The sequence below is a fragment of the Pteronotus mesoamericanus genome, unplaced genomic scaffold (genome assembly GCF_021234165.1).
Source record: "Pteronotus mesoamericanus isolate MK-2021 breed Mesoamerican mustached bat unplaced genomic scaffold, CSHL_Meso_final contig_78, whole genome shotgun sequence".
In the NCBI taxonomy this organism is placed as follows: domain Eukaryota; kingdom Metazoa; phylum Chordata; class Mammalia; order Chiroptera; family Mormoopidae; genus Pteronotus; species Pteronotus mesoamericanus.
Genome location: NW_026555258.1, coordinates 10773324 through 11001668, shown reverse-complemented (window position 1 = coordinate 11001668; position 228345 = coordinate 10773324). Strand labels below are relative to the sequence as shown.

Below are 228345 nucleotides of genomic sequence, written 5' to 3'. Positions count from 1 at the left end.
TGTTTGTAGCACCACCTGGCCCCTCTCTTCCCCCAAGTCCTCAGTCACATCTGCCAGTTTCACAGTGCTTGAAACAACTTTGTGTGCATGCGCATAGCTCAAAGAGAGCTCAGTTTCCTGTTTGAGTCAAGGCAATGGGAAACAGAGACCACACATAAAGAAGAAAAAGCTAAGGATTTGAGAAAGTTTGGTTTGGCAGAGACCACGGGCTATACAGGGAGATCCATCCACTTCCTCCCTTTCCCGGGCTCCCTTGCAGTTAGCTGTGGCCAAATGATGGAAGTAGAGCCGGGGGAATGTGTGTGGAAGTGATGAGTGTCACTTCCAGGCCTGGTCCAGGAAACTTCCCGCACCAGCCCCTCCCCCTCATTGCCTGTGGGACGGTCTTGGGAAGCCAGGTGTGCACAATGGCACAGCCAACACCAGCCCCGCCCACTGCCATCCCCACAAACCTGGAAACTCCTAGATCTTATCATGAGAGAAACATAAACTTTTTTTGTGTTGGGTCACTATATTCTGGGTCTGACTGTTAAAGAAGTTTTGTCTCCACAAAACAAACTACAAAAAGCTTTAGACTTCTGGGAACTATGAAATCAGGATGGAGAGCTGGGGGTGGAAGCTGTTGGACACGCATTTTAGCAGGTCTCCAAGAAGGGTGGTGACCTCTGACATGTAGGTTGCACGTGTGAAGCGTTTTGTATGCCCTGAGCCAGGGACAGCCATTCTGATGACGGTGTCTATTAGGGAAGAGCTTGTCTATCTCTCAGATGGATTCATGAACCCCACCTCTCGGGGGGGAAGCTGTGGATGCTGTCAATAGGATGAAGAGCTAGTCCAGAGAGAGCCTCGCTGGAGTGTTGTTTTCTTGATGCTGGGGAAAGACATCCCCTTCACGTCTGTTGCAGGGAGGAGAGGTTATTTGGCTCAGGAAGGAATGAAAGGCATTCTTATCCTCAGGGATCTCTGAGCACCTTCCCCACCAAGGAGAGTGTACGCGCCAGTGCCTGTCCAAGTTCCTGCCCCTGAGAAGTTCCGGAGCTGCACAGCAGAGAAAGGCGCAAAAAGTGCACTAATGATTCTAGACAATGAAAAGGAAAGCACCAGGCCTCCGGGCTCCTGGGGCAGGGAAGGTGGCCGCGAGGCAGGGCGTCAAGAGTCTTAGAAGCCTGGATGCCCTCTTGCTGCCCCTGAGGCCTTGTGGGGTGCAGGTGCTGAGGCTTTGAGGCCTCCCATCTGCGGCTGAGGTCGGCACAGTGGGGATGAGGCTGAGGGCTGAGCGGCCCCTCTGGAAGGGTGCCGGTGACCTCAACCAGAAACTGCACAACAGGCAGCTGCAATGGACAGATGTTGAGGATTGGCACCAAGCGTGCGGCAGCGAGGCTCATGGCATCGGTGGCAGTGACAAAGTCGGGCAGTGTCCCCGGAGTCCCCTGACAGTCCAAGAGTGTGATACAGAATCTCCTGTCCATGCAGCAAAGGGAGCTGATTTGAACTGAACTTGAAGAGCAGACATGGAATACGATTTGTTGCCTGAGGGGGAAGAGCCTGTATTTGTCACCAGAACTTAGAGAAGAGAGGGCTGCTTGCATTTGGTGACCCCTGCATCAGAGGCAGGTTGTTTCTAGTGACCCAAGTCGAATACCCCCTGCCCTGTCCACTTCTTCCCCAAGCTGTGCCTTTTAGGGACCCTTGGCATCTCAGGCCTCTCAGGAAACTCAGAGACCTGACTCCCAGAGCGAACTGGCCCCAGGCAAACGGGAGGCCTGGGGGTTCAGCTGGGGGCAGCTGGACCAAGGAGTTGGCAGAGAGGGGGTGGCAGAGTCAGACACAAGAAGAGGAGCTGCCAGCGTTCTGCGAAAGCTCAGCAAGGCTAACAAAGGGGAGATCTTGGCAAGGGTGTGAGCAGCGTTGCCAAGACGACCAGAGGAGCAAAGGCCCACCGAGACCATTGACCTTCCAGGTGGACCATTTCTCCCCAGGCTGAAGATGGGAAGAGCAGGAAGAGATGTCAGGGGGGCCAAGCAGAATTCTGGACCAAAAAGCTTTGTGTGGAAAATCGGCATCTCCTGGGTTCAAGGTGCCTCACCTCCCAGAAGCCCTGGCCAGCGTTCTAGGTGACCGCGGCTCCTAAGGTTTCCTGTGATTGGAAGAGCACAGACTCTGAAGTCAGGCCAGCCAGGATTTGGGTCCCAGCTCTATCACGTACTAGCACTGCTTGGGCAAATCAGTTCACATCTTTGAGCCTCAGTTTTTCCATCTGTAAATTGGCGGTTATAATACTCGCCAGATAGGGTTGTTGTGGGGAATCAACAGAAATAGAAGGTGGAGTGATCTACCCTTCGTCACTCAGCTTTCAAGTGGCCTAGCCTGGCCTGTGACCCAGGCAATGTGACCCCGGTGTCCAGGTTCTGGGCCTCTCCCTATGCTTCTGATACAAAGCAGTTGTCGTTGGTGCGCAAAGTGAGCCTGAAATCTCCAGTGGGAATGTGAAGAAAGGAAGAATCATTCTGAGAAAGATTCTTGGATGGGGCAGAATTGAGCTGAAATTTTCCCAGGAAAAGCAGGAAGTCAGCAGGAGGAAGGGGTGGAGTGGAGGCCTCTCCACGCAGCGGCTGCAGCTGCAGCCGAGGCAGGGAAGTAGAGACACAGGAAGTTGGAGAGCCACTGGCGGACTCTGTGGCTGCTCCCAAGGCTCCCAGCCGACTGTAAGCTCTGTGAGGACAAGGACCAGGTCAGTCTCCTCCCCTGCTACGGCCCCAGGGCCCACCTGGTGCCTGGACCATCATAGGCACTGGACACGCATTTACTGAATAAACTGGAAATGAGAGGTTATGTGTTCTCATTCATCTCTTATTTTGACAGAACTACACCTGAAGTACCGTGTAACCCCCGTCCTTCTAGAAAGGGGGCAGGCTGTACCTGGGGGGTGGGGAGGGAGGTAAGAGAAGAAATATGGATGGAACCCACAACCACCTCCTCTTCCCCATACCTCTTCATTGGGATACTGCTGGGAGACAGTTCTCTGTGGGTCTTTCTCCTTTAAAATTTTTTTAAAAATTGATTTTCTAAAAATTGAGAGAGAGGGAGGCAGAGAGAAATTTTGACGTGTTGTTCCACTTACCCATGCCTTCATTGGTGGAGTCTTGCATGTGTCCTGACTGGAGATCAAACCTGCAACCTGGGCATTTCCGGGAGACACTCTAACCAATTGAGCCACCCGGCCAGGGCAGGGCTTTCAAGTCTTGCAAGCAGAGCCACTGACCACCTTTTGTTCTAGATGACCTTTCCAAGGACTTCTGTTTTTCATGGTCCATTCGAGAAATTTTATGGGTAGAATGATGCCCAGATGGGGTCACACCTTCAGAAAGCCCTCAGCCTGGTACAGCTGGCAGACGCTTGACAAAGCCTCGGAGCTCAGACCTTCCTGGAGAGGCGATGCAGCCAGCGGCCCCAAGGAGGTGTGATCGGTTTGGCAGACGGGGCGGTGGGTGTTAGGAAAGGCACTGAGGAGGGGTTCGGGGTCCCCTACAGCAGAGGAGGCCAGTGTGGTGTCCAGTCCATCTGTCAGGATTCCAAATGCACTGTGGACCCAGAGAGGTTAAACGGGAACCCAGTGCTCCATTCCTCTTCTGTGCTCCTCTCTCCAAAGCACCAGCCTCTCTGTCCCTCTCACCACGGGATTGCTTGGTGGAAGTCATGAGATTAGGCAAGAGGGCAAGACTGACTGATAAAGGTACACCCAGGGGAGGAAAGCAGAATGGGCTATGGTGCATCATGAAGTAGTTAGGACTGAGGGTGAAGAAGGGCTTCTACAAGTAGAGAAGACAACCCAGGGCCCTGATGGGGCAAAGAAAGACTGCCCAAGAAACATGAAGCCATGTTGGCTTTGGCAGAGCCTGAGGCCTCACCAGGAGCTGCTGTTCAGTGTCCAGTGGTCAGCAGGTCAGAGGACGGGAGAGTGGGCAGAGTGTGAGGGAAAGACTTTTGAGAGGCCAATTTTTAGTGCAGACATCCTTGAAAGATGGAGCGGGTCTTCCCTCTCTGAATCAAAGAGCAGGTGTGCTTACTTCCCATTATAAAAGTCTGGGGTTCTCTAAGCTCAGGACTCTGCCACCACTGCATGTAAATCACCCAGCCGGACCCTTCTATGTCATCCCTGTGTAGAGTTTCCTATTAAAATATAGTCCACCCAGTTAAACAATGAATACTTCTAAAATATAAGTATGTCTCATGCAATATTTGAGACATACTAAAGAAAATATTTGTTATTTATTTATGTAAATTTAACTGGGTACCCTATATATATTTTTTAAATATAAATTGGATAACTCTACCCCCATGGGACTGAGGGATAAGAGGAACTGGAACAAACATGCTGATGCTTGTGATTCTTGCCATGGCATGAGTAATAATGTCTTTTGTCTCTGACCCAAGAATCTTGTGTTTCTGCCAGCATCCAAGTTCGCTCACAAGTAGGGCAAAATCTCATACCCTTCCCAGTTCTTGGTAGGGGTCCCCAGCCTAAGCTTGAAATCTGGCATAAAGTTGGCAGCCCAAAATATCTGTGGGATGAATGGTTGTCAATCCATAGGAATTACTGCCAAGTACACAGAATTCCTCAGGGGGTTAGAATGAGTTCCTGGTGGTTAATTCAGCAACTTAACATTTCACTAACTCTTTGCTATTACCATGGATACCATAACTACATAGCACTTCATAGCTTCCAAAGAACATTTTTCATGCATTATCTTTCTCAATCTCCCAATGACTCTTTGAAATGTGCATGATTATTCTTACTTTAGGGATTAGAAAACAGAGGTTCAGGGTCAAGAAGTCCATTGCACAAGGACACACAGCCAGTAAGTGGCAATCACTCAACCGAAGAAGACTAATTAAGGACTACCATGTAACTTCCATATAATGTGGGCTAACTTAGCCACAAAAGGGGTCTGATAACTCACTCATATTCACATCAGTGGGGAGTGGCAGAGCTGAAATGAGGATCCACTTCTGTTTAATGCCACAGCCTGAGCAAAAATGGTATGAGGTTGTAGGGATGGGAGTCACACCCTTTATAATGATTTCCCAGCTAGTAGATAGGGATGTAAAGCAGGGGCCATAACTAACAGTGACTAGATTGGCCAAATATGTTGATGTTTGAAATGACGGTCCCATTCAGGCTGAGAGCTACAGGGGAAACTGAGGCATCTGAGCCACACAGACTGGACCAGCTCAGCAACCACTCATCCTAGGACTTCAACAAATATCACATTCATCCCATGGCCCATGGACTGGTGGGCTAGGTTGCCCCGGGATCCCAGCCGTCTCAGGAACAGAGCAATGATTCAAGATGAGAGGGGCAGGAGAGGAGCCGCGATGTTTTCCGTACATTCTTGGGGAAAGCTGACTTTTTCGGGAAAACATAGTCTTGCACCAGAGTTTCCCAGTGTGTTTCCTGAAACACTCATTTCAAAAAAGGGGAAAGAAAAATTCTGTAGCAAAAACGTTTGAAAAATGTCGCTGCCCACTTCTCCTTCTTAGATTTACAGTCTTCAGTATATTAAAGGTCCTGGCAAGTCCTGCAAGAAAGGGATCTGAGACATTTTCCTTAACCTAAAATTTCCTGAACAGCTCGATTGAGACATTTCTGTCTTATTTTTTAAAATAATTTTGGGGGGCAATACTTTTCATTAAGAACTCTGAAAAATGCTGGCATCACAAGAACTTGGAGGCACACTGTTGCTTGAAATTTTCCCTTTTCCTTATTTCCAGCAGAACAAAGAATAACTGGAGGCTTAGGAAGTGGAAGGGAAGAGCGTCAGGGCCACTACGCTGCGTCGTTTCAGGGGACTCTACTAGCACAGACTTCGTGGAGCAGCATTCCTTGTACTCCCCATACTGTCTCTACAAAGAACACGCATGGTAGCAGCTCTGGGCTGTATTTAGCACCAAAAAGAGGTGTTTGACAGATCCTCTCTCTCTGGGGCTTTCTGTACATCTCCCCTAGTCTGTCTGAGAATGTTTTCTAATAGTAAGCATGATTGAGATCTTATTTAGCACTTGCCTCTTGAGCCAGAGGAAATGCGACTGAGGCCCCATGCCCAACCCATTATGAAAGGGGAAGGGGCATCTGCTTGCTTCTCACTCCAGCTGCAGGAGTAAAGGTCCTGATGCCCTGCCCTGACAACTCTTCTAAGGATTGTCAGAGTCACCCTTCTGGCCCTCGGACTATTTCTAGGCTGCAAGCTTCTTAGAAAAATGTAATTAGCCCTGGCTGGTGTGGCTTAGTGGATTGAGTGCTGGCCTTTGAACCAAAAGGTCACTGGTTTGATTCCTGGTCAGGGCACATGCCTTGGTTGTGGGCCAGGTTTCTAGTTGGGAGCATATGAGAGACAACTGATGGATGTTTCTCTTACATCAATGTTTCTTTCCCTCTCTTTCTCCCTTCCTTCCTCTCTCTAAAAATAAATAAATAAAATCTTTAAAAAAAAGAAAAATGTGATTACCCCTGAGGAAAAAGACCCTCTTGAGTCACATTGTCTCTGAACTTCCAAAGGCCACCTTCATTAAGGTAGGGCTCAAAGAACTAATACATGGGATGTTAGCAAATATTGCAAGAAAAAAACAGGAACTTTCAGCCAAGATGGAGACATACATTGACACACTTTGCCTCCTCGCAAAATCAAAAGTAGGACAACAACACATTTCAAAACAAAAAATAACCAGAACTGCCAGAAAATTGAACTGTGTGGAAGTCTGACAACCAAGGAGCTAAAAAAGAAACATTCATCCAGACCGGTAGGAGGGGCAGAGGTAGGCAGCCACAAAGGAAAGGAGGTGTGGCCAGGCGGTGACTGGAGGACTGGGCAAGCTAGGCAGCAGCTGGCAGACCAGGTGATCCCACATTTACTGCAGATAAGTTGGGAGGAACAGCTGGGGAATCAGACAGACTACACAATCCAGGATTCCAGTGCGGGAAAAGAAAGCCTCAAAAACTCTAGCTGTAGAAACCTGTGGGGGTTGCGGGGGGAGGAGATACTCCCAGCTTCACCGGGGAGTCTGTTGGAAAGATCCACAGGGTCCTAGAATAAACACAAACCAACCCACCCACCCTGGGATAAGCACCAGAAGGACCCAATTTGCTTGTGGGCAGTGGGGGAAGTGACTGAAAGCCAGCCAAGAGCCGAGTAAGCAACATTGTTCCCTCTCGGAACTCCTCCCCCACCTACAGCATCACAACACAGCAACCTGGGTTGCCCCGCCCTGGTAAAGACCTAAGGCTTCGCCCCTTCCAATGTAACAGGCACACTGAGACAAAGAAATAATGGCCTAAATGAAAGAACAAATCAAAGCTCCAAAAATAGAACTAAGTGATGAAGTGATAGCCAACCTATCAGATGCAGAGTTCAAAGCACTGGTAATCAGGATACTCACAGAATTGGATGAGTATGGTCGCAAAACGGAGAAAAAAGTGAAGGCTATGCAAAGTGAAATAGAGAAAAATATACAGGGAACCAACAGTAAAGGGAAGGAAACCTGGACTAGATCAATGATTTGGAGCAGAAGAAAGAGATAAACATTCAACCAGAGCAGAATGAAGAAACAAGAATTGAAAAAATGAGAAGAGGCTTAGGAACCTCTGGGACAAGTTTAAACATTCTAGCATCTGAATCATAGGGGTGCCAGAAGGAGAAGAGGAAGAGCAAGACATTGAAAACTTACTTGAAAAAAATAACAAAAGAGAACTTCCCAAATCTGGCAAAGGAGATAGACTTCCAGGAAGTTCAGGAAGCTCAGAGAGTCTGAAAGAAGTTGGACCCAAGGAAGCACACACCAAAGCACTTCATAATTGCATTACTGAAGATTAAAGATAAGGAGAGAATCTTAAAAGCAGCAAGAGAAAAGGAGACAGTTACCAACAAAGGAGTTCCCATAAGACTATCAACTGATTTCTCAAAAGAAACCTTGCAGGCAAGAAGGGGCTGGCAAGAAGTATTCAAAGCCATGAGAGGCAAGGACCTACATCCAAGATGACTCTATCCAGCAAAGCTATCATTTAGAGTGGAAGGGCAGATAAAGTGTTTCCTAGTTAAGGTCAAGTTAGAGTTCACCATCACCAAGCCCATATTATATGAAATGTTAAAGGCACTTATCTAAGAAAAAGAAGAAAATGAAGACCAAAAACAGTAAAATGACAACTATCAACAACTGAACTTAAAAAAGACAAACAAATAAACTAAGCAAACAACTAGAACAGGAACAGAATCACAGAAATGGACATCAGAGGGGAGGGAAAGGGGAGAAAATGGGGGAAAAGGTACAGGGAAAAAGAAGCATAAATAATAGGTACAAAGTAGAAAAGGGGAGGTTAAGAATAGCATAGGAAATGGAGAAGCCAAAGAACTTATACGTACGACCCATGGACATGAACTAAGGCGGGGGGGATGCTGGTGGCGGTGGGGGTGCAGGATGGAGGGGAATAAAGGGGAGAAAAAAATGGGACAGCTGTTATACCATGATCAATAAAATATATATTTTCTTTTTAAAAAGAAAAAAACAGTTCCATGCTTCTACAAGTTCAGGCTTCGGCATCCTGCTGGCTCTGTGCAGTCACAGAGCACACTCCAGTGCTGAGAAGTCCTGAGGGAGAAAGGCTTTGATTTATGTGACCATAAAACAGCTATTTATATTCATCAGGAATGGGAAATGCTGGGCATAGTCCAGTATGAACCAGGCTTACAGGAACACCCCACAGGGACAGGGAGGAAGTTCTGCCAGTTGGACTCAAAGGTCACACAGATATGTGTTCAAGTCTTGCTTCATGATTAAGAACTTTGTAGCCTTTGGCAAGTTACCAAACCTTCCAGACTTCATATTCCTTGTCAACATAATAGGAATAATGGAAGTTGCTACCATGAGTGGGTTTGGTGAGGACTAAGAGAGATGGTGCCCATGGCTCATGCTCAGGAAATAGCTGGAGGCATTATTATTGTTGTTACAGTTTTTTGTTATTGTTTATGGAGATGGAATGGAGAGTTAGACAGCAAGGAGGGGAAAAGGCCAGACATATATTTCGCTGCCTAGTCATAGGATGAGCTAACATCAGAGCAGGAAGATGCTTCCTTGTCCATTAAGGTAGAACAACTGACAAAGACACTGTCCCCAAGTCACACAGGGAGTTAGTCTCAAGCCAAGAATTTATTCAGTCCTCAACTACTTACTGAGCACCTACCCTACTATGTGGAAGCAGCTTGTTTGCACAACTTAAGAAAGCAGCGCTGCAGACACCAGGAATCGCATGCTTGGAACTTGACTTATAGAAACTTCTGCAAAATGTTCTCAAGATAAATGTATTTTTTAAAGGGACATAAGAACATGCACACGTATCTACTCATTTGCACAAAAGAAATAGAGTGAGGGTAAACCAGAACCTAGCAGGATTGGTTATGTGCGGGGGCAGGGGAGGGCAGGCTGGAAGAAAGGGGGATGGGCAGAGGGAAGGGTTAGTGACAGTTCTTGAGTCGTCTTTTGAGTGGCTCTGACTCTTAGAACCATGGTGCCATTTCACATACCCCAGAACTAATGAGCTAAACAGAAGCAACCAGGATGGAGGGGGACCCCCAAATGTTCTTCAGATAGTAACAGATGAACCTAATAGTATGGCAAATGAATTAACGTCTCCACACTGAGGGCAATGGGGAAGAAAGGAACTAATTTAAGCAACTTGAGAAAACACTTACATTGACTAGATATAGACAAAAATGCTATAAGGCTGAAGACAAAAAGAACTGGACACAAAGATTGTATTCCAGTGATTAAATCGGTTTTTCACAGGAGTATGGGTTAGCAATCCTGAAGCTGCGTTTTGGGTATACCGGGGTTGAGCAATTAAGTAAATGTCATATGGAATCAGGTCTCATGCCAGTGGAGAAAGAGATTTGAAATAAGTAAAGGAGGAAGATTAAGAAAGAATTCTCTGGTGCTGGGTGTGGGCAGGTCTGCTTGTGCATACGCAAGAGTATACATAAACACCTTCCCTGGCTCTGCCTTCCGAAAGGAACAAGGACCGGTGACACTCCGTCTTGGTTCGTTTGAGCTGCTAGAACAGAATAACATAGGCTGGGCAGCCTGTAAACAACAAAAATGTATTTCTCACATATGTGAGGGCTGAGAAGTCCAAGGTCAAGGTGAAAGCCCATTTCCTGGACACAGCCCTCTCACTGTGTCCTTACATGGTGCTCTCTTTTCTATGGGCACTAATCTCATTCATGAGGGCTCTAACCTCATGACTCAGTGACCTCCCAAAGGCCTCACCTCCTAATACCTTCAAGGGTTAGAACTTTAACATGGGAATTTGGCGGGGACAGGAACATTCAAACATAGCACACCCCAGTAGCAATGAGGATACATGGTACACAGATTTTAGCTTCTAAATACTATCCCCCAATAAAAGGAACCCAGTCTCCTTAAAGAAATGGTTGATTTTGGGACAGGTGCAGGGAAAATGCAAGATGAACTGGGAACATTTTCTGGCGACAGGAAGCAAAGAAAGACTAAAGTTTGAGGCAATTTGAGCAAGAAAATAAATAATGAGGGTAATGCATTACAACTCATAGAATAAAATAAATATTCATTAAGTTTATGGTACTAAATGATCAAATAAAGAAATAAAGGAGCAGGAACATCTTTTTATTTTTCTTTTTTTTTTTTAAATTGCTGACACTATGATAGATGTTCTTGATTTCCCCTCTTTGTTCCCTCCACCCAGCCCTCACACCAGGGACATCTTTTTCTTACAGTAGAATTCCAATTATCAAATGTAAAAGGAATCGTGAAAATAGAAAATAAGCATTAGGCGAACATCAGTTATGAGGATTTTGATAGATGCTAAAATTGGTGGGCTAAAGTATGAAGAGAAACAGAGCGCTTGCACCATCTTAAAGTATTCCCCCACAAGACAATAATTAATTACAACAGATAAATAGTCATTTTTTGGAGGAGAAACATGGCCGGTGCCTCCGGACCCAAGTGAACCAAGTTACCACCACCAGTAATATGCACATTCATGAACCTTCTGATAAGAGGCGCTGAGGAGGATACCATCCCTCCTGTCCCTTTATATGATGTAAATATAAGTAACATTGCTGTCATTCTTTTAACTTTCCAAATGCTACGATTACCCAACATATGTGGCTCCTGTTATTTGAACAGTTCTCTATGAGATCAACTAAGAATAAGGAAAGCAAAAGATTTTATCTTACTTTTATTTATTCCTTCTGCATTGTTTGTATCTATTTTTAAATTTTCCATTTTTATTCTATTTTTAAGTTTTTATTTATTTAAAAATTGGTTCCATCTAATGTGTTCTTATGACATCTTTTCCTAAAATTACATTTTATTAATTATGCTATTACAGTTGTCCTGACTTTTCCCCTTTGCCCCCTTCCACCCAGCACCCCCCACTTCCTCAGACAGTCCCCACACCATTGTTCATGTCCAAACGTCATGGCTGTAAATTCTTTGGCTACCCCATTTCCTGCACTGTACACATCCTGGTGGCTATTTTGTAACTACCAACTTGTACTTCTTAATCCCTTCACCTCTTCACCCATTCCCCCACACTCTTGACATCTTAAAAAAACCATCCATAAACAAACAAAAAACAAACAAAACCCTTTCTGGCTGAGGAGAGACTTCCTCTCCCTGGGCTAGCCAATCTTACACAAAGGGCTCAAGGCCAGAGCTTGCGTTTCATTTGCAAACTAACCTATCCAGCGCTCAGCTCCTCTTCTAGCCCATCCACGCCAGGAGACGAGGACAACGTCCCTCTGCCTTACCCATCGCAGGGCCTGCGCCAAGCAGCTGCAGACCAACCCTCTAGCCCAAAGCTCCCTGAGTTATTCAGACTAGCCCGTCTTAAACTGTTTACTCTGCCCTGACTTTCCTTTCCGATGGAAAACCCATGAAAGGCCATCGCCTAAGTGCTTCCTTCCTGCATTCCTGTCTTTGGTCCCCTGGCCACGCTGGTGTTTTTCCTATGTGGCCCTGTGTGGCGTGCCGTGCCGTGCCTCGTCTCTTGGGTCTATCAGTATCATCAACTTTGTTTTCCTGCCCTCGCTCATGTCTCCTCTTGTGGCTACACTTGACTGACCACATTAAAACAACAGTAACAAAAAACCACAAAACACCTTCCCTGATATTTATTCTTCCTTCAAGTAGATTAAGGTTTCTGTCTTATATGACTTTCCTCCTTTCTGAAGAACTCCTTTTCACATTTCTTGCAAGGCAGGCCTACTAGCCACACATTCCCTCTGTGTTTGTCATCTGAGAGAGTATTCCTCTTTCACTTTTGAAGCATAATGTTGCTGTATGCGGAATCCTAGGTTGGAGGTCTTTTTCCTTTCAACATATTAACCATTTCACTCCACTTTCTTCTTGGGGCATGCTTTTTGAGAAGTCCAATGTAATTCTTATCCTTGTTCCTCTGTAGGTAAGGTGGTTTTCATTACTGGCTTCTTTTAAAATTTTCTCTTTGTCTCTGGTGTCCCGTATTTTTAATATGATATGCCTAGATGTCAATTTTTCAGCATTTATTTGCTTGTTGTTCTTTGAGCTTCCTATCTCTGTGGTTTGGGGTCTGTCATTAATTTTGAAAAATTCTCAGCTACTGTGTTTCCAAAATCTCTTTTGTGCCTTTTTCTTCTTCTCCTTCTGGTATTCCCATTGCACATATGTAATATTCCTACTGTTTTTAGATATTCTGTGTTTTTTTAATTACTTCTTTTTTAATGTTATTTATTTGTTTTTAAGATTTTATTTATTTTTATAGGAGGAGAAGGGAGGGAGAAAGAGAGAGAAACATTGACGTGTGAGAGAGACATCAATTGGTTACCTCTCACATGCTCCCAACCGGGAACCTGGCCTGCAACCCAGGCATGACTGGAAATTGAACCAGCAACCATTTGATTTGCAGCCTGGCACTCAATCCACTGAGCCACTGAGCTGAGCCACCAGCTAGGAATTTTTTTTTTAAAGATTTTGTTTATTTATTTTTTAGAGAGAAGAGAAAGGAAAGCGAAAGAGACGGAGAGAAAAAAACATTGATGTGTGAAAGAAGGTTGCTTCTTGCATGCCCCCGGTGGGACTTGGCCTGCAACCTAGGCATGTTCCCTGACCAGGAATCAAACCAACGATTTTTAGGCCAGCGCTCAATCCACTGAGCCACAGCAGCCAAGGCAATCTATTTTTGTTTATTCTTTTTTCTCTTTGCATTTCAATTTGCGATATTTCTATTGACATATCTTCAAGCTCACTGTTTCTCTCCTTGGCTGTGTCTAATCTAATAATGAGCCTACCAAAGGCACTCTTCATTTCTGTTGTAGTGTTTTTGATTTCCAGCATTTCCTCATGATTCTTTCTTAGAGTTTCCATTTCTGTTTACATTACCTATCTTTTCTTTCATGTTGTCTACTTTTCCATTAAAGCCCTTACCATATTAATCAGTTATTTTTAATCATTTATGTGATCATTCCAAAATCTGTATCATACTTGCATCTTGTCCTGATGCTTGCTTTGTTTCTTCTCTCTCTCTCTCCATTTTTTCTTTCTCCTGTCTTGTAATTTTTTGTTGAAAGCTGGCCAAGATATATCTGGCACTAGGAACTGAGGTAATCAGGCTTTTAGTGTGAGGTTTTATGTTAACCTGGCTGGGGCAGGGCTGTTTTTAACATTCTGTAGTCATAGGTGTCAGAGGTTCCAGTTTCTTCTACTTCCTTGCTGTTTCCCTCCTGTTGTCTTTGGTTTTCCCTAAAAATTCGTTCTTTTTCTTTTTCAATTATAGTTGACATTCAATATTATATTAGTTTCAAGCCTATAGCACAGTGGTTAGGCATTTATGTAACTTACAAAGTAATCTCCCCATAAGTCTAATAACCCCCACCCCCACACACACCATATGTAGTTATTACAAAATTATTGACTATATTCCCTATGCTGTGAATTCTTTCTTAATTGGTATCTTTGTCTTGCAGCTCTTTAAATTGTAATCTGCTATTATTATACTTGTTTTCTGGTGGTAACATGTTGGGGAGGGGAAGCGTTCTATAGTCTTATAATTAAATCCCCATTGTTTCTTTTTGTTTGGTTTTTGTAGTGAGTCTGAGTCCCTGGGCTGTGATCTTCAGAAGCATTTCTTAGTCCCCTCCCCCACTCCCTCCCCACCCCCACAGGTGGGATAGGGAGGCTGGAGGAGGATGGAGTTGTCTAATTGTCCTTCACCAAGATCAGATAAGACTCTGGTAAAGCAATTTTCCTTGGGGGCAGGGCTTCGTTATTACAGACAACATCTGGGTATATTTTTTCCACAATGTTTTTTCCTCCAGCCAGAAGCATGAAGGGATTTGTCTCCAGTCTTCACCGTGAGAACCTGGTAGGCTGCCTGAGAGAAACCCACCAAGATGTAGGGGCCCCTAAGACTGGGCCCCTAGGAGTTTTTAGCAGTCAATCTAGTCCACGCCAAGTCTCTAGCAATCTGTCAGTTACCGTCAGAAGTGTTTCTGCCAGTTCCAACTCCAGTGTTTCTGCTTCCCTGGGAAGCCATGATTCTATTCCCTGTCTTTCCAGTTTTTAGGGTAAAGTTTGCCCCATGACCTCAGTTCTCTGCAGGAGCTAAGATTTGCAGTTTGTTCAGCTTTCTCTCTCTCTTTTGTTTTTTGTTTTTTTGTTTGTTTTATTGATTTCAGAGAGAGAGGAAGGAAGAAAGGGAGAAAAACATTGATGTGAGAGAGAAACATCAATTGGTTGCCTCTTGCATGCCCCCTGACTCCAGACTGAATCCACAATCTAGGCATGTGACCTGACCGTGGATCAAACCAGTGACCTTTGATTTGCAAGACGATGCCCAACCAAATGAGCCACACGGGCCTGGGATATTTAATTTATCTCTTTCTTATTGTGAATGTGGAACTGATGACTCACAAGCTCTTTGCATGTTGGAGAGATAGAACTAGAACTCTGTGTATGGGTGTGTTTTAAACACTTAGTTAATGTTATCCTGAACATTTTGCATTATTGTTATTTGCAAACTGACAGACTCCTGCTTGGAGGCACTTGCAGTCTGGAGGAGAGGCAGAAAGAATATGTCATCAATTTTGGAAAATTCTCAGCCATTAATACTTACAAAATTTCTTCTACTCCTCTCTTTTTTCTCCTGCTTGGCCCATTCCACATGTTACACTTGTTGTAATTGTCCCACAGTTGTTGGATATGATTCCTTGTTTTTTCATTCTTTTTTTTCTTTGCATGTCAGTTTGGGACATAAATAATGGCTTTAGTAAATCAATGATCTGTCTGGTGAGGAAGGCTGAGAAGTTCCCCACGAATGCCTCCCAGAGACCATGGTCCCGTGAGCTGGAAGCAGGTCAGCATGGCCTGCTCTGTAGCAGTGACAGGTCTGCTGGGTTCGGAAGGTTGCTTGGCAGAGGGAGGAGGGAAGGGACAGCCTTGAGGAGACAGGAGTCCCCATCTCTTCCAACTGTGGGTCCTGTGCTTTTTCCTCTGTCCTTTGCTGATTCCCTTTTTAGTCATCCTCACCTTTAGCTTGATTTGTCAACTCTACTGCATCCACCTGGTATTGACGTGGAGGTTGTCTTCATAGTGGAGGTGCTTCCTGGAGCCTACGCTGGGGTCTGGTAATCCTCCTTTCTTCCCCGAATAAAACTGCTTGGGCCTACCGAGTGATTCTGAGAGAAGACATCTACTAGGAGAGTTCTGGTCCCCAGGTCCTGCTACCACCACCCTCCAGAAAGGTGAATGAAGGTCAGAGCTGAGGCAGGTTAGTAAGAAACTAGAAAAATTCCATGGCAAGTGGAATGAGAAAAGTGAGACAAGTGGCTGAACAAACAGTGGGCCAGAATGGCTGAGCAATTAACAGCAAATTACTAAATTGCAAGACTCTATCCTCCATAACCTAAGTTACCTAAAAGCAGGGGATTTAAATCACCTCATGGAAGTAGATAACAAAAACCAGTTGTGCTCTAACCAGTGTGGCTCAGTGGGCACAGTGGGTTGGGAGTCATCACACAAAGTGAAAGATCACCGGTTCAATTCCTGATCAGGGCACATGCCCGGGGTGCATACAAGAGGCAACCAATCAGTGTTTCTCTCTCACATCAGTGCATCTCTCTCTCTCTCTCTCTCAAAGCATTGAAAAAAATGTCCTCGGGTAAGGATGAAAAAAAACAAAACAAAACAACAGAACCAGACTAATCCAAGATGGAGGTAAAATTGACCAGAGAGAAAACTCAAAGCTCGTTATACCACAGTTATAATTAAAATTGACACCCCAAGTAGAAGGGGGCTGAAGGGGTCAGACAACATGACACTTCCGGAACAGGCCATATTAGGAACAAGACCCCCCTTTCCAACCAGGAGGCAGAGTCAGAATTTGGCACCACAAAGCTTGGAGACAATCCCCCCTCCACATTGAAACACATAAAATCCCAAGAACTAACTGACCACATGTGCAACTCACTCATGAGTTGGCTCACATCCACTTGGACGTGTATTTTGACTTCTTTTACAGGGATGCCTGAGCCCTCGCCTCTTTCTTTTTTGCTAAATAAATCTTGTTTTGTTCTTTTTCCAGTGTGTCCTTGAAATTTTTCCTGTGCTAGTCAAGAACCTGGAGGTCCCCTGACACGTGGAAAGTCCCGGATTATGCTGTGGAGAGCCAGTGTCCTGTTTGCTGGTGTATGTCCTTGTGTGTGTTGGGCATGCTTCTTTGATGGTGTATCCTGTGAGATAAACATCACTATTCCCATTTTACAGACAAGCGGACTGAGGCTCAAAGAGGGGGGATGCTCGTTTGCCCAAGTCTCCAGGCAGCTAGAAAGATGCAGGGCTGGGATTCAAACCCAGGTGTCCTAACCTTAGGTCTGAGCTCCCGCCCCTCTGCTCCCACCAAGGCCCAGGCCTACCCAGTGTGAGAGAACCATCTTGTCTGTGGCCACAGCTGCCAGCCTCTGCCCCCAGATGTACAAGCAGATGCTATGGGAGATTTAACAGCAGGCCTGTTGGAAATTTGGCTGGGAGCCTCCATTGTCTCAGCATTTTGTAATCTGGCCCTGGGCAGGGGGCTGGGGGTGGAGGCCACTTTTTGTGGGAACACAGGCACAAAGGGGGTGTGAACCATCAGACTGGGACGGAGGCCAAGGCAACAAGAAGAAAGCTGGGGCCTTGGCCAAGGCTCCAGGCCCTCGGGAGCATCCAGCTGGATGGGGCCGTGCAGGCTGGGCCAGATGTGGGCTGGGGAAAGTCGCAGAGTTGCTGGCGACTCCTTGGCTGCAGGGGAGAGAGACAAAGAGCAAACTGATGTGACAATCAGAGGGTGAAGTACTGCCATCCGGGGAAACACAGGGCCTCTGTCACCCAGAAAAGGAACCCAATCCACTGTGAGGCAGCAGAGAGCCTTCTTGGAGAAGCAAACCCCTGTGTGCCAAGACCCAAGGGCTGAGCAGAAGTTGTGCAGGGTGAGAGGGAAGCCTGGCCTTTGAGGTGGAGGGAGCAGCAAGCAAGGAGAGCCTAGGGGTGGGGTGTTTCGAGGAGTCCAGTCTGGCCTAAGCGTCAGATGTGAGATGCAGGATAGCAAGAAACGAGGTTGGGGGCATTGGAAAGGGTACCAACCATAGGAGGCCGCATGCCAAATGTGGCATGGGACATACACTAAAATAAATAAATAAATTCTCTCTATATCTGAAATTCAAATTTAACTGGACATCCTATATTTTTATTTGCTAAATCTGACAACTCCAGCCTCAGGGGCAATCTGGGCCTCATTCCTGGGTGGTGTGGAGTCATTAGAGGCGTTTCAGGAAAGTGAGGCCGTGATCAGATTTGCGTTTTAACAGGAGATGGGCAGCCGTGTGGGTGGAAGACAGGGAGACCAGCTAAGAGAGAAGTGGGTGGACAGACAGACAGGGGGGTTATTAAAGAGGTAAGGTGAATGGGCCTTGGTGATCAATTGAGCGCAGAAATTGAGAAAACGGGGCAGTCAAGGATGACATCCCAGTTTCTAGGCAATTAGACAGGCGGTGGTGGCCTTTCCTGAGTGAGGGGCATAGAGAAGTTGCGGGGAAAAGCAGAGTCTGGCTTTCGACATGAAACCATCCAAGCAGAGATGTCCAGACAACAGCTGGCGGTGGGGGTCTGGAATCCAGCGGGGAGGCCAGGGCTGGAGGTCTGCTTTTGGCAGAGATCAGCCGGGAGCGGAACCATGGGAATGGACGAGCATGATCAGGGAAACCAAAGAGGGTGAGAAGGAGGGGAGACTAAGAACAGACCCCTGGGAAATAGGAATCATTTAGAGGAAGCGGAAGAAAGAGACGCCAGCAAATGAGACCCAGAGCCTGAGGCCAGAGGTCTGGAGAAACGTAGGCAGGGTCCTTGTGATGTGTGTCCCTTCTGGAAACTAAGGCAGGAGACAGAAGAAGGAAAGTGAGTTTGACAGAATCAAGTGCTACCCAGACATCAAGTCCTGTGAGGACAAAAAGCAGTCTGATGGGTTTGGCTATGAGGGGCCCGATGAGGGGCACTTCAGTGAGGTGGTGAGAACGGGGGGGGGGGGGGGGTCCAGGCAGGCAGAGCACAGGAGAGAGCGAGAGGTGGAGACTACTCTTCCCTAAACTTTGGCTCCCAGCCACTCAGACATGGCAGATTGGCCGCAGGCACGTATCCCCTGTCCCTCCTCAGACCCCATCGCACTGGCATTGAAGGAATAAAGCAGGCATCACCTACCCTTAAGGACAAAGAAGATGGGTTGGGAAGCAGAAAAAAAGATTTCAACAAATCTTTGGAAGAAGAGATGCTAACAGAGGAGTATCGTATTTTGCCGTGTATAATGCACACTTTCTTACCCAAATTTTTGAAGGAAAAATAAGGATGTGTGTTATTCATGGACATAATGATTACATACCACAGGCATAATGATCCCTCTCAAAACATGGGTGCACATTATACACGGCAAAATACGGGTAAGTCAGTTTGTGGCTGAACCTGAAGTGCCTGCAGAAGAGGCAAGGAGGAGAGAGCCAGTTTGTCCTCAAGCATCTCGGAGAGGAGAGGCCCGGGTCTCAGAGGGGTCAGGTATGGGCAGGGGTCTGGACACAGAGCTGTGTTCCTGGGTCTTGCAAGCAGAGATGGCTACACCCATGGGCATAAGAGCATCCGTTTCTTGTTGGAGGAATGGAAAAGCAAAGGCTTACAAATACCAGGCACAGCAGAGAGCAGAACTGAAAACAAGGATTAAGGGATCTGCATCCTGCACGGTGGGGCTTCAAGCCCTTTTTCCTGCCCTGCTCCCAGAACGCCAACAGCCGGAAGTATTCCCACTGTGCCCTAGCCCAAGCAAGAGACTGGAAGGATGGTCTCTTGGGTTGTTAAGTCCCAAAGGAGGGACCTCCACTGAGGATGATGCCAGGTAACAGGGGATGGGGTCTCAACTCACGCTGCTTTAGTGGGAAGAGGAGGGGACTCTGGAGATATTTAGAAGACAAACTTTGTGAGGGATGAGGCGGTAGGTTGACCTCTAGAGAGAGGGGCTTGAGGGGACAGGAGGCCATTTCTCAACACAGGAAGCACCTTCAGTGGGCAGGATCCTCAGGTGACAACCCAAGAAAGGGTCTGTCAGTGACGAGGGGCTTGTTCCGTGTTCTGGGGCAGAGCCGAGAGCAGAGGGTGGAGCTGAGGTGCCCTGAGGGACCTCAGGAAGAACTGAACTTCGATGAGAAGCCTGACTCCTGGAGGCTGGCTGAAGGAGGGTGATCTTCATCTTGGGGAGTGGGGAGTCAGAGCCAGGAGCTGTGGGGACGGCAGGAGGCGTTGACATGACAACAGAAACCAGGGACCTTCGTGTCCACCCAGGGCCAGCCCCTCGGAGAAGGACTGTGCCTGAACCGGGCAGCCTCTGATGTTGCAATGACTCGAAACCCAGATTGGCTTAAGCAAAACATGGTTCACATCATGGATGGATCTGGCTTCAGGCGTAAGTGGGCTCAGGACTCACACAACATCCACAGGGTGCTGGTCCCTTCCTGCTCTGCCTGGGGCGTCTCCAGTCTGCAGCTCCCTGGGGTGACTGCCAGCAGCTCACATCACCTCAGTACCAAGTCCAGTGGAAGGGACAGCACTCTTCCTTCATATCTCAAACCGAAGTCCTGGAACTGAGCTGCATTGGTCCTGATTAGCCTGAGGTAGTTCATGGCTAATCAGGGGGCCATCCCTGAACTGATCATTATGGCCAGAAACCTAGAAAGCACCGATAGGTTTAGCCTGGGTCATTTGTTCACCCCCCAAGACGGGGGATGCAGTTTGCTGCTATGAAACACACAGGCTGGGACACAAGGTCCCCCAAAGCGAAACCGGGATACAATTGTCCCAAGAAGAGAGGATGTCGCACAGCAAAAGTAGCTGATATTGAGAGCTGTCACTGGGTCCAGATTCTGAGAGCGCCTGAATTCCGGGGACCCCCGATTCTAAGCATTCAATACATAATTTTTGTGGGCTGGATGGATAGATGAACAGACAGACAGACGGATAAATGAACAGGGCATCTTTCGAATTCCCCCTTAATATGCTCGTCCAGCATAAAATCATTATCTTGCTCATTGTGGTTTTCTAGGACCAGCATGGGGCCTGGCACAGAGTAAGGGCTCAGAGAACATTTGAATGAATGAATAAACGCACCTACAGGCGGAGCTCCCAGTTTGGCCACTTACCCTCTGAGCCTCAGTTTCCCCATCTGCGGCCAGAGGATGCTGCTTGGAGCATCAGGCAGCCATGGCAGCAGGTACAGTGACTCCGTGAACATCACCAATCCCAGAAGAAGCAGCCTCTCACACTGGTCCCTGACTTCCCAGGACTGGCATGGAAGCAGTTAATTTCGCTTTTCAGCCTCAGGAAGACTTTGCGGCACCCCACCTCCTCTCCTGCTTGCCAGATCCAGAATCTAATTGTGCAAAGGCTGGAGGACTAATCCATTTAGCAGAAGTCGTGGGAGAGGGGAGTGAGGAGTTAGTGATGGCCCCTGGGGAGATCAAAGTTTGGAATATGTTCAATGCCTGGCTGGAAAACTACTAGGAGCTAAATATTGGCCCCGCCTAAGGAAGGGCATTGTCGTGGCCAGAACAGGGATGACGGGCCAGGCCTTTCTCGGAGGTGGTGAGCCACTCATCACTGGAAGCATTCAAATAGACATGGGGCACCCACTTAGAGGGGATGTTGTACAAGGGATTAGAATGAGTTCTTTCTTCCATCTCTGGATTCTTAGGGTTCTAATCCAGCCCACAGTGACAGGGCATCTTTAGGCCATTGTCCAAGGAAGTAGGCACATGCTGGCTCTCTTAGTCTTCCCGAAAACCCAGGGAGGGAGTTATAGACACTGTTTTGCAAATAAAGAAACCAAGGCTCCATGGGACCAAGTTGCTTGCCCCAGTCCCTCCACAAAAGAGAGCAATAGTGATGAGTAGCTTTCATTGGAACTGCAGCCCAGGTGCCAAACTGAGCGCCCTACTCACATTCACTCATTGGCGTCTCACAACTATTCCTCCCCCCATTTTACAGATGAGAAAACTGAGGCCAGAAGAGATTAAGTAATTTGTGAAAGGGCAGGAAGTCAGTAAGCAGCAGTGTCCAGATTCCAACACCGGTCTGAGACCTGCCTGGCACCGGAGGCCCAGCCTTTAGCCAGAGCAGCATGTGCAGACTCAGCTCTCCAGGTTTTTCCACTGAAGCTCGCTGCTGGGAACACACAGGCCCCTGGCAAAGCGCCCCTCCCGTCTGCTTCCTCTTCTGGGAGGAGAACCAGAGGAACAAGGGGAAGTGCGACAAGCTGCATCTATTTTCACCATCTTTCGTCCTTCACCCCCGATTTCACCATGGAAGGCGAGCAGCTGCAACAAAGCAGGGGTCTGTCCCGCAGAGAGAGGGGTTCACGATGCCAGGGGAGAAATGCAGGGGTGGCTGCGTGGTTCTGGCTTGAACCCCAGACACTGGTCCTTTAGGGAGCGAAGCCACCCATTCCTCCAGGACAATTACGGGGAAGGAGGATCCCAACGTGTCCTGAGCACCTACTGTGTGCCAGCCGCTGAGCACATTCTATCCATTCTCTCATTTCCTCCTGGCATTGACCCAGAATATTTTTACCTGACGTTAATTAGCTCAGGAAGCCCGAGGATCATCCCTGCCTACAAGATGCTGATGTTGCTGTTTCTCAGCTCACTTCTGCCCCAGTCCCTTCCCCCTCCGGTCCCCAGAGCCTCCATCTGAAGTCACTGTCCAACCAATGCCTGAGGTTACCCTGACCCATACCCTGACCTGACATGTGGAAGCCCTCTAGCGCCACCGTCTGGCTTATGCTGGAAGAACAAGGGGCCACGCCAGAGGGTCGGGCAGCTGGGTTGCAGGTAGGCTGGCTTGGTTTGCTCCAGGGCTTGCCGCAGAAAAACACAAGGAGGGACGAGCACAAAAGGAAGGAGGAATGAAGTTAAAATACAGAGCATAATGATCTCTTGTGGTGGAAATAAGACCACAGACTCAGAAAACTCTGAAGACGATTTTTAAAAAATTGTCTATTCAGGCACAAAGAAACGAGAGGAGCACCTGCCAGCCACGCCTGAGTGGTAACTCATCTTGGTTCTCACCCCATCAGCTTTACAGGTTCTTTATATGTGGGCGCAGCTCACGATTTCATACAGAGAACGCACACATACTCATCACGTTTTTCTATAAGTCCTGTTGAGTTGCCGAGGGAAGGAGATTCCTATAATGTAGATTTGTAAAGTGACTCAAGGTATACATTTTGAAAACAAGGAGAGTCATAGTAAACAAAATAAGCTATTCATGTGAAAAAAGATTCAGATATACCTTCAAAAAAGGCAGTTTTTTCTTAAACACACACACACAAAAGAAGTATAATTTTGAGGGAATAAAATATTAAGGATGCCCTAGTCAGGTAGCTCAGTTGGTTGGAGCCTCTTCCCAATGTGCCAAGGTTGCGGGTTCGATCTGTGGTCAGGGCACATAAAAGAATAAACCAATGAACATGTAAACAAGTGGGACAACAAATTGATGTTTTCCTCTCTCTTTCTTTTTCCCTCTCCCCCTTCCTCTCTCTCTAAAATAAATTTTAAAAAAACATTAAGGCTATTTTCGTTAGTTGAGGTTTTAACTTTTGGGGTACACAGCACAAAGTTCTTTTGATATGAGGTGCTGGGTTACCTCATCATTGTAGTCTCACAATGGGAGTCTACATCTCGGCTCTACATGTCCTTCCCGGTGACACAAAGAAGGAACCGTAGCCATTTACGTACTCTCCAAAGTCAATGAATGAAGACAAAGCAATCGCTCAGGAGAAGCATGACTTTGGTACTAAGATAGGAATAACTTGCTTGCAGGCCGGGTGAGGGGTGTCAGGAAAAGAAAACTGGAGAAGATGAGAGCCACTCTGGCCAGCCCACCCCTTCTACTCCGGCTCAGGGAGTGCGAGCTCCTTCCTAAGACTGCAGGAGGCGGAAAGGGCAGAGTCTGCAAACTGAGGGGCAGCCAGTTGCAAAGGTGCAGCGTGCAGGGCGGGGGGGGGGGTGAAGGTGAGGGCGGGGGCAGAAGCCTGGCACCTGGGAGGAGGCCACCTGGCTCGATGTCCCAGCCCTGCTACTGCCTTGCAAGGCCCCTCCCCTCTGCAGCTTTGGTTTTCTTTCCTATAAAATAGGAGGTGAGGTTCACCAAGAGCAGCACTTCTCACTTTTTCTTTCTTTTTTAAATTTACTTTTAGAGAGAGGGGAAGGGAGGGAGAAAGAGAGGGAGAGAAACATCAACGGTTGCCTCTTGCATGCCCCCAACTGGGGACTTGGCCTGCAACCCATGCATATGCCCTGACTGGGGATCGAACCAGCGACCTTTTGCATCTCAGGCCAGGGCTCAATCCACTGAGCCACACCAGCCAAGGCACCATCTTTCCATGTGTATTCAAATCATCTGGAATCTTTTTATAAGGCAGATTCAGATCCAGTGGGTCTGAGGTGGGGCTTGAGAAGCTGCATTTCCAACAACACGCCGGCGGTTCCCACGCTGCTGGCTCTGGGACTTAATCTCTAAGAGACCTGCCAGCTCTGACAAGTTTGGTTTTTAGAGCTGAGCTGGGAAGACTTGCTCGGGCTTCAAATGCAGGCACAGAAGTGGCTGTTCATGTTTTCAGTTATTCATTAAACATTTTCTGGGCCACTCTCTGGGCCAGGACCTGCCTGCTGCTGGGGACATAGAGATGGACTAGACCCAGTGTTGCCCTTGAGGACCCATGGACACAAAGCCAGAGCCCCATGTAACCAGTGCTGGGAAAGAAGGAGGCCTGTGGTTGCAGGGGTTGTGAGAAGATCAGAGAGGCCTTTGGGTAGACATGGGGGGTCAGGGAAGGGTTCCCGGGGAAGGAGATTCCTTCATATATGAGGTCTGTCCAGAAAAAGTCCAGCCATTGTTAATATAACAAGAACGGCCTGTGCGACATTGATGTAACCTGGCAGCCCAGAAGAGTGGACTGGAATGCGCATGTGTGAACGATGATGACTTCACTGTACTAGGAGGTGGGGACAGTAGACACCATTGAGTGAGCATTTGTATTGTGCAGCTGTGGCATTCAAAATGAGCAAGTAGAGCAATGAATCTGCAATGAATCTGCATCGAATTTTGCATTAAGCTTGAACATTCCTCTGCAGAAACTATTTGGATGATTCAGAAGGTTTTCAGGGACGATGCAATGAGTGCAGCACAAATAAAAGTGTGGCAAAAATGTTTCAAAGATGGTTGAGAATCTGTTGGAAGTGATCCACGTCCTGGAAGGCCCACAACAAGCAGAGCACCTGAGGATGTTGAACGTGTATGGGCTACAATCAACAAAGATCAGCAGCTGACAATGTGAGAACTAGAAGCTGATCTGGGGATTCCAAAAACTACTGTGTCCAAGATTTTGACGCAGGATCTTGGCATGAAACGTGTTGTGGCAAAACTCGTTCTGCAGCTCCTGCTACCACAGCAAAAGTTGCTAATGACTTGATACAAACCGCTACCAATGAACCAGATTTCTCAAGAAGGCCGTAACTGGAGGTGAATGGTGAGTCTACAGCTATGATCTGGAAATGAAGGCCCAATTATCCCAATGGAAGCCTCCTGGTTCTCCATGCCCGAAGAAGGTGCGGCAAAGTCATAGCAAGATCAAGACCACGTTAACTGTGTTTTTTGACTGGGGAGGTGTTGTCTGTCCAAGTACGCCCCTCCAGGCCAAACAGTTAATAAGGACCACTACCTGAATGTTCTTCATCGGCTGAGAGATGTAATAAGATGAAAACAGCCACAGTGATGGGCAACTGGTGACTGGCAGCTTCATCATGACAACGCACCCGCTCATGCACCACCTCTCATGCAGAGGTTTTGTCAAAACATCAAATCACCCAGGTGACTCAGTCCCCCTACAGCCCAGATTTGGCGCCCAGTGATTTCTGGCTTTTCCCGAAATGAAAATCACCTTTGAAAGAGAAGAGGTTTCAGATCATCGATGAGATTCAGGAAAATACAACAGGGCAGCTGATGGCAAGTGGGAGAACTGTGTGAGGTCCCCAGGTGCCTACTTTGAAGGGGACTGAGGCATCATTGTCCTATGTACAATGTTTCTTTTATCTTGTATAAAAGATTTATTGAAGAAGATGTCTCTACTTTTCATAGTATATGATTGGATATTTTCTGGACAGACCTCTTACTTTCATTTTTTTTAAAGATGTTATTTTTTTTATTTTTAGAGAGAGAGGAGGGGAGAGAGAAGGAGAGGGAGAAGAATGCCAATGTGAGAGAGAAACATCAATTGGCTGCCTCTCACATGCCCCCAGTAGGGATCTGGCCTGCAACCCAGGCATGTGCCCTGACCAGAAATGGAACTGGTGACCTTTCGGTTCGCAGGCTGGTGCTCAACCCACTGAGCCACGTTAGCCAGGGCTGGACAGACCTCTTGCTTTTAATGAGCACAAGCCAAGGTGAGGGTAGAGAAGGAAAGGTTGTGTGCAGAGGGAAGGGCACACGCGAAGGCCTGGAGAACACAGAGCCTGGTTGATTGATTGTGCAGTGAGAGGGGGCCTCACACAGACGCACATGCCAAACACACACATGTGCATATATGCACATACACGCATGCATGCCCACCTCCCTTTGGAGGTGCAGATGTGGGGAAGAAGCAGCATCCTAGAAGAGATGAGAATTCTTATTCAAGGAAACTCCATGACCTCTCATTGGAGTGGTTGCTATGGGATGGTTTCCATGGCATCTCTCTGCTTCCTCCCTTAAGACTCTGCAAGTACATCTTCCAAGGCTCCTTCTACTCCATGACCAAGGCTCCCCCAGCTGCCAAACTCCAGAGGCCACCCCACCTCCTCTCTGGGCCCCCAAGCGCGGGAGACCCACCACCTCAGGCTCCCGCAGAGGTTCCACCCTTGCCCAGACGCTGCCTGCTCTTCTCTGTCCTAGTGTCCGTGTCCCCCCGCCCCCCCCGCCAACTTTGGGAGGCAGGTTACCCACTGTGGAGGCAACTAAAGCTCAGGGAGAAGCAGACATTTATTCAAGTTTGAATTCTTTCCATGTGAAATGGGGGCTGTGTGGTCCACAAAAGGTAAGACCCTAGCCCCCTTGCAGGCCTCCGCCCTGAGGCTGGAGCATTTGCTCCTCTGCCTCATCCTTTCATATCTGCTGAGCGTCCACCACGTGCCTGGTCCCATGCCAGGCCCCATGGACACAAACTGGTAGGAGGACAGACTTTGAACAAAAAAGCCAGTGAACACATCAAGGCTCTTTGGTTGTTTGCGTATGTGGGCTCTCCCCACTTCTGGCTCCATTGGGGACGGGGGGCGGGGGGGCCGGAAGTTCTGAGGAAGGGCCTCTGAGAACACAGGTCTGAAAGGAAACCTAAAAGCTTGTTGCTACAGGCTGCTCTCTCCTGTCTGCCTTGCTCTCTCCAGGCGCTCACTCTGGGGAAACACGCAGTGAGGACACTCAGGCAGCCCCGTGGACAGGTCTGCTTGGCACAAAACTGAGCCCTCTTCAGTAGCCTGTGCCAACTTGAGGTTTTTTAGCTAATTTTGTATTTGCTAGTTATATCTATCACTGAAAGAGGGATTGTGGCACGAGTCAGCCATCTTGGAAGCAAACCCTCCAGCCCTAGTCGAGCCTTCATTCAAACAACACCCGGCCTGACACTCGGTTGCAGACTCGTGAGAGAAGAGACCCCGAGCCAGAATCTCCAGCTTAAGTTGCTCCCAAATTCCAGACCAAGAGAAGCTGCGTAATAGCCAATGTTTTTTGTTGTTTTTAAGCCAAAATGTTGTAGGGTAATTCGTTGAGCAGCAATAGGTAGCTAAGCGGAATTAATCAGATACATTCTGATCAATACAATTCCTGGAATTGATTGGGTATTGATTAGATACATAAAGAGAAGTAAAAGGTATTTTAAAAAACGATATACTTGCAACCTATTGTGTATAATCTTATTAACCAATGTCACACACAAACAGAAAAAAAACAATGAAAGCCAGATTTCTCACTATAGGAGAAAAGAATTTCAAATATGGAAAGGGAGAAAACTAGAATGAATCTTGTAGTGTTGGATAGAAATTAGAGTTCAGAGTTCACAATTGCTAATATCTATATATAGATGTAGGAATAAATATAGTAAATATCTGTGTTAGTAGGTGTATAAACACACATCAATTTCCAGCTATGTCTACTGAGCTCAGAACAATGACATTCCCAGTGTTGCAGGCACACCTAATGCCCAGATCTTTGTTTCTAAGTGTTCTCCATGAAAAAGAACCAAGGTTCCTTAAGGAAACGACTAATTCCAGGAGAGGGAAAATGCAAGATGAGTCTAAAATGTCATTTTCTGCCCAAAAGTAAGAAAGTGTGCAAAGAATGAAGGGACATCTCTAAAGGGGTGCTCACTGGACAAATCAGGAAAAATTTGAGCATCAAAATAAATATTGAGGGTGGAGGGAGTATAAGGGGACTAAAAGGTAATGTAAAAAAAATACAATAAAGATTAAATTTAAAAATAACTATTGACTGTAATAAATTGATATTAATCTTATGGTTATATTGCTGTGACCCACAGAACAGAACAGGACTCCACAAGTCTGTACCGATACAAATAGATGAATAAATTAAAAGTTTGCTAAAGAGTTTTATATTTACATATTTCAAAGTAACTCTTCCACAAAATACGTATTACAAATGGAAAAAGAGTAGTTTTACAGCGGAGAGTCCTAGCAGACACCATCTTAAGCTGTCAGAAATGTGGCACATATGAGCCACCTGATCGGACGCCGGGAAGAGAAGGCAGCGCCACCTCCGTGATGGTCCTGTAAACCCGAGTGGCTTCGACTGAGTTTTTACTTGCTTGTGGTATCAGTTCCTGAAGGAGGGACTGTGGATGTGTCTGTTTCTCCTCGCAGTTCTCTGAGTTTTGCTTCATAGGTTTTGAGGCTATATCATTTGTAGTATGAAAATATAGAATTGTTGTGTCTGCTTGATAACACTGAATGTTTTAAAATTGTGTATAGCTCTCCGTATCTTTAGCCTTGCTTTTTTTTTTTCCTCTTAAACTCTACTTTCGCTGATATGAATGTAGTTATACCAGTTAACTCTTGGTTAGTATTTGCACGGTGTAATTTTTTCCCCATCCTCTTACTTTTCCCATTTCTATATCATTACATTGAACATATCTCTTTTGCAAGCAGCATATGCTTAGTGTTTATTAATCTAATGTGTTAACATTTGTCTTTCAACTGGAGTGCTTATCTGCTTACATTTAATATAATTGCCATACCTTTGGCTTTAAAACTCCCATCTTACTATTGGCTTTTTAATTTGTTCCACTTATTCCCTTCTCTCCTTCTTGCCTTCTCTTGCCAGCCTGAAATCACATACCCAGCAAAAAGTGTCTTTCAGAAGTGGAGGTGAAACATATTTTGGACAGATAAAACCTGTTATAATTCATCAACGGCTCACCTCCATCAAAGAAATCGGTGAAGAATGATTTGGGGGCAGAAGAAAACAGATCCCAGAGAGGAGCTTGGCAGTACAGGAAGAAATAGAGGCCGATGGAGAGAGAAAAGATGTGGTTAATCTAAACAAATATTGTCTGTATAAAACAATAATAACATCCCCTTGTGGAGTTTGAAATATACAAAGAATTAAAATACCAGATGTTACCAGATGACAATAGCATGTAAGTGGCCTAAGGTTCCTGCATTTTCCCTTGAGTGGTAAAAATACTGAGTTATATTAGACTTTAATAAGTCAAGGACACATACTGAAATCTCTAGAGTAAGCACTAAAAGAATGGAAAACTAACAAGCTAATAAAGAGATGACATGGATTAATACAAAATACCAAATCCATCGAGAGGAAGGTGAGAAAGAGGAGAAAAAGAAATACATTTTTAACCAAAAGAAAAGCAAAGCACAAAATAAAATTCAAAGGTAATAAAAATGTTCTTAAACTGGGTGGTAGACACAGTGTTTGTTTTTACTTGATTCATGTACTTTACAAATATTAATTAAATATTCTTTTATCTCAACTCCATAGTCAATAAGAACAAATTTAAAAAAGAAAGCAAATGTTGGAAGACTAGGCACACATAACATGATCTCATTTGTGTGTATAAACACGTATGTGTATGTACATATATTTTAAAAAGAAACAGAAAATAGATGGGTCAAACAGAAACATACACTTTCAAAAAAGATGTTATTTATTTTATTTTTTTAAAGAGAGGAAGGGAGGGAGAAAGAACAGGAGAGAGACATCCATCAGTCACCTGTCGTTAGATCAGGGATAAACCTGCGATCCAGGCATGCGCCCTGTCGGGGAATCCAACCAGTGACCCTTCCCTTTGTAAGACGACGCCCGACCAACTGAGCCAAACCAGTTAAGGTCATATACTTTCTTCCGTAGAAAAAGATGTAGAAACCTATTTGCCAAAACGTAATCTGTGCTGCCTGTGCCTGTGTGGGGTGTGAATACAGCGCTTGTGCGAACGCGCGCGCCCGGGTCGGGGAACTGTTCATTTCTGCATATTTTTTTCAATAAGCATTTATTACTTATATAATTACAAATTACATACAGGCCACAAGTATGTTTCCATTTTGAAAAAATAAATTTAAAAATACGTAATGAGAATAAGGTCTGGTGTGGCCTTTAGGATGTGGGTTCTTTTCGAGCGCTTAACAGCTCTCGTAGTGACCGACTCCTACTGTGGTGACCCATCTCGCCCACACGGTGGCGCTGCGGGGCTGGCCCAGCTTCTCCCAGCTAGGAGAGGCCGGCGGTGGGATGGGAGGGAGTGGGGTTTTGCCTTGGTGGGGCGGGGGAAGCGCATCTTCATTAACAGATTTATTTCTTCAGCATCCTGCCCACGGCCTTACCAGGTGGCATCCGGATCGTTCTCACGCAACAAGTCAATCGCCCCGTAGGTGGCTTCGGAGCATCTGGAGCATCTCAGCACCAGCTTCCAGGACATCCACGCCGTGGTGGCGCCCAACCCAACTCCCGCCGCTGGGTTGAATGCTCTCGTGCCTCCAAGACTGGCTTCCCGAAGCATGCCTCCGAGGCCTTCCCAGGGCCCTCCCAGGGCCCTCCCAGGGCTTGTTAAATCATCGCTGGGGCCTGTCTCCATACGTAGTGAGCGCTAGGTCCCTGGAGGAGTGCAAGCCATGTTGACTTCTCATCTGTCAAGGGAACTACAAGAGGGTTGGGGCTGTGGGGGCGGGGGGGGGGGAGGGGGCTGCCTTGGACAAAATGATCCTGGGTCCCTCTGGGCTGAGACCGGATGTTTCTGTCTCTGAATTCTCTCACATGCAAATCTGAGCAAGTAACTCCCTGCTTCAGACACTCCCTGGTTCCCCATCGCCCCATCACCCTGTCATCCTCAAAGGAGGGTCCAAGTCCCTAAGCCTGGCCGTGGAGGTCCTTCACGCTGCCACGCTCCCCAGCACACGCACAGGCATCTCACGGCACCCCTCGCTCCTTCACACCAAATCCCTTCATCCCTCCCACCCGCCACCTCTGAGCCTCCCCCATGCTGTTCCCATTCACTCTAACACTTGCCCACCCCCTTTTTTTCTTGGCTAACTCTGACTCATCCTTCAGACCTATAGTTTAAATGTTGCCTCCTCCTGGAAGGCCCCTCATGCTTCCCTCTTCTAGGACCACAATTGTCTCAAGTTACGTATTCATTGCTTGTCTCCCCCTCCCTTGGACGATGGGCCCTGTGAAGATGGTGGCCTGTCTGCCTGGGTTGTCGTTATTCCCAGGGCAGGATGGCGGGACACCTCGTGTGTACTCCATAAATCACTGATCTGTGAATCAGTGTTCATGAAAGCGCATTGTGTGGTGGGGGCTCTTCCTTTCAAGTGTCCCTGCAAAGATACTTTGTGGGTTGCAAATGGGACACAGGTGGAAGCGACTGGGTAGTTACAACAGCCGGTCTGGAGAAACCACTGGGCTCCCGTGGACCCCTGCTGCCAGGAGACACACACTATGATGGCTGGCAGTTGCAGGGGCCTGTCCCCAGCACACAGCACGCGGCTGGACACAGGCTGACTTCAAGCAGCTCCAGGAATGGTGAGCGCAAGGCTCAGCTCCAGCCGGCTCTGCCCAGCGCCATCCCAGCACAGGTGGGTGCCTCCCAGACCCTGATGTCTAGCACCTGAGCTTCGCTGAACTCCCTGAACATTCTCAGCCCCTAAAGTCATCTGAAGTCATCCTTCCCTAAATTGCTTTACTCCTGGTCCCCCATCCCCCAAGGCCCTGCTCCTTCCTCCCTCTCCCACCCACTCACCCATCACCAAAACCTGGTCCCTAATCAAGGACCCCACCATCTGCTTTGCTGGCCGTTTTAGGGTCCTGTGAGGACAACACCCGCTCCCCGTCTGCCCCTTCCACTTCGTGCACCCTGTATGACCGCCAGGCTTATTCGCTCTCAGCTGCCCAACGAGCTGTGACTGACCTCTCCTCCTGGCCTTTGTGCTGCTCCCAAGGCCTGGGCCTCCCCTTTCTACCTGGCAAATGTGTCCATGCCCCTCAGACTCTCCTTCCTCCAGGAAGCCCTCCCCCATCTAGTGCCCTTCCCTGGGGCTTCCACGGTCATCTTGGCTTCCCCGCCTCCGCCTGGGTCGCACTGTGTTGCCCGACCCAGTGGCCAGTGTTGTGCCACCCGCCCCGCCCCGCTCACTCAGCTGCTCAGCATTAGCTGACGCACCTGGCCGTGTCCCCCTTGTCTGAGCCCCTTTCCCTTTGGCTCCCAGGCCCCTTCTCCCCTCCTCCTCCTGCTCGCCGGCCACTCCTTCTCAGTTCTCGTGACAAGTCCTTCCTCATCTCCCTGCCCTCGAATGTTGGCATGCCCCAGGCCCCAGCCCCTACACCTCCCTCTCCTCCCTCTACCCTGCCCCTCGGTGCTGGCATGCAGGCCCTCGGCTTTAGGTCCTCTCGACATGCTGACAGACTCCACGTTCCTAGCTCCAGTCCGGACCTGCTTCCCGACTCCAGGCTCCACCTTATCACCTGCTCCTCGCCTCTCCCCTTGTTGGCTTATGTGCACTTCCAACATAACAAGTTCAGGTCAAGGTTTCATTCAAACTCCCTTCCTCCAACCAAATCCTCTCTTAGAGTCCCCGTTCTTCTGCTTCATGAAGCCAGAAACCTTGGTGTCATCTTTCACTCCTTTTTATCACCCTACATCCAATCAAAATACATCAGTGCCCCACCCCTTCTCACCACCTCCATGCAACTACCTGGTCCAAGACCCCTTGTTAGGTTAAGTTCAGTGGCCTCCTGACCCGTCTCCCTGCTTCAGCCCTTGGCCCACTTTGGTCTTTTCCCAACCCAGCAGCCCGCCTGTACGTCAGGTCACGTCCCACCTCTTCCCTTGGAGTAACAGCCAAGCCCTACCCTACCTGCAAGACCTTCGGGAGCTGACCTGCTCTCCCGCCACCCCAGCTGGCCTCCTTGGCTGGTCCTCGAACATCCCACTTCAGAGCCTTCGTCCTGGCTGTTTCCTCTGCCTTTGATACTCCCACCCCCACGTCTGCACAGCCCTGCCCTCACTGCTCTCAGAGCTCTGCTCAGAGAAGACTCCCTTGACCAACCTATATACAGCCTGCCTCCTAATACTTCCTACTCTTTTCCTCTGCTTTATCTTCCTTATGGGCCCTTTTCACCACCTCACGCATTGTATTTGTTTATTATCGGTCTCCTCCACTAGAATGTAGATCTGGGAGGGCAGGAATTTTTTCTCTTGTGTTCCCTGCTGTGTTTTCAGTATCTGGCACATATAGACCCTCCTTCACCAGAGAGTGAAGCGTAAAGAGGCAGGAATATGATTGTATTCGCCTCCGTCATCAGAGTACTCAAGCTCTTGTCAGCACTCAACAAATGCTAGAGGCGTAGATGGCTGGACGGGTGGGTGGGTGGAAGGAAGGAGTGAGGGAGGGAGGAAGGGAGGAGTGAATAGACGATGGGTGGGTGGAGGGGTGGACGGGTGGATGGGTGGATGGGGCTATTGGATGAGTGGGTGTATGAATGGGTGGGAAGGATGGACCAAGATGTTTACTAGGCAAGTGCGTCCCAGGCCCGGCTCTGCAGGAAGAGGCCGGTCTGTCTACCTGGAGACACCTGAGCCCCAGAGCACCTGAGATGCTGAGGTCCCAGATCCTGACTGGCCCGTGCAGGACTTCCCAGGCTCTAGCAGTTTTTCCAGGCTTATCACCATCAGGGGGAAGAAACTGCTCCAATAGCCACACTGATCCAAAATTTAAGTTCTCATGCCTATTGACGCAGCAGTTTTACTTCTGAGAATCTGTCCAAGAAAAATACTCACATTGGTGCACAAAAATAGACATGCGTCCCATGAGGGTCTTGGCTGCGCTGCCTGCAGCCATGTACAACAGGGACCAGCCCGGATGTCCCATGGGGGGGATGGTGGCTCAGCTCACCATTCAGAGCTCAGTGCCCAACCCACAAATCAAAGAGATGGATCTATGTGCTGAGATGAGAAGATTCGGGGTTGAGTTTCTAAGTGACAAAGCGTGTAGAACAATCACATGGAATGCACATGTGTGGTGTGAATAAACACATTGTGTGTGTGTGTGTCCATGTGTCCATGTCCATGTGCATTGAAAAGGGGTTGGGCTCACACTCATATACCTCCCAACCACAGTCACTGCTGCGTACAGAGTGGGAGGGGAAGGGACATCTCCTTGTTAGTGTATATACTTCTTTGTTGACTTTTCTGTTAACTAAAAGTTTTCATTTCTATGTAATTAGACTCACATTTTTAAAGAAATTGTCTCTATGCATGTTTCAGCACTTGACCTAACTGCACATTTTTCTAGCTGCTTAATGGCAGGCAATGGCTGGATGGCAGTTGCGTTGGGTGGAGGGCCGGTTGATGGGTTAACGATGAATTCAACAGCCAGGGTGGTGGGTGGCAAAGCTGTAACCAGGTGCTGACCAGACCAACCCTGAAGCATCACCCAGGCATTCAAGGCCCTCTTCTACCCATCTTTCAAGCACAATTTCCCAGGATTCCCAAACACACATAGTAGGAGTCAGCACGTCTGGCCCATTGCCTATGTTTGTACAGCCTTGGAGCTAAGAAGGCTTTTTACATTTTTTAATGGCTGAAGAATAACAAAGAGGAGCATATTATCTCATGATGCAAGATATCACATGAAATTCAAATTTCAGTGTCAACAAATAAAGTTGTGCAAATACCACGCTCACTTATTTCTGCGATGTCCGTGGCTGCTTTTGAGCTATGATGGCAGAGCTGAATAGTTACAACAGGTGCTATGTGACCCACAAAGCCTCAAATATTTACTATCTGGCCCTTCGGGGAAAAAGTTTGCTGATCCTTGACGTATACTCTCTTCTGTCCAAGCAAATCAGTCAGCTATGTGGCCCCACTGCTTGGCCTTTGCTCTCCCAAGTCCATTCAACCTGTCACCAGAAAGAGACTGGGCCCGGAGCAGGTTTGCCTCAGGTCCACCTGTAGTGGTGTTTTTTTAAAATCCTCACCCAAGGACTTTTATTTTTTTTTCATTGCTTTTTTAGAGAGCAAGAGAGAAACATTGATGTGAGAAAGAAACATCGATCGCCTGCCTTCTCTCTGTGCCCTGATTGGGAATCAAACCTGCAACCTGGGTATACGATCTGACAGAAATTGAACCTGCAACCTTTTGGTCTATGGGACAGATGTTCCAATCAACTGAGCCACACCAGCCAGGGCTGGGTTCTTGATTTGGTGCAGGAAAGATTTCACAAAATTCGAGTCCAGATGATTTTGAGAGTATGTTTATTAAAGCTGAGAACAATGAAACAAAGGAAGGGCTTAGGATAGAAGCAACAGGAGAAAACCTAGGCAGTGCTCTACTTTGTCTCTCGAGAAACGTTATAGGGAAGAAGTGAGCCATGCCGGGCTTCATGGACTCACAGCTCACTGAGAAGAAAAAGCCACGCCACCGGAGTGAGTCAATAAGGCTGCTGTTAGCTCATTGGAAAGTCAGAGAAAAGAAGGCTTTGGAGGCAGGTTCAGGGAGTTAGCCCAGCACAAGCTGTCACTGCCCGCTGCTCCCCTTATTGCAAGTCTCACCAGGACCCTTCGAGCTTAGGAGAGAGAGAGCCAAAAAAGACATGTCTAAAAGAAGAGACCTCTAGAGAGACAGAGACAGAGTGTGTGCTGGCGCCTTTGTCCCGAGGGTTTTTAAAGGGGGAGAATTCCGGGGAGGATCTCAATAGAATATTCATCAGCGCTCCAGGTGCGTCCTTTCAGGGTCATGGTCTCCACTGATCCATCGGCCCTAGGGGAGGGGGTCATGAGTCGTCGCCTCTGGTATTGATGTCCGCCATGGTGTTGCTCCATCTGGTTTTGCTGCTTTTCTTGACCTGGAGCTGAAACACAGTTGAGGCCTTAATGTCATCTCTAGTTTGATCAAAACTCTGTCTCTGTGGTCACCTGACCCGAGGCTTTGTTCCTAAGATTATTTGATGCAGGCCAGAGCCTCAGGGTCCTGAGGTCCCAATGCTTAAGGGAGTGGTCATGCAAGGGCGTGTAGGGGAGTCACATGAGGCTCTTCCCTGGCCCCTTGTTCCTCCTCTAATGGGGTCTAAACTGCATCACAGGCGATACGCCAAGGGAGAAAAGGTCAGCGGGGGCCTGCACTGTATAACCAGTGATATGAAATGTCAGGGGGTCTAGGCTGCATGACCAGCAGTATGCTAGGAGAGGAGCGGTCACCCTGAGGTCCTTGTTTTCCAAGTTTTGCCCACTGCTAGGCACCTGGGGCTCTCTACCCCAGTGACTTTCCTTACCTGGCCTATTGCTCTTGCTCTGCTCATGCCTGTCAAACTGCCTATCACAAACCAACGTGCACTCTCTGCCATCCTCCCTGACTACCTGCTGGAAAACTAGCCATCCTAAAAGATCATGTCCCACCCTCCCTGTGACCAGGCAGGCCTGCGCACTCTGCTGGTCCATGCCCATCCTGGCTGATGTCCAGTTGTATCTACCACCCTCCCACCCCTCATCCTAGTGGAGATCCTCATTGGTAGGGAGGTTCTCTGATTCATTTCTGTGTCTCCAGCACTTGGCACAGTTTCTGGCTAAAGTTTGCTGAATTGCATGGACTGTTGTCATGGCCTGGTTGATAAAACATTTCCAGGCTTCTTGTTTTTCTTTTCTTCCTGATTCACCACCAAACCTGGAAACTAGCCAGTATGCATGGAAGGTAGGGGTGGGGTCAGGTGGGGTACAGAGAATGGAGCTCATGTGGGGGTTCCGAATATCACAGGGGCACCCCCCCAAGGCAGAATCACTTTGTGTGGCCATGGAGAACAAGCTGGGGCCAGGATGGAGCAGCAACAGGAGGACACAGCATGACTCCACTGATGTGGGACTTTACTTGGAGTCAGAGGGAGCCTGGCAGGAAGTGAGTTCCCCATCCCAGCAGGTAAGCAAGCGGAGTTCAGATCAAGGATGTTACGGAGGAGATTATTGTTCTTTCGGGGGGACATGCATGGGGTGAGCCTTCAATCTGGGTCTCTAGGAAGCCTGAGGTTCTCTTAGGGTGGTGACCAGGTAGTTGGGCACCACCAACAGACACTCTGGGGGCTCGGGGATGAGATGAGATGCCCTTGACTTCAGACCAGCTTGGTTTCATCCTGCTGCTGGAATGCAGGGCGTGCCAATGTCTCCAGAGCTTCCCGGAATGAGGATGGGCCCGGGACCTGGCAGCCAGGACACCTCGAGCTGAGCCTCGTGGTGATGATTTCCGGCAACTGGAGGACCCCAGACCAACGTCTCCCTCCCCAGAGCCCAGAAATGCCCACATTCCAGCATTTACTTAGAGCTTGCCTTCTTCCCGGAAAGGTCTGAGGTTCGTTAATGATAATCCAGCCTCACATTTGTGGGGCATGAGGAGCCGCAGCGCATTGTGGCCGAGAGCCTGCGCCTTGGAATCTGTGGCACAGCCACCACTGCCACTGGGTCAGGTTGCTTAACCTTTCCCAAGAAAGACTCAGATTTCTAATCCCCCCTGCCCCAACAGTGTGAGAGTGTGTGTGTGTGTGCGCGCGCGCTGTAGGGGGGTGGGGGTACAGAATTTGGGCCTTGTTCCTGCCACTTCCTGGCTGTGAGGTTGGTGAGCACTGCCCTTCTCTGAGTCCCGGTTTCCTCCCTGAGACACTGCGGAACTCACCAGGCCCTCACGGAGCTTCTGTCATCAGGAGCCCAGCCTCTCTTGCCACGCGGAACCGATGACAGGGCCAGCCTGTAACGTGCCCTCGTTCCCTGCCAGCTGGCTTAGAACTTGTTAAAAGCAGCCAACCCTCAGTTTCAAGGCCTTTGAGCGAGCCAAGAGAGCAGGCCGACCCTCTCCTTAGACGCAGGAGATGGCGAAAGGCTGAAGTTTCGAGGGGCCCAGGATGTGAAGCGGGGCCGGGGTGGTGGAGGGGGTGGCGGTGGTGCTGGTGACGTGTGTGTGACCAACGGCTGGCCGGACATCCTTTCCCGATGGCCCTGTCTCACCTCCGAGCCTCCCCTCATCCCCCACCCAGCACACTCCTTTCCTCCGTGGCTGGGAGGCACCGCTGGGTGCTCAGTGAGGCCAGCAGGCCGTGGGTCTCTGCCCCCAGCTCTGCTGCTTCTCGGGGACTTGGGGCAGCCTGTCAGCTTTCCTATCTGTGAAACGGGGCTCAGAGAACCTGTTCTGGAAAGTTGACAAGCGAGGGGCAGGGAGTACCAGGCTCACAGCGCGACCCGAGTAGGAGGCCCTCTGATCTCCCTCCTGGGGCCCAGCACTTAATGAGAAGGGAGGACCCAGCCCAAGCCAATGAGCGTTAAGACGTGAGGGGAGACAGAGGCAGGAGCGTCCTGATGGGTGGTGCGGGGAGCCCTGGTTCTCAGTCAGTGCTCCGTGCTCCCGGACTGTGTGCTTGTAAATCCAGGCAGGAGGCAGTGGGGGAAATAACAATCACAGCGAACGCTGACTCCTTCCACCAATATTTCATCCAACACATATTTATTGGGGCCGCTCTGTTGGGCGCTGTGCTAAGTGCTGGGGCACAGCCTGGAGCTTGCATGAAGTCAGGGAGGGGCTGGCAGACAGTATGCAAATAAATATGTAATATAATGTCAGGTGGGTTCCTAAGTGCCAGGAAGAAAAATAAAGCTGGGGCAGGGGTGGACAGAGAGCTGTGGGAGGGGCAGGAGATGGGGCATGGTAGCTTAGAGAGGGCGGCCAGGGAGGGGGAATTTGACCAGCGACCTGAACGTAGAGAAGGGCAAAACTCCGGGGAATTGCACCCCAAGCAGAGAGAGTGGCCAGGCCCGCGGGCTGGGAGAGTGTGGGGCAGTCCGGCAGGCAGTGGGAGGGTCGAGGGAAAGGGAGAGAGAGAGGAGAGGAGAAGGAAGGGGAGGCAGGAAGGGGAGGAGAGAGGGAGAGAGAGGAGCTGTGGAGGCAGATCATGCAGGGCCTTGAAGGCTATGCCGAGGGCTCTAGACTTTAGATTTACTGAGTGCTTTGCCTGGCCCTGTTTTAGGTTCTACCTGTATTAATCCATTAATTCTCCTACCAGCCATTCAAGGACTGTCCTTGTCCTCGTATCCCAGTTGAGGAAACTGAGGCACTGAGAAGTGAAATCACCTGCTGAGGGTCACCCAGCTGGAAAATGGGAGCTGGGGATCAAACCCAGGCAGGCTTACCTGTCCTCACCTGAGAAACCCCTTCAGGCTGCTCCAGAGCGGGCTCAGGCCCGTATGGGTCTGTGATCTGGAGAGGCTGGGAGAGTGCCCCAGCCTGGGGTCAGGCTCCATCCTCAGTCAGAGTCCCTGGAGGAACAAGACCCTGTGGGCCCCCCTCCCCACCCTACTGCCATGGTCTCTGTTTGGCCATGGGTCGTAGGATTGAGCTAGAAAGTCAGAACCTAGGGCAGAAAATACATTGAAAGCTCGCACAGCGCAGGACGTCGGGCATCTCTAAGCGTTGGTACATACAATAGTGTTGCCTACCTTCCCTCTGCACGTGTCTGCCCACAGACTCTTCTTCACCCCTCACAGTCCAGCTTGGCCAGCCACTCCTCTGCGAAGGCTCTTCTGATGCTGCGGAGCAGAGGGCTCTCCTCTGGCCAGGCTTTACCCTGAAGGTACCTCTTCTAGCATTTACATCCCTAGGTTTCCATTCCTTCTTTATGTGCCTGGCTCCCGGGCTGGGCTGTGGCAGGGACCGAGAGAGCGAGTGGAGCAGACACAGCGTCGCCTCCATGCCAGGCTTCTGGCCTTGTGCTCCCCAGCAGCAAAGGCCACAGACAAGCTGATCACGGGTGCCCACTACCTCGCCCCAATGCGCACGGCTGGGCTCTCCTTCCCCCACTGCCTCTTGCTGGCGCTCCTCCATGCAGCCAGACTTGAGGCCAGCTGCCATCGTGACTACTTAGCTCCCTCTCTTTACATAAAGTGACAGGTCAAGTCTGGAACCAGGAGATTCCTGCTGCTGCTGGAACAGGGTGGTACAGTGGGCTGGGGCTCTGGGCCGGGGCTCTGGGCTGAGGCTCTGGGCCAGGGCACTGGGCCGGGGCACTGGGCTGCGCCTGGAGCGTTGGCTCCTGGATTTGCACCCACCGTGCCCACCGCTCTATTGAGCTCCGATCCTGCAGCCAGGAGCAGCCTCCTCAACATCGCCATGCGTCTGCCTAAATTTCTCATGACAGAGCTTGAGATCCCCATCCGCCAACCCTCTGCTCTTGGGCCTCCTCCAGCTCTGTAGACCAGTCGGGGCGCTTGGGCCAAAAGCCTTGGAGCCGTCCTGGACACCACCCTTTCCCTTCCTCCACCCGCCGTGGTTCAGCCACACCCGAGGGCCCCACGCCTATCCTGAATCTATCTGCTTCGCTCTATCCTGCCACCAACACCCTGGTGGAGTGCCAGCATCTGTTGCCTGAAAGTCCCAGCAGTGTCCCAGCTGGCCTCTCCAAGTCCCCTCTGACCCCTCCCCTGGCCACTTTGTACGCCACACAGCAGCCTTTCGTGTCACTCCCCTGCTCCAACCTGCAGTGGCGTCCACACTCCCCTGGCCCGCAAGGCCTTCAGTGGAGTGGCCACAGTGGCTTTCCCCCTCTCCAGACCCTCTCCTGCCTGTCACCCAGCCCCAGCCACGCTGGCCGTCATTCTGATCCTCCTGCTGTGCTCACTCCTGGTTGTGCTTCCCCGAAACCTCCTGGCCAGCTCACTGCTCAAATGCCACCCCCCCGATGGGCCTTCCCTGACCCCCTGACCGCAGCCAGTGCCCTGCCATGCTCTGTCATGCGGCCCTGCTTTAACTCTGGGACTAGCACTCCCCCGCGTCTGAAGGAGTATGTGCCTCCCCCCAGCTAGAATGTAAATAACACAAGAGTGAGGACACCATCGTCCCAGCCCCTGGCCCAGGGTCAGGCCCCAGCATCAGCACTCCGTGACTGTTGGTGGAATCGATCGAAGAGCCCAGTGGGGCTCTACAATACAGGAATATACAAATGCGGGCACTTTTTGACCCAGAAATTTCACCCTAGGAAGTCAGCGGACAGATGTGGGCAGAGTATATTCAAGGTGTTCATCACAGTGTTGTTTGTCGTCCTGAGTGACTGGCAACACCCCAGCTGTCCGTCCATTGGTGGGGCAGAGGCTCAAATCAGCCACAGCACAGCCAAAGGGTGGAACGTTTTGTGGCCGCTGAGCAGGAGGAGACGGGTCCGTTGGCCTTGTTGTGTCACCAAGGGAAGAAATTGGAGCCCAGAGCTCAAGACAGATTTATTGTAAATGAATTCCTGGAGCTCCCGTTGCACTCACATGATGTCTAATTCATAAAACGAGGGAAATGGGTGCGAAGGTTGGGCGCTGCCTGCTAATCCTATGCTGACCTTGACCCGGGAGAAAGCAAGGCCCAGCCATGGAAGGGCCTGGCCCTGGCTTGCACCAGTGCCTGGAGGTGCAGCCAGAACTGGGGCCCAGGTCCCCCTTCCTCCAAGCCCCACCTCCTGCTCTCAGCCAGTTTTGGGGGCACAGCCTGGTGAGGGGTGCACCCGGAGCCTCCCTGTGAGACCCTCAAGGCAAGTCCTTTCTTCCAGATCCTCTGCTTCCTCGTCTGTCAAACGGGCCCATGTTCTCCCCCACCCCCGTTACCTCTTTTGTAGGCTGTCAGGATGGTAAAAGTTGGAGTCAGAATCAGTATTTCCCTTTCCTGGGTGCTTAAGACACACCTGCCCCGTCCTGTCCTGCCTGAAGGCTTTGAAGCAGCTATCTCAGGGGCTCCGCGCCACCGCCGTATGAGGAGGGGCTATGAGGAACCCACTCAACCCATGAGACTCCCAAGGGTGGGGTAACTAGCTCAGTGTCCTGTAGATGGTAAGCCAAGAGCCTGGATATGAACCCAGGTAGTCGGTTTCAGCCCCACTGCGCTGTGTACAGCAAGAAACCGCGGCTACATAATGTGCAAATGGGCCCCCCAGAGCCTCAGGGACCCTGGAGAGCTGGACCGAACCCCAACTCCTAGACCCCTCCTCCCCACAGTAGCCTGTCCCAACCCCTCCCTCAGTAAAAGACCACGGAGCCTGCTGCCTGCAGCTGCCTGGGTAGGACCTGGCCTCCCTGTAATTAAGGCAGCGGGAGGTTGGAGCTGGGACTTCTGTCATCCAAAGGGTGAGGAGGGTGGAGCATGACAGAGGAGCTTCCCTGCGGCTGGGCCAACCACATCAGCACCCACTGGCTGCTCTGGGAGCAGCTGGGCAGCAGTGGGTGGCTCGGAGGGGTCCAGGTGTGTATTTCCCGCCCTGCCACCCCCAGCCTGGGTCTACCTGCTGACCTCCTGGCTCGTCTCCTCGCCTCCCGTCTCCTTCCCCTTGATGGCCCCTCTGCCTCCGCACCAGAGCCGTGTCTCCAAAAAGCTGGTCACTGAGGCTCGGCTTCTAACGTCCCAGCGATGCAGAAGGGTTTCTCCCGCTTCCAGCGCAGGGTGTTAAGAAGACTGGGGAGGGGCTGCTTGCGGGTACAGCCAGGTATCATTGGAAAGGAGGCCATTCCCTGCAACAAATGCCTTCTGATGCTGCATGTCACCCCCTGGACCAGGCCCACACTCCCAGGCTGTCATTCAGGTCCTTCTTGCTCCAGTCCCAACCCCTCATCTCTCCTGACATCCTTCCAGTCACTTGTCATTCCTCATTGCGTCCTACCTTCCCGCCTCTGTGCTTTCGCTTGTGCCATTCCCTCTGCTCAGCCTATCCGAATTCTGTTCTTCTCTCTGCCCAGTTTACATGCCTCCTCACCCAGGAAGCCTTCCCTGATTGGGCCCAAATGACATACTCCTTCTTCCCCAAGCCTAGGGCCGTCTTCTGTGTTCTGCATCTAATGCACCTTTCTCTCTCGCTCACCCCCACCCCAGCCCTAAGCACCAAGGCCTCTTGGGAGTCCAGGCCTGTTCTGGAGGTCACTCACAAGCCTTGGACAAGTCCCTTCACCTCTCTAAGCAGCACTGCCCTCATCTGTAAAAGAAGGTAGCTGGAGTGTCTGCTAGAGAAACCACCGAGACGTACGTGCGACCATGTGGGTGCACACTCCGAAAAGGGCCCAACTCTGCTGGTTGCGTAATGAGTGGTACCCAGTGTCACAGCTGTTCCTGCTGTTACAGTAGCCAGAGAGGCCTTTTTAAAGGAGAACTTGGGACATGTCACTCCCATGGACCGTCCTTAGGGCCAGGCTCAGGGACATCCCCGTGAGGCCGTGCCAGACCCTCTCCTGCTGCCCTCCTTGGTCCCACCTCCCTGCACCGCCTCCTCCTCAACTACTGCTCCAACCACCTGGAGCTTATCCAGGGCACCGAACACCCCATGCACCCTCTCAGCTTGAGGTTTTGCACAGGCCACTCCTTCACCTGGTACACCTTTCACCCTTGCTCCTTCCTCCTTCACCTGGCTAACTCCTACTCTTAAGGTGCCCATTCCTCCAGGAAGCCTTCCATGACCACCCCTCCCCCCACCCCCCATCAGATGAGGTATGCTTTCTCTGTGCACCTGCAGCACTTAACCCATGTACTGCAGTGTAATGACCCGTTCACCTTTAAGCTCTGCTGCGAGGCAAGACAGGCTCCTTGCCACAAACCCAGCACCTAGCTCAGCGTCTGGCACAGAGTAGATGCTCAAAAAAATTTAGTGACTAACTGAATGGATGAGTCAATTTCTGCATCCCCCACACTGCAGGAAATGTCTGTAGAACAGATTTGAGTGGGAGGTTCCAGCAGGGCCTGGGAGAAGCCCCTGGGGTTTGGGTGCTGGGTGGTGAACAGAGCAGACCATCATCCGCTCCCGAGGTGGGTCAGCCCTCCCCCTTCCCACAGACCCCTGGGGCCCCAGAGCCAGCTTCCAGATGCTAAGCCCCAGCTCAGCCTCACCTCTTAGCTTTTCCATCTGCACAGCTGGGCCAGATCCCCGCAGCCAGCGTCGCGGGCAGCCAGGCCAATCGTCCCCGGCGTCTTCCTATTTTAGACATCTCGCTGCCTCAGTCCCTTCTAATGTTTCCAGCCAGGCTGCGGGGGGAGGAAAAAGAGGTTACTGCTACTTTAAATGTACTGTATGAAGGCGAGGGCTGGAAAGGGGCCTGCTTGCAGGAGTACCCAGTCATCTAGTTGGAAAAGCCGCCAGATGGAATACAAAAGGAGAAACCCAGACGCTCATGGAGACAGCCTCGGTTCATAAATCAGGTGGGGCCGGGAGCTGGGGGCCCATACGCCATGGAGCCCGACTCCCTCCTGGACCAAGACGACTCCTACGGTAAGAGGGGCGCCGGCAAAGTGGCTGAGTTGGGGATTCGGCCACTGCTCAGGCAGACTTTTCTCTGCTTACTGCAGGAATCTGAGTTGAAGTGGGGAGGTGGTCAGGCAGCTGGACGCTGTCTGGTCTTGGGAGCCTGGGGTTAGAGGGCCCAGGGCTGCAGGGTCCCGTGCGTGGAGGCTTGGGCAGCCCCCCCCCCCCACCGCCGACTCTGGGCATTGGCGGGGGTGGGGGCAGCGGGGGAGGAGGGAGAAGGAGATTCGGCTGCTTCTGTTTTGCTCTTGGCCAAGAAGGAAAGGAAGGAAGTTTGCAGGCCCCCTGCCTTTCGGCCTCACTTGCTGTCCCCAGGCCTGCTGGGTGCTGTGGGGAATTTAATTAGTGAGATCCTGCAGATAAATATAGATGGGCCAGCAACAGGAATGCTCTCTGTAATTAAAGCCTGGCTGGAAGGGCTCCGGCCCCGCTTTGCAGGGCCCCAGGGGCTGCGGCTGGAAACCCTGGGCAGATTGGTGGGGGAAAGTTGCTTGGGACAGAACCCTTGCTGAGAGCCCCGGGACGGGGACTTGTAAGACTCAGAATAGCTTGGCCATGGCAGTTTCTGCCGGCCTGGGGCTCCGGCGGTGCAGGTAACTAAGACCCCGATTGCCCAGCCAGGCCAGGCTGCTGCCCCCTCGGCTGGGACGCTGGGCGCACTCAGCTACCTCTGGGCAGCGCAAAGGAGGGAAACAGGAGGACAGGAGGGTGGCTGAGGGGCTGAGGCAGGGTGTGGAGGGCAGCAGGTTTGGGGGTTCCGTAGGGAGAGGACCAATGGAGAGGTGGCCCCACCCCAGCTTGGATCAGCCTTATGGGAACACAGGTCCTCCTGGGACCACGGTTCCTGCTAAGAAAATTGAGTTCTTTTCCCTCTCCCCATAACCCCCCCTGCCAGGCCTGGCCGCTGGGCACAGATTCAAGGCCAGATTTCCTTCCTCGTGCAGGAGCTCAGCTCTTTCCAGGGAGAGGGGCCCTCTGCCACGTTTGGGGCTGCAACCCTCAGGGGAGCTTGGCAAGGCCCAGCCCACGGACCTGGTATCTTTGGGCAGTCGGGTGGCCAGGGGACACAGCTGAGTGACCCCTGTGTGTTAAGCTGTGTGTCAGGGTCAGGGGTGCAGAAATGAAGAGCTCAAGGCTAAGAAATAGTTTGTGCTTCATGAACAGAGGGAGGAAAGAGAGAAAGAGGGAAGGAGGGAAGAAGAGAGAGAGAGAGAGGCCCTGGAAGAGGTCCCAGCCTCGAACGGGAGACGGACAAATGACACGAGACTGGATTCAGAGGTGACAAGTTCCTTGGGGGAGGCAGGGGCAGGTAGCCTGGGTGTATACAGGCCCGCCTGCCCCCAGAGGTGTCCCCTGAAGCCCGGGACAGGGAAGCCTGCATGCTGCCCCGCGGAGCGCACAGAGCCTTGTCTGGGGGGATCAGCCATGGCCTAGCAAGGTTCCAAATCCCATGAGAAGGCTCCATCTCCCCACCTGGAGCCCAGTGGTGTCTCGGGAACCCACAGCCCGGAACTTCTGTGCCCCAGCCCGGCTCGCGGCAGCCTCTGGGCTGCCCAGGAAACGGGCTGCCTCACCGTAGTCGAAGGGCTGCGTGCACAGGCGGCCCCTCAACTCCACGTGCCATGGGAGCCTGTTGCTGATCTTCTGGAAGCTGCTCAGGCAGTGAGGTGCCTGGAGGCTGGGGAGAAGAAGCAAAGGGACAGAGGGGACCTTAAGAGCTGTCAGGCAGGCGTGGAGGAGAGCCCAGGCTGGTCTTGGGAGTGGTTCCAGATCTAGCTAAAAGGGGTCTGCCTCAGAGGTCCCAAGTTGAAGGGGCAGCCTGGGCCAGGGCAGCAAAGGGGAACAGTGGTCTCAGAATCTCTTGTTTTCTGGTCGCTGGTTCTACAGTCATTCGTTTCATAAGCACTACTTTCAGCTCCTAGACTAAGTCTGAGAGTTGGAGAGACAAGTCAAACCTTGTCTCTGCCTTTGTGACATTCCCAGGCTAGTGTGGGAGAGAAGTGAGCACTGCTGAGGAAGGCCAAGGCCCTGTGGAATCCGTAACCCCATGCGTGGAGTCCAGAAGGCTTCCTGGAGGAGGTGACTCTTCCACTAAAGAAGTAGATGACTCTCCTTCATGAAAGAAACACTTGCTTTGGCTGGCTACTGGGATAGGCCACTCTCCTGATATTCTCCCACCTATTTCTCAATCCCTTTTCCTGGTTTCTTGGATGGTGCCCCTTCCCCCAGCTCCTCCGTGCTACCCTTTACCTCTGCCTCCCTGCAAGATCTGACCCTTCCTCCCTCACTGGCTCACTCTCGGGGCTTCAGTCCTGCTGAGCTCTTCTTCCTCACACTTACCAAACCAGCTACTGCCCCCAGGGCCTTTGCACGTTTTGTTTCCTTTGCTGGGAGCTTTCTCCCTGTTATTCCTCACTGATCTAACTCCGCCTCCTCCTCCTCCAAACTCAACTGAAAAGTTATCTTCTCAGAGGAGCCACCCCTAGACCGTGTTCCTCCAATTCATCCAATTATATCCCACGCTCTTTGTGTCTCTTCCTTTGTAGGACCTGTTCCTAGTTGCACTCCATAGTATTGTGCGTGTGTGTTGAATCGCTGATTTCCCCCAGTCTCTAAGCTCTCTGACAGCTGTTACCCCAGAGCATAGCTCTCTGCCTGGTGTGTAGTAAGCATCCAGCAAATAGTTGTTGAATGAGTGAGTGGATGAGTTCAGTTGGCCCGGGCAGAGGAGCAGCAGGTGCAAAGGCACAGAGGCTGGAGAGCTTCACAGAGTTCGACATGTCCGGTGAGGGCGATGCTTTTGCTCAGGGGTCAGGGAGCTGAGCTCCTTGGGGGCTCACAGTCCTTGATAGGGACAGGGTAGGGAGAGACAGAGCCGGGTGCGGGGCTCTGGGCCTCCCTCCCTGATTCAAACCGAGTGAGGTTCTCTTCTACCCGATGGGTATCCTGAGCTTTGATTCCATTCACCGGGTCCTCAGGGGCCAACAAGAGTTTGGCCCCAGCCGCAGGCACTGATACCGATGCTCTGGAGACCTGAGCCGTGTTCAGAATATCTCAGCACAGTGATTTTCAAGCTTTTTCATCTCACAGCACACATAATCTAATTACTAAAATCCTATGGCACACCAAAAAAAAAAATTTATTTTTTGCCGACCTTACAAAGAAATAGGTATAATTTTGATTTCATTCATACACGGTGGCTATTCAATTGGCTGTTGTCATTTTTTATTTGACAATCCAAGGGAAAAGAGGTCAGTGTCCCTGACTAGTCAGTTATTGCATATTTTAAAAATGCAGCACAACGGTTGAAAATCACTGCCTTAGCAGACAGAGTTAGGTAAACCGGGCCCTACTGGGTGGTCCTGAGGTGAGAGACCCTGAGGGCAAGGCGAGGGAGGGCTGCCACAGTGGGGGTGGGGGTGTCGTTGTGGCAGCAAATACAGGGGCAGGGGCTTCTTTGATGCGCCAAGCGGAGGCGGGAAGGAAGGAGAAGAAGGGAGCCCGGACACTGTGCACTAGCCCCAGCAGAGCCCTTCGTGGATGGGCCTCAGTTTCCCAAGGATAAGTTGGGGCAAGGGTCAGACAAGGTCTGACTGATCGTCTCTGCCGTGAACCCCTCAGCAGAAGGGGTCTTGGCTGAGGACGAGGGCAAGAGGGAGGCCTGAGAGCAAACCTCAGCCTGCAGATGGTTCTCTCTCCAGGTCCTTATAGGGTCCTGCTGTCCCCCATTTCACAGATGCCACCTCCCACCCTTGCACTGCCAGCAGCTCGTGGTGCCTCCCCACCCAGGCCATGTTTTCCTCGCCTGGTTGCTGGCCTGACTCCCACTAAAGACCATGCGGACTTAAAGACCAAGGGGCTGCATCTTATTCACCACTGTGTCCCCAGGGCCCTGCAAAGCGCCTGGCCCTGAGAAGGTGCTCAGTACACATTGGCCGGATTGATGAACGAGTGGAGGAATGAATGAATGAGTCAGTCAGTGAATGGCACCAGCCGGCTTCTGGCGCTAACTTGCTACATGCCCCCACACATCCCTTCCCTGGGTCTCTGTTTCCTCAGCTGTCAGTTGAAGGTGCTGCACTCCATGGGCCCAAATGTTCCAGCTCTGACCATCGAAGCTTCTAAATCTGACTCAGCACTGGGCACCCTGTCCCCTCCCTGTGGCTTGAGCCTTATCCCAGCTCCCTTTGTCTTCGGGTGGCCTGGACCGAGTCCCTTCTCCTCGCTCAGCCTCGGTTGCATGACTGACAGATGGGCAGACGTGGGACTGCCCTTTCTGCTTCCCCGGTCGCCTCGGGGCCCCAAGGCAGTGGCGGGGATTAAACCACATGCACTGGGACACCTGCTGGGAGGAGTCCATGATTCCCAGAGGAGGGCGCTGGGCTCAGACAGATGCTGGGATCAATACTTCGGTTGGTTTGGAAATCCTGAGAGCGGAAGGGGCAGCTCAGGAGTTTTTTTCTCCCTTCTGATAACCGGCAAAAACACCTGCCCCAGGTGTGGGCATAGGAAAGGGAATGTGGAGGTGATTTTGCACATCTCCAAGTGCTGCAGGTATAATAGCCAGTACTATTTCCTGAGTGCCCACTCCAGGAGAGATGCCGGGCGAGGTCCCTTATGCCTGTACCGGTCTGCTTGAATCCTCACAGCAAACCAGGTAGGTGGCTATTAGCTCCCCGTTCCAGATGAGGAGAAGGAGGCTCAGGGAATTAAGTGATGGCCACGATCACACGGTGAGGGCAGTGATTCGAACCCAGGTTGCTCCAGAGCCCGGGATCTTTCTTTGCGGCCTTGAGAGCTGTCACTGTGCCAGAGGTGCCTGGAGGTCCCTCCATGTGCCCATGAAACATTCTGCTTCCCCGGGAGTGAACTCCTGGGAGGAGTTCAAGGGACGAGCGCGACGTGGCAGGAGCCACAACCAAAGGCGATGTCAGCTCAGCTGGAAACTGAGCAGAGAAGCAGCTGTAATGGGATAGGGTCAGTCTAAAGAGAGGGCTATTTTGGTCTGGAAGATGTCAGGAGGCCTGATGTCATCCCTCCCAGGCCCTTCCTGTGAGAGGGGGAAGCGGGTAACAAATAGAAAATAATCATAAAATAACAGCATGTGCCGGGCCACGAGCCTCCCATTCATCAACACGGGTCCCCTTTCCACCATCCCTGTGAGGTTGGTGTTACCATTCACATGTTAGAGATGAGAGAAAAAGTTCAGAGCGGCTCAGGAATTCACCCAAAGTCATGCAGCTAGTGAATGGCCAAGCTGAGAGTCACAGAGGTGAGTCCCGGCCCAGAGCCCGTGCTCTAGGCCGGTGCCCACCGGGCCCCTCTGAGGTTGCGACCGTGGGGTGCTGGGGTGCACGCGCTGTGCAGACTGCCCCGCTTCTCAGGGACGAGAGCCTGGGGCTCCTCTTGGCTCTGCCACTTGGCGAACTCAACAGGCCCTGAGCAAAGCCCTGGGCTCTCAGCAAGCCTCAGGTTCCCTGTCTGTGAAACTGAGGTAGTGATGCCAGCCGGGCCAGCCTGGCGTGGGGAAGGAATGCCAAGTTCAGGTTCCATCCATCTCACTCCAGGGCTCTGCCTGGGATCAGCTGGCTGGGCTCAGGGGCCTGATGGGACAGGAAAAGCCATACTCCCACATGAGGTCCTTTCAAAAGTGAAGCAATCAGGCCAGAGAGGCAGAACAGGGGCCCCATGTACGAGCTCTTACTAGGTGCCTGGCTCTGTGCCACGTGCTCCCCATGGAGTCATTGAGCCCTTGCAGAGGAAGTAACAACCCCATTGCTCAGATGTGACAACTGAGGCCCAAGGCTGCAAGCTAGTGGGGGCACTCCTGATTCAAACCCGGGCCTCCCAGGTTCCTGTGCTTCTGCCCCCACTCTGGGTTGCCCCCTGGCTATCCTAGCCCCCAAACCACAGCCGAGGAGAGCCTCAGCCCTGCTGCCTGGCTACGCCTGGGCCTCTGACCTCCCCCTGCTGGCTAGGTGGATGAGAGGTAGAGCCCCCCTTCCCGCCCCACGGAACTCTGGGAAGAGGCTAAATCAGGAAGAGTAGTCAATAAAGAAGAACAATGAGGCCAGCTGGGGAGGGGCTTAAATCATTTATGCGCCCAAGTCTGAGCAGCTGGCTGTATGAGGCCGGGGAGTGAGGCCCAGGGAGGGCAGGAGGGCAGCCCCTGGCCCAGGAGCTGGGCCAGGCCCTGCCAGGAGAGAGGAGCTGGTGTCCCTCAGAGCGAGGGACTCGAGATGGGAGGAGGAGGGAGAGGCTCATTCAGGAGACCCTGTTGTTTACAAAGCAAAGACATTTCACCCTGGTCCTCTCCATAGGCTCCTGGTGGGCTCCCTCCCGAACCGCAGGTGGTGCGCACAGCACAGGCTGGGGCTTCCCATCCTCAGCACCTCCCGTGGGCCTGGGCCCCGTGGCTGTCAGCCTTCATCTCCTCACCATAGGGGCGGGGACAGTACTAGCCACGTCACAGGGCTTCTACTCAGGCCCAAGGGAGAGGGTCTTCCAAGGTTTTCCTCCCCATCCGCGTTACACAGTGGGAAGATCGGGGCCAAGGAGACAAGAAACCAGAACCACTCAAGGTCCATTCCACCTCCTAAGTGGTCCTGAGATCTGCCCTGACTCTCTATCTCCCAGCCCCCGCCTCAGGCTGGGCCCCAACAGGGGCTCCTTGCCCCCTCCGAAGGCTCCCCTTTTCTACCTCTCCCCCAAACTCACTCTCCGTGCACACCCAAAGGGGGCCACTCCCAGGCATCTTGAAGTCCCATGGGGCACCCCGCTGCAGCAAAGTCCAAACTCACTAACATGGCCTCTCAAGGTGGCCCATCTTCTCACCCCTGGATGACACCCCTGCCCCCATCCCCAACCACACCTCTTCCTTCTCTCCACTTCCCCACCATGAATTATCCTCTGCCTTGAATGTGCCATTCCCTCTCTCCTCACTCACTTTTGTACTTGCTGTACCCCTGCCTGGAGAACTCCCTCCATCTCAGCTCTCCCCACTGCTCCTCCCCCAACCTGTCCATTCCTGCTCATTCTGAAGTCTTAGCTCCAGTGTCACCTCCTCCAGGCAGTCTTCCCTGAATACTTCATTTGAGCACCTGAGGCACCTGTCTCACCTCTGGGCTGTGAGTTTCACCAAGAGTCAGGCTGAAAACTTGGAGGCTAGGTGGGGTGGGGTGGGGAAAGAGGTCAGGGTGACCTAGCAGGGGACGTTGGTGTCCACACTGAGAGGGGGACATTGGTTGAAGAGCAGATTCTGGGTGGGAGGGGGAGTGATGTCCTAGGCTTGCTGTGTCTGTAGGGTTTTCTGTGGAAGAACCTGTGCTGGTCATTCCAGATGTGACCTCCAGAGAGGCCCTGACTCCAGGGTGGAGGACAGCAGTGTCTGGGGCCTTCCCAGCTGCATCGGTACCGCTCCTTTCCTAGGCTTTGGATGCCCTCACTCAACCCCCCAGCCAAAGTCCTGCCACCTCCTCCAGGAAGCCAGCCCTGACTGGCCAGGCTGAGGCTGCTGTCTTCTCTCCTTGACTGTACTGTCTTGGTCCTCACCATCTCTGGTCCTAGGACATCTCATGGGCTATGCCTTGGAAGTCTTTGAGGGGGGGCCACACCCCTCCATCTCTCGCAGACCCCACATTCCCCCACACAGAGACTGACACACACAGAGAGAAAACCCTGGACAGGGCAGCCTGAACCCGTGGGATTTTGGGAGAACCAAACAGGAGCCCAGAGAGGCTTTGGGTCAGACTGACACAGGTGAGCAGAGAGCAGAGGGAGGCAGAGGGAGAGGTGCAATTTTGTCCCGACTGAATGCGTGTGTCTGGGCGGCTGGATCCTTACAATCCCCGGCCGGAGGCGCTCCAGCCAGTGACCCACATCCCAGGGCGCTGCTGTGTGCACGCGCGTGTGTGCACGCGCACGCATGCGGGCCCGCACCCCCGCCCCATGGTCGCCAGTCGGCCCTGCGCTGGAGGGCCTGTGCTCCGGAAAAGCCTGCTTAGGGGACCGCAGTTCCTGCCACAGCTGGGGTGCTGTCCCTCAGCCACCACCCCACTTCTGCCCACGATTCCCTCTCTCTCTCATTCGACCCAAGTCGCAGATAAAGGGCCTCACCCTGAGACTTGGGTCGACTTCGGCGAGATGTTGGGCTCTAGAGTGGAGGGTGGCAGCCAGCAGAGGTGGCCGTGGAGGGAGGGGACATGACACCACAGCTTGAGGCTGAACCAGAAGGTGGCCAGAGAGGTCGGGAGGGAGGGCCAGGCGGGTGGGCACTGGCCTCCTGAATCCTGGGGTGGCCGGGGTCAGGGCCCCCTCAGGAGCCCTCTAGGGGCCTGTCCCTGGTTTCCCTCCTGGTGTCTTCCCCGGGGGTGGGTGGGAGGGTGGGAGTTGCGTAGAGACCCTTCTCTCACAGTGAGATTGTCCGTGACCAAGTGGCTGTGCCAGCTCTGTGGCCAGGAAGTCAGGGTGCCTAAGATGGTCCCTGCTCTGAGACTCTCTGTTCTCTCCTTTGCCAGCTCTGCGGTGGGTGAGGCAGGGGTGGCTGTGCCCCTTTGGGGGCTCTTCTCCCAGACTGGGCCCCTGGCAGCTTGGAGGGGATGGACCGGGCCCACCCGGAGCCTCCCTACTGCTCTGCCTCTGTCTCTCTGTCTCTCCACCTCCCTCTGGCTGGGCCTGTGGGGCTCACAGCCCTGTCCCCTCTCCTCACTCAGGGACACAGGCCCAGGGACAGCAAGGGAGGAGCGGGGCTCCGCCCCCACAGCCTTTCCAGGCCCCTCCAAGCCCACTGGTGCTTGTGCCCCAGGCCTCACCTCGTTCCGAACTCCCCAGAGGCAGGTCTTCCCCAGCCCCGCCTCCCCAGCCTTCTGCCTGCTGCGACCACCTCAGCCCCTCCTCCAGTCTCCTCCCGCCTTTGACAAGCCCAGGCTCTGTCCCTTCCCCCACCCCTCACCCCTCAGGCCTCCAGCACCACCCGCCAGCACTTCTGGGCTATCTCCTGGCTGGGCGCCAGAGGTCCAGGGAAGCACAGGCTGGGTCCCTGTCCCCAAAAAGGACTCAGGATGGGCTCCCAAAGCTACAGTGAGTGCCCAGGGCAAGGGGGCCTCTGGGCGGAGGGGGATGCTGAGCTTAGGGCTCGGCCTGGGGGAAGGTGGCAGTGAACGGGCAAAGGGAGCTGTGGGAGACGCGTCTGGAGTTGAGAACCACAGTGACCTACTGGAAACCTTGAGCGATTCAGTGAGGCTGGACCCCTGAACCCAGACGGGTTGTGGTGAGGAGGCTGGAGAGGTTAGCAGGGCCAGGCTAGGGGGCTCTGGTTTTATTCTGCACCTTGGGGAGCCATGACTAGTTCCTTGGGGACGTGGTTGTGCTGTCTCCCCAAAATTCCCAAGACCCCAAAGGAAACCTCTACTCAACACAGTGCCCACTCTGCTGAGCCAGTTCAGCTTAGTCTGGGTGGCTGCTCCCCTCGGGAGGTCACAGTCCCAGCACAGAAGCCTAGTCTGGGGCAAGAGTGCGTGCTGGGAGAGGCAGCTGCCCCAGCCTCTGCTTTCCTGTGTCACGGCTTCAAGGCCTCTGTTCCCCTGTGTGCCCAGCAGCCTAGTGCAGGCTTAGCTTCTGCAGGAAATAGAAGGTCAACTCTAATCCTCCTCCTCTTGGTCCCAACGGGGGTGCACATCAGAAGGGGAAAACCGGCCAGAGAGTTGAAAAACAAGTATGGGTTGTGGAGTGGGGGGCAAGGAAAAGTACAGAGCTCACGGAACTGTCATTGGAAAACCTAGTCCCATTTTACAGAGAAGGAAACTCAGCCATAGAGACATTGGGCGATTTCCCCCCTGGTCACACCACTAGGCAGAGTCCAGATTTGAACCCCGGTCCTGCTGGCTCCAAAGCCCATGCGTATGCCACTGTGAGTCTGCAATGAGTGACCCAGGTGCCTTGTCCTCTGCGAGGGAGAGGCAGGAGGGGCTGTGTCAGAGCTACGAGGGGCCTAGGGTCCCCCCTCACCCTCTGTGCTCAGGACAGAGAGGTGCAGATTGAGACTCAAAGCTGGCAGGTGCGATCAGCGAAGAGGAATCTGCTAATCAGCTTCTGGGAGGGGCAGCTGGGGCTGGTGCAGGCAGCAGGGGAGGGGCCGACAGGTAGAAAGGGGTGGAGAGAAATGAGCTTTAGGTAAGTCGAGGGCAGCAGGGAGCAAGCCCCAGCAAGGGAAGAAGCAAAGGTTGGGGGTGGGGAATGAGTGTTGGAGGGTCCCAGCCTGAGATGGGGGTGACTGCCCCGAAGGCTGGGTAGCAGACCAGGACCTGGGGAGAGGGGGTTTTACCCTCCCTTGGCACTGCTGACATGTAGGGCTGGATGACTCTTTGTCGTGAGAACCTATGGGGACCGTCCTGTGCATTGGAGGATGTTTAGCTGCGTCCTCTGCCTCTACCAGCCAGATGCCAGCAGCATACCTGCCTCCTCCAGCCCAAGTTGTGACAACCAAAAATGTCTCCGGACCTCGCAAAATGTTCCCTGCGAAATAAAATTGCCCTGGTTAAGAATCGCTGCCCTAGGGTAAGCTGGAGCCGTGGAAGGGGTACGAGCAGGGGAGGGACAGGCCCAAGTTGCGGCCTGAAATGGCCTGCGCTCCAGCCCTTGTCCCCAGCCCCTCAGGCCCACGCCAGCCCTCATCCCTCAGCTGACCTGGGCTCACTGAGTGCCAGGAAAACCTTCACCGACACGGATGCAGGGCTGAGGGCTGAGCTGGGGGGTGGAACAAAAGAGCTTGTGTTTGGGGATGGAACCTCCCCTCCCCCGCTCAGCATGGCGGGGAGGGGGGTACGTTGGGCGGTGATCCAGGGCCGAGAGGGGCTGGGAGGCTGGGAGAGGCGCATGTCAGAGCTGGGATTTGGGTAGAAGGTGCTGGAAGTGGGGAAGCTAACCTTCTGCCTGTGTTCCTGTTCACAAACAGGCTGTTTTCAGGGGCCATGAAAGCAAGGCATCTCAGCCAGTCAGGTGGAGTTTCGAACTGGCCTCGACCCGTTATCCTGGGGTGAAAGGGCCAAGGGCCGCCTTCCAGGCAGGGGCAGGGGGCAGGCCAGGATGGGAACAGCCAGCAGCCCAAAGACTGTCTTTCCTCCTGTCCACGTGCTGTGTGTCAGAGGGCTCCGGGGATTGGAGGAGGATGTTGAGGGAGGGTAGGCACCCTGTTTTCACCATCTCTCCACCCCTAACCATATGCAGCCAAATGAGCTTCTAAAAAGCACATCCGGCCTTCCTACCTCCCCTGCCTAACACCTCCACTAGCTGCCACGATCCTCAGGACAAAGCCGCAGCCCTTGGACAGCCCTTCAAGGACACTTATCTCACCCCACTTGCCATGGCCCCCCGCCCCCACACTTCAGCCAGACCCCTCTCTAGGCCTCCGTGGCTTCCACCCCTCTCTTCTGAGCCTGGAAGGCTGCCTCCCCCCGCCCCCCGGCAATCCGCCTCGCCTGGGCCAACTCCTACTCCTGCGCTGGCCTCCCTCGGTCACCGCCGCCCCTAGGAAGCCCTCCCAGCCCCGGTGAGCGCCTGGTGCGTTGGTGGCACCAGTCGCCCCAGGAGGAAACTCTCTGTGTGACGCCTCCGTCCCCAGGCCAGGCCCCTGTCCTCTCCTTTCCCCTGCAGCCTTCAGCCTAGAACAGAAAGCTGGAGACTAGTGAGCATTTCGTAAAGGAAGGGAGGAGAAAGGGAGAGATTTAAAAAAACATCTTTTTACTAATGGGGAGCAGCCTATCCTTCGGGACACCGGGGAATGTGCCAGGACAGACTGACCCCACCCATAGCCCGCCGGGAGAAGCAGGTATCATTTCTGTGACGAGACGCACAGATAGCTCATTTCCTGAAAGGCAGGTGTCAGCCACAGCCTGGCCTCGATGACAGGTCCCTCTCAGATTTGGCCCCTGATGCCACCACGAGGCAGGACAGGTGCTGGGGGCAGGGGGACGGTTGCAGAGGGACATTTAATGGCCCAGACTGCACTTTGGGCATCACTGGCCATCTGTAGAGCCCAGATTCCTTGGATCTAAGAGCCCCAAGAGCCAACAGACCGTCCAGACCGGTGGTTTCCCATCTGTGTCAGAGGAGTCCTGGGCTGGCAAGGAGGTGCCCACAGGCTGCCAAACAGGGAGACTGCTCTTTCCCCCGACGCAGCTCTGCCCAGAGCAGCTCGCTTTCATCTGATGTAAACACTGGGCTTGCCTGAAAGTTTTCCTAGAACCTTTGAGATGAGGGTTCTGTGGTTCAATTCAAAATGCACTGGTCTAACTCACCTCCTTCTCGAACAGAGAGGAAGGCCAAGGCCAGGAGGGGAACAGGGTGGCAGAACTCGCCAGCCCTCCCGCCGAACCAGCCCTCTGCTGAAGGCGTAAACATATGAGTGAATGAATAGGAATCTGAAAGTCGGTTTTGTTTGGTAACATGGAATGACAACAAAGGACATTTGGTTTCTGGGGCAAGGGGTGGGGGATGGGCAAGAAGAACTGCCCCAGAGTGGGAAGGGATGAGCAGAGCTGGTGGCTGCTGGGTAGCCACCGTGCACTTAATTTAACTACGCTGTGTTCAGCCTGCTTCCAGGGCTGTGCACAGATACTGCACAGACTTGCCGGGTTAAACCAAGGCAGCATTAGGTGTAAGAACCGGAACCTTGGGTTCAAGTCCCATCTCTTCCATTTCCTCAACGTGTTGACCTTCGCTGAATCGATCTCCTCTTGAGACTCAGAATCTTTCTCAATAAAATAGGTCTGGCAACAGCCCCATCCCAGAGTAGTTGTGAAGGGTAAATGAGAGGGGTTGAACAATTCCCGGTGGGCTCAGGATTCTTTCTTGTGTGTGACCCTGAGGAAGTTCATGGGCTAAGGTTCACGTTTCAGCTATGCCCCTTACTAGCTGTGTGGCTTGCAGCAAGTTTCTTAACCTCTCTGCCTCAGCTTTCCCATCTATAAAGTGGGGGTAGCAGTTGCACGCATGTGCCTCATCAGATATAATGAGTTAACATATGTCAAGGGCCAAGAACAGGGCTCCCTCCGTGTCTGTTACCAATATTTGTTCTCATAGAACAGCAGAGACTGGGTCTGGCTGAGGAGAGGCCCCCAAAGTGGAGTAAAGGAATAGATAAGATAATAAATAGAGGGAAGGAGAATGAGGGTTCTCCCAGGAAGTGCCTCACGATTCTGACCCAGCCTAGTCTCACCCATCAGTGGTGTCTTCCAGTTGTGGGGGATCTCCCACCCCCCGCCCCCCGCCACCAGCTCCCTGTCGCTGGGCCTCTCCCTGCATTTTTCTGTAAACGCAGAGGTAGGATTTCATTTCACTCCTAGATGACTTTGGGTGATAAAGAAGTAACTTCAGCCTCCTTGAATTGAATCTTCTCTCTAGAACGTGTAACAAACCTGGAAATTGGAATGGCCCTGGAGCTGATTATTCTGGGAGGGCACCTCCTGGCATTAAAACGAAATTAGATCAAGGTACCTCTGTTATTAGCAAAATAATTCCCTACGATTACAGAATGCAGCCATGAATCCTGATGGCAGATGAACTTCAGGTGACTTACTTGAGACGCATAAGTGTGCAAAAATCACAGGCTCATCTAATCGCTTCGCTCTAGCATTGCAGTCGGGTAATTATGCTAATGAGTATAAGAAATCACCTTTTGTGGTCTAGGATTGGGAGGGCTTGAGACAGAAATGCTAGTGGAGGGCGTTACCTACTTCCAGCTGGAGAGGCTGGGTGCCATGGTTGGTTCCAAAACGCCTCTTTCTGGGGAGCTGGTTTGGTCCTTTGTCACCTGGGAGAGAAACCCATTAGGCAATCAGAATTGCAATGGCTTGCAGACCATCTTAACATAGGAAATTGAATTTGTCTAAGTTCCACTATTGGGCATGTTGTTCCAAGAAGCAAGTTAAGCTATAAAAGCGCAGGACCTTGCAGTTGAGTCAATTTAATTCACGTTATGCCCCCTGGATACTAGGCGCTCTCTGTCCAGGTGCCAGCGACAGGGGAGTACCAGTATTACACAGTGTTTCTGGTGCTTCCTGAACATGGTTTCTTGTCACCAACCTGAGAGAGGCCCTATCATCCCCATTTTAGACAGGAGGGAATATTGACTTGGAGACAACCAAGGTGCTTCCAGCTGCCCAGAAGGATCTGGAAGGTTTCCCGGAAGAGTGGACATAGGGGAGGGCATTGCAAGCAGAGAAAACAAAAAGCCCAGAGGCAGAAGATAAAAGAGATGGGCTTGGGAGATGGGGTGGAGAGAGCAGCTGACGATCAGACTAGTTGAGGGTTTGGACAATGGGGAGGCACTGCCGGCGCTTGTGCAAGGGCAGGATCGATGGAACATGTGAGGTATCTGGGTCACAGCGTGGCAGACCTGCTAGTGCGCAGCTGGCAGGGAGAAGGTCAGAGGGTGATGAGGTGAATAACAGATAATTTTTTAGTACACGCCTCAAATATTGCACAGAGCACACCTGTCCTAAAAATTATTCGTTCCCTTGAGCATTGCTCACCTCTGCCATGGTCAGCTCCACAGTCACGTTCTCTCCGGGGTCTTTCCCTGCAGTGGGACAAATAGCAAGTGCTCCCTGTCCCAGGGTAGGTTCCCTAGGAAGCAGGCTCTGAGGCGGATCGGCAAGAAGGAGGCCTGTGAGGGAAGGGAGGGCCCAGCTCCCGGAAGGGCAGGACGGGCAGCAGCACCGGGCAGAAGGAGAAGCAGAGCTGCCGTGTAGTGTTAGGGAGGTCTCAGCCCACCCTAGGGAGCAGGGGCAGGGTGTCCTGGAGTGATCGGTCACTGAATGTAGGGCTGTCACCTTCTCAGGGTGTCACCTCAGGTGGTGACTCTCTTCAGTAGAGGCCACCCCCAAAGAGGGCTGAAGCTGAAGCAGCCTCCCCACGTGTCAGGAGGAGGGAGGGAGTCTTCTGTTCTTGATCTGGGTTGCATATCACAGCATCCAACCCAAACATTCCCCTCCAGCCACCTCCCAGTCTCTTGTGTCCTTCTGACCAAGTCCCTCTGTAGAGCTGTCTGTCCTTCCTCCCTCACTCTCAGCCGCCCCTCTTCTCTGACTGTGCTCTTGCCAGCCTCCAGTCTGTACCCTTTAACTCCATCGTCCTCCTCCAGGTGGAGTTTTTGTGAAACTCAAGGACTGACTGTCCCTCCCCTGCGTAAGGTCTCCCAGCAGCTCCCTGGAGTCCTGGAGTCCCGGCCGGGCTTGGCACTCAGGGCCCCGCCTGAGCGGCCCCGCCTCTTCTTCCTGTCCAGTCTCTCATAGCTCGTGGGCTGGCGTCCCTGAGCACACTAGGCTGGCTCGCACCGCCCCAAGCTTTGGCATGGGCTGGTTCCCTTCTGCCTGGTGAAGTTAGTTCTCTCTCTGCTTCTTTAAGACACTCAGAGGTCATGTCCTTGGAAGCCTTTCCTGGAGCCACTGCTCTGGCCCTCACGCCCAGGCTGGTACCAGGTTCCCCCCGGAGCCACCCCGTCTTAGTCCTGAGCACATGGGGCCAGCACCTGGCAGTGTTGTCGACTGTCTCCCCGCTGCACCAGTGAGCAGCTTGCTGTTCATTTATCTGTGTTCCCAGCACCAAGTTCCGAGTGTGGCACAGAGGGTCCCCGTCGACGTCAACATTGACTTAGGCACTCGGGGAGTCCAGGGATGGCAGGGGTGGGCAGGAGAGGAACCACAGAGCAGAATCAAAGCATCGGACCGATTGCACTAAGGCAGGGCTGGGCCCCTCATAATAGGCCTGTCCTGGAGACCAGAGCCATCTTCCTGGTCACTGTCACCTGATCCTTCTTTCTTCCATAGTGTCTGACTCCAGCCACATTCTCTCCGGGTACTTAATTCTCAGCCAGAGGTGAGGTTTGCACATTTCTATAGTTCATTCCAGCAGCCCCCACTGCCCTGCACAAACACTGGATCTCTTCTCCCTCTTCTCCCCCTCCATTCATGACATCCCTGCCCAGGGGTTATGGTGGGTCTGGGTCTTCATCATATGATGCCTCAGTAGATGTGGTTTCGAATCTCACTTCCATCGTCAGCTGAGGGCCTACACTCCCAACGAGAGACTGAGTAGTTAGTTTGTACAACTATAAAACATCACATGCATAAATATAGTAGTGTGGCTCTACTATTTACATGCTGTGTGATGTTCTACAAATTGCTTAAACTCTCTCAGTTTCCTCACCTGTCATATGGAAATTCCTAATGTCATACCCTCCACAAACATGGCTGCAAGAATTAAGCGACAGAACACATAAAGCACCTGGCAAAGCCACACTTGTGCGTGTATCTATTACACACATGTAGCATTGGAGGTGTGCAAGTAAACTCAGATTCACTCATTCATTCAGTAAATATTCACTGAGCACCTACTATGTACTGAATCCTTTCCTGAGAGGAGGGTGTGGGAGAGAGTGTAACAACAGACAAAACCAGGCATCATGGCTGTGCTCAGGGACATCCAGCCCTGGGTGACACATTGATCCAATGACCACACAATAAAGGCACAGGCACCAACTGTAATAAATGCCATGAAGAAAAGTGACTCCGGCCATGAGTGTGTAGTGTGCAAGGCTTCCCTGTGGACCTGACACCTAAGCGGCCATGGGAAGAAGTGAACTGGGCCAAGGAGCGGAGGGGACAGAGGAGAGTGTTCTGGAGAGGGGAGCCTGTGTGCTAAGTCTGTGTGATGGGGAAAAGCATCGCATAACTGGGGAACAGGGAGCTAGCTGGGTGGCTGAAGGCAGAGAGGGAAGGGGAGAAGGCAGTCTGGGGAGGTGGGCTGGGGCCGGACCACCCAGGGCATGCTGCAAGGCCACGTGAAGACAGGAAGTCATTGAAAGCTTTCAAGCTAGCTTGGCGTGCTTTGATTGAATCTGTACTTTACAAAACTCATGAGGAGAAGCCAAAGACATAGACCAATAGAGCAAGGGCCCAGGCGGACACGGGGAGTCAGCTCAGATCTTCCTGAAATCCAGGCAAGAGACAACAGACAGTGTCTGGACTGGCCTGGAAATAAACATTTGGGACTCATCAGTGTAAGGACAGCGTTTGAAGCCAGGGGCCTGGATGCAGTTGAAGTGGAAAGTCTGGAAGGATAAGGGGGGCTCAGACAACTTCAAACTCTGGCTTTCGTAGCTCAGTGAAGTAAAATCAGGGAGCCAAGGAGAGAACCAAAGCAACAGAAAAGATCAGAGAGTGTCCGGGGTGTGAAGTAAAGCCAAGAGGTCGGGTGAGATGAAAATGGAAAGGTGTCCCTTGGTGTGACCAGCAAGAAGATCATTGGTGACCTTTCTGAGAAGCACTGAGATAGCAGACCTTAAGCCGGGTAGGGGTTCCTGCCTTGCATGCCCACTTGCATGGGACAAAGAGCCAGCTGGAGCTAATGTCCACGTCACCAGAATAATATTACTTTGTCCAAAGTGATCTGGATCAGACAATCAGCTCATTAGTTTCGAAAGTCTCCTCTGAACCCATGAAGTGCATAGTCTTGTTCTTTTCCAGTGCCCACGGAACCCTGGCGACTTTACGTACTTTTTGCTTGTACAACATGTAGCACTGGCCAATTCATCTTCTGGAGTCTGGACCATAAGCAATTTGCCATCCTCTATGTTGCCTTGATGGAAGCTCCCAACAAGCGGACATATGTGGGTTTTGCATATATAGTGCAGACGATGCATTTGTTACATCGCTTCAGGCGTGTCCCTGGGGAAGGTGCCGCAGGCTCTGTCGCCCCTACAGATGGAAGCTGGCAAGGAAAAGACGGGTCCAGATTGGGATCCCTGGGCTGCGTGTGAGAACAGATTGGAGGGGGGTAGAGTGGACGTGGGGAGACAGAGAGGAGGGTCTGTGCTTCTGAATTGCTGCACAGCCCCTCCCCCAGAGGCAGGACACGGACAGGAGGAGGCACTAACTTGGAGCACACTTCTGACCCTCCCACCTTCTGGCCGGCCTCCAGGCGCACGCCTTTGTTCAGAACTGGAGAACACTCCCTGACATATATTTTCAGCCTCCCACTATCACAGTAACTCACTTGGGTTCCTTCCACCCTCCCCTGCAAACATCTTCCTCTTGGCCAATATTCATGTAATTACTATAATTACTACCTGCTCAAAAAATGGGGCCATGCATTTTGCCTCTATTATCACATGGAATCCTCACGAGAACCCCTCACAGTGAGCCCCACTCACATTTCGGTTTTGCAGACACAGAAACTGAGGTGCAGAGGGAAACTGTAGCATGCCCCAGGTCACACAACTGGCAGGGGGCTCGACCCAGATGTGAGCCCCGGTCTCTCTGATCCCAAAGGTCTTATTCCCCCCCAAAGAACACAACACAGAGAAGATCTGTATAGTGGGATTGTTTTCCTTCTGGCAGTTTTATGCATGACCCCTTTTTGTTTGTGAGTATTTGCCTCATTCACCCCTTTATTCATTCAACAAACCCTCCTGAGGCCATGCCATATGCAGATGGTGGGGTGGCGGTGGTGGCTCGGACAAGGTTTGTGACCGGAGGAGCTCACAGTCTGCTCATAACCAGGTGCAACAATCCGTAACGTTATAAGCACGGACAGTGGGGTGGGCAGGCGCTGTGGGAACCCTCTGCCTGGAAGGGCCAATGGACGGCTCCCAGGGCCTTCTTATTGGCTGAGATGGCTCAGCTGGGACGTAAGAGGAGAAACAGGCCCCAGCCGGGCAGGGACAGGGGGGCAGGAACTGCAGGAGTGAACATTTTGCGCAGAGGCATTCGGGATGGGAGGGGGGTTGGGACACCTGGCTGCACGGGGGTGCCCGGTTTGGGAGTCTCAGCTGGCTGGGACTAGGGTGGGATGGCGGCAGTGGAGACTGGGGAGCAGGCTATTCATGTTCTTGTGATTTATAGAGCACGTCACAGATGCGATGTCCACATTATTAAAATAAGGAAACTGGATTTCAGAGCAGGATTGGATTTTATGAGACCTCTTATCATGCTTGCTCTGTTCCTTAAAAAAAGTTACAAAGAGTTATAAGACACACACGCGCGCGCTCGCGGGCACACACATATACAATACTTGTGTAAACTTCAGCCCAGGTCAAGAAATCAAACCTTACCAATATGGCTGAAACCTCTCCCACCATCCATCACATCTCCCTCTCCCTGCAGAGATAAACTCCTCCCTGAATGGTGTATTTATCATTCCTCTGAATTTCTTTATACTTTTACCATGTGTGTGCATTCCTAGCAATATAGGGTATCATTTTGTTCTGCGTGTTTAAAAAAAATCCATGTAAATGATATCATCCACTTTGATCTTCTGCAACTTGCTCCCCATCCCCCTACTTAGGATTCATGAGGCGCACTAGTCATTCATTTTCGCTGCAGTATAGAATTTCACAGAAGGCTCCATGGTCTGTTCCTGCATCCTTCCTCTCATGGACACTGAGGCTGCTCAGGAGCTTTACTAGAATAACCATGGCTGCCATGAGCAAGAGCTTATCTAGGTTTGTTTCAGAAGCCAAGTCTCTGGGTCACTGGGGTGCTTGCATTTTCAACATGTCTAAACGCCATCAAATTGTTTTCCAGAGCTGCGGTCCCCTCCCACCAGCCGTGTATGAGAGTTCCTTTTGCAGTTCCCACCCTTTTGCTGGTTGTCAGTCTCATGGGTGGGAAATAGCACTTGACTGGGTTGAATTTTGTACTTTTCATATTACGAGTGAGACAGAATGTATTTTCATATGTTTACTGGCCATTCATGTTTCCCCTTCTTCAAATTGCCAGTTCATATAGTTCATAAAAGATCTTTGTATATTTTGGATATTGTGTTCCCAATACCTTCTTTTGATAAACAGGCGTTTTACACTTTAATTAAATGTATTGATCTTTTTCTTTATGGTCTGTGCTTAAAGACACAAGAGTCTTTAAGAAATATTTCCCTATTACAAGGTTTTTGAATTTAGGTCTTTAATCCACTTGGAAACAATTTCTTTTTATGCATGATGAGAGGTAGGAATTCCATTCCATTTTCCCCCCAGTATGGACAGCCTATCGCTCCCTAAAAGCACCATTTGTAGAACGGGCCACCCTTTCCCCAGTGACCTGCAGCAGCACGTCTGCATCAGGTTTCCTCACACATTTGGGTCCCTTTCTGCAGCCGCTATCACTGGCCTATCCATCCATCCTTGGCCTAATATCATACAGTTTCCCTGCACCTTTTTGAGGCCCTTAGAACTTCTTCCCGGAATTAGCAGGGCTCGTGGCTTCCTGAGAGCAGATCACATCTTATTCATCTTTGCATCCCTCTCTTCACTTGTGACATGAACATCCATGTCATGATTTTGTTTACAAAGGCCTTCTCACACTCTGTCTCTTGGGCTCCTAAGACTCCCCTATGCAGAAGGGGAAACTAAGGCACAGAGGCGAGATGCCTGGCCGGGGTCACGCTGCCGGAGTGTTGGGTTAGGGGTTCTGTGGGATTCCAGAGCCACTCTGCAAGCCCATCTCGCACTGCACAGGCTTACTCCACCGTCCCGCCGCCCTTCTGGTCCTGGATTTTCACTCCTTCCGTCCTCCTTTCAACAAGCAGCTCCTGAGCGATGCGTGTGCGCCAGCTTTTGTTGGTGCTAGGACCCAGGCCCCGTGTCTGCGGGGACTCTTTCCATTGCTAGAGACCAGTGGGGAGCGAGGGACCGTAGGTGGGGCGTTTGATGGGAAGTCGTCCGAGGCCTGGGGTCAGCAGGAGGAAGTCGGGCAGGGTTTCAGAGTCAATTTAAAGAGCTCCGTTCTGGGCGTGCACTTGGGGCCCAGGCGCTGCCTTCAGAGAGGACGCTGGCTTCCCCCAGGAATTAGAGGCGTCCTCCCGCCCTCCCGCCTCGAGAGGCAGGAATGCGAAGGATCAGCTTTCAGCAGAGCTGCGGCTGCCGTTCCGGGGAGCTCCGGGTGCAGGCCCTTCCCCAGCGGCCGAATTAACTGGTTCTGTCTGTCCGACTGGGAGAGCAGCTCTCGCTAAAAATAGTGCCCTGCCCAGCACGTTGTGCGCGGGTCGGGAGCTGGGGCCGCGATTTTGGGAGTCCGAGCCGCTGACATCCCGGGGAGCCCCGCACGCCCCCAACTCCGGGCCTGGCCCAGGTCCCAGCCTCGTGGCCGAGTCCGCCGGCACGGCGCTGTCGCCACAGGTGCCGCGGAGGGTGGAAGGCTCGCGGACCGAGGCACGGCCGAGGCCGTCCGGGATGGGAGCCGGCGGCGCGGCCTCCCGCGCGCTCGCCTGGGCCTCCCTGCCCCTGCTGGGGCCTCCCGCCGGCGTGCTCTGCGAGGACACGCTTTGCTGCCGAGGTAAGGCCGGCTGGCGGCGGGCGTGCCCCTCGCCCTTCCCAAGCCCTTGCTGGAGCTTCCTTCTCGTTCCCCCATCCCAGGTCTGCGGCGGGGGGCGAGGTCGGGGGGGGGGGCGGTTTGGGGAGGGCGGCGAGGTCGGGGTTGAGGCGGGGAGACGCCAGGCATCCGCACCGGGCTGGGGAGAAGAAGAGCCAGGCACTGCCTGCAAACTCATCTTTAGTTTGAAAAAGTTGCTGTCTTGGCACCGGGGTCCGAGGAACGTTCACCTCCCTTTGGCCTCAGTCTTTCCTCTCTGGAAAATGGGACAATGAAACCGTCAAGCTTTAAATAGTTGTTGTGACCCCAGGACAGGTTGGGGTACCACCGGCTGAAGCGGATCGCAAGCATTCTGGAGAAGTTGGCCCGAACCCAGACGGGATTCTTGAGGGAGTACGTTAGCGGGAGGGTTAGAATTGCCTTCTATGTGACCTCCCTCCCCTCGACCCCCCCATTCTCTGCTAAAGCTCTGGACTCAGCATCGGATCTCGGCTCCCGTGGGCGGTGGAAGATCAAGGCAGGGCCCATAGCAGCGTTTCAGAGTCAGCGACGGTGCAGGAGGAAAGGGTGCAGAGTGGGAGAGAGGTGCGGGCAAAGCACATTCGCGGTCCACTCCTCAGTCGCGCACCCCTATAGCCCGCAGGCTAAAGCCGGGTTTTACCTCTGACATTCCGGGGTTCAGGTTTCAGACTTAGCTGGCCCTGCACGGAGGGCCTAACCCAGGGCCTTGGCGGGCTGGCTGAGAAGGCGGCGCGCGGGACCCCGCCTGGCCGGGAGCGGAGGGGCGTGTGGCCTGGCCTAGATTGGGGATGGGAAGGAGGGGGCGTGTGGCCCGGCCCAGATCCTGGGCCAAAGCGGGGACAGGGGGCGTGCGCCAGGAATGAGGGGGTCCGCCTGCTCCGTCCGGCTGGGTGGGATGGCAGTAGTGGGGTCGATTGGTCAAACAGGTGCGCCCCCGCCCCGCCCCGCCCGGCCTCCGCTCGGTGCCGGCCAGGCGGGCGGAGCTGCGGGTGGCGGGGCCTGCGATTGGCCGGGCTGGCCCGGCCGGGTGGCCGGGGGAGCCCTGGAGCCGAAGCACCGCGGAGCAGGCGGAGGTGCGGGGCCGGCCGGAGGGCGCTCCTGCCGGGCCGCCCCCTGCTTGGGCCGTTCTGCCGCTCTCGGCCTGGCCGGCGCTACGGAAACTTTCCCGCCGCGTGGGGATCGCGCGGTCCCGCCACCTCCTGACGCTGCCCCCGGTCCGAGCTCGGGCGCCTTTGGGATGGCAGCGCCCAGCGGTCCCGCCGGCGCGTAGAGGTAAGAACGAGGGCGCCTGAATCAGGATGAGGGGCCCCAGGGGCTTGCAGGCTTGCAGGGATCCCGGACAGATCCGGGGTTCGAGAGGATCTGGAGGGCCTGATGAAGCGGATGTGGGTGCACAGAGGAGCGGGCTGCGACTTGGCCTTACTCACCCCTCTTCCACCTTACAGCCCTCTATCTTGTGAGGGTCTCTACCCGGTGGGTCTACCCTTTAAACTTTCCTGTGCGCCCTGCCTCTCTATCTCGGTCCTGGGAGAGAATCACTGTCGGTATTACAAGGAAGGCACCCCCCAGCTGGGCCCCGCCGCCGGCGGGGGATTTGTGTGTGTGTAGGGAGGAGCTCTCTAGCCTTCCAACCCCGACGTTTCCAGTGGTCTCCCCATACTTTGTACCCTACCTACAGGTATCTCGCTTTGAGGGGTGATAATTGGATAGCCACTCCTCCTCGCCGTGCTGAGCCAGGCACCCCAGGGCACCCGAGTTTGGGGTGTTGTTTTGTTCAACCCTAGCCACTCTTCAGTTTTCAGGGGGCGGGGTCATTGAGGTGAGGTCTCTTTTCCGTTTCCTGGGCTGCCTTGTACCCTGCCCTCCATGAAAACACCATGAGCTAAGCAGAGTGGAAATGGGGACCCAAACCGTGCATGTCCCCATTCCCAGCCTAGTGGGAATTTCTGGCTTTCTGATTTCAGAATGGTTTATTCTTCTGAGCTGCCTGGTTTGAGTTATATGGCCACTGTGCCCCTCTTCCCCCTCACCTTCTGCTTTTCTTGGGGGGGGGTGGCAAGTAATTTTGACTTGAATATAATTTTTATTGAGGTGGATGAGTAGCTAGCTTCTTACTTATGAGGACTGACATCTTTAACATTATTTCCCCTCAATCTCAAAACCAAATTCCTATTTTTTCTTGACCCAAGACTGTACACCTGACAATTAAAAACCAAATCAAACACCAGCTTTGGAGCCCCGCCCTCACTAGCTGTGTCCTTAGGCCGTTTTCCTAGCCTCTCTGAGTTCAAAGGTCCCACTCCAGGGAGATCTAGTGGGGCCTTTGAGAGGTGAGGTGTGGAACGCACCTGGCTCACAGGTCAACAGCCTTGGGCTGCCACTCCGCAACCTGGACCTTGGGCCCTTTTGCTGTCTAAAGGACCGAACCACTCTGTGCCTCAGTTTCCCCTCCTCTCAAAAGTTGGTGTGGACCAGCCCCTCTCAACCAGCCCTTTTGGAAAAAAAAGCACACAAATGCACCTACCCTCCAGGGTTTATGGTTCCAGTGGGTTGGTAGGTCTGAGGTTTAAGACACCCCCCTCCTTGTCATGAACTATTCAGAAGGCATAGGCTTTCTGTCTCCCTCTGATCTCTCCTCATTCATTTTGGATGCTTGGGGGAAAAGGTTGTAAATATCAGGAAAATGCAAATGTGCTAATTAGCCAGTATAATAGGGAGAGAGGGGCTGACGGGCAGAACCTGGTCCAAAGTCACCTTCAAGATCACCCACGCCACCCCTCCCCGTTTGTTTATCCCTGGTGTTGTGTCTCCACTGGTTGGACACGTAGTCCTTTTTGCTGGGATCCTCTAGTGACCGCCAGCCCACTAGGCAGTTAGCTTCATGATTGGATGACTCCAGCCTGTTAAAAAATTCTTCCTGTTTGAAATCGGTGTCCATGTTACCTCTACCCACTGGTTTAGTGCAACCCTGCAGGCATCTCTTACTGGCTCCACTATTCACTGTAGTCCCCAGGTGCCTGGCATTCTCTTCCTTCCTTTAGGCACTTAGCACACTGAACTGAATTTGGCAGTGACTGTAGGGCACCATTTACGGAGTGTTTATTATAAGCCAGGTCCTGTACTGAGGGCTTTACACATATTTCCTTGCATCCAAAAGACAACCCCATGAGGTCCTCATTTTGCATAGGAAGAAACAAATTTAGAGAGGTTAAGAGATTTACCCAAAGTCATGTAACCCAGAAGGAGCAGGAATACATCCCAAACCCAACATCTGCCTTTAAAGCCCAAACTTCTAATTGTTACTTTTGTCCGGTGCCGTCATGCGTGCCCACGGGGGGTGGGTGGGGGTGTTGTTCCCTGGGTCTGTGGGGTGTGCCGAGGATACTTTCATCACAATCACGTAGGCACTTGTTGGAATGCAGATTCCTCACCTCTACGCCAGACCTAAGAATCTGCGCTTTTAAAAACTCCTCTGGCCATTCACATACACACCACAGTTTGAGAACCGCAGCCCTAAAATACTCCTGGGGAGAGAATCCCATGTCTAAGAGATCTGAATTCAAGTGTTGGTTTCACTGCTCCTGAGCTGATTACTTTTGGTTACTTGTGGCTACTTTTCCTTTCTGGGGCTTCCCGCAGCAGTGAAATGGGTGTGATGTTAAACCCAGTATCTGCAGGTGGCTGTGGAAGCCTCCTGGGTGGACAGCAGGCATTATGGGGCAGGCGTTCAGAGGACAGGGGCTTCTCCGGCCACAAACGGATGCGTTCCCAGAAGGTTTTGCTCACCTCCCCATCCCCAAGGCCTCTGGCTTCTTCTTTCTAGAAGTATTGGTGCATCCTGGATGAGGCCCTTGCGCTCAGATTTCTTAGCCAGGGTTGTGGGGATCCAGGAGGTGGGCAGGACCGCCCCCCCAACACACACACATACCCTCCCTCCTCCATGGCCCCTGATGGCCTCTGACCTTCTAGACAGGAGGTGTTGTGCCCGAACTTCTGGGGGGCAGGGAGTCGGGTAGGCCTGCCATGTGCTCATGTGCGTTGTAAAACCGAGTAGAAAGCCACCCCTTCCCCGGGGGGCCTGCTGCACTGGTCCCCGGGCAGCTCCTGAGAAATGTGTGACTTGAGGCTGGCTGGGCCCAGCTGGCTGCCAGGGGCATGAGGGCTTAAGGAATCGCCCACCTGGGCCTCTGGACCGCCCGTCCTGTGCTAGCTGTGCGGTGCCCAGAGCACTGTTCCACCCCGATCCTGTTTGATCCTGTGGAAGGCGTGCACTCATTAAACACCCACTTTATGGAGGAGGTCACTGAGTTCAGGAAGCTGAGCGACACATCCAAAGCTCTGATGTCTGTGTGTGGGGAAGGTAGTCAAGTTCCAACTTGAACCCAGGTCCTTTGGCAATAAGCACAGGCCCTGTTGCACTGTATCCCGACCTCACTGTTCCCGGGCCCCACCTAGTCAGGGCTTTGGTGCCAGAGCCCTCATCTGGAAGCTTGAAGACCTGGGTTCCGACTGGGCCACCCCAGGGCTGTGTGATCCTGGGCAGGACTAGTCATCTTCTGAAACTTTGGTTTTTACCCTGGCTGGAGCATCATCCTGTACAATGAAAGGTCATGGGTTCAATTCCAGATCGGGGCACATGCCTGTATTGCAGTCAGGCTGCATGCGGGAGGCAACCGATTGATGTTTCTCTCTCACATTGATGTTTCTCTCTCACATTGGTACTTCTCTCTCTCCCCCTGCGTTTTTCTCTAAAAGAAATGAACAAATGTCCTCGGGTGAGGATGAAACAACAACAAAACTTGAGCTGTCTTTTCTTTAAACGGGGAAGGGAAGATGTTTAGTTAGATCTCTGAGATTCCTTCCAAAACTGGAAGGTCATCAGCTGCACTTATTTCTGCCTTTCTAAGGAGAGGCATCTGTGATGGGCTCAGGGCACAGGTGAGCTATCGGGGTAGGTTGGAGGGCAGAGTTCACTGGGGCTTGTTATGAAACTGGTCAGAAAGCCTTCTGTGGGCTCAGTGTCGGGGAGGCTAGCGGAGCCCAGGGAGTGTGTGGGATGGTAGGAGGCAGCCCAGGTTGCTTGCCTTGGAATTAAATAGTGTTTTGCACTCTGAACAAGGCAGGAGGTGATGGCGGGAATAACTAGGAGCCAACGGGGAGACTGGGGTAAGCACCCCTCTCAGCTGAGATAACCTTGGCTGAGAGACCAGGAGGATATGTAATAGTTCCTTGCCTCCCTCCTGAGCCACCATGTGTCTCTCTCTCCTGGGGGTCCCCAGCCTTCCTTGAGCGCAGCCCCTCCCAACTGGTATCTGCCCGGATGGCTGGAACTGCTCCCTGGAGCTGAGCAGCTGGCCAGGGGGATCCAGTTGCCTGTTTTCTGTGCCCACTGGGGGCCCCTGGTGGCTGGGCTTCCTAAAGCAGGTCCTGGTAACCGCAGCCTCTGCTAGCCACCTGCCCTCAGTTTCCCCCTGTGGCTCCCTGTTATCCACCCACAGGATCAAACCCGTTCTCCCTGGCCTGGCGATCCGGGCCCCACACCTGCCCGAATTTCCTCCCTGCCTCCCCCTTCTCTCTCTGCTCTGCAGGCTGCCCGTGTCCTGTTGTCTCTGCCTGCGACTCCCAGATGACCTCTCTCAGTCACTGCTTCATTGCCCAAATTCTTCCTGCCCCTCTGGGTCTGGCACAAATGTCACCTTCACTCGATCTCATCGCCCCAATCAGGGTGAGCTGTCCCCTGGCACGGTGCTGGCCTGTAGCTCTTACCAACCACCTTGCATATGCTTTTTCATTTCTGAGATACGTTCTGAACTTCTGGAGAGCAAGGCCTTCTTAGAAGGCCTCACCTCTCATCTGAGCATCCATGATAGCCCGGCATGGGCCTTCCTTGCTCTAGGAAGTGCTCACAAAGCCTTGTCGAGTTGGGCTGGCTTATAGCCAGACTTGGTTTTCCTGCTCCTGACTCAGAGCATTTTGCCCGCACCATGCTTCGCAAGGCAAACAGGTTGGGGGTCCTCTCAGTGGGTGCTCTGGGCCGGGCTGGCTCCAGGCAAGGGACAGACAGAGAGGTGCCTTTGGTGTGCAGAGAGACTTTCCTGCCTCCTTTGGATTGCTCTTGATCTGCTTTTTAAAAAAGCCTATTCTGGCTTTGTGGCATCAAAGAGCAGCTGGGAAGCAGGTCTGAAAAGGGCACCTGTTCCTTCTCCCGCCTGCAGGCTGAACTGCAGGTCTCTTCTAGCCCAGATCCACCTGATTGCTTAGAATTCAGAAGAGCGTGCAAAGCCCTTACAAAGGGTCTTGGGGGTCACTGAGATGGTGTTTGGGGCCTACCGATTCGGCCCCAGAGGCATCTAAGGATCACAGGATTTTCTAGGGTTACACAGGTATTTGTGGCCAGAACCTCTAGGGAAACTGTCTGTCCTCAAGGTTCAGAGAAGGTCCTTGTGCCCCAGAGACCAAAGGGGAAAGGGCAAGTATGTGGACAAAAAATTTAGGCTAAAACAAAACATTTCTATGAAATGACTGGGTTTTTGAAGCACTTTCACTCAGAGGGTCTTGTTTAATGTCGTCCTTTACGGAGACTTGCTACTGAGGACACCAAGGCTCTGAGAGAGGGGCCCCTTGGCTGAGCTCACACAGCCAGACAGAGGTGGCCCAGGACTCGCACTGGCCTCTCTTACTCCATGTCCAGGGCTTGCTGTGCTCCACCGGGCCTGCAGAAGGCAGGGCTCGAAGTGGGGAGCCAGGAAGAAGGGCTCCCCATTCAGAATGAGGCTTTTTTTCTGCAAAACTCTTGCGTTGGAGTCATTTTGCACACTGACATCATTTGATGAAGGTGAGCGAAGTCTGTATGAATTTAGTCAACACCCACACGGGTGGGCCAGGTGACCAGGTAGGAGCTCTCTGCCCTAAAGGAGGAAGTGCCCATCTCCTTGTAGGTCACAGTGGCTGCTACCTATTACGGACCCATGGTGGTAATGTCTGAGGGAAGCTGGGGTTCTGGAGAAAAAGGCGTAAAGTACATGGACAGGCTGTCACCAGTCTTGCTCCTTAGTGTCCCATAGCATCTACGATGCCTTTGTTATTGACTGTCCCACTCACTTTTGCTCTATTAGTTTACCTGTCTCCACCCCGGCCTCCGTCCGTAGACTGAGCATCCTAGCAGAGGTGCTCATGGTCGACCCCACTGGGTGACTCTGCAGCAGGTCCCCTTCCTCAGAGGGGGACAGAAGGGTGTGTACGGGTAAATGAATACTCAAATAAATGAATGACCCTTCTCAGCATCTTTGGTGACCCTGTCTGGCTGTCGCCCGCTGGAAAATATGTAACAAGTGAGTTCACCAGGAAATGGTTGTCTGACAGGGGCTGTGAGGACCCGGCCAGACATAACGGGAGCCGGTCCTGGCCGGAGCAGGGCCCTCGGAGCCTTTCCCGGCAGAGGATAAGTCATCAACGCTGCCGCTGCTTCCGGGAGGAGAGAATTCCCAAAAGTGGCTGCCAGCCCCCTGATAGGGATCTGCAGGGTGTGTGAGGGATTTGTTTTCGGCCAGGATGTGGGGAGTTAAAAATAGCCACCCTAATCCCTTGAGTTCGCGTCACACTTGAGGCTGTGCAGAGCCCTTGGCTCCGTTATCTCCCTTGAGTGGCTGGGCAGCCACTGACGCAGGTAGAGGTCGCACTGCCCATTGTATAAATGAGCGCGTGGAGGCGTGTGCCCAGTTCCTCACACGAGGCTGTAGCCAAAATGTGGTGGCAGAACCTAGGACTATGCCCTGTCCCCTATGTCTGCGTTCTTTTACTCTTGCAAGGAGCCCAATTGACAAGCTACCCAGGAGAGAGGGGGGTGGTTGAAACAATAGGGGTAGATTATTAAGCAAAGCAGCAGGGACAGTGAGAAGACTAGGAACCTAAGGAGAGATCAAGGCCCGACAAGGGCTCCTGTGGGGTTCGGGCTCAGCTAGAGGCTGTAAGTGGCTGGGGCGGAGGTGTGGGCGATGGTGGGGTGGTGATGGGAATGAGGCAGAGAAGTACCGTCAGGACCCCAAATCGAGGCCCTGAATACCACAGTAAAGAACGCACGATCATGATGCTGTAGGCAACAGGGAGCCGTGGAGGATTCCAGAGCACAGCAGTTCCCTGCTTAATCAACGGTGCCCGACAGTGCGGTGCAGTGGCATGCCCCGCCCCCGGGCTTTGCTGGAGGGGTCCTTTTATGGTGTTTGGTAGAGTGGATTTTTAAAAAATCCTCAGAAACCACTCCGTCTGTCCCTACCTCTCCTTCTGGAACCTAGCATTGCAGGACAGGGAAGACCCCGTTTTCTGTTGCTTTTGGGTTCTCGGAGGAGCCAGTTCTGGGCGCAGTCTACATCCGGGTTTCTTGGATTTTCCTAGTTTTTAATCTAGGTTCTTCTGTTGTCTGGCTACCTGTCTTCACCATGGTGGGAGGAATGGATTGAGAGGGAGGAAGCAGCAGCTGCAGTCCTGGGGGAAGGCTCTTCCCCTCCCCTGGCTTGATTCACCGAAGTCTTAACTGGCTGCTCTCGGGCCTCCCACCCTGGGCACCTTGCCCCTGACAAGCTCCCAGGCCACCAGAATCCATTTTCTCTTCCTCTCAGCTTCGCCCCTCTCCCACTGGGACCCCGGATTGGGCCCCCACTCCTTCAGGCAGCCTGCACAAGTGCAGCAACACTAGCCTCTCCTGCACATTCTACTCCCCATTGTCCTCTAATCCATACCTGTATTGGCTCTTCCCTCCTTCCCCAGCTAGGCCAGAGGCCCCTGAGGGCTGAACCAGATCTCAGCTGGGCAGACCATTGGAAACCTGTAAGCCACCCATTTTAGAGTTTAGCAGACAGAGGCCCGGGTTTGTCTAAAATTCATGAGCAGCTCCTGACAAAGCTGGGACTCGAACCTGGATCTCCAGCTCCATCCTGGTCTTTGGCTGCAGCACCACCTTGCTTTTCAGAGCCACTCTGCTCCTCTCTGGGCTCCAGGAGCAGGGATTCCCAGCTCTGCGAGAATCCCGGTTTTGCAGCCCTGGCTCCTCCTGGGGCTGGGAGCCAGCAGCGCCAAGCCTGTGGGTTCTCAGGGAGGGCTTTTGGCGTCGGCGGGCGTCGGCTTAGTCACAGCGATGAGATCACTGCTCACCTCTGGACGGCGGAGGATGCCAAGGTTTGGGAACTTTCACTCTGAGCCACTTGTCGATTTTGTGCATGTGTGTGAGCAAAACAAGCCTGTTGGTTGGGACTTCGTACTTGGCCTGTGGACGGCAGGCCTGGGGCAGCTGCTGGGCCACGATAAGGCCCTGGGCGGTGCCATCTCACAAGGTCCCAGGAGAGCGGCTCTGCGCTGAGAAAGAGCTTGGACCAGGAGCTGGAACCTGCTGCTAGTGTTTTCTCTGCCTCACACTGGCTCTGTGACCCTGAGCAGGGGGCAGGACCTCTCTGGACTGAAAAAATAATTGCTAGCAGCTCACACTCGCTGAATACTTTCCATGGGCCAGGCACTGGACTCAAGACTTTCTAAGAATTAGGCCATTCGGTTCTTGCACCAGATCCATGAGGTCCTGTTATCATCTCCATTTTTGTGGACGCGCAAGCTGAGGCACAGAGAAGAGGAGTGACGTGCCCAAAATCACCCAGCTGGGAAGGAGTGCAGTGAGAGTTTGAATGAAAGTCTTGCCCACCCTCCCAGCTCACAGTGTCCATCACTGCGCACTCTGCCCTTAGCTGCTGGGCCGGCTCCTTGGGGACTGTGAACGTGTGAACGTGCAGACGTTAGGTGTGATTACGCAGGACTCTGGTGAAGGAAGTTCTGGGTATGGAAAAGTCTGAACTGAAGAGGCTACATGAACCACTTATTTATTTTTCTTGTAAAGATACACAGTGACTCAAATCAGCCAAACAAAAGTGATGCATAGAGCAAGGGTGCAACAGAGGGAAGGATAGATTTCTTCAAGGCACTCGAAGTTTACCTTCTGCACGGCATTCACATTCCACCAGAGCTTGTTTCTGTGGTTTTGCCACCGGCGTGAGTGTTTGTTGAAGCAGGCCTGCTGGGTGAAGGTGGGTGCGGAGGACTCCAACCAGTTTGCGATTCAGCTCCTCCCTCCTTCCAGAGAACCTGTAGGGTCCACCCTTAGGGAGAGAGGGTGCTCAGTCTTCGTCGAGGCCACAGGTTGGTGTGCGGGGAGGGTGAGAAGTCAGGGGTCTTCCTGGAGGGGGCGGGCCTGGAGCTGGCCCCAGGAGGGCAGTTGCCCAGGTTTCTGCAAACCGGGTTGCGAAATTGCTTTTCCCAAGCTTGCCTGGTTCTCTATGGCAGCTCTGTGGCCAGGTGAGCTGGGAGGCCTGGCAGCCAGGACACTTGGGGAGGGGGAAAGTGTCCAACCCTGCCTCAGTTTCCCCATTTAGATGAGAACATCCCTAGATCCCCTTTATCTCTGCCATACCTTTGGAGAGGGGGCAGAGGGGTGCGGGTGAAGAAGTGACTTTGAATTCAGAGAAGAGTTTATCTCTGCCATGGTGTGTCCTCGGGCAAGTCATTTCACTGCCTGCGCCTCAGTTTCCCCCTCTGTCAAATGAGGATAATAGTGACACCTACCTCATCGAGTTGTTTTGAGGCATGAGTGAGGTAATGCTTACAGAGTGCTTATCACAGAGCTGGCTCAGGAACAATGCCTGTCATTATAAACTGCTGGCTGTGCTGTTGTTTTTCGCTGGGGACACACCTCTCCGCCTTCACCTCTCCCCTCGCCTTGGAGTTCCTGTTGTTGACATCCTCCTCAGCAGCCAGAGCAGGGATTTTAAGTATTTATATCCTTGCTGGAATGTCTCTTTGCATTGTCTAGTTAATTACCTGATTGAATGAAGACAAACAATTTCACTCCCTTTCCTGTGCCAGAGCAGGAAGTGGCCTGGTGCTTTCTTTACTGCGATTGAGATGATTATTGTAATATCTGGTGAAGATTGAAATATTTGGCAATGATAATGCCCCCCACCCCCCGGCCTTCAGAGGTCTGCTGCGTCTTAGCATAGCTCCACAGGCCCCATAAATCAAGCAGCAGCCATGTGCTTGGGAAACATAAATCTCAGTGAGGATGTTGATGGGTTAGGCCACATTTCTGTCAGTGCCAGCTTGCTGTTTTGGCACCTTCTTGTCCATTCATAGAGGGGTGGTTGAGGATTCCTCTTAAATATTTAGAGTGAACCACCTGTGTATATATTGCAGGAGTACTGGCTGATGGAGTGTAAATCAATAACTGAGAGGCAGGGAGAAGGTGTCCACGGAGCGGGGGAGTCATCAGCTCTTCTCCGTGCCTTGATGGCGTTGCTGGCATTGGGTTCCGGGCAGTGCAGTGGGTAAGGGCCTGGGTTCTTAAATTGACATGCTGGGGGCTTCCGATGCCTGCCTTGGTACTCAGTCACTGTATGAATTAGGACAGCCACGTAACTTGTCCTTGGGCCTAAAGCAAAGGATGCAATGGCACCTGCTTCCTAGGAAAGTTGTAAGAATTGTGCTTTGCACAGTGCCAGCACGCGGTAAGTACTCCTACAAGTAAGGCTGTATTTTTACTCAAAGACCTTAAAAAAAAAACCCCACTTTCTTCTTTGTCCCAAGACCCTCCCCAGTGTGACTTTCCAGCCTCACCTCCTTCTCTCCAGTAACAAGGAGGACCAACATGCCCGGGGCTGTCCCACTTCCGGCTCCTGCTTGGGCAGTCTTTGCTCCTCCTTTTCCCTTCAGAAGGATCTCGAGCACAAGTCGCGCCCCCACCAGTCCCCTTTAAGTGCCTCGTTACATCCTTGTTATGCCTCCTGTCTGCCACCGTCATTTGTCCAAAGCGTGTTTTGTGGAATGGCAGTTTGGGGAAATGCTTTGTGGAACAGGAGTTTTGGAAAAGGCTGCAAACTTTACCTATGCTCATTCATACAGTACCATCCCACATTGGCAATACTAAAGGCTCTGGGAAGTCCTGCTGTGAAGCAACCCACTGAACTTTGTTGACTCCAGAACTCTTCAAGCCTCTGACCACAGGCCACTTTCTTCTTGGGATGCCTATTGACAAGGCTTTGTGACCTTCCTAGAGATGTGGCATCGTGACGTCTATGGCATGTTTTGATGCCATTTCCCATTGTACATCTAGGATACCAAGGCCAGAGGACTCAGTAACTGGTCCTTGGGAAACCCATGTGCCCCTCCGTCACCTCATGGATCAATTAACAGGTCCTTTATGTGCATGTCCAGGGCCAGGCGATGAGGAAGGGCTGGGAGTGACAGCCAAGGAAGGACCTGCTCTCAAAGAGCTTTTGGCCTTTGAGGGTGTAAATTGGACACGTGGAGTAGAAGGAGATGAGCTGCCAACTCTGGATCCATGAGCCTTGGTGTAACAGGAGCCCTGGCCCTGTCTGTATCCTCATCGAGGGGGGACACGAGGGCCAGGTGTCGTCTGAGAACCCAGCCCTGTCCCCGGGGCCAGGGACCCCAGGACTTGGCCCCTCCTGCCTTCCACCCCAACCCCCGAGGCTTAGTCCTGCAGGGGTCTAGCCAGGTGAGGGGAGAGAAGGCAGCAAGGAAGAGAAGAGCCTTCTGTTTATCAATGCACAGGCTTCCCTTCCTTTCTGAGGGAAAATGCTCTCTTTTAAGATTCCTCTTTTATTATCTGAAATTCTCAAGGGAGCAATTACCTGATGGTGGGAATTATCTGCCGTCTTTATTCTAGCGCCTGTCTGCCTGAGTTCCTTCTTGGAGTAATTGATTTTGGTAATTCAGAACTGAATATTGTTTTAGGAGAGGGTGCTGGTGCAGAGACAGGGGGGCGCCCACAAAGGCGTCTTCCAAGGTGCTGACGGCCAGCGATGCTGCTGGTGATGGTTATGGTGAGGGTGGGGCAGCGACTGAATTAATGTATTTCTTGCCTTTGAATTTTCTCCCTCTTGTACTGAAGGTGCGTGAGTTGCGGGGGAGCTCGCCTGACGGGGAACTGGGGCAGGTTTGCTGTAGGAAAGGAGCTGAGAGGCAGGCATCAGGTCTGATGGGTTTGGTTGCCCCTCACCACGGGCAGGTCAGTTCTGGGCATTGGCTCCTGCCTGATCTTGACCCTGACCCTCACCTCTGGCCTCCTGGAGAGCCAGGGAGGCAACAATGACCCCTTGGAGAGCCTTTAGGGACAGCAGCTGCCATAAATCGGCCTGGCCTTTCTCCTGGGCAGACTGAGGTGCTGGCTCTGGACCCTGCCACTTGGGCCCTGCTGTCTCCTGGGAGGAAGGGCAGGTTAGGAAGCCTGGCTTCACGTGGATGCGGAGAACAGCCTGAAGGGAGGACCTCAGTGTGAGGAGGCCTGAGGATAGTGGGAAGTTGATCTGTGTGGTGGATAAAAAAGCAGCGGCAGGGGGTGGGGGGTGGGGATTTTATCCCAAAAATGGCACACACACACCCCCCCGTGTCACCTGCCGCTCATGCCCAGAGAAGGCCCAACTTCAAATGTCTGAATGCTCTGGACATGAGAGGAAAAGCTTGGACTAGAAAGTTCTTCAGTTTTCTCACTTCTGGGGCTTGTCCGGAGGAAGCAGCATGGTGCAGTGGCTTCTATGGAACGTCTCTTCTCCCCTCTGCCTCCAGCCCTCCCTCCACAGACCCTGTGGGGCACCGGTTAGGGTCCAGCCCTAGAGGCGGCCTGTCCTTTGTCTAGCGGTCACCCACCCCTGTGAGGTCTGGACACTGAACTCCCTTCCACAGCCTTCTGTCTGGGAGTCATGGGGCATTTCGCCCCCATTTTACAGATGAGGAAACTGAGGCCCAGGGTGATCTGTCCAAGTTCCCACCTCACACCTAGTCCCCTGATTCCTGGCCCCGGACCTGGGAGGGCCCCGGGGGCGGGTTGGGAGCTCGTGAGCTGCCCGGCAGAGAGGCGGGGTGGCCCTCAGGGGGAGAGGGTGCTTTCTCTGGTTCTCTCACCGTCCCTAGCTAGACTTGGCTCTGGGACTGGTTGGTTGAGTCTGTGTCCAACCACCTGCTCAAGTGGGAAGCTCCTGAAAGACAGGGATCCTTTGTCGCCGTGGGATCACCCCTCAGTGCCCAGCTCAGGGCTCACACAGGGGTCACCCAGGGCTTTTTCAGGTACAGTGGCAAAAAGGCTCCTCAAACTGGCCCAAGTCAAAAGGATTTTATGGTCTCATGTGTCTAAAGGACCAAAGAAGCCGATGAGTTAGTAAGGATGTAGTATCTTGTTTCTCTCCTCCCACTTCCCCCAATACTAAGTTCTGTTTCTCCGCTGAACTTTGAGTGCAGGAGGGGGTCCCCAAAAATATTGGGGTGCTGGCCAAGGAGAAGGGGAAGCAAACAGACAAAAACAACAAAAAATCTATAAACACATGATATGCATGTCATGAATAGCTGGTAAATTCAATGGATTTTTGTAGAAACTTTTTTTTCTCCAAGAGAGGAATTGACATTGGAGGCACAATATCCAGGTGGCAGGCACATCCTCTTCTATAAGCAAAACAAAGCGGACACTGGGCACTGAGAAGGCTCCGAAGCCTCATCTTGCTTGGCTCAGCAGAAATACGTGCGTAGTGATGTGCGCCGGGTCTTGGCTCCAGGAGTGGTGGGGACGGCGGAGGTTGTGGCGGCCCGTCTGCCATCCCTAGTCTGGTCTGAGTTTGGTGTTATGGAAGTGCTTTGAAGGATTGAAAACAACTGGGTTGAACCTAAGCCGTGTCAAAAGGTTCCCACAAACTTTAAAGGGCCAGGTACATGTGCTTGGAAGGCCTTTCTGGCCAATGCAATACTCCCGTATAGAATTGATGGATAAATTATAATGTGATGGGTTGTGATGAAGGGGTGATTGTTGAAGGCCTTTCTGTCCTCTGACTGTGACAACAGGGAGCTGCATAGTCCCTGACTAGAGGGGTACATATTTATTGAGTGCCTACCATGTAACAGGTTGACTACTACCTGGAGTCCACATATATTTATTGAATGCCTACTATGTACCAGGCACTGTGTTAGTGCTGACTGAGAACTAGTATGATTTCAGAAGCTCCTGTAAAGCAGCTCTGGTGCCTGGAATTCCACCATTAGTGATTGATTCCTTTGGCTTAAACTTGCCCTTTCTAGTTCAGGTGTTATGTACTAATGGAGTACTGAATGGGGATCTTACTCATCTCTAAGTCCTCCTTGGCTTGGAAGTTATTATTTGGAAAAGCGGAACTAGAGGAGTTAAACAGGGGACCAGGATACAACGCTGGGCTGGTGGTGGAAGTTAAGGTTTGCACATTATCCATCATTGTGCCTACCCCACCCCGAGTGCTAAACTTAGCAACAGTCCAAAATTTTAGTCATCGAATCGCTTTTAGTGGTCATTGTTTTCCCAGTTTGGATCTTAAAGGCAAAACAAGACCTAAAGGTCCTTCCTGGCTCTGGCCTCCTTCTACAGTCTTCCAGATCCTTCCATACAGATGGGTGGCTCCCACTCTGGCTGCCTGGGGTCGGTCAGCTGCTGGAGGAAGTCACCAGAGCCACCCCCCACCCCTTCCAGCTGGAAGAATAGTTGTCTACCTGTTCACCTCCTGGGCCCTAGGAACCCCTTCCCTACTGAAAACGCGGGCCATTGGCTGTCCAGCACACACTCACCCTCCCCTCACCCCATACAGTGGCTGAAAGTATGTGTGGCCTCTGAAGTCCCCCTGGGCTCAGGACCAGGCTTGACCAGCTGAGTGACTGAGCCGCTCTTTGCTGACCTTCCCATCTGTAAAATGGGATCACAGTGTTCTCCCCAGTGGGGGTTGGAGGTGTCAGTGAGGTAGAAGATGCAGGTCATCTCCCTAGGCGTGGCGTGGAAAAGGAACGCAGTACTTGGCATCTTTGATGATTATAACCTCATCATTACTCAGGGCTTCCGCCAGCCTCCCCAGGGTAGGTACTGGCCGTCCAGCCGCCTGACTCTTGCCTGCCCAGACTCGGCACCTTCCCGGCTGCTTGCATGCATCTCTGTGATGCCTCCTGACCCTCCGGGGGTCCTGCCCCAGGTGCCTTCTCTTCTCACCCACCAGCTCTCTCCCGGGAGCCACATTCATGCCCAGGGTGCCAACGACCCTTGGATCTGGACTACCCCGACCCTGATTATAAATCTCACCCTCACCCTCTCTCCCAAGTTTCAGATGGAGAAGGGATTCTCACTGGATGTCCTACAGGCATATCAACATGGAAGCCCTTTTCTTTCCACTGAAACCACTTCCCCGCACTTGATCTCCGCTCCCCGTTCAGCTTCCTGTTTTAGGTGAAGGCTGTGCTGGCCAGCCCCTGGGCCGGGGAACCGCAGTCTTCTGGGCGCAGGTCGCCCTCTTCTCCTTCCTTCCTCCTTCGTGTGAAACTGGTAGCTCCCCTTTGACACTGGCTCCCGGCTCCACCCCTGTCCCCACTCGCCACTTGGGGGTAATCCAGCCATAGCCTCCTGTCCCATTGCCTATTTCCTGATCCCGCTCCACTCTGCCCCAGGGGAGAGCTCTAAACCTTGTTCTGACGGGGCCACTCCTCTGCACAAGGGTCTTGAGGAGTCCCCTCTTTTCTCCAGGGTATAGTCTGGGCATCTCAGGTTGATTTTCAGTGTCCTCCAAATTCTGGTAGGAGCCTCCTTGCCCACAGCCCCTTTCCTGCGCCTAGGAGCTCAGCCAGCTGAGCGCTCCATGGCCTCCCGCTGGTCCTGTTGCGTGACTTTGTTCTCGAGGTTCCCCTGCCTAGAGTACTGTCCCCTCAGCCTTGTGCCTGCCTGTCAAGATCCTACCCTCGTGTGATCAAATTCCCAAAGCCGGCGGACATGCTGGTGTCCATGGTCCAGCCCCCTGCCTCCAACCAGAACAGAGTACCTTCTGCGGAATGTTCCTTCCATAGCATCTATAATACTTGCGACTTGCTTGCTGGTGCTCAGCCCAGAACCCTCTGGAGACTACAGGAGAAGGGTCTGACCTGTCTGGGAGGGCCGCCTCTCCAGGGACAGTGGGTCTTGAGGGGAGCTTGCGCTATTCCCTACAGTTCCGTACCTTGAAGGCCACGTGGGTTTTGTCAGATGCAAGGGGTCTGGCGCCTGGAAGCCGCCAGTGCTCTGTTAGGAGGTAACGTTCCCCCTTCTCAGGACCAGGGCTGCCGGGGGATTGAGCGACAGTATGTAAGAGCAAAACAGAAGTGGACAAACTAATAATTAACAGATGTCAGTTTTTGGTAGCTTAAAAATACCACCAGCCCCCCACCCTTCATCTCCAGGGAAGAGAAAACAGTGTGGTCTCTTGGCCCCTTAGAAGAGACTGATTCACAGCCAGTTTGGGACAGGTTTGGCAGAGAGGGTGGCAGGTACTGTGGGGCGTGTGGGTAAGGGGTACGTGCCATTGCCAAGGCAAGCAGGCTTCGCATTCCTTCGACTCCCTGGCGGGGGGAGGGTTGTTTCTTGGGGTAAGGACAGTGGCTGCTGAGTGAAAGGGGAAAATCAGAGGGGCACGTGGGGCGGGCTGTGAATCTGCCCGTGGCCCGGCGCCCAGCCGCACCCGGATGCAGGCTGCCGTCCTCTGTCCTGCATGACTGCGGGACGCTTCCAACTGGACCTGCTCCTGTGTGCGCTCCCCTACAGTCTGTTTCTGAACCAGCAGCCAATGTGCATGTGGTTTTTTACTTTAATGTGGGTTGGTTAGAATTGCTCCCGGCTCCCGTTGTTCTTAGAGTCACGTGGAGTGCAGGCCTGGCCCCACAGGCAGGCGCGCTGGGTGCCCAGCTTCGATCCCCTTCCTGTCCTCGCTGCTCTTCGGACACTCTGGCCTCCCCTTCAGCTCCTTGCCTGCTCTGGACCTGGCCTCCCCGGCTCCTTGGCCTGGACGCCTCACCTCCTTGAAACTTCCTGCTTCAGCTACCACCTTTAACGTCCCTCCCCGGGGACCATGTGTCTGATAGAGGGTGACCCCCCTCCAGTTGATGTCTGTTTGGATCCTTATTTTTTCCTTTACAGCATGCATCACAGTTTCAGCTTCTGTGTATATACACACATATGGGTATGTGTTTTTTAATACTTGCTTTTTTGTGCTCCCACTGGACCGAAAGCCCACGAGCGCAGGCTCCCTGTCTGGCTCTTCACTGTGAGCACCTGCTATAATTCCTGGTACATTGTAGGTCCCCAGCAAATATTTGTCAGAGGAATGCGCGGATGAGTAAATGAAGGCCTCGAGAGAGGCCCCGCCTTCAGCTAGGATGACTAACCATCTCGGTTTGCCCAGGACTCCTGGGGTGTGGGGCCTTCAGTTTAAAACCAAGACAAGTGCAGAGAAACCGGCCAAGTATCCATCTTGGAGAGGGCTTTTCGAGGTCCGCATGCTATTTAATGTTCACAGCCTTAAGAAGTCCAGTGTGGGGGCGCCTGGGGTGGTGCATGTCAGGGTCCCCGGACAGGCCTGTGCTATCCCTGGTAAGCGAGTGGCCTGCTCTTCCCGCCCCCACTTGCAGATGAGACTGGCCTGACACCCCCAAAGTCAGCCCCAGAAGGCCAAGCCAGGTCCCTTGCTCTGACCGCACAGCGGGGCCCCACATATATCAGCCTGCTGGGTGGCTGTAACAGAATGCCACTGGCTGGGGGCTTATACAACAGAAACTTATTTTCTCACAGTTCTTGGGGCTGGAAGTCCAAGTTCAAGGCTTTAGCAGGGTTGGTTTCCTCTGAGGCTTGTCTCCTTGGCCTATAGGAGGCCACCTTCTCGCTGCCTCTTCACATGGTTGTCCTCTGTGTACTTGACCCCTTGTGTCCTTTGTGGGTCCCATTGCCTCTTCCCATAAGAACACTGGTCAGATTGGACTAGGCCCCCCTCTAATGGCCTCCTTTTAATTTAAGCACCTATTTAAAGGCTTTATTTCCAAATACAGTTACTTTCTGAGGGACTGAGGATTGGGATTTCAATATGTGAATTTTAGGGGAGCACATTTCAGCCCGTAATATCATCCTAGGCCTGAGTGACACCCCCCGCGATGGGACGTCTAAGGTAGGGGTGCCAGACAGATGCAGCTTTGCTCAGGGCAAGAGGTCTCTGCTTTTCGGGGGCCGGGGACCCCGAGGGTAGGTTCTAAACGGAAAAGTTTTAAGTTGTCTGTGCCTCTGTAATGTTTGCATCTTTCCTTTTCTTCCACATTTGCATATTCTCTGAAGAGAGAAACCATCTGTCTCTTCTCTCACCAGGCCCGGCTGCTTCTGTCTGAACTGCCATTCCCGGCCCCCAGCCTCAAAGCTTGGAGGCGCCTCAGGCTCCCTCCTGGTGCAACCAGCCCCCTGCTCCCCTCTGCCCTCTGCCCCTGCGCCTCCTCCCCTCATGGCCCTGGCTCAGGGGCCCCACCCTTACTGAAGCGGCCCTCCCCGACAGAGCCCACGACCCCCAGCGCGGCTTCTCTGAGCAAGAGCTGGTCTCATTCCTGTGGCCCGAGGGCTGAGCCAGCAGCTGCCACACTGTGATACTCACAGAGGTTTGTGGAAAGCAGAGAGGAAGGTGTCGGCAGAGCAGGCCAGGAAGAGACTGTGCATAAGTAAATCAGGCTGCACCGCTTACTAGGTGACCTTGGACATGTCAGGTCGCTTCTCTGAGCCTTAGTTTACTCATCTGTAAAACGGGGAGGCGATAATAACTACCTTCTGGGATCGTGGAGAATGTGGGATGACAGGAACTTATTTGAAGCATTCAGCGTAGTGCCAGGCATGCCCTAAGGGCTCCCTAGGGTTAACTTCTGTCGTCTGGGGTTAGCGTGTTAGAGAAGAGTGTGCCTCCGCAGCAGACCTTCTGGGCCGCTCTGAGGATCATCATTTCCAGCCCCATCAAAGGCATGGTTGCGGGGCTGAGGCAGAAGGGGCCCCGGCTTTGCCTCCCAGCCCCTCTGTGATGTGTCTGCATCCCTCACCTCCTGTAGACTTAGCTGTCTCTGTTTGTTGTGATAAGAATGAGTCCTTACAGGCTGTGACTCTTTCCTGGGTCCCAGGTCCTCTCCCTTCTGACCACCCTCAGCATCCTTTCAATACCCCTGAGAGGCAGGTCCTGTTATTATTCTCCCCGCCACCCATTTTGCAGAGGAGGAAGCAGAGGCTCAGAGAGGTTACTTGCTCTGGGTCACACAGCTGGTGGCTGCAGAGCCCCCCGGCGGCTTCCGTATTGGCTGGTCTCTGAGAGCCCTGTGATGCTAAGGTTTGGGTGTGGGCCGATGGGAGGGCAGGATCAAGATGAGCTTTTTGCCTTTCTTTTCTTCCTTCTTTCTTTTCTTCTTTTCTTGTCCTTCTCCCTCTCCCTCTTCCTCTTCTTCTTCCCCTCCTCCTCCTACTTCTTCCTTCTCCTTTTCCTCCTTCTTCCTTTTCCTCCTCCTCCTCCTCCTCCTTCTTCTCTCTCTCTCTCTCTCTCTCTCTCGTTATGTTATGGCTGCTCTGAATTCTGAGGCCGCCAGAGGCCGGGGGTCTAGGCCAAATCTGACCTGCAGCTCTATGTGACGTGACCTGCATTGTGTGTGTTTGTTTTAAAATGTGAATTAGTTACCTACATGTTATAGTCAGGAGGTTTCCACATTAAAATCTGATAGCTGCTCTGGCCCCGGCTGGTTTGGCTCAGTTGGATGGAGTGTTGTCCATACGCTGAAAGGTTGTGGGTTCCAGCCAGGGCGCGGGTCTAGGCTGCAGGATTGATCCCCAGTTAGGAAGCCTACAAGAGGCAGCCAGTCAATGTTTCTCTGTTACATCGATGTCTTTCCCTCCCACCCCACCCCTTCCTCTTTCTCTGAAAGCAATAAAAAAATGTCCTCGTGTGAGGATAAAAAAAAAATCTGGTAGCTGTTCTGGAAATCTAATCATCTGGCCATCCTGGGCCTGCTTTTCAGTAGCTCCCCGGCGGGCGGTGGCGTGCCTGCTCCGTTCCGCTTGGCCAGCTCGCTGTGCTCCCTCTCTTCCCTTCCCGGCTCACGCTGGCGTTTGCGTTCTTGATTCCAGAGCTGGGTGAGCACCGGGGCTGGGGCTCACATGGGGAGGGTTGCGGTGGGCCCAGGCTCATTGCTGCTAAGGGCAGGCAGAATGAGTGGTCCCAGAGGTGGGCAGGCAGTGCTTGGGGCTTTCAGAAATAGTAATGTGTTCAATAGGGCATCCTTGGACTCGGCACACGTTTCATGGGCTCTTCCTCTGTGCTAGACACTGGCCAGCCCTGGAGGCTGCCAAGAGATATTTGGGACACAGGCTGTCTTCAACCTGCCTGCATTTTAGGGGGTGAGGGTACCTGGCGTGGGCTTTCAGGAAGAACGACACTTGAACAGGTACAAGGAAGTGCAGGGGCGTTTTAGGCGGAGGAAATAGCGTGAGCAGAGGTTCGAAGCTGGGTCCTCGATGGGGCTCCCAGTGTGAGCTTCAGCTGGGTGGCGCCACCTCCCTGCCCCTCCTCACGGGAAGCCAGGCTGGTGTGTGGGCCTTGCCTGAGAATGAGGGCACAGGGAGCTCTGTTCGACCTGGAGCCGCGCTTACTCTGGAGGACAGAGTTCTGTGTATTTTTAATTCCTAAAGGCTTTTAATCCATTCTTTAAAAAAAAAAAAAAAGGCTTTATTTTTTAGAGCAGTTCCAGGTTCATAGTGAAGTTGAGCAGGGAGTACAGAGAGTTCCCATATACTTCCTGCTCCCCTCCCCCGCACAGCCTCCACTGCGACGCCCCGCGCTGTGATCTGTTTCCTAATGTATAAAAACAGCATATTCCATGACTTAAAATAAAATCAAACATTACCAAAGGGTATAAAGTGAAAATGAAGCCTCTCCCCTTTCTTGCCCCCACTTTACACAGACACAAATGCACACCCATCCACATAGCACACATACATGAATGTGCATACACACATACAGACACCATACACATATACACCTAGTCAAACACAAATACACACATAAATATACACACACAAACACACATACAAACAAATATTCCCACACACTCCCCAGAGTAACTGCTGTTTATTCTTTAGAAGACTATGCGAGAACCTGTTTCCATGCTACCAGGGACCTACCCATCCAGGGGTCGTCCCCCATGCCCTGCAGTGTCACCTGGCAGTGCGCCATGCTGCAGCATGGCCACCAGGATTCCATTTACAGGGGGGACCGTAATTTATTCAACCAGGCTCCCAGTGATGGACATGAATATTGTTTACGGTATTTTTTTCCTGCTGCAAACAAGGGTGCGTAACTGTCTTTGTACATCTGTACTTGTATGCTTGTGAGAGTTTATCTGAAGGATAGGATATCGAAGGAGAATATATGAATTTAAAAGGGACATGTTATGGATTTTAATTTTTGATCACATTGCTGAGTTGCCCTCCATGAAAGTTGTGGCAGCTTCCACTTCTGCCTTCGGTGCGTAAGAGTGAATGTAGCCATGAACTTCTCCAGCATCCAGAGCTGGGCTGGGCTAGGCCGAGGTGGGGGGCGGATTTGGGTGGGTCCCAAGGGACAGGACTCAGCTGGGGCAGGGCATTCGGGAGGCATTTGGAATGTGTTTTTCTCAATGCTCTTCTGTGCTTTCGTATGTCTGTGAATCCTTAGAAAATCTGTGAATCTGTCTAACAATTAAAAAAATTATTTATTTTGCAACTTGTCTTTTTTAGTTCAATAAGATATTTCAGGCCCTGGACAGGTGGCTCGGTTGGTTGGAGAGTTGTCCCATACACCAAAGGTTGTGTGTTAGACCCCCAGTCAGGGCACATACCTAGGTTGTGGGTCCAATCCTCAGTCAAGGTGTGTACAGGGGCAGGGGACAACCCATCAATGTTTCTCTCTCTCTTTGATGTTTCTACCTTTCTATCTCCCTTCCTCTTTCTCTAAAGTCAGTAAACGTATCCTTGAGTGAGGATTAAAAAAAATAGATATTTTGGAGAGGTTTCCCTAGTCACACATGGACCCCTACCTTGCTATTTCTGGCTGATGCGTAGAGCTTTCTGCAGTCAAGCGGGCGGTGCTTGATTTAACCACCATCTGTGGGTGTCCATGGCCCGCGCGGTGTTTAGGGAGCACCTCCGTGGGCCTCATCAGGCTCAGGGACCAGCGCCCCTTTGTCTGGAGGAAGCGCCTTAATTAGGAAAGTGGTTATTCCTGCTGGGAGCTCAGAGAAGACGTCATCGCTTTGCCTTGGCTTTGAACTCAGGTCCAGCGCTTCTCTGGGATCTTCTAGAGTGACACGTGGGTCCGGTGCTGACTTTGCTCCTCCAGCCCTTGCAATGCCAGTCCCTAGCTCCTCTGAGCTATCCTGGTTGGCTGGTCGGGTGGGCCCCCATCCGATGACCCTGCCTGTGTGTGAGTAGACCTGCCTCTGGTGGAAGGGCGGCATCCAACCGCAGGCTCGCTCATTCATCCGCTGTTCATTCTTTCCTTTTGGAAGAGCCCCTGTAGGGTCTCTGGGTCTGGCCTGGGTGTTTGGTAGTGGGGTGGATGAGAAAAAGGCTCACTCAGCCCCTACACACAGGCAGTGCTAGTGGCCATTCTTGGTGCTAAGAAGTAGGAGACACTGGAAGTCTTCTGACTCTTCAGACAGTGGGCAGTCAGGAAAGGCTTCCTGGAGGAGGTGGTACTAGAGACAGTGGGGTTTGGAGATAAGCCTCTGGACTTTGAGGGAGCCCCTGGGCAGGGGCAGGGAAGGGGGGCAGGGTCGAGGGGGAGCCTGGCCGAACTTCCTTTAGAGAGACTCTTGGGCCACTTGTGGTTGCATGGGGGAGAGCTCAGGGGCTGAAAGAGGCTAGTGGGGGGTCTGGAGCCAGATAAACTGAGCTCAAGCCCTGGCTCTGTCAGTTTCCAGCTGTGCCTCCTTGGACGAATCGCTTAACCTCTCTGAGCCTTAATTACCTTGTCTGTAAAATGGGATCATAATAGTGCCTTGCTTGTAGGGCTGGCAGGCGTGTTGCCTAAGCTCTTGCCTGGACACTGGCCAGCACAGGCCTGCACAAGGTACCTGGCATGGGGTACCACACAGGTGACTCAGTCACCTGGCCGTGGGCTGATGACTAGAGTTGGCAGTGGGATCCGGGTGAGGCCAGAGACACTTGCTGTGTGGAGTTCATAGCAGATGGACTCATGCTTGCGAAGGTGACAAAGGTTGACTCCCTTTCCCTCCCAGGTCCCTCCCACCCCCATCTGGGGAGCACTCTCTGGGGGTCCTGTCTATAAAAAGCAAACCCTTCAGGGACAGAGGATAGGTGATGAGTCTTTGGGGGCAGAACCCGGGTTGAAAGCTGGCCCTGGGGGACCTGAGAGGCGAAGAGCCCAGACTGTGGGCAGCAGGGGGGTGAGGATTGACAGCCAGCTGCGCGGCTGGGTGCTCCTCTCAGAAAACGTGGCCAGAGATGGTGGAGCAACCTTTGGGCGCGTCTGCCCGGCGCCCTTTCTTTCTAGGTAATTAATGGTGTTTTCTCGTCCCCTCTGAGAGGGCCGTGGTGGGTACAGCAGGGTGCCTGGGCGGGCGCCGGGCGGGCAGTCTGAGCCCACGCCAGCCTTCTTTGGCAATTTATCATCTGTCAGCCTTGCTCTTTGGGGACATAAAACAAGTTCTCTGGGAGGCTGCCTGGGGCCTTGCGGCCCTGGGCTGGGCTGTCTGGGGCACGGCATCTCCAAGGGCTTGTTCTCCAGGGAAACTCTGCCAGGCTGACCCCGCTGAGGGGCATCTGGGTGAGCCTGTGGGCCTGGGGCTTGGTTCCTGCGTGATCTCACCGAGGCAGATGGGTGGGGGCAGAGGCTCCCAGAAAGTTAGGGACACTCCAGGCAGCAGCCAGCCAGACTCTGGGCTCGGGGACAAACCCTGCTCCTTTCCCTTAAGCCCCTGCCCCTAAGCCAGCGGCTCTTAACCAGGGACCCCGGGAGCCTCTGGGTGATATCCAGGGTGTCCGAGAACTGGGGCAGGAGAAAAATAATCCCACCTTTATTCGCACAGACTGCTAATTACAATCCCAAATTGTAATTCTTTCAATTACAAATGTCGGTGACAAACCACAGTGGCATTAGTTGTTCTATGATTTTGTAGAAATCACAGAAACTATCACATCATAGTATAGTCTTGTGGGTATCTTGAAATAACGCTTTTGTTCATCATACTTCAAAACTGCAGTAGTTATTAAAACTAGATCTTGTTATTTAAGGCATTAATAAAGAAACACATATGGGCGCACGATGCGGTGTGTGGATGATGTTTTATTAGGTTGTATACTTGAAACCTGTATGGTTTTGCAAACCAATGTCACCCCAATAAATTCAGTTTAAAAAAGAGAAGGACATATATTGCTACAAATGTTTTTAAGAGTATTTTGACCACCATATTTCAATGTAATTGGTTTCCTTGGTAATCCTTGGTGTTTTATTTAATGCATTTAAAAACCTTTTTCTGAAAGGAGGTATTATTAGGCCTTACTAGAGGTCACGAGGTCCATGGCACCAAAAAAAGTAAAGGGCTTGTAGGCTGGACACGTGGGCACCGAGGTTGCTCTTGCCCACCCCCGCTCAGAAGGTCAAGGTGTCCCGCAGTCCGTGACCGGTGTCTGCAGTGAATCAGCCTGCTCCCCCGGTACACAGCTGTGAGCTGGGCCGGGGGAAGGAGCGCCTGCCCTCCTGGTTGGGGGTATGTGGTGGGGGGAGCAGGACCCCTACACATACAGCTGCTGTACAAGGTGCTAGTGAGCCCTGTGCGGTCGGGATGCTGAAGAGGGAGGAGTCACTTCTATTGCAGGGCCCTGATCCTTGGACCGGCTTCATGGAGAAAAAGACACTGGACTTGGGGCTTGAGAGCTCTGATGTAAGAAACATGGGGAAAAGCACGTCAAGCCCAGGCACCAGCATGAGCAAAGGCACGGAGACCAGAAGTCTGGGCCGCGTGGAGGAGGTGATGGCAGAGCTACCAGAGGGGAGGATGGGAACCCTGAACATGGAAAAGGAGCTTGCACCTTCTGCCACCAGCCCAGGGAGCAGGCAGGGTCCTCAGCAGCCGAGGATGGGGCTCAGGTTTGGGTTCCAGGAGGGTCCTGATGGGACCAGAAAGAAGGGTTGTTCCAGACGTGGAATGAAGTGGGGAAGGTCCGCGAGACCTCAGGTGTTGGAGTCTGAACACCAGGGTTTGAATCCCAGCTCTGTAGGCTATTAGCTGTGTGGCCTCGGGCCCGTCGATTATACTCCGCAAGGTTTATTTGCTCATCTGAGACACTCGGCGACAACAGTACCTGCTTGGCAGGGTTGTCGTGAGCCCGAAGTGAGACGATGCATTTAAAGCTCAGCACAGGGCCTGGAACAGAGTCAGTGGTGGACGTGTCAGCACTATGGTTGCTTTTATCGCCAGGAGTGGAACAGAGGGTCCTGAGGATGCACTGGGCAGGTGGGGCCCCAGGGAGACAAGAGGCTGAGTCTGAGGCTTCCAGTTCTGACAGGGGGACCCAGAGATAGTGACGTGAGGAAGTCCTCTTGATTTTCAAGTCCCAGAGCAGGAAGGGCCTAGACCAGCTGTGAACCTGGAGCCCTTGCTGAGCAGGGATACTCAGGGCCAGGTGTGGGGTAGGGCAGGAAGGCAGGGTCTTCGAACATGGACTCTGCTCACACTGAGACTGCGCCTTGGGGTCCTGGAATTTTAAATGCACCTTCCCCCACTCGTCCCGGTCCCTGACTGTGGCTCCCACACCCCACGTGGCTTCCCTCCCTCCCAGGTCGAGGGGTTCCAGCTTTAACTCTGCTGAGTGATTGCACTGCTCTGGGCAGTGGGAGCCCACTGACGCCAGAGAATAAATTTGCCATGTTTTGTAGAGCATGCGGAAGCATATTTGGGGGGTTTAATCTTCTTAATAAATCGTTCCCAGATTGTACACTATTAAACCCCCGGAAAATTCATGAGCACGCTGGGAACAGAGACCTCATCGGGAAGGTTTGACTTGAACAACACAATAAACGCAGCTTCTAAATTGGGTCAGGGAAGCCTCCAAGGCCCAGAGAGAGGACATCCCGCTTGCTCGGCCCTCCCCAGGCCTGTAAATTAATCATGCATACAAAGGGGCCTTGTCCTCTCTTGTCAGAGCGAGGGATGGTGTCTGTGCTCACTGACCCACCCCCACTCCCACCTCGCTGCAGACAGAGCGCCTGGTGAGGCATTTCAGCTTCTGTGCTTTGTAATTCCTGTGTCTCCAAAGCAAGGTGGGTGTACATTTCAGCAGGAGAGATGTAGGTTAGATAGGGGGAAGAACTTCCTGGCAGACCGTGGGGTAGTGTGAAATCCCGGAATGGGCTGCTCAGGGAACTCGAGGAGGCTCTTTTCTTTAGGGCTTTTAAGACCTGGCAGGCTCTATCTGTCTTTGGCACTCTCAGGCCACTGCCCCGTGACAGCGGTGACCAGAACAGACATTGCCCCAGGGTCTGGTCACAGGAACTAGTTTGGACAGCGCTTCTTTCTGGGCCATCTTGGGAAATGTATTACCTGCCTAGCTTAAGCCAATGGGACACAGGGCCAGCATCCGCTAAGCCCAAGCCCTCACCATGGCCTAACCGGGAGGCATTTGGAAAAGGGAAGTCAAGTCTCTGTGGTCCTCAGGCTGCTGCTAATCCTCAGTGGGTTCCGTCCTTTCCCTGATGCTCTTGGCCTGTTGGAATCCTACTCAAAGCCCTGGCCTGGATGCCACCTCCACTGTGAAGCCTGCCTGGGTGTCCCCTTGCCCTGTCGATCAGAATCAGTTACCCCCTTCCTTATGCTTCCTCTCTGCCTTGGGCCCTTGTTGGTGGGCTCCTGTAGGGGTTCATGTGTCCCATCGGACTGTCAGCTCCCTGAAGACAGAGACGCTGGAGCCCCCATTGGGTCCACACAGTGTCTCTCCCAGGACGGTGCCAGTACTTGCGTGGGCTTTCCAATGCCAGCTCCTGGGAAGTATCCCCCAAGCACCCCAGCGTGGGAGCTGAATGGCCTGGCTTCCCTATGCCAACTGTGGAAATCCTGGGCTCCTGAGCTGGTCCAGGAGGGAGGCCCAGGGGGCAGACCCTGGCTGGCCACGCAGATGCTGTCTTCACTCAGTCAGTTCTGATGCTTCACAAGTCTTTATCCGCCCCCCTCCCCCCCCACCCCCCCAATCCTGCTTAAATCCCTCTGATTCTGCAGGTCTTTGAGGGAGGTGAAATGGTCCCCAAGTATACACAGGAGGCCCCCACCCCTGAGATGCCACGTTTCGGGCAGTCCCCTAGCACATGGAAACCAGCCCCATCCTCGCGCAGGCCTGGGCAAGTCAGCCTCTGAGCAGTCTGCAAGGGGTGACGTGTAGGTGCGGGTGAAGTTTGCGGTAAGGGAAGGGAGTGAGTCCTGGTGGCCCAGCCTCAGGGACAGGCATGGAAAGGAAGCAGGTGATGGAACAGGAGAAGGCCGTGGACAGCCTGGTCACTCAGTTGGGCAGTACTTTCTGGGGCTACCTCCGGCCCCAGCCCTCAGCCCCGGCTCGGCTGGGAAGAAGCTGCTCCTCCACCCCCAGGCCTCTCCCACCACGTGGGCTGGGCGGCCCCTCAGAGGCGCCTGTAGCCCCCTGGCCAGCCCTTGAGACCCCAGGCGTGACAGTGGCTCTGTGTGTGTGTGCGTGCGCACGCTTACGTGTCTCAGGGAAGCTGGTGGCAGGTGACGGCAGCGTATCGCTCTGGCTAGAGAGGCAAGGCCACCGTGTGGAGCCGGCTAGACACAGGCAGCATATGCCACCAGGGGTCAGCAGGTGGAGAAAGAGAGCTGTGAGACCTGTGGGGTCAAGGAGACCTTTGGGCTACTCATTGGATGGCACTAAGTCAGTGCCTAAAAATAACCCCGGACTCAGCCCAGCACTTTAGAACTTTCCAAGCCCTTTCAGACCCACGGACTCACTTTGGTCCCAGAGGGGCTGGGAGGAGCGCGTTCCATCCCTGTTTGACCAGGGGGAGCATCGAGTTCTAGAGCAAACCTGTGAAGGGCCGCGGCTGCCGGTAGACCTGGCTGGAGCTCCGCTCTCTCTGGCTGTCGGCTCAGCACGGCCTCTGGCGGACCTGCTTGGACCTGGAGTGAGGGAGGACTGGTTTTGCTGTCCAGACGCCCTGCCCGCAGGGAAGGCCGCCTGGGAGAAAGGTTAGGCTGTGGGGGACAGACACAAGGGAGGAGAGGGGAGCTCTGAGGGGGTGGGGGTGGGCGTAGGGCATCGGCAGGGACTTCCTGTGGGGTACTGTGGAGCAAAGCCGAGAGGGTGGGGCATGGGTGGAGGCCATCCCAACACAGGGCACTTGTGACAAGACAGGAGAAGCGGATTTAGGCCCAGCCGCCTCGCAAAGCCTTGACTACCCGGCCTGCGAGTCCCTGCAGGGCTGGGTGGGCAAGCTGAGCAGGTGAGTCACATTTGGAGAAGCCTGCTGTGGAGGGCCCTGTGGGCAGTCTCGGGTCTAGAGGTCATTGGGGGGCGAGCCATGGCTGCACCGGCCCTGTGGCTGCACCGCTGTACCCCAGAGGTCACCTCTCCCCTCTTAGTCCTGGCCCACTCTGTCCCCTTCCTCCTGGCCAGCCCTCCTGCTCCAACCCACTTATATTCTCTCTTTAGCAGAAAGAAGAGAGAAACTTGCTTCTTAAGATGGCAAAGTGACGGAGGAGAGGAAAACAGTAAAAGGAAGAGAGGTGGTTGCCAGGGAAACCAGAAAGTAGAAGCAGAAACTTTCAGCGGCGGGGGGAGGAAAGCAGACGTGGTGGCTGAGGCTTGGGGGGGGAGGGGCGACCAGGCCCAGGCTGACCTGGGATATCTCTGCGCCCAGCACCCTGCTGCTGAGGTTGCTCCCAGGCCGGTTGTGGGGAGCCCGGTACCTGAGTGAGGTGAGCGACTTGTGGTCTGAGGAGGAGCTGGTGTCTTCTGCCCAGATGGCTGCACGGTTTGGAGCCGCCAGTCACACTTGGCCCAGCATAGCCCAGGGGTTTGTTCCCTGCAGGTCTTCGCATGATGTCTCATCCATTGTCCTAACATGCCACGGTGACGTGGCCCAGGATTGGACAGGTTACAAGGCAGCTTCCCACGAGCTGCCTCCGGCAAGTTCCGTGATCGACCTGAGAGGACAGAGTGGGGAGATGAGGCCCAGAGAGGTTAAGGAGCCTGCCCTAGGTCGCACAGCTGAGGACCACCACGGGTGGGATTGCCACCCCTGGGCTGTTGGGCCCTAAAGGCCTGAGCACCCCCTGGCTCCCTGCCACTTTTTGTCTTGGTGTGGGTAGCTCTGCCCGGGGCTGTACCCTCCCTGTAACCTCCGGAGCCTTCTCATCCCTCACTCCAGTAGGACTTCTTTCCAGGCGCTGCTTTCTGTACAGTCTTAGGGAAGGTGCTTCTCCCTGAGGCTTGATTTCCCTGTCTGTAAAATGGGCATAACAGTACCTTCTGCCCCTGAAGGTGGCTGTGCAGATTCAGTGAAACGATTCAAGTCAAGTACTAGATGCAGTGCCTGGCCCGGAGCGCTGGCCTCAGAAATGTCCTTCACCATGTCTGAACCTCACAGGCACCTAGTAGGGTAGGCAGAGCGGGCATGCAGCCTCCCTGTCTTGCAGCAAAGGTTCCTCACCTGTGAGGCAGGTCTGATGAGTTCCCGCCGGGCCTGCGGAGTTGGAGAGGTAGATTAAGGTCATGGCCGTCGAGTCCCTGGAAAGCTCCGAGGCTGCATGGGGAAGCACCGGAGTCTCCAGCCCTAAAGCTGACCACCAGGGCCCCCGTGGGCACCAGGCATCTCCGCCGACATTCTTTCTGCCAGGCTTCCTGGCCAGAGGGAGGGAGTTGGGGGAGGAGAGGAGTTGGGCCCCTGCCCAGGTAGCCCTTAGTGTGAAACTGGGACCTGCTCAGCGTTTGGGTCTGAAAGGGGCCCTCGGAATCCCACGCGGCCTCTTGGGCCTGCTCCTGAATTGGAGCCAAGCCTTAGATTTCTCCCAGGGAGCCAAATGTATTATTAAATGGCAGAAAGGCAGCACGCTGCATGTGAAAGATAATGGGGGACATTTATTGGATGGACTATAAATCATAGAATGAAAAGCGCTGAAACCTGCGGGGAGGAAAATTAATAAGTCCTGAGCTGTGACTTGTTTGGGGTGGGGGTAGGGGGCAGTTAGCCCCATTTTGCTGTGAGTCCGGGAGCTTCAAGACGCAGGGAGGCCCAGAGGTCTGGGGGCTCCAATGTACATTCATGTGTGCTGTGCTCGCCTACAAACACGACTGTGACGACGCCACCCTCCTCTTGAGTGGCAGCAGGGGGGGTGACAGCCTGGGGCCGGGCACTGGGGTTACGATGGTGAGCCAGGCCGACAGGATCCAGCCCTTGGGGGAGCGGAGTGCCAGGAGAGACAGATGTGAGATGAATCATCAAAAATTAGGTACCATTGCACAACGCGGTGGGTACCCTGGAGGGAAGGTTCAGGGAGCCTGGAAAAAAAAAATGATGTGAGAAGGCTGTGGGAAGTTGGGGGAAATCCAGCAAGTTTGGGGAGGGGCGGGGTGGTTTCTCTGGAAGGAAGGGTGAGCAGGAGTCGGTCAGGTGGCCCAGGGGAGCTGGGAGCAGAGATGAGCCAGAGGGAGGTCCGCAGGCCAGCGAGGCTGGGGGGCTGGAACAGACGGCTGTTTATGAAATGCTCAGTCTGGCTGATTTGTGGCAAATGGACTCAGGGGACAAGAGAGGATTTGGGGGGACCAGTTATGGGCTATGGGAGCCCTCAAAGCTGGAGATGGTGGTGACTGGCATCTGGGTAATGACAGTGGAGGTAGAGAGAGGTGCACAGACAGACTCAAGCTAGAGTGTGGAGCTAGCAATCACCTGTTCACACAGGGGACCAGAGTCTAGGAAGCCAGCCCCGTGTCCTGGGCCCTAGGAGTGGGAACTGTGGGAGCAAAGACATTAGGGACAGCAGTGGTGGGGAGCTGGGGACCAGTGTGCCTGAGGAACGGGTGGGGGTAGGGAATGGTGACAAATGAGGTCAGGGCATCCACTGACCGCCGTCCTGGGCTGGCACTGGAAGCCAAGGCTTAGGCCTTATTGCTAGAGGACACCTTTTTACAAATGACTCTGCCTTCTTAGCCTCTGGAAAGGGCTGGAAGGTTAATTACCTAGAGACAGGCGAGGGGAGACCGTATGTGACAGCGTGGGACCACCATTAAGAACCAGGCTGCATGAGATCGAGTCCTGTGTCTGCCACAGTCACTTCCCTGTGCTTGAAAAATGGGGGAGTAATAGTGTCACCTCTTAAGGTAGTTATGAGGACTCACTGAGTTAATTTTGCCTGGCAAAGAGTAAGCACTGTATTGGGTTAGTTACAATGTGCTATGTGACCTTGGGCAAGGCTGTCCCCTCTCTGGGCCTCAGCCCCTCCTGGCAGGTCTGTGCAAACACTTTGGGTAAATATTCCCTAGTCTCCATTGTGCCAGCAGCGTCCAACTCTGGCGGGTGGCCAGAGTGTATCCCTAAGCTGGCAGTGCCACCTCAGATGGAACTGTGTCCCTCCTAGCCCTGTAAGGAGACACCAGGCCTATCAGGGCTGAAAGGGGATATTTTAATCAGCCCAGGACCTGGGGAGGTCAGAGGGCACAAGGACCAAGACAAAGGGGACCAGTCAGGGCTGTTGTCCGGCCTAAGCTAACCCACTGGGTCCCAGAATCTAGACCGCATCTGGGGAGCCTGGGGAGGGAGGGGAAGCTGGGGCTCTGCTGTGGAACAGGACCTGGGCAAACTGGTTGTTCTCTGTCCATCCTGAGCCTCGCTTGCCCATCTGTATTGTGAGGCTTGGGATCTCTGCCTTCTGCACATGGTGCACTGAGAAAGGGACAGGCCGTACTTTGTAAAAGGCTTGGAGCCGTGCCAGGGGCTGGGGTCCCGGAAGTCCTCAAGCAGAGCCCCGGGGCCCTGAGAGCGGCAGGGGGCCCAGTGTGGACATTGTGGGCCCACTGCCTGCTGGTGTCAATGCAGATTCCTGGGCCCCTCCACAGGCCACTGAAACCAGATTCTCCCCACGGGGCTGGGCTTCTGTATTTTAACGTGCTACCCAGGGGATGGAAATGCCTTAACGTCTGAAAACTGGGGTTGGGAACAGGGACCCAGAGGGGGTGTGAAGGCTTTCCCAAGTCACTCAGCAGACTGGGACCCAGGGCCATGATGCCCTGGGGTCCCCCTGGGAGCAGGCGCAGCCCTGTGAGCCCTGGTATCTTGAGCTGCCCCAGCCAGGCTAGGACTCCCCACCGTAACACCATGACCAAGACAGACTCCGTCCTGGGGCACACAGCCCAGCAGGGGGCAGCACCTGCCAGCGCCTTCTGAGGGCTCCAGGCTGCTCTGTGGGCCCGGGCCTGGGGCTGGCAGAGTGGGAAGGCAGGTCTGTGTGTGCATGGGGGACACAGGGAATATGAGGTCAGAGAAAGGTCCAGGAAATTCTGAAGCCACTTTGCCACTTCCTGGGACAGATGCTACAGGGGGAGGGGAAGGGGCCATAGTGCCAAAGGGGCCGTGCAGAGGCCTCTCAACGCAGACTGCTTCCTCAGGACTTGGATCAACTCAGAGCTCCACCCGTGTGCCCTGGGCTTTCTAATAAAGGTGCCAGGAGGGTTGAGGGGGTAGGGCTAAAGCCCAAATTCCAGCCGCAGTTGTCCTGCTGGCTTCTCCTCATGGTGCCTGTAACAGCTTCATCTGCTGTGGGGGCTGAGGGGGGACCCGGGGTGTGTCTCAGGGACTTTGGGCAAGTCCCTAGCCCTCTGAGCCCTGGGTTGAGGGCAGAATGCCTGCTAGAGCTCCAGAGGCCTCTGCAATTCCTAGTTGTGGGAAAGCAGCCTCATTTTCGGTTTGGACCGGTTTGGTAGTGAGCTCCCTGTCATCAAAGGTATGCCGGACAAGCCTGAGTGAATTTTGCTTCCTCTTAGGCTTTTGCCTGTGGTCCTGGACCATCCCTTTTCCGCACCCTGACTGTCTCTCTATGTTAATTATTAATCGCCAGGAGAGCCACACCTGGGGAAAGGGGCAAGTCCCCAGCTAGGGGAGGAGTCAGGCTACTGATTTCCAGGATGATCTTGAACGTGTTTTCCTTGGCCCCAAACTTTCAGCTGCTTCCTGTACGAGCAGGCGCAGAAATTCTAGAGCCCCAGCCCTTCCTCCTTCCCCTGGTAGAATTTCCAGACAACGTACTGTTTTCCAGGGTGGGGGCAGGGCCAGCCGGCATTGTTCTGGCTCTCAAAAGGAGTTGAGGGGCGACAAGTTGCAGAAGCTACGTTTCCTCCTTACCTACACAGTGTAGAATGCCAGCTCTGGGCCAGGTGGGTCCTCCAGGAAAAGTCGGAACTTCGAGAAGCATGGCCGTGGCACAGACTGCCCCTCCTCTAACACCTGCTGTGGCTCCCGTTGATGTTCAGACTGGGCACAGGGGCTCTGAGCGTCGGTGCCCAAGGTTCCTGAAAAGCCACCCAGGCCGACCCCATTGCACAGGAGGGGAAGCTGGACCTATGAACGGGGTCCATGTTCGTAGGCACACAGCAAAGCAAAGATGTTTATTCGTCCATTCGGTAATTCCACGCCAGTGCCTGCGTGGAGTCAGGACTTACAGCGTGGCTTCCTGACCAACCCCAGGCTGCCGCGTGAGGGTCAGCTCTGCAGCCTGCTGTCCACATTGTCTCATGGGGGAAAGCCCAGGCCTGAAAAGGTGAAGTCACTTGCCGCTGGTCCCACAGCTGTGCTACTTGAAAAAAGAATGGGGGCTTTGAGCCCAGCTTCCTTCATTCACCTCATGCATCAAGTGTTTGTTGAGTACTGTTGTATGCACTGGGGATGCGGCTATGACAGGCCTCACAAGGCCTCTGCCCTCATTAAAGTTTGGGGGAAGACAATTAGTGAACAACTGGATACACAGATAAGAGTGTTTCAGGAAGTGATAAGTTGAAGGAAATAAAACAGAGCAATGGGATAGGGAGTGGGGGTTGGGGCAGAGGCACTTGAGATAAGATGGCCTGGGAAGGCCTCTGAGGGTGTGATATTTGAGCTGAGTCCCGAGTGACAGGGAGGTGCTGACCAGCTCAAGACCTGGCCTTAGTGCAGGAGGCAGAAGGAACAGCAAATGCAGGAGCCCGGAGGTGAGACTGCAGTGAGCGAGTTTAAGGGCTGGCAGGATATCCAGCCGAGTCTAGGACCATCTTAGCCAATGGCTTCCTAGAAAGCTCTTTTAAGAATTTGGATTCTGCCCTGGACAGTGTGGCTCAGTGGGTTGAGCATTGTTCTGTAAACTGAAAGGTTGCAGGTTCGATTCCCAGGAGGGGCACATGCCTGGGTTGTAGGTTCAGTCCCTGGTTGGGGCTGCATGCTGGAGGCAGGTGATTGATGTTTGTCTCTCAAATCAATGTTTTTCTCCCTCCCTTCCCCTCTCAAAATCAACACGCTTGTCCTTGGGTGAGGATTAAAAAAAAAAAAGAACTTGGATGCCTTGGCCCTTCCCACCAAGATTTAGATTCAGTGATGCCGGGGAATCCATTTCTCAGTGCTCCCCGGTAGTTCATGGGCATCTAGCCTTGCTCCACTCCTGCAGGGCTGCTCACAGAGCCGGCCCCTCCTTTCACAGCTGCAGAGTGGGGATCAGAAAGTGCTGTGACTTAGTTAAAGTTGCGCAGCCACCCAGCGGGAGAGCTAGACCTGGAGCCCAGGTCCTCTGCCTCCCAGGCCAGGGGTGCTTCCTTGCCACCTTACTTCTTCCCTTCTGAGGGGCTGCCTTGGCCTCACCCCGCCTGGATCTATCTCCCTATCCCCTTCCCCCAATCTCACCCCTCACACTCCCGGCACAGCCTGCTCTCCGGGGACCACTCCGTCCTCTGCTCCAGCCACACAACTCTACACACTGCCCTCAGCTGGTTTCCACCGCTGGGCCTTTGTCATGCTGTTCTCCTCCACCCTCCCTCCGCCCCCCCGCCAGAATACGCTCTACGCAGGCAGCTCCTACTCAACCTTCTAGCTCAGTGCCAATGTCTCTTCCACCAGGAAGCCTTCCAGGACATCTCCCTCCTCTGAATTTTCTCAGTGTGGACTTCAGATCCGATAGGCTCAGCCACACTTCCCAAACGCCGCCACTGTCTCTCTCGGTCGGCCTTGCTGAGATTCTGCTCTGGGCTGGTAACTGTGCTGACCGGCTCTGGCTGTCCTGCTCTCAAGGAGCCCACAGATTAGTGGGAAAAGAAACAGCCTGGATGGGGCAGATGTTGCTCAGTTCATACACAGGGCTTTGATTCACTATGCTCTTTGACCTCCTACAACCTCACAAAATATAAGTATTGTCACGCCAATTGTGGAGTTGAGGAAACAGGCACAGAGAGGTGAAGGCACTATGCTGGGGTCACACAGCCAAGGTGTTGGTTCCTGACGGCAAATCCCAAACTCTGTCGGCTCCCTTCCTGGGAACTGGCTACTGGGCCTGTTCATCTGTCCTCCTCAGTGGGATCTGCCGGGGTTGAGTAAGGTCTGTGCCCCTGAAACCCAGGCCTGTGCCAGTCATGAAATGGTTCACAGATGAGCGGGCAGGCCTGCCCAGGAAGGGAAGGGGCTCTCTGACCTCACACTGGGACCATATGTCACCCCCTCTGGTGGCCCAGTGGGCGTGGAGCCGTCTGGGCCCCTCAACTGGAAGGGGAGGAAGAAACCTGGAGACTTGGAGGCGCCGCCCCAGGCCTGGGCGGGAGAAGGAGGGCTGTGGGCCCACCTGGAGCTTGGCAGCGTTTCTGGGTCAGGGCGGGGAGAGGAAGCACATGAAGAGAGTGGCTCCAGGCCTGGCCATCTGGGCCGAAACGCCGGCTGCCCGTGTGGGGGTGCAGGAGGATGGGCCGGGCCGGGGCCTGGAGACTGGATCGCAGCCTCCCCCAGCCGCAGGACTGGAGTCTTGAACTTTGGGAGCAGCCATCCTGGAGCGGAAAGCCAGGGTGCTTGTGGGCAGGATGTATCAGGCATTCTGAGAGGGGTGGCCCAGGTGATCAGGCGGAAAGTGGACCTTGGCAGTTCTGTCCAGGACTAACCCCCACCTCCCATGTGTGACCTCGGGCACATCACTCCCTCTCCTGGCCTCACTTCCCATCTGTGGGGGGCGATGCTGCTTTGTGCTGGATGGGAGGGGTGGTCCGCCCCTGGAGGACTGAAGAATCGATCCCCAGCTTGCTGCACGTTAGGCAGGGGCCTCCAGGCAAAGGGGGGCGGTGCAGGGGGGCGGGACTCAGCTTCCCTCTGAAGATTCCTTCTAGCTCTGATAGCCAGGATTTTATGAGTGGTTGTTCACGTGGTCGGAGATGTGCGCCCTCTTTTCTGGACAGAGGGAGGTTTCTGGATCCTGATAGCATCCATGCAGGTGGGCTGGGCAGATGCCGCGTCTGTGAGGCCCAGAGATGTCAAGGGGCTTCCTTCGAGTCACACAGTGTTCAAAGAAACACAGCGCTCTGCCCCGTGGCCTTCTGCCTCTGTCAGAGCCCTGACCTCTCCCAAGTCCTCACCCTCAGCCCAGGTTTGGGTGACTTGATTTAAAAAACACTCCCACTCCCCGAGGCTCCGTCTGTGTGTGTGTGTTGAAATGTCCACGCTTGACTGATGCTCCATTTCCGCCTCTGTGGAGCGGGGCAGAGCCATCCAAGCCCCAGGTCATCCTGGCCCTGACTGGGTCATTTTCTTCGAAGGATGTCATTAAATTCATTGGTGGCTTTAAAGAGGAAGTCCCTAGGGGGTGGGGGTGGGGCAGTGGAAGCCGTGGATGCCTGGCCGGGCCTTGAGTATGACCTCCCAGGGCTTGTCTGCATCTTCCGCTCTGTGAGGTGAGTCCCCGCTCCAGCCTCCCCCGTTTCCTGCATGAAGGTCTTACTCCCGGTCCAGGCTCGTTCCCGGATGAACGGTGGACTCAGGAAGCTGCCATTGCCTGCCAGACGGGCCACCTCCCTGGGCAGTGGCCCATGATCTTAACCAGGAACGATCCCACAGCATCGCCACCCAGCCCCTGGCCCAGGGCTCCAGTGACTGCAAGGCTGAGCCCTGCCCGGGAGGCGGATGTGTGCGGGGCTGCCTGGCCAGGGACTTCCCCTGAACTCCACTGCCCACCTCGTCCTGACAGGAAACCTGACAGGTCTGAGTCCTCCAGACACCCATTGTGTAGGGCCTGGTGTGGGCTCCAAGGTTTCCCTTTTTAGGACTTTGGTCCCTCTTCACCTCCTCCTGTTCCTTGTCAAAGCTGTTCTTTAAGGAAAGTTCCAGGCTGTTGCCCCTCTGCCATCTCTGTATTAAGTCCTGTTCAACCTTAAGATGTTTGCTCTTTCCAGCCTGCCTGGGTTCACTTCTTGACTCTTAGTACAAGCTGTGTGACCTGAGGGAAGTTACTGACCTTCTCTGTGCCTGGGCATATTTTCTGTAAAATGGACATGGTCACCATCCGCCACATAGGATTGTTGTGAATTAAATGAGAGAACCTTTATAAAATGCTGCGGACAGGGTCTGTCACACAGTAAAGGCTGAGTAAGGTTTGTTAGTATTAAATTCAGACGCACCTTCCCAGGGCAAACCTGTAACCTTCGTACGCTAGCAGTCCTGGGCGTCTGTGGCCGTCTCCAGGTGCGAGCAGCCCTCCTCCCTGGGGGTGTCTGGTGTTAGATAACTGGTGCTTGTTGCTCTAGTTTTCCTCCTGCACAAAAGGGCCCCCCACGAAAGGCCAGGCCCCAATCTGCTTTGCACTCGGTTGGAGAAATGGGCGATCTGTCCAGTGGAGGAAAAACTGTCCTTCTCTGGGCAATTGAAGACTTTTCAAAGGCAATTCTGACAGTAGGCTTTTTGCTCCTTCCTCACTGCCGCCTGACACCGCCCCCCCCCCCCCCCCCCCGCCGTAAGATGTGTGATGGCACGGGGCTGGCCCCCACCCTGCGTCAAGTGCCCCTCCTGACCCAGCCCTGGCCTGGCCCGCGGTTTACCTGGACTTCCAGCCCTGCTCTCAGGCCACCCGCCACCTCCTTCCCAGCAGGGTGTAATTCTCCTCTAGACTCCCAGATGCTGATGGGTCTCTGTCCAGAGGGAAATTCTGTGGGCCCGTCCCTCCCCGATCTTCTCCTGTGTCTGGTGGAGTGTGGCAGGGTAGGGGAGTTTCTCTTGTTGGGGTTCAGACTTCTTTAATAACCAGACTTTTGAGCTGGGTCCTGAGGGATATGGAGGCTTTCGCCAGATGCGTGCAGAGGGGAGAGCTTCTTGGCAGCCACTGGACCGACAGGGCAAAGGCCAGAGGTGGGAATGAGTGTGGAGCCTTCGGAGGCTGCGAGCAGACAGTTTGGGTGGGTGGGTGGGGGTGCAAGCGGAGACGAACGTCCTGTGACTGAACGAGGTCCTTTTGGGGACTGTGGAAGTTCTCCTTTGGAGGCTCTGGAGCAATTCCAGGCCCCACCCACACCCACTGAATCAAGAGTTTTGGGGGAGCCCCAGAAATGTGCACTTGTAATGAGCAGGGGTGATTTGGAGGCTCAGGGGTATGGAGGCTACAACCTTGACCCCCACCCCCCAACAAAGCAGCACATGGGGGAGATGGGAGCTGGGCCTGTCACAGAACCCTCTGAGGGCCAGACACTAACAGACTGTGTCAGTCCTGGGGCCCAGGGGCTCAGAGATCAGCAGGCCCTGCGAGGGGTGCGTAGCAGAAGCGGAGGTGGCGGTGGTAGGGCCATTCTCAGGTGGCCCCCCTCTAGTCTAGGCATTCTCCAGATGGTGGCCTGCTTCTGTTTAAAGGGAGGAGAGGCCACAGGGGCAGCGGGAGGGGGTGGGTGGCTTGTTCCACAGCAGGATTGATTCCAGATGCTCTGTTGGGCTTGCAGGGAGCAGCCTTTGTCTGCCTGCCCACCCCGGGGGGTCCTGGGCCAGGCGGAGGGGCAGGGAGCCGAGGCCCCTCTCTCCTAGCTCCTGCCCTGCCCCCTTCCTGCTCAGACCACAACTGGTACCTCCTTAGTACCCACCATGTGGAGGTGTCCAGCTTGGGTGCTTGGCGATACCCACCCACTCCCAAGGCCTAGGATGCAGACGCTTCTTCCTCCTCATTTGCTGACCCTCCTCCCTCCACAAGGCAGATAGATAGATTGGGAGTCCATAGCTTCTCCTAGAGGGCAACTGAGGGAAACTGAGGACATGAGAAACCCAAGTGTCAGCAGAGAGACCATACCAGGCTTTTAGAGCCTAATTGCATTTACAGGTGAGACCTTGAGTTCCTGACTCTGTTCCCGCTCCCTGCACACCCACATACCTAAATCTGCTTGTTGGGGGCCCTAAGCCGGGAACACTGCTCCAGTCACTGTTCGGTCAGCTGGCAGGAAGGCTAGAACCGGGCAGATGGGAAGTTCCTGCTTTGGGAAGGAAACTAGTCCAGCTGAACTCCAGGCCATAGGAAGAGAGGCTTGTCGCCCCCGCACTGATGAAGACTTCCTGGGAATCCTCCACCCTGGGGGACCTGGCAGGGGAGGTCACTCACTCCTGGAAGCACCAAGGGCAAGGGCGGGCAGGCTGCTGCGGGAGCCTCACCTGGGCAGGGAAGTGCAGGGTTGGGGAGGAAGCTGCGTGTTGTAAAGACCCACTACTTGCCTCTGGACTGAGGGGCTGGGTCCAGCTCTTCCCTCTGCACCTGTAAAAGATGCTCCTGGAAATACCTACTATGGAGAATAGGCCAGAGCAATGCTTAACCCAGTGATTTTTCCGCCTTTTTCATCTCATAGCACAGGTAAACTAATTACAAAAGTTCTGCAGGACACCAAAGGACATATATTTTTTTGATCTGACCAAAAAAAAAAAAAAAAAAGAAAAAAGAAAGGTATACTTTTCATTCATTCACACCGGATGGCTCCTGTTGTGTTGGCTGCTGTCACTTTTTTCACTTGACCACCTCAGGGAAAAGCGGTCAGGACCCCTGACTAAACAGTCAGGTATTGCAGCGCACCGGTTGAAAATCGCTGGCTTAACCCAAAGGGGACTAATGGGTTGTCGGTCCTATGGTTTCCTGTCTTCCTGAGGGGTTGACCTGTACTCCAGGGAGAGGAGCCAGGGGAGCGGTAGCTTTGGGTCCCCCCGGCTGGGTTCGGAGGAGCAATACCCTTCTGCCCCTCCCCCCGGGGTCTGGGAAGGCGCCTGGCTTCCAGCTGCGTTCCAGGCTGCTCCGGACAGGGGGCCCTCCCCCCTGGCTGAGGGAGTGAGGGAGGGGGCTACCCTTGTGAGGTGCAAAACCCGGCCTGGATTCCTGCCCAGACTGCCCCGCCCCCTCCAGTGCCCTACCTTTTCAGTTGTTCTGGAGGAGGATGGACAGACTGCCTTAGGCACCCAAGTGTGACTCTCCCACAAACACACTCCTGAGACTGTGCGTTGGGACCCCCAGGCCAAGACCCCTTGCATTTGTTAACTTTCTCGGTGACTGAGGCATGTCAAACCTTTCTGTTGGGGCCTCAGTTTCCCTTTCTGTGCTTGAGAGGATCGGGCTCAGGCAAGTGGTTGTCAGAAAAACTTAAAAGGCAAATGCTGCTGTGTGGACTAGGGAGAGCTGTAGAGAGAGAAAGGGACCGCCAGGGGCCAGGGTAGTGCGGGAAGGCTAGAGGAGCTGGGCCCTAGAAGGCAGACTTTGGCCAAAGGAGGTGGGAGGGCAGCCGTCCCGGGAGTAGGGCAAAGAAGAGTGAGCAGTAGGGGAATGGCAGTGAGGGCTCGGGGGTGGCTTGGTTGGGACCAGAGAGTTGGAACCTCAAATACCAAGGGAGGTTGTTTGGACTCGTTGCTTTGGGGCACTGGGGAGCCATGGAAAGTTCTCGAGCTGGGGAGTGAGTGATGTGGAGGAAGCTTTTTTAGTGGGCTGCAGTAGAGCTGGTTGGCACCCTCCCTTCTCCCAGCCTCGGTTTTTCCTCCCTGTGGTGGGGCCGGGGTTGTTCTGCCGTGCCCACAGCCGGGCCAGCGCTGCTGGACGTGCCCCGCGGGAGGAGGCTTCGCAGCACCTGTGGGGTTTTATTTGGGGTGGGGCTGGATGAAAGGGAGCAAAATGTCCAGATTTGGCCAAACCCCGCTGGATGTACAGGTGTCCATTATGTTTGCTCTCCTCTTTGTGTGTTGGGAACGTACACCATAATTTTAATTATATAAAATATGTATCAAACGGGACAGTTCTTATCATGTAAAGACTAGGCAAGTATCTTGCGTGACAGAAAGTCTTTTTAACCTGGCTGGAGCTGGGGCCAGTGGAATAGTGTGTTTGCCGGTCGGTGCTCAGCCTACTTAGTGCCCTTGTCACAGAATCGGGCCTCCTTTGGACCCCCGTCTAAGGTGCCGGGCTCCAGAATGCAGTGCCCGCCTGGTTGCCCCGCGTGCTCCCCGCCCATCGCCCATCGCCGAGGAGCGCACGCGGGCAGGTGTGCACCGGTCGGCGGAATGGGGCTTCTGGTGCGCCCCGAGATTGGGCATCGTCGCTCAGGCGCGGGCGCGGAGGCGGTTACCCTCCTGCGGACCTGCCTGGGGTCCCGGGGCACTCCAGGCCTCTCTGACTCCAGGCCGGGATTTCTCCCGCACTGACTTCTCGGGCCGGTGCCAGCCCGGCCCCGGTCCCTGGCCCCCGCGGCGGGGCCGGCTGCTCCGGGGAGGGCGGGGGCAGGAGGAGGAGTTTGAGCGACTTTGTGGGGCAGCCTTGGCCTCGGCGGCGGCCGCACCGGCAGCGCGCGCGGGGAAACGCTGGGACGCCCGCCGGGCCGGCCGGAGCGGGTGATGGGGCCCGTGTGAGCGCGCCCAGGCCCGGCCCGGTGCCCGGCGGGCGGCAGCATGTCCGCGGGCGGCAGTACCAGGAAGAGCACCGGGAGGCCCTCCTATTACTACCGGCTGCTGCGGCGGCCCCGGCTGCAGCGACAGAGGAGCCGCTCCCGCAGCCGGACCCGGCCCGCCAGGGGTAGGCGCCACCCCGATCCCTGACCCCCAGGCCCTCCCTACCCCCACTTCACCACCTGATGCCCTGGGATGCCAGGGACCCTGGATCCTTCTTTTTGCCCGGGACTCCCTCCTCTGCCCCTTGTAGTTGCCCATTTCTGTGTCTGCTTGATCTCCATTTTCCTAGCAGCTCCGTGGTTCCCCACCCTCAGTGGGGAAACTGAGGCGACAGTGTGTCCTTTTACGCCGCGGTCAGGAAAAGGGGAGATTGCAGTCCGGGGTCTCTTTCTTCCACCTCTGAGATTCCATCTCCTGCTCCATTGGGCCTCAGTTTACTCAGCAGTTGGGCAATAAAGCTGAGTGGATCTCGGCTTTACCTTACCTCGTCTTCACTGCCCTGGCTTCTCAACTGAGCCCCCTACCCCTGCACCTCCTCCTCAGGGACGTAACAGGCTCCTCCGCCTCTTGGGTGGAGGGACAGGTGCTTGGACTTCAGGGGACCCTGTCTTCAGGGGTCCTTTTCAGAGGAGCCTAGGCTCGTAGGACTTATCTGGGACCTCTCCCCGTGGGTGGGCACCACCTCCTTTGAAAAGAGTTTTCTCTCTTTCAAGCCCTGGAGGCTGGACGGGGAGGAGGGGGAGGTTCAAGCAGCATTTTCTTTTTCCAGTAACAGGATCCTCAGCTGGAAACGAGTGTGATGCAGGGGGCTGCCTTCTGGCCGGGGTAGGGGGAGGTGTACTTCCTTCCACTGCTGGGTGGGAGGGAGGGGGGAGGCCCCCTGGAAGGAGGAGCTCCGAGAAGCTGCCTGGGAGGCCCAGTTCTGGGCAAAGGCTCGGACCCATGGAGGTGCCCATAGTGGGAGGGAGGAGCAAGGTTGGTAGCGCCCAGCAGGCACCTGGGCCGAGTTTACACCGTCAGGTTGTCTTGGAAATGGGGAAGCTGGCTCCACGTTTGAGCAAATATGTGCCTGGAATCTGGCAGATCTGAGGTCAAATCCCCACCCCTCCAGGTGTGGTTGTGCAGCCTGAGCCTGTAGTGTTTCCCATGAACTTTGGTATTCTTGTCATTTTGAGCATAAATGAAGCAGGTGGGCAGCAAATACTCAACTGGTTCCCCCCAGAATGTGGGAGGGTTTTCCCGTGGTCAAGGCTGAGCCACAATATCCAGGCTTCCTCAGGAAGTAGGCAGTTCCTGAAGTAGTGAGTTCCCCATGCTTGGAAGGGTTCAAGTGGAGGCTGGGAGGTGTGTACAGGTGAGTGCCGGGAGTTCAGTCCTCAAGGGTCTCTCAGGGCCTGTGATCCAACCCCTACCCTTGCCTTTCTTCTTCTTCTTTTAAAAATAGATTTAATTTGTTCCTTTTTAGAGAGAGGGGAAGGGAAGGAGAGAGGAAGGGAGAGAAACATTGCGTGACAGAAGCATCAATCAGTTCCCTCTTGCATGTGCTCCGAACCCGGAACGCAGGTCTGTGCCCTGACCAGGGCACTTTGCGGGGTGATGCCCAACCAACAGAGCCACACTGGCCAGGGCCCCTCCCCTTTCTTGAAGTGGCTTCTGGCTCGTCTCTTCCTCTAGGTTTGGTCTGGGAGACAGAAGTCTGGGTTCAAGCACTGTGACTTTGGGCAAGTCACTTGCCTTTTCTGCATATTACCAGTACTTTCTTGAACTGTAAAAAGGGGACTAGCAGAACACGGAGGATTCCATGAGAGAATGGGTTCATGCTGTGAGAAACGGTGGTTGTACAAATGCCCAGTAATGCTTGGGCCACCCTGAGTCCTCCTGTGCCCATCTTGCCCCTGCTCAGTGCCCTGAGTGACTCTTCCCTCCACTCTTCACTTCAGCCTGGTTCCATCCCCACCCACAGAGGCACAGAGAGGACCGAAAGTTCCCCTTCTGCTCAGCTGATGGGCCAAGACAATCAGTGTGTCTGCTCTGCCTGTGCAAGAGGCCCCGCATTGTGTCTCAGCCTTGAAGGAACTTGAAACCTGTGAGGAGTGGGGAGGAGGCTGTCACAGAACAGAAATTACAACCGGGGAAATCAGGGAGACCTTCATGGAGGAGGTGACATTTGGACTGGACCTCACAAAGTAGATAGGATTTCCTTCTGCAGAGGGACTGGTTAAGTCAGATCCAGGTTCAAGCCCCCAGTTCTGCACTAAACTGTCCTTTGGCCAGTTACCTCTCCAAGCCTCAGTGGCCTCATCTGGTAAATGGGGGTAGTGATGGCAGGGTTGTTTAAGAAATGAGGGCAAATGAGGGAAACGAGAAGCCCGTGCTGCCTGGGACTTGGGCCACAGTTGAATGTGAACTGTTGTCCTTACCCTGAGCAGAAGGGACAGCTGTGCATAGATGGGGAGAAGGAAAATGACTTAGATGTTGTAGACAAGGTTTATCCTGGGGGTGGGGAGGGCATGGGGTGGAGATGGAATAGCTGCAATAGTAGTTTGGGCCTGATAAAGGGCCTCGAGTGATGGGGAGTCGTGGGTGGGGGTGATAGCTGCCTGGCAGCGTTAGAGGCAGAGTCTGGACGCCTCCTGCCCACCTGGAGAGGTGGCTGGAGCGGCCTCCCCCACTACAGCCCCAGATCCCTGACTCTGCCCCCAGGGCCACCCCTCCTGATGGCAGCACCACCATCCAGGTTGTAACTTACGTTGGAGGAGCCACGCTGTGGCTGTGAGCACATCCCTTCTGATCTCAGGCCTCAGTCTTCCCACCTGCACGGGGGTTTGGTCCCGATGGTAGGGGCATCAGAGCCCAGAGGAGGAGGTAGCACCCAGCGCCCCAGCCCTGGTCTGGCTGTTGCCCCACACCCATTCTGGCCTCTGTCACGAGCAAGGAAGCACAATGACTGAGCACTCGGGGCGGGAGGTGTGTTTGTTCAGAACAGGAAAGTGCAGGGAAGAGTTGGCTGTCCGCGGGGGCTGGCTGCTGGCCTGGCTGGAGAAAGGGCTGTGGCCAGGCTGCCACCCCTGAGCAAGCTCCCTGCCCACCACCCCCCGCTGCCCCTCTGCAGTCGTGGGAGGGGGCTCACTGCGCACCTGAGGGCCGGACTGTCTCCCTGGAGGGGCTCCAAGTGAGGGACAGTGCCGGCAGTGCTTCTGGTTTGACTAAGCGGGGCTTCCCCCTTCTCTGGGCCCCAATTTCCCCATCGGAAAAATGGGCAGAGTAGACCTGCTGTTGACAATGGCCAGAGAGAGGGTGAGATCAGTGACCCTTGGATGGCAGGTCATCTGGCCATTTCACAATGTGCTTTGTGACCCTGAGTCCTCCTGAAGGCTGGGCATGGCCCGTGGACGTGAAGGGATCCTGTCCCCTGTAGGCTGTCGCCAGCCAGGGTGCCTTCCCATCAAGGCCAAAGCTCCGTCTGTCTGATCTGCTTCCCCAGGACTGCTGGGGGAAATGCAGGTTTTCCTCTCACTCTGGATAAAGTCTGGCCCATTCATTCAGCAAGCAGGCATGTTGTGAGCACCTACTATGTGCTGCGCTCCAGCCTGAGCACTGGGGACACATGCGAATGAGTGGCATGTGCTCCCAGCCCTTGCCAAGCCCTAGTCTGTTGGTGGGGGGGGCTGGCTCGTTGAGGTGCACTGGGGCACAAAGTGCTTTTTAGGGTGCAGAGCAATGGTTAGTGGGAGGTAGGGGCTCTACTCCCAGCTTAGTACAAGCTGGTTGTGTGACTCTGGGCCCATCCCAAGGCCTCAGTTTCCCCATCTGTCAAGCAGGACCAATGAGGAGACCTCTTGGAATGCCCATAACTCATTCACGGGAGGTTTTGATTCTTTTCGCGTCTTCATCTGAGTGTTTCCAGGGGCCCAGCCACATGCCAGGCTTGTGTGGGTGCTGGGGACTGGGCAGATGTTTTCTCCTGAGACGGTGCCCCCTCTGTGCCCACGCAGACCTCCACTGCGCGGCCCTGTGTCTTGGCTGCTGTGTGGTCCCCTTCTCCTTCCCACCTGGGCCTGTTTTCTTTCAGGACCGGCTGGAGTCTGCCTGTGGGGTCTCAGCAGGGGGTTCCCAGGACCGTCCCCGCACACTCCAGGGATGCGGGCAAGGGGGCCTCACTAGGCTTCCCAGAGGCCTGGGGCTGACGGCTGGAGGTGGCGGTCCCTGTCCAGGGCTTTGAGTGACCCGGCCCCTGGGGTCTAGATGAGGACACTGAGGCACAGAGGGGCCACAGTCAGAGAGTGGGGCATGGACGCTAGGACAGCTGGCCGGTGCCAGGAAGATGGCAACACGGTTGGGAAGGGTGCTGGTTTGACATAGTTGCTTTGCTTTCTAACTGGTAGAAATGCCTAGGGAAGGGCCTGTGGGCTGCCCGAGGGCAGGACAAGCCTGGGCCCTTTCCATGGGGACCGTGGCTTCAGTGATGCTGAGTGGTCCCTGGGCAACAGCTCGGATCCAGTGGGCTGGACAGGCCTGAGCATAGTCCTGAGGGTGGGCGCTGCTTGTGTCTTGTGGCCCCTTAGTCTTCATATGTCCCCCCAAGGACTCAATGTCTGGCTCTCTGCCCCTAACTTGGATGTGCCCCTGAAATTGTACATACACATCTTTCTGCCTTGTCTCTTCCTTTGTCCCTACAGCGACACAATCTCTCCTTTGGAGCTTGACCCCGGCTTCTCCAGGCCCTCCTCATCCTTACATACCTCAGGGACTGGGAGGCTCACCACTCCCTATCATGGCATGTAATAAAGGTAAACATGGCTTCCGTTTGCCGAGGGCCTACTCAGAGCCTGGCAGTGAGCTTCACTCTGTGCTGGCCTTGTCTCATTTAATGTTTGCAACACCCCTGTGAGAGGGATACTTGGTATTATCCTCATTTGATAGATGAGAAAACTATGTCCAGAGAGTGGGAACCTTTTCCAGCGTCACACAGCTCGGAAATGGGAGCCCAGCTCTACCCGACTCCGGATCCTGAGTTTATAAATGCACCACGTCACTATCCCTTTAGGCCTCCGCTTAGGCAAGGCCACCTCCTTCTCCTGTCTGATTTGCAGAGTCTGCAACTCTCTCAAGTGTTCTCGACCATCATCCCCCACAGTGTTGGCCATGACTCAGGAGGGAGGCAGGGGAATGGCCTTGTTGGCATTAGTCGGGGGAGCGGTGGGCGGGGGGGCAGTCAGTTCTCCCGGTGGCTCTTCTGCCTGCCTGGGCTGACTCCAATGATCCCCCAGGCCAGCCTGTGCCAGGACCTATGCGCCTGTATCCTGTTCTCAGTCATTTCTGTGGGCATGTGCATTCCCTGGGCAGGTTGCAGGTCTTACGGGCTCAGCCCCGTTTGGCCACCAAGTCTCTTTGTGCTGACGGGTCGGCGTTCCCTGGTAGGAAGTCCCTGTAGATGGGCAGCCAGGCTGAGACCTGCTTCGCAGAGCTACCTAGGTCCTGGGTGGAGGCCAAAGGCCCCAGTTCATTATTGGCTGAATGTCAGTCTCTGGGCCTTTGTGTTTGTTTCTGGCCCATCCTTATTGCTTGTAATGATAGGGAAGGTCATGGCTTCCTTTCGCCTGGCAGAACATGTGCCAGGCCCTGTGCACAGAGCTTCACCTGATCACCTCACACCTCATTTGAACTCTCCAACCCTTTCAGGAGGCAGGGGTCATTATCATCACTTCCCTTTGCCAGATGTGGAGACTGAGCTCAGGTGGTAAGTCGCTCTCTGTAGAGGCAAGTTTTGCACTGAGGCCAGTAGACTCTAAAGCTGACACTTCGAACCACGTGTAGAAGCCCATTGCTTCTTGTCATTGGTTGGTGCAATTCTGAGAGGATGGATGGGCCCAGAGTGTGCCCTTGATCTCAGTGGGTCACGTTTAGAGTCCCGATTCCCGGGTGCTCTACATCTGCCCCAGTGCATCTATAATTACTGGAACCGTGTGGTACAGGGAGCGGTCTGAGCCTGCTTTGCTTGGCTGCTGACGGGGAAGGTTGGAGAGATTGTCCTGTGCCCTCTTGCAGCTCAGCTCAGGTAGCACTGGGAGCTACCTGTTCTCCTTGACAACTGGGGAAACTGAGGTCCAGAAAGCCACCACCATTTGCCCAAGTCCCTTAAAGCTGTCAATGAGAGACCTCGGTCTGGAGTCCAGACACCTTTACATCCTATTTCATTCTTGGTTTCGTTTGTTTTTCCTAAGATTAGTCCAGTTAGGGAAACGGAGGCAGCTGGGCTCCTTATTGGGTGGGAGAGGCTCTTGTGTAACTAGACATATCCTGGACCATATATGTGTTGTGCTTAGAAATGACATGAAGACTTTTGACTATTTTTAACAGAAAAGCAACTAACGGCTGCAATATTTCCCCTGCCCCTTCCTCTCGAGGCCACTTGGTTAAATGTCAGGAAAGGGAGAGTATTTCCTGGTCAGGAACATTCAGCGCTTACTGGGAGCTGAAGTTTTGTTTTTTGTGAAGTAGGTGTTTGGGGAGTCTGTTCCCCTCTCCCCACCACCTCCACTGTTCCCTGGGAAGGTTGGTTTTGACAGTTGCTGGGAGGAGGGATTTGAGAACCAGTGGCCAAGATGCCCTCGCTGGAGTGGCAGGTGGTTATTTTTAGCCACCCTGAGCCAGTAGAGGCATTTTCAGTGTTTGTTCAATATTTAATTATCCATCTGAATATGGCCCACGTGGCCTTGAGTTTGGGAGCGGCTCTCTAGGCTGCGATTTCCTCTGATTGCATAAATAAGGAAGCAAGGGGAATCTCAATAGCTCTCCAAATAATAATAATGAAAAGGAAAACACGTTGACGTGGTCTTCAGAAAAGACAGGCTTGGTTCTGCAGCCTAGACAGACCCACCTGTACGGTAGCAGAATAGGCGAGCCTGTGCGGATACCCATCGCGCCCTTGGAAATGCAGCCGTGCTCAGCCTGTGAGTCCCAGACTCCACAGCTGCCTGGCTTTTATTCAGGATGGGTTCTCCCCCCTTCGCCAGGTTCCTGTGTTGACTTTGACAGCTGCTGGGTACCCGCGAGGAGGTTTGGGGATTTTGCTTTTGGAAGTCTTGTTAGCTTTTATTTCCCTCCTCTCTTCCTCCTGACAGACAGGAGAGCACTGTCGGCATCTGGGCTGTGTTATTTCTTTTTTCTTGGCCCTCCGAGGTGATGTGTTGACACTGCTGTGAAATGAAAACGGCAGAGCTCAGGGAGGAAGATGTGGGGGCTGCAAGGCCCTCCCATAAGCCCCCGGAGGGTGGAGGAGCGGAGGGGAGAGGAAGAGAGAGCGAGACCAAAGGGAGCCGGGCAACCAGGCACGAGGCTGCCTCTCGGTGTCCCTCCTGGCATGGGATTGGTGGAGCTTGGATTTGGTGATTGGAACCCAATAACCTGGCAATCTGGGATAGTCTGAGGAAAAAGGGCTTTTCTAATTCTTGATTCCTCTGTTTTGGGGACTGACTTTGGCTCAGGAGTGTGGCCAGGTGAATCCCAACTGCACCACAAATGCTGCGTGAGCTCAGAGAAGTCACCGAACATCTCCAATCTCCAGTCTCAGAAACACCTCTAACAAATAGTTGTGGCAGAGCACAAGCTATCATTAGAGGCTGGGTGGATTGTTATTATCTGTTCATCTAAAGCCCGAGGGGTTAATTGTGTTCTATTAGAGCTGATCTAGAAATAAAATATGATGCCTGTGGGGATCAGAACCTTCCAGATGGTTCCCTGACATCTCTTTCCCCCAGAGCCTCCTACAAGTGTCACTTGGACTTGTTCAGAGCAGCAGAGCTTTAGTGGAACCACCTACTGTTTGCAAGTCCTGTGCCGGGGCGGCCCCAGGAGAAGGGTGAGCCCTCAGGGGGGTCAGCCCTCAGGGAACTCAGCTTGTGGAGGGCGTCCTGTATTCAGGTTAGCAGGTGGTGGGATTGGAAGGGTGGGCAGAGCCTTGAATGGTGAGCCCAGAGGTTGGCACTCCGCTGCCAGGCCCCGGGGAATCAAAGGAACGATTTTGAAAATAACACTTGTAATAAAAACAACTTTGATTTTTTTTTTTTGAGCACTTACATGGTGCCAGGCACTCTTCTGAGTCCATCACATGCATCATTTCATTATATCCTCATTCTCACAGATATCAGCTCCATTTTGCAGCCGAGAAAACTGAGGCCCAGACAAGTTCAGGAACTTGCTCAGCATCACCCAGCTACTGGATGGCAGAGTCCAGGATGTTTAAGTCTCACTATACTTATCCAAGCTGTGATTTGGATGAACGACTTTCAGCCAGCAGCGAGCCAGACTGCCGTGGCCCAGGGAGAAGGGAGGGAGGGAGGGAGAGGAAGTACCAGGGATCACAGGTGACGATGCTGGCTGTCCGGGTGCAAGAGGCGTGGGTCTGAGCTGGGAGATGAGGAGAAGGACCAGAGTAGTTTTGGGGAGTGGGGGCAGCAATGCCCCTCCCCCATGAGGAGGTGTCCCGGAGGACACAGAGATGATGTAGGGGTTGGAGACCGTTCCCAGTGTCCTGAGGAATCCCGAAGAAATCCAGCAGGTCTGGGGGCCAGGGAGGCAGAGGGCAGACAGGTTGAGAAGAGCTGACACGTTGGGAGGATGTGACACATGGGAGAGGCCACCACCCACCTGAGGATCAGTGCTGGTGGGACCGGCACCTTTTCTTCCTGACGAGCGGCGAAGTGAGGACAGTGAGGCTGGCATAGCGACGTTCCCATGGCATCCACTTCATTGTAACCCATTTGAGTCACTCGCTCTTCCTTTAGTCTGAGATGATATGGTCTTTGCACTCTTGGGGTTTAGAACAATTTTTTAATGAAACATAGGATGGTGATAATTCTTTGTTTTAACATCGTATTTGGCAAAGCAAGAAGTCAGTGGTCCTCCGTCGCTCAGCTCCGTATTAGGCTACCCCATTGTTTTACTTGTGAAAATCGAACGGGTTCCTGAAATTCCAGAGTGACAGGAGCCTGGCGCTCAGGAGAGCGTCTGGGGTGGTCCTTACAGTGAGAGGGGTGGGAACTGGCGGTGGCTTAAGGCCTTTGGAAAGGCCTGGGCAGGCGGGGAGGGTGGAGCTCGGGGAGGGGCCCCACAGGCTGTGGGCACGGCTAACAGGCCTGCCCTGGCTTTCCATTCTGCAGAGGCGGGGTGGCACCAGAGGCAGGGCAGGGGGCCCTTTGGGGAGCACCTTCAGGAGAATGGTGAGAGTCCCTGGAGGCTGCAGGAGGTCAAGTAGCAGGGGTGGTGTGCAGAACTGACGGTGCTGAAGCCTGCAGCTTGGTGGGGAAGGGCGTCCGAGAGAAGCTGGGGTTTCCCATCAATTGTCTATGCAGGCACCGTTCCACCTGGTGTCCAGGAGCCTGTCCAGAGTTGCATGTTTAGCAACAAGCTGTGTGGGGGCCTATGCGCCTTCCTGCATCAGTAGCAGCTTCTGGCTTCTCCTGGGATGGGACCTTGACCTTCACATGGGTAGTGCTTGTCTGCAGAGGGAAGGGCCCGTTTAAAGGGGCAGGAGCTCTGGGGCTGGGGGTCGGGCAGCCCTTCGTGGGACCTTATAGAAGAAGCTCACGGGTTATATCTACTGATTGTCCCCAGGGAAAACCACCAGTTGTGGGCCAAACCCCTCCATCTCTTCTTTTTTTTTAAAAAAAATACATTTTTTATGTCGGTGTTTCCTTCCTCCTCCTCCAATGCCCAGGATTTAAAAAGCAATAAAATCCACTATAGAAAAGAAGGAAATTAAAGTCGCCTTTAATTCCAGTGCCCACCGGTAAGCTCTGAGTGCATTTGGGGGTTATTTCCAGGCTTCTTCCATTCTTTCTTGAATTTTTGGAAAATTCCAAAAATATTGGAAAGTATGAAAAAGTAGAGAAAATAATATCGCAGACACCCATGCACTCCCTCCTTGGGTTTACCACATGTCAACATGGCCGTACTTAACTTCTCTTTCTCTCCTTAGAAATAAAATGACGTGGTCACAGCAGGGGTTGGCACGGTGCAGCCCACAGGGCTAGTCCCGCTACTGCTTGTTTTGCATGACCTGTGGGCTAAGGGTGGCTTTTACATTTTTCAAGGATTGAAACCAAAATCGAAAGAGGAATAATATTTTTTAACATGTGAAAATTATATGAAATTCAAATTTTTGAGCCTGTAAGTTTTCCTGGAACATATCCATGCCCATTCATTTACATATATTGTCTGCGAATGCTTTTGTGATATGTCACCAGAGTTGAGTAGTTGAAGCCTAAAATATTGACTCTCTGGCCCTTTATGGGAGAAATTTCCTGAGCCCTGAGAGGGAGCTAAAGCCTCCTACACTCTCTCCAGGGATGACCAGCCTCCTGAAGGTGGTGTGTGTCCTGCCCACTTGTGCTTTTATACTTCACTATGCATATGCAAATGCTTCAACTTGGGCGGCGCTGCATTCTTTCAAAATTGGACGGAGAGAAACTGCACACAGAAGAGAGGAGCAAACACGTGTCTACACCCTGGGACCTCCTTTCCTCCCTGAATTCCAGCAGCACAGAATAAATGCCAGCTCGCTGCTGGCCCCCGGCATAGGCCCGTCGCTGCCAAATGAAGAGTTGCAGAAGGAAACTCAGGAATAAAAATGGGGAAGGTGAGACTAAAGTTCTTACGGGTCCTCAGAGAGTAAAGGAGGAAAGCGACTCAGGGATGAAAGAGGCCTTCAGGCCACTTAATCGATCCTTGGTGTGACCAGGAAACCTGGAGTTCTTTCTGGAAGGCTGGGGATTCTTTGAATGTGAGGCGGGTGTCAGGGTGAGGAATGGGAGGCACATACTATCAAAGGTAATTGTTCGGGGCTCCAGCTGAGGGGCATAAAGGAGAGCTGGTAACAGTGTCTGTGGAGGCTGACAAGTTTGCAGGACTTGCCCTGGAGGCCACGCAGGGGCCAGGGCGCGAACCCAGGCACTGACCTCCACAGGGTCCTGGGGTAGGACTGGGGGGAACGCATCTCCTTGGCTCTCCCACCCCCCGCCGAGCACCAGCAGCCGGACCCCTCCACGTCCTCTCTTCTCTCTGGGGAGCAGCTGCGTGCTTTGTATTGAGGATCTTCAGACCAGGTATGGGTGCCCTGAACGCCAAGCCTATATGGTCATCTGCCTGCCTCTCTCCCAGCAGACTCTGCCCCCAGCAACAGTGGACAACCTCCACTGACTCTGAACCACATCCTGAACTTAAAGATAATGTGAACTGTGATCCAATTCCATTTGAGAGACGACAGGCATCGAAGTTCCGTAGTCCGATGACCCACACCCAACATCATGATATCGAGCGGGGCCTCCTTTTCTGCCTTTTAGCCGGGCTGGGCTGGGGTCTGGAAATGCAGAGAGAAGCCAAGGCAGGGAGGAGACTCAGATTCCTGGGTGACTTGGGACCTGTTGTCCTCCCACCGGTCTGTGCACAGAGGCACCTTTTTCATGGGGCGACTTCTAGATTTAGAGGCTCAGGGTTTGAATCCCACTTCTACATTTCCTAGCTTTGTGGTCATAGTTTTCTCAGGCTTGATGTTTCTAAATCTCCGTTTCTTCCTGTTAAAGCTGGAGCTGATGTCTCTTACTTCAGGAGTCGGTTTTAGGGTAAAAAATATGCGTATATGACACTGTCACTATCCCTCTTAGGTCTGTTTTTCCACGCTTCCCACGGGTCCATTTTTATTACATATAGGAATCCAGTTGTTTTAGCACTATTTGTTGGAAAAAAAGCTATCTTTTTCTACCATCAATTGACTTTACACTTTTTTCCAAAAATCGATTGGCTGTATCTCTGTGAGACTATTTCTGCACCCTCTTCTGTTTCATTGATTTATATATCCATCCTTATGCTAAAACCATGCTACCTTGATTACTTCAGCTTTATTTCAAGACAATCAAGTATGTCGTGAAACCAACTAATACAAGGCTCTCAACCCTTCTTTCTCCAGATTGTTTGGCTATTCTAGGTCCTTCGCTTTGCTATCTAAATTTAAAATTGAGCTTGTCAGTGTCCTCAAAACCCTGCAAGGATTTTAACTGGGATTACATTGAATCTATAGATCAGGTTTAGGGGGGAAATGCTACCTTCTTAACCATACTGAGGGTTCCCAGCCCTCCAGGGTGGTATATATTTCTATTTATTGAGATTTTCTTTGATGTCTCTTAGCCTGGTACTCGTTTTGTTAAGTTTATTCCTAAGTATTTTTGATGCCCTTTGTTAATTGCTGTGAAGGGGGTGGGGGGAGATTTGCCTTACTTGCAAGCTGACAGCCTAACCTGGTGGAGTTTCAGGGATGCTGCCAGAAGACACAAGACTCTGGGGTCAGAGACATAGGACTCTTGGCTCATGGCACAGCAGGTACCATGAGCTTCATATTTGCACCAATTCCCTTTCCCTGCAAGTGCCGAGGGCAGTCACAGATGGCCTATTCTAGAACATAAAACGATCCACTCTGATGTTTTTCCAAATTACAACTTCATGTCCCTGACTGGATCCGAGATACAGGGTCCAGCACAAGTAATGCCCCTTTTTATTACAAAATAGTTTATTACAAAACCGTAAGCATGTAATTCTGTAACATAACAGTGTCACACTCAAGCGCACCATATGACATTTTAGGTGAAATGTTCAAATTAAAACTAAATTATTACACCCATATTATTGCCCTACCAACCACACTCGAGCAGGTCTTATTTCTGCTGGACGCTGTATAATCTATGGGTCACCTGTTTCTGAGGCTAAAAAACTACACAAGGAACTGAAATTCAGTTTGCTTTAGTGTTAAATCATTAACTTAGAAAGTTGGAGATAATTTAAAATTTGAATCCCAAGTTGTCAGATACAGAAATGTAAAGAGAGTTTAAAGTTACATGTAAAAATCAGTATATAGTATACATACTTAAAACTTATGCCCATTTTAATTTGTTGTAAAAATAAGCCTGTTACATAGTTATGTTGTTCTAATTTAATAATACAGGTTTTGAACAAAAATGCAGAACATTAACTACTGAGGTAGAGTTTTGGGGCAAAAAGAAATGGTTTATATTTCCTGAATGAATGAAAGATAGGATGAATTTAATAATAGGTATGGATATTAGGTTTTGATAATCATGGATCCCTCTGGAGTGCTGTCGTTAGAACTTAAGTACTCTAATGAAGTGTTGTTGACGTAATCAGCATCTATCCTAAGGATGGATATGTAACATGCTGAGTGAGTATTAGAAGGTGAAATGTTCTCTATGTACAGACGTGAACACATCTCTAAGCTGTGTTACGACATAACCAACAAAGGCACCACATACTTTTGTGGTTTTCAAGTGTATGTGGTTATCACATATGCCTTTTGATAATGAAGCATTGTGTAGAGAGAAAGAAGTTTACGTGGTATATCGTGATGAACGTTACAGTTCTAAGAGGAAGCTCGTCTCCTGTTGTAAGGCAGCTGTAGATTTGGAAAAGAAGAGGTGAGAGGTCTTGACAGTACACAGTCCTAATCTGCCAGTTGTTCTAAGCTGTGCTTTCATCACTGGGTGTATCGGTTTCCTATTGCCACTGTCAAATTTAGTGTCTTAAAGCATCCTGGATTTGTTATCTTACAGTAGTGAAGGTCAGAGGTCTGGAATCAGTTTCCCTGGGCTAGAATCAAGGTGTCGGCAGGACTACATTCCTCCTGCACGTTTTGGGGAGAATCAGTTTCCTTGCCTTTTCCAGCTTCTAGAAGCGGCCCGTGCCCCCACGCCATTCCCACCTCCTCCTCCGTCACCACGTCTCCTTCTCTAACTCTCTTCTCTCCCTCTTGGGAGGACCCTTGTGATGACGTTGGACCCACCTAGATAACCGACAGTGATCTCTCCATCTCAGGATTCTTAATTTAATCGCATCTGCCACATAAGGTAACATACAGGTTCTAGGGGTCAGGACGTGGGCTCTTTGGGGGCCATTATTCCGCCTACCTCAGGTGGGTAAGGTTTAGCAACCTCTACGGGACACCTGTCCTCACCCTCCCGAAGAAGGATGACCAAAGCCTGACCTGGGAAAAGTGTGCTATGGGAAGCAGAGACCTACCAACTTACCAGTGCAAAATTTTGGCACACTCCTTTATTTGGCCGTTAAGAGCAGATAACAGTACAGATGTACTTCGTTAACACACACACACACACGCACTGATACACCCAGAGGCATCAGCCGGACTGCTGTGTCTGAAAGTCCTAACAATCTAAAGTCTCCGTGGCCTGTTGCCACGGAAGTTTTGCCCCTGGCTCTTCCCGAAGTCCACCCGGGAAGGTTGGAGGCTAGGGGCACTACTCTGCTGGCACTCTAGGCTTGGGAGCTCGTATGTTCCTTTCTGCTTGGGTTTGTTTCTAAGTCCACTTTGCGGCCTTCCCTGATCCACTTTCTCTGTGTGGCCATTTGGGCTGCTGCTGATTTGGATGTCATGTGTTTTGTTTTCTGATTTTGTTTTTTCCCTTTTCCTTTTTCCTCCCCAGACACATTCAGAGGGCACAATTTGTACTGAGTCATCCTATCACCTATTTATACTTTAATCTTACTATTAGTTTTGGGAGGTCTGAATTACCCTTCATTCAGTAAATGGCACAGTCATCTCTCTGCAGCCCGCAGCCTGCCTCATTCTCCAAAAAGAATCTCTGGTAAAAATTTGTGAGTACCATTCACATTTTTCTAGGTAAGCGGACACACCCACAAACAGAAAGTAAAACCATATTCGTTTAATCACATAAACAGCAAACATATTTCAGCCTAAAGCGTGCAGGGTAAGCCCTTGCAGTGATTTTTATATTCCTGTGCCTTTCACCTCCAGACGGCTGGCTACTCTCCACTCAGGCAGCGCTGGCTACCAGCACCTTTATACAGTCAGCTTCTTGGGGTGGAAATCTCAATGGTTTACACAGACAGGATTTCATGTAGTTTAGCAGGCTATTTATTAACCTTTTATTTTGAAATCATTACAGATGTTTAGGAAGTTGCAAAAACAGAGAGGTTTCCATGTACCATTTACCCAGTTTCCCTGTAATTGTAACACAGGACTGTCCAGGGTCGATGCCCTCCAACAAAGACCTGCCAGAAACACACCCGTAGTTGAGCAAGTTGGATTTATTACTCATTGCAGCGAAGGAGAACACACACCAAGGGGAACCATGGGGCATCTCAGTCGGAGTGTGGTAGAAAGAACCTACTACAGGATTTGGGCTTTGATCGTGTGATTTTGAGGAAGTCTATGGAAGCAGGGCTCACACCACATTGGCTGCTGTTAGAAAGTGGGGGCGATTGTATGAGGGTTATGGCAGATCTTCTCTCTAGGGCAAGGAGGCAAGCATGAGGACAAAGGTGTCGTTGGTGAAGCAGCAGCAGTCATTCATTTTAGCCACCCGGGGGTGGGGGAGTGTTCGGGATTTTTGGGGTGGCACAGGGATCTGACTTTCGTCGGTTGCTTAGACAAAATTATGAAGTGGCCTTGTTTCATCTCAGCTGAGCATGGCGACCTGGTCCGCGGTTGGAAGTCTGTGAGGTGGTTTCTGTCCAACAGGAGAATCACGTGGCAGAGCTGGGAGGGCGAGGCCAGCTTCCGACGCCAGGGGCTGCTTTTGACCCTCCTTTCTCACCTTTTCTGCACGTTGGTGAGATGTGTGCAAATACTTCTGTGTCATTTTATCACATGTAGATTCGTGTAACCGCCACCATCAAGATACAAGACTGACCACCACAAAGATCTCTGTTGTGCTGCCCTTTATAGTTACGCCCACCTGCCGCCGCCCACCGTGCCTCATCGCTGCCTGCCACTAACCCATTGTTCATCTCTAAAACTTGGCCACACTGGGAATGCCATATAAATGGAATCATGCACGGTGTGACCTTTTGATATTGGCGTTTTTCCCTTAGCGCAATGCCCTTGAGAGCCACCCAAATTATTGTATATAGCAATAGCGCATTTCTTTTTCATTGCTGAGTGTTCCATGGTGTGTGTATTAGTTTCCTATCTTGCTGCCGCAACAAACTAAAACTTAGCAGCTTACACAGCACAGACTTGTCATCTCACTGTCCTGGAGGTCAGCAGTCAGACACAGGTTTGCAGGACTAAAATGTATTTTGGAGTTTTATTCATGTTGATCTTATAGGAACTGGGTCTTTTATAGGGCTGTTGTGCTCCGTTGCAGACCTGAACAGTGTTCCCTGGAGTTGTTCCCCTCTTTCTTGCCTTGTAATATTCCACCGAGCGATTGCCCCAAGGTACAGTCATCCATTCCCCTGTTGGTGGACATTTCGGTTACTTCCAACATATTGAGACTACCAACAGTACTGTAGTAGACAACTTTGTGTAGATCTCCATGTGGAAGGATGAAGTATCTTTCTAGGTTGGACATGCAGGAGGGAAATTTCTGGTCCCAGCGTCAGTGGATGTGTCGGCTTCAACCAGCTATTGTCTAATTGTTCTCCAAACTTTTTTTACTTCACCGGCAGTGATGAAGGCATTTCCTACATTCCTGTCAATATTGAGGGTCAGTATTCTTTTTCATGTTTGCCTATCTGGAAGGTGTGAAATGGTACCTGCTAGTTTTAATTTGCATTTTCCTGGTCACTCTTGAAGTCCGGCACACACCCCCCTCCTCTTGCCACACTTGTGCTGACTTTTCTCCTGATGCCAGTAGTAGAGGTTGCTGCATCTACCTGTTTTTAAGCATTAAGATCTGGGCATTGCAACCCGACAACTAAAATTTGGTGTCTTGTCTGAAATTACAGGATGTTCCTCAGGTCTCTGTGTTTCCATGGGAACAAGTAACAGTCATCCTTCATGATTAGGTGGTATCCATGGCAACCATGCCAGCAGCATTTGAATGAAACCGATTTTATTTTATTCTTTTTTTTTTTTTTTTTTTTTTTTTGCGAACATTTGAAGGTTAAAATGCGTTTCCCTGGCTGTGGTTTCCAAGAACAGGAAGGCAGCTTGGCCTTCTGGTACAACGGAGGTTCTTTTGACCTCTAAGCAGAAAGGGGATCCAGGATCAGCTGGTTCTGTGGCCTGATTTTGCAGACTGAAGCCTGCGAGGGCATGTGGAGGTCACATAGTCTGAGCTGAGGGGAGGCTCCTGGGCTGGTGCTCCAATGTCTCAGGGAGACTCTGGGAGGCTGGCCGGTTCTCCCTTCCTGGGATCTGTCCCTGGGGAGGCCACCTTCACGCTGTACCATCTGTGTTGCTTAGACTTCTGGGGGCATGCGGCCCAAGCCTCACAGTGTCTGCCTCCCTGGGTTAGATGAGACACGTTGCTGAATCAAAGGCCAAAGGCAGCTGTGTTTTTTCAAGCACTTGGGCTAAATCCCTGGAGGCAGAGTTAGGACGCAGGGGTCAACTTTTCATCTTCTTTGCCTGTGTAAAATAAAGAGTTTTTTGTTGTTGTTTTGGTGGTGGGGAATAGAGACGGTTACTGCTCAGACTCCCTGACTCACTGCATTGCCGATAGATCATGAGCTCAGAGGCGGAGAGGGGCTGGCCTGAGGCGCACAGCGGAGTCTCCTACTCCAGCCTGGGGCTCCTCTCCCCACCTCTTGCTCCGGGTACCCTTAGCCTTCTCCGAGGCCCTAAATGTGGGCATGAGGGGAACAGTTTAAGGGGATTTCAGCATGTGATCTTACTTCTAACCTGGGGGAACTTTAGAGGAAGTCACTTGCCTCTCAGAACCTCGGTTTCCTCATCTGGAAAATGGAAAGCTCACCACACGGTCCAGGTTGTCATGTGGGGACCGTGTTTGAATGGGTCCAGAACGTCCATTCTCAGAGGGGGTAATATTGGCCCAAGCGGGCAAAAAAATCGGTTCTTGGTGGGGGGGGGGGTCACAAAAATCTCACTTTTTTTTTATATAAAGCCCAATATATGTACAGTGCATAAAAGACACTTACTGTATATGTGATATTAAAATTTTATGGGGCGTGGTGCCCTGCCCAGGTGGCTCAGTTGGTTGGAGCATCATCCTGTAAACCAAAAGGTCATGGGTTTGATCCCCCGTCAGGGGACATACCTAGGTTATGGGCTCCATCCCTGGTTGGGGCATGTACAGGTCTCAACTGACTGATGTTTCGCTTTCTCTCTCCCTCTCTCTCTAAAAATCAATAAACATATCCTTGGGTGAGGATTAAAAACATTTTTATGGAAGGAAACTAGGGAAAATGTATCTTAAAAGACTCCTTAGGGGGAAAGATAATGAGGTAGGGAAATGCTGGTTCAGAAACCAGGGACCCATGAGGTTATGATGACGAACTTCGTAGTCAGAGTTGGTGGCAGGCTTGGGAAAGCCGTTTGGGGTGTCAGGCTGGGAGAGAGCCTGGCTGGGCTCAGACTCTGCCCCTGATGTTTAGTGTGACCACATCACAGCTTTCTCTCGGGGCCTGGCTTCCCGTCCAGACGGAAAGGAGTTTCCGTCAGCTGCACAAGTGGGGACTGGTTGGCTCTCAGCAGCTGAGGTGCCGCCTGGTGGATCAGTGGGGGTCCCGCAGGAAGCAGGCGGCACTTGCTCTCTGATGGTAAGGGGTGTGGGTGGGCGTGGGGAACTGTGAAGAGGAGTGCAGGACCCCAGAGCTAGCGGCGGCTGGGGCTGGTCCGCCCAGGCCCTGAGGAGGGGAGGGCCCAGGCGACAGCATCATCGATCGTGGCTGGAACCGTCCGTACAGGGAGGCGGCCAGCCCAGGTGACTCTGCTCCCTCCCCGGTCTCCCACCAGGGTTTCCCACGGGCCAGACCCTGTGGGAGTTGGAGGGCCCAGGAGCTCACGTGGTGTGGCCTATGCCGGTCAGCAGCCCCCTGGAGCGGGAGGAGGCAGGGTGGAGATTGGAGCTGGGGCCAAGTGGAAGCCGCCTGGACCAAGGCTCCCCTTCCGTGTCCTGTGGACTGCCGTGCCTGCCCTGGCTGCCCTGTCCTGCCCTGCGGCCACCTCCCTGCCTTTCTACGTTTCGACGTAGATGGGGTGAAGCCAGCACTTCTGAATTGACGTTTAAGGCCCTTTGGGGAGACCCTGAGATGATTTTTCTGTAGATCTATTGGGTCAGGGGCTCATGGACATGTTCCTTTCCTCTGGTCTCAGCTTCCTCACGGGTAAGATGGGTGGTTGGACCAAGCCACCCCTGAGAACCTAGGAAGCTAGAGGCAGGAGGCACTCTGCACAGATTGACCAGACTTGGTCTCAGAGAAGAGGCAGCGGTATTGGGCCCCTACTGTTTTACCAGGTGACCGCTTGTGTCTGTTGCCTAGAACTATGATGGCCTCCCCTCCCGGGAAAGGGCAGTGTGGGCGGGGGCGGGGGGGGATGGTGGTGGGGGGTGTGTGTGTGTGTGTCCTGAGAGGCTTGTGGAGGCTGAGCACAGTGCCTCACACGTGGGTAGGACACAGTGGTTATGCGGGTGACCCAGGTGGGTGCTGGGGGCGGGGGAGAGGTGAAGGCAGACTTGAGAACGTGGAAAGAGGGTTGCTAGGGAAACCCCAGAAAAAGTGGGTTTTCCCGTGAGGTGAGACTGGCAGGGGTCATGGGGGAGGAGTAAGGAAGGGTCTCAGTAGGGAGCACGATAAGAGAAGTGGTCACGGGGCTGAGGAGAGGTCGTGGGGAGGAAGTTGCCAGGAACGCCTGGCCCAGGAATGGCTAGTCTGCATCTGGACCTGGAGCAGCCCCTGCCGCAGGCCTGCCTGGCAGTCAGCTGGGCCTGAACTTGTCCCTGCCAGCGGCCCGCCTCCCCTAGACCCTCTGCCAGAGCTCAGCACCAGAGCCTGTCCTAGTGGGGTGAGGGGCTCAGTTCTGTCCTTTCATGCTCCTGAGGCCCCCTGTTTGATCGGCCACAGGCAGGAAATGGACCGGAAAGCGTGGACATTGCCCCCAGTAGCCCATCTGCCTTCTAGGAAAGCCTGCTCCCCGTCATCTGCCCTGTGTATGTGCACCGTCCACACACGGATGTGTACCTGGGAGTGGGTCTGAGCTGGTACGCCTTGGGGTTTCTGCACGGGTGTGAACGCGCGTGAGTGTGTTTGCTGGGCGTGCGCCTCTGACTGCACCTTTGCGCATTCACACGTGCCAGGGAAAGCTCCGCCCTGTTCTTTTTCTTCCTTTTGAGTCAACAAGTCTTTCCCAAGCACCTGCCAGAAAGCAGGCTCCATGCAGAACACTAGGGACTTGTTGGAAGTTCTGCAGTCAAGCTGAGGAGTCTCTCTCCACCACAAAGGGTCCCCACCAAGGCCTGCAGGGTGGGTCAGGGTGGGTCAGGGTGGGAGGAGGAGAAAGGGCGTCTTCTGTGGGGTCCCCCCGGATCAGTGGAGGAGAGAGAGCCAGGGCCCAGCATGGTGTGGGGGAACCAGTGAGGAAAGCAGCCAGGTTGGACTGGCTTGGGAGGTTTTAAACAGGCAGGCTCAGGCCGTGACTAAGAGTTTTGAATGAGCTGTCACCCTTTAAAAATCAGAATATTTCATATTTAAAAATACCCCAGATTTCCAGCTTCTCTTGAACTGGGGGGGCGGGGAGCTACAGCTGCACTGGGCCCCCCACGGCCAGGCCGGAATAACCAGCTGGAGCTGGCTGAGCAGCAGGCTGCTGCCCTTGGTTCCATAACCTACCAGGCCCTTGAGCTTCTCTCAGGTTTAAAGCCTATAAACAAGGAGGTCCGAATTGGAAGCCAGAGATCACAGGTTCTCATGTTTAAAGGAGAACCGAAAGGTTGACCGAAAGGTTGTATGCTTCCAGTAACAGGGAGCTCATTGCGTCTCAAGATGGATGGCTTGAAGCACGGGTTTTGGGAGACTTTTTAAAAAAATTGGGCTAAATATTTATTACCTAAAATTTGCCATTTTAATCATTTTAAGTGTACAATTCAGTGGCATCAAGTATCTTTACAGTGTTATACAGCCGTCACCACTGTCCCTTTCTAAATCTTTCCCATCACTCCAAGCAGAAACTCTGCATCTGTTAAGCAGTAACTCCTTATTCCCCCAGCTCCTCCACCCCCCTTCCCCATCCCCAGCCTCTGGTAGCCTCTCATCTACTTTCTATCTCTGAATTTGCTTATTCTAGGTATTTCATCTAAGTGGATTCGCACAATATTTGTCCTTTTGTGTCTGGATCATGTCACTCAGCATGTTTTCCAGGTTCATGACATTGCAGCATGTATCAGGCCTCTACAATGGAATAACGTTCCACTGGGTGGCTACCCGGCTGTGTTTATCCAATCGTCTGTCAATGGAGACACTTGGGTTAATACTACCTTTTGGCTGTTGTGAATAACACTGCTGTGAACATCTGCATACAAGTGTTTGTCTGTGTCCCTGTTTTTGAGTCTTGGGCTATATTCCTAGGAGTTGGATTGCTGGGTCATGTGATAACTATGTCTTTAATTATCTGGGGGGACCTGCCAAACCGTTTCCTACAGTGGCTGTACTATTTTATGGGGACCTGTTGTTCTGGCCAGGATGGAAGGGCAGGAGGGACAGACTGGATGGCCTCGATTGCCCACGCTTACCTGCTCTCTCCCTCTGTTGACAGAGTCGCCCCAAGAAAGGCCAGGCTCCCGGCGCAGCCTGCCCGGCAGCCTCTCGGAGAAGAGCCCCAGCATGGAGCCCTCAGCCGCTACACCGTTCCGGGTCACGGTAACTATCTCTGCGTCACCATCGCCGTCTGGCCTGGGGTGCTGCTCCTGGAGCCTCACGGACCGGGAGAGCATCCGGCCTCCCTTGTTCTAGGTATCCAATCGCTCAGCTGCTCCCCTCTCTGTGGCTCAGCCCCGCCCCTGGGGGCCACATGGGGGGCCCACCCTGTGAGGGGGGGCAGGTGGAGGACAGACACCCTGCAGGCCGAGGGGCCCAGACCTGAGCTGGGAAGAGGGAGGCTGGTGTTAGGCCAGGTAACCGCACCCTCATGTGTGCACACGCACGCCAGGCTCCCCTGACTCTTGAGTCGCTCAATTTTTGCTTCCACGTTTTAATATCTCTCATGTTACAGTCCATGATGTGTCATAATACAGTTGCTATTTTTTTTCTTGATGGCATATAAAATAATGCTGTATTTTAAAATTGATGGCATCTTAGAATCAACACAACACAGTACATATATCTTAGCTATTGATTTTAGCGGTCCCACTAGCACAAACCTAAACAACTTTGCAGAAACAGAACCCAGTGACCCTTAATGTCTGACGCTCCACGCCCCTCTGTGTCCCCACCCTCCTTGCTGCGCACGCACAGCCAGCTTTGTGTCCCTTTGCGCCCCCTTTTAGCATGTTACCCTGCGTCCCCCATCCAGTGCTCTGCCAGCCACCAGACACCCGGAGGGGTAGACATAGGGGGGTTTCTTCTCCTGGGAGCTCATAATCTGTAAAGGAGAGGGATTTTCGATCATTTGTTTGTCTATTCATTCATTCAACAGTTGTGGTGTGTCCCTGCTGTGTGCCAGGCATGGACCATCCTTGGTGAGTGGGAGGGGCTGGCCAAGGCAGCGCCAGCGAGATGGAGCCCCTGACCTTACGAGTTCATGCTCTCATGCGGGGCCTACGTGCTATACAAGAGAACACCAGTAAACCAGGAGGGCTCCCTTGAAGTGGTGCAGTCGGGGCGGAGGCCCAAGGGATGCGGAGCCAGCCCTGTGGGGAGCAGGGGAGAGAGGCTTGGATGGAGGGAACAGAGAGGGCCCCAGCCTGGCTGTCGCTGTGCACTGTGATATGGGGGTTCAGGTGAGCTCGGAGTGACCAGCTGTTCCTGATGGGTTGAGAAGGGCTTCCCCCGGGAGCTGACTTCTAAGCTGGGCCTTAAAGGGTCACGAGCAATTGCGTAGGCAGAGACAGTGCGAGGGAGTTCCGGGTAGGGGCAAGATCAGTCGCGAAGGCATGGAGGCCCACTAGAAATGGACCTGTCGGTGGGATGGTGGAGTTGGAGTTGAAATGCCTGCAAGACAGGGTGGGAGGGGAGGCTGGAAAACCAGGCTGAGCCTTTGAGTGCCAGGCTAAGGGGATGGGGCCTTCTTAAGGGCCACTGATTCTCTTTCGCGGATCTATGCCATGAGATGCTTTCAAAATAGATTCCTGGGCCCCCTCAAGATTTCAGTGCAGTGGGGTAGGAGCAGGGGCAGGGACTGGGTATCTGCATTTTAACAAGCTCCCCCAAGAAGTGGTTCTGAGCCCCAGCCTCTGGCTCAGTCTCTGGGAGGAAAGGGAGAGAGAAAAGGGAAGCGTGCGGTGAGAGAGGACTCAGGGTCCCCTTCTTAGGTGTCCCTGACTCAAGTCAACTGGAGTAGGGGCTGGGTCCTGCCCTCCCTGGCCCCCTGGAGCCACAGCAGCTGGAGCTGAGCCTTGAGGGGGCCTTAGGGAACAATGACTAATAACAACATAGCCGCCTGTGCTGTGATCAGGGCCTTACCTACATGATCTCTTCGAATCCTCCAGACAGCCCTGCAGCTGATAGTTGGATCACCCCATTTTACAGATGGGGAAACAGAGGCTCAGTGAGGTGAAGTCACCCAAGTGCCAACCGCTAATAATGGTGGAGCCAAGATTGGGACCCAGGTCCCTCTGATCCCAGAGCTCGAGCATGCACTTCCTCTGGCTGTGGAGAGAACCTGCTGTCCCCACCTCCTTCCTGCACCCCATGGCTTTGCTTTTTACCCATTTCCCTTTCTTTTGCTGCTCTAATAGGTGTGTCTTCACACCTTGAAGTTGCTATAATTTGCAGCTCTTTAATTACCAGCTAGCCTTGGCATTTTTCCTGTAGTGGCGCCTTCACTCTGTTCCTGGCGTGGAAACCACCTGTGGATCTGAGCCAGCGCCAGCCCTCTCAACTGCCAGGCCCCCGGGACTCCTGGGCCCGCCTGTCCAATTAGGGTCTACGTGATGGAAACTGTGCTCAATCCCCATTTACCCGCTTCTTACTGCTCCCCAGCGGGGAGGTGCTATTAATATCCCTGTTTCACAGATGAAGGAACTGAGGCTGAGAGGTGAAGTCATTTGCCTGGTGTCACACAGCTTCTCAGTGACATAACCATGCATGGATGCCAGGACTGTTGGACATTGTGCTTTGTATACTTCTTCGAGCGCCTTGGTCTTTCCCTGTGTGCGGCAGTTAAGGAGCTGGGTGTGAGTTGAGTTTCTGTCCTGCACCAGTGCTAGGAGCTGGGGGAGGGGGACTGGAAAGATCAGAGGTGGGGATGTGGGTTCAAATCTCAGCCCTTCAGTGACCTGTCTAACCTCAGTAGTCATTGAGTTCCTCTGAGGCTCCCGTCCTGGTCAGCGAAGCGTAGAATGCCTTCCTCAAAGGACCGTGCTAGATTTTCACGTCAGTGCAGGTCTGACCCTTGATAGGTGCTTAATAAATGAAATCCATCATTATACTCTTTAAAAAAAATTTTATTTGCTTTTAGTGAGAAGGGAAGGGAGGGAGAAAGAGAAAGAGAGAAACATCGATTGGTTGCCTCACCCCCAGCTGGGGACCTGGCCCACAACCTAGGCACGTGCCCTGACGGGGAATCGAACCGTCAACCTTTTGGTTCTCAGGCTGGCCCTCCATCCACTGAGCCACATCAGCCAGGGCTTATCGTTATACTCTGATTGTTTCCCTTGTTGGCTCTAGAAGGGTAGAGATCTGGGGAGGGTCGGAGTGGAGAGCAGAGGGCAGGGTGGGTGTTTGCAGGGGAAGGTCAGAGGTGGTCCTGGTCTGGGCCTTGGGAACAGACTTGCACACAGAGCCCTCGCAGACCAGAAGCCGCCCTCTGTCCCTCAGCTGGAGCTCCTTCCAGCTCCCATGTGCTCCCGCAAGCCATCTCCTCAGTGCTTAGCTGACTGCGGCGCTGTGCAGCCCCCCAGGGGAGACTGGGGAACGTGGTGTCGCCTGGGGAGGCAGGAGAGGCAACAGAGGCGAACCTGAATACCTGCCGCCTTCGCTGCATTTCAAACTTGGGTGAGGGGATGTCACTGCCTCTCACAGAAGCACGCGCCCCTTTGCGACCATGTAGTTTAATGGAGAATCAGCGTTTTGGGGTCTGTAGAACTCATTCTCTTTCCCTCTCCCATGAAAATTGAGGGGCTGGATTGTCCAAGGTCACCACCCACCTGGTGACTTCTGAGTCGGGGCTGTTTGCATCCCTACAGGTGGCTCTTACCCCTTGGTGGGCCAGCCTAGGACTGCAGCCACCCCACAGGACATCAGAATCTTGGTGCTGGCTATACCTCTCCCTCTTGGAGACTGGGACCCTGGGAGAGCCTCAGTTTACCCTTCTGTGAAATGAGGAGAGTGGATTTTGTAAGGCAGTGTGTGGCTTGGGCATACAGTTGGCACTGAAATGTTTTGAAGCAGGAACTAAACGAATAAGCTGTAAAGTCAGCAAACCTGAGGCTGAACCTCTCAGCTTGGTGACCTGGGCGAGATATGGAACTTTCTGCCCACCAGGTGCAACCTCCTTCCACCTTCAGGTCAAGTTAGGGGGTCGGAGAGTGGTTTCCCCAGGGCCACGTGGTGCTTGGCCCCTGAGAGCTGTGGGGCACCCTGGATGAGGGTAGAATGGAGAAGTGAGCTGGAAACAGGTGACAAAGGGGATTCCCTGCCCTCTCTGGCTTCAGCCCTCAGGCTCCAAGGAGATGGTGAGGCTGAGATTCAAACTGAGGTCTGTGTTCACTGCACTAACAGGGAACCCTGGAAGGGGGAGCGGGCCAAAGGGAGGGTAGGAAGGCAGGCCCTGGGGGGCCTGGATCTGCACAGTTCCACTCCCCTTCCCGAGGCCCAGGGACCCTCAGCAAAAGCAGTGTGCTCTTACCTGCCACCCCATGTTAGACGAATTCATGGTTTAATCTGGGGGTAAGGAGATGGTGACTGTTAAGGTCCCCCCCTGAGTCCCCTCAGCCCACTGGCTTCCCCGGCCCGCACTCTCCGGGTGTGGGCTGGGTCCTCCCGCCCCCCACCATCCTTCCCGTCGACCTTGAGGAGAGCCGACCTTGAGGAGAGCCGGCAGGGCCGGGGTGTGGGAGGAGTGTCAGAGGCTCTGGGAAACTTGACAGCCAATTGATTCCTCCTTGGAAAGTTGAAAGTGGAGAGTTGTGTTTGAAGGTTTAGCTGAAATTAGGTCTCACGGCTATTTTTTGCGAGATGGAGAAGAAGTGTCAGGGAGGGGAAGACTCAGGGGGCTGGCGGAAACTGCAGATAAACTCAGTACTAGGTTGACTGCAGATGCTTCTAGAAGTGAGTCTGGTTCCTTTCAACCACCCACTTTTTACTGGATGCTCAACTGTCACACCCTAGGTAGTTCTGGAGCTGTGATGGAGGTGTGCCTGGGGTGCTGTGAGGACCCAGAATAAGGGGCAGTTAGGGTAGGAAAGAATTCCTAGAGGAGGGATCTCTGGGGCTGGGCTTTGAAGGATGTGTAGGAGTTTGACGGGAACAAAGAGACAGGAGTATTCCAGTTAGAGGGGATCTAACTGAAGAGGAAGAAGCCAATGGCCCCATGTGAGTAGTGTGTTGGATGAGCTGGAAGCATGAAAAAGAGGAGCCTAGAGAGAAAAGTGAGCAGGTGGAGCCTTCGGATTAAAGCCTTCAGATGCCAGCCAGAGATCCCCAGGAAGCCAGAGATCCCCAGGAGGCCAGAGGTCCCCAGGAGACGGATTTTGGGTCTCCCCAGCTGCTCGCCCCTCCCACTCCTGCAGCATCCCTGCACCTTCCTCAAGTGTCAGCTGTCTATTTTTCTCCCTCTGCCACAGAGAAACAGGCACAAACTGCAGACCTGTGGGCGACCCCTTCAGCGCCACGATGGAAAGGCTGTTGGAAATTATCTGGTCCAGCCCTTCCCTGTGCAAAGGAGGGACTGACACTCAGAGAGTGGAGCGTCCTCTCCCGAGGTCACACGAGCCACCTGGGGCTGGGCCTGGGATGAGCCTAGATCTCCAATCCCCGCCCAATGCACCTAAGGCCTTGCTCCTTCCTGCCCTCCCTTCCCTGCAGCTGAGTCTTCCTCCCCGTCTTTCTCATGTTTTCTGGGGGACGGGGCTTGAGGGAAGGGATATTTGTGGGTCTGACGGCACTTGGAGGCCCCTGCTAGCTCCCTCCCCAGCATCAGCACACTGCCCCCTCCTGGCCACTGAGCCCCAGCACCCGCTACAGCTTGACCTGCAGTCTGGGCTGGAGGCTGCCTGGAGGAGGAGGAATGGCTTGAGGGGCAGAAGAGCTGCATTCTCTGCCCCACAGGGCCTGCGTGCTCTTCTCAGCTGAGGCGACTCCACTGGGCATTGGGGTAGGGGACAGAAAAGCTGGTCAGGCTCACAGATTAGATGAGCCAGCTCTGTGGCTGCACATGTGGGGAAACAGAGGCTCGGAGAGGGAAAATTTGCCTGCAATACCCGCTGGGGCTCCCTCCACCACTCCAGGCTGCTCTGGCGCATCTCAAATGCATGTTTCTGTGGGACACATCTATGCCTGTGGCCCACAAACCAGCGGAGGGATGTCAGCCATGACTGCCTGTGACTGACCAGGCAGTAGTGCTGGACCCTGGATGGGGGTCCTGTGAGTGGGTGCCCCAGTGTCCTCCTCACAGTACCAGGAATTTGCCTGCGACGGCCAGTGTCCCTTGTTCAATCGTGCCCTCTGAGCTGGAGTCACCCAAGCCGGTGCCTGGCTGGTGTTCCACAGATGAGAGGCTGGGCGGAGAGGGCAGGCCCCGCACCCTCCATCCCCCTCCATGCCTGCCTTTTATGGACCCTAATTGTTATAAACTATTCAAACCCAATAGGAAAATTACCCTCATTTTGGTCTGCGCCCACCTTCGAGGGAGAGAGGCCCCCTTTCCTGCTGTGGGAGCGTCACACAGACAACCCAGGCCAGGAGCTGTCCCGGGTAGCCAGGGCGGGCACAGAGAGTCTTTAAGGCAGGACGTGGAGCCAGGGGCCGTTTGGAGCCTCCTGAACCTGAGGCCAGGCCAGGGTCCGAGGCTCAGAACCGAGGGCAGGTGGTGGTGTTTGGTAGGGTTGGGAGGTTGCCCGCCCCATGAAGAAAGAGGAAGGTGGTTTCATTTGCTCCAATTTACAGATCAGGCAAACAAGAGTGGGTGGGGCGGGGGCGGTCCTGTCCCAGGGTCACACAGCTGGTGAGCAGCAGAGCTGGGGGTCAAGCTCTGGTCTGCGAGTCCTGCCGTGGGTGTGAACTAATTTTTCTCCCTCCGTTGTCTGCCTTCCATTTTTCTTTCTTTTAATAAATTTTTAATGAACAACTGTGTGTTGGGACCTGTGCAGGATACTGACACAAAGAGGATTAAAACGTAGTTGCTACCTGAAAAAATACAGAGGGGTCAGCTGGGGCTTGCTGAAGTGATTCCCAGGCAGGGGAGGGGACAGGACACCCCAGGCAGCTGGGACAGCCCCTGCACGAGCAGGTGAGAGCGGGGCCTGGGAGCAGTTTGAGGGCTGACGTGTGGAATGTGAGGGAGTGGGAGGGACGGAGGCTCAGGACAGTGCACAGGGCACAGAGGATCTGAGGCTGTATTAAGAGGAGCACGGGGTCCCCAGAGAGGGACGTGAGATGGGCCAGAGCTGACCAGAAGGGACCTGGAGTGCAGCGTGTTCTCAGAGCAGCATCCTTGGCCAGGCCAGGAGAGTCTGGAGCTCCTTCCGCGGCTGCGACCAGGACTGGGGTGGGCGGTGAGGGATGGGGGAGCAAGCAAGCAGGTTGCTCAAGCAGGTTGTCAGGGGCCCACCTGTGTCCCCACCTGGGCTCAGAGTGCCCTTTGCAGGGGTGGAGGGAAGAACCCACTTTAAAGAACCCGGAATCTGCTGCCTCATCCTGGGCGGTGCCAGCTTGAAGGAGGCTGCTTGTCAGGGGAGGGTGGAGCGGGAAGGAAAGGAGGGCAGCCTGGGACACCCCTCTTTTTTTCTGCCCTGGATCTTCCAGGGGCACCTCTAGGCCGTTCCTGTAAACTGTTTCCCAAGCCCTGCCCTGGAGCCTGGTGGTCAGCAGGAGTCTGATAAACAGATCCCCACAAAAGTATCAATGGCTGAATTCCTGTTATACATTCCTTGCACAAAAGGAGCCTTATCAATCGGATTTTCAGACATTCAGACGGAATGTCAGGCTCTGTGACTGGCAGGTGGGATGCTCTTTGGGGACCTTTCTTCCTCTCTTCACCCCGCCCCAGCCCCTCCCCCCACAGGTGTAGTGCTGGCATCTCCCAGCAGTACACCCAGGACAAGGCAGGGTTTGAACCTTGGCCCCATGGCTTCTTTCCATGGGGCCACTCAGGCAAGCTGCCCAACTCTGAGCCTCTCTTTCCCCATTTGTAAATGGGCACAGGAGCCCCTGGCTCAACGGGTGGCTGCGAGGGCTCAGTGCCTGGTAAAGGGAAGCATTCAGCCAGTGTTCACACCCTGTTCCCCTTTCCGGTGGGTGGGGCTTACCTCTACCCCTCACCTCCCCCAGAGCCTCGGCCCTCCCTTCTGCACCCCTCATCTCCTGCCCCTAAACGACACTGCCCCTGACAGAGCTTCTAGAGCTCAGTTCTTGCCCTGGGAGGTGAAGAGTTATTGCAGGGAGTGTCTGAGACATAGGGGACCAAGCTCCCATGTGGTAGGAGCTGGTGACTGTGCAGGGCTGTTTTCTGCCAATTGGGGGCAGCAGAGCGCAGCAAGTCGATACCTGGATGGCTACTCCCAGAAGAGAGTTGAAGTCCCAGCGGTTTGTGGGCTCCCCTCCGTCCTGTGTCCCCTACCCCAGGGCCACAGGGGGGCCAGATGAGCTAAACAAACCCAGGCCCCACCACTGGGTGGAGGGAGCAGCTCAAATCAGGGAGTGCCTTGCACTGGTAGCTGAACCGACTGAGCCTGAGTCTGGGTTCAGAGACCTGGGGGACCTCTGAAAGGGGACCCAAGTCAGGGACCTTGGAGGGAAGCAAGGTCTGGAGCCCAGGCAGCCTCCCAGCAGGAGGAGGGGCTCAGGCTGAGGTGGGCCAGGGTGCTGGCTACAAGCAGTGTCGCTGCACTGTGGTGACCAGGGCTGGCCAGTTAGACGCTGACCGTGGTGGTGCTTTGAAGGGTTATAGGGGCCCTGCTCCATCCTCACCTCTGCTCTGAGAGGGAGGAAAGCAGATGTTCTGGGAGGGGCTGGATGGTGGTCAGAGCTTGGACGTGAAGCCTGGCTTGCCCGGGCTGGAACCAGCCCTACCCGCTCCTTGCTGTGTGTGCAGTGGGGGCTGTGAGGCTCATTTTGCACAGTCCGCTGGGTCAGGCCCTGTGCCGCACACTCTCCAGGCATCGTCTCATTTAGTATTCACGACTCCAGGGACAAATAACACATCCCACTTTTTGAAGGTGACAAAATCAAGGCAGATAGGAAGTGGAGAACTTGCTGAAGACCACTCAGCTTGCCAGTGTGGATTTGAAGGTCTCCCAGAGCCTGGTGCATAGCTTACAGCCCAGTCTTGCGAGTCAGTGCTGTTATTCTTCCCGTTTTATAGACGAGAACACTGAGGCCCAGCGAGAGGAGGTGCATTGTCTGAGGTGACACAGCCAACCAGGGACAGAGCTGGCGTAGGAACCTGCACCTCCCCATCTCCCGGCCTCATCTTGTCCTGCCCCTGCCTCCAGCTGGCCTGCCCCCTACTGGTCATAAGGTGTTTGTGCAAGGTGGCCACCCTGGGGTAGGAGGGAGCTGCTCCCCTTTCCTGCCTCACCCTGTGGCTCCTGCAGGTCCCCTCCCCTCTCCCAGATGGCTCAGGAGATTGGGTGTAGGGGGCTAGCACAGATGCCTTCATTCCCTTCCCCCATGGCATGAAAATAAAGTCATTGCCTCTGTCACATCAAGTGACATTTGGGTTAGATTGCAGACATAATGATCTCTGAGTCTTCCAGGAGCAGTTGCTTCCAAGCCAGGAGGCCCCCTTTGGAGGTGGTAGTGATGACAGCTGTTTCCAACACAAGGTCCCACATTGGGATGAGTAACTTTTCCTGTGGAATTGCTTAGAGAATATCTATGATGAACCATAATTTTTACTGCTCTGCTTCGGTACCTTAGATGGCTCCTAGGGGTGGGACCCACTCCCCCAGCTGCATTTGAGGCCACCCCCACACCCCTGTCCCTGCCTGTCCTAACCTCCGTGCCTGAATGCGGGGCACTGGGGCCAGGTACCCGGAGGGAGGGACTTATGGAGTGAAGGCCTGTGAGAGGAAGTAAATGAAGTAAATCAGCAAGTGCAGGGTGAGGAGAGGAGGGGCAAGCATCTACCTCCCCGCTTCTGAGAGCCCCACTTCTTGCGTCTTGGGAGGAAAGGTCAGAACAAGTCACCCAGACCACCCCGGTGGCAAGGTCCCTCAAGGACCCCAGCCCTTGCCTTGAAATTGACCTTTACTCCACCCATGGGCTCCCAGGGTCCCTCAGAGCAGGACTCCCAGGTAAGCCTGGCCTGCAGGTGGTAAATCACCCAGGAGCAGAAATAGCCTATAAAATCCTCTCCCAAAACAGTGCGTTTTGTTTCCTGTAGTGAAAAGGGCTTTTAAAAGCACTGCTCACTCAGGGGGATTTATGGGCCTGCCGCCCGCCTCTCCCTCCCACTGGTGTTTACAGGTCCCCGGGACGGGAGCACCCTGGGCTCCTGGTGCTTCCTGACGGCCCCTGGTGCGCTACACCGCTTCCCTGCCTTTCTGCTCCGGGGCTACCCCGGGCAGGCTGGGTGCCTGGGAGGGCAGGGTAGGGCCATCTGATGCCACGGAAGCCCCTGATGGCCCAGCACAGAGATGAAGTCCCACCATCAGTACCTTCCTCCGGCAAGCTGTTGTCTTCAGAGGGTGCCTTCCCATTTATTGTCACCTGCAGATGGGGCACCAGGGAGGGGGAAGTTGTCCTGCCCAAGCTGGAAAAGATTGAGGATCAGCTAAACCAATTCCCTCATTGTACCGATGGGGCAACTGAGTCAGAGAGGCTAACATGCTTGCTCGGAGCCTCATAGTGCAGTGATGGAATAAGGAAGAACCTGGGCTCTGGGGCAAACTGCCTGGGTTGAACCCAGATCTGCCGCTCCAGCTCTGCCGCTTGCTGGCTGTGTGGCCCTGTGAAAGTTGCTTGACCTCTCTGAGCCTCCGTTCTCCACATTAGGTTGTGAGAATTAAGCAAGGTAAGTCACATAAAGTTTTAATATAGTGCCTGGAGCTTAGAGAGGGCTTCATAAACACATCTGGCTTACTCTTAGCATGTTGGAATAGTCTTCATGATTATTAATTAGCAGAGCTGAACCCAGATTTCCTGGCTCTGAACGTGTTTTTTGCTTTTCTTCTTTTTTCTTTTTTCTTCGGTCACTCTGTGGGGTGGCTTCTGCTGAGAGCATTCACTCACACAGAGTGCTCAGAGTACAGGTTTTGATGGGGGACGAGTGCCGAAATCAGTGAGTCACCCTGGCAAGACTGGCCTGTACGGAGACCTCTGACAGGAGTGGAGGGAGGCAGAGGGAGGAAGGAGAGGTCCTGCTGCAGGGGTGAGGCTCCCTGATGGAGTCGGTTTCCCCACAAGCCACGCAGCCCCCGCGCCGCCCTCCCCACCAAGAGGTCAGAGCTGGCCGAGGGCTTAAAGAGCTGATGAAGTGTCTGGCCATCCAGACCTCTGGGATGCGCTTATTATGCTAAGGCTGGTGGAAGATTTATGGAGCAGTGAGTCACTCCCTGGCTGCTCTGGGTTGTCATGTCCCTGCCTGAGACTCACGTGTGGCTGATTTCTGTTCACTGACGCTACCCAGTCCTGGGCACTGGCAGGTACCAGGAAGACCTCTCCAATGTCTTTATTTCCCTCACCACCTTCACACCCCTACTCTTTTCCCAACCGGGCTCACCTCCCACCTCCTTTAGATTCTCACGGTTCCGTAGGGGCCCCCTTTACCTGGGAGTCCTCTGCACTGGGGCAGGGGTGATGCCCATGTTGTAAGCCTGGGCTCCGGTGTGTCACTTGGCGGTCAGCGAGACCTGCGATCACTGCTGTCCTCACCGCTGCTCTTGTAGCGATTCTGCCTGGAGGGGCTGTGTGTGGCCGCCCTGCCCTAAAGAACCTCGGCAAGCCCGCCCAGATCGACCCCCAGTGAAATGCCTTAAAAAGCCTCCCAGGTCACTTTCTCTTTTACATCATAAATATTTGTTAATTCATTCAGGAAGTATTTATGGAATACCTGGCAAGTGTTCAGCACCGGGGACCCCCGGCTGCCATGGCTCCCACAGTCCTGCGGGGGAGGGGGACATCAAACAAATCGATGTATAATTACAACCATGATAAGTCTATAAAGACACCTGGCCTAATCTGAGGGCATCAGGGAGACCCCTGGGGAGAAGCTGTGAGGAGAGATTGAAGGGTGTGCTGGACCCTCTGAGCAAAGGAGACCTCCACTCCAAAGAGCGGGAACAGCCTGTGTCAGGGCCCTGTGACAGGGGAATCTGGCAATTTCAAAAGTCCCATTGAAGCCAGGGGAACTGGAGCAAAGGGAGGGGGTGGTCACCAGGGGCCTTGGGGGCCTCACCAAGGAGCTAGGCCTTTATCCCAGGAGCCCTGGGGAGCTGGTCAAGGAGGTGGAGCTGGTCAGGGGTTGATCTGATCTGTTCTTTCGAGGATCTGCCTAGATGCACTTGAAGAATGCATGGGGGAAGGGTGGCAGGGCTGGAGGCAGCAAAAGCCGTGAGGAGGATCCTGCAGGTGTCTGGGAAGGTCCAGGACTGCCTTTCCAGCTGGGGGACCCTGAGGGCCAAAAACCAGCCTTCCCAGGACTCAGCACATGGTGAGGCTCAAGGAGCATGCCTTGGGTGAGCCGCGGACCAGCACCCTTCCCTGCCCTTTGTTTACTTCTGGGTAATGATGTCTGGCTGGCTCTGGTGGTCAAAGTCCAAGCAATAAAAAAAGAAATGATGACAATGACCGTGATTCCGTGATGACGATAGTAGCTACCATTTTCTGTGTGCCGGGAAATGGGCTAATTTCTTTACATGCATGATCTTATAACTCGTGACAAGAACCTGTGCTGACTACTGTTGTTCCCATTCTACAGAAGAGGAAACGGGCTCAAATGGCTAGGTCACTGACCTAAGGCCCAAAGCCACAAGTAGCGGAACCCTCTGCTACTACGCTTCTTGCTGAGGGGTGGAGGGGAGGACAGGCCTTTGTATTTTACCTGGGATTCCTAGAGATTGAGGTAACCCTAGCACCTAAAGAGGTGTGTCAAAGGGTGGCATTTCAGATTTGGTGATGGCAAAGGAGAAAGGTTTGGAGCAGGGGTCCCTGGCTCTGGAGGGGCGTGGGGCGCTGCTCAACAGCCTGCCAGGCCTCGATGCTCTGAGACACCACACGTTCAGGGAGCTGTGAAGACCAGCTTTCAGGGTGTGAGAGAAGCAAACAGGTCGTCCTCAGAGAGGGGCACAACGTGAGGGATCCTGCACACAAAGCAGGGCGATTGTGGGGTCACCAGCATGGAGCCGTTTGGCCCCCTGGGATCCAGGATCTAGGCTCCCAGCTCTTTGAGCTCACGCAGACGCTGTCCCTTCCTGTGGTGGCTGTGAACTTGAGCCCATGGGGGCCTGTGTGTTTGGCCTCATATCAGTGTAATTCTGTGAGTGCCTGACGACATCTGAGTACGTGTGTGTATTTGTGAGCTTGTTTCAGCGTATTTGTATGCTTGTTGGTGTGTTTTGTGATTGTGAATGTGTGTTGGTCAATGTGCACGTGTTTACGGTAGTGGTGGGGTGACTTGTATGTCTACACATACGTTTCTAGGTGGGCATGTTCCCCCCATGTGCCTTTGTATGCGTGCATGTCCTTGAACTGGTGTGTATTCTGGCCCTGCCTCTTTCTCCGGGTGAACACGTTTAGGTGTGGTTACCTGGGTAATATTTTACTTCAAGAATGATCCTTGAGGATCAGGGCCCAGCCGCCTCCCGGCTCTCAGGGCCCACAAGCTGGTTCTCTGTGTGACGCAGGCAGTCTGTCTGCCTTCTCTGGGTAGTGAGGAGTGAGGAGGTCTTACATTCAAGGGAGCATTGGCAGGGGGTTAGGGAGGGTCCTGTGGGCATAGGACGGCCCATGAGTAGGTGGCCACCAAGAAGGCACCAACTTAATCCTGACTTAACATATGGTCCCTGTTTCACCTGTCACCGTGCCTGACATTCCACCATTAGTGAGTCCTTCCCCATCTGGGACTTTCTTTGATGGTGGCTACCTCTCAGGGGAGGAGGCCAGGAGGCCTGACAGCTTGCTGAGGGCACAGCCCCAGGAACAGGGAGGGAGGGAGGAGGAATTGTGCCTCTGAAGGACTCAGTGAAGCCTGGGAACTCGCTGGTACCGTCCGTGCCAGGGTGAGGGAGCCCAGCTGTGGAAGGCCGCTGCTCTAGCCTTACAGAACCATCAGTTATCAGCGCTGCAAAGGAGCTTGGTGATCGGCCAGTCCAGCCCTCACAATACAGACGGGAAGACTGAGGCCTGAAAAGAGGAAACATGGACGCCTGGGAAGTTCTTGAAGTGGGGGTGCCGGGTGAGGACAGTCATTCCATGGTGACTCTGGGAAGGTCCCCTGCCCTCTGGGCTTCTGGTACCTTGTCTGTACCATATGGGCATTGTCCTGACTGCCGCCATGAGCCCTCCTGGCTCTCGCCCTGTGATTCTGGTAGCAGGACTCCTCACTGTCCCCAGCTCCTTCCCGGAGCCTGTGCCCTGCTGGGGTGAGGTGTCACTACCAGCTGCCAAGGTACCCCATCTGCCTGCCAGCCTGTGTGCCCAGCAGATCTGCAGTCTTGGAGCGGTATCTGGATGGGATCTTCCCCTTCCTTTCCTGTTTGTTTAGGTGTGCTGTTGGCATTTACACAAAGCCCCAGAAAGATACTGAGAGACAAGCCTGTTAAAGTAGGCTTCTGCCTTGAAGGATCTCTGTTTGGGTGCCAGCCTTAGAATTGGCCACGGGTGGGGGAGCTGGGCCTGGGCAGACGGAGGGCCCCAGAGGTGAGGTGCTGGCTCCATCCTGAGCCCTGGGCCCAGGGTGGGCAGCCGAGGGCTCAGCGGGCAGGTCAGGCCCGCCCACCCGTTTGCAGTGACCCAGGGTCCGTTTACTGAAAGGGGAGCAGGTGAAGAAGGTAGGGTTGAGGCTGCAGGACCAAGCAGATGGTGGAGTTGGGGGAAGGAACTTGCCTTTCATAGAGCACCTGCTATGAACCAGGCATGGTACTTGGTGTTTTATGTTCAGGCGGGAAAGTGGCCCAGAGACCAGGGGCAACGAGCAGCTCCCAGATACCCAGGTGGCAGTGCTGAAATGCAAACCTCCAGGCGCTGCCTTCTGGTTGGGGAATGAGGCACACATGAGGATGGTACCAGGCGAGGTGCCCTCCCTGAGCCTCTGGGTCCTCACCTGCGAGTCCCAGGAACTCAGGGGTAGAGTGCACCTTCCCTTTTTTCCTCCTACCCAGAGGCCAGTGCCTGGGGCTGAGTGTAGGGAGGAGGGGCTGAGCTGTCAGTTCTCCTTCTGGCCTTTGACTTGTGTGTGTGCACACAGTGCAAGTGTGTATATGCCTGTGTGCATGTGTGTGTGTGTGGGGGGGCTACAACGCCGCTGGTTATACTCTCAGCTCTACCGCCTGTCAGCTCTGCCACTTGGCAAGTGGCTTAACTTCTCTGAGTCTCCTTTTACAGCTTCCCCAGGAGTCCCAGTGAGAGGCACTGGGCCCTCCTTGCAGCATGTGCAGTGAGCGTCAGGGGCAGGGCTACATGGCAGAGCAGGAGCGCAGTAACTGGTAATTTATCATCATCATCATCATCATCACCATCATCATCACTTGAAATTGACTGAAACAGATGAGTGAAGAAGTCTGTGTCTGGAGTTCTGAAAGGCCCTTGAGAAAGTCTCTGGACATCCTGGAGAAGGAGCAGGGCTGCGGGCCCGATGCCAGGACAGTGGCGTGGTAGCTGGAACAGGGGTGGGGGAGCTGCTGAGCACTGGGGTCCTTCCATCTGGAGACCCCACAGGCTTCTGTCCTCCACTCGGGGCTGCCCTGCACTTTATCAATGACATGGATGGAAGCCCAGGGGTCCTGCGGATCCCCTGGGTGAGAGAATTTCCAAAGGGGAAGCAGGCTGTCACAGACAGGGGGCAGAGGCTACACGGCTGTCAGCGCTGAACCGCTGGGAGTGGGCCTGGGGAGCGGGGCACCAGGCAGCAGCCTCGTGCAAAAGCCTCTGGGGCCTTAGTTGACCTAAGTGCAGTGACACAGCTGTCTGAGAAGCACATGGGACACGGCTGTGTTAGTGGAGGCAGGGTGCCCCATCTGGGGAGGGAACAGGCTCCGCCCTTTCGGACTGTGCAGGCTGGTTGCTGAGCTGGGGACATCAGTCCTTGCTCTAGTGAATGAACACCGAGCCCTCCCCCTGAGCAGCCCACGCCAGCACTTTTTGCCTCCGGAATCTCTGTGAGGTTGCTTTAAAAAAAGTGTTTGTTTAAAAGAGTTCAAAACTACCACACCAGATGATAGCCTGTGGCTCCAGCATCGTTTTGCAAGCAGACTCACCCATTGGCTAGGCTCGACACCAGGATGCCAGGCCACCGCCCAGCTCCCAGGGGTGCCCAGACAGGCTTGCACCTATGGCAGCCACACACCTCCTCGGAGCAGAAACCAGTGGTTGTGCTAGAGGCAACATGAGTAATAATAGTAAAGCTGGCAACAACTGTGTTTAGTTGCTTAGTAGTTACCATTTTACGGATGATCTCTTATCTCATTTAATCCATCTCACAACCCTATAGATGTCATCACCAGCCATTTTATAGATAGGGACACAGAGGCTCAGAAAGGACTAGTAATTTGCCCCCAGTGGATGTTAAGGTTTGAGCACAGTGGTGCGAGAGGACTTGCGCTGGCCCAGGGGGTGTGATCAGCAGGGCCGGCTTACGTAGGATCGGCCTCGGAGACGGTGGGATAAAGTCAGGCCCCAGGGCTATGGAAACAAGGTCCAGAGCCTTATCTGTCCTATTTAATCCTCACTGCAGCCCCTACCCATTTCTCAGAGAAGTGAGGGGCTTGCCCACCATTCCCCAGCCAGGGAGTCTGTGGAGACAGAGTTGAGGCCTATTTGCCTGCCTCCAGCTCCCAGCTCTCAGCAGGCAGTGCTGCAGTTCTAGAACCCATTTTACTTAAAGAAGGGACATGATTTGACCACGTCCCTTCACAAAAGTTTGACTTGGGTCTAGAACACTATTTTCAGACCTGAAGATCAGATAGTCTCTCTTCTAGAGCTGCACCCGCCTCCAGAAATCATGTCTTGGGACCTGCCCGTGAAAGGATAGGAGAAAAGGAGCATCCCCCTCTGTCCAGGACTGGAAAAAGGGCCACCCTTGGCCCTCCACCCCATGAATCGGTCAGTAAGGAAGCTGCGAGGCTGGGTGGAGCAGGGAACTGGAGTCCAGGATCTTGGACTAGCCTTGCTGTGGGACCTTGAGGCCTCATTCCCCCATATAACGCAGTCTTGGATCTGAGTCCCCTTCCAGCTGTGGCTTTCAGGGACAATGAACATTTGTTAAGCTGGCCATATGCAGGGACCTGAGCTGGATTCTCCGGGGGACACAAGGGTGGGCATGGGTGGTGTGGAAGTGAATGGGGTTCCTCCCTGTTCTCCTAAAGAATCACTCTTCTCATGATCTGAACTCTCTGCCTTTTTTCTTTTTTCTTTTTTTTTAAGATTCTATTGATTTATTTTTAGAGAGAAGGGAAGGGAGGGAGATAGAGGGAGAGAAATACCAATGTGTGGTTGCCTCTCGCACACCCCCTACTGGGAACATGGCCCACAACCGGGGCATGTGCCCTGACTGGGAATTGAACCTGCAACCCCTTTCTTTGCAGGCTGGCATTCAATCCACTGAGCCATACCAGCCAGGGCTGAACTCTCTGCCTCTTAATCTGTATATTGCTTACCTCCTAGTGTTCATGACTACCTTGGTTGCTGTGTCTAGCACATAGTGGACTTTGATAAATGGTAAATGAGTGAATGTGATAGAGAGTTTGAGCCTCCAAGGTCATGGTCACTTTGGGCGTATGTGGGGAGTATATTCAGAGGAGGCTTCCAGGAGGAGGCTGCTTGTCAGAGAAGCATTAAGTGTCACCTTAGGAGAGATGGGGAGAGGAAGTGACACGTGTCTCACTCAACCTCCTAGAAGGGAGAAGAAAAAAATTTTTTAACTCAAAAATAGGATAAAGCTGTCAACATTGCTACATAATGAGCTACCTAAATTATGAAACATGCTTCTTGGTTCTTTGTGCCACATGAGTGTAAAAATGGTGAAATTTCCATCAGTGTAGAAAATAAAAAACAAAAATTACAAGCCCGTTGGGGGAACTTGCTTGACAATAACACCTGTTAGAGGAGAGCCCATCCATGTTACCCAGGTGCATCTCCCCACCCCCCCACCCCCATACCTGGCAAAAGACCAAGATTTGGAGAGCAGAAGATTGTGGAAAGGTTGGGGTTCCTGCCTTCATGTTGTGTCTCCCAGAGGGTCTACTGTTCCTCAATCCGCCACCATTTTTGGTTCCTCTACATCAGGTGGTGCCCTATGGGTCCCCCTCTGGAAGAGGGTCCCTCCTACAGCTAACACCTGAGAGATATTTGGTGAGCCGCATGCAGCCAGTTAGAGCACTTTCATGGATGCTGCTGGGCTGCAGAGGCGAGAGGCACTTGGGCTCACTGCCTGGGAAGCCTTCCGGATGAGGTCACATTTCACTTGGGCCTTGTAAGATGTGAGGAATTCTGACAGGTAGCCACCAGGATGGGTCTCGTATGGATGTGAGAGATGGAGTGGGAGGGAAAAGTAAGGGGAGAAAGGAAGGAAAAGGGAAAGCTTGAAGAGGGTGGGCAGGAGAGGGTCCTATGGGAAAAGCTCTGGCTGTAGGTAGGTAGGGCTCTTGGGAGACTCATTTTGCCTCTCTGAGCAAGGTTTCTTTTGCAGAAAGGGATAATGTTTTTCTGTTTATGTGGGGACGAGATGATGTGTACAGCCAGCATTTAACTTTGTCATGTCTAGGGTGCTGGGGCCACAGAGAGGGACAGAGAGGCCTGATCTATAGCAAATGTCCACCTTTTCCCCTGGACCAGCGAGGGCCCCAAGTCTACTCCCTATTGCTTGATGAATGAAATGTGATGTTCGGATCGTGTACAATATTAATTTCAAAATAAGATAATATCCCATTCACCTGGAATTGAGGCTGGGGTGGTGAATCCCAGAACCTTCTCTGACCACCCCCTCAGGGAATCCCCCTGCTCCACTCCCCCCACCTCCCACACCCCCCAGTTTTCCTCTCCCTCCAGCATCCTGTGTGTTCCAAGTTCTGAACACCCCAGGCTGTGGCCCCTTGAGGCTCCAAATCTCCCCATTCCCTGTAAAGAAGCACTGTTCAGCCCGCATGTATCGAATGCCTGTCTCCGCCATTGGGCCAGGGGCTCTTGGAGCTGGGGTTGGGATTAAGCTGTCCTGAGTCCAGGGAATCCCGGTAGATGAACGAATGGCCCGAACGCTCTCCCCCCAGCTGAGGTCTGCCATACTCCTGCCAGGAGCAGGACTCTCCCCACCGTGGGTCATGAATGGGGCCAGGCAGCTGTCCTCTAGATAAGGTCCAGACTTCCCGGGGACCTGGCTCCAAATGTTGAAGCAGGCAATGGGGCTACTCAGCAAACCCTCAGCCCCTCGGACCCTCCCTGAGCTAGGCATCAGGAACCCTGAGCCCAAGGTGGTGGTTCCTGTTGGTATACTCTGGCTCCAGGCAAAGGGTTCCACCCTGAGGGCCAGTGATGGTCGTCTGCGGAAGGAAAGGCACCCAGGTTAGGAGTCCAGGTGGCAAGCGTAGCCGGCCGACCCCTCGAGGACCACACGCCTGCTCTCGGAGCCTTAGTTTCCCCGACCTCTACCACTGGCGCTGAGAACACCGACCTCGAGGGTGGAGGAAGGTGCTTTGTCAATCAGGAACGGCGTGGGGGGCGTGGATTTCTCAAGGTGGTTGGGGGGCGTGTGACCTCCTTACTGAAAGAGGTGAGGGGGCTGCGGCCGCCCAAGACCCCGGGGGTTCCCGCCCCTCCGCTGCCCCACCCCTTCGTGCTGGGGCCGGCTCCCGCGCCCGGGGGGCTCGGGCTTCCTCGGCCTCGGCCGGCGCGGCTCGGCTCTGCGTCGCCATGGCAACAGCGGCTTAGGGGGCGGGGGCGACGTGGCGGGCTGGGCTGGGCTGGGCCGGGCTAGGTTGGGCCGGGCGGGAGGCGCGGGGTGGGCTGGGCCGCGCAGCGCGGGCCGAGCCGTCGGCGCTCGGTCGGCGGGCTGGCGGGCGGCGCGGGCCGCGAGCTGCTGGGGCCGAGCCCGAGCCCGCGCCCGCCCTCGGCCGCGCGGCCGCCCGAGCCGGGGCGCGGGTCCCGCGTGGGTCCCGGGCCCGGCGCCGTCGCCGCGCTAACCCCGCCTTCCCTTCCCCTTCTTGTCGCCCCGCGCGCAGGGCTTCCTCAGCCGCCGCCTCAAGGGCTCCATCAAGCGCACCAAGAGCCAGCCCAAGCTGGACCGCAACCACAGCTTCCGCCACATCCTGCCGGGGTTCCGGAGCGCTGCCGCTGCCGCCGCCTCCTCCGCCGCGGACAATGAGAGGTGAGCCCGCCGCCGCTGCCTCTCGGCCTGGCCTCCTCGCGCCGCCGCCCCGGGATGCGCCCCGGAGGGCGCGGGGACAAAGCGGGAGCTGGCGCCGGGGCACGCTGCAAGCGGGGAGGGCATGCCACGCCGCCGTCCGGCAACTTGTGGGGCCGCCTCGGACTGGGGGGCACGACGGGCGGTCCCTTCGCTTTGCTCCCCGGGGTGAGGCCGGGCAGAAAGTGCCCTCGCCGAGAAGTCCTGGCTCGCTTTGCCGAGGTGGGCATTGTTTCCCGGGCGGTGGAATGCCCAGGGATGGGGACAGAAGTGGCTCCTCCACCCACAGGACTCGCCCCCCCTGCTTTTGGAACCCCTGGGTGTCCGATACAAAAGGCATTTTCTGCTGGTTTTTGCTGAAACCCAGTGGTGAGGAAAAGGGTGAACATCTGGAGGGGAGGAGCAGGGGGCTGGGCCGCTTAAGGGGCACATCTGCTCTAAGTAGGGCTTGCGCTATGCTGGGGGCTGGGGCGGGTAGAGCAGGCAGTGCCCTGAACACAGGGGCATCGCCAGAGGCCGGGGAAGAAGGGCCTTATCCTCTCCAGTCTGGGCAGCTGCTTCCCTTCCTTACCTCTCTACTCCCACGGGTGTCTTCTGTTCCCTGTTTCCTTTTCCTGGGCAAGCCAGGAGTAGGGTGTGGAAATTCCAGGGGGAGGTAGCTTTTGGGGCAGAAGAGGAGGGGAGGGAGGTGGTTCAGCCTGCCCAGAGTCACCGGCAACCGAGCAGGCTTCAGCTCGCAAGGGCAAGCCCTCCTGGCTGTGTGTGGGGGCACTGGACGGACAGGACACAGTCTCTTGGGGCCCCAGGTCCCACTTCTTGAGCCATGCCAGCCACCGCACCTTTCCACTTGGGCACAGGTACAGTGATGGATTCCGGTGCCAGTTAGAACGTGTCCCTGCAGAGCTGTGGAGGGGAAAGAACAGGCAGGCACTGAGGAGCCTTTTCAGCATTCAGCCCCAACCTCTCAGGCCCCTGGCATCTTCCTTCATAGGGCTGTGCCCGGTGTGTGATCGGTGAGTTGGTGAGTTGGCGAGTTGGCGAGGCACAGGGAGAATAAAAATGTGTCTCCCCTCTCCGTTGGTTCCAACAGGGAAAGGAGTACAAGTTATAAGCCAACTCCTACCCAGGGTTGTGTGACTTTAACTGACCCCAAGCATCTTTCTGGAGAGTAGCCCCAGTAGAATTATTAGACCTTTAATTTCTACCAGCCCAGAGCTCCGCTCTCCAGCACCTCCCTGTTGCTGCCTGCAGCTGGTTTCCTGCCCCAGCCGCCAGTCCCAGCCCAAGGCAGGACCCTTAGCCTTTCTCTGATAGCGGTGGTGCCCCAGGGGACGAGGCGTGCCGAGCTTTGCCGTGGCAGGCAGATGCAGCCAGGCCAGAGCTCGGCGCTGGGGGCAGCCACTGCGTCTTTGAAAATCTCGCTTCCCATCTTTGTTATTGTCTGGGCGGCAGGCCACCCGGTTTGCTGCCTTCCTGCCTCCGCCTGCCCCGCCTCCTCCGGCTTTCTCCCCCAGGAACATGCCCTTCTCTGCGCTTTCCTTGGCAGGGGTCAGGACCCTCTGCACCCGCATGCGGGGGCTTGTGTACGTACCCCGTTTTGTGTGCATGTGTTGATTGTCGGGGAGCAGGAGAAACAGCAGGCAGTCCGGCCTCCGAGTGTGTCTGCCCTCCCGGGAGCAGACAGCGTGCATGCCATGTTTACCTCCTTCCAGTGGAGAGCCTGCACTGAGAAGCCGGCGAACGCTTGGCTGGCCACCCTGGCTGGAGGTTGGGGTATGGCCAAGATGACCTCGAGCAGGTCCTGCCCAGCTTTGCCTCAGGTCAGCCTTGCCATATGCTGAAGGGGCACGGAGTGGGGGTTTGGGAATGAATCTGTATAAGCCCATTTCTAGAAACGGTGGTAAACGGTAGCGGTTGGAGCCGAACGGCACTGGCAGTGGTGTGGAATTGTCTTATTAATTTTCTATAAACAAAATCTGGCTTGGTGGCTTCTCTGGCACAGGAAGGGGGCCCAGATTTCCTAAAGATAGGCAGAGAGACTGAGTTTGAAATCTCCCTTTCCAGCCATGGCGCTGAAATGGGCTTTGGCGGGACTGGGGTCTCCGGTTTTGCTTCTTTGGTTAGCAATAGATTCATTGGCTGCTACTGGGATGGATGGGGAGATATTTCTCCGGGGAACCCCCTGGAGTCGTCCTGTTTGGAGTTGAGTCAGTCAAACCAACTATGGTGACCCAGCTCTCCCAAAGCTCGCAGTCAAACCTGGGTGAATGGTAAGGTGCCTCCCCCTACTCTGACTTGGTGTGGTTGTGCTGTTGAAGGCTGGGAGGACCGAAAGGCTACCTTTGACGTGGTTTAGCAGCAAGGAGGGTCCTGAATCCTGGCTCCCGGGAACCCTGACTGGGCTGCCCAGTGGGCTGCCGTGCTCCCTGCTGGGGAGGGTGTGGGTAAGTGCAGAGATGTCGGTCTCAGTGTGGGGATGGGAATGGGGTGGGGGCTTCTAGGTGACAAGTGTGAGCCCTGGTCCCTGTGGCTCTCCCCCCCCCCCCATAGATAGCCAGCACAGGGAAGCAGGGGGTGGCCACTTGGGTTCCGGCTTCGGATGAACCTGTCTGCTTTACGGCTGTGGAAGCGGCTTTGTTGCATGCTATCTGCCGTGCTCTATAAACTGCTGTGTGGTGGAGGTTATTTTCTGCACCGGAATTCTCTCACTTGGAGATTGGGAACCTCCCTGGGCTCCCTGGGAAAGAAATCTGCCCCCGGGGTGGCGGCACTGAGGCTGGCTGGTTCCGGGAGAGGGCTGATGTCTGGTTATGAGGCTGGGGTCAGGCCAGCCAGGGCCTGGTGGGCACGCTTGTGCACTGGGGGTCCTCGGGGCCACAGGACAGGTTTGAGCCTTTGTACTTAATTCCCCTAAGTAGCTGGGGGGAGGTTCCCAGCTGGTCTCCAAAATCCCTGGGGCCCTAGACCCTCATTTCTTCTTTGGAGGTCTTGGAAATAAGCACCACGGACAGGTAATCATTTCTCCTGGTAACAGAAATGCGAGCTGCTCAGAGGCGTTCCAGGTGAAAGGTATGCCGGCAAAAGCTTTCTTGTTTTGCAGTCTAGAAATGTGGCCGCTTCGTTTACAAGGCTATATTAATGTGGGTAAGCGCGATCCAGTCTGTGGTGGTTCTGCCTTCTCAGGAGATAATTTCCAAGTCACTCGTTTATTTATTAATGTTCCTGAGTAGCTAAGAGGGTCAGCTGGCAGTATTGTGCTGTCTTCATCCCTTCTCTCCCTGACACTGTTTCTGGGTGACTCCAGCCCTCCACATGTGCTGAGATTATGTTCTCTCTGCCTCTCTACCTGTCCTCCTCACCTATAATTACTCTGCAGTGATTGTAGACACCGCCCCCCACTTCTTCCCATTCTTCCGGTGCAGCGCTTATCGCATAAATGCTGGCAACCCAGGTGCAGAGATGCAGGGCTGCCGTGTGCAGAGTTAGAGTTGGATTGCCCCTCCCAGGCATTGTGTTACCCGGAGTTCCCGCCCCGGAAAGTTACTAATGGTGGGATTCCAGACAGTGCGAGACTCGAGACTCGGGAGGGAGGTGCTGGAAGTGGCGGGTGGGAGGTTGCAGGGCCCCTCAACGAGCCCTGAGGAGGCAGGAGTTAGTTCTGCCCTGTTGGGTGAGGCGGTCCCTGGAGGGGGAGAGGAAACCTGATGACAAGCAAGGAAAAAGGAAGAAGATATCTGTTTCCCTGCCTCAGCTGTTACCTTCCTGAGTCTCGGTTTGCACATCTGCACAATGGGCCTGATGTTGTTGGTGGAAACAATAATATATTCAGCATGTATTTAATAGGAAATGGCTGTTCTGCTCAGTGCTGTTTCCTTAACAGCGAGTTTGCACATTTTTAAATGTTTCTAAAATTTTGTTCAGTAAGTAATAATATGCAGAAGAGGCTAGACTAGCATGTTGATGGTTTGCACTAGGTGGTAGTTAATATTGGTAGGGAAGAGTTGCTTCGTCTTGGTAAGCCTCAGTTTTCTCATCAGCAACATGGGAATAAAAACAAGCAGTCGTGAGGTTCAGGAAAGATGTTAAATGCTACTGTCCCTTAAGGGGACTGTACAGTGGGTCATTACTACCTGAAACACAAGAAATAGCTGGGCAGAGCGACCTGTGTTTCTTTCTACACTTGTGGAAGCAAACAAACCTCTTCTATATATCTTTTAAAAATCAATTTTAAAAGTTCTATCTCATGTTAGATCATACTTGTTTTTAATCATTTAGGCATTTAGATTATCTAGCTTTTGTTAAAAAATGATGCAGGCATTTAGATCCTTGAATATCTATCTTTGTCTACATCTCTGATTGTTTCCTTAGGATAAAGTCTTACTTAGAAAGGAAATGAGGAAGTCAAAGAATAGAAACAGTTTGTAGTTTTTGATAGAAATGCCCCCCACCGAAAGACTATAATAACTTACACTCTCCCCATGATTTTTAGGAGTGCTCACCTGTTTCCTCACACCCTTAAAAACGTTGGGTGCCATCATTAAATCTTCCTCATTTGAATAGGCAGAGAAAATGGTATTTCTTTGTTATTTGCATCCCTTTGCTTGTTAGTTAATGAATGTTGTTTTCCTAGTTTATTGACCAGTAGTGCTTTTTCTTTTGAGTCTTTTCTGTTCCTGTCCTTGGCCTTCTGAACCTCCTGACAAGCCCCTTCCAGGATTCTTGGTTGCTTTGTATGGCTTCCCCTCTGCTCTGAGCGGCCCCATGTAGGTGGGTCTTTGTTAAATGGGCCTCTGCCTTCCAAGAGGTATGGCAGGGAATTCATTAATTATCTACAAGGAAGGCTCCCCAGCTCTCTCCTCCCTCCCTCCCTCCCCTTCCTCCTCTCCCTGAGGGAATCAGATTTAATTCTTAATCCGATAATTATTATAAGGAGGCCTGGTATTTACACTGCTCTTGGGGAGGTCTTCGGCCCCACAGGATAGGCGGACAGCGAAGGCACTGTTAGATTCTGGGAAACTGAGGCACACAGGCAAAGGCACAGAGGTGGGACCATCGCAGAAGCCAGGCCTCGCCATCAGGTCCCCACCCACCTGCAGCGTTGTGCTTGGAGCCCCGGGGACACCTTTGGCGGCAGAGCTGACAGGAGCCCTGCACGCGAGCAGACGATTCTGAGCCTCACCCCCAGACAGGGAGGGGAGAGCCACGGAACACGACTCGGACGTAGAGGAGAACCAATTTATTTTTTGCCTTCTCATTTTTATCACCCTCCTTTTAGATCTGCGGCTCCCTCGTGTATCTTCCAGAGATGTGAGCGGGGCAATATTTTTAGGCACGGTGGAAATTAGCTAGTGAGACTGTGATCAGCCCCAGGCCGGGGTTTCAGAGGCTAGAGAGGCTTTCCTTCATACAGGTATCTGTAGATACATGTACATGTCTGTGTATGTCTTGCAAGTGTGCACCTGCCCTCAAGAGTGTGTGTGTACATTATATGTAAATGTTCTGTACGTGTCTGTGCATTTGAAATGAGTAATCACATGTAAAGCATTTAGAACACTGCTTGGCACTTCATGTTGGGTTGGACCACATGAAGTGGCTGTTTTTGTAGGTCGAATGTGGACATATGGTTCAACCTAATAAGTGCTCAATAAGCGTGGACTACCATTACCATTGTGTCTGTTATGTGTACACGTATGTATAGTATGTTCTGTGTCTGAGCTCGCACATGTGCATTTCTGTGTGCAATTTCTGCCTGGGTTTATGACCATGGAGCTGGCCAATTTTGTAGACAAACCACCCACCTTCTTGGGGAGAACCTTCTGGGGCTCACTCAGCCTGTAGCTGGGCCACCAGGACAGCAGCTCCCTTAATTCCCTTTTGCCTTTAGGTTCCAGGGGAGCCCAGGCCGGGGGTGCCAGGCCCGATGGGTGCCGTGGGGCCCATCGCTTCTCGCCAAGCAGCCCAGCCTATTTCCAGGCCCCATGTCTGAGGATATGCAAATCGACTCTTTAATGGAATTCCTTTGCAAAATATTACTTGAAGCAAAAAGTTAATTACCAGGCTCTAATTAATGGCTATTTTAGAAGGCCACAGAAGAGATCATAGGGAGACTGAACAGGCAAGAGGGAAAACACCCAGCTTCCCCCGCTCGCTGGCTTGGTGGCTCCTTCCCAGGTGGCAGAGCGCACTTAGCTTCTCCCCTGCTCGGAGCTGCCCGCCCACTCCCGTGTGGTGATTGGCTAAGGGCGAGTGAAGAAGCGCCTTCTGCGTGAAGAGCCTCTGGTGTTCTCTGAGGAGTGGCCTGGGCTGTGTTCCCACCGGGGGCGGGGTGTGCGAGTAGCTGCGGACAGCAAGCCTGGACTGTGGTGAGGCTGTGCCACCTCGCCCCCCCCGCCTTACTCTGCCATCCCCCCCCCCCCCCCCCCCGGCTCCATCCTCTGAGGCCTTCTTGCAGCCCAGTGACATGTCCAAGGCCTAGGCTGTGGCAGGGACTGGCCAGTTTCAGTGAACTCCTTTCCTAATTCTTCCGGGGCCTTGGGGCTTGTGTCCCCCGTCCTCTCCCAGTGCCTGAAGCAGCTTCTGGAAAGGCTTGGTCTCGGCCAGGGGCCAGCGCCCTCCTCCCTGTGCTCCCTCCCAGTACTCAGTGTGGGGTCACCTGTGATCATGCCTGCCCACCTACCTCAAAGGACTGGCGGAAAGCCCAAGGAAATTATTGCCCTAGAAATGATGGGGAAGTTTCCCTTCCCGGCTGCGGATGCCAGGCAGGGTGGCCTGTGTTACCATCGCCTCCTGAGATACAGGGCCCCTCTGTCCTCTGTGGGCATGTGTGGGTATGAGCCTTGGGCAGGCACGCAGCCTTGGCTCCCCACACAGTCTTGTCTGTAGGGCACACCGCATGCCACCCGGGTATGGACTTGTAAGAACCTTTCTTGGCATTTGGAAGACAGACCCTCATGGAAGCTACCAGTTGTGCACCAGAGGTCCCCTCTGAGCCAGGCAGATGGATGGTGGGGCAAGGACCCAGGGGGAGGAGAGGGGGGATATAGGATTCCCCGCCTGCGAGAGTTCTTGGCAATACCCTGGACTTTTGAGGGGTGGTAAGAAGTGACCCCAAGGCTGGAGGTCAAGCTCCATTCTCGGGGTGTGCCAAGAATAGTGTCTCCCTGATAGCCCCACTTACACCCACTCAGGAAGCCTGCAAGTGCCTGACTCCTAGTGTTGTCCCCTTGAAGACCTCAGCTGGTGGCATGGCCTGGGCGGGCTGGTTGGAGGTTCTCACTTTTGCCTTGAGGAGGAGCTCAGGGTGTGCCCAGTGAATGTGCCTCTGGGTTGCATGAGGGGAGGGGTCAGAGAGCAGCCCCAAGAACTCCGTAGGGGTTCTCCCAAAGGCAGCCTGAGCCGGGCTTTGCCGTCCCCACCCCCCCGCTGCCCCTCCCATGCCGCCACTTGTCCCTTGATTGCCACAGGCCAAGTCAGAGTGATCCGAGTTCAGGAGTTGCAGGAACTTGCCTCCTGGGCCAGGCTCTATTCTGTGGGACAACCTTGGAAAAGCCACCGAGTCTCAGTTTTCCTGTCTCTCTAGTGGGGCCAGCGGGGCAGGAACTAGCCCACCTAGAAGGTGGGTTTCCCTGCATCCGATGCTCTGTGGAGCGAGTTACTCCTTGTCACAGTGACCCCGCACCTCTCTCCCAGTGGGCAGCCCCCGCGGGAGAGGGCCCTTGTGCGGCCCCTGTCCCCCGGCTCTGGCCACTGCCGGTTAACCCCTGGACCGGCCTGTTGCCCTGACCTTTCTTGCTCCTTTGGGGCCCTCATTTACAGGCCAGACATGATTGTAAAAGAGCAGTGGGCAGAGATAGAGATGCCACCCTGGTGGCGCAGGCCCTGATTTAATGTGACGGTATCGTGGGGGGTTTCGTATGAGGGCAGTGAATTAGTGCGCGGCTCCCTGTGCACACTGACTAAGGGGAAGTTAATTTCATGCTCTGTCTTTCTGACATTTGTAATCAAAGCGCTGTATTGCAGCTGCAGACTGTTAGCACGTGAAGGATGTGTGAGGCCTTAACAATTTCTGTTTCCCGTGAAGGGGATTGATTAATAGGTTGTTTAATAGATTGTTCACAGCCCCACCCACTGTGCCCCTTATTCCCCTTCCTGCCGTTTCCCCCCTTCCCACCTTCCCTAGATCTCATAGGACGCTCAGTCCCAGAATTGCCTGAGTACGCCCCCACTTTTGTCTAGGAAGCGGGGGGGCTGGCTCCTGAGTAGGACTGACCCTTCATCCTCACAAACCCATAGGAATAGGGATTGGTTGGTGCACCTGAAAAAATGCAGATTCTTGGGCCCTGCACCAGACCTTCCAAATTAGACTCTGGTGGAGTGATCCAATTTCCCCAGTTTTAGAACTGCTGTCCAAAGTTTATTTGCCGAGGGGCAGGAATTGTGCCCTCGCTGTGGGCCAGCGACTAGCCTAGGCACCGCCCACGCGGCGTGCTCCTCGTGGCCCCCTGTGGTGAGAGGGGTTCCAGCTTCCCGTTTCACAGATGCAGCCGCTGATAAAACCCTCAGGAGGGCATGTGCCTGGCTGCAGTCACACCCTGGGGAACCCCCTGTCCAGGCAGTCCGTTCCCTGGCTGGGACTCCACACCCCCGCTTAGCATGTGGGCGTGTTCTTCTTATGGTCCTGATGCCTTTAAAAAAAATGTTTTTAACTTATTGGGGTGACATTGCTTAATAAGATTTTATTAAGCAGTGTTTCAAGTGGCATTTCTGTGGTACATGGTCTGGGTATTGCATTGTGTGCCCGCCCCTCAAAGTCAGCACGTCTTCCAACCCCACGCGTTTGGTCCCCTTTACCCTTGACCACTCCCCTGCCCTCCCTCCCTCTGGGAGCCACCACGCTGTCCTCTGTGACTGTGAGTGTCAGTTTTACACCCTACATATGGGTCTTCGCTTTTTCTGACTGGCTTCTTTCACTTAGCGATGATATTCTCCAGGTCACAAATGACAGTATTTCATCTCCTTATGGGTGAGTAGTGTTCCACTGCGTGTATGAACTGCGTCGTCTTTAACCAATCATCTATCGAAGGACTCTTCAGTTGTTCCCATGTCTTGGCCACCGTGATTAATGCTCTAATGAACCTAGGGGTGCAAATATCTTTGCGAATACATGCTTTCAACATTTTTGGGTAGATACCCAGAAGAGGGGTTGCTGGGTCACATGGTAACTCTCCTCTTAATTTTTGAGGCACCTCCTATGTTCCATAGTGGCTGCACCAGTTCACATTCCCACCAGCAGTGAATGGGTTGTGGTGTCTTTTGAAATCAACCTTCCCCACCCTAGAGGAGTGCCAGGGGCCCCCTCTTGTGCTTGCATGGGGGTCCCCACTCGATAAAGGTGCTCCAGGTCTCCCAAATGACCTAAAGCACAGGTCATTTATGACTGTAACCTGCGTTTTAGGGGTGAGGTGGGTGAGGCTCCGAGAGATGAAGGGGCAGATCTGGAGTTGGAATTTGTCTGCGAACTTCAGGTCCAGTGCTTTCCCACCTGTGCCAACAGGGCCCACTCTTCTTGCCATCTCCCCAATTAGAGGAGGGGAAACTGAGGTTCAGAGAGGTATAATAAGTGGCAGTGCTGCTGTTCAAGCCCAGGGCCATTGAGTGAAAGCCTGGAGAACGGGACAAGCCCACGTTTTGGGGCTGGACCGGGGAGCCCTTGGCCCTGCCTGGGAGCTGAGGTTTTTCCACAGCCTAGAGGGTCGCGGCTAGGGTGGGAGTGGCTGTCTATGCTGAGGCCACCAGGAGAGGCCAGGCCAGGTGGGGTGGGCTGCCGTCCTACTGCGGAGGCCAGGCACCTGCTGAGGGTTTGGGGAGGAGGCTGGGGCAGGGAGAGGGAGCGTCTGGGCCATGGGGCGTAGCACTAGAACTTGAACCCATGACTGCCCTACTCAGAGCCCCATCCCCACACTGGCACTTGCTGAGAAGATGTGTCAGTCACTGAGGGCCAGCCCAAGGCCCAGCTTCACCACCTGCTTCTTTGTGAGCCTCAGTTTTTCTTGTCAACAAAACCAAAACCAAAACCAAAACTCAGGTGTTGGGAGCCAGGATTCTGGGATTTCCGGGAGGGAAGCAGCTAGTGCAGGGTGGCGCGCCCAGTGTTTCCCAGGCTTTGTGCACCGCCTTCGGGTCACGCAGCCCCTGGCGCTGCTGTGGGATGGAGCCACAGCCGCCGGGTGGGCAGGGTGCTTTTCATCTCGGCGCTCTTCACAGGGCAGCCTCCACTTGGAGCCAGGACAGCCCCCTCATGCCCTTGAGAGGCCACTCGTGATGGGCCAGGCTCCATGTCTGGCACCTTTTTGTTCATGTTCCCATTTCGTCCGTACAACAGCACCGTAAAGGATGAGGCTATGACTGCCCTCATTTTCCAGAGGAGACTGAGGCACAGGCAGATGGAGCAACAGGCCCAAGTCATACAGCTTGTAGGTGGCCGAGCTGGGACTCGCACCCAGGCAGCCTGGCTTTATTATAGAAAAGCTCTGCTGTCCACCACACACCTGGTCATACGCTCCGTTTTACAGACACGCTCTGTCAATAATAACATTAGTGAACTAATGCCACGTCAGAAATGTCTCCTGTGTGCCAGCACTGTGTGTCGTATATGTGTCACCCCTAATCCCCGGACCACTCGCGCAGGTGACGAAGCTGGCCTCGGAGGGGTGTGGTCACTTATTGGGGATTACCCTCATGAATTTAGAATCCAGCTCTCCGTGGAGCCAAAGCCAGGGCCCTCGCCAGTGTCACAGCTGACAGGGTGAGCACACCCTGCGCGCCAGGCCTGCTCTCAGCACCTCCCTGGGAGGAGGTCACTCACTCCTCCCAGAAGCCCAAGTGCTGCACGCTGTTGTCATCCCTGGTTAGCAGTCAGGAGGCAGGAGGCGCATAGCAGGAATGGCAGACCTGGGATCCAAACCCAGGCAGCCTGGCCCCCAAGCCTGCGCTCTTACCTACTGCACAGTACTGCCTTCTCCCTGTTTTACAAATGAGGAAACTGAGGTCCCTCCAGGTAAAAGCCACTTGCCCTGAGTCAGATAGCAGGTGAGCGGCAGAGATGGGATTTGCATCTAAATCTTTCCAGATTATTTTACTCTCTCCCACCTGAGAGAACATAACAGCTGATGGGGCGGAGGAGCGTCCCCGGCTGCCTGGAGCCCTGCAGGAGGCTTCTGTTGGCGCTTCTGTTTGTGCTGGAGTCCTGAGGGGGTTAGGGTGGCCGTGGAGGCGGGCCTTCCTCCTGGTCGCGGGAGGGCTGAGTAGGGCAGGCTCGGTGACTGCCCCTGCTGTCGGTAGTTGCTCAGTGATTATAAGTGCCCTTCTCTGTGGGCTCCCCCAGGGGCCTGGGCCCCCACATCCCTTTTCCTCTCTGCAGAGCTGATGAGCTGTGGCTGCACGTGGATCTGTTGATTTACGATGCAGGGTGAGGCAGGTGGGTGGAAGAGGTCATGGGCAGGCTCACCTGGCTCCGCCTAGCGCCTCCCCGTCCTCTCCAGGCCAGTTTCTAGAGGACGCTTTTATCCCTGCCCAGGAGGGTGAAGAGGGAACGGTGATGGCGGTGGGCAGCCATCCCCAGACCAGCCCTTGTTCTGATCGGTGGGAGGGTGGGTGAGTCTGGCGCTGAGCTGTCCAGCAAGACTGGCTGAGGGTCAGCGATCATGCCGCCAGGCTCCCTGCTGACACGCTCTCTGTGGACCTGAGATGGCGCTGGGCACCCGGGTAACTGCCAGGCCTCAGGGAGGGAGCCGGAAGTAGGGGGAGGCAGGCGCAATGCGGTGGCCAGGCGTCCGGCCTGCCTGGGGCAGTCCTGTCCAGGCGCCTTAGGCACGTGAGGTCCACATTGGTCGTTTATGAGTGGAACCTACTCCAAGGGAGCTGACGGGGCGTCGCCCTGCAGCCTCGCCTCGTTTATCTGGGGTGCCCTGTCCCCCGACCTCAGCCCTACCCCAGGAGCAGCCATCGGCACCTGTGGAGCAGTGCTGCTCTGCAGGCCAGTCTTCAGTGAACGCTAATTTGAAGTGTTACCTCTCCTTAGGAGTGTGCTGTTTGGTTTGTTTTGTTTTAAAGATTTTATTTATTTTTAGGGGAAGGGGAAGGGAGGGAGAAAGAGAGGGAAAGAAACATCAGTGTGTGGTTGCCCCTCATATGCCGCCAACAGGGGACCTGGCCTGCAACCCAGGCATGTGCCCTGACTGGGAATTGAACAGGTGACCCTTTGGTTCACAGGCCAGTGCTCAGGCCACTGAGCCACGCCAACCAGGGCAGAAGTATGTCTTTTAAGAGAGAACTCCAGGAGTATTCCATACCTTTAGGACCTACAGGAGTCGAGTCTTGCAGGACGGCATTGCTGGCCCAGCAACAGGTATTGGGGTATGTTATTCTGGAATAAGGCATCCCCAGATCCTCAGAACCATTCCTCAAAGCAGCTGCCAGCTGTCCCGTGTGGGGGATGGGGCCTGGCTCTGGGCAGAGCCCTCTGTGGGCCCAGTGCCTGGGGGGTTGAGTCCCCCTTTTGTGGGCTGGGTGGCTCCCTCCTGGGACCCAGCAGCTTGGGCCTTGGGCATGCCCATCCCCCACTGGACTCCGTAGAAGGCAGCAGTGGGGCAGAGGCTGCCCACTGATTTGCATAATTGCATCGTCCCCTGAATAATTAATAAAGCTCTGTCCTTGCTGGGAGCAATGTCTGCACCATTATGGATGGGTTTGCCGGAGCTCTTCCAGGGAGCTCACGGTTCCCGGACTCCTCGGCCTTTCCTGGCATACGCTCCCCGGAGAGCGGAGAGGGCGCTGGGTTGGAAGGGGTGTGTCCTCGTCCCCTCACACTGGGCAGGGCTGGCAGTGCAGGCAGCTTCCCTCCGGCACCCACACATGGGGCGTCAAGCACACAGATGACTTGGGATTCTGTGTTCTCCCACTTTGTGTGGTGGGTCCCATAGGCCCTTTTCCTCTGAAGTGTGATCAGCTGCTGAGGAGACTTGGTCCTCTTTTCAGGTAGCCTGGGGGGACATTGCTGACCTGGGGGGCGAGGGCAGTGATGGGACTTTCTCAGACAAGGGCAGGGAGGGGAGGCATTTCTGCTGGAGGCCTTTCCTCAGGCCCTTCAAGCGCTTGGCCTGGGGAAGATCAGGTTTCTAAGTCCCTGTTTGTGTTCTCATTGAAGGGAACTTTCTCCCTGGGCCGTGGGCCTGTCTCTCTGTCATGCTAGAAAGGGAGTTCGAGGGCTTGATGTGCTTCTGACATGTAGTTGACATTGGGAAAGGTTCTCTAGTCGTTTCAAGCCAGGGGTGTACTTGAAAGGCCTCGCTCTCTTCCCTACTTCCCCTGGTCACGGTCCAAAATGCCCACAGGAGTGCTTCTCAAAGTGGGTTCCATGGTATACCACATTCTCGAAAATATTAATAGGTGCTTGGGATAATGGGATTCCATAGTCTGAACAGGTGAGGGAAGCGACCAGTGAACCAAAGCAAGTGAGTTTCCCTAATGCTTTACTCCTAGGAGCCTTTAATATGCTGATGTGCATCTGGTTGTACAAGAGGGCATGTAGGATGCTCTGCTTCCCATCCACACAGACTGTGCAGGGCCTGCTTGCCCATCTCTGTGATGGGGAGATGCCCAGGCCTTTGCCGGGTAGTGCTGGCTCTCAGAAACTTTCCTCTTTGTTGCGTTTCCCTCGCCAGCATTTATGTGGCACGTTATAATTTGCCACTTGGCCCTCCTACCAGTGGGGGAGGTGCAGGGCAGGGACCGTCCCATTTTACAGATAAAGAAACTGCGGCTCTGAAGGAGTAATTATCTCACCCACATAGATGGTGGCAGAGTTGGCATTTAAACCAACATCTACTGGCTGGATTTTCACCCCTTTTTCTTGGCCACCAAGAAACCCTTTAGCCCTTGGGTCGAGGTCAGTATGTTGGCTGGACTTGGAGGGCCTGTTGCTCCCACAGCTCCGGCCCATCCCAGCTGGCTTGGAGTAAGTTTCTGGCGGTGGGAAGTAGGTAAGCTAACGCCCTGTTTAAGTGTCCCAGCCGTGAGAGCTGGTGTCGGAGCGCTGCAGAGAGGGGGCACGAAACTAGAGGTGTCCTGCTCATCCAGCCACTCTTGACTTGCCCTTTTTTTTCTGCCCTCTCTTTTTATAGGGTGGGTTGGCCCTTGTCTTGGTGCGGGGGAGGTGGAGGAGGCAGAGGGCAGTGGGTGTCCAGCTGCTCTGTCTTTCTACAGGCCTTTCTGAGAGCCACTGCCCAGGCCTGGTGGGTGGCCAAGGGCAGCCTGGGGTGAACCTCTTCACAGCAGCTGGGCTCGGAGGCTGCATTTAGGCTCGGGGTGACCTCAGGGCCTAGACCAACTGTGTAATGTCTCAGGAGTCTCCCTGGGTCATACCACAAAAGGGACTGTGGTGCCCCCAAGTGACACATCCACCTAATGAACAGAATTCTTTTGCCAACATGAGGACCTAGGTCTGGCTCTGGCTCCCTAACGTCCTCTGTGATCGGGGCGAGCCACCTCATCTCTGAACCTGTGTCTCCTGATCTTTAAAATGGGTGCGGTGACGGTGCGGGCCTGCTAGGGCTCTGCAGTCTGCTTGGGGTCCCGCGTATCCTGTGCTCATTTTATCCTGTCATCTCATGTGCAGGCGCACACGCTCACATTTGCATACCTCGTGTGTTTGAGCTCCTGTTTGAGAGCCCGGAGTCCTGCCAGCATGTCCAGCCCAGCCCTCGGAGGGCCACCCCGTCCTCTAGCAGGAGACAGCCCAAGACAGGCACGAAAAGGTGTCGGTGCGGACGTTTCTCCCACTTAGAAAATCAATACTCTGTGGTCTGCCTAATTGCTCTGTTGCTGCTAAATGAGTCATTATGGAGGGAAAATAGCAAATGCATTGTGAGATTAATGGGAGAAAATAGTTGGCAATGACTTTGATTTGCTTCTGAAGCTCCAAGAAGGTGTTACTACAAGAAACCTGGAGCGCCGCATGAGGCTGAGTCCCAGGAAGCAGCCTGGGCATTGAGAGGCTCCAAAGGTGCCGCACGGTCCAGGGGGCCCTTTTAGGGCAGGGCACTGACTTGACTATTGTAGGGGCTGGACGGTTGGAGCCAGCAATAGGACAGGGAGCTCTAATGGCCTACTCTTGACGAGGGCGTCCACTCTGTGCCCGGCATGGTGCTAGCGTTGGGGTGTTCAGTGAAATCAGCCCGGCCCCACCCCCTGTGGAGGAGACAGGCTGGAAGGAGTCGTCCCACAGGTAAACGTGGAATTGCGTCCTGTGTCCTGACGACAGCGAGAGCCTCGCAGAACTGGAGGGTTTGGTGTGTGGGCGTGGTGGGGACAGCCTCCCCGAGGGAGAGAGGAGTGAGCTGAGCTCTCAGGGAAGAGCCTTCCAGACAGTTGGAGGAGCTTGCAGGCCCAAGTGGGTGTGGGGCTGAGGGGCGGAGAGAAGGCCCCTGTGATTGTCACCCTCCCAGCAACCCTAGGAAGTAGATGCTTCCTCACTTTACAGGCGAGGAAGCCCACACCGAAGATGGTTAGGAGGCTTACCCAAGATCATACAACCTTTAAATGACAGAGGGTGGATTTGAACCCAGGCCCGTGGAACACCAAGCTGAGGCGCATGCCCGCCTGCCTCAGGAAGCTCACCTGGGCACCTGCCACCCTCCGCCCGTCTCTGCAGCCCGTGCCAGGGGCCTCACTCCTGTAGGGCTGGGCTCTGCAGAGGGGGCCTAAGAACCTCCTGATCTGGGGAGGCGCAGGATTCGGAGTGGGGTGGCTGCTGACCCAGAACCACGCCTCTCTGCCTTATTGGAGTTTTGCTTCCTCTTAAAGGCATCATGTCTTGGGTAAGTTTCTGATGATCAAAACACAAGTTCCTAACAACTCCTCTTTGAAAAAACTCTGTTAATAGCACACTTCTCCCCAGGGAAGTGGATTGATTTATTCCCTGCCATTCTTCCCAGCTGGCCTGTCATCAGTGGGGCCTACAGGCTGCCTGCAGAGGTGGGTGGAGGTGTGCCCGCTGAAGGTGCTTAGAGACCTGTGGACTTCCAGGGGTTTTAGGAAGTTCCGCAGCTAATAGGGAACCACCAAGCCTTCTTGTGGACACTGGGGAGGAGGCGTCAGGGACGTTAGAGGTCATGTCACCTGTCTTGGTTCTTAGATCCAGCTGAGCATCGTGGTGCCATGGGAACCTGGCAGAAGGAGTCAGAGCCCCACCGAGGGCTAACCCCACAGGTCTAGGGTTGGCCCCAGAGCCTGTATTCAAGACAAGGCCCTGGGTGATTCTGAGACCCACTCAAGTATTGAGACCTCCATCGAGCAGTTCTGGATTCTCCCCTCGCTGGAAGGGCCCTGTGCGTCTTGAGGGAGGGGGTGGTGGCGGGGTGCCGGGTTATCAGGTTGTAGAGTAACCTTGGGGCAGGATGGACCCTTGCTTGCTCCAGCCTGGGAAACCAGGCCTCACCGTGCCCCTAGAGACACCCGTGGGACGGAGCCAGGCGGGCAGCCGAGTTCCACACAAGGTAGGCCTGGCCTGGCCTGGCGCTTTGCTGCTGCCGGTGGCTGAAAGCCAGTTTCTGCCCAAACTCAGATCAGATGGGCTCTACCCTGCCTCTCTCCAAAGTCACAGCCCCCTGTCGAGAGGCTGAGTGTTTATTTTGTCTGGTTAAAGAGCCCTAGCTGAGAGCCCTTTGTCCTGCTTAGACTCCACATCCAGAAGGACTCGGCTTAGTTCTTCAGACAAACAGCAGGGCGTCCCCTGTGGGGTTTCCTGAAGGCACAGAGGGGGTCCGCCCCGTCCCAGCACTGCTGTGTGCTCCCAGAGGGGAGCACCGCCTGCGTGCTGGAGTTGGTGTCCCGCGGCCAGCCTTCTGGGCGTGCCCTGGGCCCTCCAGAAGCCATCCAGCCTTCAGAGAGAAAGCCAGGCAGGGGGCCCACGCACGGCTCTGACACTGGTCACAACAGCTCTGACTCTGGTTACAAATCTCGGGTCTCCTCATAGGCAGACCCTGTTCCTCCATGATGGTAGACTCAGGCCACGGGACATGTGAGCCCAGGCACAGGTGTAGCAGAAGGAGCTGGGTCAAGGCTTATCCCGCACTTTTTCCGCCTGGACCGTGGATGGATTCCAGGGTCTTAGGTCCCTCAATTTGTACCCTAGCTTGGACACCCTGGGCCCCCACTGGTTTTCAAGGTGCTCTGTCATTTGCACATAGACAACGGGCTGTCCCCATGCCTTCCACGGGTTCCCTGCCTTCCACTGGTCTTTGACAAACCTGGGGAACCTGGGCTGCTCACCAGAAAGCCTGATGATTTGTCACTGTATGTTTCTGATTTGTCATGCCTGTTTTCTCTCCCTCCTGCGTCAGGGTGGCTGAGTAGCTTTTGTCATGTTCCTTCTGTAAATCTCTGTGGTCTCTAATGGTGAGCAGCGGGCAGGACTATCTCCTGTGCCCCCACCCCATCTAGCGGGAAGAGTTGCACTGAAGGTCCTGCCCTGTGCACACACTTCTAGGAAGCTCTCAGAAAGGCAGCCCGTGGCCTTGAAAGCCAGGGCCGTCCCCTGCTTTGTCCTTCTACTCTGGACAAGCACCTTGCACCACAGGTTCACTCCCAGGTGATTGCATTTTCCCATGGTGGTTACTGCTAACTTTTTTATTGGCTTGGGGGCTAGGGTCTCCCACTGAATGGTGGGACTTGGGGCAGGCAGTTCTGGACTCCACAGGCCACCTGTGAAGAAGGGTTGTCTTGCTCAGCTTGCCCGACTCTTAGGGCAAGTTCAGACGGGATGGCGATGCCCTCTGGTCTTTTTGTCTGGTCACGTATGAGGCCACTCATTGTACCAGTGGAAACATTTCTAAGAGGGGAAACACTGCATCCTATCAAGTGCAGTTGTACGAGTACAGGAAGCGATTTAATGGGTTCGCTACCCTCAGTGCGTTGGAGTCCCGATCAGGGCGCCTGCAAACCCAGCCTTGGGTAGATTCGCATAAATTTCACACATTTATTACACTGTCAGTCATTTACCTTAATATGTTTCAGTGTGGCCGACATAGCAATACCCCGGGCTTTCAGAACTCACGTCACCCTGCCTCTCCAGGTGTGGTAGCTCCTCCCTACCCAGAGCTGTTCCAGCCTCGTCTGACCCTGCCCTGTGGCAGCCGGGTGCTGGGCACGTCGTCAGGGTCTCAGGACCCTGCCTCCCTCGTGCCGTCCTCCCCTCGGCTCCACCGGCCCTCCACCGCCCTTCTCTCTTCTCCCCTTCCTGTCCCCTGGCTACCAGTGCCACCAGTCTGGGCCCCTCCATGGAGGGGCAGGTACCACTTAGTGGTGGGCGTCCTACACAATGACCCTGGGTTGTTGGAACTCCTGGCCCAGAAGCCTCAAGCCCCGAGCCACCGTCCCTGTTGGGTTGTGTGTGTGACAAGGGGCTTGTTTCCAACATGTGAGACGTGCCTATGCTTTCTGTCTTGATGGTCGTTTGTGCCAATGCCCGCACCGCCCCCCCCCCACCCCCCGCAGCAGGCCCCTGACATTTTGTGTTGAGGTTTCAGAAGGGCCAAGTGCCAGCCCCCCAAGCTGGTGGCCCAGACAGAGCAACCGGTTCTAAATCACTCTGCCTGTGAAGGCAGACTCTCCCGGCTGCCCTGGCAACAGCTCCGCACCAGCCTGTCGGTGTGGCCGCTGACGGCCCGTGGCTCCTGACTGGCTGCACTCCTCCAGCTCCCTCCCCTGCTTGCTCACTCATTACCAGCAGCTCCCTGCACCCTTCAGGCAGATCCTGCAAAGGAAGTGCAGGGCTGGGTCCTGGCAGCACGCACCCTCCATGCGTGGGTGGGGTCACCCTCACGGGATTTCATCAACAACACTGGCCTGGGTTGGGCACCGTTCAAGATCAGTCTACAAAGAAAACAAAGCCTGACTTCCAAGGTCTTAATGAGTCTCCTGGGAGCCCCCAGATCCTCGGCCTCACTCCCTTGAGCCTCCGTGCCCTCCTCAGCCCTGTTTATGCACACGGATGCAGCCAGCACGTCTGGGTTCAGATCCCAGGTCTGCCACCAGTTAGCTCTGTGACTTTGGGGAACTTGTTTAACTCTGTAAAATGGGGATGTTAGCAGTTCCTATCTTGAAGGGCAGTCGAGAGGAATAAATGAGATTTGTAGCTGAATGCTCAGCCCAGTGCCTTGAGATAGGGGCAGTGGCGTTTGAGCCACGTGGGCCGTTACTGTGCTGTGGCTTTCCCGGTCTGGTGGTGTTTTCTTTGTCGGGAATGCCGCCTTCTCTCCCTCCTTTTTCCTCCTTTGATCCTACATGTCTTTCAAGTCCTAGCTCCTTCTGCATGAGGCCTGCCCTGATCCCCCTCAGTCCCAGGGGGGCCTCCCTTTGCTCCACATTTTCTGTGCCTGTTTTGTGTGCTTCGTTATTGGGTCTGCTCCCTGTAGCAAGTGAGGCCACCTGTGGGCCTCTTGAGCTGTACCTGTCCTGCCGCCCTGATTAGGACAAGACAGTGTTTGGCACCTTCCCAGTCCTTCAGAACCTTAGGGAACCTGGAGATTCTCCCCCACCCCCCAACGGAGCACGTGACCAAGCTCGTTCACAGGGCCCTAGAATGAGAAGTCAGAGAGATTCCTTCAGGGGAGGGGAAGCTGAGGCCAAGAGTGAGGAAGGAACGTGCCCAGGGGCACACAAGGAGTCACGGGTCTTGCCCCCCTCCTTTCCGCATTTCTCTGCTTGGGGGTGGGCAGGAGTTGGGCCCGCTCTCAGGGGATCAGGGAGGGCTTCACAGCAGTGGCAGGCGTTGAGCCTTGAAAGCGGGATGAGTTCATCAGATGGCAAAGGGGAGAGGCGGGCGGTAAGGGAGAGGGAATCCCATGAGCAAGCCAGTGCTGGGAGGCCGAGAACGACTCTGTCCTTTTGGGACGCGAGGCTGCGCTGGGAGGCAGGAAAGGGCTCGGAGCACTAGGGGAGCGGGCAGGAAGTGGTTCAGAGGGGCAGAAGCAGCAGGTCAGGAGAGCCAGAGAGGGATGAGCACAGGTTGGGCTGGGTGAGGCAGAGGATGGGCACAAAGGTGTGCGCTCACCCCCGTGCTGGGCGCTTTGTCTCTTAAATGCTCACAGCGACCTGGGAGATGGAGAAGCCAGGTACTGAGAGGTTTGGTGACTTCACCCAGGGCTCACGGGCCAGTAGGGGGCACAGCCAGAATGGGGACACTGGGCAGTATGACTGTCCAGGCTCTGGTGACCACTGCCTGTTGGGGATGGGGCGGCATCACCTCCCTGGGGTGGGGGCCCTCGTGTCGGGACTATTTTCACTGCTCCCATGCAGGTGTGGCCGTCACTAACAGTGCGTATAAAAGGCGTGGCCAGGGCCCTGGCCCCACAGGTGCTGTGTCACTGTTAGTTCCCCAGCACTGACGTCCAGGTACACACAGCACAGGTGTGCATACGCACAAGGGCAGCTTCTCAGACCCGGGCTGCTCACCGAGGCTGACAACTCTCTTTAAATGAGGCTGTTGGGAAGTGGGTGGCGTGGCAGTCACCCTACAGCTGGGCAGCCCCAACTCTGGCCTCCGTTGTCCGGCAGCCGAGAAGCGGGGCTCTTGTAGGGCCTGGGTCCCTTACTCCCACCTTGTAGAGCGCAGGACACCCCTGTGGGCCTCGCAGCATTCTGACCCTTACTTCCTGGCACTTCTCACAGTATGACAGTTGTCTGTGTGCCCATTGAAGGACAGACCTCCCGTGCACGGGGCCCAGGCCTTCATTCTGGGCCTCTGGCACCCTTTCCACGCAGCCTGGCTCAGCACAGGGACTCCATAAATGTTTGCACCATGAAGGACACACGGAGCCCCAGCCGCACGCAGGTGCTGCGCCGGGCTCTGGGATAATTAACTCGGGCATGGCACTTCATGACTGACAAAGCTCCTCCAGGTCCCTTTAGGAGATTGACTGTCTCAGATCAGGTATTTATTTCCCTGTTTGAAAACCGAAGCTCAGAGAGAGGAAGCAAGTAGCCTGAAGTCATACCACCAGCCAGCGAGGGGCAGAGCCAGGCCAAGCCCATCCTCCCAGCCCATCCTCCGGGTAGGTTCTTGCCCTGGGGACACCTCCTGTGGGGGTTGTCACTGTTCCTCTCTCACTAGCCTTTACTGAGCATCCGCACTGAGGACCAGAGGTGGCACTCCCGGGCCCAGGGAGACCTGTCCCTTGGAGACCCCATATCCCAGGAAACAGGCCCCTGGGGCTACCCAACGGGAGCAGGGAGGACCTCCTCCACTACTGCCCTGCTGAGTGAGGACCTGGCTGCTGGGGACAGTGACAGTGTTTGTGGTAAGTCAGAGGCAGGAGAACAAAGAGAACCCCTCCTGCCAATGTGACTCCGACCTTGAAAACCCAGAAAAAGGGAAGAGTTGTCCACTGGCTTCAAAGAGGGCAGGCCTCCTGCAGGCGGGTGTCGAGGAAGCCTGGGCTTTGTCAGTTCTCGATGCCGAATTTCTCCTTCTCAGTTTAACGGAAGTCCTGGGGAGCCGTGTCTGTGGGCTGGCCCGGAATCCTGCTGCTTTTATCAAGGGTGGGGAGATGGCAGGATCCCGGCTTTTGCTTTGGCCTCCCGACGACACAGCCGTGAAGCGAAGATCAGATACTGTTGTGAGAACCTGGACATAGCCCTGACGGCTCAGCCCAGGGTCCCGCGGCAGGTGCGCTCTGCCCTGGGAAGGGGGACTCAGGGCTGGAGAGCATCGTCCTTTCCCTGCTTGGGGCCTTCAGGGAAGCAAATGGCAGTCGGGAGGTCCTGCGTTGCGCCTGCTGCGCGCCACGTTCCCCTGTGCCCCCGGCGGGGGGCGCTGTGGGTCCTGCCCCGTGTTCTGCCAGGCGCCGCACAGGAGCCCCTGACTGAGGCAGTCAGGGAGGTGGCAGACACTGGCAGCATGGACAGTGTGAGTCCTCCCAAGGGGGACAGCAGCCACTGGGCCTTTGGATTTGTAAGGGAAGGCCGACATCTAGAGTTTTGTTGGTAACATTTTGAAACTTCACATCTTTACATACAGGCAATTGATTTAAAGCTCAAAGATGTCAGACACTGTGTGGGCTAAACAAAACGTGCATATTGACCCAATACAACCTGTACTCTTTAGCTAGAGACTTTCATCACCGGCTGGATAAAACCCAGGTGGGCAGAGGGGAGTAGGCAAGGCCCCCTGGCCAGGGCACCACCTGGGCAAAGGTATGGCTGTGAGAACCTGCAGGAAAGTTTTCAGCACAGTCAGGGGACTGGAGCGGCAGGACAGGTGGGGCCTTGCCCTTTTGTGGAATGAGTGTGTGCCTCGAGGAGGGAAGGTCCTGCTTGCTGTGAACTATTGTCCTGGACAAGCAGACCTACCCTGAGCCTCTACAGCTGTGTCCCCTGCCCCTGGCCAGGGGCTTCTGCCCAGCATTGTCACAGGGAAGGAGGGGCTTTCGTCAGGGAAGATTAGGACACATGGTATCCTAATCCTAAGCAAAGGTACAGCTTTGAGGGGCTGTCCATCTGTGTGTCCAAGGATGCATGTGACCTCCCTCTTCTGAGGGTTGGAACTGCTTTGGCCAAAGCCTGTGGGTGTCTTCCCGTTGGGCCTGCAGGCATTGCTTTGCTTTGTTTCTCCACCCTGTCCGCCACGCCCTCCACGATCCAGGCTGGAGTTTCTAAATGGTCACCTGGCGCCCTGGCTGGTGTGGCTCGGTTGGTTGGAGCGTGTTGCCAGTTAGATCCCTGGTGCAGGCGCACCCTACAGGAGGCAGCCAGTCGGTGCTCCTTTCTCACATTGATGTTTCTCTCTCTCTAAAAGTGAAAAAATGTTCTCAGGTGAGGGTTAAAAAAAAAAAATAGAAAAGATCACCTGGCACAGCTGGCCCTTCAGATAGTCCCAGCAATGCGCCTGGGAGGCTTTCACTGAGCACCTGCTTGTGCAGCGTCTTGGGCCAGGGACACACAGGTGACTGAGGTCCAGGGCGGCCGGGGGCTGATGGAATGGACAGACACATGGACAGGAACGGAGTCTGTGCTGCCAAGGTGATCAAGGCAGCAAATGGGGGCGGGATAGTTGGGGGAGGTGACGTGACTCTGATCCCCAGAAGCCTGGGTCCGAGGCAGGATTCCCAGCCCGGCCTCCTCCCTCCCTCCCTTGCTCTCCCCTGAGTGCGCAGCGGGGCTGGCCAGCCTGAGGGGCGGGGCCTTGGCACAAGACACAAAATGTAACAGGCATTTGGCCTTCCGGAGCTCACAGGGTCACAGAGGAACAGGTGCCAATGCTTGCCAAATGCCCCTTCATTCATTTCACTTTGAGTCTTCTTAACGGAAAGGGAATTAAAAATACAAGCGTAAAATACCAAATTTCAGCCGCAGAGGGGAGTGTAAAGCGAAAAGGGAAATTTCTCCTTCCACTTCACCATTGACTGTTGGTTGAGGGCTTTTTCTACAGACTTTCTGTGGTTTATTAAAAAATTACCTGTGTCTGCTTGAGAACATGTCGTCCAGCTTGATCATACCTCCTTGGCCTGTAAGAGGGGAGGGGGAGAAATGGCTGTTCTGGCCCAGAACCCTGGGGTGGGGAGGGGGACACTCTCTGTTGGCCCTGTCCTCCTAGCCCGACAGCTCTGGGGTGGGGGTGCTCACCAGGGAGATCCAGGGCTGGGGTGGGAGCAGGGAGTGGTCCTTTCCTAGCGGCTTCCCCCAGACTCGAGCGGTGGGCAGGAGAGGAAAGGAGGCAGGTTGGATAGCTGTCTCAGGGTTTCTTGGGCAGATAGACACTCCATGGACCCTCGGGATTCAGTTATTTCTGTTTTTGCTCACCTGTGCCCAGCCCTGGGGACAGGGACAGGAATGAGCTGCAGGGCTGCCTGCCCTGGAGGAGCTCCCAGCCTGGGGTGGCAGAGGTGCTTGCAGCCTTCATGAGGCTGCACTGGGCCAGCTCCCCCTGGGACCAGTGGGTGACCATGCAGAGGCCCTGGAGCCTGGCCCCGAGGGCAGCCAGGCCTAGGCAGGAGTGCAGTCTGGGCTCAGGGAAACTCTTCGAGGAGGTGGAATTAACTAGGATTCGAAGGAGCTTTTCTCACTCAGCCCTAGTTCCTCACCTGGTGGGGCTTGAAGTACCTCCCTGTCTGCGAATGAGGAACTGGACAGGAGAGACCTCAAATCTGGGAGACGCAGACGCCGGTGCCGCTGTTGTGTTTGGAGCCTGCCATTCTTCTGGTGGAGGCCCGGTGTGGACTGAGACCTGAGCCGGCTGAGCCCCGCACGGGGAAGGGGAGGGCGCACGGAAGTCTGCCTGCTCGCTTAGCATGGTGAGCCCAGCCCGGGCAGCATGCTGGCCCTGCTTGTCACTGCTCGGGAGACCTTGAGCGAGGAACGTGGTCATCTGTAAACCGGCTGTCAGCCTGACGTTCAGTTTTGGGACCAGTGTCTTCCCAGTGTCAGGGGTGATAAGGTTGTTGACAGTGATGAGGATGGCGATGAGGTTTTGACGGTGATGTAGGTGACAATGGTGATGAGGATGGTGACAGCAATGAGGATGATGAGGACAGGGACCAGAAGAAGAATATTGAGAAGCCCCCTTGTGCCAGGCCCTGTGCTGTGTGCCGCGTGCCGCGTGGACTGCCACCATGGCCACATCCAGCCGGGTCACCTCTCACCCGGAGCCTGCAGCCGAACCTTAGGCTGGGCTCCCCCTCCAGCGTTGCCTGCCTTGCTGATTTACTGCTCCTGCTTATCCCTGGCCCCCACCCCTAAGATGCCCCAGACCAGGATCTTTGCCCTTGTAGTTCCCTCCTCCTGGATCACTCTTTGCCTGCACATCTGTGACCTGCTTCCTCACTTCATCCAACCACACTGTCAGGCACAGCCTCCTCCCCGCCCTCTAGCCTGGGCCCTACTCTGTTTCTACCCAGCGTTTGTGTTAGTCTGATGTTAGCTTACATCTACTTGTATACTTCTCCGGAATAGCCTCAGCCCCGGGGTGGGGCAGGAAATCGATGTCTTGTTCCCTGATGTGTCTCCAGCCTCTATACCAGGGCCTGACACAAGTCTGGTGAATGAACAAATCAACATGCTTTCTTTAATCTCACCCCATGAGGTAGGCGCATTGCTTATCTGCGTTTCACGGACGAGGAAGGCCAGCCCAGAAGGGTTGAGAGATGGGTTGACCAACCCCTGGTCACGCAGTTGGAATGGGACAGAGCCAGGCGCTGCGCGTGGTGTCTGTTGCACAGAGCTCTGTCTTAGCCCGGAGACGCCCCCGCCTCTCCAGAACCCAGGCAGGGCTGAAGCAAGGAGGGATGGCTTCCCAGGAAGAGAGGGGGCATGGGGCCAAGGGGGGAGTGAGAGACATGGGGAAGGGGCGAGGGGGGAGGTTCTGAGAGGGCCAGGGGCAAGTTGAGGACACCCATGAGGGCCGGGGCAGGGGGACTTTGCAAGGGAGTCCCTGAGGAGAGTGTCCTTCGGAGGTGCCACTGCTCCCAGAGACCAGCCATGCCACCGGGGGCCAGGCTCCCTGTGCTGGCTCCGGCGCCTGGCATCACCCGTGTCCCAGAGGAGCCCGGGCCTCGCCCGGGTTCTCAGGGCGGAGAAACACATGCTGAGAGGGAGGATGGGAGGGACCGTGTGTCCAGCCTTGTTGTTTGCATCGTCACGTCTTAATCAGCCTGTTTCTGGCAGCGGTGACTTCATCTCCTGAGATTTTTGACGCAGCCATTGTCAGGGCTCTACGGAAAGACTGGGCACCATCCACACCCCTGCAACGGGCTGGGTTGGGAGAGCCAGTTGGCTAGCCCCAACCCAACCTGGGTCCGGGGTTTGCAGTCAGATCTCCTGCAGGAGCCTTCCCTTCCAGTGGCCACCCTGCAATCTGGCCTCATGGTTCCTGGGCAGCCGAGTGCAGGGAACCCCAGCCGGCTGCTGCGCACACTGTGTTGTGTGCGGTGGTCGGGGCAGGATGGGCACGTCCAGCTCCTGCTGGCTGCTGGAGGAGGCAGATGGGTCGCCAGACCCGACAGTTGGAGAGGCTTTGGGAGAGGAGTGAGGCTCCGTAGAGCTGGTGGTCTGGCCACAATGGGAAGGTCAAGGCTGGTGGAAGGTATCCCTGCGTAGAGAAGGGGAAGCTTGCAGGCAGGCTTGGCCGTTGGGTGTTGCTAGCCACGTGTGGTTGTATATTGGGCCTGGGGAGAGGCAGGGAAAAGGGAGGAAGAGCATGGGAAGGCAGGCAGGGTGTGGACTTGATCCTTAAGGTCACTGGGAGCTGGAAGGACTGAAGAAGGGATGGGAACTGGTCAGATCAGTGATTTTAGGAGCACCTCCTTGGCTCTGTGTGAGGGTGAGTATGGGAACGTGCCTTACAGGGGTGTCCAGCCTGCAGCCCGGGATGGCTGTGAACACAGTTCAACACAAAATCATAAATTACTTAAAACCTTTCTTTTGCTCATCAGTTTTTGTTAGTGTGTGTGTATTTAACGCGCAGCCCAAGACAACTTCTTCCAGTGTGGCCCAGAGACACGAAAAGTTTGGACACCCCTGGTAGGAGAAGGAAGCTGGTAATTAAGGGCTGGCCTGTTTCCTCTTCATCCTCAGGGAGAAGGGTCTCCTCTCCCTGCCCCTCCCTGACACTGCCAGGAGCTCCTGTCCCCATCCCTGGAAAGCTTGCAGACCAGGGATGGGAGGTGGAGGGCCGGGGGCGGGGGGGGGGGGGAGGGCTCTGATGGGAGAGCCATGTTGCAGGAGCAAAGAAGTCAGGGTCCTAGTCCACTTCTTGAACCCCAGGCAAGTCATTCATCTCTCCCAGCCTCAATTTCTGGGCCCAGGAAGGAGTAAGAAAAGCATACACTTCATTTTGCTCTGATGGTGGTCCAAGCCTGCAGGGGGCTGGTGAGGGGCTAACGTATTTGTTAAGACTTCTATTTTCATTCCCCCCCCCGCCCCGCCCCCAAACAGAGAATCTGCTGCCTGCCTGCTTCCAGCGCAGGCATCCAGCAGGGAAATGCTTTGAAAGGGGCCCTTTCCCCCAGGCTGGGGATGGCCAGGCTCCCCTACAGAGGGTGGTGTGCGCTCTCCCTTGTCCCCAGCCACCACCCATCTCCCTGTGCCTGCCTTCACTGTTCCCCCACTTCAGCGTTGTCTTTTAGGGTAGGAAACAGTTCAGGGGACATTTCCTCAGCGTCTTATATCTGCTCGGGTCTGTCATGGGCCCAGGAAATGCATGGGTTGACTAACATACTAGGCAGCTAGGAAGGGGGGAGAAGATTGTTGAACTGTCTTGTGTCTAAGATCTGAGTGCAGAAGCAGCTAGCCTGGGACGAGGGGCCCTGGATTCTCGGCTCTTCTCCTTTCTACCTGTGGGATAGGACTTCAGTGCCTTCAGCCCGAAACTTGGGTCAATTTTTGATCCCTGATGATCCCTTCCTGCTTGAAGGTTCTGGGGTCAATTTTGGATCATGAACATTCTCTGTCCTCTCCAGGGAGAGAAGCCTGTGCTGAGTACAGTCTCAGGGCAGAGCCCAAAGGTCAGGCTCTGGATGGAGTAGATGGACTCAAGTTTGAATCCAGTTGTCCAGCTTACCATCTGTGACTTTGGGCACATTACTTGCTTACACCTCCTGGAGCCTGGGTTTTCTCCGATGTAAATGGGTGCCACGGTGTATCTGACAGGCTCTGCCCTGCCTGGCTCCGACGGAACCCACCGGTTCCGTTAATGCTGCTGAGAGCCTCTGCTGCAAGAATACACCCCGGTCCCTCCTGTCCTCTCCCCAGCTGCGGGTGGCAGAGGAAAGCCAGTTAAATCCAGGGTTTAAAACCCCCTCCATTTGAATATGCACTCCTTTGGAATTGTGTCTTGCTTTGTGAAGAAAGAGTTTGTTAATGAAATTAATAGAGTAAACGAGATTTGGGGAGGGCGGGCAGCTGGGGGAGAGGGGTTATTTAAACATACTTCAAAGAACATTCTCCAGCATCTAAGCCACACCATTTGCATGCAAAATGATTGTGCTAATTATAGGTGGCCTCATCTGTTAACAACAAGTTTGCCTGGTTGTGCTACATTATTGTAATCACCCAGTCCGGATCCCCTGGCTTGCTCTTCACTGAAGATAACAATAACAATAATAATAGTGCCTGTCATTTTTTGATCTCTTGCTATGTGTCAGGCATCCTACCAGGCGCTTGATAGTCATCATCTCATTTAATCTTCACATTAAACAGCTCTGTGTCCCCAAAGATTCTTGTCTCCCGTGTATGGAGGATGAGATGCAAGTACAGAGAGGTTAAGTGACTTCCCGGGCTCCCGGGCCCATACACCCAAGAGCTGGCAGTTGGGGAAGCGACCCGAGGTCTTGCTGGCCCGTGCCCTCCTTCCCCCCGTGGCACTGCTTCCTGGGGACACATGGCACTGTGCTCACTTCGTATCTCGAAGCTTTCTCATTTTTGGTTTGGCTGAAGAGGGAGCTGAGGCCCTAACGGAGAGTTGAGGGCAGTGCAGAGGCTGAGACAGGGGGCCCTAATGTCTGGGGTAAAACCAGTCTCGGCCTCCCCACCCGCCTCCCCACCCACCTTCCCACAGTGCAGGGCACAGCCTATGTCCTCCCTGAGGCCTTGAGGTCCCGCCTTGAAGGAGATGCGTCTCTGCCTTTCCCACTCAACCAGGGCTGGGCCGGGCCTCCCGGCCAAAGGAAAAGGAAATGATATGGCGGTAAACAGGTGGGAGGACACCAGCCTGTCATAAATTGCTTTACATGCATTGTCATTAAATGGAGGTGGCACATGGGTGGCTCATAGCCACGTGTAGCCCACAGGCAGGTTTCATTTGGTCTGAGAGGGTGGAAAGGTGTTTTTTGGGTTTTTTAAACTCACCAATACTTAACCACCCCTAAAACATGTACCTGAAAAAATCTGGATTTCTGCCTTTTCTTGGGGTGGGAGGGACAGATGTGCAACATTAGGCCTCTATTCCTGTGGAGCAGAACTGACCTCTGCAGTTCACCCTGACTCCTTCACTCCTCTGAAGGCCTCCGAGGATGCTCGGCCGGCGTTGGCTCTTCCCAGCCATCCTGGGAGGCGTGTGTGGCGGGGCTGGGGGTTCCTGTTCTATGACAACCAACCTGGGGCCTCGGACCTGGCTGGGGCCACCCCACAAGGCTGTTGCTGAGGCTAGGACTCGGATCCTCACCCTCCACCTTGTTTGATTTCCACCTTGTTGCCCCCCAGCCATGCCTGACCCCCTCACTGGCCACCAAGGAAAGAAGGAAACCTTTCTCAGGCCTAATGACTCAGAAATAACCAACAGGGAGCCTGGGGAACTATTCCTGGCCCCCCTCTCCATTTCTACCCTCCTCGAGGCCGGAGGGGACATGGGAAGCCTATTCATTTAAACTCAATTATTTTCTCGAAGACAGAACAGAACTGAATTGGGTCAATGCTATATTTGCTGTGCTCAGCTGTTTCCCCTGCAACGCTATCACCCGCTGGGTGTATTGCCGCCCTCGGTGCCGCCAGGCCCACCAATTAGAGCTCCCTATCAGTGGCCGTTCCTTGGCAAGCATGACTCGGGGACAGAGGACCATCCTCTGCTCATTCACCCAGCAGGCTGTAGGCTGTGAGGCAGTTAATGTCCAACACAAGTCTGCAGTGGAGGTCCTTCTGACAGTGGAGTCCCGACAAGGCAAGAGACTGAGCCCCAGAGATGTTACCTGCTTGCAGGAGAGGCAGGTGTTGGAGTCAGATATATGACTGGGACCTTAATACAAGTGTGACTTGGGGCAGAGGACTTGACTGCTCTGAACTTCTGTCTCCTCACCTGTAAAGGAGGCAGACAAACCTGACACACCCCCTGGGGTGGGGCCGTCGTCCTGTAAATATGACACCGTGTGCCAGGGGCCTGCCCAGAGTGAAGCCACCTGTCTGCACACGTGCCTTTGCGCAGTGTGCAGAGGCTTCCTTCTGTGCCCTCTGCGCGGGGGATCTAAGAGCAGAGGCCTGCGGGTCCCGGGAGGGTTGTAAATGCCGTCCGGTTGCAGAAGTGCCGTCTGCTTACAGGGAGAAGTGTGGGCCGGGTGTGGCCTGTGGGCCTCCTCTCTCCCCTTCATTTCTGCTGCAGGGGCTGGGCTTTCCCCAAGGCCAGGCTGCTACAGCCTTATGGTTGCCTCCAGTTGCCAGCTGTGGGGCTGGGACAAGTGAGGACCTAGCCCTCCCCTGCTGACCGCTAGGCCAGGCACCTGGGTCACAGTGCCTGGCCTTGGGCCTCCTCTCTTAGCAGTGCCGGAAGCTGAAGGTGGAGCACAACTTCCCACGCCTGCCCCACAGTGCTGTCTCTCATCCCAGGGGCTTGGGGGGTGGATAAGGGGACAGTTCAGGGAAGTTTGAATCCCCTGACCTCTTAGGAGCCGTGTGAGGACTCGCGTGTGGACTCGGGTATTGGGCCTGGTGCCGACGCGGTGTGGCAAGGGCAGGGCCCGCTCTGGCGGGACGGGGACAAGGCGCGCACACCAGGCAGCAGGTGGCCTAGTCAGAGACACAGAGCTAGGCTCTGGGGACAGGGCTTAGGGAGGAGGGGCCTGGCAGTCACAGGCCCGAAAGCTGGAACCATCCCCTGTCCCTTGCCCCCCTTGATAGCATTCAGTTCCTGGAACACCAGGCCAGGCGTTGCCCAGGACTTGGCGCTGTGACAACCAAAAAAAGAGAAATGCTGACCATGTCTCACTGCTTGTTTGAGTAAATTTACTCTATAGTTTCCCAGGGAGCTGCCACATGGGTGGGAATTTACCCCCCTGAATGCTCTGATGGACACATTACATTTTTTAAGCAAACACGGATCAACATCACTGTGGGGGGGGAAGGTTCCAGGATTCTTTGCCCACTGAAGTCGTTATCACAGACGCTGGTCCAGCCGGCAGATCTGGCTGGTGTTGGGGGGGAGGGGGTGGCCAGAGGGGCTGGACCCTGGCTGGCCTAAGGGGAGGGAAGCGGGGATGTGAGCCGGGCGGGGTGGGGGAATATCTGAGCGGATGCAGAGGAGGGAGGGAATTGGGAGGCTGAAAGCTGACCATATATATGAACACCCCGCCCCGACACACTGAAAAACAGGTGAGTGGAGAGCAATGAGGGGTGGGCAAGGACAGAGGACGGGGACTCCGGGGTGGTGGGCACTGGCCTCTGGGAGCAGGAAGAGCGGTTGGGGCCGACTGTTGCGGAGCCTGTGGCCAGCTGGGTGACTGCGGCCAGCTTTCCAGCCTTTCTGTGCTTCGGCTTCATTTTAGTAAAATGTAGCTGGGAAAGTCCACAGTTTATGGCTCTTTGAGGATTAATCAAGATAACGTATGTAAAATAGCTAGCACTGGGCCTGGCACGTGGCGGGTGCCAGGGCACATTTGCTGCCTGTTGGTGATGATGATACCACACAAGCATAGGTGTACTCACATAAATTAACAGCTGGGGTGCCTTGAAACTGGCCCCCAGGGGGGCCCTCTTCTAATACCAGGTTTGTTTCTCACCCTCAGCTTAGTACAGTTGTGGCCTCCTCAACTGCGTGAGCAGTCAGACTCTGGGCTGGCTGTCCTCTGTAGGGCATATCAGTCTGGCCCCGGGTCTGCTTCCCTCCCGCTGACTCCTCAGCTCAGGCCCCTCCCCAAGAGCCTCTGTCCGTGTGCAGCCTCTGAAAGGGAGAGCCTTGGTCACAGGAAAGGTCGTCCCTCCCAAGACAGGAGTATCTCTCTCCCCAAGAGGACGCACAAGCACTGCCGGGAAGTGTCCTCTGACGATCTTGGGGCTGGCTCTGTTGCACTCCAGGAAATGCGAAGCTTCCTGAGGCGGGGAGGGTTCCAGAGAGCCTAGCCCAGGTGGTGAGACACCCTCAGATCTGAAACGATGAGACATCTGGACTCTGATCTTTGGGGAGAAGAGTGACCTGCAGGGCGTCTGCGTCCATCACACGATGATGAAGTCCTGGGACCTGGAGAGAGGCGTCCGTTACTAGGTGTGGCAGTCGAGCTGGGTCTGGACAGGTGAATGAGAACTAGAAGTAGGGGCAGGAGGGGAGATTACCATAAGCAAAGGTGCAGCCTGGGAAAGGACAGGACATGCCTGAGAAAATGGGGAAGGAGGTCCTCTGTTGTCCCCTCTTGTCTCCCTCCTCAATTCACCTCCTCAGATATCCCCCCCAACCCCACCCAGCTCCCATCCCCTCCTGTGGCTCCGTGGAAAGTGTATGGTGGGTGGGTGGGTGGGGCCTAAAGATTAGGGAGGCCTGGGTCACTGGAGGCCCAGGAGTGGCTGGGTCAGGGCAGCCTCTGAAATTCCCCCAGCTACACATGGCCAGTGAGGGTCACTGTGTGCTCACTCTGTGCTTGTACATATTATTCAAGAGGACACAGGAAGGAAATTGCAAGAGGCTGTGTGGCCCCCTGAACTGAGCTAAGAAAGGTATGGCGGAAACGATTTATTCATGGTCAGATAGCTAGTAAGTGTGGGAGCCTAAGTTGGGATGTCCCTCCTTTGACCCACTCTTGTGACAGCTGTCATGCAGACTAAGAGACCCTGTCACAGGAGCATGTTTTGTTACAACAAGATACTAGAGCTGTGTGATCAACCAGCAGGGGTGGCTTCTTGCTGGAGGAAATCTAGGAAGGCTTCCAGGAGGAAAAAGTATTAGAATTGGGGAGGGAGACAAGAGGGGACAAGTAATAGGTGCAAATGGTTGTCTGGGATAAGGCGTATCTTTCAGATGAAGCTGGGTCAGCTTGTGCAAGTGAGGGAGCTTCTCTGGACTTGGCTTCGTCTATGTAAGACAGTCACAGTACCTATCTGCCTTGCCTCATTGTTGCCATAATTGAGCTCCAGTGGGAGGCCTCCTGGGGCCTGCACCCTGGATGGAGGAGGCGCTTGGAAACCTGCTTGTTCCCTCCTTCTGCATTATTGTCTTGGCTGCTCTGGGAGCCATCGGGGCTTCTTCTGCTCTAGGGCTTCTCCCTGTGACTCTGTGTACGTTTTGAAATTTCATTAAGACACTGGGTAGGCCCAGATGAAAACTGCGAGGGGCAACCTTGCCCCAGAAGGAAGGGAACCGCCCTAAGTGCACCTCTGGCTAAGAGCTCCCTGGGGTTGAGGCGGGAGGGCTGTGGGCATTGTTGGAGCACCTGAGGGCACAGCAGGGGATGGACTGACTGAGACCTCCCAGGTTGGGGGTTGCTTTGTCCCACAGGCAGACCTGTTCACCAGCCGTGCAGAGTCCTACACAAAGTAGGTGCCTGATGGATGATCTGACACTTAGGAGCTCAGGTGTTTGTCAGAGCACTGGAGCAGGGGTCTGAAATCACCTGGGGACAGAAGGGGGCTTGTGATGCCTCTGGATACAGGAGCCATGGTGTAGGCAGGACCGCAGGCAGGGGTTTGTCTCCCGCAGCCTCTCTTCATCTGTATTTACATGGGGGATTGGATTCCCTAATCCCATTGCATCAGGAAGTTGTGCGGGGAGCCCTGCTGGGTGGTGGCTGTAAGGGAAGGCAGAGTGGTTCCCTGCCTGTGGTAGGGGCCCAAGAGGTTGCTGTGGCTTCTTCACTGGGCGTGCAAAGGGGGTGACCCCAGGCAAAAATGTTGAATTCGCTGGGCGTGCCCTTCCCTAGGGATTTGTGTTTCGGTGAGAGCCCCGTGAACATGACCCAAAGATGAAGCCCCAGGCCAGCAGCGGGGCGGCATTTGGGCCCACAGGCCTGACTGGGTCTGTCTGCCGAGGTCTTGTGACGGTTGCAAACCGGGGCAGCTTTCTCTGCTTGCGTCCTCCTTCTCTCCCCGCCGGCCAAGGGGACCCAGCCCAGAAGAAATCTGAACCTAGGACTGCCGCCTGGGAACAAGGTGCTTCCCGGCTACGGAAGTCAGGTGCCCAGCTTCCCCTCGGCCCTCCTGCCTGGTGACTGTCCTGTTAGGCAAATCTCTGGCCTGGCCTGCACCTCCATATTGGTTTGCATTTTTTAAATGTTTGAATGGAAGCCAGGGGGAGGGAGAGTGTGTGTCTAGGGGGTGGGGGCTGGGCCCTGGGCTGCAGCCTCAGAGCCAGACCAGCCAGGGTGGGGCTTGTGGGGTGGGGCGGTCCCTCCCCCGTAGTCGAAGGAAAGTGTTTGCAGCTGGGGTCAGCTGGCCGAGGAATGTACCCAGCCCCTGGGCCTGGGAAGGGAAGGGAAGAGGGCCTGCGACTGCAGGTGGGCAGGCTGGGGCGGCAGGGGCGGCAGGGGTGGGGCTGGCCAAGCAGAGTGTGGGGGGCGGAGCTGCCCGAGGGAAGACAGGCTTGCTCTGCGAGCAGGGGGCAGCGCCCGGGGAGGTGGCTTTGGTGTCCCTCCCAGTCTTTTGGTTACCCCTGCTTCTACCTGCAAGCTTTAGCTGGCTGGTCCCAGAAAAATACGTTTATTCATTCAAGACATCTGTCAGTGCCTACCTTGTGCCAAGCATTGGCCTAAGGTGTACCTGGCTTACCAGGGTGAACAGGCCCTTGTGCCTCGGTGTTTCTGCAGACCTGACATTCTCTTGGCTGGAGACGGGTGCGGGGGGAGGGGACGGGGGCGGGGAGAGGTAAATTAGGTGATTTCAGATCAGTGCTACGAAGGAAATGAAGCCAAGTGATAACTCCCTTAGCTAGAGTGCTCAGGAACGGCCTTAGGAGAGGGACACTTGATCTAAGGCCAGAATGAGGCAAAACCAGCCTTGCCTAGAGCCAGGGCCAGCAGAGGGAATGGCCCGTGCAAAGGCCCGGAGGCGGGCCTCAGGCAGGATATGACCCTGGGCGGAGCCAGCACTTAGAGGAGGAGCCTGGAAGGGACCTCTCGGGGCTGAGGCTTCGGGGCTGGAGGCTGGAGAGTGGCTGTTAATAGGCAGCTTTCTGGACTTCTTGGACCTGGAGGTTGTGCCATATGGTTACCTGTACGGAAGACTGTAATTTTCCACTTGTTCCCTGGAGGACCCGGAAATCTCTAGATGTTGTCACTGCTGGTTTTTTGTTTTTTTTTTTAAGTCTTTTGTGAAATTTCAACTTGGAAGACAGAGTCAACATGTGCTTTGCAGGAAGGGGAAGCCTGCCTGGGCACGCCTCTTAGATGCTGGCCTGGGCTGAGAGGTCCCCTGATTTGGCCTGGAGTGGCACCTGAATGCACACCATCCTTGGGAATGAGCCTCTGTGGTCTTGGACACCTCGGTGACAACTTCAGCAAGATCCTTGGCCGGGCCAGAGGATCTGCTCTGTGGAGGCACGCCCATCCTCACAAGCTGGATCTGGCTCCCGGGCACCCTGTGCCTAGGCCTAGGTCAGCCAAGAGGCCAGGGTCCCCACCGACAAGGTCTGTGGTTGGCTACTGGGAGGGGGGCACCGGAAGCTTCCTCCCCGATGGGCCTCCGATGGCAGTGGATGGAGACCGGAGGGTGTGGGGCTGTTTCTCTGAGGAGCCCAGCCCTGGGACGCCGCCCGCCCTTGGGCCAGGCCCTCATTGGTGCACGGAGTGGGTCAGCAGCCAGCCAAGACCCTTTGGGGTCTTGGGAGGAAGAGAGAAGGTGGGGGGTGGAGTTGCTAAACTGTCCCCTTCGCCTTGGGGGAATCGGGCCCTGCCCTCTGGGAGCCTCAGGTCTGGGGTGTGGATGGGGAAGCTGTGGGACACCTGGAAGGTGATCTAAGCCCAGGGAACTGCTGGCGTTGGCAAAGGGGGCTGTGAGGAGGGCCCTTTGACCTCAAGCTCTATTGCCGCTGAGGACCCCAGGCCTGCCCTTTAGCTTGAGGCTCCCGGAGCAGGTGAGGAGGAGGGGGAGGCCCCTGGGGCTGCTGGACATAGATTTAATGACCCCAGCCTGTCCGCCTGGCGGGCAGTATTGCAGAGGAGAAGCTTGACTCCTAAAACTTGTATTGATCCAGGCACTCGTGAAAAGTAAAGGGTTTTTCAGAGCAAGGTTTCTTTTTTTCCTACCAGAAAAAGGACATCAGAGTCCTAAAACACAAATTTGTTTTCCTCCTTCTTTCTAGATTTGGGGGTGGACGGGGCTGGCAGTTGGCTTTGTTCAGATTTCACCTCTTCAAGGAGCCTCCCTGACCGGCAGGCCTGCGGTCACCACTCTGTTCTCCAGGAGTTAACTGAAGCGGCCGCCTATGCAGCTAGTCTGTCTCCCAAAAGGGCTACGGGGCTGCAGAAGCCTCCTGCTCGCTTGAGCCCCCTACCCCCACCCCCCAGGGCAGTGAGAAGCATCTCCCTAGGAGGCACTGAAGGCTGGAGTCTAGACTTCCTGTGTCTTTCTGGGCCTGGTTCCTTTGCTGCCCTGTTGTTTTTGCACACTCTTATTCTAAATACTTACTGAGCTCCTGCGGCAGGACAACCCCTCCCTCCCCCTCAGGACACAGAAAGACAACAGACATAGCCCTTGGCCATACGGAGCTTACCTCCTGGCAGGGGAGACTGGTAGTCCTGAATAAGTAAAGGCATTCCAGATGGAGTGAAGTTCCCTCACTGAAATGTAAGTCAGGGATTTTTGTCTGTTTGATTCAGCACCTGGATTCCTAGTGCCTGAAAAAGTGGCACATAGTTTGCTCTTAAATATTTGCTGGCTGAATGAGCAAGATGTTGTGAAGGAAGCATGCCAGGTGTTTCTGTGGGGAGCAATGGGGGTGGGGCAGGTGGGGGAGGGCTGAGTTTCAAAAGATGACCGGAGCCAGCCTTTTGAAAATAAGGGTGGAACAAGAATTCCCGCCAGGTACAAAGTCCCTGAGGCTGGAAAGCCCAGGCTGCAGGTGGCAGGTGGGGGTTGCAGGATGAGGTCAGAGGGTAGGGAGGCCACCTCACGGACATCTGCCACCTGGGAAGGAGTTGGGATGTGTTCTGAGCGCTTTTAGGAGTAACTGATGGGTTTCTAACCCTGGAGTTAAGTGATCAATCGATTTGCATTTCAGAAGCGTTCCTGTAACTCCCAGGTTGAGAACTGGGGGTGGAGGGGGCGGGGTCGGAGTGAGGCTGCCTGGGCAGGTGCCCTGCAGTAAATGGAAGGTTTTGGAGGACTTAGTGGAAGGATCTGCAGATGGGTAGGATTCTGAGGACCGAGGGAAAAAGGAGGGTTCCTGGCTTTTGAGACTCTTGGCTTTAGCCACTGAGATGGAGCTCCCCTTTGGACATTTCAGGTTTGAGGTTCTATGAGGTGACCAAGAGGAGCGTTTAGGCCTCTGGGTCTGGAGCTCAGAGGTGGGGGGGTCTGGAGATGGAAACTTAGGAGTCTTGAGCACACTGGATGCATTGAAAGCGAAGCAGCGAGTGGATGGAATCACCAAAGCCAAGTGTTTTACTGAAGGAGGGAGCCCCATATCAGGGCCCGAGAAACTTCCCACCTGGACAGAAGGCCCCCGAGTACCAGGGAAGGAGAGCCAGAAGGAGAGCATGGCCCGTGAAGGAGGAGGGACGCCACATAGCGTGGTGGCCTGGGTTTCGTGGAGGGAGCTAGCTGACCCCCCTCGAGTAAGGGGAGGACAGAAACGGTGTTTGGGCCTGGCCACGTGGAGGCCTTTGGGGACCCAGAGGAGAAACACTGGGGCCAGGCCAGGTGTGTTGAATAGAAAAAGGAGGTGAGGAAGAGGAGGCAGCAGTGTCAGCGAAGTGCAGGGAGAGCTGGCCAGTCGAGGAACTTGAGGGTCGGGGAGGGGTTCAGACGGTCTGGTCCCCAGGTCCCGGGTCTCAGTGTGCCAGCTCACCCAGTGGGCTCGGCCTTGGGCAGAATGGAACCTCCAGAGAGTCTGACTTGGAGGACTGGAATGCCCCCTCCCCACCCACCCCTCACCCCACAAATGACCTTTAACAGCAGCTCTCTACCCCTTCTTACTCCTCTCTCTCCTCCCTCTGGAGGCCCTGGTAACTGCCCTGTAGTGTCTCCCCTTTTGCGGCTCATTTGGGGTCAGCTGACCCTGCCCACCCCCTGATTCATCCGCCTCTGCGTGTAAGGCCCCTAAGAGGAGCGCCCTGGAGCTGGAGGCGGTCTTGTTCCCTTGCCCCCAGCAGAGCTAGACTCGCCTACACTAATGGCTGTGCTATGGAAGGCTCTTTGTGTGTGTTTGGCTTCCAGAGACGTTTGAGGTCTTTGCCAGGACCTTGACCTGCCCCAAGGCTGGACGGGATGCAGGGAGTTTAGAATGATTGTGTTTGGGGGAGGGTGGCAGTGTGGAACTGGGGACGTCCTAAGGTCTGATAAACTCCAGGTGGGTGTTTCAGTGTCTGTGGAATGAATAACACTCCGGTATTTGAACCTGTTGGCCTTCCAGGTTGTTATGTTAAATGCTTTCTCTGCAGTTGGTTAACCTGTGTTTGTACATCGGCTGCGTGTAGGAAATAGTGTATATCCTCCTTTTACACATGAGGAAGGTGAGGCTCAGGAAAGTAAAAGGGCTGACCCGAAGTTCTACAGCTGCCAACTGACACGACGAGAATTTCAACTCAGGCCTGCAGACCTGCCAGGTCAGGCCACCCCTCACTGACTGATAAAGCCCGTGTGTGAGGAGGACGCAGTGGCGCCCAGGGCATCCCGGGCTGTGCTGCCCCTCGGGGATGATGGCTGTGAGCCCTGCCAGAGCGACCGGGCCTGCCTCCTGCCTCCTGCCTCCTGCCCCGCGTCCTGGTGCTGCACTGCCCCGCCCCTCTCTCAGCACACACACCAGTTGCTTTAGGCTCCAAAAAGGTGGAAGGAAGCAGGCCTTGGACCTGGTCAAGTCTTGGGGGCCCTTGGGGCCAGGGGAGGCTGTGTGTGCAGCAGGTGTGGGGTGGCTTGTGTGGCTGCTGCTCAGCTCCCCACAGGAGAGCGAGCTCAGCTGCACCACAGACCCTGGGGGACACCTGAGGAGGAGAGTGCCCCCCCCCAATCACTAGGGAGTGGAAAGCATGAAACCCAGAGAAGGCCAAGGTGGGGCTGGGCTCCGCCTGGAGATGTGACTGCCTCCTGATGGCAGGCAGTGTGCCTTTGTGCCCTCTCTTCCCTTCTCCTGCCCAGTTAGCCTGGGGGTGGGGTGGAGGCAGGTTCTGGTTTCAAAGGACTTGGGCCACAGCCCAGCCTTCTGGCCAGTCTTTATGGCCTTGTGGCCTGGCTTCTGGGGAGGGAAGGTATTCGGGAAGTCCTAGGAAGGTGGTCTTGCCTGGTAGGCATTGAGGGTCCCAGCTGGACTCCTCCTGAAAAGAAAGAAAATGAAACAGAAAGAAAATGAGATGCAGAGAAAAGTGACTTGCCCAGGGTTACGACCCAGGACGCTGGTTTCCAGCTTCGTGCCTCCCAGCGGAGCCTGGCAGCCTCCTTCACCCTCCCTGACCTGGCAGGTCTTTCTCAAGTGCTCTCTCAGAGCCAGGTTTTGTCTGTAACTCAGGACTCCTCACAGCCACCTGGTGAGGCTAAACCCTCTTATCGTTTGCCTGTTTTACAGAGGGGGCAGCTGAGAGAGGCCCAGAGAGGTGACTTGACTTGTCCAAGAACACACAAGCTGCAGGTAGCACAGCGCAGGTTTGAGTGCAGCCAGCCTGGCTCCAGGGCTTGCGTTTTTAACCACCCTGCCCGCTCTGGTCTAGCAGTTCAGCAGGCCCCGCGCACCCGGGAGCGCCTGAAGCCCTGGGCTCCCCTGCAGCTGCCACCTCCTCGAGCCATGCAGCCCATCCAGGAGGAGGGGCCTGAGGGCCTTGATGTGAAGCGCCCCATCCGTGCGGGCACTGTCTCCTTTCATACTGTGCCCGATGTCATGATCGCTAGTTTTCTCATCTGTATGTAAGAAGGGGAAAGAACATAACCAGATGAAAGGCCAGTCTTGGGGCCCCTGTGACAAGGGATTCCTCACCCTCACTCACCCCCTTCATTTTTGCCCATGAGGGGAAGGTGCCAGTGGCTATGGAACAGGCAGGGCCAGGGCATCAGTCCAGGAAGGCAAGGCCCCCGGGATGGGGGAGCAGGCAGGAGAAAGCACCCTGGCTCTGGCTGGCCTCACACGGCTGGGTCCCAGCTTTGCCACAGGTGGAGTGAAGTCCTGGGCTATTTGGGAGCCTCTGCCCACTGAGCCCCCCGCTCTGTGCCAGGGGGTCAGGCACTACCTGTCCTGTGCAGTGGCTGTGAGGAGCGAGGGGCCCGCGCTATGACGTGCCGCACTCTGTGCCAGGCACGAAGTAGGTGCTTATTTTTTTTAAGATTTTATTTATTTTCTTTCTTTTTCTTTTTTTTAAAGATTTCATTTCTTTATTTTTAGAGAGAGGGGAAGGGAAGGAGAAAACAGAAGGAAACATCCAATGTGGGAGAGAAACATCAATCGGTTGTCTCTCGCATACCCGCAACTAGGGACATGGCCTACAACCCAGGCATGTGCCCGGACTATGAATTGAACCAGCAGCCTTTGGGTTCGCAGGCCAGCATTCAGTCTACCGAGCCACTCCTGCCCCCAGGGCAGATTTTACCTTCAACACACACACACACACACACACACACACACACACACAGATTTTATTTATTTTCAGAGAGGGGGCAAGGGAGGGAGAAAGGGAAAGAAACATCAGCTGGTTGCCTTTTGCACGCCTCCAATGGGACGTGGCCTTCAACCCAGGCATGTGCCCTGACCGAGAATCAAACCGATGACCTTTCGGGTCAGAGGCCAGCAGTCAGTCCACTGAGCCACACCAGCCAGGGCTTTACTCTTATTCTTAAGACGTAGCCCCATTGTTTTGGGGTTCTTTGGGATATTTGGGTGAAATTTGGATTTTTACTATTGTACATTTTATCCAGTCTTTCTCAGAAATCCAAGGCCTTCAATCAGATCATAACTTTTTTTGTTTTTGTTTTGTTTTGCTTTGTTTTTTTGATGTCCTGTTTCCTGTACAGAAAAAGGGATCTGTGCCTTTAAGACCCTGGTCGGCCCAAGTGGGACACTGTTCCTTTAAAAGCACATTACAGAGAGTTGGAACTTAGCCTTTGTTTAACTAGCCATGATTAGTCCCAGCGGACAGGACTGGCGTGGTATGTCCAGGACCAGAGCTGGGTTGAACTGGCTGGGCTCAGCGGGGAACAGCAGGCAGCCGGCTGGCTGCCCTAGCCTCATGGTGTCCTGGGCTTGGTGAACTTGGTGGCCACGCTGAGGGATGGTGAGTGGCCTGAAGGGAGATTGGACTGAGGGAGGCCGGGGAGGACGGAAGGAGGGGGGCTGCCAGGCCCAGGGCCACTGACCAGCCTCCTGGGCCCGGGCCAGTCGGAGCTGCCAGTCCAAGAGGGGCTGTCACAGGTGCCAGCCTTGGGAGGGGCTTGGGCATTCCCTAGGGATGGTGTCTGTGCCCCTCCGCAGACATCTACCGCCAGCCCAGGATGTGGACGCAGTTAGAACACCCTGCCGAAACAAGAAACAAACTGTTGTGGCTGCTTTTAGTGTTTAAAAGAGAGGGAATCGATCGGTGTCAGCCGTTTTCTTTCCGTAAGCCGGCCCCGGTGGCCTCCACGGTGCGCCCCGCTCAGAGCGGACAATGCTCAGAACTGCTGGAAAGTTTTCTGAGCCGAGGAGCTTGGCCTTTGCTCCGGGTGGCCCAACCCTGGGCTGGGCTGGGTGGGGCTGTGCCGGCGTTCAGGGCCCTGCCATCCACCCCAGCCCCGCAGCTGCGGCTCTCCTCTCCTTCCTTCTCCCTGCCGGGTCTGTTCCCTGTTCCATCGGCCTGCGGGGTGGGGTGGCGGAAGACCAAGGAGGCTGTGTCTGCATCTGGAATGTGTTTTGCTCCCACTGAAGTATTTGAAACGGTCGTCAGGAGGAGCCAGGTCGCTGACCGGGGAAGCACCCCGTCTCTGAGAAGTCAGAAGTTGTTACACACGGCCCCATGGAAGGGTGGTGCAGGCATGATGGAGCTGCCTGGCTTGTTGCAAATATCTCTTGGTACTGGCCACTTTCGCTGCCACTGCTGGCGGAGCTGGCTGTGGCTCAGAATTTTACCAGCTAGGTGTCCTCCTCTCCATTCTCTGCACAGGGGAAATGATTCGCCCAGGGTCACACAGGAGGCGACAGTTCTGGTGGCCCAGAGTTCCTGTAAGTTACCTGAAATCACACAATTTCTGTAGGTTTGGGAAAGCCCGAGGCACTGACAGGCAGTGCAGGTTTGGAGTTGGATCCCAGGTGCCAGGCCTCGAGCACTGCTCTGGGACCTGTGAGCTGTGACTTGGGCACACCGCTGGGTCTCTCTGAGCCTCCCTAACTTGGAATTCCCCTGGAGGGACTTGTCGGTTCTGCTGGGATGGGCGCCCCGGAGGTGGTGGTCTTTGAGCCGGGCGTAGGGGGTGGGCAGCCGTGTGGCTGGACCCAGGTGGGGCTGAACAGGGCTTGTTTAGCTGGGTTGGGATGTACCTTGGGAGCTGTATGTAACGTGTGTGGCATTATTGGTTGGAATCTCGTGGGTCAGGTGGCAAATAACAGAGTCAGCTTGTCCTAGAGTTAGCCTTGGTGGGGTGGGAAAAGAGAGTGGGCTCTCGGAGCCTGATACACTCCCTGGGCTGTGGGGAGGCCTGCAAGGTCTCAGAGCCCCAGTTTTCTTCACTATAGTTGGGTGGCTGGGCTCCGTGAGGGCCGGAGGTGTGGGGTGTGCTCAGCGTGGAGCCAGCGTATGCCACGTGCACTTCCCCGGTGTGTGGGCAAGCGCGGGTGTGCGGGCGTGAGTCAGGCACTGGAGAGCCACAGGTGGCTCTGATGCCCGGTCTCCAGGAACAGAACTCCGCAGCCACACCCGCGTTCTTTGACGTCGTTTCTCTGAGTTTCTGCCTTTGCCAGTGGCCCAGGAGCCTGTGGCTTGCTGGCATCACCCTCTCCGTTTTGCCGCTGTTGAACGTTCCTGGCTGTCTCCTGCTGGTGACAGTCTGGGAAGCAGAGCTCCGAGGCCCATGGGGACTCCCAGGCACCAGGCTTCGGGAGGAATGGGGAGCGGGGGTCCCAAGGCCCCCAGGCTCAGTGCTGGTGCACAGGGGGCTCTCAGTAACTCTGCTGGGGCTCTGGACTCACCAGCCCAGGAGTGGGGGGCACGGGCGTGATGAGCCTCCAGCAGGCCCTAGCAGGAGGCCAGGGCAGCCCCATTTGCCCGCCGAGGAAGCAGAGGTGCGGGAGAGCCCAGCTGGAGGGTTGCTCTGCCTTGGCCTGACACCCCCTCCCTCCCTGTCTTCACCTCTTGTCTCCCTGGGGCCACAAAGCCCCTCTGTCCCTAATGGTGGCTCGAACTGAAGAAACTGCAGGGCTGGAGATGAGCACTGGGGCTAGAACCGAGGGTTTGTTCCGAGACGTGTCCCTCTCTTCTTGAATGGGGACTTTGAGGCATCTACCTAGAATGGCAGCATTCTGCAGCCCGCTGTGGGAGGTGGCAGGGGTGGGGTGGGGGGAGGTGGCCGAGGCTCTCTGGGTCAGAGGCTGTAGGAGAGCCCACTGCAGGAGTGGGACCAGGAGGGCCCTGCCTGCTGGGCGGAGTGAGAGGCATCTTGAAAATGTCAGTGGGCCCAGGGAGAAGCCAGGGGCCGCCAGAGAGGTGGCACAGGGCAGGATGGGGCAGAATGCTCAAGAAAGGCAGAGCCAGGCTCCCCGCACAGCACGCTCTCCCCTGTAGCACTGATCTCACAGGTGGGGTAACGGAGGCATCCAAGTTAATTAAGGTGACCAAAGTCGCAGAGCATTATGTATACATGTGTTTGCTTCTGAGAAGGGAGGCCTCGCCACTTTCTACCAGTCATCAGCCAGTTGGGGCTGTGTTGACAAGGGCCTGGCTTGGGTGACAGAAAGCCTGGTGCTTAGGGACGAGGGAAGGGCAGTCCCCAGATCATGCTGTCACTCTAACTTGAGTGGCTCGCACAGCACCAGGAGGCTGCACAGCGTGGTGCCTGAATCTTGGGTGGAGGAGGTGAGAGGGGAGACGCTGCTTCTGCCCCCGCCCTCATATTCCATGGGGTGCCACCTGATCCCAGGAGGGCTTCCTGGAGGTGGGCGGCCAGGAGGCACTCGGTAAGTCAGGGGGCACGAGGCTCCCTTGAGAGAGTGGAAGTCCTTGGTTTTCAGCACATCCATTTTTTATTTCATCGTCCCTCCCAGCTTGGGTCATGAGCCCCCGGGGCCCAGGGCAGCTGTTGGAGGTGTTTATGGCTTCTACTGGGGTGGAGGAGCCAGTCAGAAACCAGTCCCACACTGGGTGGCACTATCTGTGGGACCGAGGGCCGTGCTGACACGTGTGAGGAGGAGACGGGCACAGACTGAGGTCGCAGCGAGGGAACACTCGGCCAGGACCTTGAGCCATTCACGAGGGCCGTCCGCGGGGAGAAGCTGGGGGCGGGGGTGGGGCCGTCGGCCAGGGCGCGTGCAGGGGCTGCTCCGGGCTGACAGTGTCAGGGTTGTGGGCAGATGAACCCCCGGGGCTCGGGAGTCGCTTTACCCCCCGGTGGCTGAGGGTGGCTTAGGGTTTGGGGGTGTCACCCTCTCTCATCTTTCTGAGGGTCTGGGCCAGGCTTGGTGGTTTGTCCTCAGGACCAGAGACGGGGTTGGAGCGCTGTCCCTGCTCAGAAGCAGGAGGGGCACGTGGCCCTCAGCTAACTTCCGATTTGCCCAGATCTCATCCTATTCAGTGAGTGGTCCTCAGATTCTCTTTTAAAATTCAGGGCACTTTGCTGTTCCACTGAGGTTTATGAATGTTTAAAAACTGCTTTGTGGTCCCCAAAGTAATTTGACAAGTCTGACAGCTATTGATTAAAAACCTGAAATTATTCAGGTTGCAGGAGGACTTGAGGGATTAGATGGAAAGTTTTTTTGTTTTTTCTTTGTCTGTGTGCCCTTTGCTACCTCCCTTCCCTCCCATCCCGCAAAAAAAGAAATAAGGTGTGGGGAGGTAAAGGTGTTCGGGAATGCTTTTGAAAACTCTGTTAGGCTGCGCAATTACACTGGAAAGGGTAGGGGCGGGGTGTGGTCAGGATGCTGAGGGTGCCTCTCCTGGTCTGGGACCAGAAGCGGCACCCCGGCACCCCCGGCCTCTCCTTAAGCCTGTGGCCCAGGCCGCCAGCAGGCAGCAGTGAGGTAGCGCTCTGGTACTGCGGCGGTGGTGGGAAGAGAGGTAGTAGGTAGCATAGGGCGTCTTCTGTCTACAGGGAGTTGGCATTGTGGGGCGGGGCTGTGGTGCTTCCTGAAGTAGATCCGCCGGTGAGGAAACGGCAGGCTAGGGGTGGGGGTGGGGGATTTGTCAGGGCCATGCGGCAGCGAGTCTGTGGGTCCGAGGGGAAGAGGGGTGGACCCAAGGTCGCTGGCAGACTGAAGGTGTACCAGGACAGGAGCCTGCTGGGCCACTGGGCTGGCTGACTGCCCGGCCTCCAGGCCTGGCCCTGTGAAGGAGGTTCCAGGACAGTCCCTCGGCGGGCGAGCTGGCCATTTGGATCCCAGCTTTCACTTGCAGACACTGTGACCCGGCCAAGCCACTCCTCTCTCTCAGCCTCGGTTTCCCTTGGTGTCCTAAAGCCTGTCATCGAATCCTTTAAATGAACTGCGGCTTGTGTGGGAAGGGTCCCCACGGGGGCCATGGCTCATCAGGCCTGAGTTCCTGCTCTCCCTTTGGAAAGGCTTTTGTGCAGGGTTGTTGGGAGAAGTCTGTGCGTTGATCTTCATACCTTGGTAAGACTTCCTGTAACACAGCTGAGCACAAGTGGCTGTTAAGTCCAGGCTGCTGTGGCACTGCTCATTCAGTCACATTTGGGGGCACCTCTGGGAGCCGGGCTTGGGCTACGCTGGAGCCCTAGCGTGAGGTGAGCCACCCTGTCCTCCTCTCTTGGTTGCCTGGCTGTGAACCCTTCTCCGCCACTTCAGCCCTGTGGTGTTAAGGGGCAACACCGGCTCCAAGTAGACCAGGCCCCCTCCAGCCCAGGGCTCAGAATGGATATGGGGACAGGGTCCCTCTGGTTCCAGTAACTGCTAGGGCCTGCCCCCTTGCCTTAGACTGAGAGAACCTCAGGCCTGAGTCCATGCCCCCAGGCCAGGCCTTGTCATCCCAGAAGCCTTTCCAGACAGGATGGGCAGCCTCCCTGCCTTTTAAGGACAGGCTCTGTCTCCCCAGGGGCCCTGGAGCCACAGGGCAGCTGCATTCTTCTCCCCTCCCCCGGGACCCCAGCTGGGCCAGGAGCAAACGCTGGTCTTCGCAGCAGCCAGTTCCCAGGCCAGTAGCGCGAGGCGGGGCCTGGGGGAGTTGGCTCTGTTCGGTGTCCCGGGCGGGGCACTGTCCTGTTCTGGCCCTGCCGCAGGATTCCCAGGAGGTCGGCGCCCTTTGCCCGCCTGTGCGCCAGGGCCCTGGGGCAGGTTTTCAGCGCAGCCTCCTGGACACGCCCAGCCGTGACAGGCCAGAAGCGCGGTTGGATGGCTGGCATGTTGTGACCCGACTCTGGCGTCCACAGGTCCTGCCAGCAGCCCTGGGGTGGGCGCCTTCTCTGTGAAGTGAAGACCAGCTTCATCCAGGAGTTCTGCCCCCCGCCCCCCGACCTGGCTGTGGCAGTGGGAAGTGGCCTGGAACCACGCAGCTCATGGGCGGGAGAATGCGTCGGGAGACTATGTACTTGGGAGTCCTGCGCAGCAGGGTCTACCACCCACGCCCCAGGCACCGTCTTCTCCCTTCCTTCCACTTCAGACTTTCAGACTTCAGGATATTAAGGGCTTTTTTTTTTTTTTTTTTGAGACATCCCAGCATTTGGGTAGAAGGCATTTGTCCCATTTTGCAGACAGGGAAAACTGAGGCATGGAGAAGGTAAAGAATTTGAGTAGTCAGAGGAAAGAAACAATGGCCTGGGAAGTCCCTAACGTGGCACCCCAAATGTCAGGAGTGTTGTCTGCCCTGGAAAGGCCAGCCTCGCTAACAGCATATGCATCCGTCCTCAGGCTCGTGCACAGCCGTTCCCTGCCCCTACAGCGGTGTTTGGCAATGCAGCAACCGAGAGAAGGGGACTAGAACTGTTGCCAGTGGCTGACGGTGTCACCAGCATTCACTCCTACTGCCCTCCCCAGTGTCTCCCCCACATTCTCACTTGATCCTTACAGCAACCCTCTGAGGAAGAGCTGTCTTCCCCCCCGCTTATGGATGGGGGAGCCGAGGCCTGGAAAGCTGAATGACTTAAAACTCGAGGTTGCGTGTTTTATAAGGAATGGAGACTAGGTTACAGTTGGGCACCCTGACGCTAGGCCCTCCTGCCTGTTCCCACCTCTAGGGGCGTGGGTGTGTGCGCATGCGCGTGTGCACCCCGGGGCTCACTCCGCTTGCCTGCTTGCGTGCACTGGCTTCTCAGCCTGTTACCCTATCAGCCCCCTAGCAGTGCAGGCATTTCCTCCACAGCATGTTGAAGAGGGTCTCCCAGTTCCTGCTTGCACATCTCCAGAGATGGGGTACCCACTCCCTCTACTCTAAAACCGAACTGGCCCGGCCCATCTGGGGACAGCTGTAACTGAACTGTAATTGCGCTCTGCAGGCCCAGCCCTGCCCCCGGGGACCTGCGGGGCAGCTCGCTCTGCCCCTCTGAGATTGGGAGGGCAACCCTGAGCCTCCTACTTGCCAGGCTATACAACCCCACTCTCAGCTCCCCCCGCCCGTAGCTGGGCACATCCTCCCCATCTCACATAGGGCTCTTTGATAATTGCAGGTTTTGTTTTGGGGTCTCCTCCCTCCTTGAAGTAATGGGGAATTTGCTAAACTTCTGTGTCACTAACCTTTTAAGAGGAAAAAAGGATGAGTTAAAAAAACTGCTCGTGGGTTGGCTAGGAGGCTGTTGGATAAGGCTGTGGCCCAGGAGCTGGGACAATGTGCCGTTGTTCCTGCTCCCGGCCCTCACAATGGGCTGCTGTTGGGACCTGGCTGCCTCTCCAGCAGCAGCTCTGCCGCTGCCCTTGCGGTGCTGCGCCCATGTTTCCTGGGCTCCTGGGCAGGGGCTGCCCCGCCCCAGCCAGTCCCTCTGGCTCTTCCTCCCAGACCTGGAATGAGTGGGCCAGTGAGCAGGTCCGTGGGCTGTGGGCCCTTCTCTGCCTGTCGCCCGTGGGGGAGGTGGAAAGATGAGCCTTGCGCTGATGGCGTTAGCCTTGGACTCTGCTGAATGGGGTTCAGATCACACTCAGTCGCTTGCTACCTGTGCGGTCTTGGGCAAGCCACCTGGCCTTTCGGAGGGGTGGAACCGCAGTCCTGACGGGCTGTTGTGAGAATTAGGCGAGGAGACAGGTGGGAAAGTGGGGCTCAGCCGCACGGCCTGGGTGTGAGCTCCTCACTAGGGCTCGTTTCCGAGACAGGAGCAGTGTGGTGGTGGAGGTCTTCGGCCCAGGCTTTGAAAACGGAGAAAGAAGGGTTTTTTAAGGCAGGGAGCATCGGGGGAAGGTAATGCGGGTTCAGAAAGGTGTGGGCAGGGACTGCAGAGGGGGAGGCAGGCAGTTCATGGCGGTCAGGGACCGGCTGGGGAGAGGGGCATCTTGCCAGAGTGTGGTTTGAGCGGAGAGGGAGAGGGGTGTTTCAGGGAGGGTTCACACCCCGTGGAAGCAGGTGACTTCATTATCTGTAGGCCTTGAGGGGAGAGGGACAGATAGGAGCGCCAAGGTGGGCCAAGGGGCCGGTCTAGGGGAGGGTGCTGCAGTGGTCTAGACAGGAAACAGGGCGCTGAGGAGCAGAGGCGTCCCAGCTGCGATGCCGGGCGGGGGCCTCACCGAGAAGTGCCACGCATGGGCCCTGTGGAGGTTTGGGCTGGTTCCAGCCGGATTTCAGCCCTCTCAGAGCCTGTGCCGGGTCTGTCCATTCCCCTGGAGCTCTCCCAAGTCCCACCTGAGGGCACAATACGGCACAAGTGACCTGAGCGCTGCTGTGTGCCAGCCTCGTGCCAGGCATGGGCGAGCAGGTGCAGGGAACCGGACTGGGTCTCTTGGGTTGGCTGTGGCGTCCCCAAGGCCTGGGGTCCCGGTTTCAGCTCTAGCTCCAGTGCGGTGCCTAGCAGTGAACTCCCTGTTGGGGTGGGCTGTTGCCATGGTGATGTGGATTTTGGGGGTGGAGGATGGCCTCTGTCAACCTGTGAGCCTCTCTGGGCAGGGCCCATCAGCTCATCTCTGGATTCCTGAGTCCGCACTTGGTAGCCTCAGCCTCCCTTACCCCGACTGGTCCTGGAAGCAGGTTACAGGTTACATGTCCTGCGGGGACATGTGCGGTGACCGTGCTGGGCCTCAATGACATGAGGTAGGGCCTGTGTTTGAGGAGGCAGGGGGAGAGAGATGGATTGAGCCTGGACTGGTAGAGGCTGAGAGCTGGAAGACAGAGCGGTTGGGGAAGGAGTCTGGGTGACCCAAGCCCAGGGTGGATCCCGAGCCAGTTCTGGGGGCCTGGGCCATGGACACGAGCAGGGGCAGGGCCTGCTGCGCTTCCACGCCAGAGGCGGTCTTGGCAGGCCTGGCAGGTTCGCAGGCTTTTCCTGCGTCCCAGCTGGGGGAGGGGCTCTGGTGGGCACCGCCCTATGCTTTGGGCTCTGCAAAGGGCCTTGCATCCCACTGAGGTAGATTCTCCCAAGCACTGGTGCAGGTGCCTCTGAGGCCCTTCCCAAAAGCCGAGGCTCAGAGAAGGGGCAGTGGCTTGTCCAGGGCCACGTAGCAGGTGAGCAGTGAGGCTGGGTCTGTCGGCCAGTCCAGGTCCAGGCTCCATCTGGGCACCATGTGGCATCTGCTCCGTCTGCTATTTGTGTTGTGTTGGACCCACTAACCCTGGCCTGGGCCCCAAGCCCCGGCGTGTGGGCCCTGTCTGAGTGCTGGCATCTGGGGAACTATGCAGACAGCTGCATTCCTTCCTCCTTGAGCCCCACTGCCTCCACCTGTAAAATGGACCCGTGAGGTTCCCATGGCCCTCCTGCCTCAAGTCGGGTCGGGGTGAAGCAGGGCAGCGTATGAGAAAGAGCACGGTTGGCAGTACCTTTCTGGACGAATGTGTGACTGCTCTAGTCTCGGATGGGGACCAGGGCTCGGGGGTGGTGTGGGGAAGGCCGCCTGGGTAAGCTCGGCTCCTCTCCTCTGGGTCCCTGAGTCTGCTGAGGAGCCTGGCCCGACCCTGCCCTGCACCCGCTGCTGACTTTCAGCCCCTGAGTGGTGGCAGCCTCCTCCTCAGCCACGTGCTCCCCTAGAGGCTGAACCGATAGTGGGTCTCTGTGACTCCAGCCCAGAAATGCCCCCTTCCCTCAAGTCTGCCTGAAGAGGACGGGGACTGAGGGGTTGACGGGAGTGGCTGCCTCCTACTATGGGGCTGGGCAGGCTTCTGGAGGAGAGGGGAAGAGAGGGGATGGGGCAGGGAGGGGCGTGGCAGGTCCCGCCTGACACGCCTGCTGCTCTCCCCCGCAGGTCCCATCTGATGCCGAGGCTGAAGGAGTCTCGCTCCCACGAGTCCCTGCTCAGCCCCAGCAGCGCGGTGGAGGCGCTGGACCTCAGCATGGAGGAGGAGGTGGTCATCAAGCCCGTGCACAGCAGCATCCTGGGCCAGGACTACTGCTTCGAGGTGGGTCCCGCCCGGGGCGGGTGTGCGCTGGTGGCGTCTCCCACCAGGCCAGGTCTCCAGCCACCCTCCTCGAGTGCTCGGTGGCCTTAGCCTTAAGACAGAGGCTGGAATCTGGTCATAGCTTCTGGTTCCCAAGAGACCAGGTAGAGCTGGGGATGGGAGCGTTGTTCCTTCTCTGTGGGCTCCATGGAAATAACCAGCCCGGGTCCCTGTGCTCGCGAGGGCAAAAGGCCCCAGCGGTCAGCAGTGAAAGGGTGTAAAAGCCCATGTAGAACTGTTTAAGCCCCAAGGCCTGTGCCTGAAGCTTGCTTACCAAATGCAGTGTGGGGTGGTGGGGAGCACCCCTTTTCTGGGCCGGTCTCCCCCCTCTATACAGCAGTCAGAACATTTTCTGCCCTCGCATTCTGTGAGCCAAGCTTTAAGAGCAAGCAGAGGGCAGCGGCCCAGCCTGGCAGGGCTCTCTACCTGAGGCTCACCTGTCCAGTCCCTCACGGTAGATGGGGAATCTGAGGCCCAGAGAGGGCAAATGTCAGGGGGAGGTCACACAACAAGCCTGTGGCCAAGCCAGGACCGGGGTAATGAAGGTCGTGGGTGTTACCGGGAGTTCCCGATTGCTTCCCTCATTAGATTCTCTTCCCACCTCACCTGCTACGCCCACCCGCAAGGCGCTTACATAATTAGGGGTGCTCTCTGGTAGAGGAATGAGCCCAGGAATGAAAACCAGCCCCTTGGGGGTGATTGTGGCAGCCTGGCCCCAGGAGGAAGACTAGAATGTGTGTGGCATCTGCCCTAAGCCCGGGCCCGCTGTTGCTGGTTCAAGACTCCTGGCCCGGCGAGGCTCCATCTGGGCTCTGACCTCTTTGCCGGGGATGGCTGAAGACGGTGCCTGGACACTGGTCCACAGCAGGGTGTGCTGTGGCTTGTGCCTCCCTCTCATGGCTGGATAAGGACTCTGGCCAACCCCCCATAAAGCCCTTGGCATGGTGCCCAGGACAGCGGGGCAGAGTGGGAACAGCTGAGGCTGGGCTCCCTCGCTGGAGGGGCTCGAAGGGTGAGCAGGAGGCCGACAGCGAGGGGTGGGCGAGGGCTTCCGGCCGGGGGACCCCAGGGCGCAGCACACCCACACAGCCCACTCTTCATTTCTCCCATCTGGCCCCCAAAATGTTAAGTTTCTCTGACCATCATTGTTGTCACTGTCACTTGGCCAAAGAGAACCATCAGCCAGTGTCAGCTGAGGTCTGAAGTGATCCCTGTACCCACCTGTGGTGGTGTCCTTGGTACCTGTGGCTCCACCTGAAGAGGGAAGCCCAGGTTAAGCGTTGCCCCCTGACCTGGGCAGGCACTCCATGTTTTTTCTGTTCCTGTCTCAGGAGAATGAAGTTGGAGTCAGAAAGTTACTTTCCTATGGACAGAGGTGCTGAGGAAGGGGCGGGGGGCCAGGAGCAGGAGCCAGGTGGTGCAGGGCTGGGCACCTTCCTGTCACTGATTTGCCGTGGGACGCTGGTCTCGCTGCACCTGTGAAACAGAGGGGTCGCTCTGAGCCTTGTCCTGCCTCCTCTCTGGGGTTGTGCTGCAGACCTGCTTGGCCAGAAGCCCCCCAAGTCCCAGAGGTCCTCTCTTCTGCCCAGCCTCCCTCCTTTCCCCTTCCTCGTGACACTCTTGTTTGTCCTCCACAGGTGACAACGTCATCAGGAAGCAAGTGCTTCTCCTGCCGGTCAGCAGCTGAGCGAGATAAGTGGATGGAGAACTTGCGGCGAGCAGTGCACCCCAACAAGGTAGGCTGTGTCCCCGCCCCCGCTTCCGCCCATGAAAGCCTCGGGGGTGTTGAGGTTAGGCCTGCAGCAGAGCGCAGGCTCTGACATCAGGGAGCAGCGTGGGGATCCTGGTGTGAGCAGGGCTGGGGTGGGGGAGTCTGCCTGGGGACAGGGCCTGTGTGGGCTGTGGGTTTGGGCCCGGGTATGGGTTCAGGTTGGCTGGGCTGATGCGGGTGCCGGTGGCCTCTGCCCGCAAAGTTACACAGCGGAGGCTGGGCCAGAGCCCTGAGGAGGGGGCTGTTAGGGAGTTGGGTACTGGTGTCCTGCCTGGACCTCTTGTCCCTCCTTCTCTGGCCGATTCCTGCTCACCTATCCAATTCTAGCATAGACATCTGTCCCGTCCCTCAGGGGAGCGCCACTGGCCCGGGCTGCTCCGTGTTCCCACGGCCCAGGCTTCTCCCGTCAGGTTTGGGAGGCCCCAGCTGTAATCACCTGCCTCCATGCCTGTCACCCTGGCTGACTCGAGGGCTTGGGCAGAGGCCTGGTCACCATGACATCACTATGGAAGGGACCTTAGCAATGGTCGCTTCTTAGGCGACTTTACAGACCAGCAAACTAGAGGGGCTAATAAATAGCACAATGGCCTGCTCTGTGCCAAGCACTGTGCTGACCTCTTACTTGATCTCTCATTATGTATTCCTATTTTCTTGAAAGGGGAACTGAATCTTAGATTAACTTACTTGCCCAAGGTCAGTGAGCTAGTTTGAGACAGAATAGAGATATGGCCCCTTGTCCGTCAGACTCCAGAGCTGCCGCTGGCCCACCCCCCATCCTGTTGGTTCCTGGGCCCTCCTGGATCTGAGAGCTCTCCCCAGCTGGGGGTTGGGGGGTGGGCAAGTGGACAGCCCCTCGGTGACCAGGATTCCCCTGTGCACGTGCAGGACAACAGCCGGCGTGTGGAGCACATCCTGAAGCTGTGGGTGATCGAGGCCAAGGACCTGCCGGCCAAGAAGAAGTACCTGTGCGAGCTGTGCCTGGACGATGTGCTCTACGCCCGCACCACGGGCAAGCTCAAGACGGACAATGTCTTCTGGGGCGAGCACTTCGAGTTCCACAACCTGCCACCCCTGCGCACCGTCACCGTCCACCTGTACCGGGAGACGGACAAGAAGAAGAAGAAGGAGCGCAACAGCTACCTGGGCCTGGTGAGCCTGCCCGCCGCCTCCGTGGCCGGGCGGCAGTTCGTGGAAAAGTGGTACCCAGTGGTGACGCCCAACCCCAAGGGCAGCAAGAGCCCCGGACCCATGATCCGCATCAAGGCGCGCTACCAGACCATCACCATCCTGCCCATGGAGATGTACAAGGAGTTCGCCGAGCACATCACCAACCACTACCTGGGGCTCTGCACAGCCCTCGAGCCCATCCTCAGTGCCAAGACCAAGGAGGAGATGGCGTCGGCCCTGGTGCACATCCTGCAGAGCACGGGCAAAGTGAAGGTGCGTGTGTGGGCCCGGGCGGGCCACCCCCTGTCCTGCAGTCGTGTGGAATGGCCTGGGACGCACTGGATTACCAGCTCTCCCCCATGTCTGCATCCTGGGTTTCAGCCCTGTCAAGGGCACTGATCACGGCCAGGTGGGCCCCCCAGACCCAGGGGTTGTGTCATGGAGGAGGGGCTTGCTGCTCCTGCCCCTGATCGCTGAGGCAGGTATGGAGCCAATGGGCAGCACAGCAGCTTGTAAGGAGGGGGTGGGTTCTAGGGACCCCCTCTACCCACAAGAGGGCTGGTCCCTGAGGCTCGAGGGCTAGCCTTCTCCAGCACTGGGGTCCCAGTGACCCAGCCACACATGTCCAGTGAGGTGTTGCATTCAGTTGACATCCCTATCTGGTGGCCGCCAGGGTATTGTTATAGCCCCTCACTCTCACACCCAGACACCCAGATTCAGGCTCCGGGCCCACCCCCTCCCCCCGTGGCCTTCCATGGGGCAGGGGAGCAGTAGGCGGAAGACGGAAGTAGCTCATGCTGCTGAGGTGCTGTGCATGTGAGCTCCCTCTCGTGCAAAGAACTTCGGGGCTAGTGAGGTGTTCTTGGTGAGGGGTCCAGCATCTGACATGGGCCCTGAAGTCTGGAAGTGAAGGCCGTGTGACTTTGCTGTCCTCCCAGGCTCCGCTGTCCTGGGCTGTGACTTTTCAGGGTATCTATCCTAGGACTCCAAGGGCCCCCCCTGCCATCCCCTCTCTGCTCAGTGCAGCAGGGGGAACGGGACCTGGGATGGAAGCAGGAGACTTGGGCCAGACCTGGCCCAGGGAGCTGTGTGGCTTTGGACAGGTCACTTTCCTGTTCTGTGCCTGTACCCTCCCGGGGCCCTAGCTCTAAGGAGAGCTCTTCCTCATCCCAGCCTGGGCCGAGCACCCCCTCCAGGGGTTCAGGGAGGCCCGTGCATGCCAGTTAGAGCCTGGTGGAGCCTGGGTCCTGCCTCTGTGTGTTTAGAAAAGGAGACCCTTCAGGTCATCCGTAGGTCAGGAAGGGCTCCTCAGGGTATATGGTCCCCAGAGGGGCCAGCGGCAGCTTCCTCAGCCCCTTCTGTCCCTCCTTTGGCCGGCAGGGTCTCCCGGGCCTCAAGCTATATTTCAAGGGCCACTTGTGATGTCGGAGGGAATCAAAGCCATACGCTCTGGGAGCCCTGGCCCATGCTGGCCACCTTGTAACTTCATTACCGGGTGGTCCCGGCCCTGACTTCCATCTGGCTCCCTACCTATCTTCCTCCCCTCCCCCAAATCACACGGTTGGCTGTGGGGGAGCAGAGGAGGGGCTCTGAAGGGAGGGAGCCTCTCCCCCACCCCCTCTGGGCCGTTGCAGCAGGTCACGCCATAGGCTCTGCACTGAGACAGGAAGGTGTTGGCTCAGGCTCCTTCCTGGGGTCGTCCCATGACCCTGTCTGTGGGATCAACAGGCTCATCAGCTTAGCAATGACCCTCCAAGGAAGGTGGGCTCCCAAGCAGTGAGGAGCTGCTGCGCGCGTTTGCCAGGTGGGCAGTGATGCTGCGCCTTCCGGGGCAGCCGGACAGCCTCCGCCCCCCTTGTCCTGCTCTGAGGGACCACACAGGACAAATCTGTGCCTGGTGGGAGACCCCGTCAGAGAAACGGGTAGATAGCGGCAGCTGCTTATATGAGGGAGAGAGGGTGGCCTGTCTGTCCTCTTTGGCACTGATGGTGTGGTTGGGGGCATTCTCTGGCCCCCCGCCAGGCCTGGTCGGGGCTGAGCAGGGGTTTGAGGCCAGCTGGTCTGGCTGTGACGCGGGAACTCATGTCCCCGTGGCGTGCTCTTGCCCTGGCCTGCCTCCCGGTCTCTGGACGCAGCTCTGACTTCACCAGCACTAGGTGTCTCCCCTCACCAGGCTGCCCTCCGCTCTGTCCCCGGCGGCCCTGGTGGTTGACAGTGGAACCGCCTTGAGAAGCAGGGGCTTCTGGCCGGGGAGCAGGTGTGGATCCCCGGGTCCTACCTGCCAGGCCCGCTTAAGTCTGCTCCCCTCACCGTCTGCCTCCCCAGGACTTCCTGACGGACCTGATGATGTCAGAGGTGGACCGCTGTGGGGACAACGAGCACCTCATCTTCCGGGAAAACACGCTGGCCACCAAGGCCATCGAAGAGTACCTCAAGTTGGTGGGCCAGAAGTACCTGCAGGACGCGCTAGGTAAGGAGGGTTCAGGCCAGCGGTGGGCAGAGGGTGGGACGTGCCCACCAGGTCCTCACTGCCCCTCCTGGCCACAGGTGAGTTCATCAAAGCGCTGTATGAGTCAGACGAGAACTGCGAAGTGGACCCAAGCAAGTGCTCGGCCGCTGACCTCCCTGAGCACCAGGGCAACCTCAAGATGTGCTGCGAACTGGCCTTCTGCAAGATCATCAACTCCTACTGGTCAGTGCTGCCCCCGCACTCCCTCCTGGGGCTCAGCTGTGCAGGGCCTCCCCAGCCCAGCGTCTGACCCGTCCTGTGTCGGGCACCCATGGCCTGCCGGGTGCTGCACTAGGCGTGTGTGTGCAGTTCTCACTCAGACAGCTCAGTGAGGGGGTTCTGTTCCCTGGTGCCTGACTTACAAACAGCCCAGCTGAGGCTTAATAAGGAGATGCCTGTAGCCTCACACACCCTCTGCCTGGCTCTGCAAAGCATTGCTGGGCCACCAGGCCCCCATCCTGGCCATTTTGGGGCTACCAGATACAGGGGAGTGTTCCAGAATATATGCAGGACACGGTCTGTGCGGTGTAGAACATTAGGACACTATGGCAGTCCATTGCACGTGTTTATTAGCAAGTGCCCTATGTGGCTGGCGCTGTTGTAGGTGTTGGGGAGCGAGATGGACAAGGCCCGGCTCGGGTACCCAGATGGGGTGTGTGGTGGCTTAACCTGAGACCCCTCCTCTGTCCGCAGGAGTGTGGTGCTCATGACAGGGGCTTGCGATCGGGCCCTGCAGGGGCTTGTGTGGGTGTCTGGACTGTATAGAACAGAGAAGAAAGGACTGGGCTTTAAGTAGAGCGGGCTGCTGCCAGCCCCCGAGAGAAGGACCAGGGACATGCGGAGTGGATTGTTTAGGTAGGACTTCAGTGAGGGCAGGAATTGGTCCGAGGGCCACGTCCCGCTAGGCTAACACCCTAGACACCTGCTTGTTCCTGAGGCACGTGTGGTGGCTGGCTGACCTTGCGCAGGGAACTTGCTAACAGTGTGGTGTGCACGGCTATCGGGGCAGGGACCTTGCTACCAGCCCTAAGCTCTGGGGTTGTTTTCACACTGGAGAAGCAGCTCAGATTTTCTCCTTGGTCATTGCTCCAGTTGCCGACCTGCGCGCCTCTCCCTCCTCGATCCCCTCCCCAGACCCGCCCCCGCCACCTCCCAGCCACGCCTTACTCCTTTCTTTGGATGCGCTCCTTCCCTTCCTGCTTGAAGACCTTATGCCTGGCTCCCTTCTATGGCCCACCTTCAGACAGTCAGCTCACCTCTCTCTTGGGCACCCTCTGTCACAGCCCTCATCCCATCAGAGTGGGATTGTGCCTGTGTCTGAATCTGTTTCCTGCACATGCTGGGGCACCCCAGGGCAGCTGGATCCACCAGCTCAGGGCTGGGCACTCAAAGGGGCCCTGGAATCGTTCAGCAGAGAGGCCTGTTAGGGGGGTGACAGCCTTGGGAAGGGGGTGGGGGGAGTGGCCAGAGCCAAGGTCGGGGTGCCCTGCTGCGCAGGTCCCTGTGTTCCTGGGCTGCACAGAGTGCTCACCGGGAGCCAGCACGGCCCCTCGGACTGGGTCACTCATGACCCCTGGCACGGGGGATGGAGGGGTGACCTGAGAGCCTTGAACCCTCTGGGAGCACACTTTCCACCTGGGGGCCAGCTGTGTTTTCACACTGCCCCACTCTTCCCAGGGCAGGCGGGTGTGGGACACAGGGAAAGGTGTCGGTGGACAGTGATTTTCCATTTCCTCTTTCGGATATTTGTCAGAGACCCAGAGGCACCTCTCAGCTCTGGATGCCATCGATAGATGTCATCACGCAACGCCTGCCCCTGCCCGTCCTGGGCCAGGCACTGCAAGGACCAGGGCTGCAGGCTGCCTGCCCTCGTCCTCTCTGGCTGTGCTTTTGCACTGCCCCAGTCCCTGCCGAGAGCCCGCTGGGCTGCGGGGCGAGAGCCTTCCAGGTTGATCAGGGCCTCTTGTGGCTTTGGGGTCTCAGCCTTTAGATGGCCTTGTTCTCAGTTTAATGGTGAGGAAATGAAAGGCCAGGGAGGACCAGGTACTTGCTCCAAGCTCACAGAGGTCGTGACAGAGCCAGGCATGGACCAGGTTCGGGGAGCACTGCGTCTGGCCTGCCCTGCCCCAGGGCAGGACGCGTATCTTTTAGGTTGTAAAGCTAGGAAAGCTGCTTAAAGCTTGACAGGGTGGGACCTCCTTATGGCAGGTTGGAGATGCCCAATGGAGAGAGTGCCCCCCACTGGGGGCCAGGGACCCCGCCTGTGCTCACTGGGTCCACTGGGGAAGTGCGTCCCTGTCCAGGAAGAGGGGAGCTATGTCTTCACCCTGTGTTAGAGTGTTCCCATCTTCTCGGTCACCCTGGCCTCTCCCGAAAACCTCTAATTCCTATAACGTTACTGGAGCAAAGGGAGTAAGTCTCCAAAACTACTGATGGGAACCAAGGAGTGGCTGTCTGTTCCCACTGTGTTTTCCTCACTGTCCCCTTGGTCCAGCTGCCTGCCGTTTGGGCAGGAGGGTGAAGCCCTGGAGATGGTGGGAAAGACCCAGGCCCATGCCCTGCCTGCGCTCTCTCAGCTCCCCAGCAGCCCTGTCTGATGGGTGATAGATGAGTGACTGGGTGGCGGATGGTGGCGGACGGTGGAGTGACAGGCAGCGGTCGAGCTCACAGCTACCAGGGCTGGGACTCAGGGTTCCATCAGACCCAGAACCAGGTCCCAGCTCTGCACCTTCCCGTCCTGGCGCCCTGCCTGACCCCCAGGCCACTCTTGCCTGTCCCTACCCAGCGTCTTCCCACGGGAGCTGAAAGAAGTGTTTGCCTCGTGGCGGCAGGAGTGCAGCAGCCGCGGGCGGCCCGACATCAGCGAGCGGCTCATCAGCGCCTCCCTGTTTCTGCGCTTCCTCTGCCCCGCCATCATGTCGCCCTCGCTCTTCAACCTGCTGCAGGAGTACCCGGACGACCGCACGGCCCGCACCCTCACCCTCATCGCCAAGGTCACCCAGAACCTGGCCAACTTCGCCAAGTGAGTGCCGCGTCCCCGGCGGGCAGGGCTGGGACGCGGCTGGAGGCCGTGGGCCCTGCTTTTGTCCCTGTCACACTCAGTCTTCCCCCTCCCCCTGCTTCAAAATAAGATCTCTTCCACGCCCCGGCCCCCTTACCAAAAGCGCATGCCATTTTGGTATGTTTCCTTAATTTTCAAAGGTGAGAAGATATTTTCTTCCTTCAGCTTTTTTGAATTAACATTTTGTCATAAGGATTCTCCCATGTGCTTAAAATTTGTAAGCCTCATTTTGAGGTGAATGACTAATATGCCTTCAAGGGAGGAGGGCCCATACTTCCTTAGCCTGTCCCCTGTGGCTGGGCACTCAGGCTGTTTCAGACTGTCCTTGCTGAATGCCGTCAAGGATGTCCTTGCTCATAAAGCACGTCAGTGTTTGGGACTGTACCTTCGATCGAGGGGGTGGAAACGGAAGGGCTGGGTCATCTAGTCCCCCGTTCTGGGGCCACCTCTGTGTCGGGCTCTGAGTCACGCCTGGTCACAGCCCTGCCGAGCCAGTACATCAGCGGTGGGGGTTGGGGGGGAGGAAGAGTGAGCAGCGAGAGGCAATAGAGATGCACGTGGTCTCTCAGGAGGGCCTGAGCTTGTTGGGACAGGCGACTGGGGGGCTTCCCCAAACGTGTGCTCCCAGCTGCATGTCAAGAGTAAAGGCAGGGCAGCCCCCAGGTGGGCCATACGCTGTAGGGACAAGGCACCATGGCATCCCTGAGTCATTCAGGTCCAGGAGGACAGGAGGGACTCGAAGGCCAGACAGGGTGGTGGGAGCCACCAGGGGCTTTAAGCAAGGGGAGGATGGCGCTCATCTACCCTTAGTCCTAGAGAGCCAGCTTGACAGCAGCGAGGCAGGGAGAGTGGAGAGAGCAGGGCCTGCACCCGGGAACCAGGAGAGATTAGCTGTGGTTCCAGCTAATCTCGGGGAGTAGAAGTCTTGTGGGGTGAGGAGGCGATGCAGGACGCAGGGCTGCAAGGTCAAGGGGTGGTGAGGAGATAAGGCCAGCCGGCCGTGCCGGCCATGGCAGGGAGAGGGCGGAGATGACCCAGCAGGCTTCTGGCTCAGCTGTCTGGTGGACGGTGGTGTCCTCACTTGGGATAGGGGCGTGGGAGGAGGGCATGGGTTTGGGGTGATGGCCCTGACTTCAGGCTTGTCCGGTCTGGGTGTGCGAGGGGAGGAGCTGTGGACATGCATGTCTGTGGACTCAGCAGAGAGACCTGGCTGAGTGCAGACTGAGAATCACCTGCCCACCAGGTCGTTGAAACTTGGAGGCAAGAGGAAGGCGATTGTGACCAGCAGTTAGAGGGGAGTGAGGACCATAGGACATTCAGGTCCTTTGAGAAAAGTTCCGGAAAAGGGTCCCTGGGCTTGCCCATGAGGAAGGAGTGCCCCGAGTCCTAGTAGATTGGTTGGCTGGTGGAATTAGTGGTGTGGGAACTGGCCACAGTGGGCGAGGAGTAGGAGGAGCTGAGGAGGCGGGGGTGTCTCCGAGAAGGGGGGTTCCTGGGTGGGGCCAGGCTTTCCCGGGGACCTGCCTGGGACCTGGGCCCCTCACCCTGTCTGCTCTCTTCCCAGGTTTGGCAGCAAAGAGGAGTACATGTCGTTCATGAACCAGTTCCTGGAGCATGAGTGGACCAACATGCAGCGCTTCCTGCTGGAGATCTCCAACCCCGAGACCATCTCCAACACAGCCGGTTTCGAGGGCTACATCGACCTGGGCCGCGAGCTGTCCAGCCTGCACTCGCTGCTCTGGGAGGCCGTCAGCCAGCTGGAGCAGGTGCCTGTCCTCAGGGGGCAGGGGGCCGGGGGCCGGGGGCGGGCAAGGGGTCCTCCTGCGTGGTGCAGATCAGCAGCCCTGCCCGGGTGCTGGAGCCCAAGGTTCCAACCCTGGCCCTGTCGGCGTGCACCAGGGTCTCCGGGCCCATTTCCTTGGTGAGGAGGGCCCCGTTGGCTCGCCAGCCCCGCCGGCCGGGAGCCTACTCTGGGTACTGGGTCTCTGCACACTCAGCGTTGAGTGGGTGGATTGCATGTAGGAGGGTGTGTTCCCTACCTGAGAAATGTGATCAGATTTAGTTCTGTGAAAATGTCCTCATTCTGGGTTTTAAGGCCACTGACAAGGAAAAGACAGAGAGACAAACCTTTCCACAAGTGCCCTGACCATCCGCTGACATGGTTGTTCCCTAGACACCCTTGATATGGCTACAGCCTCCTGGGGTGCACCCTCTCAGGCCCGGGGTTCCACTGCCCCCCTGCCAGCAGCCCCAGTCCACACAGCAAATAGGTTCTCAGCAGTGAGAGCTGGGCCTGCCACAGTCTACTTCCAGAATGCTCGTTGCTTTTTTAAGAGACCACCTTGCAGGAGTCGTTGCTGCTGAAGTAGAGCTGGGAGGCCTTCTGCTCTGGTCCCATTTCCTGGAGGTGACCTCCCAGTGCACTCTGGTGTGCAGCCTTCTAGACGCATCTGTGGTTTGTGTGTTAAGGATACTCACCAGCACAGCGTTCTTTCCTGTTTCGATGGTGTGAAGTGAGAATTGACATGTGCACTTGGTGTGCGTGGACATTTTTCCATAGCAGCGCGTGCTGCTCAGCCACTGTGACCTTTCTTGAGGCCGCAGACGGTCCCATCAAATGACTGTGGTTTATGTTGCCGGCCCCCTGTTGCCAGGCACACAGGTTAGTCTAGGTTGCACCACAAACAGATGCTGTTGCAGTCATTTCTGCTCCTTTATGTCCACTGCCCTTTGGCTGCAAGAGATGCAGGAGGGGAAATGAAAACCCAGGCCACAGCTCTCTTCCTCCTCTGCTGCCAACACCACTCGCTGAGTCCCTGTGCCGGCCACCATCCTTGTATCTGCACAGCGGTCGGCGGTCGGCAGCCGTCACGCTGACAGTGTTGCAGCAAGGATTTGCATTTGAGCTCTTCGTCTTTGAAGTCTTTGCTCCGCTGACAACAACACGAGTCTTCACACTTCCTTCTTGCACAAAGCCCTACCTGGCAGCACGCACCTAGGCCGGTGGGGACAAAGCCCGCTCCCTTCAGCTTGGCCCCGCAGCCCGGAGCCCTCACGTAGCACTAGCAGTCTTAACCACGACGGCGAGGTCCGCATGGGCCCAGGTGTCACCCCCCGCCTGGCTGTCCCTTTGCGAATCGTCTGACAGGCATGTGGTGGTGCCTGCTCTGTGCCAGGACCATCACCAGTGGGGTTCAGGTGTCAAAGGGTCAGGCCCCGGCCCGCCCTGTGGAGTAGATGGTGTGGATGGGTGTGGGAAACTCTGGATTCCACGTGTGCTTTCCTCTCTGGGGAGGCACCATTAGTGGGCGAACTAGGGTCAAAGGCTCACACTAGGTCAGTTTCTCCCTGCGGGCCTTGCACTTCGCTCTTCAGGCCCAGGAGTATCTGGGGAGCCGGTAAATATGTAATTTGCACATTCCTGGCCCTCTGGCCCCCACCCCAGACCTGCTGAGTCTAACCAGTGGGGGAGGGCAGGTCTGCAGGTCTGCCTGGCTCCTCAGGTGCTTTGAACCACAGTGGCTGCAGCTGACTTGGCCTCCCCAGGTGACCCCACCGGGTCACATCTGCCTCTTCCTGTGTCTTTGCAGAGCATCGTCTCCAAACTGGGGCCCCTGCCTCGAATCCTGAGGGATGTCCACACAGCGCTGAGCACCCCAGGCAGTGGGCAGCTCCCAGGGACCAATGACCTGGCCTCCACGCCTGGCTCTGGGAGCAGCAGCCTCTCGGCTGGGCTGCAGAAGATGGTGATTGAGAACGATCTCTCTGGGTAAGGGCTGCCAGGTGGTGCGGGGTGCACATGCAGACAAAGCGCAGGCCACCTGCAGGCTCAGGAGGGCGGGAGGACGCCAACCCAAGTGTTTCTAGAACGAGCTGGGTGAGATGAGAAATGTGTCGTGTAGCCCCTAAGTGGTGAATCTGCGTTTGGGAAAAACCAGGGAAGGCTGCCTGGGTGAGGTGATGCTGTAGTTTTGAGCTTTATAGGAAAATTTCCTAAATGTTGGAAAATGCATTCTGGGTAGAGGACCTGGAGGAAAACATGTTCTGTTAAAGAACAATGACTTGTCCCAAATAACCATTGGGTTATCCAGGTGTGTTAAAAATACCTGTTCTCCTGGTATATCCTAGACCCAGTCAGAATCTCCAGACATGGTTTGCAGGGGCATATGTTTTCAGCAAGAGCTTGAGCAACTACAAGGCTTGAAGGCTGGGAGCTCCAAAAACTAGAGAGTTGAGGCCTGACCCTCACCCTGAGCCCACGGCCCCAGGGCAAGTGCCTTGTAAATAAAATACATGCCCAGTGGAGGGGGAGGCAGATGTCTCAGAATGAGGCTGTTCCTTTGAAGAAGTAGGTGTTTATGTTGGCCCATTTATGCCTCACTCATGCACTGTCCTCCCTGCCTGGGACCAGCTCATGAAGATGAGGCTGGGCCAGCAGAGCTGGGAGTCAGGGCGAAGGTTCTCCTCTGGAGGCCGTGGCAGCGGTAGGCTGTTAGAGGATGCGGGTGTGGAGGTCGAGAACCTGAGGGGTGTGGCGTGCAGGACTGGGGGCTCAGGAAGAGGCCAGATGCCACTCCCCAGGTCCCTCTGAGCCTTGGGTTCATTCTGGACCTGCCAAGTGAGGCAAATCTGAGTTACGACAGGACACGCCTTGGCTGAGAGACGGCCAGGCCCCGTGGGCTTTGGGGGGACCTGACTAGGTGTGCGGCTGGTCTGGGTTTCTCCCGGCTCCACTTGCCGCCCTCATCCAGTCCTTCTCTGCCCACAAGTGCCGTGGGCCCGAGGGCTCACAGCCTGCTGCCCCAGGCCCTGTCAGGGGGCGGGGCTTGGCGTTCCTTCTCCCCACCCCAGGCTAAGCTGACTCTCACTCCCATTCCAGCCCATGTCAGACCCCAGAGTCCTTGCTGCCGCCAGCCCACGCAGAGCCCTCTTCATCCCGCATCCTCTCCTCCAGAGCCCCGCAGCCCCGCCACAGCAAGCCTCCTTCCAAGGGGCCGCCTCCCAGGGAGGGCCCCAGAGGGCACAGAGTGCCACTGCAGGCGCAGACCCTCCCTGCCTGAGTCACGCCTTGAGAATCCTCCTCTGGTTCCTTGTTTTTGGCAGGAACGCCAGCCCCCGCCTGCCAGTCAAGAGGCGTGACAGCAGGAGGCTGGGCAGGGGAAGCTTCAGCAGGTCCCCACTGTAGTTACAGTCTTATTAGGAGCAAGAGGGAAGAGGCAGAGGGAGCCCGTGTGGCTCTGAAGCCGGATTTCTCTGTGCAAGACCTTTGGAGATCAGAGAGCCACTGCGTTGTGGGTTTGGGATTAGCTAAGGGGAACTTTCCAGAACATTCAGGCTTCAGCCCCCATCATCCCAAGATGCAGCTGAGCAGGGAAAGGGCCTGCCAGGCAGCCTGGCCCGGCACCAACAGCACTGGCCCCTAGCGCGAGGTTCTGTGCCGGAGAAGCCACCTCAGCCGCCCAGTCCCCGTGGGGGTGTCTGCCAGGGCCAACTGCCCAGGCTGAGGGGTTTTGCAGCTGGTCCCCGGGACTCTCCGGCTCTTGCTGCCCCGGCACCTCCCCTCCCCACCCCACCTTCCCTCTCCTCCCCCAGTCCCAGCCAAGGCCACCAGGCCCTGCAGATTGGCGGGGGCTCTCGGTTTGGACCCGCCTTGGCCGCATTCACAGCTCTTCTCTTCCCCCTTCTTTCCCTGTGTGTGCTTGTCTCCCTGCAGTCTGATAGATTTCACCCGGTTACCGTCTCCAACCCCCGAAAACAAGGACTTGTTTTTTGTCACAAGGTCCTCCGGGGTCCAGCCCTCACCTGCCCGCAGCTCCAGTTACTCGGAAGCCAACGAGCCTGATCTTCAGATGGCCAACGGCGGCAAGAGCCTGTCCATGGTGGACCTCCAAGACACCCGCACGCTGGACGGGGAGGCAGGCTCCCCAGCGGGCCCCGACGCCCTCGCCGCCGACGGGCAGGCGCCTGCAGCTCAGCTGGTGGCCGGGTGGCCAGCTCGGGCAGCCCCCGTGAGCCTGGCAGGGCTGGCCACCGTGCGACGGGCAGGCCAGACGCCGACCACACCAGGCACCTCCGAGGGCGCACCGGGCCGGCCCCAGCTGTTGGCGCCGCTCTCTTTCCAGAACCCTGTGTACCAGATGGCGGCCGGCCTGCCGTTGTCACCCCGCGGCCTTGGCGACTCGGGCTCTGAGGGCCACAGCTCTCTGAGCTCCCACAGCAACAGTGAGGAGCTGGCGGCTGCTGCCAAGCTGGGGAGTTTCAGCAGCGCCGCCGAGGAGCTCGGGCGTCGGCCAGGGGAGCTGGCGCGGCGACAGATGTCTCTGACTGAAAAGGGCGGGCAGCCCACTGTGCCGCGGCAGAACAGTGCCGGCCCCCAGCGTCGGATCGACCAGCCGCCACCCCCGCCCCCACCGCCGCCCCCTGCGCCTCGTGGCCGGACACCGCCCACCCTGCTGAGCACCCTGCAGTACCCGCGGCCCTCGAGTGGCACCCTGGCATCGGCCTCGCCTGACTGGGCCGGTCCGGGAGCCCGGCTGCGGCAGCAGCCCTCCTCCTCCAAGGGCGACAGCCCCGAGCTGAAGCCTCGTGCGGTGCACAAGCAGGTCAGTGCGCTGGTGGGGGGCGGGCCGTGGGGGGTCAGACCCATGTTCTGCTGCTCCTCCCGGTCATTTCATCCCCACCTGCACCCAGCTGCCATCCCATGCTGAATGATGCCACATGCGCCCCACTGGCCCCCGCCTCCGTCCCATGAACCAGGGACACTGCAGCTCTAGGGTCCCTCTGCCAGTCCCCCCGAGACAGCTGGGGTCAGGGAGAAAGAGGGAGGGGTCAGTCCACCTCCAGTTCTGAGTCTGTGAAAGCCCTGCCCAAGGTCGGAGCTGATCTGTCCCCCACAGGCCCCGTCCCGGCTCTGAGCTGGCCCCCGGAGCCCCGCGACCAGGGTGCATGGGTGTCACCTGCCACCCGGGGTGCACGCAGCACGTGAAACTGACTGTTGTGCTTTGGGCAGAGTGCCCGGTCTCACCTGGGTGGCAGAGAGCAGCTCAGGGGGCCACGTGGCGCTCAACTCTGCCTCAGGCTGCCGACTGGCAGTTGGTGCTTCCTCGGTCAGGGGCTGCCACATCAGTAGGTGCCTGGTCAGCTGAAGGTCCCCTCCCTTGGCTCTGTGACTCACTGGGTACCGCCCCCGCCCCCGCCCCTCCCCTCTGCCTCCCGCCAGACCTCACAGCTGTGTTTCATTGTAGGGCCCTTCACCTGTGAGCCCCAATGCCCTGGACCGCACGGCCGCTTGGCTCTTGACCATGAACGCGCAGTTGTTAGAAGACGAGGGCCTGGGCCCAGATCCCCCCCACAGGGATAGGCTAAGGAGTAAGGAGGAGCTCAGCCAAGCAGAAAAGGTAAAGCTGGACCCTGGCAGCTCGGGACAGGGCGGGGCTGCCTCCCGTGGCCACTGGCAGGATCCTTTTCCCCTGGTCGTGAATGAGGGGACACTGCTCAGTCCTGCAAATGGCCAGTCCACTCCCAACCCCTGGTTCCATGTGAGGACAGCGGTCAGTGGAATCTGGAAGAAGAGCAGCAAGAGGGATTTAGCTTAGACCTGAGGTTTCCCACACGGGCTGCACGTGAGGCTCAGCTGGGACTTGCACTGAATCCAGACTCCTGGACCTGGTCATCGGACCTCTGGGAGGCCCCGTCCCCCAGTGACTGGGCAGTGAGCTTTGGAGAGTCTGGGACTTGAGGGTAGAGGGTGCCAAAGAGTTACATGGAGACCCTTGAGGGGGCCTCCTGCATGAGGAGGTGGAGGCATGGGTCCCCGAGACAGCTGGGAGAGCGCCCCCGGCGGGGCCCCTCCGCTCTGGGCTTGTGCCTGCCTGAGGCCTGGCTCTTCCCCAGTGCCCATCTCCACCACGGCCTGGGGGCAAGGGAGCCAGGGTGAGGGTTAGGGTCAGACTGCTATTGAGATATTTTCTTCCCCTACGGGAAAAATCTGTTCATTCTAAAATGCCCACATCCCACCCTGCCACACGTCTAGCGTTTTGTGGGCAGCGAGATGCCTCTGTCCTCCCCTTCTGCCAGGGGAGGTGGCAGCTGCCCTGGATCCGTGGCTGCTGCTCATCTCCTCCTGGAGGCCAAAGTCCAGGCCTGCCCCTGCAGGACCAGCACAGAGCTCCCGCAGCAGTCCCTCTCCCACTCTCCTCTGGTGCCCTCACCCCTCCTGGCCCCAGGAGAGCCTGTGGCAGCCTCTCAGGCAGAGGCACGGCGATCGGGTGGCAGCTGTCCGTCTCCCTGGCCTCGGGCGAGGTCCGTGTCCATGCCGCATCCCGCCACCCTCCACCACCCCCTTGGCCCACCGCATCCACCTGCTTTCACCATGATTATGTGAAGGGGACCAGGGGACATGGGGCACAGTGCTCCGCGAGCCAGAGTGTGGCTGGGGAGCGAGGAGGGCCAGCCTCCCCCCAGGCTCCCTGTGCGAACCTGGGGCCAGGCTCGGCGCCTCTCTGAGGGTCAGCGCGGCTGGAGTGCCCTCTTTCCTCGTTGTCCCTTGGCTGAACAAGCTGCTGCTTTTCTCACCCTCTGTGCTACTAACTCTCACAGGCAAACCCAGGAGGCCTTTGTTCCCCGAGCTCCCTGGAGACCTGGCCTGACTCTGTCAGGCCCCCCTCACCCCTCTGGCCAGTGAGCAGGAGACCTGGCAGGGGGCCAGGGCCATTTCCCCTGGAGCTAGGCTCCCCTGTGGGTCCAGCTTTGCTTCAGGGATGACTTTGGGGTGGGGTTGGGTCTCTCCAGCTTTGCTGTCTCCTGACTTTGGGACCGTCCTTTAGTGATGACGGATTTGGGCTTGTGTTGCCTGGGACTCCAGAAGAGGCTCCTCCTGCCTCCCCCAGTCATGTGTCCTCATGGCACCCTGGCCCTGAGCCCCCGACTCCGGTGTCCGGCCCGCACAGCCTCCCAGCTTGCTGCTTCTCTTGCTGCCTTACACATCCGCGTCTTCCCCGAAGGCTAAGCATGCCGGGCCGAGTCAGGTCCAGAGCCTCGGGGCCACCTTGCCCTTCACCCCTTTCTCCCCCACTTCCGCCGGCTTCAGGGTCAGATAGAGGCTGAGAGGCCACAATCTTCCCCATCAGTCACCACTCTCCATGTGACTGGGCCCCTTAGCCTTCGGGGCCTCAGTGTCCAGTCCTGCAGAGCCCCTGCCTCCCAGGGCACCGTCGGAACTCCTGGGCATACTCAAAGCATTTTAACCTTTGTTATAAAGGCTAAAAGCCCTAGTTAAACCCCTGCTTCTGAGTCTTCATCCCCTCATATCCACAAGGCCAGGCCGGGGGGGCAGAGCGCAGCGTGGAGAGAGCCCCAGGTCGGGGGCAGACTCTGCGTCTCCTCGCTGTGGGGTGTGAGCTGGGACGGCGACGGCCCTGGGGGCGCACTGGCCTGGGCTGCCTCCCACCTGCGCTCCGGCTCGGGCTCACGAGGCTGTGCTCTCTGTCCTGGGCGCTGTGCCCGTGGCACGCTGCCCTCCTGGCAGGACCTGGCAGTGCTGCAGGACAAGTTACGCATCTCCACCAAAAAGCTGGAGGAGTATGAGACCCTCTTCAAGTGCCAGGAGGAGACGACGCAGAAGCTGGTGCTGGAGTACCAGGCGCGGCTGGAGGAGGGCGAGGAGCGGCTGCGGCGGCAGCAGGAGGACAAGGACATCCAGATGAAGGGCATCATCAGCAGGTGAGGGTGCCCGGCCCCTGCGCCGGCCCCAGCCCCAGCCCCACGCTGCCCGCCAGGGGGCCCCTGGGCAGGCCAGGGGCCCATCAGCTGCAGGATGCGTGGGGTGTGGACAGGACGGGGGAGCGTGTCCCTGGAGGTGGGAGGCAGCCTGGAGCGGGTGCTGGTGAGGGAATGCAGAGCGGGCCTGGCGGAGGTGAGGTCAGCCGGACCAGCTCATCCAGGGCCCCCAGGGGGTCACATTGTCTTGGTCAACACTCCCCGGAGACTTTAGCAGCAGCAGGATAGGGGGGTGGTGCCAGGAACGACAATGAGGACCCAGTTCAGGGCAGGAAAAGTAGGAATGAATGTCAGTTCCTTTCACCGGTGGAAGGTGGGAGGTGAGAGGGAGGCAGGAGACAGAATAATCCCGACTTCTGCCAAGAGCGCCTGGGCGTGTCATGGAGCCGCCGCTGAGGTGGGGACTTTGGAAGAGAAGCAGCCTGGGTGGGGAGGGACGGGATGACGATGCCAGTTCGGAGGTGTTGTGGTTTGAGGTGCCTCTGCAGGAGGATTTCCAGAGGAGGGGCGTTGGCTTGGACACTGGCTCTCCTCTTCCTGGATGGTTTATATCAGATTCTGTGTGGATCCCCACCCCCCTTTCTCTCTCCCTGTGGGTATTTACGGTGGGCGCGTCCCCCTCCTTGTCTGTAGGCAGAGGGTGCTGCCTAGGTGCAGCGTCCAGGCCGACCCAGAGCCCCAGCCCCGGAGTTCACTTTCCTATGACAGCAACACTGGGTACAAGTGGGGCAGTGCGGGTTACAGCGTGTGTGTGCGTGTGGTGCAGGCGCCTGCCTGTCACCTGGGCAGATCTCTCAGGGCGCAGCAGCCGGCATGTTCCCCGGCCTCGCCTCGTGCTTTGCTCACTGCAGACACCCTCCCCAGATTCCTCCTGCTTAGGCTGCCTGTTTTCCTGCTTCTAATTATTGTTTGCTTCATTTACACATGGGTTTTTCCTATGGAAAATGGTTAGCATGAGGACAAGGCCTAGAACCAGGGTCACTAGAAACCACTGCGCACTTGACCGCCAGCTCTGCCCTTGGCTCGCTCTCTTCATGTGCGTGGTCACAAAAACGGAAACACTTTCATCCAAACCACGTCCCCCTCGTTGTGTCTGTTTTCTGAGAAGTGCGTGCTCTCCCAAGTTCAGTGGCTTATTTAACACATCTCTGTCTACCAGCCAATCCTGGTACAGTTCTCCCCTAATGTAAATGTCAGAGCAATGTGGTTGATAGTGCTGCTCAAGTCTTTATATCCTTAACTAGCTTTTCTACTTGTTCTATCGGTTACTGAGAAAAGATATTAAAGTTTTTAATCATAATTATGCATTTGTCCATTTCTCCTTTTATTTCTGTTGGTTTTCGCTTTATGTGCACTGAAACACTCCTCTTAGATGCATACACATGCAGGATTGTTATGTGCTGTTGATGAACTGACCTCTGTACCATTCCTTGGTTCTCATACTGTTCGTTGCTTTGATATCTTTGACGTTAATACAGCTGCCCAAGTTTTCTTCTCATTAGTGTTAGCCTGGTACATCCTTTTCCATCCTTGTACATTTAACCCATGTGTGTCTCTGTGTGAAGTGAGTTTCTTTTACAGACACTTTCCTGTTGGTTCTTGCTTTTTATCTGACAGTTTCTGTCTTTTAATTGGAGAGTTTAGACCACTTACATTTAATGTAATTGTCAATATAATTATGTTGAAACCTATTATCTTGCTATTTGTTTTCTCTTTGTACTGTTTCAGTCCCTTTTTCCTGCCCTCTTTTGTATTGAGTATTTTTTTATGATTTTATCTTTGCTCTTGGTTTATTAGTTAATCTCTTTGTTGTTGCTTTAGGACGGTGGTCAGAAACTTTCTGTAAAGGGGCCGATAATAACAAGCATTTCCCGCGTCGCAGGCCATAGGGCCTCTGCCGCAGCTGTTCAGCCCTGCTGTTGCAGCAGAGCTATCTGCGTGGCGTAGCTATTTGCAGAAACAGGCAGTGGGCCTGGTTGGGCCCTCGCCCCGGCTGTCAGAGCCAGCGCTCTGTCATTATCTCTGTACCTCTGCACTTAGTGTGCCTTTTTTTCTCTGGCTGTTTTTAACTTTTTTATTTATTGCTGATTGCCAACAATTTGATTAGGACTTGCCTTGGTGAGGTTTTCTTCATGCGTGTTGGGTTTGCTGAGCTCTTGGATCTGGGGGTGCGTAGTCGTGCCTTCGAGTCTGTTCCCTGGGACTCCCGCTGCACGTGGGTGAGGCTGTTTTGTGTAGCCCCCTGTCCCACTGATGGTCTGTCGTCTCCTTTTCTCTGTGTTTGAGTTTAGGTAATTTATTGTGTCTTCAAGTTCACTAATCATTTCTTCTTCACTGTCTAGTCTGCTATGAATTCTATTTAGAATCTTTATTTTCATTTCAGATATTGTATATTTACCTCTAGACTTTGTTTGAGTTAAATCCCAAACTTCTTGTTATGCTCATGCATTCCTCTATTTTCTTGAACATGTGGAATGTGTTTATAATAGTTGTTTTAATGTCCTTGCCTACTCATTCTATTATCTGTGACATTTCTAAGACTGTGTGGATCGATTATTTTTCTTCCTGGTTATGGGTTCCAATTTTATACTTCTCAGCTTGGTTGGATGCCAGCTATTGTGAATTTTATGTAAGTGCTGGATGTTTGTGTTCCTTTAAATATTTTGGTCTTTGTCCTGGGACACAGTGAGGTTGCTTGGAATCCCTTTTCATTCTTCTGAGGCTTTTGTTTAAACTTGGGCCGGGTGGGTGCTGGCCGGCCTTTAGTCTGGGGCTAGTCTGGCTTCACTGTCGAGGCGCTTAGTTTGCTTCTGGGGGTTCATTCTGCTTGAGGCCCCTGTTTAGACCGTCCTTCCACTGGACTGGGAAGGAGCGTGAACTGCTCCTGGGGTGGTTTTGTGAGCGCCTTCCCAGTGGTCCTTGGCCTGGCTCTTTCCTCACAAGCTTGCAGACAAGGCCTCAGTCAGTGGCCCAGGGGACCCCTCAAGGAGAAAGCGGGGTTCTCGCCACACCGCCCTCCTCTCTGCTGCTGTCCTGAGAATCCGAGCCGCCCGCCGCCCTGCCTTTCCTGGGCCTCCCCGCCTCCGATGTCGAGTCCCTCCCTTTGTTTGGCCTGGACACTCACCTTGGGTTGTCCCTTCTCGTGGGGGTCACGGTACCGTGCTGCCTGCTCAGTCTCCAGAACCCGTGTTTCATGTACGGGGTGGGAAAAAGTAGATTTACAGTTGTGAGTATGTGAAACCGAGTTTATTCTTTTGAGTTAATAAAGTTACAATAGTCATATTCTGCATGCCTTTTTCTGTAAGAACAACTATAAACCTACTTTTGCTCACCCCTGCATTTTGTCTGGTTTTCTAGTTTTTGTTTTGTTTTGCTTCCTCCTTTTTCTGATGCAGGCGGGCAAATCCAGTCCCTGTTATTCCACCACAGCTGGAAACTGAAGTCTCTCCCCCAGTATCATCTCCCTTCAGATGATGCCATCTGCTTCCCTCCCCTCCCCCTCCTCACAGGCTCCGCTCCAGGACTACCTTCCTGTGGCAAGAAGCCCGCCCTTGGCAGGGCACCACACCCCTTCCTCTTGATTACTGCCCCCAGCCTGTGACTTCTCAGGACGGCCCTGTGTGGTGCCCACCCCAGCACTGTCGACCTCCCTGAGCCTCTGCTGTGCTGTGGGGCCCGGTGCTCACCAGGGAGGGGGCTGCCCTACTGGGCTAGAAAGTGCTGGAAATGAGCTATGGGAGTAGCGGGCTCCTCTGAGAAGTGTTTGGAGAGGAGGGTGAGGCAGAGCCCTGTGGACCCCTGACACCCTAGGGGCCGGGAGGACAGACATCTGCCAACAGTGGCCTGGGAGCCAGCAGGCAGACCCAGGAAGTGCCGGCTCCAGAAGCTAAAGGAAGGGGTTTGGAAGGTAGGAGTGGTGGAGCGTGATTGACAGGTGCGGGAGAGACCTGCAGGATGAGGCCGGGAAGTGTCTCGGGGAAGGAGCAGCCCATGGCAGACCCGCCCCTGCCGTGGCTCTGAGCCTCTGCAGACGGCCTTGGCCCCCCACCCCCCACCCCCGCCTTCCGTGCTTATTGCCCGCAGACCTTGCTTGTCCTTCAGATGTACAATCCAGTGTGTGTGCCCCCTGCCCCCCGTCCAGGATGGTTAGCTCCTTCCTGCTCTCGGTCCCCGTGGCTCCCAAGCTTCCTGTGCGAGGGCATAGCTACTGTCTGTCCACCTGTGTCCCTGCTGCCTTGTGAGCCCCTTGAGGGGCAGGGCTGCACTTCACCCGTCTCGCTACCACGAGGGCCCGGCACAGCCTCAGGGAGCACGGAGTCGGGGAGAGAGCTCCAGAGCCCTCCCAGGTCTTTGTCTTCCCACCCAAACCACGGCCCCCACACCTGGATCCCACCTGCCGGACTCTGGGGCATGGCGAGGACCTAGCGCCCACTCCCCCCGACAAAGAACCTCAGGAAAGGGGCAGCCCCAGGGGCTTCTGGGGGTTTGGGAGCAGAATCAGGCAGGCAAAGAGTAAGGAAGGAGTAAGGCCAAGCCCATGTCATGGCTGGGGGCCAGCTGGAGAGCCTCTGTCCAGGGCACGTGGGGGGGCCTGTGGCCCAAAAAGGAGCTCTCCCAGTGTGTCTCGTCTCTGCAGACGTGACAGCCTGCACCCGCAAGGCCCCGCACCCACCTCCTCTGCTCCCTCTGTGTCACCCTGACTGTCCCTATCTCTGGGCACAGGTTGATGTCAGTGGAGGAGGAGCTGAAGAAGGACCACGCAGAGATGCAAGCAGCTGTAGATTCCAAACAGAAGATCATCGATGCCCAGGTAGGGGGCTCGGCCCTTTGTTTGGCCATAGGCAGTAAAGGACCTGGGACAGGGAGGTGACTTTGGCTCCTCCATATCAGAGTCATACCCCTCTGCAAACGCCTCAGTGGGCCAGCAGAGCAGGATCCCTGCCCCCAGAAGGGCAGGCTGTGGAAGCGGGGGGCAGCTCCTCCCCACTGGGCAGCTTGGTGGGTGTTGCCTTTCTCCATGGGTGCTGGCCAAAGAGTGGCTCTCTTGGGAGGGGAGCGGGGAGGATGGGGCTGACACAGGCACACGGGGTGAGGGGGAGGGTGGGGGGGCTCTTGTTCAGAGCGTTGCCAGGGCAGACACATTCGAGGCACTGGCCTCCAGTCTCTCCACTCCCCCCGCCCCAGGCCTGATCCCTTGTCCTCTCAGTTGCCCAGGGATAGGGCCGGGCCTTGCTCAGACTATAAACTGCACACACTGACCAGGAGCTGTGGCACCCTGTCACAGGCACTTGCACAGGGCATCTGCCTTGGGGCTCGGGTGGCTGATGGGTGACAGCATGGGCAACAGGTGATGTGGTAGAGACATTAGGAAGGTAGACTCAAGGGGGTCACGGCCCATGGGGGCAGGGCCACCCCTGCGTCTCCCCCAAGCCACCTGCCTCCAGTCCTAGCACCGATGGGTGCGCAGAGCCCCTTTCCCTCCTGTGACCCATGGCACGTCCTCTCTGTGCACAGGAGAAGCGCATCGCCTCCCTGGACGCCGCCAACGCCCGCCTCATGAGCGCCCTGACGCAGCTGAAAGAGAGGTACAGCATGCAGGCCCGTAACGGCATCTCCCCCACCAACCCCACCAAATTGCAGATTACCGAGAACGGCGAGTTCAGAAACAGCAGCAATTGTTAACCTGCCCGAGGAGGGGAGGACTGTGGTGGCCCAGGGCCGGGCCTCGGCCTGGGGAGCAGCACCCCACAGCTGCAGCCCCAGCGCGGGGGGCAAGAGGCCGAGGCTCGTCTCCCCGTGCCCTCCGCCCGCGGCCCAGGAGGCGGCCACAGAGGGAGCCGAGAGACCGACGCTGCGGGAGGCCCCCCTCTTCCGCCCGAGAAGCCAGTTGGGTGCAGGCCGAAGAGACTGCACGCGGGGAGCGGGACAGCCCGGTGGGAGCAGGGGGCTGGCCCAAACGCGGCTCTGTTGGTTATTGAATTTGGTGTGTCACCTTTCCTCCTTGACCTGGCCAAGTGCATGTACCCCCGCCCCCCTTGCTCCCCAGGGAGGGAGCTGCCCACAGAGGTGGGGGATGAAAAGGCTGGGGCCCAGGCTCCCTGGTGGCCAGGCTCCTCCCTGTGGGACCTGCCCCTCAGTTTCAGGAGCTGACAGGTCGCTTGGCAGGCAGGGAGAGGGTGGGGAGGATGGAGCTGCCAGAGGTCTGTGTCCCATGCCCGGCTCTGAGCACCTGCCACTGCATGCAGCCTGCTGGGGACCCTTCCTGCTCTGAGGAACCGAGGATTCACCCGTACCTGTCCCCACACTGCCCGCCTTCCCCTCCCTCTCTTACTTATTCTGCCAAAAAGACCCAGCGAGGCTCACGTCTCTGTCCTCTGGGCCCTCGCACCTGTTGGGAGGATCCAGAGCCTCCCTCACTTGCCACCCGGGCCCAGGCTGATGCTCTGGGGCTCCCGAAGCCAAAGATTCGGGCAGAGTTGGCCCAGACGACACTGTGCGTGCTGCTTGCCCTCCTGTAGCCCTGCAGGGAGTGGCTGCTGGTGCTCACCTTGAGAGAAAGGCTGATCTTTCCTGATTGGTGGTTAAGAAAATTCTAATGCCCACGGGCCCTGAGAATGTGGATAACTGTGATTTTTTTTCCTTTCACAGTATGCATTAGAAACAAAAGCCCGCTTGCTCGCTTGCTGGAACACAGGGGCCTTTTAAATTGAGCGTGCGCACTGCATGGGAAATAGCGGCCCTGGAGGATGTTAGACTTGCTCCCTCTCCAAGACAGCAGCGGCCTGCACCAGGCCCCGTGTGTGCGGCCGGCCTCCTCACCCCTCCCGGGCCCCCAGCCAAGGACCCAGGCGCTGCAGACAGGCGAGGGGCACACCCCGCAGCTGGGGCCGGTTTTCCTCAGCTCTAGGCTGTTCTGTAGCTTTCCAGCCCTCCCCACCCCTACTTGCGGGACATAGGCGGGCAGGAGCTTGGGTCCCTCTGGGTTCCTCCCTGTTCCCAGCCCCAGCCCCAGCCCTGGGTACCGGAGCTGGGGCACTTGCCCTGCAGCAGAGCCAGGGCCAAGCCAGAGCCGCCCGTCCGCCTCAGCCTCGGGCTGCTGAGGAGACCCTTGGGAAGCGCGCTGAGCCCTTCTCGCCCCAGGGGCTGGAGACGCGCTGCCAGAGCCGGGGTTGCCACAGGGCCCGCCAGGAGGGGAAGTGGGGGGTGGTCCCCACCACACTGAACCCCCATCCTGGGCCCGCGCTCAGGGACCGGGCTCGAGATGAAACCTACAGTACAGTTAGGCCAGAGACATGCTGGCGGGGCACGGGCCGCTCCCAGGGGGCACAGGCCTTGGGAAGGACGGCCGTGGGGGCTGAGGCCGTTTTCACTGCTGGTCTCACAGGCAGGGCCTGGCCCCAGTGATGTCCTCTGGTTCAGATTCGTCCCGCACTGCCCAGTGACCCTCCCCTCCCCTCCCCTCTCCCACCGATGCCTCGTAGAGCGATCTCGGACCAATCGCCTCTTAGCAATACAGGGGGAGGCTCCCTGGCCCGACAGCAGGCGCAGGAGGCCAATGCAGTGGCCGGTGCTGGCGGCCCTTGGCTGGGCTGCGAGCTCTCAGGCCGAGAACCTTATATACCTAGTGCAAAAACTGTAAAAGTGTACAGACTCTTCACAGATTTTTATCTGAATTGCAAGTCTGACCATTTTTGTAAATGTTCTTGGTGTTTGACTGTAATGTAACTATTTCACCTGATGGTTGTACATAGTCCTCTAGTCCTGGTGCTGCCGAGGGCTGCCCGGGACCGCTGCTCTCTGAGGGTTTGTATTTTATTTTTTAATCTAGAGAACAGTATTGGGCAGGAAGAAGAGGTTTGGGATTTGGGTGTTGGGGTTCACTCCCTGCCCCTGGCATTTATTTGTTTGCTTTGCAGTGTGCCGTCTGGGTGGGGTGGATGGGACGTGCGTCCTGGCTGGGCCAGCAAAGGGGCCCCCGCCTGGGCCACACACAGCCTGTGTCTCATGCTGGCAGCTGCCTTGCAGACAGAGCCGGGTTGCCGGAGCGCCCACAGGGAGGGGGCGTTGGGGAAGGCACTCTCTGCTCAGGGAGGACCAAGGTCCCAGGCCCAGACCTAGTTGCCGGTGACAGGCTTCCCCTCCTTTGCCAACACAGAGAGGCCTGACTTTTTTGCTTAACTTTTGTGTTTAGGGTGAAGGAAACTGCCAAACTTCCTATAAGTGAAGACTTTTTCCAACTGCCCAGTCAGGGGGGTGGGGAACCGAGGCCAGAGCTCCACGCCCCCCGCCCTTCAGAGCATCTGCCCGGGCTGCGCCTCTCTCCCTCCCACCTGTCCGTCTGCAGAAGGCAGACTGTCCAGGGAAACAACCCCTCTTTTCTACATACTCGGCCCCTAGAGCCGCCCCGGCCCCCACCTCCTTGCCCCCCCCCCCCTTTTGTAAGTATGTGAAAAGGACAAAACTGCAAACGTGGAGTCTTGGCTGGAGCTCCTCCAGCTGTGACTTTTAACTATGTAATAATGTACAGAGAAAGTTGTTGGTGTTCTAAGACTGTGTGGCTGTGCAATTTCTGTACATTTGCAATTAGAAATATTAAAGATTTATTTAGCTATTTTAAGCCTGACTCGCCTCTCCATTCAGCTGGATCTCAGATTTTCCAGGGGTGACTCTTGAGTCATGGGCTGATATTGTCCTTCACTAAGGGACCCAGCACTGGGTTCACCCTGGTGGCAGCTGTAGACTGGGAAGACCCCTAAAGCTGGTGGCAATGGTGGTCTTGGTGCACTGAGAGATGGGACTGCCCCCTCCTCCTCTGGGTGGGGGCCTGTTTGCTCCAGGCTGCCGAGCAGACGAGCTCTAAGGCTTGCCCCCGGCTCAGCCCGCCCGGAAGTGAGGCCCTCGCAGTCCCACAGCCGCCTGGCGGAGAGGCCAGCACTTCCCCTGCAGCAACACCACCTCCGCCCAGCTCTGCTTCGGGTGCTCTCTCATCTGCGGAAGTCTGTCCGCCTGCAGGAGGGACAGGCCCAGGGAAGGGGAGAGGTGGCCCAGGGTCGCCACCAGGTCATGGCAAAGCTGGACTAAATCCAAGCTTCTGATGTCCCACGGTTCCAACTCACAGGGCGCTCTCAAGCCCCGCCCACCTACAAGGCCCATCTGAGGGCCTCCACTGGGAACAGACTGGCCCCCAAGTCCCTTCAGCTGCA

The 228345-nt window shown here is 55.1% G+C and overlaps 1 protein-coding gene across 9 annotated transcripts; it reads left to right on the top strand.

Annotated features, from left to right (window-relative positions):
- The first annotated feature begins 44229 nt into the window (after window positions 1-44229).
- On the top strand, window positions 44230-227667 carry DAB2IP (DAB2 interacting protein). 9 transcript variants are annotated; one of them, XR_008530062.1, is made up of 17 exons: window positions 108490-108755; window positions 130173-130276; window positions 150106-150251; window positions 200665-200818; window positions 202495-202593; window positions 203514-204068; window positions 206121-206265; window positions 206343-206487; window positions 209090-209326; window positions 210930-211131; window positions 212956-213134; window positions 215079-215967; window positions 216610-216762; window positions 218892-219085; window positions 223865-223952; window positions 224657-225125; window positions 225791-227667. XR_008530062.1 is itself a non-coding variant. In XM_054584449.1 (17 exons), the coding sequence occupies exons 1-17, from the start codon at window positions 108632-108634 to the stop codon at window positions 225798-225800; spliced, it is 3495 nt and encodes a 1164-aa protein (XP_054440424.1). In that variant the 5' UTR covers window positions 108490-108631; the 3' UTR covers window positions 225801-227667. The 9 variants fall into 9 exon arrangements, 8 of the variants coding, with proteins under 8 accessions (XP_054440423.1, XP_054440428.1, XP_054440424.1 ...); XM_054584449.1 differs by having other exon boundaries at window positions 224657-224727; XM_054584448.1 differs by lacking the exon at window positions 108490-108755 and adding an exon at window positions 44230-44430 and having other exon boundaries at window positions 224657-227667.
- Window positions 227668-228345: the final 678 nt, after the last annotated feature.

Coding starts and splice junctions, on each gene's coding strand:
- DAB2IP (XM_054584446.1), top strand. CDS start 108,632: ATGTCCGCGGGCGGCAGTACCAGGAAGAGCACCGGGAGGCCCTCCTAT. Junction 209,327..210,929: donor AACCTGGCCAACTTCGCCAA/GTGAGTGCCGCG, acceptor CTCTCTTCCCAG/GTTTGGCAGCAAAGAGGAGT. Junction 216,763..218,891: donor AGCTCAGCCAAGCAGAAAAG/GTAAAGCTGGAC, acceptor CCCTCCTGGCAG/GACCTGGCAGTGCTGCAGGA.